Raw genomic sequence first — 257523 nt, 5'->3', positions numbered from 1 at the left:
ATATCTTTTTACTTTTCTTGAAGGCTTTTTAATTGTAAATACCGATCACTTCAGACTTAAATTAATTTGTACTGTTTGGGAGTTAGCGTATACTATTTGCGTAAAGTTAATCGTTAAAAGGTTTAAAAAATAGTGCTTATATTATTTTTTGAAACGAAAGATATGACTGGAGGCTTTGGTTTTGAGGCTTTTGTGGCTTTTGGTTTATTTTGTTCTTCAGTTCTGTTGCTGTTTCTTCATGTGGCAGAGGCTGGCCGCTGTTATCCGTGCGGCCTGCACTGATCTGTTAAACAAAAAAATAATATGTTAATATTTATACTTTTAAAAAAGAAAAAAATTGTATTACTTTTAAAATATCACACACTTTTATCTATTTATTACATTCACGAGGTAGCGCATGCGTATGCTGTGTTTTGAAGCGTGCCTAAATCGATGGCGCGAACCATGGGGCTTGCATAGTTTTTATAGGAGCTATTTTATTTATAATTTTTATTTTAATTATAATGGCTAAAAAGGGTATGTAAAATGTATATACAGTTAATTAATATTTTTAAGGATGAACCGTATTCATCTGACATCATCATCATAAAAAGGTTTAGTTCTTCCTAACATTTTTTTTCATAAAATTTTAATTTTTGGGTTATAAATATGTACTATTTAAATTATAGCAAAAAGGTATATGATCTTATTGATCATCTATGTAACATCTGTCAATATGTTTATTTCCTGAGAAGCAGTTACAAATTCTTTTATAAACAACGGTTATCCTAAATACTAAAAATAAATAATATAAAGTATTGATGATTTACCAAAACTGGTACCAAAATTGAAGATGCGTCATACATCAACACAGTTCTGAGATGAAGCACAATAAAGCACAATATACTAAAAAGTAAATTCAACGTGTTAAATTAAATAAATAGCTACAAAAGCGTGTACATTATCATGTATAAAAATTTTTGTACCATTTAACTATTATGCTACTTTGTCTAGCTGAGATTGTAGTTCCTGCTACACATTTGGTATGTTCACGGATTCCCAAACATTGGGATATATCGTCACGTGATGCGGTTGTAAACAGACTATTAATAGAAGAGTATGGTAGTGCCACGCTCTATTTCGGATCCACTATTTTGAGCTAACTATTTTCGTAAGTTTAATTTAAAATTGACTTTTCGCCGATACGCAACGATTTTATTTTTAGCTGTATTGTTTTTGACTCGATATTATCTGCTTTTATATTAATATTATTTTAATTAGCTGGCCCTAAAAATAATATATCAAAGGCTTACAATATGAGTAATATTGTATGTATTGAAAAAGTAAATGAAATTTAATGAAACAAATAGTTATAAAATGAAAAGTTATCAAAAAGCTCATCAAATGGTTCCAGTTTGAATTACTTATTCATTGTTATTTATTACTACGGAGAATCGCCAATTATACCCAAATTTAAAATTATTTGCCATGTTATATATAAAAAATAGACCTAGTAGCGATACTAATACTAAGCTATTAGGATACCTATGTGTTAAAATATGTGGTTACATAAATACATAAACTTTTTTACCATTAATAGGCTACGTATGTTTGTAAATGTATAAATCCACAAAAACAATATTGGATAGGAATAGTTTTTTTTAAATACATTTCTTGTATTTTCTTTCGTTCCTTAATTGAACTTCAAAGGACTCTTTTGTTTACCCTAAAAAAGAAGCTAAATTGTAACATGCTTGTTTCGAATTTTTCTTCGCCCCTCGAGTCTCGACTGATTTTCCTAGGGGATGGAAAAGTTTTTTACGGCTACAACTTACGCCACTTGAGCATTTTCGGAACTAACCGAGAATCGAAGGGATCATTAAAATTTTACTTTATTGTAATAGTGTAGTGGATTATTGTTTTTTTTACATGTATTATTTTATTAATATGTTATTAAATTATCTGTAACTAAAAATACAACATTATCTTAATGCTAAACTTAGAAGAAATTAGTATTTTACTATTCAATTAATTCTTAAAAACTCAAAAGAAAATTACTACACCATTGCGTCATCAAACCTTAAAAGTGCGATAAAAATGTCCCGACTAGTAATCACAAGGCGAAACTCTTTGTAGATGCGCACAAAGAGCGTTCGTCGAAAAAAAAAGATTAAAAAGCTCAGTCGGAACGGAACGCAACTTGCTCGAGTGTGAGTGCGTTGTTATTCGGCGATACGTGTACCGGTGTGTGCAAGGATTCGTCTGTGGTGTGCTTGTGCGAGTGAGTGGGGCGGGTGTGTGCGTGGAACGCGATAGTATCTGGGTCTCGGTTGTCAAGGGCAACCGTACAACCGCTGCAGCGAAAGCATTGCGCTTTCAGCTTTGCGCTGTAATTATACGGCTTATTTTTAGTGTCGGATGTTGTCGCTTTTTTGTCCTGACGCGTTCTGGCGCAACGAGCGATGCATGTTTAGATGACGATCGGAAATCCTTGAATCTTGAAAGCTGAACTTGAAGTTCGCTCGCTATTTTCATGTTTGTAACGCCGTTGAAAATGTACAGGCGTTAATGCTATACCCATTGTTTTTCAGATGGCTTAATGTAGGCGTACTTAAAGTTTGAGTTTTCATATCCTACATTTTGTAACTTATAATATGAAATTTAAAATACTACTTATCATTGTATAATGTTACAAATAATCGAGTTTCAACGATTGTTATTTGATCAATTTTTTATAGCACTACCGGCTGTGTTGTACAAAGTATCACATCCGGCGCCTGCGCATAATACCTGCACCGGAAACTGATATCTCCGTTACAGTGATCATTTTGCTGATAAAGCTATCGATAGCTATTATATATCAATGGATAATGCGAACTTACTACTAGTTGTATTTAACAAAGGAAATTAAGTGAAATAATTATATTTTACGAATAGATTTAAAAACAAATTAAACAAACTCTTTGTGATCAATGACATACATTTAAAAATATAAACATACTTTAGTCAGTTTATTTATAATACTTCTGAGCCTATGACCTGTATATCAATATATAATCTACGTCGAGTCGGTTTCTCACACCACTCCTGCGCACGCCATCATCAAGTGTAATAACCATATACACAGGATACGTACATCATACTGATTATTGTTGTGTATCCTATTTTCTGCTATTTTGTTATGTCCAGAATATTTTTTCCTACTTTACTTTTTTTAAATGATCAAGTAAATGTATATCAATTTGTAATCGTATAATAATTACATAAAAAAGCAATATATATCTAGTAGTCATATTAAAAATTATAATTTGCTCTGTTAATGTTTTATGAATACGTTTTTTTTTATTATATCTATGAAATCAATTTGTTAAAATAATTTCAATTAAAAAATTAATAATTCAAATCGTTACCTAAAAATCAAAAGTACATTTTAAAATAAAAAGGAATTTGTCGCAAGCGCATAAATTGGAAACACATGTCGCCAAGTCCAAATCCACTTAAATCGATCTCAATACCGCAAACCTCGTGACGTAAACGTTTAATTTTAACACAAAACAAAAGATGTGCCATGATTAAAAGACAGTACAATGATAAGAAGAATCTCCCGATATAGAGTTACCGTCCCATCCCATTGAGGCACTCGAATCCAGTTGAATAGAGACGCAGATGTGGCGTTTTTTACAACAATCTTTCCCACACTACCACTTTTTCTTATGCTTTAATACCTCACAACTTTAAATTATAATATACAAAGCTTTGATTGCACAATTTTGAACCTTATTGTATGATGTTTAAAGTCTTTTAATTGAAGTAATCAGAATTCGAAAAGCAATGTAAATTTGGTCGATATAGTTTTGTAAAGATTTTTTGTGCATGCGTCTTTCTCCACTATCGGATGCGACATCGGAAATTGAGTGTTTTTTGTACTTACACCTATGAGACTAAATTGTTTGAAAGAAGTCACACATGTATGACTTTGGCTGTATGATTTAGTATTGTTTCCTCTCGAAATAATTTACTTTTTTAATGTTATTCAATCGAAGAAAAGTTTGCACCTGCTCTTAAGTGAAATTAAAGTTAAAGCGACTGCGACACTGACTGATCGTATCTATTTAACAACTTATTTTGAAAATAAATTCTAAATAGCTATATAACGTTATATATCGGAACCCTCAAGGTGTGATATTTTAAGATTATAAACAATAAATTCCCAAACTGATAAGTATTTTACGCGATTTTTTATTAAATATTATTGAATGAGCACTAAAATAGAAATCGGTCTGCGATTTGTGATACAACGCGACCGAGCATTCACCGGCGAGACTCAAGTCTGTAAATAAAATATCCTCACAATTACTCACAAAACTTTGTCCGGCTATACCGATGTTTGAACGAGTATAGCTTTATTCGTCTTATGAAAACCGAAATCCCTTAGTTTGCTTAGAAGCAATAAGAAACGGATTATCCTTAAGAAAATATGAATCGGTTTATCAATACTTTTAGCAATCGGTACATACATATATTCGTGGAATAGCTGTTTAAAAGACAATTTTGGATTTGGAACAAATATATTTATAATATATATATAAATGTAAATAATTCATTAATCGAAAATTATTGACTGTCATGATTTGTTAGATGTTTAAATTGACATTTTAAATGTCAATTCAAATATTTATTAGCAAATTCAATAACAATTGTTTTGAACGCCCGCATTCGAGCAACGTGGTGGAGAACGTTCCCTAGTCTTCTCCTTTAAATATAAATTTATATATAAAGGATTATTATTTTAAAACGACTTTAAATATAAATTTGAAACGTAAATTATTAAAAACGTACGAGTTATTAAAATGAGATTTATCATAGATTATACGTTAACGCTGATCTTTTCGATAGCCTATCCTATTGCTTTTAATAAGCTCTGCGAACATAATGTTTTTTTAGGATAGGTTTCTCATATGAACAACAATTCTTCGGCTGGATAAAATTGAATTAATTAAACAACCATGACGCGTACATATGACCATAATAAAAATGACGGTTTAGTAATAGGTATGTAATAAACAATTAACAATACATTCTATACTATTATTGAATATTAAATTAAATAAGAATGTATTTTTCAAATTCGAAAATAGAAAACGTAAACTCAGCTAGAATCGAAAGGAAGCTCGCGTTGCACAACCAGGCACCGCTCAGCATCGGCAGTTAGCGGGCGAAATTGGCCAATTTGTTTATTTGTTTTCATTGGTCGCACTGAACTTGACTCGCCATTATCGCATTCACGGGAGGAAGGCGTATTATTTATTCGATTATTCCGTGGGACCGTCCGGGACCATCTTCGTGTTAGCTGTTAACGGGTTCAATAGAACAGAATTATAGATAAGATTACATACGAACGTGCTTAGATTACTGAAATTGAAACGAATTTAACTTAAAATTACTGTTTTATTATAACCTAAATTGTATTGCTTGTGTTAAAATTAACACAAATAAAAAAGAAGCAGAATATAAACGTCCAAAAATAATATAGTTACGGTAACGTAGATTAATATTAAAAAAAATGAATATCATAAAAAAAACATAATAATATTGTATATATATATATATATATATATATATGATAACGGAGGACGTTCGTAAGTTCTTATTACAAGTAATTTTAAATAAAAATTTCTAAATTTATATTCAATATATATATATATATATATATATATGTATATAATCGGCTTATAAATCGGGCTTGTAAATGATAGAATTTGAACCCCATATGTGTGTTAATTACATACAAGTTTTACATTTTTTCTATTCATATTATTTATGTGATATATTACATTATTTGGATATTTAGCACAAAATTTTCATTATTTTGAATATATTTTTTACTTTTTTTCACAAAAATAAAAACAAGTTGCTTGAAACGTTTTGGTAAATTCTTCCTGCGTATTTGTTATAACAAAAGAAATAAAAACACAAGCTTTATATGTATTATTATATTTCTTATCTGTAATAGTTATTAGTGGAAACTTGATTGGCCTATATGTTATCTTGATATTAATTATATTTCTGTTATTTTGTACTGCTGGTTTCCCAAAGAAATAAATATTAAAATATAAATTCATATTTTGGAAATGAAATTTATGATATTGGTTATTATTTAAGTCTTTGTAAGAGTATTTGTAGTTTTTGTATTAACTAATCTTTATCAGCTGAATGCTTTATATAATATGCATATATTTACTTTTTTATTATAGTGACGTTTGACTCTCTTCTCTTCTTTTTTTAACGAGTGTATCGTTAAAATGTAATTATGTATTATATAATAGAATTTATATTTCCTTTTCTTATAAGATAATTTAAATAAGATTATTTAAATACGAACAGGAAATTTAAATTTAAAAGGATCATTGATGACAGCTTCTATGATTTTCTATTAGATTTTATACCATGTATACATATATATATTTATACATAAGCAAATTTGCAATCCATTGGAAAACTAACAGTCGCGGGCTTGATCAAAGTTTGTGACTAAGAGTATCAAACAAATATTAACGTTTTTGTAAAAAAGAGTGTTAAATACGAAATGTATATAAAGAAATATATATTTTTTTATGTTTTGCATCATTTAATTTCTACATATTTTGCTTTAATCAATACAACATCAATCACTTTACGTTTTATAAAAGTATTAAAATATCTGTTTTGTATTACTTTATGTTTTCCGCATAAATAAATACAAAAATAGAAATTGATGTTTTAGAAGTGATTTTAGTAATATTTGTATGTTTTGTATTAAATATATTTAAAAATTCAATGCTTTTCACATTAAGATAGTAATTATATATAAGACAGTAAAATACATTTTTTTTAATAATGTAAGATTCTTTAAATATTGGTTATATTAAATCGGGATGCAAAAAATAAGTTAATAATAAACTGTAAAATAATGTCGTATAAATATATTATTGTTTAAATCAATACTATACGCTTGTTACCGTTAATAATAATAACTAAACTTAATTTTAATAAGACTGTCATGGTGGTCCATTAATATTATAGCTTACATAATTACATTTTACTACTTTAAAAACCTTTAAAATGTGTATTTGCATATATATTTATATTAGATGTGTTTTAACTTGATAAACGATATCTGTTGCCTTAATGAACATATATTAAGCAAATATAAAAGATATAATAAATAGTTTAAGGTAGAATCGCGAGTTACTTAACTGATGCATTATTTTGTACAATTAGAGGCTAAATTACGAATCATGCGCAGTAACAATAACATGCCTATGCGTCATCGCATCAATTTGCTCGTGATCCTGGCAGCAGACAGTGTCAACAAAGTTTAGACTAACTTTACATGCGCAATAAAAAAGGTCCCACATTTAAACTTTAAAAAATCAAAGTAACAAAGTTATAATGTGTACATTACTTTTTTTTATTTATAACAGCCTAATAGCACTGTGATAAATACCAGTAGCAGGAAAACGAGGATTGATTCACGAAAGTTGCACAACGAAAGCTTTGGCGGAAGCACGCGAGCCGGCACCGGAGCTTGCTTCACGCTCCACTGCCGCCGCTGTACCTCTAAGTCTAACTAAATATCCACAAAAACAACCAGAAGCTTCCACAACAACTTTACAAACTACACTTCCACAACTCCAAAGCCCGCACAAAACTTTTGTATGTAACCCGCGGTACCTTCTCCAGTCGCTTGATCCATCCGCGCCTCCTTTTTTTCTTCGTCTCGCTGCCTCCGAAACACAAAACGGCCCGAAGGACGCACGCGAAAAATAAACAAAAAGGGATGCAGATCGCGATCGCGTCAGTGGTACGCGTGTCGCGGGCGCGAGAGCGAATAACGCGCGTACATTCGCGTCGACTGTCAGCGGAGGACTGGCGCGCGGCGACGCAGCTGCCGGCGACGGTGACCAATGGCGGCGGGTCACGTGACTACCCTTCACCCTGCTCCCCCGCGCGCGCCCGCACACGCTTGTTTACAAATAATAATAATAGGGCCGGTGGCGCCTCTACAGCCGCGGCGAAGCGGCCGGCTACGCGCGCTACGAGCTACGCACAGCTGTCGCTGCATTTGGCGGGATTCGATTCGGAGCCGAACGTTTGCGCTTCGATCTGTTTACTTACAAGCTTTCGCGTCGACTATCGATCGCTTTTGCGCGTTACGCGTTCACGCATTTTTCGTTCATAAGAAATTGGGTTTTCGTAGTGCTAGCATTCATTTCCATATCGTTTCCTGTTCAGTATGTTTATGTTCAATAATGGAATTATTTCGTCATTTTCGCGAAGAGGGTGCCTGATCCCCATGTCGCGACAGGTTGCTGTTTCCGATTGTTTTGCGTTCAGGACGTAAGGTGCAAATAGGGTTTGAACCCCAGTGCATGGTGTTCACCTATATTATACGCTGGTCCCCTCGCGATCATCCGAGGTGCCCCGTGGCCTGTTAGCGAGACACTTGACAGGCTCCGAACTGAAACCCTTCACCCAGTTAATACACCCTCGTTATCTCCTCGTTTACCTCGCATAACTTCGTAAATCCCCAAATAAACACGTTTATTAAATGTAGGTCAGCTCTATCTTTAAAGTACCTTAAAACAAAAAAAACACTAATTCTAAATTGTATTGTATACTATTATAATTCAAAATATTTTTAATAAATGTCTCTAAGATTAATATGCATTTAATACTACTTTTAATTTTTATTTATATTTTGTGACACTATTGTATATAAATAGAAGGTTCTTTAGCTTTAATCAGAAAATTTTAAAAATCTTCGTACACACCTGAAGAGAGGTCATTTACGACTTAATTCTTACTAATGTTTTATCATTTAAAAATAATGTTCGTTTTTAACATAAATTCAAAATTAAGCTTTTATATTATTTTAACTAAATATTATTGCTACAAAATAAAAAAAACAATTTTGTTCATTTGTCTTGTTTTTATACATTAATGTATAGTGATAGAAATATTTGGTGGACTGACGATTCTGAAAGAGAGATTCTGAGTCATAGCCATTTGTGTGAAATAATATAAGCTTGATTAGGTTAAAGGTCTAAACATATAACTAAAATGAACGTTAACATTTTAAAGTCCATTACCATTTCAAAAAATAAAAATCTGATTAAACCTTCTATTCGACGGAATATTTAATCTTCATTTCTTTTAAAATTTATAATTATATATAATCAAACTATTTTATATTTAAAATTTATTTATAAGTATGATAAAACTAAAAGCAATGCAAAACATCTTGTTTGGCATAACAACGCGTTACTTCTGAAATAGTAACTTAATACTACTAACATTGTCGTTAAAATTACGACGTAAAAGCGCGACCCACAATGGAAGGATAGAAGCAATTCAAATGTAACTTTTAAATAAATACGCATAGAGTCTATATTTATTTAAAAACTGGAAGCTATAGTTTAAGTCATACTAAGCATGGCTCGTCGTGCGATCGATATGCGCAGGGACCGCTTCTGGTACTTTATAGAATCATTTATAATTCACAAGCTTAATATTGTTATTTAGTTTTAGATGTTAACTCAATCTAAGCTATAACAAGACTTTGTTTGTATAAAGTATAATTTTACTATTATTATTAAACGGTTTTCAAAATATGGTTTTTTAAATTTTAGGTTTTATAATATTTTGTATATACATTATCCGAAATCTGGCATCGTAATAACTTATACCTAAATCACAACATAATAAAGTTAAATAGTTCTTCGAGGATAATGTAAAAATGAAGTATTTTTATTAATAATATTTGTACTTTGAAGTCGAGATGGCCCAGTAGTAAGAACGCGTGAATCTTAACCGATGAACGTGGGTTCAAACCCGGGCAAGCACCTCTGAATTTACATGTGCCTAATTTCTGTTTATAATTCATCTCGTGCTTTTCGGTGAAGGAAAACATCGTGAGGAAACCTGCATGTGTCTAATTTCATCGAAATTCTGCCACATGTGTATTCTACCAACACGCACTGGAGCAGCGTGGTGGAATAAGCTCCAAACCAAGGGAGAGGAGGCCTTAGCCCAGCAGTGGGACATTTACAGGCTGTTACTGTACTGTTACTGTACTTTGCTTACTAGATAGTAAATCACTTGCTCGGTCTTGTATACCTTGCTATGCCTTTTATCAATATTAAAAAAAATCTCTGATTGCCATAAGTCAATCCCTCGTCTCCACCTGCAACTAATTACGTAATAATCTTAAGCATATCACAATAAAACGATAAGATATTAATTTTTATAGTAGTAATGTAAATTTATCAAGTAACTAAAAAGCCTAAAGATAACAAGTTGAAAAAAATTAAGGTTCAATAATATTTAAAAATGATATATAGCGGTAACAAACCAACAATATTTATAAAACTATAATGAATTACATAGAAGTCATTCTATGTATGCCAGCTATCATTTTCACTTTTTTATAAAGGCCGAAGATGCCTTGTAACATAGTTGAAATATTGACTCACCTTTGATGCAAAGTTCAAGACAACATACAAGAACGATTACTTCGAAAAAAAAGGTATTTATCAAAAACTACTGTACTAGGACATGCCATGTCTAGAAATTCTACAACGAAAACATACGGACAACAAAAAATGGACTATTCTATATTTATCATGAGCGAAAGTGGAACTCAGGATTAGTAATCAACGGTTAACATTGCATCCACTTATTATAAATAAATAATAAAAATATAATTTTGATTTATAATGTAATGCAAGAAAGTTTTCGATAAATTGCAATTATTATTACGTTTGTACCGCGCCTGTTTGTGACTCATCGAATTTTCACAATAATAACTTACTGTCCTAACATCATTACTCTACATCCTCCTGAGCTCATGCCATCTGTGTAATATTATTGATTACATTTTTATTGCTGCGTAATATTTACAAAATTAAATATTTACTTTAAAAATTTGTCGAACCGTATATTTTTTTAATGATGTTCTTAATTTTTAATAAAATAGAAACTAATATTGATTTATTAGTTTCTATTGTATATGTAACTAGTATTGTATATATGTTCTGCGTTTTTTGTAACCATTTGTAAGTATTATAATCTTGTGTCCTTAAAATAAACCGCGATTATTATCAATCTAAAATTAATCTGGTTAATACAAAAATTTAAACAATATTTACTTAATTCCATTATAATACTAGAAAAAAAAATACTTTGATGTCATTTACAGATTGGTTAAGATTAATGGTTTCTATGTATGGTGATTAGACTTGCATTTGATATTATTATTATAAATATAAAGATTCCATACTCATTTATTTTAAATGGATTCTATATTGTATGAAATAAGCATTTAAGCTTTCAAAATATCGTATCTGACTCCCATCAAAAATTTCACATGAAAGTGCTCGAATAAAACGGAACGAAATCAAAAATTAAAAGGTTGCAATGCGTGCAAGCCGCGTTCTTGCATCGTGCCGCGCCAATTTCATTGCTACAAAAGTGCGTAATATCGATTACCGGCTCCCTTACCCTATCTTCCCTCCCGCTCGCACGACGCACACTAAACCCACCGAAACAATAAAAGCGTATAATGGAACGCATCGCGATCGTCAACTTTCCGCGGCATGCACAGGCGCCATTTTGTTTTTATAGCGCGCCATAGGCCCTTTTTTCCCGCCAACAATTTCCCCCGCCGTAGTCGCCATGACAACCGATCTGTCACACGCACAGAACATAAAACGCAAGCATTGATTTTTTCCCCGCTTCCTCTTTTACTTTTACGCGTGTCGAGCGACTTTTTGCTTGGATTTTTATTTTAAAAGCGCGAGTTTTGGCGCTCGTTGTGAGTGCTCTCAGTCTTATTTGAACGGGATTTATGTAACAATATTGTTGGACATGAATTGCTTAATACTACTTTGTGTTTGACGTATACAAAGTTGAAGTATAAATAGAATTTATGAAAATTAAAATTTATATAAACGATGAGTTAACATATCCTGATTAAATTTCAAACATTGTAGGTAGCAACGTGAGTAGTAAAAAGCTTTACGAACTTTCAACACATCTATCAAACAGTTCGCATCAATTATCAATCTTGTTACGTAGGTGATTTTTAACATTACATAATGGCATAAAAACAATATATTTAGTCAATATTTATTATTAACTAAACAATTTGTTCAAGATAAAACTTGTTAAGGTAGGCCCGATAACTCTGGGGTTCGGGACCAAGCGAGCTGTCCCTCTGCGGATTTTCACCCCATAACTGTTGTTAACTTAATCTACGGAAAATGTGCCGTCTTTAGACTTCGTATACGGGCCGAACGAAAATTTCAATGACTACCTTATTTTATTTAAATAGTCTTTTGTCGTATCTAGTATCTATCTATAAATATCTATGTCAAATGAGTTAAAATAACAGTACAGTAACAGCCTGTGAATGTCCCACTGCTGGGCTAAGGTCTCCTCTCCCTTTCTGAGGAGAAGGTTTGAAGCTTATTCCACCACGCTGCCCCAATGCGGGTTGGTGGAATACACATGTGGCAGAATTTCATTTAAATAGGCCACATGCAGGTTTCCTCACCATGTCTTCCTTCACCGTCAAGCACGAGATGAATTATAATCACAAATTAAGCACTAAAAAATTCAGTGGTGCTCGCCTGGGTTTGAAACCACGATCATCGGTTAAGGTTCACGCGTGTAAGAACGCGTCATCTGTTGCGTCACTGGGCCATCTCGGCTTATAAATAACATTCACCTTCAATTTATGTATTGAAAAATGTACAGTTTATGTTTATTTTAGAAATATTAATTAAGTATGTACCTACGATTTCTAAAATATGCACTATAAATTTGACCAAACATGAATGAATTTACCTTTTTGATTTTAAAGAGATTTCGAAAGTTGTTTTCTAATTTTTTAAAATATTTTAATGAAAATAAGCAACACAAACATTTAACATAAATATTTAGGTTATGGTAATTTCAATGTCTTTACGACATCTTTACATAATTTTACTAGTTCCTTTTGGATTTGTTAATAATTGACTTATTTTATTTGTTAGTAAGCTATATAAAATTTTATATTTCGATATGTTATTTTGTTATAAAATCAGTGTAAAATTCAATCAGAGTTTAATATTTTAACAAGTGTGATAGTGTTTTTTTAATATAGAATGCATTGTTATTAGAAAAGATATGTTTACATTTCTTCATTAATCCTTAAAAATTAAAGAGACATGTTCCTATATCATTCGGAATTTGACAGATGCAAGCATGACATCTGGTGGCCTACACAGAAACTGATTTCAAGTTAGAGTTTCATACATAAAGTGTTAGAAATTGTGCTGGCATAAATTTACTTTTTTTACTTTCGATTTGGTGACCAAAGAGTATAAAATGATCGCGGAAAGCGTACGTAAGTTTTTGACGGATGACTGTCTGGAGAAATTATGTCAATAACAATTTTATCACTTTTGCTTTTTTTCACACGTCATTACATTTGCCTCGAACAATCTTTCAAATTCTACAAAATTTAATTGCCCCGTTTCGCCAGGCCTCAATTACAAGTTTCATTAATTGTAATAATAAAAATAAAATTGAACTAAGACTATCTTATTTTTAAAACTGTGCCTCAATGTCAGTCGCGTTTAAAGTTATAAAGTAGTTAGTAAGTTTTAAATTATATGTCATAAAGTTTTTTAATTTTATAACGTGTATAAAACTATTTTTAGTTAAAGGTGAAGGATTTTATTATAGATTAATTGGTTTTAATAATAAAATGTAAATACATAAAAAATTGCTTTATTTATGCAGCATAAATTCACAAATTATTTTCATTTTGAAACAATTTAATTAGAAATATAATAAAATGCAAGATAATATATTTTTTTAATCCAAACATTCTTAATTCTATACGTAATTTTTTAGTTGAACACTGGAAATAGCTGGCTATAAATACATAATATATATTTTTATACATTGTTTTATACACTATAATATCAAAAGTTTTATAATAAAGACAAAGACATCATTTTATTAACAGAGTATTTAGCAAAACGGAATCAAATCAACAGCTTAGTTTATCTTAGTTTTGTTTTTGAATGTGATTTATTTTTTCTTTAGATGCGATGGATTGAAGATGTGGACCGATGTTACGGAATCAAATCCATGCATGCAGAAATTCATATACTATATAATGTATTTATTTTAATCTTGTATTCGAAAATTAAGAAAAACATAGTAGCCTACATAAATATAGGAAAAATATCTGACACAAGTGAGCTAAGCGCAGTGGAATTAGCTTCATATTCGTTTGCCTCGACGGGAGAGGCCTTTGCCCAGACTTGGAGGACATGCTTCTTTTTATTTTGTTAGCAAAACGAACATAACGTATGATACATATATTTTTTTATAATATAAATACGAATTATTAAAAAAAATATAGAAAATACACATACAATTGTTAAAAGCCAACTATTTCAAAATAAACGTTATAATTGTTAGAAGTACAAAATGAAACATTCTTATATGAATTTATTACGTACCTATTAATTAAAAATGAGCGAGCCCCGGAATCCATCGCAGAGATCAATACAGTAAGCATATTTATATATTTAAAATTATCATTATACGTAACTTGATAAAATATTGTGCAATGAACCGAACCTAAATTTAAATCGTTTATTTTATACATATTTATAAATCATTTAATGGTAACATCGTGTAACGGCCATTCTTACTATTTACAAGTCGCATAAAACACATAATACTTGATTAAATATTTCTATATACCTATCATTTTTATACATAATCATAATACTCTGCCTTTAAGATGCTACGATAATCTAATTCAATCTCACCTAATAGAAACACACGACCCCATTACAGAATGCTTTTTACGCAATTGAAAAATATTACAATAATGTCATGATAATGCATAAGTCAAAGTAAATAAAAGTTAAAGGAAAAACGGTAAATGATCTTGAACATAAATATTCGTAATGTATTATATCTAAAATATGTTTTACAAAAACTATTATTATTAGTCACACAATATATATGCACAAATATAAAATGCTTACAGCGCCATCTGTTTTTAAATAGCAGAATTAAAAGTAAACGAATTTTTTTTTTCCTTAAATTTACATCACAAAATATCTATTAAAATTATAATAATGTTAATTGTTATTTATTATTGTACATTGGCAACAACTTGGTATCCAAAAAACATCAGTATATAAATTCTGTCCACTCGATTCCAGTGCCACCAAGCGTTTCTGAATATACTTTTGCTCGCATCGGGAACTGTATCCAAGGGGTATCGTGCATAATCCACTGCATTCTGTGGACCTTTTGTATAAAAATACATCTATTAATTTTATTAAAATGATAAAAATACACAAAAACACACTTTAGAATTAATATAGCTATTAAACAATAGATGTCACTATACGGTACGAATTTCTTATTAGTACTTCTATAAAGCCATAGATGGCAATCTTTTATATTTGTCTTGAGTAAATACTAAAATGTTTAGAAGATTAAACTTACGTGCAAATTTCAGCTCGTACAAGTTGTGTCATATTGTCTGGCATATTGACGACATATCGCCAATTGCCTTTATTGTTGAGGGCTGCGCGGGGATTGATAAATTGTGTACGTACGCGGCACAATTCCTCGGTATTTGCTGCTTGACGCCTTGGTCGCTCAGCTGATACGTCTTCGCTGTACAATACAAAAATATATCAACGCTTTAATTCTATAGATTATATGATGCATATACCAGATAAAGACCAGACACTGAAAAAAATATTTCCAAAATTTTAATAGTACTTACTTCGCCAATCCTAGAGCTATCCTTAAAGCCTCAGTGCCTGTGAGGGTCCGCTTCTCTGCAGCCGCTACCAATTCAGCATTACGTCTCCTTCTCGTGCGTCGGAGAGTCGTTGTGCGTGTCGGAAACGTGATAGATCTTTGTATTGTCACGTCAGAGTCAGAACGAGACGGTGCTACATATCTAATTATAGAAACATAATAGAACTATTAGAACATGGTTAGGATATGAAGATAACAATCACTCTCTTAAAATTGATTGCTTTCTTAGCCGTATTTTTACTACAATAAGCTAAAATTGTAATTTATAAGTGATAAAACTTAAGAAGGTTATAAGCTCTTTAATACAAAACTTGTGATTTCTTGTATCCTGTGTTAATTTGACACCAAATTATATTTATTAATTATTGCTACTTCAAGACATATTGTGACCAAGCAGTGAGTGAGCGCTATTCATTGTTAAATAAGATAATGGTACAAACGGAAAAACACGCTAGTATCAAACATACATCGACTACGATTAGAATAAAAAAAATTTGATGACTGCTTATATTTGTATTCTTAAAACGGGCTATATATTAGTATTTAATGTTAATTTATACATTTAGTTATAATATTCAGAGACGGATCCAGGTGAGGTTAGACTATTGGCTTATTGAGTATTCTCAAAGACCGAAGAAATAATATATATTTATTTATACACGTCACACAATTGTTTGAGTACCCTGTACTGACTGATTAATGCATTACAATAATAAAATAAGAAATTGTTATGATTTCGTCATCATGCCAAATACGGAGTACAACTAAAAAGGCTAAAAATGTGTTGACGGCACAATTACGTTTCTAGTAAGTCTTCACCGAACCAAATAATATTTTTCTCAAGTTAAATGTATAAACCCCTTGCTACTCACTTCCACCATTCATTTGGATTAAACTGCGTCACGCCACTCGAAGCTCTGAGCCAATCTGCCTCATAATTTTGATATAATGGCGAGTTAAAATAGTTAGGATTGTACGCATTCAAGTTAGGCATGTCGCTGTTCTGTCTTAGACGTCTATTGTCATAATCATACTGGTTGATGGTAGGGTTCCAGTACGATGGTGGCGACGTGTGGTACCCTTGGAATCCGAATTTGGAATGATTGGAAGCTTGATATGCTTTAATGTTGTATGGCGTTGGGTTGTTCGATAAAGGAGGTTGTAATGGTGTTTTGTCGGAATATACATCTGAAAAATAAAAAACGGTAACATATGAATTCAATTCAAGATATATATTTATAATTAATTAAAAAATGTATGTTTTAAATCACAAGGTTACATCCGCCCGCGCCTTTTCCCGGCGTGTGGGGGGGAAGAGGGCAGGTGTTAGTTATTCTGTCGTTTTTACCTCTGATAACGTGCATGCAGAATTTTATGATCAGCTGATGGGTAGGTCAGGCGTGAAAACGTAATAAACACACAAATAAACAAACTCACTTAATCAATTTTAATATTAAGTAATAATAGAGAGCGAAAGCTGTCTAATTAAGAAATTTCGTCAAAGTCGATTGATTATAATTAATTTGTCAGAAAATATGTAATTTATGCTAAACCCTTCATCGTATGGAAATTATTAATAGTTTCATTAGTTATGATCAACTTAATGGCCTTCTTCGGTAATCGCTACTAAAATAAATGCGAAAGTATCTTGAATGTAACTGTCTACGAATTGAAAAATTCACGTGTGCCATTCCGCGTAATCATCTAATTATAGTATTAGTTATTGTTGAAATATATTATAACCACCGAAATATTCATATGTAAAATCGACGAATTGTCTGCATTTTATGTATAATTGAAATGATTGAATATGCACATTTATATACGTTAAAATATAAAACCTCGACAAAGATCTCACTTTATCGCGTGTCAGTGACAGATGGCGTGATTCATATTAGCATACAAGTGTATACAAAAGATGCATTATATTATTATTATTAGCATACAAGTAGATCATCTGGTTGTCTTCCTCCTGTCATGAAAATATAAAAAAATCTGTCAAATCTAAGAAAGATTTCCGATTAAGGTAAAGAAAGATGTTTGCGAAAATATATATCTTTACCGTGATTAAATTTCGTGTGAAATTTCGTATTGTAGTCCTTGTGATAGACGTCATCGTCGACGAGCGAGATTTGGTCCACGTGTGGAAGAGAGTTCGGTCCATACCCGTACGGGTAGGTCGTCTTTTTATTGGATTCGAAGTCGTCACGGCTTTCATCGGACAGGAGAGTTCGGATGTCGTACTGGCCAGCTTCGACTAATTTTCGTATTACTTTACTGAAATATAAATAAATATTTGTTTATATTATAGCTATTGAAATGATTTGATGTATAAAAAATACCATTCAAATATTCTTATATATTATTTAAAACATTTTAATATTTAGAACATTTTAAAATTTGATAATATGAGGGAATATTGGTTTCTAATTAATTACATCACTTACAAGCACTAGCATAGCATAGCAGGGATATAGCATCTTAGTTCCTATGGTTGGTGGCGCAGTGGCGATGTAAGAAATTGTTAATATTTCTCACAGTGCCAATGTCTATAGGACGTGATATGGCCTATTTACTCGTTCGCCAACCTATTTTATACAATAAAAATTATTAAAAAACATATTATATTTGTACTCACTCAGGGTACGGATCTGGGTGTATGCAGTACGTCAGGCCAGGCTGTGCGCATGCAGGCGCACGGCCTGGCGGGGCGGGCTCGTACCCACAGTTCTGACCATACGGACAATTGTATCCAGCTCCACCGCTTACCGCCCAAACTATCTGTAAACAATTAAAATCCAAACTCAAAATAACAAACTCAGAAATTTTATTATTAATTAAGTTGTGATACAGAAGGATTTTGATCATAACTCTATTACATTGAATACGATCAAATAATTTGATTTATATATCTAATCTGTATATAATACATAGCTTATAGGTATTACATATATACAATGTAAAGGATAAAGTAGTTATTTTTAAAGTTATTGTAATAATAAATTGTGTTATTTTAATTAAAGTATTCTTCTAGAAAATGTGCAACAAGGTATGTATTCGTTTCTTTTAAAATGTTTTTTAGTATATAAAATATATAATTAAAATATTTATGATAAAAAAAAAATTCTGACCGTATTGTGGTATTAGAGCAATTACTGTTATTAGCGCGGTGGTTTTTTTACAGTTCTGCTAATGATTGCTTTGACAGTGACATCAAATAGATATGTACATACGAAATGGACTGTCAGCATGCTATTGACTATTAATAAGACGTTTGCTCTATTAAAATATTTATGAATAAATTCTTAAATAAAATACTATAATATACGACACACAGATGTATATATTTTAGTTATATAATGTGACTTTAATTAAACAAGAATTATTATGAATAAAATTCAAAACAAATTTGTGTTAATATAAGTTTTAATAAACAAATTTAATGTTGAAACTCTAAATAGAATAAGCTTAATGTAAAGCTTTTATATGAAATATATTTACCTACGTAAAGGCTATTTATTCTATTCTTGAACGTAAGTCATTTTTATCAGGAAACACGAAGACTAAACTAAATATTGTGTAGTGAAACGATTAAAAGCTTCGTACAAGTCTGACTTATGTTCATACGAGTATATGTTTGATAAATTGTTTGTGTGTGGGATCATCTAATAGTCCGATTATAAAATGATAAATACTTTCTTTCCTAATAAAAAAAAACTCTTTTTTTCACAAAAACACTTTTAAATCGCCATGTAACTTAATTTAATTATATTTAATTATACTATTTAAATTGTCCGCAATGTAGATTCTACTGATAAGAAGCATAAACTAAATAGTTGTGCTTCTAGATTTGTATTAGAGACTAATCCAACGAATAAATTTGAAACATCAGAAACGTGAAACTCTCAAATGTTACATATAGAAATATATCGAAAGTTTTTACTTGTAATAATATTTTAAATCAAACGTCCAAGCATTTGTTGTGAACAATACGACATGATCTTTAAATGTTATACAATTATTCAGTAGACCTTACTCAAATATCTTTTGCGTATTCCAACGATGAGTAACGACGACATTGACATTTGTGTCGAAGCCGTGGGTGTGACTCGAACGATAGGGCAGACGAGATGTTTTTGGTATGCTCCAATTATCTTACGTTCATACATTTTTTTTTTTAATTTATAATCGGAAGGCAGACGCGCCAGCCGGCCAACTGACGGTTACCGACATAAGCTGGGTGGTTATCATATTTGTGACGTCACACTGCTATGTAGTTAAAGTTTAACATATATTTTTTTGTTTTTATATGTCCAAGTAAAGGCTAAGTATTTTTATATACCGTATCTGGAATTACATTGCCTCACTCACACTTTAAACCAAAACAGCAACACAGAGTATCGATGGACCCTAGAATTGCTAATTGGTAGTACCTATACGGACTGGCTTGTACAAAGCCCAGGAACTAGCATAGGGGGTGAAAACGATTAAATCTTAATCGGTGACGAATTTACAAAAATAATATTTTTCTAATAATTAAGAGGAACCCAATTTTTAGGGTTTCGTATCTCAAAAGGAAAAACGGATCACTTCGTTGTCCGTATGTCCTTCTCTAAATACTTCTTTTATCTTAGGAACGCGTGGATGTATCAAGTTAAATTTAATATCAAATACTCAAGTCTACAATTTCTTGAAGCAGTGGAAATATTACACTTTCAAGTCAACGTAATCAAAAATACGGTTGTTTATATGCCGCGGTTAAGCCTTATATTTTGTGACACGCAAGAGAATCAAAACTTTCCCGTTGACCGAGAATCACGTTTGGCAAGAAGTAATGTATGAAGAAAAAACTGTAAATTGTAGTTACATCTCAAAAAAAAAAATATGGGTGAAGAAATTTTGTACCTACAAGTTTGTACGGCACCTTTGGTGTGTGAGTCCGACTCGCACTTAGCCAGTTTTTTTATCTAGATAAAAGTGACTGCTTCATAGTCACATTCGTTTTGAAATAATAATGTATGTTTTCATAAGAGTTGACCATTCTGGTTCCCAAAAAAAAAAAAAAAATTCAACCAGAGCAAATTTAAGTAAAGTAAGCTTACCACTATTTTTTTGTCTATTTTGACCGGTCTATTAAAAATGGGAGAGGAGGCCTTAGCCCAACAGTGGGACATTAACAGGCTGTTACTGATTAAAAATGGATACGTCAATCAAATACAGGCGTACGACGTTATTACACGATTGTAGATAAACAGATTGTGTAAACAGAGCCAAAATCCTTTATAAGAATATAAACTTTTAATATATTCTAGATTATATATAATCTGTTGCAACACCGTATACTCTAAAACACGATTTTTAAGAGAAAGTTTACATTTTATTTCCTAAGCGAATAATAGATTTGTGTAAGAGATGTATTTGTTTACATTCGTAAACAGGGAAATACGTATGAAACTGTACAACATCGTACATTCAAGGGGCGAGTCAGATTAGTAAGCGTCGCTTTCATTTGTGTGATACGAATAAATAATTGGACATTATGTTGAATCATTGTAACGTTTTAGTGAATATATATAATCTAAGTAAACGACCGTATTGTTAGTGTAAAGGTAACACTATCCGAAATAATAGGTCACATAAATCAGCATAAAAACAAAATAATATTTGATGTCCTCACATTACAATTCTTTCTTTTTTATTTTTAGAAAATGGACCATCTTATGGTCACTTCTACCAAAACATTAGTAATATTAAAACTATAAGTAAATCTTTATACAGGCAAATCCAACCTACACCTTATTTATCGATGTGAGTAGCTGTTGTTATGTACATTGTGCTTGTAATTATTTTGGTTCATTCATCCGTTAACCAGTATATAGCCTTCCCAGAGGGCCTCGAAGAAAGTCTTCTAGTTTTTTGCATTTATTTCAAATTACCTTTCCGATAACATCAGAATTGCTAATAACATAGTGCGAATATACCATCAATGATTATATGATGTACATAATTGTATCATTGTTGTATGACGGTGTAATAAGTGTTGTTGATCTTATCTACCCAGATAATTTGCGATGGGTTCTACAATGGAAATGAAAGGAGAGAAGTATAAGGTCTCGAAATTACGTTGACGTGTCATAAATATACGGGCAAGGCTAACGCAATAGAAGATAATTACATCAATCAACAACAATAGTTGACACATGTGATATCATTAACTATTGAACCACAGTACAATGGAGTGTCGAAGTAAATTGACACATCAAAGCATTTCATTTGATGTCAAGACCTCATGAAGGTTAGTATGGGAAGAGGCGTTTAAAATATATGAGTTTCGTATAATGTTAGTAAATTAATAATTCAGTTTTTATGTAACATTTCTCTAGACATATAGTTGCTTTTTATTTCGTAAGTTTCATAGCAAGTAATTTAAAAAAAATAACTTAAGCTACCCATTCATATTTAACTTAATTTGTAATAGCGTTACATAAATGCTAAATTTTATTTTGATTGTATAGTTAAAACCTAAAACGTTGTTCCTAAAACGTTGTCGGATGTGTTTTGTAAGCGCAAAGCATACGATATCGTTTTAAACAAAGCAATTGCCGAACTAAAGTAGGACGACACAGGCGAGTCGTATGAATGTTATGAAATGGAGAATTTTGAATAGTTTTTTCCCCTTAAGCCTTGAAACGCTCTTCGCATTACCAAATAACAAACCATGTACTCGAAAATTTTCATAATTTTCGACTACAAATTCACCACAGTATGTTTTCATTCATAACTAGTTCTATATTAACATTATTTTTGAATAAAATGTTAATAATTTAAAAAATGTTCCGTGGCCTGTAATTGACAATAATTATTCAGCGGATCTAGTCAAAGTGAACGACATCAACTGAACGACGAAAATTACGTATGCAATTGTATATTTCCTATACAAAAATAAACAATATACAACTTTGAAAAGCAATTTCAATATGTGTTTTATTATATACTTCAACTCGTTTGTACGCGTTGATGTAGTTAAATTCCTATACTTATGTTCAATTTTTATAAATCTCAGAACTTCTTTCGTAGATACTCATGAGTATATTCTCTCAGGTAAATGATAAGGTTGACGTAAGAATAGTCTAAATTCATTCCTATGGCAGAAGCCATAGTGACATACAGAGGTGCAAAGGCGGGGCCTATATATAAGTCAAATTCTAAGTGAATTAGGATAACATCCATGAGAAGAGGAAGTACGGTAAAGTAAATTACGGAATATATTCGTAATTAACTGAAATTTAAAACGTTATGTTAGAGACATTTCACTCAAATGTTACAATAACATTTATTAAAAAAATACTATATATACCATATACCTATAATTTTACTCTTAATAAATGTTAGGTACTTATTGCCAAAACGAATCCTTTAAAATGGTAATACATATAAAAAATATTTAAAATATTTAAGGGCCTTACTCACCTATGATGATTCTGGAGGTTATCTATAATGCAATAACCAACGTGAGTATGTAAATTTTAATTCCATAGACGGAGTTTAAGCCTGGTGAGTACCTACCAGTACGTTGAACCAAGAGTTTCATTGTTTGTAGTCTGTAAAAGTACTAATTTTGAATCGCATGTGTACAGACAACAATAGTATATTTATACCCATATTATCTTTCAAGTAAATTAAATTTGTATTCACAAATAGTCTGTGGTTTATTTACAATTTGTTTTTTTTTACGATTTATTACTAAATTTTATAAAGCAAAAAAGGTTCGTGGCATCTTAATAGATTTTCACACTCACGACCACAGTTGGCCCCAAAATAACAAAAGTTAAACTAATGTTGTCTTTCTAAAATAAGCATCAATATTTGTCGGAACTCGTACTTCCGAAGTTATTATGATTGGTTTACGTTGCATGAATTTCAAAAGGAATTGTTAAATATAGACTTAATTCGAAGAAGTTACACTAGTTACGTTGCTCGGAAACTATTATATTAGAAAATATTGCCGTATTCATTACAAGAAATAATCGGAAGCAATGTTTCGTTACGTCAGATATGTTATGCATTATGTGGTAATATGTTCGCACAGACCCCTTTGTTATAAAACGATTATACAAGTACTTATGAATTGACTTAGACTTCTCTCAATAGCTATTGAGATTTAATCATTGGGCTTAAATATAGTATTATATTCTATGTGTCAAGAGCTTTGGGCTATACAACTAGAAGAGCGTGATAATGTTTTATGTGATATCTCTTCATCCTTTGGAAAGAAAGATCTATACTTAGTGAATACTAGTATACATATTCTTGAAGAATAGTTGATTTCTAAGATGAAATTCAATATCAAATAAAATGTACGGTTTAAAATCACTTTATTTCTCAAGATTACAATCACTTCGAGGAGAAATAAATAAACTTAACAAATTAGTTACAATTAATATACAGAGTGCGCAAATAAATAGACGGTATTACAAAAAACTTGATTAACAAAAACATTTGTGAATATGTAGGTACATTTCAATAATTGTCTTGTTATTGAGAATAGCATAAAGGTCGGTTTACATGTTGTTAGAAAGTTTTTAAAAACATTATTTTTGAAATATGATTATTTAATAGCATTACCTTTGAAAATGTGATCTTTAAGTATTTTTTTATAAATATATATTGTTTTTGCGTTTTTTATATAATTCGTGCTCCTTGGTACAAAATACATTTTTTTCCGTAATTAGTTTTAGGTTTATATACTTGAATGTTATGTGCCCGTCGTGAGCTTCGTGTTTGTATCTGTACGTTTTTTGTTAATTTAATTTGTGTGTGAATGTTATTGTTTAAAATTTTTCTTATCAACATAGCTGTATTGTATTTGTAAATTTTTCAAAAAAATGTTAATGTTTCAAAAAAAATTGTCAATGTGAAATAGCAAAAGATGATTTAACTACATTATGACTAGTTTTAAAATCTAAATTAGAATATCAAGCCATTATTATATTATAGTGTTTTTTTTTAAGTTCAATCTGAGTTCCTCTTTTAAAGAGGTCGATTTTAACTTTCTGCTGTTTTTTGTAACCAGTCAGATTTATGTTCGTTTTATGGTACAAGTGTTTGGAAAGTGGACTAAACTCGACGATAACTCAAATACTGCGCAACTGAAGATAAAATCTAAGTCCGAGTTGAATGCTAAATGTCGACAATATGAAAACATACAGTTGTTTAAATAAACAATAAACGTAACCAACGCAATACAAACGTATGTACACTAGCTTACAGTTTAAATGTGTAGAAAAAGTGTTATTTAAAAATGAATTAGGGTAAGATCGATATCATGGTCGAGTATGAATGCAACTTTTGTAAAATTTTCTATAGTGACGTTTGTGTAAAACATTTCTGACGAAAAAGATTTATTTCTATATCATGTCTAGTTGTACGCGCTATAAATATTTAGTTTTTTTTTTTTTTTTTTAAATTAGCTGTATTATGTTGTGATAAATGATTTAAAGGGTTTTTGTACCTACAATAGTTAAAAAAAAAAATTACCACCTGTAAATATCACACAGATGGGTAAGAAACTCTCCACTCTGCTCCAAAGTGGATTGATAGAAACACGTGTGGCAGATTTTCATTCGACGCATGCACGTTTCCTCATGATGTTTTCATTCAATTCTGATTGCAAGATGAATTATACCAAAATAAGGATATGAAAAATTCAGTGTTACTTGCCTGGGCTTCAACGCAATCTTCGGATAAGATTCCACTGGGACCACTGAACTGGGTTATCGTAAATAAACTTCTAGAAAAATTCAATGATGTTTTGCTTAGATTAAAAATAAAATAGGTCATGCAAAACGTTCGGCCGTATGTAAACAGCGTTAATGGCCACCACAACGACATTTAAAACCACTTTCTCAGTGTATCATCACTTATTTAGGGAACTGTTTATGTCATCTGTGTCTACAACAATTTCGAAAGCAAAATTTAAATGTATACAACAAACAAATTATGAGCTAATTGAAATAATCACTAAATACTTCTGCAAATAGATTTCACAATCGCATGTGCAAACATTAAGTATGTTGATTAGCACGCCTTGTGATAAATAGTTAATAAATAATAAGCCCATTATTAATTTAGACGGTTAATTTAGTATGTTTTGAAATTGAAAATTCCGCCGACTTCGAGTTGAAGTCGATTTAATTTTTGAATACATAAACAGTATTTTTAAAGGGGTTTATAGTTTATACAGGGATTATATACAAATATTCCTAAACTTGTATTTGTCAATTTACTTATGAGAAGTATTATAATCGTATTAGAATGGACAATATTTATACAGCCACACCCACATCAGTTCGTGACAGCAGCGGTGCCGGTGATACGAAATACAAGGATAATCGTGATCGACTCCTGCGTTCCTAGCACGTGCCTAATAAAAAATGATTAAAGACATAAACTACTACATTCATTTGGAATTGACTTTAGATTTTTTGTAGATAATAAAAATATTTAAATCTCATAATACAATATACATTTTATAAGCAAGTTTGTCATTTAAAGGCTGAATTCGAAATTAAAATTATATTTTTTTTATTCAAAATAAAAGTTTGTTATTTAAAAAAAGAAAAAAACTTTTGCTAATATTTGATTATCTATATATATTCTTACACATAAGAAATGAAAATGACTTTTTTTTTAATACAGAAATAAGTATTTGACTTTATTATAAGAAATACACAAATAACAAACAAAAAACTCATTAATTACTTCAAATGCTAACAAAACCTACTAAAACTGATAGATGAAAAAGTGATATTCCAAAAGATATGCCAAAAGTGATATTCTTCTTCTATGACGGGCGATAACGCACTTTTCTCTTTTTGTTTTAATATATTCCGGCACAAGAAACTGATACATTCGGTCAAAGATTGTTAAGAATATATATAGTGATATATGTATATACATTAATTATCAATAAATGACTATAATTACGTTCTAATGTTATAAAAAGTTAACTTCCTTAGCAGTACCGCGAATTCATTGTCCTGTCATATAGCCTTGTCAGTGACAGTGCGTGACGGTGACCCCGAGACAAATATTATCAACGATTGATTAATCATTATGAAATCCGTATTAATCGTTTATAACACCATGAAAAATATAGAACACCTATATAATTTAACTTAAATTGGAGATAATTATCTTAAAAAAACATCCAAATCCAAATATATTCATACATGTAGTGTTCACAATAATAACGAAAATAACTTTTGTACATTTTGATGATGAAGCTTTTACTGGGACTATTTCGGTATATCTTTTATTTTGGCAGCGTTGTAGTTCGCTTGGTAAGCGCTGCTGACCTAGACTTTCTTGATAAAATAAGTTATATAATTAAAGAGGCAACAAATTAACAGACCACGTTGATTATGTTTGTCCTGAAACTAGGATTTTTTTTTTGTATTTATCAGGAAAGAATAGTCCTGATATTACTTATTAGTATATTTCAAAGAGGTTACCCTACTAGCTTTTTTCATCTTTTAGCTTATATGCAACCAATTGTTTAAAATATACAAAAACACGAATTGGTCTACTTAATGATTTTTTGCACTCTCGTTATAATTACTCGTTCAATTAAAACCATTTATGAAGCTGACGGATGTGTGTAGTAATTAATTAGTAAGAAAACTAATTATTGAATATTTATAGAAATTCCTTTAATTGTACATTTTGTTGAATTTTAATACATAAAAATAAATATTTATAATACTAGCTGTATCTAATGACAGGACAAAATACCTAAATATATATCTTATGTTTTCTTAGGAAATATATTTTCTAAGGATTGAAATTTATGAGTTATTTATTGAATACGTTGTACAGTCGCGCTAAAAAAGGATATTTTATCAAATGTTTTATTATTGAATATATATATATATACATATATATATATATATATATATATATATATATATATATATATATATATATATATTGTTCTAAAACAAATTAAGTATTTTATGGATACATATTAGTAATAGTATTTATCTTTCACTACGAAGATATAAATTATGCGATAGAGATCATTTATTATAACAAATGAAACATCTTTTGTATCTTCTGTATATCCATCAGAGCGACACGGCAGCATGCGCAAGCGATCCCGTGGCGCTCCTCGTTCAGACGGGAAGGATACTGCTGGTGTTTTAATAGGTATTCCGATGTTCGGGGCGCACTCGGCGCTTTGGACACCAGCAAGCCCCACATAACCCCCCCACTGTTCCCGTGGGGGAAAACGCGTAACGCGTTTTTCTAGCGATAAAAAAAAGTATCTTCTGTATATGAGAAGAGTTAGGCCAGTCCAACTCGGTGAAGGCAGGTTGAAGGCGGTATATGTTTGCAAATGCATACTTCACACATCTTCGAGAACTTTTAGACATGAAGGTTCCGCACGATGTTTTTTTACCGTTAAATCCAGCGAAAAATTAGTATTTAAGGGGTACATAGCGTCCAAACATGCGTTGCAGTGCAACGGTCTTCATAGACTATCGCTGATTTTTAATAATGTTAATATTATATATTTATAATTAAAAATTACTTTTATCCGTAATTATAAATTAGCTCAAATTTTGGCACAGACAGACCTCGCCCGCGCGCAAAGTCGCGGGCTCAGCTAGCAAATGTAAGATCATAGTAACTTTATGTTTTATTTCTTTAACTTTCTTACAAACGTATTGAATAATGTGTGAAAAATAAGCACAACAAAAACTTAACTTGACCATAATAATACTATTAAGATTAGGAAACATTAGCACTTGCGCGCGCGGCCGTATAACCTCGCTCCATATGCATAATATTAGACCACAGTAGTTCACTGCATATTAATTATTTGCAAAGTATACCGTTAATGCGATTACTCATCGAGTTCGAGAGTTTTCCAAAAGCAAAAGATATTTGGGCTATTTTCGGTTAGCTCTTAATATTTAATATTATATAAAAATATATGTACTTCTACTTCGTCGTTTTAATTAAATATTAGCGGCACCGCGCGGTTTCACTTGCAGTAAACATTACTGCTCTCCCTTCCCCGTGGCATGATGTCATTTTTATAACCTTTCATAATAAATAAGCTATCAGTATTGATTTAAAAGTCACAGTTTCTGATTTTGCTATTAATAGAGTAATCTTAGTAATCCAGAATTAGTATTAATGACCGCAGGTCATTTTGGCTTTAAATAACACGTAATTACTTTCAAAATCGTGCGTACAGATATATATCTGTTTAATCACGATGTTTGATTTGTTCAATATCAGATTGCATGTCCCTCTGATTACAATAACAATGCCTAGTAGGAAATCCTTGTGACTGGACAAGACATTGCTTATTTTATAACTAATTAAAATAACTACATTTGTTCATTAGAATAATAATTAGATCAATGACAACTATGACAGTTCTAATAAGATCCTTATCTTGGTTTTCTTACTTAGACAATAAAATACACACGTGACGTTTGTAATTTATATTAGCTAAAATTATAATAAATATAAAGCGCGCATTATGTTTATAGAGATCAAACAGTATCAATAGCGGCTTTAAATTGCGTGCGTTTTCAACCCGACACGGTGATTCTTACACCAAAGTCACGGTATATTTATTTGTGCAAAATGCGTCAGTTATAGTGAAACTTAACGAGTAGTTAGATGTTGTTAAAGATTGAGGAATTAGAGCACCGTCCTTGAAACTAAAATTTCACAAACTAAGCTCTACATTACGAAAAGAATTAAAAAAAAAAAAAAAGAAGGTCCTAATTATAAGGTTTTAAGTCTAATAGTGTAAGTTATATACATTTGGTCTAATTTTTGTTTAATTATAGGTTAAGTTTGTACATCTGTCTGTTTACATTTTTCACGAAACTTCTATAAAGAACTTTTATGAAACTTTTTACAGGATAATTGTTTAAAGCAATTAAAAACATACTATATGTTGCAAGATTCAGATATTTATTTCCATTTTTATCACATTTCGATAACCGTAACTAAACTGCAGAGTTCATTAACACCACACTGTCATTATTCGCACCTGGTCCAACAGCTCAACAACATGCAATACCATAAAAATCTATTATTATACTTAGTAATAAGTTAGATCGTATTCGTTACTTCAACTCTAACGTTTTTATAAAATACATTAAAGAAAAAATCAATCCATTGGCTCCATGTCAAGAAGTAAGTAATTCGTTTAAAACAAAAAATACAGTCATTATCGTTTTTTTATTTAACTTTTTTATGCGATGGCTTTAACCGATTAATTATAACAAAAAGGTATATCATACACACAATTCCGGATTTATTATAATAACCTGTAAAAGTGATTATGTCATGCAATTATATTAATTTTTAACATATAAATGCAGGCACAAATTTCTTTATCCTTATTCATTGGACTATTCTGATACTACGGTTCAGCCAAAGACATAGCCGCCAAATATTATTATACTCATATTTCTAATAGGGGCGAAAAAAATATCAGAAAAATAAAGAAAAATGTGATGGGTGTAATTTCTGGAAGTGTAAAATATAACACTTTGATTAATAACTTAATAAAATGGGATAATTTTACGGACAACGGAATGAGTATATGCATATTATGCGAGCTACGTACATTATAAAACTATAGTTAAACGTATCTCGTTATCTAAATTTATAATAACATTATAAACGGTGTTTCTTGTTTGTATTCTGTTCATTGATATATTTAAGGCTATACTTTCATTCAAGAAGTAGAACATAAACGTGATATTTTTAAACATTTGTAGACAAACAAACGAATATGATTAGTAAGGAAAAATGCGACAAAATTAATAAACATTTAACGTAGTATATTTTTTAAGTCCAATCAATTAACAACTATTGTAATTACGAGAGTTTTTTTTTACTTCTGTTAATTAAATCTTGAGACTAAAATTTAAATCACTTCCTTATTCATGATTAAGCTAAAATTATCCAGTATTGGTGACAATGCAAATTACAATACAAAATTGAACTCGTTTTACATAAACTTACTAGTTAACTCACAACTAGCTTAGGTATTTTTTTTTATTTAAGTAGGTAGTCTTGCTAATGGGCCATTTGATAGTAAGCGGTCAGCACCGTCCATAGATATTGCCACTGTCAAAAATTTTAATCATCACTTACAGTGTCGATGCGCTGCCAATCATTGGAACTAATGTGTTATATGTCTTGTACCTGTAACTACTCTTTCACATTCATTCTTCATTTTGTTGGCATTTCCATCCATTATTGTCATCAAAATTGTTACTTTGCTTTGTTTTTTTAAATTTACAAAAATCCCCTGTTAAAAATAATGCTTGTGAATGACCCACTGCTGGGCTAAGGCCTCCTCTCCCTTTTTTGAGGAGAAGGTTTGGAGCTTATTCCACCACGATGATCCAATGCGGGTTGGTGGAATACGCATGTGTCTAATTTCAGTGAATTTACACACATGCAGGTTTCCTCACGATGTTTTCATTCACCGTCAAGCACAATATGAATTATAATCACAAATTAAGCACATGAAAATTCAGTGGTGCTTGCCCGGGTTTGAACTCACGATCATCGGTTAAGATTCACGCTTTCTTTACACTGGGCCATCTCGGCAAAATAATCAATTTTCCTCCTTTGTCTTAAATATCTCAATATTTGTCTTAATTTGAAAATTTATGCTTGGCTGATTTCATGCGAAATAATTAGAAAATGAATAGAAAAGTAAAATTAAAAAAAATTATACATGTAGTGTTACGAATGTCCGCGGTCACTACTGTGTATCAGGTAATTTTCATAAAACAACTTTAATATTTCAAGCATTTTTATACTTTTATTATTTTTTTGCACCTAATCAGTATTGTTTTTTAATTAAAAAAAATTATCTTTCTGCTGGCCGGACATTTTGTTTCCTATATATACTATATACCTTATCCTAGAAAATATAAGCGCACCCATATAAAGCTAAGTTTTTCTGAAGATAAACAAACCATAGCTTAATTTGATTTTATTAATCATTTTAGTATAAGAAATTTTGTGTAAATGAAATAATACGACGTGTATGTCGTGCATAAATTTCTTACTAATACACGACAAATTTATAGTTTTATTAAATGTATAATTTTAAGAAATTGTTCAGAATGCTAAATAAAATTTTAAACCAAAAGTATTCGAAGTAAATATTTCGACAGCAGATTAACGATTCGGCGATCGATTTTTGCTTGTTAATATATGTATTTATAACTGACATAGCATTAAATCAAGATTTTTTAAATGTTTTATTACAGACAGCATTCATCAATATTACGACACATAATGTATTTCATAGATTAGATGTGTAAAATGAAATGCATCTTGTTCTAAATATCTACTATTGCAACACATAGTGTCTTCTCAAAAACAAGAAACAAAATAGTTGTCTATATAAATCACCGAAAAAAACTTATCAGATATTCTACCTTTGCGGTAGTAAGTAGTAAGTTTTTTTCGGTGAGTGAGGGTGAGTGAGCCAGTGTAATTACAGGCACAAGGGACATAACATCTTAGTTCCCAAGGTTGGTGACACATTGGTGATGTAAACGATGGTTAACATTTCTTACAATGCCAATGTCTATGGGCCACATGGTGACCACTTACCATCAGGTGGCCCATATGTTCGTCCGCCTTCCTATTCTATAAAAAAAATTTTACGCCTAACTGTGGTGTATTAACACGATAGAAAAAAGAGAAATGCATACGGCTTAGAAATATTAAAATATCATTCATAATTACAAAAACATGTTATAGATGTAACCTAAGAAGCTTAAAACGTTAATATAATCAAATATATGTAAGTTTAGATACAAATTCATTAGTGTCAACACTAGTGGCGCCTAAGACGGCGCCCGGTGGGCGGGTGGCGATGACCAATAAATGGAATTGCAGACGCTATTTGACATATTCGTGTCAAAGTCTGACTAAGAGTAAAATTGTGGGGTTAGACCAAATGTAAATATATATACTAAAATATATTTCTTAGCTACTAGACCAACAAGCCTTAATGGTAAACTTATAAGGCTGTATATAGCTGGGTCTTGGACTCAATTTGTCAAATATATATTTTTGTATATCTAAGGGAAGCTTAATTCTAAGTACTTAAATTTATTATCAAAAAGTCTCGTAACTCTATTTTGTTTATTAAATATATTTTCGATATAATCAATCAAATAATATATATAATATTGAGATACAAGAAAACATTTAATTATTTACAATTACGGTTTAAATAAATACAGAAAAAAATACTAGTGTTAACCATGAGCGTATGCCAAGAATACTAGAAAATTCTCCCATTGAATCGCGATTCCAGTTTTATGAGTGAAAATCCAGTCCTCCTGCCAATAGTGGATCCAGTAACATGGGGCGTTAATGATTTTTTAATAATTTTGTTCCAATTTTAAACGGAAAAGAGATTTATTTTAGAATTAGTTACGTAAATGAATTTTCTTGTAGAAATGACAAACATTTTAATTTCCGTAATAATAAGCAAGCTTGTTCTTATTTTAGTTTCCTTTAACATTTAAACTCAAGCGCATCGATCATTTCGTAGCTTTGTTATCTTAAGAGACAACGGTAAAATATTATAAATTACAGTGAATTACATAAAAACGATAACTTTTTGGTATTTTCAATGAAGTCAGGTAATAGGAACTTATTAATATTACGTGTCTTCTAGATCTCGTTATGATCAGAAAACATAAGCAGTTAGAAACGAACAATTAAATATAATATAACAAAATTCGTGATAAATCGTTATTTGTATAATATGGTAATTTAATCAATCGTGTATATAAATTACACAATACTGTTTATGTTTACATACACAATGACAAATTATTATTAGATAATATTTCCTTTTTTGAGGTGAGAGATAAGAATGCTAGCAGCATTTCCCCTTTGAATCGCTATTCCGTTTTTCTGGGCGAAATATGAACCAGCCCTCAACATATTTTCTTAAGACAGGGTGTAATATTTTTGATGAAAGTTTTTCCACTATTACTCCAAGGTCTAAGCATTTCAACTGAAAACGGAACAAAAATATCATTTTGTATAAGATATGCGAATATTATTGAATGCACTGTTCCAACTGTAAATAGCATATGACGAGATTACCTGTAATGTAAGGATTCATTTCTATGAATAATTTTATGAGAACTGCGCTATCAGACTATGATAATAAGATCGTTTGGCTTATTTGGATGTTACTTATAAGAATATGATTGTGAATGTGAATGTGTGTGTGTGAATAGGATTGTGCAATGCTTTTTATAGATTAAATCAGTAAGTGTTTAAGATCAATCAAACACAAAACGGGTCATATCATTGTATGTGTTATACCAAACTGAGAGTATACATAATCACGTTGAAAAGAAATCCATAAATCTTCGGAAATTCCAAAACATAAATTAGAAGAGATTTATTGCGACAGAAATCGAGATTTCTTTTTTAGCGATTCGTAAAATGCAAAATAAACATTGACCTTTTTATAATATAATGAAATAGGGAATTAACGATGCTGAATAAACTTTTCATGAAGAATAAAAAAAAAACTTTAATAATTTTTTTTTTAATTATTTTAATGTTGATTCATGTAGTCACTTCATTATGATATTTTATACTTTATTCTTTGTTCTTTTCAAGATAAATCGGTGTTTATTAAACATTAAAGGATACCTATAGTTATATTTATATTTAGTATATATAATTCTCTGTACTCGTTTCATTTACATTATTTAATCTCATTAACAAAACAAAAATGAATATAAATATTGACTGGTATTTTTAAGACTATAGACGCCAAAATATTTTTATGTACACATTCCAATTAATTAGATTAATTTTCGTTTGCATTTTATGTAAATTAAAACACGTGCAACTTATTTGCTAACACTTGAAAGTTCTAAAACCTTTTGAGTCAGAATCGTTGCAAGTTAATTTAATCTTAAAGTATAACTAACATAGCGCCATTAAAATAACTTCTAAATATTAACTGGAAATGCAAAACATTCATGTAAAAATAATCATTCATTAAAGGGTTAAAAGCATTTTTTTATCAACTCTATATAAATATAATGTCACTTTTTCATAATATTAATCACCTTGATATCAGATTTTCGATATCAAAACGTAATAAATGGAGCATTAATAAAAGAAATAACAATAAAACAGAAATACATTTAGCAGGAGACTTTACATTATATACTAGCTATACGACCCGGCTTCGAACGGGCATTGAGAATTACACAAATTTTAAAACTTCCTCATAGTGCGTCCATTAGTGTAAACCGAATGTAAGCGATATACTCACAAACTTACAAGCGTACAAACTGAGATTAAGATTACCCTTATACATGTTTTTATTACAAAACCAAAAGAAATATAAATCATTGCTGATTGACGATAGCTATGTATGTGCGTTGAGCGTTTTTGGATGTGTGTGTATACTGGACCTACTGGTATTAATTTGATCTGTAGTTTTAGACAAAGAACAAGTTATAAGGATAAACTTTCCGCCATTCTATTGGCAGAATCTATAGAAATCTGCAGACATTCTCAGAAGCTAGACCTTTAGGAGACAATAGGTCGCGCGCCTCAGCACAAGGGCGGGTGCAGTGTCGGTCTTCGGTCACGAATGCTAAGACGGTCAAGAACGTTAACTGATCTCTAAAACGGAATTTCGTATATTATAATATATATTCTATCTAAATTCTTGTTACAAAAACAATTCAATTCTTAGAATGTTGCTTTCATTTCATTAGAATTAATTAAATTGAATCTAAGCTTATTTTGCAAAGTTTCTTAAGTTTTTTCAGTTCAGAACCGTCGATAGATATCTAACATTTGTGATAAATTATTAATTTATAAATAACATAAGGCAAACAGAATATCTGTTTGCTTAACTGTTTACGATTTAGAGACCAGAACTAGACTAGTATAAGCATGCAAGCAAATAATTTTTAACAATAAAATATTTCATTAGCTTATGTTCATATTTAAGTTCTAAGCAAAATATGCTTGCAGCAAATACGAGTATAATATATGTACGTAATTATGTGATATACGATAATTGAATTAATATGTCGTTAAAATAAACCAGTAATAATTAAACTTGTTCGTGAACGAGTGTCAAGATCATGGTCAAAACTAACACCATTATATTTCACAAGTGTTCACTAATTAACATATTTATGACGATTTACACATTTTTTTTTATCTCTCGGTGTGCATTTTTTTTCTTTTTCTCAGTTATTTTCAGTGTATCTGCGTTAAGAACAGGTATTTTGACATTGTCATATTGACTTTTTTATTTATAAAATGAGTGCACGTAACACAAAACATAACAAAACAACGAGATAAAAATAAATACAATATAAAGTAATAAATTAATTATTATTGGATTAAATAATATACGAAGCTACTGAAGCATATTTACATGTCATCCTAATTAGACCGGTTTATTAAAGCAACCGTTAACGTACGAACAAGAATATATAATATATTCTATATTACCTATAATGTTATGTTAATACTAAATTTGTCCATCCATAAATATATTATATATCTATTTTATTTATAATATGTAGGTACCTGTATTTAAATTGTAAAAGTGAAATAGGTATATATGTGACTCTTTATATTATTTATTTTACCTCACAATATTGATTAAATTTAGTTTAATTTAAAGCCTTATAAAAGCTGTCATAGCAGCATACGAATATCTATTAATAATAATAATAATGTCCTCTAGACCGATTTCGACCACGGCGGCCTGTCTCAAGTGAGATTAGCTAACTGCACAGGAAATATTATAGTGCACAAGTGTGTGCGCGAATACAGGTGCAGAGTGCATCTGTGTTTGCTCTCCTACCCTAGCTTCCTCTCTTTCTTCATTAGCTAGCTCTCTCTTCCCTAGCTCTCATAATCCGATGGGACGGCACGGATTGCGACAAGGCCGGAAAGAGTTCAGGCTAAAGACCAACGGCTGTACGTGCTTTCCGAGGTACGGGAATGTACACGCTTCCAACTTCCAGACTCCGGGCTGCTACTGAGAATTTTCCTGACAGAAAAATCCAATAACTTTTTTGTTTAGCCCGACCTGGGAATTGAACCAAAGACCTCCGGGTCTGCGGCCTAGCCTATATAGCCACTAGACCAACGAGGCAGTCATATATATTATATTGTTGTCATTATAAATACGTATTATATATTGATTTGTATATACTTATATAAGTCCTCAATGCATATAATTCTTCTGTTATATATTTAAAAGGTATAAGACGATGGAGCTTAGAGAGAATACATGAATCTTAACGGAATACTGCGGGTTTGAAACCGGGCAGGTCTTACTGAGTTTCCATGTGCTTAATTTGTGTTTATAATATATCTCGTCTTCGGCGTAAATGTAAAACATCGTGAGGAATCCTGCACTAATCCGCATTGCAGCAGCATCGCGGAACAATCCCCAAAACCTCAAAAGGAGAAGAGATCCCATCCCATTTACATACAAATATTTTTACTTATCAAACAACAAATCGTTGACGGCCTTAACATTAATAACTTATAGTCTCATAAGTTCCGAACTCAATGAACGCAATAAATGACATTAATTAAAATCAACATTAAACTTAATTTTATTATAATACAGCAAAATCATAAACAACAAAACTTAACACGAATGTTTACATAAAGGTACTTAATATCTTCGTACTAGGCGTAGATACAGTGCGATCTAAAAACCTATCCTTCATGACCATTATCCATTATCCGTTCTTGGGTTATCGAACTAAGAATCTAAATTCTTAGTAATAACTATTTTCGTCTAGTAGATTCAAAGTTATATTGTCAAAGACGGACAGGCAAACACGAGAGTGATCGGGTTTCGTTTTATAATCAGATGTATGGATCACTAAAAAATATTCGTGATGAGATTTCGTTTACATAACATTAAAATTGTCAAAGTTTAGTTGACAGATACCATATATAAATAGATGACATTTGATAATTGTGTATTTGGCTAAAATGAAATGAGTCACTGGATTACGTAAAAAACAAACTCACGCTGAGTCTATTAGGTAGACACGCCATTTCCAAATTGTAATAGCAAAAAATTTTAAGAAAAAGAAACAATTATTAATGTCAGCAACATTTAAAATTTGTACTTTTCACTTTTACCTACTTGGTTTCTGATTTCATTAAAGTATAAAAAAGTAATTTTTTTTAATGATCTAAATACCTTTTTGCTTTTTTTTTGTTTCTTGGTTTCTGTATTTTGTTTTAAGGATTTTGATAGTTTTTTGTCAAGAAGAAAATATTAATCAACAATAACTCTGAGGTAAATACCAATGTTTCAAAACCAACAGGTTTCCTTATTTATCAATACATATTGTAATTATTTCAAGAGTCAAACTAAAATTTAAGAACAACGTAAAAAAATTAAGATATAATTCACTTTAATATACCGAAGCACGTTGAAAGCACTAACTATTTAGTTATCTCAATTGGATTAATTTGACACACTTATGTATTTTATTTGGATTTCTTTATTAAATTCTATAATCTCGCTATAGGCTCGCAATTTGATTCGAATTTAATGGATCTTTTCGGTGAAAAATGAAACAAGCCCTCGTAACAACCAAAAGAGGCAATACGATTAGGTGTATAAAATATGAAATGTATTTGATTTGAGAAATAGTGGATAGTAAGGTAAGGTATTTAAAAAAAAAACAGAGAACGTTCCTTGTATTGTCTGTTAAAAAAGTGGATTTGAATAAATCGTTTGAAAGTCTCTTTCTAATGTATCAAATGACCCACAACGAGTGCGTGTGACGAAATCATGTTAACAAATAATCCATTAAGAGTTCAATTGAATCAGACGGATAATTTGTGATCATTAGTGGCGTCCTCGAGAAATCCAAGAAAACAAAGTAAAGGCTATTTAACATTTTAATTTATCGATAAGCGAAACAACCTGAAAAAATTATAAATAGCTATTTGCCAAAAAGAAAAAAATTAACAGATTTTAAAAATGATTATTGTATGATTCAATGAGTGCATTCAATTATAGGTCATATAATTGAAAATTATACATACTCAATGAAGGTTTTAAGTATTTCTGTAAACAAGCATTCACCTCTATTATATTAGTACGTGGTCAGTGAATGCAAGGTCTAGCTCACAAATAACCGCAAATTCATACTCTTTCTACAAAATTTTTCATACCAAATAAATTAAAAGTCACCGCCTTATTCTTGCTTTTAAACGGAACTTTATTTTAATTATATTACGTGTATGCTATCCTGTAGATCTTTAATTTTTGTTAATAATTTATTAATATAGCTGTGAAAAAAACATTTCACATATAATACTATTTTTTATTAATAAAATTGTATTTCAGAATGTCTGAAGTTATTTTAACGCACGAACTAAACATGAATAAATCAACTAACAACATTGCTTCAAAGACATGTTCACGTATTCACCTACCAACCTCTTTCAAACAGTTAATTTTGACCCATAAACCATTGCGTCTTGTGTCAAGTGCGTTCGTGTGACGCAACGCAAGTAATGTAACGATGAGTAACGAGGTAGCGGACCTAATGACACGAAATAACTATATTATATATGTATTTTTAAAATGTTTTATATATTTATCGATCATGTTTTCTAAAGTTATATAAAATTCTTTCTTTGCGTCTTGTCATATATAATCTTGTATAAATTTTAAAATTTGATGAATGATGAAAATGAATATTTCATTCATTTTCCTTCGTCGGTCTATTTGTTTGTGATTCTGGACGTTCGAACTACGGTTCTGGTAAAAAGATATATGCTAATAATATCTCAGTTGCATCCCGGAGTTCACTCTTCGGTTGTATCGAGATGATTTCTCGAATTATGAGTGAAAGAATAGATAATGCAACTGTGTGTCAAACACAGTAGCATTATCACACACATTATCACACACACCGTTTCCTATTCTACAACACAACGATCAGGTTGCGCTTCGGTTGAATTTGGATCGCGACAGAATCGGGAACGGGAATGAATCGTAACCGTTTTAAAGTAGTAGAATTTTTCCCAATATAAACATATAGTAAACACATTCTCAAAAACAATATAAAGTATATAAAATAGACAGTAATTCTCACGCAATTATGCATATATTATGTTACTATGGAACACAGGTTTCAGAATATTCATATATTGAAATAATATTTACTTTGGATAAGAACTTTTACGTACTACACAATTTTGTTTTTAAGATTGAATACATTTTTTTTAAAATGATTTCCATTTTATAATTTTTTAATCAAACCTTATCACATATTATTAATTACATGTTTGCGTAACATCGTAGAATTTTACTTACCATTAAATATGTTCTCAAATGGAGAGTGAATCTTTTGAACTTCACCGCCATATCGCAATCTCTTGAAGTTGATCTGAAATAAAATTTAAAATTATACGTGGAAACATTTAAATCGTTGATTTTTTAATTAAAATCAAATTATTGTGTAAATTTATAAACCAAACAAGATATTAAATTATTTATAGCGTTAATCAATAATTGTTTTTCTTGATCATATTTAGTTATCTTTATATCTCTAGACATAGATTCGAGACATACTCAACATAAAAAAATGTTTGAACTTACACCAATATCTAGTAGTAGTCTGGCTATTAGTGTAATGTTACCTAACAATACAACTTGTTCTGAGCCCTACACCATTAAACGTAATACTAAACCGTCACTTCTACATTTCTAATCCTTTATGGCATGCTATTTCAAACGCAACTGTATTACTTTATTAAAGCTTCAAGTATATCGTAACTGTAATGACTATGCAAATCAAGGTCACGAACATAGCATATTTCAAAATAATACATTCCCAACGAAACATTACTACGGCTTAATAAAAGCCAATGAAATGGTCATCCGTCGTATTAGATCGGTGGTCAGTTTCTGTTACTAGTATATGCCATAAACATATTATTCTTAAACCAATTAAAAATTAATTTTAATCGAAGACTGTGGTTTCAAAACCGAGCCACAGAGGCTTTGGATTTTTTTTTGGTTTCATCATTTCTTGATAACATCGCGAAGACGGACAAATTCTACCCATCAAAAGTGCCGTGGTAATGCATGAAGGAAAAACCTCCAAAACTTCCTTAACGGCAGAGAGGGTGGTGGGATATTGAGAGGCACATTCCATTTTTCTCTTTTTGTAGTTTTATTATAATAACTTACTATGACATTACGCCTAAAAGCGTATATATTAGATTTTTTTAACTTCTATTGTACTTTATAGCTACACGAAATGATACTACTGGTGGTAGGGCTTTGTGCAAGCTCGCCTGGATAGGTACCACCCACTCATCAGATATTCTACCGCAAAACAGCAGTACTTGGTGTTGTTGTGTTCCGGTTTGAAGGGTGAGTTAGCTAGTGTAATTACAGGCACAAGGGACATAAAATCTTAGGTCCCAAGGTTGGTGGTGCATTGGCTATGTAAGCGATGGTTACAATGCCAATGTCTAAGGGTGTTGGTGACCACTTACCATCAGGTGGCCCATATGCTCGTCCGCCTTTCTATTCTATAAAAAAAAAATACTTAAAATTTATGAGTATTTTATATATTAAAATTAAATAAATGGCGTATTATGAGAAGTAATAATGTTATGAAACTAGAACGATATCAAACGATAACCTTCATAACTTAAATTTACAATCAAATATTACAATTGTTTCGAATCGTTTTTGCAAATGATACAGATCTGTGAGTGTTCGCTTGGTACCGGGGGCTTGCTTTTTAGATCTATAAATGATTCATTACTAGATATATAAATAGTAATACTTAATTATACTGATAACTTAGAAGCTATAGCTTAGTGTAATTTTACAAAACTATCATTATTTAACAACTTTTATATTTTACAGTAATATTTTATTTTTGACATTTTGTTAAAAAATAAGTTGTTGAAAATAATTAAATGATTTTGATAAGTAGAATCTCATAAATAATTTATATTAATAGTTTAAAACAATTCGAATATAATTTCGGATCATAAAGTCCGAACAATAGGTTTAGTTCGGAAGACGCTAGTTCATAAACTATTTAAATAAACAATACTTGTTTTTCTCACGATGGTATTCATTTCAGCAAACAACTTTTAATTGTCGAAGGAATTTCTTGTAATTTCTTCATTATTGGCTACTTAAAATTTAAAAACAACATTTTGGAGCTTTTTTTCACTTATTTTCGTCCTAAATGAAACTAAACATTTTTAGTCTTGTTTTATCTAGATAAAACCATTTTTATCTATATCAATTTAATTCAAATCAATTCAGGCTTAAAACATTACTTATGTACTTAAAATACGTCTAACTCAAAATAAATTAAAATTAAATATACCATTAGTGCCTATAGAAATACAATATTACTTCATTGCTTTGATGAATTGCTTATTTGGTGATACGTGTTTTCAATATAATCATGAAATATTTTCAACTCATTATAAAAGTATAACACAGTTTTCAAAGGATTTTTAACACAATTGCAAGTTTAAATAAAATATATTCGATGACGAGTATAAATTATTGATATTGAGTAACCGGAGTTTTACATATTATTTTTGATTTAATTTAATTTACTTTACGTAATTATTACATATTAATATTACATATAAAATAATAATAATAATAATAAATAAAATATCACAAACATTTTACAAAACAAATAATGTTACAAGAAAGCCGATTTTTTATGTGTGCAATAAATTTACCAAATGTAGGATTCTATATACTCGTATATAGCAAATACCAATAGGTCATGCAATAATTGCAAATGCAATACCTTATAGCAAAAGGCATCTTTGAAAACAAGAGACAATTCTCTAAGTAACTACTAACCGAGTAAGTGGCGATAATTTCAACGCTGATAATTTCGTTATTTTGTCATATATTTCTGATATATACATTTATTTGTTTAAATATTAACCATTAACATGTTTATTAATTATTTCATAAATGTAATATTCTTTTCTAAAACTTTAAAATAGTAAATAATAATCGTGACGATTGAAGCGAGATGCCATATTATATCTCTTATGCGTTTCGAAGACTAATTATTATTATTAAGTTAAGAGATACTTGGCCCTATAAAAGACATCAACGCGCATTATTTTCTGCGGTCTTTTACTTGTGTCATTAAATAAAATTGAAAGTTATTATTAATTTTGTCATTTTAATTTACTTTATAAACTTTGTGTAACAATAGGTATTTTATCCTGGGAAAATAAAAACAGAATCTTATATAATGGTAATAAAATCGGTAGCACATGGCTTGAGTAAATAAATCTCAAATTGTGCACCCATTTAATGTATCAGTAAGTCATATTTTGGCTTAAAACTACATCACTATTCACCAAATATATAATTACATATTACATTTAGTTATATACATGCGGATGCGAATTATCTATTCAGTTAATTACCGTGTGATTCTCTATCGGGGTCATAAAAACATACGAAATTATAAATTAATCATATCTATGCCGGATCTTTGAAATAAAATTTGATTCACTATTTTTATTATAGATAAAATATTATAACGTAATATATATTGTATTTCATTTTTGACACGTGTTTATAAATAATAAAATGTTTCAATTTTCCATTTCATAACAATCAAAACAAAATTATCATTTATTCAATAAAAAAGCATTACATTTTATTAATCAATACGTAAATGTAACGCTTCTATGTTGAAGCAACAAAATTATAAAATAAAGAAATCCACTTAAAAACTATATGATAGTTTTAAGTCTAAGCAAAATAATGGTTGACTGACAGCAGTAAAACGATATGGGACCTACCTATTTAAGGATATCGTAAGCCTACGCGTAAACACCAACCCTGAGACAAAACACAGCACTGACACAGAAGCAAATATTAATATATATCAATTATCGAAAACGTCCAAAACAGATCTTACAAAGTCAAATTTACCCACAGCGAGTTTACGATCGTGCATAGCTACATTTGCGTGTTAATTTAACAGCGAGTCACTAAGCACACGTACAACCAGGTCGCGTACTGGTGCGGTACTGACAAGTGACAATCTGGCAGTTAGATGGCCGATCGGCCGTCTAATCGCCGACTCGCATAATCATGAGAGAAAGTATATGGAGCTGAATGATAATATATTAAGTATGAATGATCTACAGCCAAAGCAAGGCCTTTGTGCCATTTTTTCGTATAGAATTTATTTTAAACTAAATATTTTAAGCTAAACTGTATTTCACTACGTTGCGTATCCTAAAATATTTCCACTAAATGCAAGATAATTAGGAATCATCTATTAAAGTTATAGACAAAATATTTTTTATAGTTATTATACTATAATTTCATAGAAGTACGTGAGTATTTTTTCTTATATTTGCGATTGTATTATTATTTGTATCCGTCAAATTATTAATATTTCTATAAACATATTTTACAATACATTAAGGAATGGTGCAAATTACAAAATGATAACGAAATATACGATGAGTTTTGGTTCATAACATGTGTGTAAGACTTATTTGTATGATAGTACATCACACTTAAACTTAACTTGTCATAGTCGAATAGCTCGTCGTGCGCCTACACCTGACATAACCGAATCAACCTACTTAACGAAGAAAGCAATACTAGTCTCATTGTCCTCGAATCTTGTCCTTTATTATTTAAAGTGTGATGTATGTGTTATGCGATGTTTGATATCGTGGCTAACCTTTAAAATGCTGAAACACCGATATCATGGTTTTCAATCGTGCACCTGTATAGTATTAGGTTCCTGTTAAAATAATATCAACTTCAGCCTAGTGTTTGGAAGTTGGTAGTGCTTATCCTCTCTGGCTGCCTGCCTCAAAAACACGTAAAATCGTTGATTATGCGACGTCACTCTGAACTCGTGGATTGCCGTCCTATCGGATTACGAGTATCATGAAATTTGGAGTACAACTCTGTTAGCCCAAGCCCAAGTCCAATTTATGCACGATAGTTTCTCCTGCGCAGTTGGCTGAATGTCTGTTGTATTTATAACATATAATCGGTTACAAAGTTTTTACAAGATTTTTTTCTAAATCATTAACGTGCTCTCAAGAAAAACACGATTACTTATCACATTAATTGTGCCACTGCAAACTCAAGACTGTAAATTAAATTAACTATGAATTCAACAAGCGTGAGAATGTTTATTGCATACTATAAACATTACAAGAAAAAAAAACAATAACAAAAATATCCCATTTTTCTACTATATTAAGGCTATAAAAAGAAAATTCAAAGTAAATGACCAAAATGGCCTCTTATCCCATTATCGATAAGGCTTGGCGCTTATTTATTCTTTACGGTTTTTTTATTTTACCACCAAGCATGATATAAATCATAAAAGAAACTAAGCATACAAAATATAGTCATTTTGGATTAACTCAAAATGAGTTTATATATTTTTTTTAATTTTATAAACAACCTTTTTTAAAATAATATAGTTATGAGCTTGCACTTTCATACTGTTTTATATTAAATTAAAAATAACATAAATTAAAAATAATAATGGTAATATAAAAGGTTCAAATATATGTGCACTTAAAAAAAGGAATAAAACTTCATTACAAGAAATCGAGAAATGAGTCAATGAGTCGTCAAATCAGGTTTTATCGATCATTTATCACATTAGTTGGTCATCCAAGCAAAAGCTACATTACGTAAACTCACAAGGTTATGACGGGTTGTCAATAGAACGATGTATGTCTACGAAAGTGTTAGACATTATCGCATGTATTTATAGTACGTAATGAAAAAGATTATTAGCAGCGTAATGAAAAAGGAAAATTATTTAATCACCATTATAAAAAGCGATCATTTTCTGTAACATTATAAAATGAACCATGAGTGTAATTCATATACTGTGTGATATGGATCGAACTAAAACCAAGAGCAAATTACATTGACTTACATCTCTGCTTATAATTGTACTTGCCTTTATTTTCATGTTGGACCTGTCTTTGAAATTGTAAAAATGAATTATTTTAAAATAAGTCCTTAAGTCATAAATCAATCTTCTTAATATCATTTACAAGGTTATATATAAAGCCAATATTAGCATGCATTTTATATATATAAAAAATTATATTGTATGTGTTCAATACATTTTTTTATTAATCTATAAATTATCAAATAATAACATTTATTGATATTTTGTCCCTAAATTAATTTTATATTCGTTTTTATTGCACTGAATTTTCAGATCGGTCTTAATAAAGATTTATAATAGACTAATGTCGCGTTTAATACATAACGTCTTTCTGTTATGTAAAAAAAACGTAAATATTCTTATCTCTAGATAAGTAACACATACTCATTTGAGCTCCCATACAACGTTACATCCGCAGACGCAATGCCGGGAAAGCAAGGAGAATTATGAAACCGTTAAACAAAGACGTTATCCTAATTTGTTTCAATCTGTTAACACGTTAGACAAATCTTTGCAGACTTCGTAACATTATTTAAGCAAAAGCCGTACAGAAACTTGGTAAAATATTTTTTTAACTTACTCATTGTTATTGCATATATATACATGTACATACAGTATGTTTATTATTGAACCTACCTGACCCCATGGTTCTTATCTGACGTGTCTAATTTATCCGTATTCGGAAGAATTGTTGAGTTATTTTATTTGTCTGAATTATTATATTCCCAGCGGCTTAGAAAAACATTGGGAAGAAATTAGCATCTATCGAAAAAGTTTATAAGCATCCGCATATATCCGCATATCCACATATGTATCCGCCAAACCCCTATAAAACCCAGCATTTAGAATAGTTTTTGCTGGTTAGCAAAGAAAGAAAGGTATTTTAATCATTATTTATGTCATTAAGCGTAAATATACTTAATTCAAAGAATACTTAACTATATTTTTCATGAATCGTATTAGAATAATAATGTCCGTCCATAGAATCGAATTTTATTTAATTGCAAAAGTCAGTGCGCAAACACATCGACCGTATCTACTCTCTACTCTCTCACTTAAATCTCGGAAACGGAAACCCGTAAAAAAATTATCGAAGAGAGATCAGGCGCAGCGCCTGCAACTTTACGTTCTTTTCGACGAAGAATAACGAAACGTCCTCATCGGTGACAAATACAGATTTTTCTACTTTTTTCTAATAGCTTATTGGATTAATTTATGTTTAAGCACATCATTATTATTAAATCACATGATTTGTGAGCAATCAACGTTACACAAAACAATGGTATATGAATCACATTTTAACGAAAAATCCAAATGAGTGATTTATTTGTATGATTTTAAAAAATATATTTATTTGTTGAAACTATGTACAGACATTTTTATAATATACAAAATTAAAATTAAAAAAAAAAAAAACAAAATACCCATTACAAATTTATAGAAAAAAGTTATTTTATTAGTTTATTCATAAAGCTATTATAAGCAAAATATACGAAAACATATTTTTGGGATCGGTTTCCACCCTGCCTACAAGCGACAGTGAATAATATAATAAATTGCTTACATTATAAATATAAAGTTGATATTTAAAAGAATTAAGCTTAAATTAATTAACCAAACAAATTAATGTTTCAACATTTAGACAACATGTGGCAATCCGGCCAACTTGTTTCGCGCTTACTGACAAACTGTAACAGTAACAATATGAAGAGTAAATCAGTGTTTCGATCAAAGCTTGTTTACCGCTGCTTATTATTCATTCAAGCGTTATTTGATTTCTTTAGATGTTCTAATAAGAGTCTCTATAAAAGGAGTTAAATTACTTTCCCTTCTTATTCAAATTGAAATCGTATTCAACGTGAAGCGAATAAATGTAACATCTGCGCAAAACTCATCGTAGTGTGCGTTTCCATGCCACCTCTGATTTTGACATGTTTTTAATTATATTTAATAAACTATTTATATCAACTAAAGTATACGTATATTGTGGCGCATAATATTTTTACAATTATTAGTCGTGTTTAATATTGTTGTAAACCAAACCGATCTAAAAGTATTTTTTAATAGTTTGTCCCTGTGGATCTATGCTTGCGAAACTTCTAAATGCTATAACCAACAAAATATAGGTAGTTTATGTTATGTATTAAGAATATTTCTTTGATGTTGCTGATTCAAAATATTATAAGATGTCAAAATTTATCTTCTTTAAAATAGATAATGCAATGCATTATTTCGAAGTTAATTAAAATATAAATTATAAATTAGACAAGAATCCTTAAAGTAGAAAACTTCAAACGATATTATTGATAAGAAAATAATATGAATAACAGTATAGTTATTTTTATATATAGGAAATAATATGCTAAAGTCTCTTTAGAAGCTAGTAAATACTAAACAAAAGAATCTAAATCTTGGAATTGATAGCGTCTAAAAATATTTTTTAAAGATCAATAAACAACTACTATGATGACCTTAGCTCGAGATATACGATCTCTAAAAAGTGTGATGTTAAAAAGAATAAATTTTCGCAATTTATATCTACTTAAATCATACTTATTCACTTTGTTATAATCACGATACAGGTTATATTATGAAATGCATGTCGGAGGTAAATTTACATGGAATGGACACAAATTGGCCACTCAGAAGTTCTTGTATAAGCTGATTTATACGCATGAAACTAAACAAGATTCAAATGTCTCGTAATTCGCACACAAACGTTAACTCACGCTACAGTCGCTTAACATTCGATTTAACACTTACAAATTAGCCGATAAATGGTTAGAGCTTAAAGATTATATTCGTCACGTATTTTTTTATATTGCGAAATTTGTGGTATTGTCTAGTCATTGCTAGTAATGTCAGACTTATTTAAAGATCTAGTCCACTGCGTGGGAGATCTTTTATTGTATAATTAAAAGTAATGCCCATAAAATGCACTATTCGCTTACTCTAATAATCTGATTTGATCGCATCCGGTCGTATAGAAAAGGCCGAAAAGGTGCGCCCTACGGTTTTAGGTTTTTTTCACAAGGAACGAGAAATACTAAAAATTTCCAAACTACGGATTATAAAAAACATTTTTTTTAATAAATGATTTGGCAAAATATTCGCTGGTATTTAAAAAAATTACTAATATGAAAGCAAAGGTTCGATCAAAGCCAAACATTTGCACGAATAGCTGCTCTATTATGTGGAGCCGGCATAACGAAGTCGTGTCGTGTCTCGTATGCAAAGCTTCGAGTCGACGCATGAATAAGATTGAGTTACGCAAAGTGCGTGGGAACGTGTAAGCCATTGGTTACTAGGTCTGCAAAAACTAGACCGCCGGAACTCGCTTCCGACTTCATTGTTATGTGTACTATGTTGTTTTTTATTATTTCATTTATAAAATACTTATTCCTGCCTATTTAAATTCTTTAAATAATTTAAAAAACATTCAGGGCGCTAGTGTGATATTTTTAAATAATTAAGCTACATAAGGACGCAAGCGTCTTTATTGTACCAAAATCTTTTAGACAACCTTGGTCACCATTACTTTCTATTGTGTTGTGACCTCTGCTTGTAATTTGCTTACGGAAATGACGTTAAAAATACCGAATAGTTAAAAATATTCTTTGTTGTATCAGACGTGGTTGATGTCCGTAGATCCGTATACTGTTGGCATTGGTTGAATCATTTAGTAGTTTTAGATTTTCTTTTTTCATTAGCATTTTTTGAAATGATATATGAATAAGACAAAATTTTAATTTTTTTTTTCTTTTAATATTAGGTAGGCAGACGGGAAAATGGGCCATTTAAATTATTATATCTTGTAGTTATGCTGACTCACTTCCCCTCAACGCAACGCAATGCAATAAAACTTAAATTGCATTTTGGCGGTGGAATGTGTGTTCAGTAAAACAAAGCCATACCACACGAACTAAATGTTTCTGAGATTTTACACTGTTTCTATACTTTTCCGTCTCCAAAATTATAACATAGAAAATAAAACCAACAGAATCAGGAATCATGTTTATTTATTTCAATAAAGTAAGTCACAATTAATAAATAAACTATAATTAGACACATATCTAACGCTAATGTATATATTTAAGAACAAAAACATTTTTCGATTCGAGCCAATATTTTGAATCTGAATCATTTTTCACGCTAATACTAAAGAAATATATGTATGTATTATTATTAGATATTAGTATAATTCATAATAGCAACATTATACTATTAACGTGACACAATATTTTGTACATAAGAGTACAGATTAAAAATAATATAACCAAATAGTTGAATTGCTAAATCGAAAAATGTTTAAGATATCAGATCTATAAACTATTATCGAAATATTGTAGATTTTGAGACGAAATTTATTTTATTAGTATAAGTTCTATGTAGCCCTAAATAGACATATAATATTTATGAATTATAATCTAAGTTTGAAACTATAGACAATTTTTAAATATAGATTAAAAAAAAAAAAAAAAGTTTACTGCAAGCTGAAGCTTATTATATTATATTAAAACAAATAGAACCGATTATTTTTTGTTTCAAAATATGTAATATAATTTTTAATTAAAAATGAATTAAATTATGATTCAATAATATATCTAACATTTACTTCAACCGGGACCACAGTTACGACACTATAATACGAACATCAATAGTTTAATACTAACATGACATATATTTTAAAAGCCTTAGTAAAATGTAAAAAATGAGAAACGAATGACTTTGAAAAGGTTCGAATTTTAAATTTTATTTCCGAGAATATTTACGTGTAGCCTATGATCTTCCACATACGGTCAAAATAATTATACATTTAGGCTATTTAAAGCGTGGTGGAATAAGCTCCAATCTCCTCAAAAAAGGGATAGGAGGCCTGAGCCCAACAGTGGGACATTAACAGGCTGTTACTGTACTGGAAATTTTCAAATTTCGAATATCTAGTGAATTAGCTATATAGGTAATACTATAATACATATTATGTTAAACATTTTACATTAAAATCACGTTATATGTTGATACGGAATATTTTTCGTAAAAATGAACATTAGATCCTGCAAATTTTATTTAATCAATTTTGTTTGTAGACCTTCAATGGTCTTTAATAACTAATCTCTGTTAAAAAAAATTCATGATATTATATTAATAAATAAAATTTAATTTTAAAATCTAATTTATTACATTTTGCTAGTGCTGTCCCTAACAAATATCGACATAATTTAATATTAACATCAAATAAATCTTTTGTATAAACATTTGCAATGGTTTGTCCTATGGCAAATAAATTTGAAGGCATTTATAATCGTATTACAATATGCGGATACGAAATTAACATGTTTTTGGTAATTAGAATACTTTTAAGTAATCTTTAGGTACACGATAAAAATCATAAAGATTTTATATATATATATATATATATATATATATAAAATCTTTATATATTTATATATATATATAGGTAAGTTTGTCGTCAAAACTCACACAATCCTTCGAATATTGTTAACTGCAGGCTATACACGTGTACACGTTGTTTTTTAATACAATCAAATCATGCAATTAATTTGCAGTGAAATCATATTTTAAAAGTTATAATACCAATATTTACATGAAATGCATAAAACCGACACTGAAATAACGATATACAAAGAAATTTACATTCAGTTTAGTAAATAATTAAGTTTAGTATTGAAACACCAACAGTACCACTTTTTATCAAAGGGGATAAACCCTCAAAGATTTTTAACGAAACACGAGTATAATTTGCATTAATATTCGAACTACGCTAAGAACTAATATAATGGTTTTATTCAACCGAATACCAAGCAAAAAATCAACGTAACCATAACATAACATAAAATCACATAAATTAATCACAAAAAACTTAACGATTTCTATACATTAAAAAAAATATTCAACGTTACAATCAGACCAGGACACTGTTGATATATAGTTAAATGCAGCCTAGAGAAGCATTCGACGAAATGTTTCAATTATATTTGTTTTTAATAATTATTATCGATATCGATATACGCGAATCATCGCATCACTAAATTATAACCTACCCTGGTCTAATTATTTCGTATTTTAAACTTTCAAACAGTGATACGTGTCTACATAAGCGAAATGTTTTGAGGACGCGTTTCCATTTTTAAATACATATGAATAGATATACAGAATGAATCTTTAGAAGAACGAAAGAATATTTCTAAGTTATTTTTTTTTATTTTATTATATTTACTATAATTAATATATGTTTAGATGCCTTATTAATAAAACATTTAAGACTCATCCATCAATCTATCCTATTCTCGCTTGATATAATCTATATGTCAGAGAGAGACGGATATACATTCTTAAATTTTTACAAACAAGGCAGATAATGCTATAATTAAATACTCCATATGAACCCGTAAATATTTTTATATTAAAAATAACCACAGAATATGAGTTACAACTTACAAATAAATCAATGTATGAATTCTTTTTTTGAATGAAAATTTTAAGTAAAATTCATAGAAAAATAGATTTTATAAAGTCGAAATAAAAGGAAAAATGTCACAAAATATTTAGCACACGGTAAAACAGTCATTATTCAGTCTAAAATGAAAGAAATGCATTCCCTGTTTGATCCAATTGATGAAATGTTCCAACGGTATAAGGGATTTCATTGTATTGAATAATATTCATAATAAACCAATATAAATTATATAATAGCAAATTATGCAAAACGACGAAACAATTTAACATTATAATCTATTCATATAGAAGCTTTAAAAAAATAACGTTACGAAGTTACTTAATCTTTGAAATTTTACTTTGATCACAGATAAAAATAAAATCTTGAGAATGATAATTTGTAATTAAATTGAATTAACAGGATATATATATACAACCGTTTATTTTTTACTACATCTTCAACATATGGAGCCATTCAAATATAAATTAATAAATCAAACTTAAAGACGGTCACAAAATATTTGTCTAAAAAAAACTGCTACGTAGTTAATACTTTCCAAATCTTATTGCTACTTAATATGAATGAAATATTATTTTTCTAATTCTTACGGTTTGCCCTGTAACGGCTAGCGGAATATGCATTGTTTTATATTTGAGAAATTATGTTTACATAATAGCGGACATAATGCAAGAACCAGACAATCGATCGTTGCAAGAATTATATTAATGAGAACAAAACCGTCGAATACGATATAAAGTAAAGACGGTTTTCTCGTAAAAATAGGAGAAATTTGAATGGGTCCAGATATATAAGTTAAATTAAGATTTCCTATAGAACATGTCAAGTTAAATTGAACTAAACGACTTTCTTTCTATATATTAAATATTTCAATTTAATTATTGAAAAAACATAATCTTCTTTGTGGTACTAAATTCCGGTGGTCATTAAAGAATGAAAGGTAAACGAGTACAAATTAAAAAGACTAGAATAAAATGTATGCTGTTTTAAGAAACAGTTCAGGATATGTCATACCTTAGTGCAGTATCACAATTAACAGAAACGCAGCGATTTCTAAAAATAAATCGTAAATATATAAGAATAAATCACGCGTGTGTGTATCGCGTACACAAATAAAAAAAAAAACAACTAAATTTGCTGTATTTCAATTTAAATATATATCTTTTCGCATAAGTAACGCGTCAAGTGTGAAACTGCACTTACAATTTCTGTTAAAATCAATATTATGTAAATAAATACGAAATGAATCTAGAATCGTCTAGGGTACCATGTTGAGTATATTCCTGTGTTCCAGAGACTCCTTCAGCGCATAGAACAGCTGCAATTGTTGCTCTGGCTTCAGATTGTAAACCTTAAGGAAAAGTTTCAACATTATTACATATTTATACATAAAAAATTGCTTTAAGGTGAAAAGCGATACAATTATACAGTTTTGAATACAGTAGAACAAAAGCGATAATCATATATTTATAGTTAATTGTTCGTCACTTCAAAGTAACATCGTGTATTCGATTTCGGATCTTTTTAAAAAAGGAATTCGCTCAGCGGTCGGACATTTTTTTTCCAGCCTTTTGCCGTCCACTGCTGGACGAAAGCCTCCCCCATAGAACGCCAACCATCCCCATCTTGGGCAGTCTGCATCCATCCCGTACCTGGCACCTTTTTTAAATTATATGCCACGTGTTAAGACCACGTGACAAGATGGTCGGACATTAAGATATTATATCACTTGAGCCTGTACTGGCTCACTAAGCCCTCACCTCACCCTGCAAGCCGTAACACGGCAGTAAGGTAAAATAATGGGAGAGCGTGTGGCACTAATCCGGACGTGTTACATACATCGCATCGACCAAAGCTAGATTAGAGTGTTAAGCGTACATCTATTTACTGGTAACAGTTACCTGTTGCAGCAGTTTCTGAGGAGTGGCGGTGCGGATGAAGCTAGTGATGTACACGTTGACGAAGGTAGCCATTAGGAACTGGCAGTCGAAGCGATCCATGATGCCTCCGTGTCCCGGGATAACGTCTCCGAAGTCCTGAAATAATTACGACTAATCAAGATTCGAAAATAGCATTAATGTGATGGACAATTAAACAGTATTTTTTAATGAGTAAAGTATATTATTAAATAATATCAATAGTTAATATAGACGAAAAAAATTAATCACACTGACCTTGATCTTGAAAGCTCGTTTAAATCCAGAAGCAAAGAATCCGCCGAAGGGCCCGATGACCGAACTGAAGATACTGAGCGCCAGCGAGTGGATCATGAACGGGTACATGTTGAACTTCTCGCGACCCAACTGTAACATAGCATTTCAAAGGGAATTGATTACAATCTTATACTCAACACACACGCACACATGTATATTTTTAATTTCAGGATTATGATATAAAACGGTAAACGGTCAATGGCTTAGCCTTAGACATCGTGTCTTTAAATCACATAACATTCAATGGTACTAGCAGCCAATTTCATTGTGCCAACCATTACCAGTGGTTCACTTACTATTTCTGACTGTAACGTGATGTTTGGCTGTAGATTAACTAAATACACAAACTAAACTAAAAACAAATGAGTGTTAATAATAATAATAATAAATAACTTTATTCATCAAAAAGAAACAAAGGCAAAATTAAGGTACAAAGGCATAAAAAAGAGAATAATATGATATTTGATAATTTGGTGAAAAGGTCTTAGTCCCAGCTAGGCTGCTATTCAGTCTACGCCTTGTACATATGTTGCCAACACAAACGTTACATTCAGTGCAGTAAAAGGTAAAATAAGATAAAATTACTTAAATAATAAAAGTTAATACAATTTTATAACACGCCCAATGGGCTAAAATAAAAAAACATGCTAGCAATACTACAACAGAGAAGTTTTTTTTTTGTTTGTTTAAATTCTAGGAAAAGGAAAATATTTCATATCGAATAAAAAATAATAATATTTAAAATGTATAAGCAAACAGTTACCCAAATAGATTAGCACAAGGATGACGTAATCTAAAACTATATGTGATTCAGAGTATGAATTAATCCGCAGCGAAATAAGCAAGCTGTGTCGTACGAGACGGTATTTGTTTGTTTGGTTTGAGTAAATCATTAAACACTTACAACTTTCATAACCGGTTGCAAGAACTGCGGCGGAGTGTAGTCCTGCAGGCGGAAGAGCGATGACGGTTCACAGTCCATCGTCATACGTCCTAGGGATTCGGAGTACTCGATCGGGCAAACCAAGTACGGATACTGTGACATCATGTAGGACAACTGAAATGAAGAAAATTACATCTTACTTTAGTGATTTATTCGTCTTGTATGTTTTGTGATTATAATTCATCTCGTGTTTGACGGTGAAGGAAAACGTCGTGAGAAAACCTGCATGTGTCTAATTCTACCTACTTATCTATTCTTATATATTCTACCAACCCGCATTGGAGCAGCGTGGTGGAATAAGCTCCAAAGCTTCTCTTCGAAAGGGAGAGGAGGCCTTAGCCCAGCAGTGGGACATTAACAGGCTGTTACTGTTACTACTATTAGTATTGTATTACATAAGCAAAACCTAGATGTCTTGTCTGTATATACGTATGTAGTAATTATCGAGACGATATATAATTATAGAAGTTGATACGCTGCCGTCATCTAGCAACGAACAAAATTGATGCTATAATAATATTCTCCATGAAAAGGAAACCATGTTTTCTGGTCTGATAAAAAAATATGGTGTTTTTTTTTACTAGCAACAGCTGATGCATGTGGATCCATTTGAAGTAATACTTTCAATTTTCACGTCTTCTTCAGTATATGAACATGTCTGTTTGTCCTGAGTCTGGGCGTAATTATCTATATAAGTATATATTTACAAAAAAAAAAACAGTAGTATATGTAGTATATCAGTTGTCAGGTTTGCATAGTAGAAGCTCTGCTTAGTTTGGGATCTGATGGCCGTGTGTGAATAATGTCCCAGGATATTATTTATTATTTATATTAAAAATTATTAATATGTATAAAGCAATTAAGTCTAAAAACGAAGAACGTACCACGAGTCCAAATATAACAGTTGAAAAGCCGCCGCCAATGAAGCCTTCCCACGTCTTCTTGGGGCTAAGTTTGATCAATGGCGTCTTTCCGAAGAAGAAACCGAACACGTAGGCCATCACATCGTTGCAAATGATCATAGAAACCGGTACAATAAACCAGATTAAGCCTGAAACAGTATGTAATTTATTTAAATAAACAGCATTAGTCTTATATTAAAATAATAACTAGTGGTTAGGATACGTGAATCTTTATCGAAGATTGCAAGATCAAATCGTAAAAACCAAGCCATCTTAATTATATTTTTAAAGACACATTATGCAAAGACATCCATTATTTTATAACATTTGTAAAAATGTTATAAAAACAATTAGCATACAATGCGGTTTCGTGTTGACCAGTCGCCATTTAAATAATTTTAAATTACAAATATACTTGCCTAATGAAATTTCATGAAGCATGACTCTATCGCAACATTAAGACCTTAATATACCTTTTAATACGATAAACTTAAAAACATTGTTAATTATTATGACTTGTAAAAAATAACAAAATGAGAAAAACTAGGTTGTAATAGTGATGATATTTTTAACTAATTGCTCCAAACAAATACGTTATATGATATAATCAAAATATTTTTGGTAGGCAGACAAGAATATTGTTCAATAAATTGTATTTTTAATGGGATTTGTGTATTCATGTTGCTTGGCGTTGATGACGTCACTGGTTCGGGAAGGAGACGACTAGTGTGGAACAACCGAGAAAGGAAGCCGAGAGGCCGAGAAAGGATTGATGGCTCAGAGAGACGAAATCTTTAGAATTAATTTTATGCACGCTATTTTTTTAACCAATAACAGATTTTTTTATTCCATATAACAATTAAAAAGTTTATTCAAATTTATCTGCGATGTTATCGTAACAATATGATATATTGTGCATTATAATATTGTTTAACAAGCGTTGCCTCGCGTTACACTGAACAAGTACTTGTCTACAGTTTACCAGACTGGTCGCCGATTCTTTCATTAAGTAGCTTATTATTTTTCTCAATAAATCTGCTATTTTTCAAATCTGACCAGTAATCCTAAAATTAGCGCGTTTAAATATAAAACCTCTGTTGCTTTATATATTCGATTAAAAATTTAATGTAAGGTAATGTGAATAAGCAAACGTTACCACGAACGTCTACCGAGCTAACTGTTACCACCTGCCAGTGACAGCCATGAATGATATTGTCACTTGAATGAGGTCGGCATTCAATTCAATAACAGAACAGGAAACAAAAGTGTCGTGTGCTTACGTATATACTTCATATAAGTCGTGGAAATAATAAATAACATTTATTTAAAATCTAATGCGAAATAAAATCCATTCCAATCTTATCGATCATTCAATTAATTTGAAACAAAATGGTTATTACGTTTTCTTTTATTGTTTTTTTTTTTTATTTTAACTGTTAGAACACGGAATATTATTTTAATTTGTAATGACGTTAATTAAAACGAAATTAGATCATCGTTTTAAAATCGTATACACGCTTATTAAAGACTTGACATACTTGACATACTACTGTCATAGTAATAGTCCATAATAGATTTTTTTAAACAATTATATCTGCAATGTGCGTACACTATTCCAGAGAGGATAAAATCTTATGGCGTCCAAGAATAGCTGATTGTTTACGGAGCAACGTGTTTGTATGAAATATGTTCACACTGAACGTTCCAATTTAAATCGCTACATCAACACTTAGACGTGCGCTAGATACTTTATATTAGAAGCAATACGTAATATTTCAATATTATAATGATACAGCATTTTTCAATACTACGATACATTTTATTTACGTAAAGTCGATTATATTAATTGATGTTATTAATAACTTTATCTTAGTTTACTTTAAATGTGAAGCCATTTTGAAACCGGATTTTAGAATATGAATCAGAATCGAACTTATTATTGTATTTATTAATTTCTCTATATTTCGTTTTAGGGTTTTTTATTACATAATGTATATTTAACTTTCTACATATTCGAAGTTTTTGATAGAATACTGTAGCGTTATATATATTTCTGATTACAAATTGGGACTGTATTTCCTCTAGTTAAAAAGTGTCTAGAACGGTTACTTTACCTTTATAGAATATACGTATAGGGTTGAAGTACCACATTCAAATAACTACGACAAAAAGATCTATTTAATATTTAAAAAAAATTATAATTTCAAAACGCTCAGTTCTGCATTGCTATTCAGCAAAAATCTTTTTTTTTATATAAAAGGAAGGCGGACGAGCATATGGCCACCTGATGGTAGGTCACCAACGCTCCTAGACATTGCCATTGTAAGAAATGTTAACCATCGCTTACATCACCAGTGCGCCACCAACCTTGGGAACTAAGATGTTATGTCCTGTAATTACAGTGGCTCACTCACCCGTCAAACCGGAAAACAACAATACCAAGTACTGTTGTTTTGGGGCAGAATATTTGATGAGTGGGTGGTACCTACCCAGACGAGCTTGCACAAAGCTCTACCAGCAGTAGAGTGAGTACCACTCACTTCATTACTTACCATTGAAATATTGACAATAGACTTAGATATACCATTTTGATACATGTATTCTTAAAATGTTATAATTATTAAGATCAATGTCGCATATCACTTTCTGACATTTCTTGTTCTTACAGAATAGCCCTAATGTTCTGCGTCTCAAACAACGTACGTTACTATGTAACCGATTGATTCCTATTCTAAAATATATCTTACAATCAAGTTTAATCAACCATCGTAAGCAGCAATCGAGACTTGTTCATTTGTATGTTATCAGCGTGAGAAAACGTGAGACGCTATCTACTTAATAATATATGTTATTATGTAGTGGTAACTTTTGTTTATCTGTTGTTTCCGGATTCAAGCAAAAACTACTGATCCGTTTTATATGGAGCTTTCACATTGTTATAGTTTATAGTTTCCGGACGGACTTATTCTGTATAGGATATGTTTGTATGTTGCATAATTTTTAACAGCTTATTATGTAAGTACATCTGAAGAAAGTAATTGAACGCTGCCTTAGCTATGATGCATAGAACGACTGGCTCTGTACTATGTAATTGTATTATATATTTTTTATTTAGAAATTATCAATGGTAAACTTTAATTTCATAATTGGGAAATCAGACTGCATTTTTACGTTTTAAATTTCTTTTGAGATAATAATAAAGAAAAATCTCTACGTTTCTATCCCTACGAATGACACTTAAAATTGGAGCAGCTATTAAGGCTTCGAAGTCTCCTTAAGCTTATGTTAACCATGCGTTTGTAACATTGTACTAATTCCACTATAATTAGTACAATGTTTGTTACAATACACACTACGTACAATTTGCGTTAAAAATTTAAAAGTTATGTTTTTACTTTCAGAAGTCAAGTTTGAAGAATTAATATTCATGCCTTAATCCAAATTAATTGAAATATGTCGATAGTCAAGTTAATCAAGATCTCTGTCCATACTTTTTAAAGGCCTAGCAGAATTAACAGCTTCGTGGTATTTTTTTAAAATGCTGAGTCAGGGCAACACGCGGTATGTGTTAAGTACGCTCGTTTTATCTGTACTCTAATCTAGATTTATAATCTTGCATGTTTATTCACATTCGAATCTTATCAACGTGAGTAACTGATTATCCTATTGTTAGATAAGCATATCGCCAAAACCCTCTTCTCTTAAAGTGTCTATAAACTTACTGCTGGTAAAGAAATCTAATCACGCAATCAATGAGTACAAAACTAAAATTAAACAGATTTTTATTAAGTCTCATTAATTTTCGGTTAGGACACGTGTATTTTATCAATTGATAAACATCTTTCAACCTTATTCTACATATTATATAATATTTGTCATCTTAAAATACATTACATACTTTAATAACTTTCGCATCGACATTTAAGAATTATATATTGTACGTTACACAACTGACCACAAATACCTGGGCGAGTGCGCTTCGCACAGCTCGAATCAATAAATTATTAAAAAAAAATTTTTTTAAATTATTACTTTTTTTTAGAAAATACGCCTGTATAGATAAAACTAAACGTAACATAACGGGTTTTTACTAACGTATTATAATACAATATAGAATCTATGCTACGCAAAAAATAAATCTGGCTGTCTAACTCATACATGCGTCAAAATAGTTAATAATATAATAATTTAGTAATCTCGATGCGATATTCGTTCTTTCTTAAAAAACATAAGAATCAAATTCAAAATAAACGATATTCGAGTCATTTTACCCTTCGTAAATCGAAAAGCAATATTCAGACTTATACAAAACTATAATTGATAGATACCACATTAAATTGATAAAAAATGTTAAATTTAACACTTATGAATCAAAATATTCCAATCGATTCAATTTAATCGTCAATTAAACTTATTTAATAGATTCGTATCAATCGTTAAAATCATGATTAATATAAAAATTGCATTAAGTTTAAATAACGTGAAACGAACAAGCAACGATATAGAAATATATAAACCACGTGGTTTGTTCATAAATTGATATAACAACTATGGACATACTAACAATACCAAGTACTGCTGTTTTGCGGTAGAATATCTGATGAGTGGGTGGTACCTACCCAGACGAGCTTGCACATAGCCCTACCACCAGTGAAAACTTTTACCATTTATATTCTAATCAGTTAAAAGTATTTTTGACTGACGAGTCAGTCAAAACTTATAACCACGAATTTCGAGTTAAAATCATCACCCAATGATTTTCAGTCAAAATTACTTTAGCCTGTATTTTTAATTAAAAATACTTCTACCGGTTGAGAGTTGTGACTGTAACCGACATATTGATTATATTTAAGTACATTAGTTTGCTAACATATATTTATAAATTACCAAATGCCCACACATCTAAGTTATATCCTCTATGATGAGCCGGTTGGCGTGGTTGGTGGATGCTTGCCTTTCACGCCGAAGGTTGTGGATTCGATTCCTACCCAGGACAGATATTTGTGTTCATGAACATGTCTGTTTGTCCTGAGTCTGGGTGTTAATTATCTATATAAGTACGTATTAACACATGAAAAATAGTATATGTAGTATATCAGTTGTCTGCTTTCCATAGTACAAGCTTTGTACAAGCTTAATTTGGGATCAGATGGCCGTGTGTGAAAAATGTCCCCGGATATTATTATTATTATTCTGTATAAAACTATTACAGCGGGCGAAATTCAAAGTGTCTTAAACCTGAACATAACGATATTAATTTAACTGTGAATATGATTAATCTAATAATAATTTGGACCTAAAATTTACCAAAAAGATTATCTAGATTCTAGGTATAGAATTTCACAAATGAGATTTAACATAGAAAACCTCAAGGGTAGTGTGCACCTCACCTTATAATGCCAATATCAATCTGACCTAGTTGTCGGCGTTTGAACGGTTTCCCGTCCCTGACAGTGTCCACGCAGCAACTATGTGTCTGATTATTATCTATAGAGAGTGTCGGATGTTTGTGTTTGAGGGAGGTGGGACTTTTTGATGATCATTTTATGTCTTTACTGATATTAAAATTATGGAATCACCATCTGTTTTTTGGGTATTATTTAAAATTATCCACTAATAATGGAGTTAATCTAATGAAACAAACATTATCTTTTACAATTATCGTTAAACCAATAACGATCTGCATAAATATTGGAGATAATTGGACGGTGCTGTGCAGAAATGTCTAATGTATTGTGAAATATGGAATATATTTCCATAACATTATATGCTACAAATAAATAGGTCTATTTTAAATCCTAATAACTTCGATTAGTATTTCTGCAGGTTGGAACACTTCTGAACAACACAGTCCAATTATTTAATTGTTTATAATATAAAAATGTAATTTTCGAACATCCAATTAAAATCAAATCTCATACATACAAGTAATGTTCAATGACATCAATTGCTAATGAGTTAAAATAAAGGGAACACGTTAATATAAACTAATGAAAAAAATACTATTAACATCCGTTTAAAGTGACTTACGACCTACGCTGAGCCGCCAGTCGACTAACTCGCTTACAAGCATATAAATATTTAAATTATACGTCGTCTACGACCTATGCGACCTTTTAATATTATGGGTAGGCAGACGGGCAAATAGGCAACCTGATGGTAAGTGTCATGGCGCTGTAAGAAATATTAACCATTCCTTATATCGCCAATACGCTACCAACCTTGGTAACTAAGATTTTATGTCCCTTGTGCCTTTAGTTACACTGGTTCATTCACCTTTCAAACCGTAAAGCAACAATATTAAGTATTGCTGTTTAGAGGTAGAGTAACCTAGGGGAAATTTTGGTTTGTCATTGGCTCACGTTTCAAATCACTATATGATTAAAGTTTAAATCGATACAAATTGGTTTAGTTCAGTCAATTAAGGTTGCTTTGTCACTGCGTTTCGCTTTACGATTACAAATTGAAAACGCCGCACTATCACAGCGAGACGGTCCACGGCATTTGTATTTCATTTTAATAATCTATGTGTTTAAATATTCTCCGTATACATTGGGATTTAATATATTTTCTTATATTGAATAACATTATAAGAAAAAAGATTGAACACTTAATATCACTTACAAATGTTACTAATAAAAACTTGCACTAACCTTCAAAGATATTTTGTATAATCAGATAGCTCTGGGTGACGACGATCAGCAGAGCCACATGAGTCCAAGCGAAGAGGCTGAACTGCCGCATGTAGTAACGTTTGACCAGAGACAGCACGAACCAGACGAAGCCGACGCAGTAGAGACTAAAGGAGATGAACCGATGGTACGTGACCAAGAAATGAAGATAGTCCTGGAAAAATATTCTGCGTTAACTCCACTTTTTGTGGATTACACGAACTGTAACTTTTTTATCTTGTAATCTAAATATATAACTGTAACGTGATTGAATTAAAATAATTGAAGATTGCATCACTCATAACATAAATTAGAATTGCAATCTTTGAATTTGTATATACGGTATGTCTTTACCCAAAATTTTGTGAGTTAAATTGGATCGTGAAATAAAAATTAGACAGGAACTTTCTCATTTTGGAAATTGAAGAATACACGAAATTGTTAGGTCGAGTCAAAATCTTTATTAAAATATAGAATCGAAACAATTACTTACTGATAAATTAATATTCTTATAAATGGAACATTGAAGTCACAATCGACTAAAATATTAACAGTCAACTACAATTGCCATAAATCCGTTTTTTGAAATCGGTCGTCGCGATAATCTCTCGTTTTACTTGCATTTACTACTATAGAGATATTTGTTACGACCTGATTTTTTCGAAAGATAAGATAAGAGAAGTAGTTGAAACATTTTCTATCATAGTATTTTAGTCCAACAATACTAAAATCGATACAGCAATGACTTATTTTCTAGTCAGATACGTTAAGCCATTGATGCTAAAACTGCAAGTCACGAAGTATACATACTACATTATCTTGTCGAGACGATACGCAAAACCATACAATTTTGAACCGTTGCGAAGAATGAGATTGATTAACTTATTTGGTATTAATCCGCACTAAAACATTGTCGAATTGTCTAAGTCTATTTGCCACACACAAGTACAAAATCATAGAAAATAAAACTTTGATTTTTTACGACTTACTCTTTACGAATTTTTGATTCATTATTAAATAGCATTGTGATTGTGAGGATATTTGATATTTAATTTGAAAGTCTACAGCAATATCATAGAAGACTGTGGTTTCCCTTGAGAGCATTTATTATCCATTACCGAATTAAAAAATATTGAATGAAGCTGATGAAATGACTTTGTATTACCATTATCGTGTTACCTATATTAAGGTTATCGGATGTAGTTTATATACGAATAATTGAATTAACCTAGATTTCTTTCGTTGTTCTTTTTTGATAGAACGGAATATAACGGAAAAATACCAAAAAAGAAAATGAAGAAAGTACATTTTCAAAGATATTTTAAATTAAAACCTATTTTATTTATGTAAAGTCGTATCTTAGATGTGTAATCGTAATATTAAAAGAACTAAACAGTTTATAAAAATTCAGTTAAAAAAATGTTTTGGGCTAGTAGATATAATTATGTATTGATTTTCGTAACAGCCTGTGAATGTCCCACTGCTGGGTTAAAGGCCTCCTCTCCTCTTTTTAAGGAGAAGGTTTGGAGCTTATTCCACCACGCTGCTCCAATGCGGGTTGGTGGAATACACATGTGGCAGATTTTCAGTGAAATTAGACACATGCAGGTTTCCTCACGATGTTTTCCTTAACCGTAAAGCACGAGATGAATTATAATAACAAATTAAGCACATAAAAATTCAGTAGTGCTTGCCCGGGTTTGAACCCACGATCATCGGTTAAGATCCACACGTTCTTACCACTGGGCCATTTCGGCTCTGATTGATTTTACACATCGAAAAACAACTGGTTCGAACAAATCATTAAATAAATATATTAATAGATTCTTAGAGTTCACGTCCATATAATAAAGGGCATTGACTTAGCCTTATCTGTATTTAAATAAATTGAGTAGTAAAAAAAGTCAATACAGAAACTATTTAAGCAAAATGTTTTCCTATAACCATGACATTTTGTCATGGTAATAAACGAAGTGGCCATAAAAAAGTTATTTGCCATTAAACAAATATTAAAAAAAAGTAACTATGTAAAACTCAACTTGCTAGTAATAGATGTATGTACTGTATATACTTTATGAGAATATATGTAAAATTTCAGTACAGCTTTGATAATATTAATTATAATTTAGTGGAACTGAACGAATTTCGACCATGGCGGTCAATCAAGTTTTCAAGTCCTACATATTCGCTATGAATGAGATAACGTTATCTTTAGGGACGGCAATATGAAACCGATACGATGGGTGAGAAATCAGGTGCAGAATAAATATATTTACGTGCTTTCTGAGGCACGGGCGTGTTATACTGAAGGATTAAATAAAGCGTGTAATTCAAAAGAACATAGCTGTCAATTTAGAATTCAAATTTAGAATGTATACTTGTAAATGAATGTAATGTTCTATAATATATTCTTGTTGTGTAACCGCAAAATTTTCTAATAAAATTAGAATATTCACAGCGTTTATAGGTTCCTTTTTCGCTATTATTAGAACAATTCGTTGAGTTAAAAAAGTATTCGCCAATTCGTAAGCAATCCCGTTTTCTAGATTACTGTGTTTGACATTTCACCTGCTATTGTAAATCCAATAATAGTGTGATTGTTAATCAAATTCCCTACTTTTGTCGGCTTTATTTTCAAGGTTTTGAAATCCCATTTATTACATTATACTTTATACTTTTTATTGTACACCACACCACAAAGTGAATACAAAACATGTATACTGCCTAAATAAATGTACAATTATGGCGACCTTATCGCTACATAGCGATCTCTTCCAGGCAACCAACGGTGTGAGTAATTACAGATAGGATATGAGGTAGGTGGTGGTATGAATAAAATAATATTAATATTTAATTAAAACAAAACCAATAAACAAATGTAAATATAAAATACACATATTATATATCAATAAATAAATTATATTATAAGTACATACAAAATTACAAGTATATGATATAAATACATACTATATACAGCAACAACGAATAAAACGATAATTATTTTCTTTACAATTATACTAATAAGAATAATGCTAATATATTTAATTACGATGTGCTTTACGTGCTTTCCGAAGTACGGGAGTGTAAATACTACCAAATTCCAGACCGCGGGCTGCTACTGAGAATTTTCAGAATAACCCAATACCTTTTTATTGACCTGACCTGGGAGTTGAACCCAGGGCCTCCGGGTCAGCGGCTTTATATCTAGCCAGACCAACGATACAGACAAAACAACATTATACACAAACAAATACAATTCTACAGAGAATTAGATAAAGATGAATAAATAAAGCATTGTATTCACTTACAGTTCTATTGATCACGACGCCGAAGTAGTCAATGAGATTCTCCCCATAGAAAAAGTAGTTAGACGTCAACAAAAAGTACCACGACAGGGAACGGAACCAGGGCAGGCCGTGAACTCGGTAAACAGCGTAGCCTATGTTGATAATTTCTTCAAAACACTTCACTTGCACGCAGAGTACCTTAAGAAAATACATATCATAAAGTTATATAGTTCATTAAAATAAAAATAGAAAACAAAAACAAATTCAATCAATTCGGTATTTTTCATTTATCACAGCCATAATGCTCCTCCAGGTCATCTATATATTCGGAAAAATGTAAATACGCGATACACGACATGCCAGGTGAAGTTTTGCTTTTAGTTACGTAACTAGAATTCATTGCACACGACTATATTTAATGACATGCAATTTGTAACAAGGAATATGATGACTTAAATCTGGGAGCATCCGGTTTGTAAGAAATAATGGCCAGCGTTCGACATACTATAATATGCGAATAATAATATAACATCAAACATGGCACAAATTAGGTATTTGCTGCAGTTTAATTATCATGAAAATTTATTGAAGATTTTGTTGTATTTAAAACAAAACATTTTTTTTTTATACTTATAAAACATAGGGGCCAGAGCTTTCCTCAGAGGTGTCATAATGAAAATTGGTATTAAGACTGTGATGTAAATCACAGTACATTACAGTATCAATTTTATACTAAAAATAAAAATAAAATAATCATTCCAAGCTTCTTCCTTTTTAATAGTTAATAAAACGTCTTTAGGACTAGGTATGCGCATTTTTAATAATATTCCGCAGTCTATGCTTGAGTTGCCGGTAAGCAGGCTTCAATTAGTTATTAAAAATAATCTTATTAGTAAAACCGTTAAATTAGTAAATAGAAATATTTCGTTTCTGAATATATTTATCTGATAAAAATACACGGGTTGAACAATTGCTGGATCTCGTGAACGAACTACCTAAATTGTTACTAAGTAATTTATACAAAATTGTATTAAAAAAAAGGAAAAGTAGTCTTCTTGGTAGAAACCACATTACAAACCGGTGGCTTGTTTCAAAAGGAAAGCGTTTGACGACTTAAAAGTACTTGTAAAAGTCTATTTAAGTCAAAATATTTTGATTTTATTGAATATTACTTTAGTAAACTATTAACAATTTCTTTTAGTTAGAAATTTTCGATATATTCAACATCAAATTCGTAAACCTATTATAACACAATGAAATTATTTATGACATCTAATCAATAAAATGTTTAAGCAACAATTCTTATTTTATTTCTCATGTTGTATAACTACCATAAGGCATTGTTAAAAAAAAAAACAATTCATTCGAAATGACACATTTTGTCATTTTTAATAATTATTTTATTGTTCTCTTATAAAGGCTGTCTAGAAGAATTTACTAAAAGTAATAGACATTTGCAAACCTATTGTACTAAACTGAACTATGTTATATTTCCATATAGAACTTGTGTGCAATTAAGATTTTCTATTCTACTTTTATATAATAATTACATTATTTTGTATATATTATAATATATAATATATTATAATTATATTTATATATATATATATATATATATATATATTTTTTGACTACTACTATATTTTGACATTATTCACACATGGCCATCTGATCCCAAAGTAAGCAGAACTTGTACTATGGAAATCAGATTAGGGTATACTACATATACTACTTTTCTTTTGTTAATACATACTTATATAGGTAATTACACCTAGACTCAGGACAAACAGACATGTTCATGCACACAAATGTGTCGTGGGTGGGAATCGAACCCACAACCTTCGGCATGAAAGGCAAGTATCTACCAACCACGCCAAACGGGACGTCATTTACATATAAGGTAGAAATAAGAATGTATATGTACATTTTTTACATAATAATGTTGGCTACTTGTATAATTTATTAGTGAAGTAGATTTTTCTTGTGTGACAAATGGTGCCAACATTAAAAATATATTCATTTTCTTATTGATCTGTCTATTGCAACATAAGTCGATGGATAATGGTGACTACAAAAATAACTTTTATTTTTTATTTTCTAGTGATATAATAATTTGAGAGATATTGTAGCGAACAAAACATTACTAGTGTCATGACATTTGTATCAAATAATGGTTATATATTGGTATATACCAATAAATAGAACATGAAAAGGTACTTACTGTTATCATGAGTGCCAGAGGACCTCCATAGATGAGCAAGCAAAACCCACCAATCATCAACCAGGTGAAGATGCCTCGGATCACCCAGTTTCTCCAGCTAAATTAAATATGAATATAATAGGCAAACTAAATACAGAAAAAAAAACTTCCCGACTGTACTGACCGTCGTCGCGTTTGGACTCTACTACCACTTACCATCAGGTGGAGTAGAGTCATTTGCCCTCCCGGCAAATATAAAAAAAAGAAGCTATAACCCAAAAGTTACTTTTATTAGATACTAGTGCTCATCTGTGGCTTTGCCTACATTTAAGGGGTCCCTCTCCTTTAGGACCAGGTTTTAGGCATAAAATGTAATATGTCCTTTATCTATCTAAGGGGTTCAAGCTTCACTCCTTGAAAGTGTAACAAATATAATTAATAATATTAGTATAACAAAGGTCCTCCAGACTGATTTTGGCCACGGCGGCCAATCTCAAGAGATTAGCTAACTGTGCAGGAGATAATATAGTGCACAAATGTGCACAAATGTGCAAGCACATGTGCTCTCTCTATTCCCTAGCTCTCATAATCCGATGGGACGGTAATCTGACATGGTCGGATAGAGTTCATGCACAGGATCAAAGGCTTTACGTGCTTACCGAGGGAGTATTCCAACTTTAATAACATAATAATCTAGTTGTTCATAATTTAATAAAAGTTTTTAAATATCCAAGGTATTTCTTAAATATTACTACATTTTTGCTCTCCATACATGTGCATCCATGCATTGCTATATTTGCTTTATTAGTTTGTATTAAAATGTTTGATCCGATTTTATAATTGCAAAAAACTTAATAAAAATTATATCATACTCATGTAAATTAACGACCGTTTATTTTTGTATATATTATATTAGTATTACTTTATTATAATATTAGATTATAATATTAAAAACTAGACAGAAAAACCCAATAACTTTTTATTGGCCCGACTTGGGAATTGAACCCAGAACCTTCAGGACAGCGGCCTTATATCTAGCCACTAGACCAACGAGGCACTCCTAATATTAGTATAGTAGCATATTATTAATATAGTATTGACAATATCCTATATAAATATTATTAATTACTCAATTAACTCATAAAAGGAGATATCAAAAAATTTCAAATAATTATAATATAATTTTGTAAAGTATATTAATTTAATTTGTGTTTTGTGATTAAGATTTCTATTAATCTAAAAAAAAACATTTTTATAAAAGTGAAATCCCATACAAATAAGTATAATCAATCAATCACATACGTTATTTCAGTGTATTCTATTTAGAACTTTTATTGATTATTATTTTTATACTCGGTGATCATAATAAAATTTTAATTTTGAATAAATGTCTCATCCTCATAAAAAAAATATAAAAAGCAATAACAAATCGACAGAAACAACATATTTAGTATTTTATTTTTACAACTTAAAATTTAAAAATAAAATCACTGTTCTCCTTACCGTGAGGAAAGACCAGAAAGAGCAGAGTCGAGGATCTCTGGAGTTTTATCAGTACCCTGAGGTAAAGATTTTGCCAGTTCGTCGACATATTTCTCTTCTAATACCTTTTCCTCTTCCGAATCCACCTAGAGAACCAACACCAAAATTATTATGACAGTAAGTTAAAGAACTGGTTTACAAAAAATTTACTAATAATTTTATTAATACATGATCGGATTCTCCAGCCGTTTCCACTTTTTCATTGCCGTCGCCGTCACCCCGACGATGCCGTATTTCACTCATAGTTAAGCACAAACACTTCAACACACCTCTTACAGGTAATGCAAATAAATATTTTAGCTTTTAGGGCAAAAACTATGTTCGATGTTTTTCATTTGAAGCCGTTGTCAAACGAAAAATCAATATTTCGTTTTTTTTATTTTATTTGAGTGTTGCCGCTTAATAAATGATACATTTCAATTTTCAATTATTTTGTCATAAAATATATAAGTTCTTAAAGAAATAAGCCTTTTATTAATTAGTTTAAAATTTAGTATTACAACTAGTAAAGATTATTATTTTTCAAAAAGTTGGTAACAAAAGCAATTATTACCGTAACCATTCTGAATTGCATTATGATGATATTCTAATTAAACAATTGTAATATTAAATACATCGAAAACGGATTTCCTAGATTTATTTTTAATATAGTATAATTACAATTTTCATACACTACTTAATACTTCATGGTTTTGTATAATTGTATGTATTATACTACGATTAAAAATACTAGCAATAATGTAATCAACAGTAGTAATATATAATAGTAATAAAAATTATTATTAAATTCTTTGTATTCTATATACAAATGATTATTGATTGTTTATACGTATTTTTCAGTGCATATTTTGATAGTGAAATATTTCTACTTACCAATCCCAACGGCTATCAAAACGAACGAATGAGCTACCAACAACTTTATGTTTTATCCCAAAAGCCTAGTATCTAGCTTGTGTCACTTTGACATACCATCGCGACTAAAAAATACCATAACAACAACAAATATGGCGAGTGATTCCGATGATTTGGAACAAAATATTGAAAACGTAAGTAAATAAATTAAGAACAGTCTAATGTACTATTATTTTCTTTAAAACAGAGATTAAATGCACTTATTTTTCAGTTAAAAACTACAGTGCGGAAATCTTTTGCTCGTATATACGCGACCTTAAAAGCGAGAGAACTAAAAACTTTACGGCAGCTCGATGTTATTCGAAAACAATGCGAAGATAATAAAGACATAGAAAAAAATTGTGTTCAGAATATTAAAATTTGCTACAGTAATGAGTCAACTTTATTAGATTATATATCTAAATATGGTGTAATTGATTTCGAGAAGCTTCATTTTGATAATAGTACATTTATATCAGAAGATTATATCAGTCCAAATGACGATCATATGTATTCATATAAAACAATTGAAGAAATAACTGAGAAAGAGGATATAGAAGAATTAGAAGCTATTGAAGAGGCAGCAATAAAACAAATAACTGAAACCGAAGATTGTGTGTGTTATGTGAATGTGCAAACCGAGGAAGTGTCAAGAAAATTTCGGGATTTAGATACTAATATAAACACTGTTAATGTTACTGAATGTAATAATGAAGATCATAAAGAATGTAATCAAGTTGAATCAATAGAAAGTAGCTTAGAAGAAAAAAGTGGATGTTCAGATATAGAAGTAAAAAAAATTAATCCTACAGATGACTGGCTTAATTCTATTAAAAATCAAACTGAGACTGAACCATCACAAGTTACTGATGTAATGGAGCACAGTACTATAACTTGCTCTTAGCATATGATATTTTTATTTTTATGTTACTTAAAATGCATTTAATAAATTTTTCTATTTTATCTAACTTTTGTTTAAAAAACAACTGAATACTATATATACCATTTCTTGAAATAAGGTACAGGATAAATGAAACAATTATAGTAAAGCATCAACTTATATTGTTAATACATTTTTTTACAAATGGCGTTACTGAACACTTAACACTAATATGCATTGACTCCGATTATATTCTCTAATGAATAAATATTACCCTTTATTTCGACCACACTTACAGTGCAGCAGACAAATAAAAATAATGGTCACCAATCCACAATAATCATACTAATTGCCTGATTCTCATTTCATTACAATATGGTTTTATTTATGGCACTTATACATGACATACACTTTACATAACATCCCTATAAATTCCCACCTTTGGATGGAATCTGTTTTAAATGGAGATGTAGGTAATCTAGTTTGTACTCAACTATTTCACTGGAAAATCTGCGATGGCACAAACAGAAGTGCTGGTTTGTGGAAAATACAATAAGTATTAATGAAGTGTAAACAATTATAGGTGCTAAAGGCTAGTAAGTTTAGAATATAATATTACTTCTTAAAAGTGACAGGTTACAATATAATACTTGATATAGGCACTAAATTCCTTATGGATGGGTATTTTTAGGCCACTTGTTTTTCTTGAAGTAATTTTTATTGTCGTATTACTTTCAGTGCAACTACAAACTAAGAATTTACTGATTGTTAATATAATCACATGAATACTGAATGAATTAAATTTCTAAGTTAATGTTTGTAGATGATAGGTTAGTAAAGTCTAAAAACCGTTAAAAGGATACATATAAGATTTCTAAATGACAATTTTATAATTTGAGAGTACAAAATCCCAAATGAGTACAATGTTTGAACTAAATATAGCGTGCACCTAAGGTATGTTATGAAGTCGTTACAAATAAGTTTTAACTAGCTTACATTGTGTATTGATTACGACTAATATTGTACATTTAAACAAAATAAACAAAGCCTATATACTATACAAGTCCGAAGTCTGTGCATACCGCAGCGACATCACGATTGTTTTGCTTCTCCGAACCGTTGGCAGCCATGTTTAATTCTACCAATGTGTCAACGCTATTTATACTGACCCCTTTCAGAATCTTTTGTGCAGCTAAACTAGTAAAATTAAAGCTCAAGTCGCTTAGGCTTGGGAAATTATAAAAGTCCTGGTGATCTTTTTTCCCATCCTGGCTAAGGCTGTATCGTTTCTGTTTGTTCTCTAAGCAGTTGATTTTCTCGGTTGAAGTATTAATATCTTTTATCAATTCAGAATTTTTCAGTGCAAGGTTCGGTTCCGAGCCAAGCACAGTCGGTTTTTGATCGATACCTTTCGTTAACAAATTTGCTATCGACTCTGAGCTCATCCTATTATGTACATTTGGAAGCCCATTCAACATTTGCAAAGCAGCTGCTTTCTTTAACAGGTCAACGCTTTTAAGTTCGCTATTCGAATTTATATTCGCATGAATACCTGTATTTGCCGATGTTAAAGAGTTTTTTTGATATCTTAGATTACCTAAAGATCCAATTACGTTATCATAACTTTTCGTTGGCGTTGAAGGATTACTATTAGCGCTTGTTTCCATATTGTTTATGTTATTATGTATGGCCGGAGATGATGGATTAGAAACTACTTCGTTCGTATTATTTAATTGATTTTTGTATATAAAACTATTGTTGTTTGCTGCGCCGCCTATTTGTAAAGATAGTTTTCGATTATTATTCATACCCGTGTCATTAATCGAATTTTTATTAAACTTATTTTCTTGTATTTTTACAGGCTCCGATTCTTGGTAAATTTGTTTATTTTTTTCCACGCAAACGTCAAAGGAAGTTTCCTTGGGGTTATTTGCTGATTGATTTGTACCGTTTTGTGAAACCGATACAACCTGTCTGTCATCATTAATAATATAGATATTACTTCCGCTACTGGATTCGTTAACTTTGCCATTTTCAAATGTGATGACAGAGCGGACTGGGGAATTTTGTACATAGACTTTAGTGTTTGTGCCGCCGTTTTGTGACATTGTGTTAGTAGTGACCTTAAGTGTTATAGAATTGTTGGAGTTAGAACTGGCCAGCATTGCAGTGGCGGGATTTTCAACCTTTGTTCCTAGTGGCTTGTTATGCAGAGGGGTTGCGGGTTTTTTGGGTGTACTTGGACAGTTTTTTGGTGAAGTCCTCGGTGAGGCGCTCGTGCCGTTTTTTATTGTTTCACCGCCGACAATTGGAGGTTTCGTTCTGTACTTATGTAAACTTTTGGGTGAACTTTGCAGACTTTGAACTTTAACGAGTGATTGTGCTCTACTTAGACCCGACGCTCCATTACTATGACTAGGCGAAGGCTTTAGGGTGCGATCTGATATGTGCGATTCTAAACTGGAGTGACCGCTGCTACTAGTATGGTAGGTTCTTTTCATGGACGAATTTAGATCTATATGACCGTTTTTACAATCCTTTCTAGGCGTTCGGTGATTAATCGTGCTCTCTAAGCTTGAAGGGCCACTCGTAGACATAACGTTGTCGGAGTAATCCACACGACGTAAACTTCCGTTGGGACTGTCTCTTAATTTTGGTTCGCTGTTTCTCTGAGGTGACCCAAAATGATCTAAAATGGTTTTATTGGTTGAACTTCTACTTAAAGTGGATCTCGGTAGACTTCCAGAACTAGGGCTGGACTGCCTTACAGGTGAATGGTCGTATTGTGTGGAAGTCGCTAGGCCAGACTCAGTGGAAAGATGTCTTTTATGCCTTCTCGGTAATGTCGACGACCGATTGCTGATCTCCGAACCGTCATAGTACGATGATACGATAGATGTTTGACTCTGCAGTGACTCCTGAAATAAGAGAAAAATGAAATTAAATTCAATAAAAAATAACAAGTAATACACTTCGTTAAAAAATAATTATCATTTATCTGTTAGCTAGCTAACACCTTTTATTATGTATTGTTTATAATATTTTTTTTATTTATATTTGAATAAATTATTTAATTATTACTTGGCAAATGGCTGAATTATACAATTCGCTGAATGAGCATATAACCATTGCCAAAAAATATCTTGCGAATTAAGTAGAGTCAAAAAAAAAGTGTAATTACCTTAGAGTCCGTTTGCGTAGCCACACAATGTAGATGTACCGCTTTAGAGTTGAACCACTCAGTGGGCGGGAACTGTGCAGAGAAGGTGCTCATCGCGCGGGTCTGCTTGCTGCGGCCGCTTCGTCTGAATAAGCGGGAGAGCAACGACACTTTCTCTGCGAAAGCGATAAATAATGACGGTTATTGATCTTTCAATCGAAATATAGGCACATTCGATAAAAATAAACAACTCAACTAAAGATAATTGTTACAATATATAAAAGCTAAAATCATTATTAGGAATAGATTTGCAGCAAGATATAAACATATTATAAGTAATTACCGCTACTTAATTACAACTACGTACTTAATCAGAAATTATGCAGTAAATGTTCTAATCAAGCTAAATCAAATTAATAGGTAACTGATATGAGGATAAAACTACTTTTTAATTAAATTCTAAGTAATGTCAATGACCTTTTGGTTTTAATTGGATGTTTCGGAAGGCGCTGCACACCAGAAGCATGTCGCGTAAGTGATAAAACAACAAAAAATCTACTTACTAGGCGACGCAGATTCTACGCTTGGTGGGTAGTCGGTAGAAGACGAGCTATCTGTCGTGTTAGCGTGTTTATGGTGCAAGCTGCGTGTGGAAGCGCATCGCTGCAAGTACTTGCTCGAGGAGCCGAAGATCCTCAGGGAGTGGCGGCGATCAAGTGAGCGGGGAGCAGGGAACGATGCGCTACGTCGTTTATTTGGTCTACCATACAGGATTTTGTCATTGGGGTTTCCTGAAAATGAAAAAATAAAATATGAATTATTTATTTTTATAAAAATTCGTCGGTGTTTTTCATATAATAAAGGCGGGCGGACGAGTAAATGAGCCACTTGATGGAAAGTGGTCACAACCATACATAGACATTAGTGCTTTAAGAAATATTAACCATTCCATACATCGCCAATTCGACACCAACCTTGGGCACTAAGCTGCCCTCGGGCCTTTACTTGCACTGGCTCAGTCACCGTTCAAACCAGAACACACCAATACTAGGTATTGATGTTTGGAAATAGAATATGTGATATACGGTCGTACGAAGGGGGCTTGCAAAAAAGTCCTACCATCAAGTTATAGTTCTACATGACAGGCCTGGCTCCTGGTTCATTTTTCGCCCAGAAATCATTGGCTGTTTCATAATAAAACTAAGCTTGTATTCACATTCACATGGCCAAAATATTACGCAAACAGTGTTCACTTCGTAATAATTTAAATAAAATTGCATTGTTGATATATTTCACATTATGTTCAGCATACAAGGTGGGGAAATCTACCATAAAGTCAAGCGGTTTATGGTCAGGCTGAGAATTATTGGATTGATAACATGAACATAACATGTAAACGAAAACTTGTATGAAACAATATATGTGTATGGTTATTGAATAAAGTTGGTACATTAACACGTCTCACAACGAAACCGTTATATCGAAGTATCTGCTATGAATACTAAAATATACTACCTATGTAGATACATATTATATCAAAATGCCCAAACGAAATATATTTTCTTGATAAGTAATGTAGGAAATATTAAAATAAGAATATACATAGTAATTTTCGGTCACCACTATTCGTACATATTAACTAAAAGGTTACCTACTCAGTATTGACGAAGCGTTTTCAATAATTGCTGTGTAAAATATTTTTTATCAGTTTCAGTACACAATAAAATTAATGTATTAAATACTCTAAAATCATCTAAAGATGCCTAAATAAGTACACTGATGCATGAACGGGTGCGCGAGCGCATGTGACGCACAAAGAACATCGCCGCAGATGTGCATATAAATCACCCTTGAACTTGACAGTCGATTCGACGTATTGTAAACTAAATGTTTTATTTATGTTTTCGACGGATTTAGTAGACACATAATTTAAGCAAGTGTAAATATACTGTTGAGTTTATTAATGATAGATATGTATGTACTTAACGATATATAATATGTTGACGTCTAAAATAAGTTACATTCATTTTGTTACGACTTAGTGGGTAATATGTTTACTTCAGTAGTAAATGTTTCATTGTCTGAATCGTTAGTTTAGTGACTAACTTATAAGGCTACAGATCACGAGGTCGAGGTGCAAGCTTCAAGGTCTGGCTCTAGCTAATAAAAAGCTATTCGATGTTTCTATCTAGACTCTCAGTTGGTACTGTGAAGTTAGGAAATTTGGAAGTCGACAGTGTTAAAAATCTAGTGTCTCGAAAAGTACGTAAAGCCTTTGGTCCTGTGCCTGAACTCTTTCTGGTTGGTTCGGATTGCCATCCCATCGGATTATGAAATTGCACCTATGTTTGCGCGGTATGCGTACTCTAATTTTAATAAATTTAATGTCAACATATTAATATATTAAGCAGAGGACCATTGATATTTTTCTAAAATATAAAACTGTCAGTGAGTACTGTAGTAATAATTTATTCGTTAATCAAATGATATGAATTATCATTCAAAACAATTTAGCACATTGTGCATATGCATCGTAACTATATTAATTCTTATAAATTTACCCCAACGTATCAAACGCCAACTTACTATTCGCTGAGTCACGACAATATCTAATAGCGTATTTTCGAAATTTATCCTCAAGTCTTCACTAAACATTTGTCCTATACAAACATTCGCTAATTTAACGCTCATTTGCAAACTCTGTAAACATCTCTGGGCCTCGTCACTTGAGTGGAATCCCTGTCCATTAAAATACCGTCCTGCGTTCCGTTACACTTTACAGAAATAGACGGGTATGTCACATGCGCCATTTTAGCCTAACACTGAAGAAGAAAATAACATCAAGCTCTATTCTTGCTCATACACAAAGAAAACAATAAGTACGAGTAAATCGAATGCTTTAAATATTGTTTCGCTTAACTGAAAAAATACGCTTTTGAAAAGAAATGAATGACAAACATTATATTATTTACTATATTTATGAATGATATGTTGCAAAAAATATTGAATTTATAACTTTTTTTTTGTCGTTGCCGCAAAAAATATGTGCCGATTTTTTTACATGTTAATTCTCTATCACTTAAACATAAACAAACATTTCACCGGATTTTCTACTTTCAAATCTTGCGATTTACCTGGAGATACGTATGTTTTTATATCAATAATAAGACATAATAAGATACGTACGGTACGTATATATACAAGCACATTGTTATTACTAAATAAACTAGAAGTAGTGTTAAGCCTGTACTGTATTTACCTAAAGCTGTTTATTTCGCCATCAATAAGCTGTCGTTTGCACTCTAGTCTGTCGAGCCGCCATTTCAGGGCTTTATAAGAGCGCTCGACAATGTTTTGAAGTGTTTTTATCGAATGGGAGTCTCGACATTGTTGACGTTGCGTTTGGCATTCCAGACGCAATAGTCCATTTCAACTTCACTCTTGTTATATGTTTTGTTTTTGGCATGACTTTAGAACTGTTTACCAAGAATAATATTGTTTGAAAGTTACATGCACGGATTAATGTTGATTCCGTAACAACCTGTGAATGTCCCACTGCTGGGCTAAAGGCCTCCTCTCCTCTTTTTGAGGAGAAGGTTTTTTTGGAGCTTATTCCACCACGCTGCTCCAATGCGGGTTGGTAGAATTCACATGTGGCAGAATTTCAGTGAAATTAGACACATGCAGGTTTCCTCAGGATGTTTTCCTTCACCGTAAAGCACGAGACGAATTATAATCACAAATTAAGCACATGAAAATTCAGTGGTGCTTGCCCGGGTTTGAACCCACGATCATCGGTTAAGATTCACGCGTTCTTACCACTGGGTCATCTCGGCTAATGTTGATTAATAACTATCTATTATTAACTTTTATTTATTACTTATAATTATAAACTAACCGTTATCTGCGAAATTTATACATATTTAATTCAATAGGTTAACTCTATATCAAATTTTATTTCGATCGGTTCATTGATTTGTTGTGATGAAGCAACAAACAGATTATTTTATATTTGTCTAATAGTCTGATTGCATGAAGATAAAAATAATGACATTATTAGGTGCCTTTAAATTTAGAATGCGGGTAATTGCCTATTATAATATTAAAGCTGAAGTCAATATTTTAATAATTATAAAAGGAATTTTAAATATTTACGCAACCCTAGACTTTGGAGAGAAAAGTAATTACATCAAGATGTTAATGTTAACGGACATCTTATCAAGACAATTACTTAGAAACGTGTTGCATGAGTTCCTATTTATTGTTATGTTCAATAACTTAAATGCATAAGTTGCAACTCCTGCTTATCTGCTAAGTGCTCTTATAATCTCTATTTAATATTGACACGCAAGATGATCTTCTCACAAATACAATAATGTATAGTTAAAGTAAAACGAATAGCTATTTTTACTCAATAACTACTAGTTACTTAGTTTTTATTTGTTGTTGTGAGACATATTGTAAAATATGTTCCGGTAAAAAAGTTCTTTGCAATCTTACTAAAGTTCTACACATGAAATATATGCATATAAGTATTTTGGTGCAGTTGTTATAATTTTTCATTTAAATGATAACATTTGCAATACAGCTCCTTATAAGAATCATTCAAAATACAAACTAAGAAAAAATTAGACAAGGCCTCTGCTTGATTTTTTGTATGAGTTAAAGTGTTATATTGTGTTTCCGTTTAACTACTTTTTGTGCACAAAATACTGATTAATAATATAATTGTATATAATAACACTTTTGTTTCATTTCTAAACTATTTCGACTTATTTATCTAATTAAGTCTCATTTCTAAGCAAACTATATGTGTGAAAGAGGTAAATACTTCCTCGCATAATGACGATGGTAACATACAGCTTACCTTCGCGTTTCGTAAAGCAACGAGTGATTAGGTTCTTTGAGATATACCTAGAGTGTGGAATTGAAGAGAAAACAGAAAAAGGAACATAAAGCGTAGACTTTTACATCACTTAAAGTTAATGGAGAACTAAATGTGATTTTTGTGTTTTTAAATACAAATAAACATATTAAGATATTATAAAGTCATACATATATTGGTCTCATTGAAGGAAACGAATACAGTCAGTAAATTTTCTTATTTGGTAAGTAATAAAGATAATAATAAAAATAAATAAACATATGAAAGCCATGGCCTTCAATCAATATGGTATGAGGAAGAATCGAAAGGTGAATAACCTAGAGAATATATGTATGAAGGTACTTACACTTAAAAAAACAGGTAGTACACTAGAAATGGCTTTACGCACTTCTACAGCAAATGTTTTTATTGCTTATTCAGATACAAATAATTGAATTTAACACAATTAAAATTGAATGATATAACAATATTTAAATGTTTGGATATATACTTTACTTGGTGGTAGGGCCTTTTGCAAGCATGTCTAGATAGGTACCATCCACTCATCTACCATTCTACCGCCAAAGAGCAATAAATATTGCTGTGGTCCAATTTGAAGTAGTTAATATTTCTTACATCGTCAATATCTATGAGTGGTATCAATTATCATCGGTAACCCATTTGTCCATCCACCTTCCTATATTACAAAAAAGTATGTTTGTGTACGTGTAACTCCATAACGACTAGTTGATATGTCTTAGTTTTGATATCTAAGAAAGGAAAATAAATGTTAAGAAGAAAACAATTAACTTTCAAATATTTTTTGCGAGTAATTGAAAGTTTCGATGCGTCGATATAATTGAAAGGTAAAATATAATGTACCAAGTGCGTGCGCGTCACGCCATTTCCAACCACATTCTCCGATCTCGGATTCAAACAGAATGCACTTGGATAAATCGAACTCAAAATAAACATTAGACCATAAAATCACTGCTGCCGATTCGTTGCATATCGACGTTCTAAAATAAATCCAATACAAGAGTTATTATAGAATCTCGTACCACCACTGGAGTTCACATTCGATGTTTTGTACATTTATGTTTTGTTCTTTTAATTTCACCGTTATTCCGTAATAAATCAGACTAATATTTAAATGCGGTTTGTTACAGATTGTAAAAAATAACATAACCAGTGCGATCTGGATAGGCTTGAATTTTTTTAATTTTACTAGTTTCATGTATTACAAGCATACGTGTTCTTATGGATTCGTGGCATTAATAGGCTTGGTATTTAATTTAGATTTGTTTGAGTCTCACTAAGAACGACGATCTTTCTTAAGTGATTTGTAATTTAGTTCTATACAATTTGACAAGATTAAAATTATGTATCTTTCTAATGAGTGGAATAAAAAAAAGATGGTTAGTCCTGGCAAATAAGTTAGAATGTTGTTAGTTGCGTTTTGAGTTGATATATTGGATCGGATGGTTTATTGCTTGCTTGCCTTACTAAAAAATAAATAACAAATTAAGACATCCAATATTCGTCAAAATATTCTTTGTATCACGTCCTTATAAAACTCATAGTTTCTAAATATCGATAATTTGGAGTGAAAAAATGTCATTACTTTTATCTTCGTCAGTCGTAAATTTAAAAAAAACCTCAATTAATTGTTGACTTCCATGGAATTCTTGATTGTGAATACATATTATTAATAATTAATAAATAAGTAACGTATTACATAAATATTTTTGTGTTTTAAGTTACATAATTTACATTTAATCTTCTATTTAAATGCCATTTAGAATACGTGTCTGATTCCTAGTTAACATATATATTAGACATATATGTACATACATACGTATTTGTTCAAATAAAGACAGATTAAAAAAATACCTGACTACAGCTAAGCGATATTTATTGATGAATAATTGCCATAATTATTAAAGCATAATTACATAAAAAAATATTGACAACACAGTATTAAAAAAGCTTGTAAATAAAATGTGCACTTACTTAAATTCACTCACGTGCCTTTTTAAATTATTAATATACGAATTAACGATTTTAACACTGCTAAGTGTAACCTTTATTTTTGAAAAAAATATTAAAAATAACAATACGTATGGAGTGAGTATGTGAATTTCAAGAAATTTCAATTTTCTTCTCACCGCTTTATGTATTTTCTAATGTAAGCTAATCGTTTATTAATTTTACTAGATCTGTCAGATAAGATGTTAAAATATCTTTGAGCGTCTTATTGCTTGTAATCACAACATGGCTAAGTGCCTGTTAACATTGCAAACAAACACATTAACATATTGTTAGTATCTCATTGCTTTTCTAATATAATGGATCTGTCAATTTTAAGTGGTTAAGGTTTATGCAATTATAATATCTATCTCCAAGTAATACAGGTGCTAATTGATTAAATATCAATCAATTTTAAGTTAACATCTGCTGATAAATTTTATCCTAGTTTTAAAATCATTAATGCGTTTTTTTTTTTACTTTCTCTGTATGCTAGCTAACATTTTAAATGACTTATACTGATTTTTAATAATAGTTTAGGATATTTTATTTTTGTGATCATATTAATTTGAAACTCTTTCGATAATTTTTTCGTAAAACTATTACTTTCCATAAATTTATAAAACAAAATCTCACGATTTAATCGATGCGAGCACTCATATGATATTCGCACGTGTTTTCATTTAAATAAATGCAGTTCGACGCCGCAGTAGCTGACCCACATCTTAACGAGCTCTCGAGCCGCATCCGTTCAATTTAAAATAACGTACTCATTAACGAATGCATAAATGTTGTCTTATCTATGAAAACACTTTTAAATAATTTACGTAATTTTTATATAAGAGGAAGGTATCGTTAAGAGACTTACCGCTTGAGAATATCCGTTCAAATTATTAATTACTCCTTAATAAAGTCCAACAAAATATAAAAGTGACGGTATAACGACATACGTTCTTAATTTTAGTTAGTTAAGGAAAAAAGATCTATTTATAAAGTGTATCTAAAATTAAACTTAATGATGATATATTCAAACTAAATGACACTTATACTGTATCAGTTTTTTTAAGCTCTTATATTAATTAGAATGCATGTTACCATGAAGGCGTGTAACACGCGTAATACTTCATTCATATTTTCTGCACGTTTCTTGTAACAGAACACAATCAACGAAAAACGAAATTCTTAGAAATTACTCATGAGTGACAAGACATGATCTTCTACAATAAAAATGTAAGTGAATTACTTTAACATACTTAAAATAAATTCTACGTTATATATTCCGTTGAACTCGCACAAGATAGTAAAGAACGCTACAATATATATATATTTTTTATTTTAAACCTTTAAGGACTAAGACAATAAGTATATGTAATAAAATTATGTATAAAAACATTTATAAAGCCTTCTTAAAAAAAAAAAAAAACATACGTTCACTTTATGACTACTACTTTAAAAGCCTAACTATGTTTTATAAATTCAGAAAGACCAGAAAGGGATATACACGTAATTAGATTATACTAATGGGATCGTTTATCATTGTAAATAAATACCGGATGGCTTGTTTCAAATCTTGAATTTCTATTTTTGTCTAAGACTGTTTTCAAATTTAGCAATATTTATTTTTTCAATTACTATTTTACGCAATACTTATCTCTGTTTGATAGTCGAGATGGCCCAGTGGCCAGAACGCGTGAATCTTAACCGATGAACGTGGGTTCAAACCCTGGCAAGCACCTCTGAATTTACATGTGCTTAATTTCTGTTTATAATTCATCTCGTGCTTTTCGGTGAAGGAAAACATCGTGAGGAAACCTGCATGTGTCTAATTTCATCGAAATCCTGCCACATGTGTATTCCACCAACCCGCACTGGAGCAGCGTGGTGGAATAAGCTCCAAACCTTCTCCTCAAAAAGGGAGAGGAGGCCTTTAGCCCAGCAGTGGGACATTTACAGGCTGTTACTGTATCTCTGTTTATTTAAAAAAATATTTAGCAATCTGTTCCTTAAATAAAAAAAACTTATATTTAAATCATTTGTTCCTATTATATTAAGTAATGAAGTTAAAGAAAACGAAATAAAAAATTGATTTTATTTTTGTTGTACAAATATATTTAGTTACCAAACATAACTTATATTTTTATCTGATAAAAATTAAATCTACTATAAATATTTAATGATTTATATCAAAACCCAAAACATTGCATTAGAATTGATGACATTAGAATGAATGACGAAAATAAACGTTTTCAAACAATTAACATAAATCACGATTCACAAGTCCGTTTGATCACATTGTCAAAGAAAATCTCATAGTTGTTAGGAAATACTCGTAGCTTTTAAAACATACATATTAGGTTAATCTTAGCTATCTCGTTATAATGACGTGAATTCTGGTGGCAGGAAATTGGATTATGCCCATCCTGCTCTTTGATCTGCGATCTTACACTAGACTATAAAATTAATTGCCGCTTTCCAATTTGGTAAAATATTTCATTCTTTCTAAATAATGCGTTTGACGTGACGATTCATTGAGGAAGATAGAAGAGATAATTAATAGTTTTGTATGTAATTGTGCGATATATTTTTTATATTATATTAGTATTTATAAAATCTGCCCCTAACTATCTAAGTAAATTCAGCAGAGAGTGTAAGATAGAATGTCGAAACAGATAAAATATGTACGTTTTATGGTTTTTTTTGTATCAGATTAACAAATAACGATGATATTTTCTTACCGTGCAAATTATTATTAATGTTCATTGTTTAATACTTCTTAAACTCTAAGCTTGTTAAAAAATAACATTTGCCCTAAATGATAGGCTTTAAACAAAGATTGTACAAACGCGGATAAATAAATAATTAATGACGGATTTTTAATTAAATAATAATTTACCTCAGTAAATATAATAGTTGAATTCCATTGTTAGGCTAATGTTTACCGATTTTACGTATGGTGATAACCATTGAACTATTTTTTACTTCCAATCATATTTAAAAATTTAAAAGAATTTGAATAGAGTACCTATATATAAAACCACTGTAGATATTTGATGTAATTACTAAATATGCAGTTATAAATAATTTATTTACATTTGTTATTATGAATTTTAATAGGTAGCATTCTATAAAACTGGTTTATTGACCAGTGAAGACGAGCGACACCAAACCATAAACAAAACAAACAGTTCTTACTAGGTATCTGGTCTTGTTTTAATACTACATTTCCACAAATACCATGTCACTGGTTTAGTTCACTGGGTCCTGACTTCGAATTTCAGGTCAGATTTCTTTACTAAATATGGTTCGGCGCCAAGCATAGATAATCTTAACTCACTAAGCATATATTTCTCGAATCATGAACTTAAATCGAACAAAATTTTTTGATTTATGATCTGAGATCGAACAACTACTATAATTGCTAAATCTATTAAGGTTGAATTCTACGAATAAAAATGTAGGTTAAAATCAAGTGCATTTAATGATGTTTATTTGATTGGATAGAAATATAGATAATTAAAGATCACAAATTAAAAAAAAGATGTTAAAAAATTGGAGCGTTGCCAAAAAATGATTTATTGCGAGTGGTATTTTATCGGAAGTTTGTTAAGATTAGTGATGCTATGGAATCTCATTTGTGTTAACGTTCTTAAAAAGGTAGTGTCTGAAAAACTATGAAAACTTAAAGTCATAGAGACAGAAGAACGAATAATAATAGAATAAAAAATATTCAATTGTAATAAAAAATAAAAATTGTGTTTGCAGGAAAATATTCTTCTTTATATTGATATTATCATTCAACTTACATTTGACTCCGCTGGCATGAGAAATGAACTACAAACCTTAATTGCAAAGCCTTGGAAGCCAAAATAAAGATATTAGCATAAATATTAGAAGTCATTTAAACTGTTTTGATTTATTACACAAGAAACATTTAATACTTAAAGTCGAACGTTTATTTCGATAATATTAAACGTCGAATGTCAAATAAATGATAATTGAGACGAGGAGTGAAAAATCACGGTTTTAATTATAAACGTTGTTTAGCAGTATTTAGTTAAACACTTTTTTTTATGTCATCGTTGATTTGGCAATCGAAAGTAGAAGACAGCATTGTTTAACTAATCACTCCCTAAATAACATGTATAGGTAAAGCCATCGGTGTTTAAGTAAACAAGCAATGTTTTTTTAAATAAGGCCGTTGGAATTCAAAGTACTTGTTTACAAGAAAACATATAATTTAAATAAAGAGTTAGTTGTTCAATTTCTTGTTTTCGTGATGTATACAATATTATATCGTCACGCGGTTCTTCTGAGATATACCTATTTTCACCGAGAGTCGAATATTGTGTATCAAATTCAACATTATAAATACGATGTGCTACATTTTATAACACCTAGTCATCGCTACAAATTATTTCTTCTGCTTTCGATAACTTTCTACAGTTCCTTAGTTTTGGACTTATTTTATGGCATTTTTGGTTTATGATATCATAATGGGCGGTTTAATTTGTTTTTTTTTTTTTATTATTCAATAGGCGGACGAGCATATGGCCCACCTGATGGTAAGTGTGTTTTGTAAGAAATGTTAACGATCGCTTACATCGCTAATGCGCCACCTTGGGAACTAAGATGTTATGTCGCTTGTGCCTATAATTACACTGGCTCACTCACCCTTTCAACCGGAACACAAAAATACCAAGTTTGCTGTTTTGCGGTAGAATATCTGATGAGTGGTTGGTAGCTACCCAGACGAGCTCGCACAAAGCCTTACCACCAGTATATGTATTTTATTATGAACCCGATTATAAATCAATTAGCCTTAAAAAATATGTTATTAATAAAATGTAATATAAAATCAAATTCTCCTTTCAAAGATGAAACAATGAAGACAATGAAGTGCACATGTGTTATATTAAGAGAAGACGATTTATTACGCTTTTACCAAAGTATTGATGTCGATTTTATGCAATTTCAGTTTATGGTTGGTTCATTATTTAAGAATTATGAAGTCTTAGATATTTAATCTTGTAACTGGCAGATTTTTCAAAAAAACTCACGATGATGCTATGTTTACATAAGATAGTAGCCGGAGAAGCTGCGAAATCATAATGACCAGATCTATTATTTGCTTATATACAAACGTTGTGTTATATACCATCATTAAATAAATTATATATGTTTTTAAAATAAAATAGGAAGGTGGACGGGAAAAATGTGCTTAGCAGGCCACTCGATGGCTTATCACGGGTCCACCGCCCATAGATAGTGCTGCTATGCATCACCAATGTGCCACGAACTTTGGGAACTAAGATGTTATGTCCCTTGAATCTTTACATACAATAGCTCACTCACCCTTTAAATCGAAAAGCAATAATAATAAGAATTGCTGTTTGGCGGTAGGCATATATGACAAGTGGGCGGTACCTACCCAGACGAAATTGCACAAATCCTACCCACAAAGAAAATAAAACTATATAGTTAATATGTTACTTACAAAACACTATAATATAATTGAGTAATTTAATTAAATAACCAGCTCCATTAAAATTGAAAATTATGGATCGAGACAATTCTTCACATAATAATATTAAGCTATTTAAGTTAACTTTACTCGAGTGCAATAAATCCCCTTTTAAATCACCCTTTGCGTCTAAGCATTGCATGTGGTTACGTAATCACTGCACCAATAGCTGAATACCATTAGTCTGGATTAAATTGATAAAATCTAGACTTTACGGGCAATATCGTACATATATTAATTGTTTACGATATTTATCTTATAATTTTGAGGTGTTGAAATTTGAAAGAGGCAACTTCTTATATTAAAATATTTTGTGTTAGTATACCAATAATATTAATCTTTTAATTTTTTTATTAAAATTTGAATATATGTCGTAGCGAACTTGACACCCAGCCAAGATTACTAATCCCAGAACCAAGAACAAGATTTTACCAATTTTTTAAAAATAACGAGGAAAAATTGAACTTGTAGTTGTATCTCCGCAGACGTGGTGTCCGTGTCTTTGGAGTACATTATCTTTAATTTGTTTTAATGTGCCTTCATGATTATTACGAGGCAGCATCACTAACCAACTTTCAGGATTACAATGGGTAACATTTCAATGGCTCGAGTAGTGTATTTAATTTTGTTAAACAATGTATATATGTGAGTTTAGAGTTTGTTCTAAAATAATAGCTCTCGGATGGCACGTTTTTTTGTTTTGCGTCCATGTTAATCTATAATTATATAAATCGAAATTATATATAAATTAAACTTCACTTTTTAAAGATTTATTGTTGTATATTATCCTTATTCTTCTTAAAAAAACCAGTAAGAATGAATAATTGAGCTAGCTCCAAGTATGTACTCGTATGTAATTGAAGTGCTACTCTGTAAGAACTCACTTCATTACTCAATCGTGAAATGTTGACAACGGACTTCTGATGATATGTTATTTTGATGCGTTTATATTTGAAATGTTATAATTATTATAATCAATGTAGCATATCACCTTCTGACATTTCATGACCAAATTCTGCGATGAGTTTCGTTTGTTCTTACAGTAGCCATGACTTAGTATGTTCGTTAAAATACTAAGAAAGTTTGTGGTGTACCACTAATGTTTATGCAGTAGACAATTACCAGTAGGGATGTTTTTAATGTTTATTACAGATTTTTATATTTACTCATAAATAAACCACAACATAACGATCTATTAAAAGAAACTGAGTTTCTTGACAAAGTTACACAAAGTTATACATACGCGTAGAACACAAGTAGACATATAAGTAAGTTTGTTACAAGTAAGTATTAACGACGACTATTATGAAATTTTAAAATTGACTTTGATTTGGACAAGGTTTTATTTTCATAATGGTCATAATGTTTTTTTTGTTATTTTTTTTTTATTGAAAATGTTTTACATTATTTTATTGATTTTAAAGAAAAAAATCTTAATAATAATAAAAGTTAGTATTTCCTTAAAAATGCATATTTACCAAATAAGTAATGCTTGAAAGGAGTTGGGAAGACAGTAGCCCACGGAGAGGAAATAGTACCTGCGACTTTCACATCGATGTTTTTTTTTTTTTTTTATATTCGCCGGGAGGGCAAATGACTCTACTCCACCTGATGGTAAGTGGTAGTAGAGTCCAAACGCGACGACGGCCAGTACAGACGGGAAAAACGTTCTGCACTAGCCGCCTTCGCCTTGCCGGCCCGCAAGATGCCTCTTCACGCCTCGTTTGAAGGAACCCGGGTTGTAAGAGCAGGGGAACACGTGAGCTGGTAAGGAATTCCATTTTTTGGAAGTGCGACAAAGAAAGGAGTTGCCAAATTTCTTTGTTCGCGATGGAATTGATGTCACAGTTAGGTGGTGACATCGAGAACCAGCTCGCGTGGACTTAAGAAGGAAGGGAGAAGCAGGAATTAGAGAGAATAATTCCTCAGAGCACTCGCCGTGATACAGTCGATAGAAAGCGCTCAGTGCTGCTATCTCACGACGCAATTGTAAAGGTTCAAGGGTGTTTGTGACCTTAACGTCGCCAATAATGCGTACGGCACGTCGCTGCAACTGGTCCAAGGCCTCAAGTAGGTACTTAGCGGAGCCATCCCAAAGGTGCGAGCAATATTCCACGCAAGACCGTACCTGTGTTTTGTACAGCAGGCACAGTTGTTGTGGCGTGAAAAAGCGCCGCACCTTGTTCAGAACTCCCGAGTTTCCGTGAAGCTGTTTTTATAACAGCCTCGATGTAATCCCTTGGACTAAGGTCGCAGCGAACGTCAATCCCCAGCATGGCGATTTTGCTTTGCATCACCAGCGGAGTACCACAGAGGGAGGGAAGACGGGAAAATGTTGACTTTTTCGCCGTGAGAGCGCATACCTGTGTTTTCTTGGCATTAAACTCAACAAGATTATCAGAGCCCCATTTGGCGATGAGCTCTAACGTCCTATCGAGTTCAATGACAAGATTCTCCCGCCTCTCCTCAGTTTCCACCCGCCCAGCCACTGCGCGTCCGTGGTATCCACCATGCACTGTACTATCATCTGCATAGCAATGTATGTTCCCAAGGGAGAGCATATCATTGATATGCAAAAGAAAGAGTGTGGGAGATAGCACAGATCCCTGGGGGACCCCAGCATTCACTACATAGAATTGTGAAGCGCAACCATCTACTAAAACACGAAGGCTACGCTTGTGTAGGAAGCTGGCAATCCAGGTGCATAGCTGAGCAGGCAGACCATATGCCGGTAGCTTGAAGAGAAGACTTCTGTGCCGGACCCTGTCGAAAGCCTTGGAGATATCGAGGCTGACAGCCAACGATTCTCCATGCTTGTCGATAGCTTCACCCCAGAGGTGTGTTACATACGCTAGAAGATCACCTGTGGACCGTTTTGGTCGAAACCCGTACTGACGATCATTAATTAGACAGTGATCTTCTAGGTAATGGATCAGTTGGTTGTTTAAAATCCGTTCCATCACCTTACAAAGTACACCTTATAAAGATCCGTCCGGATTTCTGAGCGGTGGCAGCGAAGGTTGGCAGAAATTGTTTTGCACAGACTTGGTCAGACGCCAGAAGCTACGGGAGCCCCTAGGATGCGAAACAAGGTCATGACCAATCTGTACAATGCGCTGTGCATCCGCTCTCGTGTATGCCTTTCTACAGGACTTGGAATTTATTGTGCGTATTTTATGCCATTCAGTTATTAAGGATACAAACGGTTCACCTTGAATTTCTTTAGAAGTGTTCATCTGAATTCTATCTCACTTTAGGAGTAGTCGGGTAATGTACTCGAAGTCGGAATATAAAGTAAATGTCAGTGAAATCACCGAGTCGATACGATTTAAATTAACTAAACACAATTGGTAATGAACATGTGTTTTTCTAACAATGATCCGGGTTGTGTGAAAGCTTGACAACAAAATTAAATATACAGTAGCACTTGCTTTCTAGTACTAAGGCTACACGTTCTATGACCTACTTATCGATTTCTATTATTCGTTATCTTAACACATAGCCAACAGAACTTATTGTTTACTTGTTTTTTTTTCTTTTTTCTTAATATTTAAAAAATAATGGGTCAGTGTTGATAGCAGTTGCTTAGACACAGGCTCGGATTTAGAGATCCAAGGCCCCTAGTTACTTTGACATTTAATGCCCTCCCATTCCGAAGTGGTTACAGTAAAATTATATTTATTTTGGCTAGGTATAAATAATATAAGTCAGTGCCTCGTAGGCCTAAGCATAAATCCGTGGCTACCCAGACACCATTGAAAATCTTCTTTAAATAACAAATATTTTAAGTTATATTTTAATTAATAACAAAACAATTAATAATAAAAGTCATATTATTCTTTAGTTAATTAATTAGTTATACAATTGTTTTTGATAGTCAATACGTAGCACGAGGGATTTTATTCTTCAGCTTTACGTGTTTTCCATTAAGTTGATGGTGTAACTTTCTCTGTGAACTAATAAACATGATATTCCAAGTTTTTCAAAAATAACCTCTGTAATGTATACTAGGTTTAATCCCTCGAATAGCCGCGTTCAAGTTTACTCATTCGCATGGAAAGTACTAACGTCAGGAAAGACGCTTCACTTTCCATATAGCTGTCAGTGTCACCTCTAATTTGACAGTAATGACATGTCATTAGAGATGATCGTTTGAAGGTGATTTCCCTGCTCATGATATTCAATCAATCTAAAGGGAAAACAATTATTTTAGTAAGAAATTAATTCCAGGGCGGTGATGAGATTGTGATTACTAATCGTCGTACAAAAACAAATAATTTATTGCGCTATCTATAATAAACTAAACTATCTTAAATTTAAATCATCATCATCATTACATAAAGCTGAATTTTGTTTGTTTGAACACGCTAATCTGAGGATCTACTGCGATTTGAAAACTCTCTTTGCGATAGCCATTAATTGAGAAAAGTTATGAGAATATATAACCGTCCATGCGGATCAGTAATTGGTGAAACCGCACGGAGCTGCTAGTGTATGATAAAATTTGAATAAACGCTGTTTATATTTGTATGTAATGAAGAAACGCTTAAAGTTACAATCATTATATCGTCGATAATAAGTCTGTGCTTACCCCAATGAATAAAGAGGCAATCGCTAATACCGACATAGTAAGAATCGTTTAATGACCGTATAAGCTATTTAGTACAAATCGAACTGCCCTTTGTACTCTTTCTTTAGTTAAATGCTATAAACTACTTAGCCATTTTAGTTCATTAATGAGCTATATATTTGCCTAGTGACATTGTTCTATATCCGTATTGGAACGTCAAAGGTCGTGGCGGTCACACGAGTTCGTGACTTCGCCAATTTGTTTAGGAAACTTAGCGGTAAATTGTGAAATATGTATACAACGGAACTATCACAATAAAATAAATCCGATTATTTACTCCGTTAGATTGTCCGATTAGTTTTGATTGTTGACCGAAAATGATTGATAAGCATAAACTGCGATGGCCATCTTCACAAGCACGCTGTATAACAGTAGCGGTCTCCTGGTGACATACTCACCGCGCCGGCGATAATGGTAAAATCTTTGAAGTAAGAATTTTGTTTTGAAATAGTTTATTTATGTGTTAGGAACATTCACATTTATTTTGGAAATTTTGATTTGAAATAATTGATAGGTATATATTTCCAGTATTATATTATTTATTTTGTTTGTATACTAATATCAAATTACAATTGGAATGAACGAATATTTTGAAATTTTATTATGTCGTTAACTTGGTAAACATTATTTATTACTTATTTAAAATATTATATTATGTAGTTATCAATTATAAATGTATGTACTAACATTTTCAATAGTCAAACCGCTAAACCGGTTTTGTAGGAAACTTTATTTACGTTTTGTGCAATAAACAAATAATAATAACAATAGTATCTTATAAAACAATTTCAACGTATATATTAAAATATTATTACATTTACGTCAGCACCGTTACCTGTATTTGATAATGTTTATCTAATTTTAATAACAACAAATGTTATCTTACACGACAATAGTTCATCCGCCTGAACTAATAGCAAGTACCTACCAAGGCCACATACATCTAACACAAGGACTCTCTTTAAGCCGTTGATATACAAAATACAATCTTATGTTCTAGCAATAAGGCTTCACACAAGTGCAAGATTAAATTGTCGTTTAAAACCAGTATGTAAGTAAAGAGATCAGTGGAAAGCCAGTTCGTATGGGACAGGAAACGACTGTAATCAATCTTACACTGTTGGATATATAATCACAAGCAATTATAACCTTTAATAGACTGCAATAAGAACTATAAATGATTAATGTATAGTTCTCAAATAGTTGTGTAAGGCGCGTGTAGAAAAACATAGGGTTTTACACATCGTTTTGCAGATAAGGTGGCTTGAATGACTTGAATGAAAGATTCACAGAACGGACATTACAAGCACTTTTATGTGAATATTATTGAAATATCAATTACTATATGTTTTCTTTATTATTATTGAATGCGATAACAAATGATCTTTATACAGATTATCTTTAAAATTGAAATTCTAAATACAAACAGTAATGAATCTATAATTGTTTGTAGTGTACCACAGACACGAACAATCTTAGATCTAAACATGATCTTAGACAATTATTTCTACCATTATATTAAAAAAACGGAACTGTCCAACAACCCTGTATCTATCCAATTATTTAAAATACAAAGGTAACTGAAATGGAATTGCAAAATCTAATTTTATCTTATTTACTGATAAGCTTAAAAAGATACAATGTCAGTGCCGTCCTCCGTATAAGGATAGAGTAACGGGTGAATACTGGTCCACATTCCCTAATAGGCAACTTGTTATAAAACTAGAGAAATACGTGCATACGATTAACATCTTCAAGTTCAATGCTGTTATGGTTAAATTGGCTTGAACAAGCTCATCTTACATCGAAGAGGACTTGCCTAATGCGTTATATGTAGTATATCTACGCTGGTAAGGAGTAATGTTTATCGTTTAATATAGCAAATGTTACGGTGATCTTTGTATATATTATTATTTGCTATTGATTACTGGGTAATTTGTTAATAAATACAAATAAGTCAACAGGAGTTTCACTTAGATTGTTATAATACCTATCAATTAAAATGTCCTTATCCGAAATGGCAACGTTGAGACCTTTTTGATATTACTCGATTTAACACAAAATATCATCATAGCTCTTCGTTTTTGTCGTGTTTTGTATTGTAGTTTATTAAAATGTGGTTGCTGTTAAATTATACCAAAATAATAATAATAATACTTTATTTCGTGGCGACAATCGACTATAGGTCGTTACAGCAATCAATCTAAAACTTCCTTGCAGTATAAATTACAAATGGAAATTGTGGAAGCCCAAAGCAATGCGACAGTGAATCAGGGCACTGCAGGCCGTCCTACATTTTGTTTTGTTTCAGCAGGTGTAGAGGATTTTAGGTCTTATCGACAAGAACAGTGAAGGCTTTTCAGGATACTGTAGTACCTTGCAGTTATGAGATTTGTGGATCAGCCAAGCATAATTTGATGGACTTAACTATTGATTTGACTCTTGCATTTTCTTTGAACCACCTACAGACCTATATTATTCGAATTGCCTGTTCATGTGAAGTTTTTTGGCATATTATACAAATGACTTTTGGCAGTTCACTTATTACACAACAACAACCACTTTTTGTATGCTTGGCATTATGTAACGTTTTTTTTGAACCCTCACACTCATATTCGTTGATTAGGATAAAAATTTGATTAAAATTTAGTATGTCATTAATTTGTAATATTAATTTAAAATAGATAAAAATTATCCTCCAAAGTATGTTAATTTAAGACTTTTAATTCTGGTTTTGACACATTACCTCCACATATAACATCAGCCAAGTTGGTCTGCACACATTGGTGCGTTACTGCTCCATCACGCACGGTGGTTATTTCTCCGTATAGCTGGTGAAGCGCTTCTTGATCTGACATGAGAATGGTACGGGGAGAGCTGCATTCATCTTCTGTTGAGTGATGACGGGAGGAAGAGCGCGAACGGGACCGGCGACGCCTGTTGATGGTTAATTCAAATTTATAATAGACATAATTTTACACATACAATAATAGTGCTAAAGTAAATTTTTGATACAATTCAAAGCTTAGTTTTTTTTAAACTTATTAAATAATGAATATTAAACTACGTGTAATAATACACTCTAAGTTGGCCGATCAAACATTAAATACGAATGTTTCCGTGGAAAGTTATTAGAGATAGATATATAGATAACTAATGCTAGAAAATCTAATATATGCATCCTAGATACTCTCGGACATGTTAATTTTTCTTGGTCTTAACAGGATTCTCGTGAATCAAATATTCTCTTTGCTATTTATAACTTTCATCTTTCACTTATAAAACCTCAAGTTTTAATAAGAAGTGCGCAAATTGTAATTATATCAGATCATCCTTTTTATTATTTATTATCTCATAGTGCATAAGTTATTTGCATAGATGAATAATATTCTATCAAAATACTAGCTGTTGCCAGATTCCATAAGCAATATACATATACCAACATCTTCTAGTAACCAAACTTTTTTAAAGAGTAAAAAAAAATTAAATAGTTTATTTTAATCGGAGTACGAAATAGAATTAAACTTAGTACAATAGATTGTATAGTCAACAGCACCGTGCACAATTTCATCTTAATCGGTTACGTGAAAACTCAGATGCATTTTGAACTCACATATACAATATGAAGTTAAATTAAAGCTTGTAAAAAGGTATCGTAATTATAATTCCACGATTATAATTGAACCTGACCGAATTTCATCTACGGCGGCCAATGTGAAAGATGTAGTCTTTGAGTAATATTAGCCGGAGAAAAAGTTTTTCTTATTTTATAAATAAAAAGTTGAAGTTATTTTATGCAATATATAAACTTAAGTTAAATAATTTATGACATTTCAAAACTTAACATGATGTAGGAAAAATAATCGCTTAATTAATATTAAATAAATTTATCAACATTCATTTATCAATTTAAAATTTATTGCAAAACAACGGACTTTTTAAAACATACGCCTGTTATTTCAAAATAAACAAGGATTGACCAATCTATACAGGCTCCATTATCTCATTACATCTGCACAAACATAATAAATGAATCAAACGTAACGTAACGTAATAATATTGATGCCGATTATAAATTGTTTTGACCTTACTCTTTGAATTATCTATAACTTATTTCACATGTCATACATGATTGGGTCCAACAATATTGTGAGCTAATATGATGTAAAACGTTATGAAGGTTTTTCAATCCATTCAAGCGAACTTAATTAATCTTTGCAATTCTGTTGGGTATTTAGATTGTATATAATAATCATATTGAATTTAAATCTAATATACACGTAATAGTTTTACACATTTTAAATGAATTCGTTCATTTAAAACAGAGCACGTTTAGAATGGTTGATCGATTTTAATTTTTTTTTATAGAATAGAAAAGCGGACGAGCATATGGGCCACCTGATGGTAAGTGGTCACCAACGCCCATAGACATTGGCATTATAAGAAATGTTTATCATCGCTTACATCACCAATGCGCCACCAGCCTTGAGAACTAAGATGTTATGTCCCTTATGCCTGTAATTATACTGGCTCATTCACCCTTCAAATCGGAACACAACAATAACAAGTACTGCTGTTTTGCGGTAGAATATCTGATGAGTGGGTAGTACCTACCCAGACGAGCTTGCACAAAGCTCTACCAGTGTTTTTTTATTATTTTTATATTATTGTGATATAGTAGTAAAAGCTATCTTCAACAGCTGGGCTAATAATGTTCGAGTACGTTACGTGTACGAACATACTTGCTTAAAATCCTTCAGACACGTGCAATTCACCTCATGTTTTTCCAATCGCAGAACACGATATGAATTGCATACACAAGTTATTATGAAATTGAAAAGTACACATGTTATCTGATTGGTTAAAATATTTCTATTATATCTAATCGAATGAAATAAACCTTTACTGTATAAAGTTTTATGAAAGTAATTGTTGGTTTAGATATATTTTATCAATTTAGCTAATTAGGAAAAATATGAAATTTTACATTAAGCTATAAATAATTTGAAAGCTCATGTTATAAATGTATTAAAGGTATATTATATCGTACTGGATTATATAGACGATAACAGCTGGAACTTAGTATTCTTTGACTTTCATACAAGATACTTAAATTTAATTGTATATAATTGTTGCGATAAAATTGATATAAAGGATTACTATTGAGTTACTTGCCGGTTCTTCTAAGTAGAATTTACATGAAATGTAACCATGTAAACAGAAGTGCTTTTAAGAGACTTAAATGAAGAACATATTTATAAAAAAAAACGTGTAAAATTCCTTGTTAAAAATAATAGTCAAACATCAATCGTGAATTCGTGAAAGTGTTGAATAATTCCCTGATAAACAATTAAACAGTCAAATCGTGTATTGGAATCCATTTGCATACGCCCACTCGCCAATTACTGTACAGTTCCATCGTGTTAACACTGATGTTGACGATTATCGAGTTCGGATCTTGATTTTGTACCGTTTAATAGCTAAGCACCTAAGTTATTCAAGGTGTAAATGTGATATGATAATATCTCTTTCAAATAATGATTTGAAATTACAAGTCGATTTTCTAGTTATGTGATCAAGAATATATGATGACTAAAATCAAAATACCTATTGTACCCAATTAATCTCCATTTTTATATGTAAATTTATGTTTTAAGCTTTTTGATATACAGTTAGTAAATTAAGTAACATTATTCGTAAATATATTTATTTCTAATATAATATTCCGTCATGTTGTAATGGCAATGTCCAGATTGGCGCCGAATTCGCGGCTCATTCATACGCTGTGTGCGTTCAGTTTTGCGCAAATACGGACAAAATCCTAAAATGGTATGGTGAATCATCGGGTTACTAAACGTTAGTTGTCCATGAGAAAAGAAATATCTTAGTTTGGTAAGAAATCGTTTTTACATTCAGTTCATGCATTTTAACTACATTGATTCTTTAGGTCGTAAAGAACGTCTATTTATGGTGAGAATTCATTCTGTTTACGAATAAGAAGACCAAAACAAAACTGTAATTTAGTAATAAATATAATTTTTTTTTGCTGCCTAGTTGTAAGTATTTTTTTGTCGTTTTTATTTTTGAAACTCTTAGAAGAACCCCGGTCTTCTGAATTAGCTTGCTGCGTCTGATTCAACAACTGGTCGTATATTAGGCATTGTCCACATATGCATGAATGTGTTCTCGTGTTTGCGCATACAATTATCCACGATAACATCACCTGAGTCAGATAGTTTTTGAGATTTGCCGCCTACCGAATAATATTAAAAAAAAAACGAAATTCTAGTAATTGGGTTTCAAAATATAAATTAAACCATCCTTGTACTCTTTATATATTTTATTTTGTCAAGTTTTACACGCTTTGAATTCAATATTATTACAGTTTCTTAGCCACACGTTCCTTACAGGCTTGTACAGAATTCTTGACGACTTAAAATTTGCGAAAACCATAAATTCTACTGATTACATAAGCTTGCTAATATATTTTATCATAAGAAATAATAAGAAGTTTTTATTTCGATTTAACTGTTATTTGTATTTCATTTAAATTGAGTATGACCATCGTTTATTATTAGATTTTGCGTGAATATAACATAATTTTTGTTTGTAGTTTATATTAGACTTGCGTTATAAAATGTGGGGTCTTAGTCACTTTCAAATGAAAACGCCCATCAGTCTAGGTCATCGTAAAAAGCTGTAACACTTAGTACGATAGTACCAATTTATCAATAATTAAATATTTGGCCCAATTTTCTCATTCAAATTCTATTCTACAATGTTTCGTGAATGTTTCTCAAATATGTACTTTTGATAAGTACTCACACTTTGATATATTTCATATACTACTAATATTCTGGGATTTCCTGAACTCTCAATGTAATAAATTTATTTCCAAAATTTCTCTAAACAATATTAACGAATCATTAATTATTGTACACCATAAACTGATGATAGAGTAACGAGTAAGATCTTATACGTCACGCCACATTCATACGACTTCCAAACTTGTGAAACGTTTTTTTATATGGGACGCCTCTGAAGTACTCCTAGTAGTCAACTCTACCAGCCGTAGAATCATTCGTAGCCGTACAATCTACCAGCAAATGTATCGCTTATTTAAATAAGTAACCGAGCGTTAATCATATACGGTTATAAAAAATCGGTATATATATTGTATATTATATATTGTTAACATGTTATAATATGTAGGTATTAGGAATACTTGGCAAAAAGCCTGTTTTATCTTTTTACTTACTCTGGTGTTACTATGAAGAATCCTCTCGAGGTTTGGTATATTTTTCTTTCTTGCATTAACTGGGCTAGCGTGTCATACACCACCTCTTGTGATGGCGTCTGCATAGACGGAAACTTTACTGATAGCGAGGTTCTTATACTTTCTAATGTAGCGGACTGCCCCTGCAAAAAAAAACAAAAGTGTAAATTTTTTTATTATTTTTACCCGCCATAGAATTATATGTACATAGCTTATAATATAAATTTATATTGAAAAAATTATAACATATCTCACTAAAATGCCAGGAGAATTAATTAATTGAAAAAAAAACTCCATAGAATATAAATTAGTTTCAAATGGAAAGTTTTAGCAGACACATCAATTGCACCCACATGATTTTTATAGATTTTAGTGTCAACAAGAAAAAAGTGATACGATTACATTTTAGATTTTTTTAAAGCGTTTAAAATATAATAAAATATATAGAAGTATGTATTAACAATAATATATGTTAGAAATGCCACTATAATATAGTACTTATCAGTTTATTCTTCATATATAATCTAATAAAAAAATATTTACGTTATAACAGCTAGTGTGTGGGTTGCCGTTGTTTGTTATATAAAAATTCAAGAACAAGATTTGGCAATCTTTTACGCAAGAAAGAAGTTATCTCTCCTTGGGTTTTTCCAAAAACGCTAAATGCTGATACCATTGATAGACGCGACAAAAAATCACTTAAAGAAACTATTTCTTACAACATTTACGGATTGAGTTGAAATGAAAAAAGAAATAAAAAGCAATATTGTTCTTTTTGATAGAATGGAAATTGCTTTTCGTTGCAAATGCTTATCTGTCATTTTGAATCTACGCACTATAAAATCTCTAGTCTCTGACGTCGTAATCCAATGATTATTTTAAAGAAAACACTTGAAACGAATTTGATGTAATGTCCACATCGATCAATGGAATCTTATCTGAATCACCTTGGACGCGGATAAATGAAAGGATCTTCAAGGTATTTAAGAAATGTGTACTGACACATTACTTAAGATAAAATATTCGATATAATCTATATGTAAATTCGGTTGCGGATATAACGAATCGAAAAACAGACAGTGTTCAGTACTCCGTAATTAATACGTATAAATATAATTTGGTCTTACTTGGACACTGCGATAAAAATATCAAAGGATTTCGTTTGAATCGTACCCATATTTCATAAATATTTGCCTATTGGAGAACAATAGCCAATTCTTATATTCCGAATACAAAGAAAATTCCGAATAAAAACAGAATATTGGCAATAAAAAAGGAGTCTCATATATGTTTTCATTGCTATTAAATTTGTAAAATATGAAATATCCTCTTAAGTTATTGGGAATTTTGAATTTGGAATGAATTTTGAATTTATAAAGACATTATTTATAGAGATATACACTACATTATACTTATGTTATTATAAAACTTTTACCTGAAGTTTGAGAGGATCCCAGTACCTCGGGGTTTGCAACCTTATAACCGACGTGATAGTCATATGATACCCACGATATCTATTTATCATTCAATATAAAAAAAATACAATTTGTTTTTATCACAATCTTCAATATATTTTTATATATATTTCAGGATGAGGTCAGAATATAACAGCACACACTTAACACTGATCTCTTTATGTCATTGTTGCTTCGACCTTTTGCGAGAAGAATGCGAGTTGTGACAGATATTAATTCACGATATTGCGTTAGATGTGTATTTGTGCATGTCATTGTAAGTATTCATTGAGCAATTAAACAGGTTTAGTTGTAAGCTGGATTAAACAATTGGATACTTATATTGCACAATATCAGAATATTTTTTTAAGTTATTATAGTTTTTAATAATATTACCATTTCTCTTGATCTTTATAAAACTTTGGTTTAATTAGAATTTATTATCTTCAACAATGATACGTGTTATACGAAATCTGAATTATTAAAGCTTAGAAAATGATTATTAAGATTCAGACTTAGGATATAAGGAAGAAAATGAATACATAAATTACATTCTAAACGTGATGACTTTATATACTATAATTATTTCCTAGTGGATATTATCTAGCGACAGCACATACCAATTAATTAAGGTAATTAGTACTGATAAATCTAAAGGTTACAATCAATTCTCACGATAAGGACATGGCGAATTCCAGAGAAAGGTGCGTGGACAGAGATAGATATATAGATTGCATATTTAATTTGAATAAAACACCTAAATTGTCCGCCTTAGTTAGTGACAAACCGGTTGTGATTTACTTCGCCCTGGTAAGCCGCCCATGTAAACGTTAATTTATTAGTGGCTTTTACATCATGCCATAATGTGTGAAGAAACATCGTATCGGATTCGTGTCATATAAATCTTAAAATAAACCATTTAATTTGTAATATTTATACATATATAAAAAAATTAAATGCCTTATCACAAACAAATATGCGTCCACAGTTAAGATATTTCATACAAATTTATATTATATGTATAACTTTGCGAATATAGGAACAACCTGTGCTTATATGATAATGCACGAGTAACTTTTCGGGTAACTAAAGGCGCATTTTTTTGCTAATGTATTTATGCTTATATAACTGTGGTGTTTATTTTTTTTGGATGCGTTACTTTTAAGTCTACTGGATCGATTTGAAAAAAAAAATCGTTAAATAGTCCATTTATTGAGAAACGTTATATTTATATAGTACATGTATACGTATACGCGGGGGCGGAACTTTAGCATGTAATACTTGTAAAACCGTGCGGAGTAACTAGCAATTGCATAAAAAAAATTAAATCGCTTCGTGAAAAAAACTAGGTTTACAATTGTCAATTACTTCGTAACAATCAAAATAGATATCGAAGAATCTAAGCGTTGTATAATTCGCTTAAAATTCCTGCCCACATTTGGTATTTAGAGTGAGACCTGCGGACGGCAAACGACATTCTATTGTGACGATTATTGTATTCGCTTACGAAATGGTTCGACAAATTTACAAAATTATGCATCGGTATGCTTGATAAATAAATTATTTATTAATCCATTATTATTAACCGCATTGGCACAGTTATTTCCGACTTTCAGAGGTTGACTATTGTATAGCGGCAACTTTCAAGGATTTAACAAGTATTTTTAGTACAGGCATTTGTTAAATAAAATTAAGGCTAATGAAATACATTGTCGATAAGCTTATTTATGAATTAATCGCATTCAAAGCACAGATATCGCAAATTTATATTTATCGGCTTAAAAATATAATCTTAGTATTATAAATTAAACATGCTAATTTTTCTCCCAATTCTGAGAAAGTGGTAAGTACACAAATACTTATTACTTTCATAAAAATGACATACGATAATTTATAAGCTTGTAGCTCTCGGTGTGTCTAATATTAGAAAATGAACAGAAACTATGACATAGTCCGTAAGTATCCCACAGCTGGGCAAAAGTCCTTTCCCTAAGGAGAAAGCTTGAGGCTTATTCCACCACAAAGCTCTAGGGTGTGATGGTGGATATATGTGTGATTGTACGGATTTTAATTGCGCATCCTCTAGTAAGGATTTATATGATCTTTCCATTGGGCTATCTTGGTTATTTATTTCATAGAAACTACTTTCATTTGTTACGATTTAGATAAAGAAAATGTGCTGTGGTGCCAGCAGCAGACAGCAAAAAATTCTCACGTGACACCGAAACAGGTGAAATAAAAAAGTAAGGTGTAATTAATAAATGTATAGGATATATACATACACGGCAATAGCGTTTATAATAATAGAATTTGTATATACATATACAGTTTATAATTGCGTCTGGCCATAAAACACGGCGTGCACAAAAGCTGACCTCACAGCATCGTTATTTAGGGATGCTGTGAAAAAGACTACGATTGGAGTATTGTGGTCTAAATCACAAGATATATATTTATTTAAAATATTGATTACTCTAGAATGTTTATTTAAAATATTGATTAGTTGGCGATTTAAATCGAGTGCATGATAAAAATTAAATAGTTACAAAATTTGCTTTTTGGTTAAGTAAAGAAATGAATAATATGCAGATAACCAGATTTACAGATGAACATTATTGATTTTTTTATTTATAAAACTATTGGTATCACGTGATAAGGCGCTATATACAAACACGATCCCTACACAATAACATAATATATGTACATAAAATGCAAGTATGAAAAGGTAGAATTTACTTGTAACTTGAACCATAATATAAGTTATGCTGCGAAGCAGGTTGGCACACTCGAAACCGGAATGTTATTTTTATTTTCCACATTTCATGGCCAAGAGTCATTCCGGTATTAGGTGGCTCAACGGAATCGGAATTCAAAAATCCTGTTATGGTTAAATCAACGCCCTTAATATGCAAACGGTTACTTTGGTTATTGGAATGCGGAGAAAATATTAATCCTGTGCTCTGTAATCACACACAGAGCTTTAAAGTGAATAAAGTAAGGTAACCTGTAAATGCCCTATTACTGGGCTCAGGTCTTATCCTCTTGAGGTGAAGGTTAGCAGTTTATTCTACTGCGCTGCTCTTATGCTCTTTTTAAAATAATATAAATATAACAATAATAAGAGTTACATCCTTAATAAATTCAGGGTAACACCTTGAACATGTTTATGCTAATTCGTAATATAAAAATCTAATAATTTATTGTAATGATGAAAGCACATAAAGGCGTTGGTCGTATCGGATTTGACATCCCATTGGATTATAAAAGTGTAGTGTGTAAGGAATAGAGGCTGCACCTGTGTTTTCGCAAAAAATTGTGCACTATAATATGTCCTGCGCAGTTGGCTAGTCTCTTTTGAAAATGTGGTCGAAATCGGTCAGGTAGGATCTCATCACAATGATTATTGTATAATCAAAATAATTACGAATTTTTACGAAGCATTAAAATCTGTCGTCTCATACACATTGAATTATTTAAGCTAATTTTCAACGGGATAATAGTTGAAGCTTTGTTACTACGGAACAAAATTTGCAACGTAATAGAGTATTCTTAATTACCTGCGAAGTAAGGTCCATAATGCAATCGCATAGTGCTTCCGGTAAAGGCGTAAACTGCCCCTGGTACGCCGGCGTCACGATGCAGTCCTCTATATCACCTGCAACAATTAAAAGATATTTTATAAAATTAAATTTTTATAAGTAAAATTAAACGTAGGTAATTTATTCGTTAGATATAATACTGATATTTTTAATTTTGTCACTTAATACATTTACATCTAGTGTTTAAAAAAATCATTATTAGATAAAACTTCTTACATAATACAAGAGCATCTATATGATAAAAATATTATGTCGGTTAAGGTTACTGAACGGTAGATTATTTCTATTCATATATTTTACTTTGTACATAAATGATAGACTAGATGTACAATAAACTGTTCTTTTATTTTATTAGAAAACAGAAAACTAAGAACTAAATCGAGATTTAAACACTATATTACTTTATGATCTTCGCTGTTAAACCATTTCACGTTTGATAACTTTCTTATTATATCGAATGGAGTATAATAAACTTATTATCTTGGTATTTAATCTGCAACCGAAGTTAGAATGTTCAAGGACTTTATACGGAAACCAAACTTAAATATTGGAATACTTGAAACTAATTCCAAGTTTAATTGCTGTTAACACTTAATCATCTGATTGGGAGCAACTCATATGTTGTAGTTTCAAGTATCAAGAGTTATTATTACGTAACAGCTTAAAATAGACTCAATTAAAATTTAAAAGATCATTCGAGAATGATCGATTTGGATGGAACTTTCAAATGTTTAACGCAAGCATATTTAGCATTATAGTACTCACAATTGATACATTTAATTGCTCGAGAGCTAAGCTATAAGAGAGTTTATCAATGAATATATATTATGGTGCCTACAGAGTGGTCAAAACTACATTATTATAAAAGAGCTTGAAACACACCTTTATGGTTATACTCATTTTCGAAGTATTATGTGGATGTCTATGGAACAATTTCCAAGGACATTAAAATTTATTTAAGTTAAAATCATTAGAATATGATAAATGTCTATTGTAAAATAGATCTATTTTGGGGCGAGGAAAAAATTTAGAATGTATGCTTAGTACACATGTTCAAAAGTGAAACTGCGTCAAAAACTTTATTTTGAAATACATTTTTTGTTAAATAATTCAAAAGGATAACTAAAAATGTAAACAAATCGTTTGTGCTGTCATAACCTCTCTATATAATCGAATTGCAGTATTGTAAACATTGGATGGCTTTCATTAAGCTATTCATGTTCAAATGCCACCAGCTCATATTCTGTGGGATCGGGAGTGCGGGCGTCCATAAATTGCGCTTACAATGCCACTGCGGACTTCAGTCCGCTTTGGACTCATGCCAAGTTAAGGTGGTGCAAGATACGCTCGGTAGCGACTTAGCTTTGTAATTACATAAATACAATGTAGTTAAGAGATGTGTTTCTTTAATAATGTACTAGCGGTTAAGCACAAGTAGAGTTATAAAATAAACATTACCTTGCTACAAAATGATAATGGTTATTGTATACTACATAATCTATCTACTAACAAATTCAACAGTATTTGTTCAGAATTAAATAGGTGCAATTTAACAAATAATAAAAGTATATTCGTTATTTTTCCATCAAAACTATTATTTATATATTGTATGAATGGACTAGAAACACTTTTAAATCACTATATTACATGAAAGTAAATTAAATAAATTAATATTTTAAAAATAAAACCACCATGATGTAAATTCACTCGTAGATATCATTATAGAATTGCTAAGAAACTTAACAGTTACTGTTTTATATTACTAATTTTTTTTTGGCTTTATGATACTTCTTATTTATATTTTAAGCAATCCATATATTTTTAGGTTAAATTAATAATGTTCGCTTCAAGTTCACATCTTACTTCAGTATGAAATATGAATTTATTTTATGCGTACATTTTTCACGGAAAGATTAATTGGCTTTTGATAGTTAACACTATACAAAGGATTTTGCGTTTATGAATATTTTTTTACTCATTAATTAAACTATGGAAAAAATAGACGATCTGACGCGCCGGTCGGCGTGGTTAGTATCCACCACTTTCCTTTCACGCCGAAGGTTGTGGGTTTGATTTTCACCCAGGGCAGATATTTGTGTACATAAAACATGTCTGTTTGTCCTGAGTCTGGGTGTAATTATCTATATAAGTATGTATGTACAAAAGAAAAATAGTATAAGTAGTATATCAGTTGTCTGGTTTCCATAGTACAAGCTCTGTACAAGCTTAATTTGGGATGAAATAGCCGTGTGTGAAAAATGTCCTAGGATATTATTATTATTATAAAATATAACTTTTGAGTTAGCTCATGAAATAATATGGTTAGCGGCTAAAATTTAAAGAAATATATTATAACTATAATGAGATGAGCAGTTTGGACGCATTATTTCGGCGAATCCTGCAATATCGATTTTCTTATGAATAATTTATATAGTTTATGTAAATTCACAACAATCCGTTCAAAGCGTTTATAATAATCGGCATTATATACTTAATGATAAAAAGTTATGCTCGTTAGAAGAAAAGCTTCGTTTGCGGCATTTAAAAGATACACAATAGTCGTATATTACTAGACTGAAGCTGTAATACTAAGACTGAAACTGTTTTATGAATTGTATGAAAGAGTGAAATTAAATCATTCGCGAACAAAACTATAAACACAAAGCTAGTAAATAATTTCCTGGTACTTCCTGGTATTTATAATTTAAATCATATTCAGACACGTGCAAGCATTTCTTGTGCAAATTAAGCGGCGAATCGGTCAGACGGATCAGTTATCAAGTATTAGCGCATTTGCTGTAGGCTTTGAGCATTGTGCGTATTTAAATTGTCCGTAGCGACATGTTTTGCTTAGCGTTTCACGGCATATTATTGCTGTATTTCCTTGTTTTAACTAGTATTTGCTTTGATGTATTTGCTGTTCTTAGGTTGTAAGGTTATTGTTCGTAACTTTAATATAGAATTAAGAATGCCTAAATATTGATTTTGTAGACATTCTTAAAGGCTCATAATATGAATTATATAAACACAGGTTAAGGTATTTTTTCCTTGTCTTAGTAGCTATGCAGAGATCAGTGAGCCTACGCTTAGCTGATTTATTTATTGAGCCTAGTAAATAAAAACGATTAGTGCAAGTTTTTATCCTAATAAAGATAAGATAAATAAGACACCCAAGTCTTATCGTTAGTCTAAATTAGAATAAAAAAACATTAAAAGTTATTTTGTATGATCTTTATCCTACGAATTCGGTCGAAAGTAATATTTTTCAAAATATCCGTTTAGACAAAACTATCAGTTTCTGCAACACAACTAAAAAAAATCTTTTTAGTCCATTTTTCAAATCACAAAACATTATAATATTATGCCTACCCACATTAAGGTAGTGGTAAAAAAATATCGAAGGTCCTCTGAACCGGTTGATAACGAACTGCATAACAGTACTCAGGTAACCTAAATCTGGCTTATAAGAGCACTAGATCCGAGCCAAGTGTCGCCGGCGTGTCAGAAAGTGTTTAAGTAAGAGGATGCCAAAATCGATTAATAATATTATATAATTTAAAAATCTTTAGAATTATCTGTGACATTTGTGAGGGCTGTATATCAATATAATAAATAGATACTTCTCCTCAAAGTGTGATGAAGCCTTAGCCTAGCAGAGGGACATTTACAAGCTGTTGCTTTGCTTGCTTTAAATAGATTATATGATATATATTTTTACTTATTTGCCGCATGAGTGTAAATGTTAAACAATCGTCATTATTATTTACTTACCTTTATTTCAATTATTTGGCATGTAATGTCCAAACACAGTATTAAAAAAGGATTTGGCTATCTTTTACAGGAAGGTTTCCTGGCCAACGACGCCATGACACGGTATCTTACGGCATGAATGGGAGATATCGGCTTAGTTTAATTCTTCGGAACCACACAGTAAGTAAATATAAATATAAAAAACCATTCAAATTATCTAATTCAGATATTCCTCATAATTACAATTCCGATAATTCGGAACCACGCAACAAATTGTTTGAGATAGTTCAATAAAAGCAGTTAATAGTAATGTGGGTGTAAAGACGCCGAATGCTCAACGAATATATTCATTTATGGACATGGAATGTGTGGGATTATCGAAGGTTGCGGCAAACACCACACAATGTTGATAAATTATACCTGCGCTTTTGCGAATATTTCATGATCACAACATTTAAATTATTGTTTAAGTCTATTATAAATCAATGTAAAAATAAATTATATTAAAAGCGCAGTCATTATCGATATATTTTATAAAAAAATAAAACATTTTTTTTACGCTGTGATTGTCTGTCACAGCTTTGATCCTTGCTTGTGACGAACGAACTTAAATGAATAAATGCAAATAAAGAATGTCTAAATATTTGTTTTCTGAGTTCATATAATATAGGGCAAGGTAGTTCGTAGTATAAGTTAATTTATATTTATGTGTATTTAGGTGGCAAATTAGGCACTTGCTGATCAATATTCAGCTGTCAAGCAGAGAAACTTTATTATTATCACATGAACCTATAAATTTTTTTTTTTTTACTGGTGGTAGGGCTTTGTGCAAGCTCGTCTGGGTAGGTACCACCCACTCATCAGATATTCTACCGCAAAACAGCAATACTTGATATTGTTGTGTTCCGGTTTGAAGGGTGAGTGAGCCAGTGTAATTACAGGCACAAGGGACATAAAATCTTAGTTCCCAAGGTTGGTGGCGCATTGGCTATAAGCGATGGTTGACATTTCTTACAATGCCAATGTCTAAGAGCGTTTGGTGACCACTTACCATCAGGTGGCCAATATGCTCGTCCACCTTCCTATTCTATAAAAAAAAATAAAAAAAATACACTAGGTCATAAAACAATTCCTCTGAAAAATATCAATATGAACGTGCAATAGTTAGGATCAATCAGGACTTTATATATAGGCCTCTGCATCTTTGACAGATGATTTAAGCGGCATCGCGAAGGCACTTGCGTTCATGACTGAATAGACCAATGCGAGAGAGGATCCTCCGGCCGCACTTCCGACAAGTGTATGCGCCCCCAGATGGGCGGGGGTTTGAAGCCCGCTCATGACGCCTAGTGCGTTTTTCTTTTAGTAGTTTAAACCAGTCATTGTCATGCTTTGATTGACCTTCGTGAATAAGGCGTCGCCACTTGGCACGGTCCTCTGCCAGTTCCTCCCATCGATTGCTAGGGATGTTAAACGCAACCATATCACGCTTAGCGCAATCTTTGTAACGGAGCATAGGCCGCCCAACAGACCTCTTTGCATCCACAACCTCTCCCAGTAGTATTTGCCTTGGAAGACGGGTCTGCTCCATTCGATGCACGTGTCCCAGCCACCGTAACCGTTTTTTTTTGAGAATGGCCATGATGCTAGGCAGCTGTGCCTCGCCTAGAACAGACTCGTTTGTCACGCGATCCTGCCATGTGATGCCCAGAATGCTCCGAAGACAGCGCAAGTGAAATGTGTTTAGTCGGCGTTCTTGTTTTGCGTACGTTGTCCACGTTTCTGCTCCATACAACAGTGTGCTTAGGACACATGATTGGTAAAAAGCATTTTCGTTTTTACCGTAAGGTGTCTGTTATCCCAAGCCCTTGAACAGAGCCTCCCGAACGTAGAGGCTGCTTTGCCGATGCGGAAGTCGATCTCTGCATCAAGCGAGAGATTGCTCGACAAATGCGACCCAAGGTAGCAAAATTTGTTAACCACCTGTAAAGGTGCGCCGTTAAGCAAGATGACTGGTTGCTCCAAACATCCTTGCGCTAAAATAACGGTCTTCTTGCAGTTTATGGACATTGAAAAGAGGTCGCACGCTCTGGCAAATTTGTCCATTAGACTCTGGAGTTGAGCTTGGTCATGAGCAACGAAGGCAGCGTCGTCAGCGAAGAGGAGACTATCTACAAATAAGTCCTCCCTGTAGCGTTTGGACTTGAGCATTGAGATGTTGTACAGCCTACCATCGGTTCGCGTGTGTAAGTGGACGCCTTGCTGTTCATCTCCAAAAGCAACCTTCAGAAGCACCGAGAAGAATATTCCGAACAAGGTGGGGGCCAGTGCACAACCTTGACGAACGCCACGGCGTACGTCGAATGGCGTGGATGCGTTGCCATTGTGCAGGACGGTGACTTCCATACCTTCGTGGAACGATTGCACTATCCTTAGGAGTTTTGGGGGGCATCCAATTCTGACAAGAACCGAGTACAACCCCTCTCTGCTCACGGAGTCAAAAGCCTTATTTAGGTCTACAAATGCAATGACTAGGGGGGTATGTTGCTCCCTACACTTTTCTTGTAGCTGTCTGAGTGAAAATATCATGTCGACAGTTGACCGTTGGGACCTAAAACCACATTGTGCTTCAGGGTATACGCGGTCGGCGAGCCTTTGTAGTTTGCCTAAAATGGCCCTGGCAAAGGCTTTACCGACGATGCTAAGAAGAGATATACCGCGGTAACAGTTGCAGTCGCCACGATCGCCTTTGCCTTTATAAAGAGTTAGCATCTCGCATATCCTGAGGGACGTAGTTTTCTTCCCAGCACTTAGCCAGGTGGTTATGAAGGATGGGCAAGAGGCACTCAAGCTTGACACGAGCACGACTTCGGTGACAACATCGTCTTTTCCGGGGCTCTTTCCGCATTTGAGCTTCTTGACGGCCAGATAAAGTTCCTCTACTGTGGGTGCAACGTCTAGCTCGTGCCAAGTTGCCAGATTCGGGACAAGCTCCATTGCTTCTGGCTGAATATCCACTGGGCACGAGTAGAGCCCCTTGTAGTATTCTACCCATCTTGCCATCTGACGGGTGCTGTCTGTTATAACAGAACCGTCGGTTTCCTTGAGAGGTGCCGTCTTTTTTGGAGTAGGTCCAAGAGCTCTTTTGATGCCCGCGTACACCCCGCCAATATCCCCCGCGTTTGCGCACGCTTGGATGCTTTGGCAAAGCTCTGTCCAATACGCATTTACAAAGAAGCGCGTGCTACGCTGGAGTGAGGCTTTTGCCTTCGTGAGATCTTTACGCGTCGCATCGCAAGGGTTAAGGCGAAAATTTAAAGCGGCTTGGCGTTTCGAGTCAATCAAGGGAAGTAAGTGCTCCTCGTTTTCTTGAAACCAGTCGTAAGATTTTGCCTTTTGATAGCCAAAAATCTTGCCTGCAGTGTCAGTGAGAAGAGACTTGACTTTTTCCCATTCGACTCGCGCTGATGCCGTACTATCCCAAGTTGCAACTTCTTCGCGGACGAGTTCCCCAAATGACTCCACTACTTCCATGTCACGAGTCTTGAAAAGATTTATGTTTTTACGACCGGGTGGCTTGGAAGAATGGACTCTTCTAGGGACAAGTCGGACTTTAGTAGCAACGAGGCTGTGATCGGTGTCACAATCGGCACTGTGAAACGCCCGCGTGTGGAGCGTTTCCCGTAGATCCCTCCTTCTTGTAAGAGCAAGGTCTAATTGGTGCCAGTGTTTAGATCGAGGGTGCATCCACGAGACTTTCCGCATCATTTTGCCTTTAAAAAAGGTGTTGGTAACACACAGCTGGTGCCTTGAGCAAAACTCCAACAGTCGTTGTCCGTTGTCGTTAAGCTTCCCTATGCCGTGTGCACCGAGGCATTCAGGCCAGGCTGATGTGCCCTGACCGACGCGGGCATTAAAGTCACCCAAAATATGCAGTCTGTCAGTTGGATTTACCCTGCGCACTGTCTCATCGAGCTGGCCGTAGAATTGATCCTTGGTCTCGGGTTTTGAACTAAGCGTCGGTGCGTAAGCGGAAATTAGCGTGACAAAGCCGCTTTTTGTGTTTAGACGCAAGACCATAATTCGCTCGGAAACGCCTACAGGTGTTTCTATGGCGTTGATGAGATGGTTTCGAACCGCGAAACCTACACCATGCTCTCGTGTTTCCAAGGAACTCTTGCCCTTCCAGTAAAAAGTGTAGTTAGCTTCACGCAAAGACCCTTCGTCTTCAGTTCTGGTCTCTTGTAAGGCTACAATATCAATATTGAGCCTTGTAAGCTCCACGACGATACTGTAAGTTTTGCGCAGTTCTTGGGCGCAATCGGAGCTTCCGTAGGTGTTCGGGAAGCCTGTCCTCATCGTTCGGACATTCCATGTCGCAAAGCGCATGTAAGCAGCGTTGGTGTGGGTTTTGGGATTTATGTTCCTTTGAGCAGGTGGTTAATGTCACAGCGTCAACGTCTAGCTGTAAGGCTTGTGTTCCGTTCACCCAGGCGGAACAAGTTAACGCTGAGGCGGATCAGTACCTTATTGATCGGGGGCTGCCCGACTTAAAGCAGGCGGTAACTGATCAATGGATCTACGATGGATCCTCCTACTGTCAAGAGTGGCCCCTGGCGTCCGCACTTACGCCTATTCGTGCTGACTTATAACCGGTGACTGCCACTCTCCGTGTTGTTTTCCACCTGCAAGACAGGTGAGCGAAGTGTCCTCTCCGTGGATGCTGCTACGCCTGGGCCTGGCGACTTTATGGCAACACGGGCTTGCCCAGTACCCATGCCACCCTCTCCTCCTCCCCAGCAGGATCCGCAGGAATGACGAGTCAATACGTGTGGTGCTGGTTTGGCCGCAGGTGACTGGCTTACGCCTAAACGGAGGCACCGCTCCGGGTTTAATATTAGTTTTCCTTCTTCTTTGGCGTGACGCTGGGATAATTTTGGGAAACAACGTATCAAGGAGAGGGGTGAGGATACTGTGGTCACGGAAGATACAGGAATGTGACACTAGTAGCTAGAGCAGTCCGGGGTCGCGTACCCGTAGTGATTCCAACCAGCTATCGGACAGATAACTGGTAGATCCACCCTCTGGACAATCAGGACAATCAGGACTTTACTAATCCATAAAAGACACGTAAGAAAGAAATAATAGTGGATTACATTAATAAATGTTTTTAAAATGGACCTTATGCGTACATTTCTTAATAACAACACGTGGGTGTTCCGTGTGCATCGTAAATACCGAACTTTACGATCAGGCTGGTTGCGAAAAAAGATAAAAATGAGATTTAATACGTACATATTCTTTTTCGTTTTGCAGTTGTAAAGACTGAATCATATGTCATTTCAGCGATCCATTATTACGGTTAAGTGCATGTTGAAAGATGAGACAATCTGCAGTAATATTTGCTATGACCAAATTACGTTATTACGAACGCTAGATTAATAGTACTGGCTTATAAAAATTTACCACGTGTGTAACCAACCCGCCAACCCGTTTGGGGCGTAGTATGGGAATAAGCTCCAACCTTCTTCAACAGTGATACATTTACAGGCTTTAACTTTACTTTTATCAATGTGACATTTATAGCACGTATTTGTTATAATTAATAATTTCTTTCAATAATTGCCGATACATAAAAACTAACATATTAACAATATCGAATTATATAAATTATGGAAATTTATTAATCAATAATTAATATTTATCATATAAATGTAACTCATAATTTGCATAATTAATGTTATTAATGATAATTTTATAAAATTTGAAACCGTTAACTTTATAATTGTTGCCGTTTCTAAAGAATATCTTGGTTAATTTGAATGAATTATTATTGAGTATTGAAGGTCATTCTTCTCACGCATCAATTCAATAACTCAAGATTAATTTCATACTTATTTAACAATTTTACAAGTTCGCGATGTGCCAGATTCATGATTTAAGTCAAGGTCCATTGAACTGGTCATTTTGATGATAATACGCAAAATTAATGACACACCTACGGCAATTTTTGACCATTATTTATTAACAGATATATAGCTTGATTCATACAATATTTGGGGGCAATATATTATGTAGATATTGTTATTCGAGAAAAGTGCAGATTGTATTACTTTTAAAGGGAAGGAAATATGCAATTATTATATTGTAAGGATTTTAAAATGTGATAATATTAATGTCAGTTAAACTATTATAATATAATAGTCAAACGAAAGTCATTGTTTTTTTAATATTTATTATTAATATTACACAGGATATATATGGCACATGAAATATTTAAATATACAGTAACAGCCTGTTAATGTCCCACTGCTGGGCTAAGGCCTCCTCTCCCTTTTTGAGGAGAAGGTTTTAGAGCTTATTCCACCACGCTGCTCCAATGCGGGTTGGTAGAATACACATGTGACATAATTTCAATGAAATTAGACACATGCAGGTTTCCTCACGATGTTTTCCTTCACCGTCAAGCACGAGATGAATTTTAATCACAAATTAAGCACATGAAAATTCAGTGGTGCTTACCCGGGTTTGAACCCACGATCATCGGTTAAGATTCACGCGTTCCAACCACTAGGCCATCTCGGCTTTTAATTACAATATTTAAATATGTTCATACTAATTATAATTCAATTAAATATAGTATTACATGTTATTGAATAATAATTATTATAATAATCCCTTCAAAAGAAATGAACGAAACCTGAGAGTACGATAAAAAAGTGTTTATTTTATAATACAGATGTATTTTTTAACTCGTTGACATGCTAAAAGGCTTTATTATCGTGGATAAGTGACTAACGTCAAGAAACGATGACTAAGCAAAGAAAATAAGCAAATTTAGTATAAGCTTTTTATGATTTGTGGTAGAAAAGTTTTATGGAACTTTATCGTAATATGTGTTTAAAGTAAAACTATGCATATCCTTAAGTCCTTAGCTTGATAAGAATTTAAGTTTAATCTATTAGCCGTCTTTAGGTATTGGCGTGCACGCAACACTTCACTCTGAAGCTGAACGTTTAATTTAAGGCTTTCAACAAGGAAGGAGTTTGCAAACTTAACATTGTTGACGTTCGTTACTTAGCATGACTCCTTTTTAGCGTGGATCCTATACACAAAAGGAGACCTAGCTCGTTTTTTTTTTATTTTCCACTTGAGAAAATACAGGGGAAAAATTAACAGTAAGTGTTAACAATATTATTATTTTTAATGGTTTACTTAAGTTATTAATTAAAAAATAACCTTATCTTATATTTTTAATCGTTTTTTTTGTCCACTGGTTCGATTAAAATGTTATTGTTTATTACGAATACAATATATTATATTAGCGATTATTATTTTGTATGTACTAAGTAATTAAGTTAGCAAGATTGTTAAAACAACCCGCTAGACATTCAGTATATTAATACTACATATATTAATGTAAAAATATAATTATATAAATCATCTTCAGCTAATTTGAGAAGTATTTTTACTCTTCCATTCATGTTTGATTAGTCATGTCTTCAGCTCCTGAGACACATTTTTTACTTTCAACGTAGGAACATTACTGTCACATTTCATATTACGTGTTAAACGCTAGCGTATTATGTATCACGTGCATGGTGCATGGTCCCTTATATAAGAAATACGCAAATGAGTTTGCGTGATATGTCTCTAAGCTAAGTCTAGCCGCCTAAATAAAATTACGCTATGCCATATTCATATTTGTTAATTTCAAAAGCACTTGCCTTTTATTTAAAATACATTAAGGATTGTATAGTAATAATATAATTATATTTTTGTCTGGTAAAGCTTTTAGCGTGCATTAAGTCGACAAATTCTTGATAGTACTAGGTTTATTGGATTAAAACCGCAAGTTGAAGCTTTTGTAAACAAAAATGTCAGGAGTTATGCTTTTAGATTATTCCTTTTAAGCATTGTAAAAACTTTTTGTATATTAAGTCTATTGCCTTATTAATATTTATGGTATATTAAGCATTTAGTTGAATTAGTCGTGAAGGTGAGTGTGACTGCAAATTCATAAAATATATAATTAATTGCATATAAAATATTATATAATATCCCAGTATATAAACAATATAAAAATATATATAATGTGCGTCAAAAATGTATTAATAAGTGACAAATAAATTTAACTTAACTTTATATTATTAGTATTATATATATAGAAAATACCTCATAATAGCTATCCGCACTGATCATAAATCTTTAATATTAATTATAAATATAGTATGAACAAAAATATATATTAATTAGGCTATCGCGACATTGCAATTAATTTATCAATAATAAATAATTATTATATTATATCGAACCCGTGATCTTTTAATCATCACAAAAAAACTATTTAAGATAGAAATTGAATCATCCCACTGTCGAAAACATATTTAACAAAGAATGTTAAGCCCTAATTGAATATACAAAGAATTATTACACTGTAACGTGGGCGAATTGAATCCGCATATATCATTACCCTGTCTAGTAAATCATTAGCACTTCGCCAGGCGCCAGCTGACACCTGAGTTAATTATTATTAGCAATTCGTAATGGGCGTTCGAGCTGATTCCATGCTATTTGTGTTTGAATGGGTGTTCAAGATCTTATAATTGCAAATGGTGGGACATGTAGGTTAAGAAATTAATCAGTCAATATATATCTGCCTCAATGGTTTCGTGGTTACTTTATACGGCTGCAGGACATAAAGACTCGCGTTGAATCGGGGGGCAGACTAGTGAAATTTAATGTTTTTTTTTCTGTCAAGAAATATCCATTGGTTCTACGCCTGATGTCTATCCGATCGTTGCAGAGAATGAAGGTGAGGAAATAGGGAGTGCAGTTCTAATAAAAAAGGCGCCGAGGTCAAAATGAGCTTGAACGATATCTTCATTTATGATGGTCTCTAATTTCAATGGGATCGGAAATAATTCGACTGTTTCTAAATTTTCGAAATCTGCTTCGCTTTAAATTTGAAGTTATTGAAAGTGTCTCCGACAATTAAACTGCAGACAGTTGTGAAAAGTTAAACAGTTTATTCACTGTCATACAAATACATTAAGGGTGTAGTATATTAAGGCCAGTAGGTAACTGGCAGTTACGTTTTGTACGATCTTACAGACATTTTTTAACATCATATGTATTACATTATTTTCTTAAGTTAAACTATTACTTTATCGACAAAACATTTTTTATTTAAATGGATTAGAACACATTAGTAGTAAAAATAAGCTTACTAATTGCTTAGCAATTTAATTTTTTTAGCGATTTGTAATTGATCAATTTAATAAATTTTGTTGGGCGTAATTATATATATATACGTTAATATAAATAGCATCATTTTGTATGCATTGACATTGACACAGTATGTTTTTAAAATCGACAGTTTTCTCATATCCATCATTAAAGTTTGCTTTTGAAATATGATTTTCGTATAAATCTTGGGCCGAATTTAAAAACTAAATTTTACATCTAATTTTCTAACAGTTACAGCTATAGAGTTGAAATTAGATAGATAAAAATTGTATCATTTTAAGATTTATAAAAAAAGGTTGAAACGGGCTCAATATAATCACGTAAACCGCTTTCATCTGATAAACGATTCCATTACCCTCCAGTGGGCATGAATAATTCGAAAATGTTTAAACGATTCCGATCAATATTAAGTTTATCTATTAAAATATAGATTGCAACGTTATTATATAGAAGTGTAATTGCAATAGAATGTGGTGGATGAAAAACTAATATTTATGCATTAGTTTATTATCAAATATTAACCCATACGAAATATAATTGCGGAAGTGAGTTTGTTGATTTGTTTGTTACGCTTTCACATATAAACTACTCAACTCATTAAATTTTGCCATGTAGTTCCGAAAAGAACATAGTAATATTTTTACGTTTGAAGTCAATATTAGGCCAGCATATGTCTCACAGCCGGAATAAGGCGAAGAGGCTTCCTATTAAAAAGAAAGTCTGAAGCTTAGAGTACTCACATTGATTCAATGCAGGTTGGTGGATTTACGAGTGATATAATCTAATTCGATACATGAACAGTGATCAATGTCATTGGATTTTAATGCTGTACTAATGCGTCCTACAACACATGTTGCGTATTTTATTCACGCGTTTAAATATCTCTTAAACAACCATAATTGTTTCTAAAGCAACCGGTTTGTATATCAAAATGTAAGGGGCAATATGTATGTGCATATAACGCTTAAAATTAAATGTGAGTAACACCTAATTTTGATAAGGATGAATATTTTGGAATTAATATAATTATGTATTTTAGATAATTTAATTTTTCTTCTCAAACGAGTTAAAAACTATTAATTAAAACTTCAGCTAATGGAAATATAGTTGATGTTATTCCGACTAAACGAAGACATTGCGACAAAAACAGGACGCATTTTTATGTCAACTTAGAAACGAAGTTTAAAACACATGCTTGAGACAGACAAGATTTCAAGGAACACTTTTAGGCGTCGCTGCGTGCGAAACACAAGGAAGACAGTCACTACATTTCCATCCTTAAAAGTATGTAAGTAGATAGTATTAAAAATGTTTACTTTCATATTGCTTACAATAATGTTAGCAGCATATTATTCTTGATTTTTGTAAAGAAAAATGTAATGTTTTTAAGACGTTAGTATCAAAAACTTAAATATATTTAACCCGCAAATAGTAAAGATTATTAAAAAATCGCATTCCTAAAATTAACCTTTAGCTTAAAAAAACAAATCAAATTTATTGTTTACAAAACTGGTTATTAAATGTTCTTGAGGATAAAATTACACAAAATAAATTAACGACCGAAATAAGTTTTAGTATTTTATTTTTAATATAAATTGCCTTATTTCACTACCTCGAAAAATGGGACATTCGTTTACATTTTGTATGTAAAGACAACAAAATCGCGGGGAAAACCACACGACTGCATTGGAGAGTATTATAGAGATAATTCTGTGAATTCTGTTTGACTATTAATTTCTTGAGTCATTTTACTTCGTCATTAAACGACTAGATGATAAGCGTTTTAATGATACACATTTATCTAGCTGTGATTACTCAAACAATGCTTCTCCGGTAGTAAAAATCATGACTAAGTAAAGATTGGAATTAATTTCATCCTGCCATTATGTCTCTTCTGAGGCCAACGAGGTTAAGAATAATTGCGGTAGGAAACAAATGTTTAATAATTAATTATCATGACATAAGCATAGTAATTAATTTAATTTAACAAATCACTCGAAATTATATTTAAGTAATGTATTTACTTGCAAGAATTTGCAGATTTTCAAATATTTTAGTAAAAAATACGACCCAACAAACAAAGTACGTATTTATGATATTATACATATATCAGGTTTATTCACATTTTGTAACGACTACATCCCTCGAGTTAAGAATAAACCGTATTAAAAACAACTTATATCAACATTAACAAACATTGTTACAGAATACAAAGTTCAATAGTATTAACCTGTTACATAAACCGACCTTCAGTTTCACCTCACAAACAATTCGCAATTAGACAAAGGTCAGGAGGCGTTTAATGAGATGAGAATAAGTTTCTCTACCCGCGGCAGATGGCTGTCGAGACTTTCCTATTGTGGTTTTTAAACAAATATCGATTAACTGGTAAATTATTATTCCTATCGGTAATGTGGCACTAACGACGAATATACACGTGCATATAAGGCTCTTTCGTTCCACGGTCAGTGTATTGATATGAAAATAACTTTCAATTAAATTATTAAAAAGAAATGGCGATGTTACATCAATGTTATAGTTTTTGCTATTTGCTAACAAAAATAAGCAGTTTCCATGTACGCTAATGTATCTACCAGCAATATTTATTATTGGTTAAAATATAAGGGAAGTAATTTTAAATAACGTTTGAAAACAAATATTTATATGATCCTTATACTGAAACGAATAAAATTTAGTATCAGTCTTAGATTTTTGGTGTTCATTTACTAAAGTCAAACTGGGTTAAAATGAACAAGTAAAGTTGAATAAATGCTTGTAAAAATATAAAACAAGTGAGTATTGCACTTCGAATCAATGGGATCATTAATTGAGGTTATGCAAAACGAGATTTCATAAGTAAGTCTTTTAAGAAAGTTAATCCACTTATTATTGACCCAAACTTAGAATTGAGTGTGAACTAAAAAACAGTACCGTACAAAAGAATTAAAAAAGTTCATGTTACCAACTTTTTTACTTGAGAATCTTTTAATGTACGGAAGTTCACAAGAAACTTTTACTTTTAGATACTAATATAGTGGTTTAATTGCGACCGTGGGTGTGTTCCACTTCACGTTGCCATTAATTGAAGAATTTCTAGTCTCACTGACTTCATAATGCTGCAAAACTGGACATTTAAATAGCCTAGATTAGGTTATAAATATATTATAAAATCGTCTTGGTTCAATGTTTCACTGGAGTTATTTTAAAATGTAGAATTTCTTTACTTACAATATAGAAATGCGTTCTAAATTACGTGCTGGTCCTTGAATATAGATAACCTTTACTGCCAATCCCAAATTATTCACGGCAATTTGAATGCGATCCGCCGCTATCGTTTCGAGATCGCGCCGTGACACGAGCTTCGTGAAATTATATCGTGATGTCGATTCGTGATCCAATGTGAAGAGACCTTACAGATGGCCGGCGACAGATCTTTGACCTCAGGTCGCGAAAACAACAATGAGATTACTTTCGTTTCTTCTATCAACAAGGTTAACGCTCGAGATTCGTTGTCCCGCAAACTTTATCAGAATATGTATGTATATAACGAAATTAAAAGATTATCTCGAAAGCATTGGACTATGAAAACAGATTCATCAAAATACCTATTATTAGCATACCTAGAAGATAGCAGAAGATTTTTTTCCGTTATATATAAAATATAAGAAGTCAATTGTTTTCTTCTCTCTTAAAGTAAATTTAAATCATTTCGAACGTAACGAAATAAACTATTGACGATATTAAATTAATTTTAAAACATTACAATTTTATACCGTAATTGACGTGTTATTTCGTTCATTAAATCTTCTGTTCAATGAGCGTGATATAGTAGAAAGTACAATCTACAATCAAGTTATCAAAATCTCTATTTATTTCCTGTACGTACTCCCACATTCTATTAATACGTTTCTTTCCGCGTGTCAACTTGAACGTTATTATTTAACTTGGTTAAATGATTGATAGATTTAACTTAGCAACCACTAAACGAAACGAAGCGAAGATAAAATATCAGCGTTAACAATGAGATAGTAAAGACTGATGGATTATAATAGAACAGAATTTATTTTGACAGCCAAAACTTTAAGGGAAAAGTTTTCGTAACCATAAAAAGTAGTTGAACTAAATATATATATATAACTCGAGTACGTTAGCACTTCCATCTATATTAATAGCGTATTTTCCTTAATTAGCGATAAGACAATGTAATTGCGGACGGAATAAGGGGAATATTTTCGCGAGTGTGTGAATATGGTATACTCATTATGATTTAGGATTAGAAACTATCACTGTCAATGGGAATTGGAGCGAGATGGTTGATTCTATTGTTAGCGATGTATTCGTTATCATTTCTTTTAAGTTAATAGAAATTTCTTCCTATTTTTTATCGCTCTTACTTTCTATATAGCATTATCGACATCTAACACGTGTTTTGGGTCATCTTTTTGTATTATTGATTAAGATGAACTATTATATGGTCTGTATAATTTAGTTGTTGATTGTTTGCTTTTCTTCATACTTTTATTCAATCAATCTTTTGAAAAGACTATGATTATATTATATCACAATTAATTCAAACGTATTTATTACGAAACTCATTACACCGTAAAAAAATACTAATCAAGTTATTATTGGAGCACTCGTTTACTTATCATCTGATAATTGCTTCACAAATTTGATTACCGGGTACAATATTTTATTTTATTTTTTATACTTTTACACACACAGGTTAACGACTGTGAGGAAACTCAACGAAGTTTTGTATAGGTGGATGTGTGGGGGCTGTGTATTACATGTGTAGGTTTATTTATGTGTGCAAGTTTTACTTGTGTCGATTCTAAGAAAAAGTTTGTGGCGGATTGCGAAATATCGTGCTAATTTTAAGCTCCTTATGGTAAAACAACGTGGGATTAGGCTTTTTAACGCTCTCTGGTTTAAGCAAACAGGCTCTATTTTGCAACTTGTTTATACAAATTCAGCAACGGTATGAAAAGTTAATGAGGTAGGTATAAGTTATTATTTTCAACGAGTTAGGCTAATACCAAACATGCATTGCAATAACTATTTTAATAAGAATAAAATAATATTGTTAAGTTTACCGTATTTCATCAGAAACCTTCATGTATTGGCAAGAACAACTGTACAAAATTTCTACTTAATCGAATAAATAGTTCCAAAAGTTAAGGTAAGCTTGCAATATATGTCGTATACGTACATTTGTAGTGAGTAGTTAATTTTAATTAAACAGAAATTAATTTATTATGATAAGATTAAAGGGCTAATTATTTTAATACTGTCAATTAAAATAAATTATATTCAAAAGCCGGACCACCAGTGAGACCTCTCACGGACACTCGATCATTCTCTCATATGAGATAAGTAAGCTACGAACGGAAATGGCGACAATTTAAACGCAAATTATAATCAAATAATGAGCATCTAACTAGTTTTTGGGAACCAGGTTGATGAAAGTCAATGCCAAGGTTGAGACTCATTACATATTTTTTATTTGCATAAATATGTAGAATTAGTATTCAAAATCGATATCCGTTTTTTATATATTGTAGTTCAAAAGCACTGTACATAATATTTAGAACTAACATTTCTAGATAATATTGAAATAATTTTTAATAAGAGATACAGATTATATTTGTATGAAAAAAAACAATTTAATATAAAAAATAAATTAATAAATAGTAAGTGTTTTTCAATCTACTTACATATATTTTTAACGTTTTCATATTATTAGACAGACGTTCAACAAGGGAGATGTAATGTAACAACATTTCCGATATCGGAAATTTATTGTAAATTAGTGATTAAATAATTGACGTTGATAAAAAGAATATGTCAATTTCAAAAATAAAATGCAAAATGCGATGTATTTGTTATTTGAAACGATAATATTTCAGGTCATTATAACGCAACACGACCTGTTAACCAAAACATTGAATGAAGTTGTAAATAAAACCTTGACCCTGATGAGTGACCTATATATCATGTGTCTGAAACTGTGTATCAATCGAGGAGTAACAACAGATAAAGATATCGGTTTGCGGTTGTAACACAATACAAGGCCACGGTGCTTGATTCTATGCCTATTGAACAGCGATAGACTACGAGACCTAAATACTACAATTGACTTGCAACAAAGGAATGACAGGTTGGAAGCTCTCGTCAGTTCCCATAATGTGAGGAAATCGTTGCAAGCAACGCTCGCAGTAACAACTGCAATTTCACAATCAAGTTTTTCTAAATGTATCATGTGCATTTCATTTGTTATACATGCAAATAAATTTAAAATTGGTATGTGATAAAATATTTAAACTATAAATAAAACAAAATGGTTATATGTAAACTAAAAATAAAAAATATGGTAATATATATGTTTACAGAAAACTTTAGAGAAAGTATAAGAGCAAGTTCGTACGAAAGATAGAAAATTAGATACGATTGTTAACTGTTAATTGTGCTACGTATGTGACCAGACAAAGAAAGGCACAGGTCAATGATACAGCGGCTAACGGTGTCCGGATGTCAACCTCAAGTAAACCTGTTTGAACCTGACAAACTACTGTACCAGTCATAAAATATCTCAATGAACTGACATTACTAAAATAAACCAGTCTTTACAAATAAAACACAATTTCCAAGCAATTAGTGTATTTAATATTTACTTATATGAAAATACTTTAGAGAGATTTCATCCTAATGATCGATACAGTCGAATAAATCTGGTAATTTAATAGCAGGTTGGAACTCACGTGCATCTTCATCGTCATAATGGTTAACCTTTGCTTTCTTACTCTATCGAATTTCACATTCACTTTCGTAAATATCGATTACGACTGGCTCTACGTCAGATCGATAACTATTAAGATCGATTCGACGCTCGTCAACTACTGTTCTAATGATAGCTTTATATAAATTACATTTGATCTAATTATTCATACTTTTAAGCTATTACACATAAGGTCGCAATTAGCATGATATAACTAAAAGGAAATCGTAAATATAACTTTGTTAGTTTTGTCGGCATACGTGTTTGGTTATGTCTCGGTTATGTCCATTCTGTCACATCACTGTCCAATGTCGTGACAATCGTTGACTGGTGAAAATCTATGAGAACGTATTTCCTTGATTTGCATCCACAATATTTAAATACTTACCAGTTGTGTGACAGGAAAAGCCTAGGCAATATAGGGAAAGCGATCGATAAAGTTACGAAGTTATTTAATCTATTTTACGCAGTTGTTAGCAAGATGTCTTTCCGGCAACGTAGCTTAAGTAAAAAATAAATTTTGTATTATTAAACAAAACATATCAAAGTTTCAACATAGAAATGCAAACTATGCATTTTATTTTTACTGTCTTCACTTTTTAATATTATTCATTGGCGTAAGGTTATAATGATGTGATGTTATGTGATGATGATGTACACCAAGATATTTGTTAACAACGCTTTTCTTAATGATTAATTTTACTTTAAAGTTTATAGTACCAATCAAGGAAGTATAGAATCGTTTTTTTGTTTATTCTTATTTCTGATTGCTCTAGTTTCATCGTTCCTTTCTATCACAATCATTTCATGTATCAAATTAATATCAGCACCATTTGCAGATCAACGATTAAGGTTATGATTAGAAACAAAATATTGTTTTATTAGCTACTGTCATTTAAATATTTTTGAATTTGATAGCCGTAGTAGTAGTATTATTGTTAAATATATAAAATATAAAGTAAATATATAAATATTTGTAATTAATTTTAGGGGCAGTAGAACTCATAAAATTAATATTAAAAACATTATAAATAGATCTAGAACATTTATCTAAATGCAAAATAAATTATACTAAAAAATATTTATAATTAATTTATGCTTAAATGAATATCTCATACATTGTGCGTTTAATAATGGGTCATTAATTTTTGTTAATCATATGATAATAACCATTAATACCATGTTAAAAAAGCTTTTAAGGACTTCACATTATTATCAGATTCCAAGTATCTTAATATAGGTACAAATGAATTTCGTACAATTATAGTAACTTTCTCGCCAATAATCACTTTCAATGGGTGTAAATCTGAGGTCATATGTGATTCTGTCGTAACGACATCCCACTTTATATGACTTTTAAGGAAACTACTAGTTATTAATTATGGTTGCTGTCCGAAATCAGGCTAATGTTTTCGAATTAACCATTAACGAAATCGAAAGGATATAGCTATTTTTACCAGCCTGTAAGCTTATTAAATTACATAGCGTATTGACATGTTATTTTTGAATTACGTATATGTATTATATAGTCATATCATCACGTTTATCGATATTTTAACGAAAACGATTCAATTTCTAATGTGAAAGTCAACAAAAACAATCATTACAACAATGTGTTGTCGATTAAAGAAAGTTTCACTAGTTAACTAACATTGAATAACAATCTGGTCATATCGCTTTATAATTCCATTCATATAAGATCAAATGAACTGTTTAATTGAACACCACGTCTGGTCCCCTTATCTGGACTCTTTCAATCACCTATCACGGCTAATACGTCCAAACGAGACAAAAGAATCAGCTAATTTGCTTGTCAGTACGAAATAATCAACATCGATCTAGAGTCGCTTGCGTACGCACAATTGTTTCCCAAGACAAACGATAGTGAACTCTAGCGCAATGGTTTTACAAATTCTGATATTATGATCTCGCCTCAATCAACACTCTTCTTTCTTAGTACCGGAATAAGTTTGACTTTACAGTGATATGATGGTTATTTATGGAAGAGTGTCAAATGAGGGCCAATTTGGAGTTTTGATGTCGGCGTATGGCGTCTATAGCCGGAGGTGCAACTCATTATGAATACTTTCGCTATGTACATTCAAGACGTGCGTTACTTGTTCTTTTATCGTTAATGTCTATCAGCTCTAACTTTAAAGGAAACTTTAGACAACGTCGATTCGATTGTAAATTATCATACTAAACGGATAAGTGATGTCGGATGACATTTCGTTCGCAGTTATAATGTAATAGTTTTGATGAAGCACGAGTTACTATGGCAACCAATTGGCTGGTACTCTTTTGAAGAGTTTCTTGATTATCTTTATCTTTATGCCATATTTGCTTGACCGCGTTAAAAACTACGATTTTATAAGTTGCGCCAAGTATGTAAATAGCTTAGGTTTAATAAGATTCATAAGTTTTCAATAAGGAATTTTATTAAAAATTCTATTTTTGGCATCTATTTTGTTTCCTATAATTACGTCTCTGAAACTTCATATACAAAACTGTCATACTACTATGATAGTTTATGTTATATATATGTTAAAATGTGCTTTGTATTTAATATTGTAATTTGTAAATAATATTCACTTGAATATGCAATAATTCAAAAGCCTGTCTCAAATCAATAGTCATATTTCTTTTCTCCTTGTTTTGGCATTGTTACAGATGTTTTTGTTTGTATTCGTCTCAAGCCAAGTATTCGAGAATGGAACGTACACAAAGCCGCCGCTTTTAAAGATCATTTTCTTCTTTTTACAAGACGTATGTCACATTTAAATACTTTTAAAAAGTAACCTTCAAAGTACAATCACCTTGTATCTTTTGAAGATTCAATTTATTACATATTTTTATTTTTGCTAATGACTTCGATACACGCTATCTAATTCCAAAAAAGCAATCGGCAGTCTCATCAAAGATCAAAGGAGGCGTTTGTGACCAGAAGTCACGATCCGATGGTATCGTGGTATAATAAAAATGACGCGCGCTCATCTACTTTGGCGGATGTCTGATTTTTTTCAACAAACCAATTTGATTTACAATACTATGCTTTACAGCTCGGAATTAGAATCTTATTTTGTATATACATTACATGAATCGATTTGATTGATGAGTACAATACAAATGACAACAGGTGATTGGTGATTTACAACTTGGCGATAGTATTGATAGTTATGCTATTTAAAGCCTTGTCAATTGCAGTTTTGTAAAGAGAGTCTTAAGTAATAATTACTGCATGATTGATTAATAATCTTTGTTTGATATCATCTTTCATATACTGTTAACACGGTGGTATGTTGGCACACGACAACATATATTTAATATATACATTACTATACTACGTTATGAAATCCTTACCGGATATTGATTGAACTGTGTTATAGATTAGACGTAATTATATAAGAGGATTGTTATCTGAATATGAGATCAAAATATGAGTGTATTATTAGTTAGATTGTTAATTTCCTATATTTTTACCTAATATAAGTGTCGCAAATGATTAGCGCGGCAAATAATATAGTGCACAAATGAGTTCTCAAACACAGTTGCACTCTCTACAAAGTTCAAGCAGAATAAAATTTTTAACACTCGTAACAATATATCACCTTATTAACGCCGCCCAGCGTTTTTTTTTTCCTATTTTAATTACTTCTACGTTGACATATAAGTAACAAATAACATGAAATATATCGCCGAGACAATGTTTTAGTGTTTAAAACTCATGAATTAACTTAATTTTTGTTTATTTTGTTTTCGACATAGGAGGCGTTGTGAAGCATGTGTCGAATTGCTAATGTTTATCCACCAACCATTTAAGCAGCGTGGTGGAATAAGCTTAAAAAATTTCAAGAAGAGCAGGTTTAAGCCCAGCAGTGATATAGCCTATATTTATCATGAAAGTAAATATCGTATGGTAAATTATATATGTAAAGTTTTAAAAGTAACGAATAAAACTTAGTAATTTAAAATATTTTTCTTTTTTTTCAATCATTCTTTTTGAACGTATTAAGCTGATAAAATTATCACTTAGCAAAATGGAAAATATATGCGATTGTTTTAAATACAAAATGCATGTTCTATATAAAACATTTATCATATTCCATTGTTGAATTCTAATGATTTGACATTATACAGCGTGAGATCCTGGCACACCTTAATAATATACTGGTTTTATACAGCCATTCTGGTTTGACATAAAACATATCAAATCACGTCAGGGTCAAGCGCTGTCACGATTCATTATACAACTATGTGAGAAAACGTCTAATAAGAAGTCACTGATCAAAAAAATAATTTATTATGAAGATAGTTTTTTTTTTAATAAAGTAATAAATTGCTAATGCTTTGAAGTCAAGCTTAAATGTCAAACTGTAACGATAGTGCAACGTTTCTGATGCAAAAAGGTTTCACTTCTGATACACTTATTGTTACATATTTACACGTGTTAAATTTTTACTCACATATACACTTGTTATGTTTCACTTAATTAGTTAAAATATATATAAAAAAATTACACAAATCGTATTATAATATAAGCAACAGTTACTGATAATAAAATCAAGTTAATTTTAGTATATCTTCAGTTAGTTATTATACATAATTACTTTAATAAGCAACGAAATCTATCCAAGTTTGAGTTTCTTAATTAAATTATAATATTAATTTAATAATTGCGACTATCATCCGCGCATAAGCATTATATAATACCGTTATCATTTGTATAATATTGTTGCAAGTAGAATTATATAAGTTGCGGTCAATTAAATAGTGAATCCGTGCCATTTCGTAGAGCAAGATTCGGCGCACGCGCAAGTAACGCGCAAGGTCCATGAAGGTCATTACTCGGTGAAAGTAATAAGCATGTAGCGATTTTAAGTATGTTTTTTATGTTCGTACGTTAATATGATTTTTATGATATAAGTAAACAAATAACACTTGATCTGATTTCTTTTTATAGCTTAAATTGAGGTTTAATCGTTATTTATAAAATTAAGTATTTTTAAATCGAATCGATAAATTTAATTAAATTCCTTTAATTTTTTTATATTATTATACATTTTAATTATAACACAATATCCAATGCCCATTACATATATGTGTGTAACTGTATGTATGTCTGTGCTTGCGATCGTGAAAATAAGAAAATATCAAGAATCTGAATAGGCACATAGTCAAATAAATTATTATATACCAACACAAAAGAAAGTTCAAAAAGCGTTTATTTTTTACTAGTTTTTATTTTTTATCGTACATTTGTTTGCGTAAAATTCATATTGCTTTAATGAAAGTTTAGAATACATGTTTCAAAGTCCACGTGCTCTTGATATTTGTATAAATCAAGATCTAATTTATTATATATTGCTCATATGCTGCGAATACAGAACACATTTATCCTTTACTTAATTTCACTAAAACTATAAGCTCTTAAAAACTTTTTGGTCAAATGTGAACGAAGCAGATTTCGTGCATAATCCATCGCATTGCTCTGATTTTCTTTACATTAACGTTTTTTATTTACTAATCACGAGACAAATTGGTATAAACCAATGTTTTTAATATCTACTGTAAAATTTTTATCTCATAATAATTGTATATATACTTTATACTTTATTGTACACCACACAGAAAAATATACTTACTATAACCACATTTTTTAAAATAAGATTTATATGTATTTTGTGCCTGCAGGTTGTTTGTTCACTTTGTTATTTGTATTTACTAAACTCTATGGTGTTCATTTTTATATCAGTGACTTCATCTTGCAAAAAGATGTGTAGGTATCGGTTGTCTTTTTTTGAAGTGCTATTAATTAAATTATTTTAGCAAATTTACTGGTCATTTGTGTAGGTTTTGTTTCCAATTTAATTAGTTCATATTAAGTCTATATATTTTTAATGGTCTAGATTTAACAATAAATTATTCGGTGATTCCCAAAATTGGGCCAACAAGCTTCAATGTACTGTCGTGTGTCGCATGTACTGAGCTTTTATTTCCCTCAAAATTGCTCTTACTATCGATACAATACGAAATCAACTAATTTTATCGATAGTGCAGTAATAAATCCTTAGTTGATAAATTTCTCACACAATGTCATCGTATATTACCACCAAGGCTGACTACGAGTATGCTTGTTATTAATGTTATTATTGTAATAGAAACGCGATTACTGTACTGAGTTAACAATGGACTTGCACGCGGTTATCGATATTGTTCCTTGGCCTGTTTTAACAACGTATATTAATATAAAACTTGTCGTTAACCAATATATATACCGTACCGTACCGTACCGTAACAGCCTGTGAATGTCCCACTGCTGGGCTAAAGGCCTCCTCTCCTCTTTTTTGAGGAGAAGGTTTGGAGCTTATTCCACCACGCTGCTCCAATGCGGGTTGGTAGAATTCACATGTGGCAGAATTTCAGTGAAATTAGACACATGCAGGTTTCCTCACGATGTTTTCCTTCACCGTAAAGCACGAGATGAATTATAATCACAAATTAAGCACATGAAAATTCAGTGGTGCTTGCCCGGGTTTGAACCCACGATCATCGGTTAAGATTCACGCGTTCTTACCACAGGGCCATCTCGGCTTTTTTCCAATATATATATAAACATCTAATTCAAAAAAGTGTAGTAATTTGTTATTTCTTTATAAATAATTACTAACGTAATGACGATAAAAAATGGACCTAAATAATACGACGTAAATAAATATAACGTTCGTTCAACTCACAACTTGACATTCTAACACATATACCTATAATGAAGTTTAAAAAAAAAAGGATACTTCAACAGTAAATATATTATACAAGTTTCTTATGTAGCTTATAAAATGCTATACGCCATCCTAACTTGATTTACGCTTCCGCTGTAGGAGGATATCTGCCAGTACCTAATTCCTACTTCACACACGCAATCCGTTATGTCGGCGTCACACATTCACGCAAACAAACGGGTGAAATATTTAAGCATATCTTAGATGACTTCGATGAGTACTTTAAATAATATTATAATCGTAAGCCCATATTAAAAATACACATTTCCCTCTTCTACACACACACACATCGTTTATTCCAATGGTAGTAGTGAAGACAAATAAACTACTTTGACCTTGAATTGACATAGAATCATTAATCTAAAATAATCTATGGCATGGTATTATGAATTTGTGAAAAAAAATACGTTTTAAATATCGGCTAAGTTGTTATCGTAACTTTGAAAGTAAAAATGGTAGCAGTAGGTGTGGAATATAGCCGAGATGGCCTAGTGGTTAGAACACGTGAATCTTAACCGACGATCGTGGGTTCAAACCCGCGCAAGCACCACTGAATTTTCATGTGCTTAATTTGTGATTATAATTCATCTCGCGCTTGACGGTGAAGGAAAACATCGTGAGAAAACCTGCATGTGTCTAATTTCATTGAAATTATGCCACATGTGTATTCTACCAACCCGCATTGGAGCAGCGTAGTGAAATAAGCTCCAAACCTTCTCCTCAAAAGGGAGAGGAGGCCTTAGCCAAGCAGTGGGACATTAACAGGCTGTTACTTACTACTACGTGTGGAATAATGAAGTATTAAATAAATATATATTGTTCTATTTATTAACTATTTATAAATTTTAATCGAGAGGGTGCACAATGTAACAGAAGTCTGAAGATTAAAAAATCACATGGAACATGTAAATCTATATATGTAATATTCGTTTATATGTACTCCTTCTACCATTGGAATACGCTTATACATTGCTTAATTTATCTTTGAACTACGAAAAAATATGTACTTTTATTTGTTATATAATACACTTTTAATGTTAATTTGTAACTGCTTCTCAGAATTTTAATAATTTATTTGTGTAATGCAAAAATATATTTATGAACATTATTTATAAACCAAGTGAATACCATCATAAAAAGCATTCTTTACAACATGACTACAACATATACAAATACATCTTTACATGTGGCCTCGGTCCGTATTTTTCCAGAATAAAAAGTTACCCTTATTACTATCCGGTACATAAAATATCTTATAGAGATCACATTTATCTGTTGCTCCATTTCTGTATCAGAAAAGGACAAATCAACATACACACATTCACCTTGATAATATTAGTAACGATAAGTATTTTCAGTGATATTTCTTCCCACATAATTTAACATGTTAATTATGCTTCCATCCCTCACAATACAAGTATGACAATATTAGAAGTCATGGACACGTCATGTCCATAGATCTATTGAAGTTATAGCGAAATTCTGCCCACACACTCGAAAATATTTTGTACTGTTTGCAGATCTTCCGTATTCGAATGTCTGGAACCGGGGTTATCCTCATTCAATTCTCACGCCAAGATTTATAAATCGAGACTACTTTTCGATAACATAACTGCATTTTCCATTCACAGTTTATCACGACAGATAGCAATCTACGTCATTGTTTCTAGAACGTCTCTCAATCTGATAGATCTTTTTATCACACGGATATGCTATATTATTGGATAATTTCTCATGGCTTTCTTTGATACTAAGGATTATTTTTTTATATGTGGATAAATATTTAAGTGTTTAATAAAATTTTTCATAATATTAATATAATAATCTCAACTTGGGACACCGATGAGTAGTCATAGTATACATACTGACTTTTTTACCGCGCTTTAATACGGTATCATTTCCTATTCATTATACTAGCGTTCGTAACTGTTTAATTATGATTTTTTTAATTTTTTTTAGATAAGTAATACTATTTTAATTTATTCTTAAGACAATTTAAGGACGATATATTAATGATACAGTTATTAACATAAAATATTCAATGCTTGGTATAGATATGTTTTCGAAATAACACAAAATTTTATAATTATTATTTTTTTAAGATTAAAAATATATATTCATTTATTCTAACAACGGGAGAACTAATGCGATTTTTACTTTCAGTATTTTATGGAATTAAAATATTCAGGAGCTTATTTTTCTCTTTAAGTTGAATAATAATTCTGCCAAGTTAAGGAGACAGTCATACGTCATGTCCGCATCTTGGAAGTGATACAATACAAGTAGAGCAAAATGATTTTCCGTAATTGCTTCCATCGATAAACCTAGCAATAAAAGTGTCAATTATACCTTATATTTTATAGTGATATCGTCTTGTCGTTATCTATGATATATACAGGAAACTATGATTGATTGTTGAATACTTAGTCTTGTTTTTCTAAATAGAGTATTTAAAGAAGGATGACTTGAAATAAATAATATTTATCTGATTATAATACGTCCTTCAGTTCGCCTGCTCAATTTCCAGCAATCTTTCACGTTAAATTTAAATATGGATAAAAAGTTTTTGGTTACAAAAAAAAAACCAAAATTTTTTTTTGAACCATTGTTTGTTTTTGTCAGACGCATCGTTCTATCATATCCCTTGCAATATGCATTAAACATAATAAAACTTTACAAACATAATATAATATCATATTTAATTATATATTTATATAATTAAATATGATATTATATATATATATATATATATATATATATATATATATATATATATATATATATATATATGTAGAATAAATTTTAAATGGAAGCTAATTTACATTTTTAAAACAAGATTAGATTTTAAACAAGAAGCCAGATACTCGTACATCCCGAGTAGTTTCTAGTTCAGGAAACTTTATGCAAATAGCAGCCATTTCTATATATTCCTATATATTCTATATACTCCTCATGAATTTACCGTTTTGTAATGAAATGAATTTCTTTTAAGGTAATCGTATTTATATACTAATAAATCAGGTTTACTGGTGGTAGAGCTTTGTGCAAGTTCGTCTGGGTAGGTACCACCCACTCATCAGATATTCTACTGCAAAACAGCAGTACTTGGTATTGTTGTATTCCGGTTTGAAGGGTGAGTGAGCCAGTGTAATTACAGGCACAAGGGACATAACATCTTAGTTCCCAAGGTTGGTGGCGCATTGGTGATGTAAGTTAACATTTCTTACAATGCCAATGTCTATGGGCGTTGTTGACCACTTACCATCAAGTGGCTCATATGCTCGTCCGCCTTCCTATTTTATAAAAAAAAATAAAGAAAATCATAGATTACATATATTTAAGTTACTAATGATGACAACTTAACGGCTATTTGCTATATTATTTGGCTGATGCCTATCCTCAATATATGTATATCTCATATCCTCAATATGATGAGCTGCTTTGTATATGATCTGATATGGGCTTCAAGCTGGTCTTCATAAGGTTTTTTATTGTAAATATATTTTGGCACGAAATATCGTTGGACATATTTTTAATACAATTTTGCAACTTGGTCTAACACCAAAATAAACTCTAAATATTTAATAAATTTTTTATTCCTCTGTATCATACCATTTGGTTTTTTTTTCAAAGTAACATAGTTTCTAGCTGATTCTCTCGCTCTCTCTCTCTCTCTGGCACAGATGTACAAGGAGACCCGACCCCAGCTGAGCTAGTGTAAAAATTATTTCAATCCAAATATTTTGATTTAATTACAAGAATTGTCTAAAGATTTTATTACAATCGAAATTAACAACTAATAAATCGTTTTTAAAAATACATAAATATTTCTTTTTAATATTTGGTTGCTTCGAAATTACCAAGAAAACTATTTTATTTACAATCTCTCTTCTCTAGACCAGTTAAATAATTCAGGTAAATTTAGGTATCAAATTACTTGTGACTAGAAATTGTCACAGTTATAATGAGCGTATTTAATTTCCTATTAGTGAAAGTTTTGTGGAGTCTATCTGACAGTTACGTAATTGACAATACAAGCTAATAGTGCAGTTATCAAAATATATAACATTTCTATAGCGGAGCCGCATTTTTTTTTCAGTTATGTTTTTAATAAGAGAGAAACATTTCGGCCGTTCTGTACAAATATGTTACTTAATATACGTGTTAAGAGGTCGTTTCTTGATTCGCCACATACCTTTCCCAGCATACGTCACTTATTGTGTACGCGTGGGGAAAATACGTAGTTATAGCTTGATGCACCGCATCGTAGCAAAATTAGTTGTCAGCAAAATTACTATTAAAAATGGTATATTGAAAATTAAACTTATTATGCTGACTGTAATTAATAATTTTAAACGTGTTTATTTTGACACTTCCTCTATGCCATCTGTTATAAAATATCTTTCAATTATTTGTGATATCTCAATTGATTGTATTTAATAAATTTAATAGCCAATGTTTTATAGAACTAAAACAATTATCAGACATTTTAAACAAATCTAAAACATTAAATATTTTTTTAACCCGTAGTGTCAACCCTTTATCGACAGTGTCGGGTTGACAAACAACGTATTCTAATGTGTGGTATCAAACTTGTTGTTTAAGTATATAAATTGGCGGCTTTCTTCAACATCAAAGGAGTACAACTTCTGTACAAGTAATATTAGTCATATTATACCTGTACCGTGCTTAGAGATAGTTTTTTTTTACAACTGATATTTTTCAACACTCATTTATCTTAAGTATATATCGTAAAATCAAATTCATTTAATCTATATATATGTTTATTATTGCATAACTAACAACGGACTAAATTGTTAGTAAATTCGATTCAACAGTTTTTGTTTTAATAATTACATGTACTTAAAAATTAGAAGTATGCAGTCAGTACAGTACCATGAGTTTGGTGAATTGGTAGATAGAGCATACGAAATGACACTCACTTATTTCACTAAGTACCTGCTCACAAATCCTGACATCAAATTGTAAATACTTTAAAAGTTATCTTAATTCAATTTTCTAATCAATTAGGGGCCAATGTTTCTCCAGTATTGTTTTAATATCTCATTGGACTTATATTGTGAACACAATAGTGATCAATTTTCGATATGTCATATGTTATCATAGGTTATCGCTTGAGAATTGATTATATTTATCTCAACTGAAATCAGGAACACGGACATAGGGATATATAATACGAAAATTGGTGTTCGTTATGATTGATTACTTAATTTATTAAATAACTGACCATACTCACAATACATAGTGAATATTTGGAATTGAAACTTCATAAAATCTTATATAAATATGCGTTTTAAAATATCTATTAATAAAAATAAAATATTGTGAAATGTTACTATTATTTTTAATAAAAGCTAAATATAGTTGGCTGCAATAAATAAATGATTACAAAACTAGTGTCTACTCGGTTTGTAATCATCATTTTACGATTTAAATCTGTCAATTAACCGTGAAGCTTCACTTCGTATTCTATCGAGATAAACAGCAAAAAATCAGCAGATACCTTTTTACACTAATTTCGGTTAATGTATTTATTATTTTCAATTTAATATGTACATTGTGTATGGAAATCGATTTATAATAATAAATTAAAAAAAAAACAGGCAGTTATAGGGACTGCCGATAGAAGTGAAAACTTGAAACTGTCTTGTCCAGAGTAACGCGTCTAAAGAAGTTTTCACTTCAAAAACACGCAATCCAAATTTCAGTTTTACGGTATATTATTTATGATAAGTAATAAATATAATCTGTTATCTTGAATAACAACCTGACAAACTCGAGCTTGATTTCTTTATGTTCAAATTTTGTCATTATTTACTTTACAATGAAGCATCTCAGTACTCAATAAAGATTAAGCAGAAATTTTGCCACATTCTGTTTACTCGCTGCAAGCGAAAATCATACCATAAATCTCAAATAGAAACCGAAGAAAGGTGCTACAGTGTTATGAAATGAAAATTATTTAGGTTCACGTCGCACGCGATACTGGGAGCTGAATACAAGGCTGAGAATCACGTATAGTAGTCCTTATTATCTAAGGTATAGATGCTGTAATTGGATAATTATATTTCTCATGTCTTGGACCTTGGATAGCTCGTAGCTCCCGCTGAGCTACTATGCATACTGATGGTTGGAATGAAACCTGTTCTTCACCGTTCTAATCTGTCGCGAGATAAATTGAATCCAATATTGTATCTAGTATAAACGATTGTGGGCGATCACGTTAGCGAACTGAGATGTAAGTCTTATGAATAGCACATACCGTCGCTTAAAGTAAGAAATAATGCTTCGATTATGATATCTTTCATTCATGCCCACGTTTAAGTTGACACATTAGAGATAACTGTGAATTATATTATTTATTAAATACTTTATACATATATGTATTTTGACTACTAGATATGAGATAGAAATGGATGGTGTTAGTGGTGTGGTCACGATTTCAAATTCGGAATTACTACATATTTTTTACAGACTAATTGGTTATTCATAGTTATTAGTTAAAAAAGTAGTATCTGATGATGGTTACACACCTTGAAACGAAGCGGTTTGGTAGTGCTCTGTTGTCAGTATAAGATTTTAAGTAGTTTAGTGACATCAAATCCTCTGTCCCTCATTCAACTAACTTAAAGTATTCCTTCCTTTGATGTAGCGAATGTTTGTTTGGCTTTTGCATTTGCTGCTTAATTAATCTTTTAAACTTTCTAATCATGAAAACTAATTAATTAATGATTCTCCAAAATATTGTATAAAGATGTAATAAAGATGTACTAAAAATACTTGCTTAACGTGAACTTAGCAAAATTTCTACGAACGAAATCGAGTGTTTTAAATTACATACCTTTCCATTTCATTGAATTAAAAAAAATAAAGATTTCTTTTACCAATACTGAAATATCTTAATTATAAGCTTTGTGGTTTCATGTAGAACATCACGAACCGGCCCTTAAATATCGAAGAAAGTAAATTCAAAAATATTTATAACCAGTTCAAAGTTATGCAGTTCCGTTCCACATTAAAAATATATAAAACAAGTAGATCATTTAAATTTAAAAATCAGCTGATCGTAAACTGGCGAAATTACCTTTAATAGTGAGAGAAAACCTTACTGCAATTGCTTATTCGAAGTGATTTGTTGTGTATCAAGCAATCCTGAACCATCAGTCTAGTGTCATATACCTACTACAAAGTATCTAAATGCTTAGAAAGTTCATGAGAAAATATATATTTATACTTATAAATGGCTTGGCGAACATTACGAATAAGAAAATAGCTATAAAAATATAATGTGTTTGTTTTTTTTTAATCGGATGCATTATTTTTATGACCAACCTATTTCTAATCTTAAAACGACAGTAGTCGCTTAAGATCGATTTCAGAGAAGAACTCTGAAACAACACAGTCGACACTGAAATAACTAGCAAACTAAAAACCATTTTAAAATTCAGTACAGTTTGAAATATTACTACAATCGTAATATAAGTCGTAGCCTGACATCGAGGTTATGAACTTAGGAGCAAGATTTATTTGGAAACTCGTACCAGTACACAATACGACATCGCGGTTACGAGTCGTTTCCGCCAGACCATTTGTTAAAACCTTTACATACCATTCTTTAACTTTGAGCCACGTTTTCACTGTACATTTTAAGTGTTAGTTTTAAAAACGACATTTATCTCAGATTTTTATTACGATGTTTATAACATATGCTGCGCTATGAAAATAAAATATATGTACTGTGTACAAAAATACAAAGGTGTGTTACAAGATTTTTTTAACAATTATAAGAATTTCAAAACTAAGACAAAGAATTTAATTTTTAAATGTTATTATTGACCAAAAATTATCTCATTCCGAGTATTATAATCAAATATTGATAGAATACAATATTTGTAATCATGTACAATACTTTTCGGTGGTCTTATATTATTTTAAGTCCAAGGAAGCTTCGCTCCTAGAAACGCAGCCTTACTGTTATTTTCCATGTTCAGAACTTTGTTTGCTGAACAAATACCTCAAAGTGGTTAACAGTGTACGTCTCGTGTCAATGTTGGTGATTTACGATTTTCAATTTGCAATAACAACTTCGAATCCGGGTTAACTTTCAGCTTTAAGTACAATGTACACTATAACGTACTTCTTGTCGGTCATTGCCCCGATTTAAAGTCTGATGTTCTGCCAAAATTGCTGAAGAGTTCGAATGAAGTTGGCACGGAAATAAAGTTAGAAGTTCTTATTTTGTTTCATGTCTTAACTCTTATAAGCTTTGATAATAACAAGATAAACTTTTGTTTCTCACAACAATAAAAATATATTGAATAAAAAAAAATAACTATTACTTATTACCTTTATGCTAAAAGGATATAATATATATAGATCTTTATGAAAATAAACCATCTATGATGCACATCTATATAGATGCTGTAGAATAAGGAATACCCTTGCTATATAACAAGGTTATTCCTTATTCTGCAGCATGCAACAACTCACTTAATTTTTAAGTATTGATATATTTTGGTGTGACGCAAGTTTTAAGCAAAAAACATTATGTTATGCTAAGTGATTATGTCAATAAAATAAGATTGATATGATTCAAGATTGTCCTTGCAAGGCCGTGGGCCGACCCGCGCGTAGGATAAAACACGATATAAATTAGCTTTGTTTGTTAGCCGTGGGAATATTGGGAGTTTTGAGTAGTCGAACTTGACCTTAACTAGTTTACAGTACATTCTTACAGATTTTTTTCGCAATCCATTTCTGTATTAATAAGTTTTTAATTGTGATCATAACTTTTTTATTCTCTTGACCGTGGTTTCGACACAACACCTTTCGCAGTCGCGAGCTGACTGGGAGCTTTGCGCGACCTCCACCGTGGATTGCACGAGTTTTCTTCGCATACCTCCGTTATCACTTTTATTGTCTTTATTTCTACTATAATGTTGCGAACGCTCCACACAAACATAATGGTATTGTAAGAACGTTGTTCTAAGCTCTTTAATTTTATGAAATAAATATAGTTCCTGGTTCCTTCATAATAAAAAATTATATATCGTAAGACCCAAATATAAAATATGGAATCATTTTTTATATATATAAATTGGGTAAGGTGATTTTATCGGTATTCGCAATAATTTGTAAAGTTTAAATATTATACTAATCTTTCGATGGATTCCGTTTTCATTAATATTTAATATGAATAGGTACTTTTTAATAAAAGTACTTTTAATACAAATTGTGTTTTCGTTCTTTTTGTAAAGTTTCTTAACTAACTTTAAATAAAACATTATTTCTACACAAGTAACAAAATGACTATGCTAAATTGTGTAGAAAACACACACAGATAAAATTCAAGATCTAAAGCCCTCATTACCATTTTGAAAAGGTTTTAAGGGTTAACAGAGAATTGATTTTCTTTTTTTTACAAAAGCAGTATTTTAACCCTAAATCACTGTCAAGACAATAAGTAAAGCCTCTTCAAATTTTTAAAAAGTGTTTCGATGAGGATTACAGGCGTCCCTCTTGTCAAACGCTTGAAAATATTAATCGATAATTTATATAGTACATACGTATATTATTATTACCTATCTATAATATCGATGAATTGGGCTAGATGAAACTAAAGTTTAAAAAAAAATTATTAGTTCTAGATTCAGACTTACCAAGCCCGCAAATAAGATAAGTAGGTGGTGGTTTCAATACTGATCGAGAGTAGGCCCCTCTCACGGTTTCCAACGCGCGCGGGGCCCCCGCCACAAGGAGCACTCCTGGCGATACGTAGCCGGCATAACGCAACTCTGCCGTTGCTGCAGCGAGGGCTCCCGCCCACCAACATTTTGCGTTAGCTGCCAGGAAACTCTGAAAAGAGAACAACATTGTTATTTACTTAAAATTATCCAAGATAATGTTAAATAAATGAGATTATACCATTAATTCGTCGAGTGCAGAGTTCAAGTTCAGAGTTAAATTATTTTATAAAAACTATATTATTTTGAGTTTATACAAATATCGTGTTGGGCAAAAGATAAACGAAAACAAAGTCGAAAGACCGAGGCCAATAGAAAGAAGATTATTTTTTATTTTATATCTAAATTACGTGACTGTAAAATCTTAGAATTTTCACCTAACATTGAGCTGACGTTAGTCGATTTTAATTGTTACTATACGTATGGAAATGGTTGTGTTCTATTTTCACCGATTGCATTTTGGAACCGATATTTTATAATGTCTTTGATCCAATATGTTATGTACGAGAAGCTCACATAACATATCTAACATAATGTCACGTGTGAAGTGAATCCATTGATGCGTAACCCATTCATATGGCACAAACAAAACACGTGTACCTGTTACTAGAACATGTGTTATTTCAGATAAGTAAGCAACAGACATTGAACGTAGCACGGCTGGCTTCACTTGTTTCCATGACGTTAAAGCAAATACGAAGCTAATCCACCAAGCTCTTTTAATACGAGTTAGCGGGTTTAATGTTCAAGTTTCCTAGCAATGTTTTGATTAAATTTTGACCAATTTTAATTTAAAATGGAAGTTAATGACTTCTACAATGTATTTTGTTGTGTCTCGATAAAGAACGGGTAAGGATCGGTTTCCTACAAAAGTTGTAGTATTTTTATATCAATCAAGTACTTGTTGTTTGTAGAATTAGCTCCAAAGTTGTCACGATGTCAACTAAAATTTAATAAGGCAAATATTTAGTTTAATAGTTTCTAAATATTTCAAATGATACATTGAAAACTCTGTCCAAAGTTTAAATTTATTGATTAAGTATTTAAACTAATTAATTAAGTAATTAATAATAGTTTTGATATAAAAAGTTTTAATTACCTCGATCGATGGCCATGTTGCACATTTCGTATGTATAATATAAAGTGTTTTGATTGAAGAACGATATATTTGAATATTGATTGTACAATAGGTTATGTATGTTAGGTTGTGTAAAATACTTACTTGGCTTTATACTATTTAATATTATTTGTTTATATTTAAAATTAAAAGTTGGATATAATCTTAGTCGATTTATTTACTTTAACTTGTAAACATCTGTATTCAATACTTTGATTTAAAAATGTATATAATGTTTTTAAAAAAAGAACAGAAACTGACATTTCATGACCAAAATCCAAAGAACAAAAATCTAATTAAAACAATCAAAGTTTTTGTGTAACATATAAATCTTCATTGTAAAACTGATCATAAGAAAGAGGCCGTTCATTTCTCTTGTCTGTCGGAACAGTGCACGATATTTGCGATTTGCCTTGACCCATTCATTTGGCATTTCGTGTTTCGTAACTTGCACTTCGCCCTGCACTTAGCAAATGGCAGTTACTGTCCAACAAACATTGCTCGTTTTAAACCTCCGCTGAACAACTCAATTATACAGAAGCCGACTACTATTTTCTCAGTTATATATTGTATTAATGTACAATTTGAGTACTTTAGTCAGTAACTAAGAAACTACAGTCTGCTGTGTAAGGAGTAATTTCAAAAAGTAATTTTTATTTTTATTTCAAATGTACTCTATAACCTATTTTTCACAACACAATTGCCTTCATTCCAATTATCATTAGAATTCGCCCAGTCAATCAAGCTTAATTGAGGAACTAACATTCAAACACACAAACGCACTAATAATTAATAAAACGACTAAGATTTTTACATAATACACGCACCGATAGAAATAATAATAATAAAATAACTTTATTCGCCAAAAAGAAACAAAGACAAAATTAAGATACAAAACCATAAAAAAGAGAAAAACATGATATTTGATAATTTGGTGAAAAGGTCGTAGTCTCAACTAGGCTGCTTTTCAGTCTACGCCTTGTACATATGCTGCCAACACAAACGTCTTGGCAAAAAAATACACTTTTTGCCACCCAAAATATGAAGGTCTAAATGTCACTGTTGTTGTTCAAATGGTAATACAATTCCTGCGTTAGTAATTTGTCCAATAAAACATACAAATTATAAAGTTTTATCCTATATTCTTATAACATTATAAATAGGTCTGAGTAACAAAATATTCAAATATCTCATTCAAGACATAAAAGTTTTAAAGTTATTTTTAACACAAATCCGTTCAAATGAAGCCAGAACTTGCAAGACTAATAAAACGGCATGATACCAGTTTTGGGTTTTTTGAACAGCTCATGCACACACTCATATATGCTCGTACGAAGTAAATTTATAATTTCACAGTATTATGGTTTATAAAATAAATTACAAAGAGACGAATATCCTTTACAATTTTAAGCAAAACGTTATAGGCTTTATTATAAATGTCTGTGTGTGTTCGTTTTGATGTCATCTAGCGATCAATTACCGTGAATTTAGATGATGTCATACAAAGATATTTCACGTTGGTACGTGTGGTCATAAGGTCATTCACATAACCGTATTATACCGCAAAATTTTCCTTGCTCCAAGTTCGACTAAGTTAGCAGTATTCGAGCATTAATTAAAGCAACAAAAACAATTATGAATAATTAAATTTCATCTGGTTCATCTGGAAATTATTAGCTCTAATTATTTAAAACTTCAAATATGGAAGTTATGTATTTTGCGTATAGTTAAACTGAATAGAAATGAGCTAAGTTCTCTGAACTTACCTAATTTACCCGTAATACAATATGATATTACTTACGGAATACTTTAGTTACTTAATGTTTTTATCGAAACCCTGATCTCATAAAGCGGGAGACATAATTGCTTACACTAATGCCTTTATAGCCACCAAATCAAGTACATTATTCTGTTCAGGCAGAAAGGAGATTTTATGAGACTACACCCTAGACACAAGTAAGATATGCAGAACATTATTAGCTAGTGTCTGTCAAACAAACTAATTTAGTATACGATAGACGTTCCTTGGCACTTCGGATATATTAAATCAAGGAACAACTCAATAACTTAACAAAGATTGGTTTATGTGTAGAGCGAGAGTGAATAATTTAGCTTTTCTATCTTGTAAATAAATAGCTTCAAGCTTCGTTCACGTGGAATTTGCTTTGCTCTGCTCTGCTCTTAATAGTCAGTTTACCATATATAAACGTGTGTTTGTCTCACTTATCCTTTATCTATATTATATTATTTATATATATATAAATAAAGGATAGCTGAGATAGAGCTGAGTTTCATACACGGTTTTTTTGTGTTGCAATTATATTTTTAACCATTTCTAAATGGTTTCTCTTTCCCTAACTACACGTTCTACCGCCAAATTATTATATTATGTATTGCGTGTTTTGCTTTAATTAAGAATCTGCTGTCGTAATCTAACCGTAACCGTAACAGCCTGTGAATGTCCCACTGCTGGGCTAAAGGCCTCCTCTCCGCTTTTTGAGGAGAAGGTTTTGGAGCTTATTCCACCACGCTGCTCCAATGCGGGTTGGTAGAATTTACATGTGGCAGAATTTCAGTGAAATTAGACACATGCAGGTTTCCTCACGATGTTTTCCTTCACCGTAAAGCACGAGATGAATTATAATCACAAATTAAGCACATGAAAATTCAGTGGTGCTTGCCCGGGTTTGAACCCACGATCATCGGTTAAGATTCACGCGTTCTTACCACAGGGCCATCTCGGCTTTTTTTTTTTTTTAATCTATATACACTGAAATGTAGAACTTGGACAAAGCCCACTTGCGCTGGTACTTCGCTTGCTTAAATACCTCAGTAAAGAGAGCCACAACAGTTAGTTTCATAAACATGTATTTAATAATAAGATTTTATTTTATATACTCTAGTCATATAAAATAAAAAATATTTAAAAATATAATAAAACAAGAACAACAAAATATATAAATTCCATGCTTGATTTGATGACTTAAATTGTATTCCATAGTTTTAAAACGACAGTATTATCTTTGTGGCAATAAGTATGCGGTTATTATTCGCAACAATAAAACTAATGACAGCAAACCCCGGGATGGATTCCACTCACACGGGAATCGCTGTCAAGCGTGACGCACACAATGCTATATGTTTATTTCTGCAGTGAAAACTCGAAAACTCCCAAGATAGAAAAGATAAAGACTTATCTACGTTTCCGAGTTACACGCTTAATTAAACGAATTGTATTGTAATCAAACGCCATAACTACACGTATAATGTAACAGGTGTTAATGAACCACATAGCTGTTTTTTATATATTATATTCGGGTTTTGACCGCGAAAAAAAGGTATGACCTTTTTTATTATTTTGCTCGACTTTTCGATAATACTTGTCGTGATGACGCTTTTTTAAGCTTCGAAGATAATATATAAAATAGATACAATACTTGTACACATCGAAAGTGCACTACAACCACAAAACCATATGAAACGTTTTCCATAAATTGTATTTTTTTAATTCACAATATTTTTTTTAAAAAAGCAATTTTTACTTACTCTTTGTCTTAATTAATAATTTAACATAACAAACAATTCTAGTTCCTATCATATATATGTATAATATTTTAAACTATCATTTATATAGTATTTATATGCACAGTAATAAAATATAGCCGTATCTAACAAATATACATCAGTCACGTGTCGCCAAAAAGGGATTCAGTGTCGCATTACATCCGCTTCATTTAAAAATCCAGAGATGAAGTTATCCGAACTTTTAATGGCACTAGGTTAGATTTACAGCCCACACTTCCCTTTTAGAACTGTTGTGAAATGTTCGGAGACATAAAAATACTTAAATTGAGAATATAACTTACGATTGATGTTTGTTTAATCTTAATTTCATTGCGAATGAGTTAAAAATAATTTAGTTATTTTTTTAATTTTAGTATTAATAGTTCTTTTTTGTAATTATTCATGTCTTAGCTAATGTATAATTTATCTCGAAATAGTAGTAGTTTTTTTTGTAATTCTTGCTTATTTATAATTTTTGTCTTTTTTCTGTTGTAGTTACATATAAGATATTCTATGTTAAAAGCATTTATTAATATTTCATGTTCTTTTTCTCTTATAAGTATACATATATACATAGAATAAAATTAGAAATGTTTTAGTTTAAGCGTTTGTATACATCCGATGGAGATCCGAAATAAATAAATATATTATATATACAATATTTATTTATATGTAAATTTAACTTGTATGTAGGTAGAAGCTGTTTATGCGATACTGCTTGATTTTTGTCGTTTCTATGTTCTTTTTACTGGAATTTCAATTAATCAATTAATTAATGCGTAAAAAATACAAAAATACAAACATTTAAAGTTCAGCTTCTGTCTCAATAGTCCAACATAAAGTAATCAGTAAATTATTAAAGTTTACATATATTTTTTTAACGACCGAAGAGAGTATTTATTTTCCAATCCAAATAAGTGTAAACATAACCAACTTTTAAGTTCCTGACGGAGAATTTCGTGACTGAAAAGCCCAATACAGTTACTTTGTGACGTTTGATATCAGCTTAGATCATCGGGATCTGCAGCACTAAAAGCTACTTGGCTAACAAGACAGATACGATAATAAAAACAATTGATTACTCCTTGTTAGTTGTAACACCAGTATTGAGATGCGTTAGCTAAATAACTAACATTTAGAACACTTGGTCGCGGTTAGTAAGTATGATTGAGATTTATGAGTCTTGATCATTGCGTACTCTCACACAGAGATTTCATTTTATTGCTTCAATTTTGACCATTGCATTAATAGAGATTTATCGGCTTAAAGTAACTATTTAGTGGGCGTTATTTAATTTCCTTATTTATATTGGGTTATGTTTTGATTACAGTTATTTGATTTGTAACTGCTAAGGGAAACGATTGTTTGTTTTTAAACTTAATTAAATACTAGAATGTTCTCTATAAAATGAAATAAAGAATATATTCTATTGCCACACAAATATAAGCTTATAATTTAATTTATACTAATAATTTAAACACATATAATTTTGTGTGGTAGAAAACGCCAGCATAGTATAGCTGAGTCGAAACATAGTACTGGTTTTCATTTCTTAAAAACCGTTGACATAGGTGTAGGTACAATACGGGCAATCTAAATTGGCCTGCCTTAAGAAAATATCTCTGAAACATTTGCGCATATAAAACAGTAGAAAATAACATATTTCATCATCATCATCATCACCCTTTTCGCGTCCACAGCTGGACATAGGTCTCTCCAATGGCACGCCACTGAGCTCGATTTTCAGCTCTCAATCTCCAAATACTGCAGACCGGTGACGGGCAGCAGCGTCATCTGTACGACGAGCTACGCTCTGCGATCACCAACCCGCCTGCCCAGCGTGATGATTACGGGCAAAATCTTCTATGGCACACCCCTATACGCAACATATTTACTTAATTCTAATCAATTTACATATATACGTAACAATATTATAATGAATCTGCGCAACAAATCGTGACTAATTTCTGACCGGCTAACTTAGATGGCGCGTATTGTATAATAATGGCTGAAACGAATTCGGCCACAGCGGTCAATCTCAAGAAAGATTAGTCAAGTGCGCAAGAAATATTATAGTGCACAAGTGTGTGCGCAAACACAGGTGCCCTTTGACACAACCGGAGAGTTCAGACGCAGGACCAACGGCTCTACGTGCTTTCCGAGGTACGGGAATGTACACACTTCCAACTTCCAAACTCCGGGCTGCTACTGAGAATTTTCGATACAATAAACAAATAACTTTTTATTGGCCCGATCTGGGATTTGAATTGGCTCCTGGTCTGTAGCCTTACATCTAGGCACAAGACCAACGAGGCAGTCAAATTCAGTTGTATTATATATATAATAGTACATACAAATTGCAATGATTGTGCAAAGTTTGTGAAGGATAAAACTGTTGTATTGTACAATGTTCTTTTCCAATAACTACAACATCAAGATTGCAAAAACATTTAGTCCTATATAAAATAAACCGACTGTCTGAAGGGCAAGTGAACAGAAATATTTTTCGCGTTGTGCGAAATTTTGAACAATACATACGCGCTTTGCATACAATTACAACATTGTTTAGCCGAGAAATACGATATTGTAAGCTATGGGAACCAATGGCTAGCAATTATAGCATAGAAAAACTTTGAACTTAAATTTTAGCGTATTGTTATTTTAAAGCGGTCTATTTATTTTTATCAAAAAATATATAAATAAAGAGTATATTTATTAATCAAATTGGTTAATAACAGTTTAATGATACTTGGCTCAGCGTCAAGTATTAAATGAAATGCGTTAATTTCACAAAAGTGACATCATATAGTATATAAATGTAATGACGGGTAATTATTTTTTACGTTGAAAAAACTTACATTAAATTATATTAAATGGGTCTTAAAAATAAAGCATAAATTAAGAATATAATATCTGACTTTTCCATTCATAGTTAATAAATATATTAAATTATATAAAGAAGAAAATAGTTTAAATTAAAAAAAAAGGAAAAAAATTAAATAATGCAAATAAAAAGAAATAAGTTACACAATACAAGGTTGTACGTCTATAAAATAATATGTCCCAACTCATACGCATCCGGTGAAAATAAGACCCAATACGAAACATTAACTATTACTAAATGGAGTAATGCCATGAACGGAGGGAAAGTAGATTCATTGAAATTGTATGAATGGGCTTAGAACTTGTCAAAATATCTTCACCATAAAACTGCGAAATGTGTTATGTTTGTTTTGATATCGAATTGTTTTTTCGATATTCGCCGAGAGGGCAAATGACTCTACTCCACCTGATGGTAAGTGGTAGTAGAGTCCAAACGCGACGACGGCCAGTACAGACGGGAAAAACGTTTTGCACTAGCCGCCTTCGCCTTGCCGGCCCGCAAGATGCCTCTTCACGCCTCGTTTGAAGGAACCCGGGTTGTAAGAGGAGGGGAACACGTGAGCTGGTAAGGAATTCCATTTTTTGGAAGTGCGACAAAGAAAGGAGTTGCCAAATTTCTTTGTTCGCGATGGAATTGATGTCACAGTTAGGCGGTGACATCGAGAACCAGCTCGCGTGGACTTAAGAAGGAAGGGGGAAGCAGGAATTAGAGAGAATAATTCCTCAGAGCACTCGCCGTGATACAGTCGATAGAAAGAAAAATCTGTTTGCACAGACATAAGTTTATGATCGTATGCTAATAATTAATTTCCTACATTGATGATCATTTGTTAGCAAAAATATAATAAGTTGTTTTGTTATAAACAAATCAAATAATTTTTATCAAATAGACTTTCAAAAGTTGAATCTAATAAATTTTCGGAATAAGCAGAATATTAGAAAGATATGCTTTGTTAATAATACAGTATTTTATTTTAGGGCGTGGGTTGGTTCAATTCTACATGATACAACATTAAGTCAATATCCTTGCCTGAAAGACACCTATTAATTACCGTCCTAGATTATATGTATGGAACCCAAGATGGCCCAGTGGATAACCAAAGATCGTGGATCAAACCTGGATAAGCACCAATGAGTGCTTCATCTGATAAATTCTTCAGCAGCGTCGTCCAATAAGCACCAATTTTTCTCAATAAAAATATGTTTAATTTTAGATACTTCATCTTAATTCAATTTGTGTCATCTCGGATTCTAAATTATTATTATCAGAATTGTCCATGTTCGACATTCGAAGAACTACAAACTCGACAAAAAACTGTGAAGGATATCTTATATTGCTATCATTAAATAATAAATTTTCTTGTCATGTATGGACAAGTCGACATTATAAGAATGTAACTACGTAGACCGATATAGATACTTGATACTGGAAAATATGGGAAAAACAATATCCGGTTATTAGATTATCTGTTGAAATTCCATATTCTTATCGCGTAATAACAAGAATTCAATTCCTAACAAAGCATTTAATATTACTTATCGTTAAACAATATATTACGTAATCAAAGCAGAATATTTTGGATCTTATAAATTTATTATTGTAAATTTTAATTATTAATGCTTTAAAATCTTTGTATTTGTTGTATTAATGCTAATTTATATACTAATGCCTAAATCATCAAACACTCACAGTTTTTGATTTCATAGTTTCGGATTTAACTTTATAACGTTATAACAAAATTATTTCTTGAAAGAGACAATTTTTTGATGTAAGTAAATAAATGTTATTCGCATTGTATTTAAATATGCTTTAACATTTCTAAACGCGTAACATGGAATAAGTTTTTTAAGTTTCGTTAACATTATTTCAATACACAGATCATAACAATTGCGTGAGACAAAATAAATCTATCTCAAACTGCAAACACTTTTGTACATGACCTTTTTTATAAAGTGAGATTGTACAGAAGTGGTTATTTAATCTGTGGTAATCGACATAAGAAAATAAAATTAAGTATCCATTTGCATGCGTCTGCAATAAAGCCGCTTCTACAAGTGGGTCATTAACCGGAATACGGCGTTACATAGCTATTGTATCATCGATAATGGTTTCTTAAACTGTTCTCTACATATATCACAATAAAAAAAATCATATTTCCGTCTGTTTGTATGCATTGTTATACATTAGAATAGCTCCTATATTTGGTAGTGTTTATATTTTGTCTCGAACCGCTTGTCTTACACGGTATCAAATAATTAATCTGTGTACAATCTTTAATTTAAAAGATCATTACAAGGATGAAGTGCTTAAATTTGTATAAAAGTGTTTTTTAGATTTATCCAAAGCTGTTAGTTAAAAAGAACCGTATTCTAATATCTAAAACGTTAACAGTTACATAGTTTTGTATGAAAATTAATAATCCCTCAGAAATATATCATTATACATACGTAACTCAGAGGATATATTATCAGAAAACTTTTAATAATTATGGAGACAAATGTAAAATGAAATGCAGTTTAATTTGTATCACTCTTCCAAAGAGCATCGTTTAATCGAATGAGGCGTAGAGATACATTTTCTAATTCACCCCAATAAGACTATGTGTCACAGTAACAGTCGAAAGGCGCCGACTCGCTGAATTACTCCAGTAATGTATTGCTTCGAATAGACCAAGATTGTCTATGGAATTGACAAGTTTTATTGGTTTTAAGCTCACACGACACTAAACTGTCGTGTGCAATGGAATTGGAAATTAGAGTGTCAGCCAATTTCATTTTATTGCTTAAAAGAATTTTGGTTGGGACTTAATTTATTACATTATGTTCCTTTCAAATGTTGAATCATCATTTTGCTGTAAATGTAGAAAATAACGGTTTATGCAAATATCAATGATACTTATGAGGTATACAATGAGGTTTATGAAGGTATGTTTTTAGACAAACTAACATCATTAAAGTAGATGTCTATAATATTAGAGCTTTAAGAAAAAATTGTAATTTGTCATCTGAATTATATTTTGACGCATCTGCGTCAAAATATAATTTTTAAAGGATGATTTTATAAAAAAAAACTTAGAATCTCACGAATCACAACATAATATATCATTAAAATTTGCGAAAGAGAACTGGACTAACTTGGAGCAAACATTATCTATAATCAAAACAGTAATTCATCCGACGTATATTTCAAAAATTTCAACATAATAGTAACTATTTATTCAGATTACACAACTTATTTTCTATTTAAAATAACAGCATTATCAAATATCAAAGATATTCAAACACATATTACAGTTCTATTCAATGTAATTCTCACAGAATACAAAGCGTTCTCTCTCGTTATGAACGAGATTGCTTCAATTGTGTTTATTGCAATAATCATAACAACTAGCTTGAAGTTTCTGCAGTAAGTGAACCTGAAATAACAATACTTAGATGACTGTTTTATGTAGGAAATGTACGTTTCTTTTATATTGAAGAACTTGATACTTTAGTAATTATATTTAAAGTCTTTCTGTTGTTTCTACATTCGCTTTGCATTACAACTCCAAGGTAATGCATGTTAAAACCTTAAAATATTTTAAATTTTGTTTGTTTTTTTTAAACATAAGTTTCACATATTTATTAAAAACTATCGCTTAGTAGTTAATTTTAAGCCAACCTTAAAGGATCAGTCACGTACTGTGACAAAATCCCTTTTTTACTTGTAGTCATTAGATATGTTTTATTTTAAACCTTAGGACATCCTTCCAAAAATATCGATGTCGAAAATGGTCATTAAAGATTTTGAAACCAATGAACCGTTTCATTAGAACTTTACATTATAATTTATATTCATGTTTATTGTATTTTATAAATTATTTTATCTGTCCCTTATTTTAATATGTCAAAAGATTATTGTAAGTGTTATTGCCATCGATAACTAAATAAATTTAAAAAAATTGCCTTATAATAAACATTAATCACGAATTATATTAATGAAAACATGGAAAGCATTAACATTAAAATATTAATAATATTTTAAAGCGATTATAAGTAATCATTATTAATCCGTAATATTTAAAAATATATACATATGTAGTGAACCCTAATTTGCCAATGCACAATTCAAAAAAGCATACATTTGAACAAAGTAAAAAAAGCAAGTTTAATTAATATAATAAAATATTAGCAACATTTAATGTTGAAAGAAGACAAGTTGAAGATATTACATAAATTTGCAGGAAACAAAGTACAAAATATCACATTAAAAATAATTGAAAACGGCTATCTGTAAGTTCTGTCAATTGCCAATACATTTCCATTCCTTATTTGGAGTTTCCTGATTACTTAGAAAGTGCTGGTATATGTTTTATACCTACTTTGATCCGTACCGAAACCTACGAGCCGATTATCAATTCATAGCGTCATTACTGTTAAAATAATAAAATATTCAACTATCGAGACAGCCGAGATGGCCCAGTGGTACGACCACCTGAATCGTAACCGATGATAGCGGGTTCAAACCCGGGCAGGCAACACTGAATTTTCATGTGCTTAATTTGTAATTATAATTCATCTCGTTCTTTACGGTGAGAAAAACATCGTGAGGAAACATGCGTGTGTCTAATTTCACTGAAATTCTGCCACATGTGTATTCCAACAACCCGCATTGGAGCAGCGTGGTGAAATAAGCTCCAAACCTTCTTCTCAAAAAAGGGAGAGGAGGCCTTAGCCCAGCAGTTCGACATTCACAGGCTGTTACGAGTCAAATCAAAGTAAACTTTATTCAAGACAACTATTTTAGGCAATTTTATTAAATGATGACAATTATATTGAAATTAATAACCAGCAAGAAACTTAAATAAATTCGATCATGCGTATTATACTCATAAAAATTATGAAAAATTAAAAGTGCCCTTACCTACTAATATATGAAGATATGATTTTTTTGTTAGGCCAATGGAAGAAACTACTAAGCCAATATAGATAAAACTAATATGCAGCACGTTTCGGAGAAATATATATGTAGTATATAATATTGAAATGTAAATTTCATGTTCTTATTATATTAGGGTTTAGGATATAGATTATAATACAAACTTGAAGTCGATGTAGACACAAATTAATCTCAATTGCGTGTTTAGGGCTTGTTCTTATAAGAAACAGCTTCTCCCTTCAAAGTTTATTATGTAATAAAATAATTTACTGATTTTTTTTTTTATAGAATAGGAAGGCGGACAAGCATATGGGCCACCTGATGGTAAGTAGTCACCAACGCCCTTAGACATTGGCATTGTAAGAAATATCAACCATCGCTTAAAGAGCCAATGCGCCATCAACCTTGGGAACTAAGATTTTATGTCTGTGCCTGTAATTATACTGGCTCACTCACCCTTCAAACCAGAACACAACAATATCAAGTACTGCTGTTTTTCGGTAGAATATCTGATGAGTGGGTGGTACCTACCCAGACGAGCTTGCACAAAGCTCTACCACCAGTAAAATGTGAATTTGCATTCTTTGTTAATTGATGAAAGATAGCAGAAAGTTACATATTGCGATAATAATAATGTCCTCCAGACCGATTTCGGCCACGGCGGCCTATCTCAAGAGAGATTAGCCAAACACAGGTGCACTCTCTATTCCTTAACTCTCAGAATCCGAGGCGCAGGACCAACGGCTTTACGTGCTTTCCGAGGCACGGGAGTGTTCACACTTCCAACTTCCAGACTCCGGGCTGCTACTGAGAATATTCTGACAGAAAAACCCAATAACTTTTTATTGGCCCGACCTGGGAATTGAACCCAGGACCTCCGGGTCTGCGGCCTTATATCAAGCCACTAGACCAACGAGGCGGTCAATGAAAAGTCAAAAATATTGCGATGGAAAGCCAAATAAGGCTCTCTGGTCTCTTTGTTAGTTAATTTTGATGTTTTACGTTTTCATGTAAAAAAAAAACCAAAAATTACCAAAAACTCTTCGACGTTTGCAAACAGGTAGGTAGTGTACAACAATTTAAAATTATCTTCGTGTAATTCTATTTCTTATTTTCTAGGCAGTAAAATTTAAAGTCGTGTGTGAAACTAAACGTATTTGAGAGTATTGATTAGTAGCTTGGAACTAATGACATAAGTCAGGGCTGAGGGCAATCCAAGGATGAGCCAACAAAATTATCTGACCCTAAAGCGGATTCTTAAAAGAATATTGGATTTATATAGACAAGCCGATAAAATATATTAAAAATAAAAATTTGAAAATCATAAATACGAGATAGTTTATATCTTAATAGGTTTTAGATATAAGAATATGCGATATTTGAAAACTTATATATTCTGTGAAGCATAAGTAAATAATAAATACGTAAAAAAAAATAGTAATATCATACGCAAAGTTATTCCTGTAAATAATTTCGTAAAGGCTGAAATATTTTTAAATTTTAAATTAATATTCAACCACTTTTCGAATGTAAAAGCAGAAATAAACGCCACCTTAATCGTTACTTAAAAAAAAAAGAAAACAAAATTTACATTCCAAAGATTTTTCGGCGCCATAAAATCATTAATCACTTCCTGACATGAAAAATTACTCAAGAGATCTATTTCTATACGATATATTTTTATTTTGCGGAAATTCTCTGAATAACTCGCGCGACGCTTTAATTTAGTTTCACGTCTGTCTTGACCGGCTACGAAATAAAATATCTTCGCCTTCGGAAATAGTAATTAAGTAGTAGCTTGCCGCGTGACTGCCGCGTATAATTTGCGGTACGGAATTTATGATGACTTCATATTACACTTAGAGCTTTAAATATTCAAATTGTTTCTGTAATAATCAATTATTGTAAAATGGTGACGTAAGTATTGTCCAGTCTAGACACAGGATCACTATATCACCTCAACGTGAGTTGAATTATGTGTGTTTTAGAAGAATGTTTTTCGTAAGTTCTTCTCGCAAATATACAATATCATCAAGATCGTGATTGGAAATGATATATTGACTCCAAAGTAATTATGTTCGACGCATTTACATAATGAAGTTGATTAAGTCTTCTTTGTTTTTTATTCAACGGTTAAATATTGTCTCTAGAGGCATGCATAGAATGCTGTGAGGACTCTAAATTTTATGTTTATGAAAGTAAGATGGCTCAATCGTTTCTGTAGATAGGCTATGAAGCTAGCTTTGAAGAAAAACATTGTGAAATAACATGTAAATGTCGAATGATTTTCTGCAACACGAGTATCAATTCGAACTGGAGCAAAATCGAGAAGAGAAGATGATGCAAGCCGAGTCATTTGTGGGTCAACTGTTTATCTGCATTTTTTTAATATTTTTATATAAATTAGGTAGGCGGACGGACAAATGGAACAGCTCTAACAGCTGATATATGATATCACCACCACGAAATTGGTGCCGTAAGAAAATTTAACCATTCCTTACATCGCCAATACGTCACAAACCTTGGAAATTAAGGCATTATGTCTCTTCTTTCAAACCGGAACACAACAATGCTAAGTATTGCTGCTTGCCCGTAGAATATGTGATTATGGGCTGCACAAATTCCTATTAAAATATTTAATTATCCACAATTATAAAACAGTTTTGTATCTATACACATATAGAGCCTTATCGAGTTATTATCTTAATCGGTTGAAAAAAGTTTTAAATGTCTTATCCAGATTAAAGCTATCGTCAAACTCGAGTCGCTGGGAAATATTTCCTCACTGTCCAGTATATAATGAGCTCTTAATGTTTATTCAGCATTCAATAGACGTTTGAACGATCGTATTAAATAAATATTCGGGTTTAAATCGAAGTATAGAGAACAAACAACTAAATTATTTTATAGTATTTTATAGTCTGGTGCAATTATTTTACCTAATTCATAAAATGTTTTGATATTTACCTACTTTTGGCATGACCTCATATAATATTTATTTTTGATAAATTTTAATTAATTTTAAGGCATTAGTTATCAGGACTGTATATATATCGGAAATGAAAGAAGGATTATCATAATACTATTAAACAATTATAATGTAGTATTTTTTACACAATAATACACAGCATTATTAAGAATCTGCAATTTATTGTGTCATAAATAATCAAAAGTAACATTATTTGTGAGATTTACAAGCCACTAATATTATATTTCACGAACATATGATAAATAGCCGACCTATCACTATCAGGCCACCGAAAGAAATCGGAGCTCAGTATATACTGGTATTTTATGAGGGGGATCTCCTATACGTCAAACACACACAGAGTCTAATGCACCGTACCCTTCCAAATTTTTATACGAACGTCTTTCTCAATACGTCTTTTCTTTCCTATTTTACTTCATAAGGACAGTTTTCAGTCTTCCTTTTCAATTTATTTTAAAAATTCAATTGATTCCAAATTATTATTCAGTTGTTCAGATGAACGATACTTAACTTTTTAATTAATACCTTGTGTACTTCCACTAAGTACTTATATTGACTATAAAACTGCGATATACATCCGTTCACTTCTAAATAAATCCTATAATAAAGAATAACTTGTTTTTTAATTATTACTATTTCCACCTATGCTTTCTTTATACTATATGCTCAAATATAGAAATTTTTTTTTAACCTTTTTGAATAAAAAACAAAAACATTAAATTATAACACAGAACTTTCTAGAAAGACTTTCCCATGCTTCTGCTTTTAAAATAATTAAATATACGATCAAACAAGTTACAACAACAAACTATCTATACTTTTTCGCGATTGAATAATATAGTATGTAGGTTCAATGTCATCAACACCTCAGTTGTATGCAAATGTTACAAGATTTACTTTCTTTCGAAACATGAACGAAATCAAACTAGTTTTCTACAACAGTCAGTAGCCATTTAAATATGAAGAAAGCAGTTAAAGAGAACATTGTAAGTGTTAGATGAACGTGAAATTGTTTGATGTTATTTTGCGGTCAATATTAAAGCATACATAAATAATAAACACATTATGATATAAACTAGTTTCCACCCGGCGATCGAAATTCGAAAATAATCGTTATTGAAAATTTAAGGACAATAAATATTTTTTTTTATATTTTTAATTTTTATTGGTAAAACTAAAACTCTTCAATAGCTACTAAAGAAATAAAAGCAAGTGACAAATAGAGAAGAAAAAAGACTGAACTGTTTTGTTTGCCTATTTATATATAGTCTATAGTTTCCTTATTTTGAAGCGTCAATAGCGCAATGATTTACGGGCCGCCTAGCGATGTAAAAATTGCAGGTTCGATTCTGACCCCTTGGATCCCGATTGTCGTTCACACTACTAAAACAGGTAATGGCAACAGAGATTGACTGATACACATGTGACAGAATTTTTTTGACAAATGTAAATATGTTTTTTTTCACCACCAGTCACGAGATGCTTTATAAGTTAATTAAAAAATAAAAATACAGTGATGCTTGCTCGGATTTGAACCTGTGATCTTCGGTTAAAAATTAGGTATTCTATCTGTAGGCTAACTTACATCTTTAAGCATAATTATTTTACAAAGCTAATAATTTATGATTAAAAATTGAAATCTTTATTCAGTACCGAACCATATCGCTTATTTATAGATTTTGAAAAAAAAATCCATAGGGTTGGATCACAGTGCAGGAAAGAATTGGGGTAAGAAATACAGCGGTTTTTTTAACAGTAATCTGTATGGCCAGAATGTTCTTTTTTTTATAGAATAGGAAGGCGGACGAGCATGTGGGCCACCTGATGGTAAGTGGTCACCAAACGCCCTTAGACATTGCCATTGTAAGAAATGTTAACCATCGCTTACATCACCAATGCGCCACCAACCTTGGGAACTAAGATGTTATGTCCCTTGTGCCTGTAATTACACTGGCTCACTCACCCTTCAAACCGGAACACAACAATACCAAGTACTGCTGTTTCGCGGTAGAATATCTGATAAGTGGGACCACCCACTCATCAGATATTCTACCGCAACCAATAATAATAAAATAATATAATAATAATAATAGGTACCAACCTACCCAGACGAGCTTGCACAAAGCTCTACCACCAGTAATTCATATGTTTAAACATATCTGTAGTTAAGGCAAAACAAGTACATACTATAATGTCTTTATCCGGTAATTATTATTACCTTACATTTCGGATTCATATTTATAATGATTATTACATAAGTAGGATAAAAGATCACAGGAACTATCAATATTATTAATTAATTAAAAATACAACTTTAAGAGTTTAAAAGAGTTTGCCGTTCTTACATCATAACTGGATTGTATGAGAAAATAATAACGTTGTTAGCATTAAAATCTAATCTAATTATTATAAGCCGCAAGCGGACAGCTCGATTGAAGGAATCAATATCATATATTCGAATATAATGGAGGAAATAAATCAGGTTCTATATCTTTTATCTTATAATATTAAATGATCCGAAGCCAATGAGAAAAACAACTCTTGAGTATTACGGCTTAATGATGTAAAAGAAGTGTCTTAGAATATTAATTAAAGCTTTGAGACGATTGCTAAATTTCTCAATCAACAGAACAATTTTACAAAGCACACGGTTAAAATTCAAAAGATTAAATTTTATAAAGGTTTTGACTGCTTTTTCAACATATTGTATATTAGTATAAAACAAAAGAAACTAGATCCTGTTTAGAAAATATATTTACAAATACTTACTGATTTTATCAATATTAAAATATGCAAATTTCGTGTTTATTTACAATTTTAACAAGAAATATTATAAGAATGAAACTTAGATTAAAAAGTGAAATCAAGATTTTATTTTAAAACTTACTGGTAAATGCCTAAATATATTTAATAAATTTTACTGAATTCAACAAAAACTGATGTATGACGAAATCGTAATTAAAATAATTTCATTTCTTTTTCCTATTTGATAAACGATTAAAGAGAAAAATTAAACTTCAATTTCTATCAATCGAGAAAGTTGTATGTGTAGTTAAAAAACTCACTGATATTATTGATTAGAAATATAGTAAAAAACGTCATGTTGCAATTGAAACCGGTTCGTTTATCTACTTTTACTAATGCATTTTAGATTATACGAATTGTTTAATTATTATCAAACAACCGGCCTCTACAATCTAGACGAATAGTCAACAGTCGCGGCTGATAATAAAGTAATCTATTATTTGGTTTATTTCTGGTATAGTAGCAAATGTTACCATTTAGCATTAGGCTTTGCTCATATACATTTGAATAAAAAATGTACAACACTTCTTATTTACTTCCACACTCTTTAAAAAGAATTTAAACGGTTATCTATATATTGTAACTTTGATCAGCTGTAAAATATTTACGTCTAAAATAGTGTTGACTATAATTTTGCCTTAACATAAAGATCAAGTTTACTAAATTGTATAATATTTTATTTGTATGCAAACAAAATATAACACCTTTTTTTATTGTCATTCCTTTCTAAAATGTATGTTATGATTCAAGCAGATATTTCAAGTTAAGATTATTAGCTAGTTGGCTTATTGGCAGAGCTTAGTTTGATTTACTCGCCAGATAACCCTTCACTAAGGATCTACTGAATAATTGACTTAAGGAGTCGATGTAATTACACGGACGAGACATACGATCGTAGATCTCAATTCTGGCAAGTTTCCAGAATACTCTTAAGTAACACATACAAAATGTTCCAAAAACAAACGTCAATTATTTTCACTTTATATATTGCCTAGACCATAGACAAACATAACATATATGTGTACTTTTTGGCTTTTGAAATTATGACACAAAAAACAATTTAAAAAAGTATGATCTTTTCTCGATATTTTCTTCTCTTATACAGCATTATATACATATCATATACAGATTAAAATACAATTTTTTAATCACCATTCAAAGTTTTCTTAAACATGACATATAAGCCCAGAGAATCAGGTATGATAGTTTGAGTATTTAGTTGTACCTACATATGAAAACAGGCCCGCCGTAAGGGGGCGTCCAGGGCGTGTTAGGCACGCGGCCCGCAAGTTAAGGGGGCGGTGAATACTGCACATTCGTCACGAAGAAACTCGTTTTCAAAAATTATACAGTTAAATTCCAATAAAATCGATTACATTGTTTTCTCTCAGCACAAATAAATTTGCAAAACATTTGTTATATACTCGATTAGACATTGTACTACACTCGATCCGAAATGTAGATTCCACCAAGGAGAATTCGAAAGAAACTCACTCGTTATTCTTACATAGTCAACTATATAAGTCTTAATATCAAAGTTGTTATAAAATAAAATTTGAATTAATCAATAGGGAAAGTTAAGATATAAGCGGAATTTTATTTTCGAAACGAATATCTTGAGAATGAGGATGCAATGACTCTTCGGTGTCGGAAACAAGGTGTTTTACAATAGTTGTCGCTGATTCTATCAATAATTTCTGTATTCTTTTTTATTGAGAAATTAGTGTAAAGCAACTGTAAGAAAATTTTATATATTTTCTCAAGTTTACACCAAGTAGCTAAAACTTATTATACGGAAAACTTGACAAGACTTCGAAGTCAAGACAGGTCCAAGCTCAAATGATTGGATACCGTGAAAAAAGATCTAGAAGAAATCGTTATGAGGAACTGGAGGGAGAAAGCCAAAGAAAGATCCAGCTTAAGAAACCTACTCGACCCGCAGCTGTAATTCCTTAGATTATAGTGATTCACCAAATCAAACAACAAAATAAATTTAGCAATAATATTTAGTTGTAGGTATATACCAACTCGAACCGACGTATAAACGACTTGACGTATAACTGAACTTTTAGATAATCTACCCTACTGTTAAAATAAACCTAATAAGGTATTTATAAGGTTTATTTTAAGATTAACAAATAATTTTTAAAAAAAATTAAATTAAACGCAGTTATTGAAAATAAAATCATATTATATTATCTTATACAGAAAAATGTAAAAAATATATTTAAAACTAAACTAAAAAAAAGTGGTTCCCCCAACAACTGTCTTGTCCTTTTCAATTTTATCACAGTTTTTAAATGAATGAGTTTGAATAAATCCATCAAAATCCGGACCCTTTTTGGCAAGAGAAAAAAGGTATTAGAAGCCGCGTCCCTCGCGATTATTTTAGAATTTGACAAGTCAGGCATTTACGGGGGACGAGACGCTCTGTGAACTAGCCCCCTATACTTATCACGGTAAATTGAATGAGCTACAAAATTTTGCGTGATTAAGTAAGTACATATAATGAGTCTACTTTACATGCTTTTATTTATGTTTGTTATTCAAATCACGTGCGTTGTTTTGTATGGTCAAATCTTTCAACAAAATTTTAAACGAAATGAACTTTATTTATACATCTAATTTACTCAATTTTAATTGATCAATTACACGGATAAAATATGTTATTAAAGTTGAATAGTATTTTTAAAGTTGAATAAAATAATACAGTTGCTTGTAAGAAATACTGAAATATAATATTTTTATCGAAAAAAAAAACTAAAGGATATAATTTTGACTTTGCTTCTACCTATGCATAAAGAGTTAATCACTTATCTCAGCTATTGATATACGTTTTAGTTTTAAATTAAAAAATAATGGGTATGTGTGTAGTCTGGCCTTACGTCAATGTGAAAGCCAAGGACGTTGAAGTCAACTTGAGTTGAGTGACAGTGTTAATAACTATTAAATCTTTTTACAAAATAGAATAGTAATTGGTTGGACCATTATATAATATAAATATTTTATTTAAACGTTTTGGATTATTGAGTTATTACTTCATATGAGTTCTATTGATATTTACTTTTATGTTCATAATTATGTTTAAAACCAATTTTAATTCGTAACATATTCTTGTGTTCTAAATTGAGCATATTCGACTTGAATATACTTACTTTATGTTTCAACGTTTAAAAATCTCACAGTAATTTAAATCACATTTCCGCATTATTTTTAAATAATAAAAATATAAGTACTTATCGAATTTTGGAACTTAATAAATAAATATACTTAAAAAATAAACTAGATTAATTATTTAATAAAATCCATAGTAGAAGTGGGTTTGCCAATTAGACTAATTGTTGAAATTTAAACCTAGATATATTCCATTTCATTGTATAATAAACTTTAATACGCTTTTAATTAAAAAGAATGCTTATAAAATAACTTAATTATTTCCATAAAACATCGTGGCGCACGGACAGACTAAACTCTAATACAATGAAGCGTGTTAACGTCTAGCACGCGGCGGTGCGCGGCGGCACGTGACGTCGTTATGCGTCTTCAAACTTTTAATTGAACAAAACAGGTGAATGAAGGGATTTAATTTTAAGAAGGGTCTGTGTGAAAGCCGAGATATCCCAGTGGTAGGAACGTGAATCTTAACCGATGATCGTGGGTTCAAACCGGGCGAGCACCACTGAATTTTCATGTGCTTAATTTGTGATTATAATTCATCTCGTGCTTGACGGTGAAGGAAAACATCGTGAGGAAACCTGCATGTGTCTAATTTCACTGAAATTCTGCCACATGTGTATTCCACCAACCCGCATTGGAGCAGCGTGGTGGATAAGCTCCAAACCTTCTCCTCAAAAAGAGGTGCGGAGGCCTTTAGCCCAGCAGTGGGACATTCACAGGCTGTTACGGTACGGTTTATACGATTTGCTAATAGTCTCTGCAAACTGTTCTTGATAATATATCTTTATGTATACTACAACACTATCCCACTGTACAATTGATATAAGGGCGCAAACCCGGAGGTCCTGGGTTCAATTCCCAGGTTGGGCCAATAAAAAGTAATTAGGTTTTTCTGTCAGAAAATTATCAGTACCAGCCCGGAGTACGAATTTGGAAGTGTGTACACTCCCGTGCCTCGGAAAGCATGTAATGCCGTTGGTCCTGCTCCTAACCTCTTTCCGGTTGTGTCGGATTGCCGTCCCATCGGATTATGAGTTAGGGAATATAGAGTGCACCTGTGTTCGCGCACACACTTGTGCGCTATAATATCTCTTGCGTAGTTAGCTATCTCTCTTGCGATTGGCCGCCGTGACCGAAATCGGTCTGGAGGACATTATTCCACTTTAATTTTACGTCCTAAGTTTCGATAACCACTTCGCCGAAATTTAAGACGCCATTTTTCACGAATCCATAATGATGATCATAGATCATTCAACAATAATCATCATCACACATAGTAAACTAGAAGTAGAACAGAAACAGAAATTACTATCCTAGTATTTTGTTTTTAATGTATAACATAAACAACGGATGTAACTACCGAGCCGTTTATGTACAGTTGGAAGCGTTCCAACGAAAAAATGCCCGAACTTTTATTGCCAACAGTAAATCAAGCAGAACTAATGTTTATCGAGGATGTCTCGCTCAATATCCTCGAGCCCATTTGTGTGGACTATCTACAGCAAACATAAACGCTATAGAGCTACGGCCACAGTTTGAGGAACATGCTAGATGTCGAAGACAGTCTGCATGTGCTTTTACTACGAGCATCGATCGATCGTGAGCAATCCAAGCTAAATGGAGCAAATTTTCAGATACTCCTACTCGTTTTACAGCTCGCTTTTGACATAAACTACTTCGCACTCTTGGAGTGCATAAATTCCACACCGTTCGCACTGCAAATACTGCATAAGTTGCCTTAATATGGACGTAAAATACGTCACCGAAAGACTAACGACACCGAATTTATATGTTACAAAATAAAAGTTAAATTTGGACGAATATAATAAATTGAATAAATTGTTTTAAATTTGAAATAATATTATTTTCATGTGTTACAGGTAATAAGTAAAACAAATGGCGTAACCTATTGAAGCTTACGAGACGTGATTGTAAATTATTTTTCGATGCAGTGGGAAAAAATATCGCCGATTTCATAGTCTAACTGCAAGGCAGTATAAAACATTGTAGCTACTCGTGTTAAAAAAGCTGCCATCATTAGATACACAAATATATAAAAATCATAATAGTACCACAAGGCTATCACTATATTCACACTTATCATATATTCTACCAGAGAAAAAAAAATTCAGCACCAATGTCTATGCGGTGGTGACCACATACCATCAGGTAGCCCATATGCCCATTTTCCTACCTATTTTATGAAATTAACAATAAATAAATAAATATTATGTATTTCGCCAGTCACCGTAAGTGTTTAATACTTTTATAACATGATATAAAACTTAACGGCGAAGTCATAAACACACAGGCTTTAATGAAAGCTAGGACGATGGTAGCGCTGATTAAAAATACCTTTAAAATTGCGTTCACGTAATAACATCGCATAGAACAAACAGTACACTTTCAAAATTAACCTTTTATGTACCTTGAGGCGCAGTTATTATGAGATTCATGCAAAGAGGATGTGGCGTGGATTGCTTTTAATTTTATTATTTAACATACAAAAATGCGTGATGTAAATTTTATAACGCTATTGAGACACCGCTTTTGTTTATTAGTTTTTAGTCTGAGTAACGTAAATTATAAAACCATATACACAGAGGTGTACATGCGTGTGTAAGTGTACAGAGGTGCATATATGGTTTTTAACTCTAATATAATATTTACTGTCTTACATAATATCTATGTGGAAATTATATTGTTTGCAATATTAAGATGATTAATATTGTTAACATTACATTTGTTTAAGCATTGATTGTCAAGTATCTACCGATTCAGAAGACCTGAAATAAATTAGTGAATTAATTTGTACTTAAAAAAAGTAAAATAATTATATAATTTGAACAACTTTTAAGCCATTCAAATAAAGCAAGCTAAGAACTCTACTATTTCGAGAACATCTTTAAGAATCATTTTTAGTATTCTGCATACAAGTTGCAACAAAAATAAAACGATTTATCTACAAAACAACATTGAGCACTCGAGTCACAATATAGAGTTGTTTATCGATACCGATCTGCCGAATGCAAGTGAATCGATTTTTTAATGCATAATGCGAGCCTTGTAAAAGTTACTGCACGATTCTTAGTATTTTATTTTAGACTGAGAAAGGAGGCAAGGTTGAATTAAGCATTCAAACGATAGCAAGTTCGTTGTAAGCGAAAATAAAAACGAATCTTTTATTTAAAACAAATAATGCAATTCAACAGCGAATCAGTTGTTTGAGGTAAATTAAAATATATTTATTACCAAAATAAACACAATACCGTTGCAGTTCTCGGCTGCTCTTTGAAGCATTCAATCTGCGATTTTAATGATGAAAAGTGAAATGGGAACAAGACGTTATTCAGTCTACATCCAAGTCCAGAACACATGATTAGGCTTCCACGCTCCGCTTCTAAAATTACAAAGGCAGTTAATGATGTCACAGTTCGCTCGACAGTACGCAATTATCTTCTGCAATTTGTAGCGCGATTTTCCCGCGGCGTGTCGTGACTCGCCCTGCGCTTTCTATCACGGGCCTGTCCTCGGTGCATTATGACGTATTAGATTTAATGATATAGAATATGAAACTAATAATATCCTTAAGGGATTGGTTAAACATTACAAGGAAACGTTCAAGTCTAGAACACATTAAATCAACTGAACGAAATACAATGTGCCTGATCAACTAGACTGTTTGTCATATTTTGTTTTTTTTTTCAATAAAATATTTTTAAATTTATTAAAAATTGTATGTAGCCAGTTTTTTTACGTTAACAACAAAATCATCAATTATAGATAAGAAACAAAAAACGTTTTGAAATAAAATAACATTGTATTTTTTTTGTGCAAAACGTAATTTCACTAAATATAAAAAAATGTAGTTTTTGTTACACGTAATATTATTATAAAAGCCAAAACGTAATTGTTGGGGATAAAAAATATTTATGTCATTAAAGTTACCGACTTCGTCTTGAACTAAAATGTCGTTCACATTTTTGATATCGTATTGATGCTGACGACAGGTTCAATTGTAACTCGATATAAAATTAGATTTCTGTGATTCAATTTTGACCCTTAAATTGATTTTGATAGGCATTAAAATTGAATAACATTTTGGTAAATCTGAGATGATATTTTCTGCTTGTATGCCGTTTGGTAACCATATATAGAAAGGTAGTGTAAGTTGTTTGTCCTTGATCAGATAATGTGCAACAGCGAAAGGTCGCTGACCCTACTTATGATAAATTATTAATTTAGACTTTTGAATTTCCAAATAATGCCTTAGTAAAAGCAAATAAAAGCGATTTATCTTATACCATATTATTTAAAGTTCGTCTGTATAGTGGCTAGCTCACAAGGCCGTTATTCTCGAAGTCGGAGTCTTGGGAAAAGCCTTGGGTCGGACGAGTAAAAGTAATTAGAAATTCGTTTTTCAAGAATTGAAAGAAGAGACAGGAGTTTGACATCGGAAAGTACATAAAACCCTGTGCTGCTTAACTTTTTTCAATTGATTCCAATTTGCAATCCCATCCGATTATTAGAGTTAAGGAATAAATATTGCACTTGTATTTGCTAAAACATTTATGCATTATAATATGTTCAGTTCAGTTTTAATATTTAAGTTCCATAAGTGACGTCATCAGTGCTCCTGTGTTTGTGTATACACTTGTGCATTATAATATATCCTGTACAGTCTTTGATAAGGGTCGTCCGGTTAGATGGAAGTTACAACATTAAAAATAACTGCCAATTTATTTTATCCCCTTAGTATGTCATTTTTAAAACTTTTATTATAAAAGTTTAATAATGTTTTAAATTAAAAAGACTCACGCTTACAATGCTCCCATATCATTTAATTACCTGGAAATAAAACGTAAATTAAAAAATTTGCTAGACATTTTGTTTTAATAAAATAATATTGATAATATTAGTATTTCTTTAAAGTATTAATATAAATAGAATTTTTTTAATTCTGTATCCAATTGAAATTTCGTATAATAAATAACATACGAAGCTTGTGTTAAAAGCTAAATCCTTTAAAGGTTAATTAATATAATATATAAATAAATAATAATAAAGTTTAATTTTATTTGTCCTATCATTGGGTAGAGTAAAAAATTATACGATGCCACGGGTACTGCCTTAACTTAACAGCTTAACTTTTGTGAACATTTTGTTTATATGTATCACTGTATTTCATTTATGAACACTTCTAAATTTAAAGTTAAATATTATAAATTAAAGAAAAATATACTACATTATGTTTTAATCCAGTACATGGTGTTAATTTACTCATAATGTGTATGTGCATTTTCCAAGTTAAGACCATCGATCAAACCTAAAAAAAAATGTGTTTTTTAGAAGATTTATTAATTTTTAATACAGGTTAATTTCTTTTTTAATATCATTTTAAAGATGGTTGAAATATTAATTATCAAAAATGATATATATTTTTCTGACACCATTTATATAGGGCATTTAAGTCTTTTAAATGTTCTTGACATAGAACTTCGGTTCATAAATACATATATAGCCCGAAGTAAATAAACAAGAATCATCCGCATAAAGAGTAATATGACCATGTACTTCCACATCCTTAATATTATTTATAAGAAAAATCGAGTTATATTTAATAGAAGAATTACAACAAAAGGTAGAGGTTTTAAATAAATAAAAACTTAAAATTATAGAAAAGTACTTATCTAATGAAAGATCTACTATATTATGACGATACATATTTTAACGATATTTATTTCATTAATTAAATTAGTTAATATTTCAGTTGCTGTATAACTCAGTTCTAAGTACACTCACTAAGTTTGGAATTAACTACTCGAAATAAATTAACTTAAAAAAATAAAATAATATAAGTATTTTATTTATAATGAAACTATAGATAATTATTTGCGCTCCATGTATGTATGTAAGTATATATCTGTTGTACATATATATAAACATATATGTGAGCGTTTAGTAATCAAAAGATAATCTTAAATGTTACAAAAACAATACGAATGCTGTTTATTGTTGATATTTCTCATGAAGTGAGTAACCGCGTGCGAATAGTATTCAGTATTGTTCTAGGCATCTCAGCTTCTATTAATGCATATTGCATTATTTTTTCATTCGTTTGCATTTAAATGTGAAAATGTTTAGTCTTCTGCAACTATAAAAAAAGTCAGTTATACTGTAAATTAAAACATTACGGTGACAGCCTTATTAAAACTCAGATGTTTTTAAGTAACGTAACACAACTTTCAACATGAATTATTTAATCTAATGATCTTTTTTAATAATCGGATAACGTTCTTGGTAGTAATACACGCCGAATAAAATACACATTGACGATAGGTATCATTATCATATTTATCAGAATTTTTTATGGTATAGGTAGGCGGAAGAGCATATGGGCCACCTGGTGGTAAGTCGTCACCAACGCCCATATACATTGGCACTGACTTTTGTCTTACATTGCCCCACCAACCTTGGTAACTAAGATGTTATGTCCCTTGTGCCCGTAATTACACTGGCTCTCTCACCCTTCAAACCGGAACTCAACAATACCAAGTACTGCAGCTTTGCGGTAGAATATCTGATGAGTGGGTGGTACCTACCCAGACGAGCTTGCATAAAGCCCTACCACCAGTAAAGGCAGAAGATATATTAATACTGTAAAGTGATTGTTTGTTCGAGCTTCATGCAAAAGTATGAAACAAATTTGATGCAACATTTTATTTTTAACACCTTTTGATTAGAGTTAACCGATACGTATTGTATCTCACTACGCTTATGAGAGCTGAAGGTAATAGAAAAAAACGCTAATAAAACGTATTTAACGTAGTTACGCAAAACGGTACCAAGTGAGAATTTCGAAATAAACTATAAAACATGTGTGCGAGACCATGGTTATACCCACAAGTGGGTTTTTGCTAGTTACAATAAAACAAAAGGATATTATTATTTAAAGATATATGTATATTTAAGTTGTTATGTTAATATCCTTTATTTTAATAAGAATAAAAGCAATGTTTATTTTGAAGGAATTACTAATATTACTATTTTCTATTCCAATGAAACGTAAAGCTTGTATTAGAAGTATCTCTATGAACAGCCCAAGGTTATCAGGATCGAACTCGGTCCGTAGTCGGATCGTAGTCGGCCCTATACTGTAGTTGTTGAGTTGTTGTAGTCTGTTGAGTTATTGAATTGAATTGGGTTTGAATATTTTCATAGTTGATAAGTGATAGATAAAAGCGAACTCGAGACATTTAAGTTATTGCTAGAGTAGAACACAGCAGACACTGTTTCACTTGTTCATCTGATATAATATTATGAGGAGAAAATAAATATTAATTATTTAAATTGAAAATGAGTAGTTTATGTTTGATGAACTATTACAAATACGTTAATAATTACAGTTATCAATTCAAATAAAATAAAAAAGTTCAATGACCGAATAATTCATAGCATTCTATTCTCACGTCAATCAACGCTTTAAGTAATTATAGTATTGGGCTTGTTCACACCTATTTTATTTAAATGAATGATCGCTTGTAAGCAAAATCGCAACATTTAAGAACGAACAAAAATGTATGAATCGATTATATATTTATATACTTATCACCTGTTCTCTCCCCCTAACACGCGCCGGAGAACTATTTATTTACAAAATAATATATTTATATATATATTAAGTAATTTTCTTTAGAGTAGTTGTTAACATAGGACGGTACATACAGAATTTGTCCAAACAAGGGAACACCATTCAAAGCAAAACAATATCTAGAAGAGTAAAAACTAAAAAAAGTTTATAAATATTATCTTTAATAAGCATTAATTTTACACTAAAATAAAACTTAAAATAGGTATAAATGTGCCTGCATTATAGGATAAAAATTGTCTATTATAAATGGTATAAGACGTGGAATGAAACTCAACGTAGCAGTTCCCACGGGAAGGATAATTAATTCCATGCGAGCGAAGCCGTCGGCAACAGACCGTATTTTATGTTTCTCAGTGTAGAAGGCTACCATATATGTATGTAATTAACCATATATGTATCGTTAATTTAAATATAGTGTGCACATATATACAAACAAACTAATAAAGTTTTTTAATATTTTAACATCTATTTAAGAAATACTTGCTATATATAATTATTTATTTAACGCTTAGTTACTGAGAAATAAATATATATACACAAAATGTCATAAAAGAACTTAGTACAAAATGCTTTTTTATCCTTGTTTCTATGTTTTAACAAAATAGTGAAATTTGTAAAAGATAAAAAACCATGTAAAAGTTATTGTCATTTTAAGGTTGGTAAGTTTGGTATTTTAAGGTTTTGTGCAAGCTTGTCTGGGTAGGTACCACCCACTCATCAGATATTCTACCGCAAAACAGCAGTACTTGGTATTGTTGTGTTCCGGTTTGAAGGGTGAGTGAGCCAGTATAATTACAGGCACAAGGGACATAACATCTTAGTTCCCAAGGTTGGTGGCGCATTGGTGATGTAAGCGATGGTTAACATTTCTTACAATGCCATTGTCTATGGGCGTTGGTGACCACTTACCATCAGGTGGCCCATATGCTCGTCCAATTTCCTATTCTATAAAAAAAAAGGTAATTTGTCGGATATTTGCAGTTTACAGTGATATTGTCATTACGTGTTTTATCCTCCGTAAATTAAGGTTTTAAGCCAAATATGATCGTCATCAATCAGCCTTTCGGAATTTGCGTGCAGAATTTAACCACAAAATTCAGAATAAAAACTCTAATACGTTGTTTCCTTTATGCTATTACGTCCTCTATCTCGTAATTGATAAGAGTCGCTTTCGCATGACGCGGCGCTGGTTTGTGATTTATTGTATAATATGATTTAGAGAAATTGTGATGTGAGTGGAGAGCGTAAGGTTGGTAATTGTTTGTAAATGATCAAATAAAACGTAACCATAAACATGTAATACTTTATTTTCTTGACAGCAGAAAACGATTTTATTGCAACTCATTTTTTTCTGTTCATATAAAAAATTCACAAATTACTATTTACTTTTATTTTTTAAACTATGAATAACATTAGATCACGTGTGAAAAAAGGAAAAATTAATTTACTAAGAGTCATCGATATTATATCCCAGTAAACATGTCTGGGAAAGAACCGAATGGCAGCTAAGGCTGTGTGTTTCTGCATTTCGGTATAAAGGGTATTTAGAACAACTAGAAGAGTTACTATGGTTACGAGGGAAGAACATTATCAGAAAAAGAAAACAAGTATACAACTGGTACCTAATGCAAGATAAACTATGGTTATTTGGCAAAGTGCCTGTTTTTGTATCACCGAAATGAAATGTGACATAGCTATTTTTAGTATTATCAGGTAACCAGATAATCGATCTAATTTACGATTTGTCGACTTCAAATAACTAATTTTTGATTTGGTTGAATTCATAGATATCAAATAAGGAAATAATAACAATATCGATAGCATTGATAAGAAGATCGTGGCAAGGTTGGAAGGATTGTTATTACATGTTACACAATATCTTGGAGAATGTGCGCTGTACCTTTAAGGAAAAAATAATAAATTGACTGTCTTGGTAAGCATTTTATGATCTTTTTAATGCGAAAACGTTAAAAATGTTGTTATGGATTTGGTGTTTATTGGTTACTTAGTGGTAATAAGGCTATATAAGTATCATATTTTATGTTAAATTATATTTAAAGCTGTTTCTCAACAAAAATCACCTGGAATTATAATAATGTTCAAGCTTAACATGAATATATATTATTATTAAACTGTTTATGTCCTCCGGACCGATTTCGGCACCTGCAACTAATTTTAACGGCGTATAGACAAGTGCATAATAGTACATAAGAACGCTTACTCTCGTTATACGATAGGATAGCAATCTTACCCTGACAATATATCAGGCGCTCAACCAATAGCTTTACGTACTTTTCTAAGCACGGGAGTACAACATTGCCAAATTTCTAACTCCGGGATTAATGGCAATCCTTTCACACAAACTATCTGGATACAAAAAATCATACGATTCGTGTATCAGTGCAAATAAAGACAAAGGACAAACAAATACATTGGCGCATTTATAATATTATAGACTTAAAAAACGGAAGTTTAATTTCAAGGAGTATCTTCCTAAAGGAATTCAGGGTGTATTGAACTTTAAACAAATGAAAAAGGCATTATTAAAATTGACCTTTTCTATAATAAAGCTCTTCTCCAGCAGTTATTATGTACACGTAATACGAATTACATGTTAGATGTTACATCAAACACGTATAGCAGTACTTGAACAATGGAACACATTTTTTGCTATTTTTGCTGATATCGCTTCGTTGTACCGTTATTCTAAGTTTATTGTTATTTCGTATGTTAATTAGTCATTTATTCAAGTATTTTACGACGTTTTTTATTTATGTTAAATTAAAACATAGTAGAGCATTCAGTATACGTATGTCGTAGGACCGATGGCCGTTGGAGCAGACGAGTCCTAGAGTGGAGACCGCGAATCGGCAAGCGCAGCGTAGGGCGCCCTCCAGCCAGGTGGACCGACGACCTTAAGAAGGTGGCGGGCACCAACTGGATGCGGAAGGCGGAGGACAGGGAGCTTTGGCGCACCTTGGGAGAGGCCTATGTTCAGCAGTGGACAACGATTGGCTGTTGATTGATTGATTGAGAGCATTCAGATATCTTAACAAAATCATTTCTGTAATTTTAAGGAAATTACGCTTAAAATTTTTTAAAAAGCAAAGATTTCAGAATATACTATATATTTAGTAACAGGTTTTTTTGTTGTTTTACAATTATTGCTTAAGATGCATGTATATACTTAATGTTAAGTGGTCTACATTTCTGACAATGTGAAAAAAAAAACAGAAAATTAATATAAAGGTTTCCAAGTAAAAAGCATGACTAAGAAAAATAATTATTTCTTCAAATGAACCTTTTCGACCCGCTTATGGTAGGCACAAGAGATACAATATCTAAATCCGGCGATTGCAGTGTATTGACGCGGTAAAAAAGTGGTTTATAATTCTTGCAGCGAGAGACTGAAGATGAACGCTTACCATCAGGTGGTAGTTGTTTTTCTCCAAAAATCAAGTTTTTCCAAATCAACAAAAAAACTGTATTTTATTTTTAATTAAATCAAAAGGTCAATTTTCCCTGTCCAAAGTCTAATATAAAAAAGAAGCGTTAAAAGAAGCGTCAAGTCGATACAAGCCACTGACGGATAAAGTATTTTAAATAGTCTATGGGAACTTTTTCATTTCCCGGAATAGCTTCCCTTCATATTGAGTTTCAAAATATCCAGTGGTTTCCGCTTGATGCGTGCACAGACAAGAGTCGTCCTTCGACACTACTTGACATATTTAAAATTTACTTAAGATTATGTATATCAGGCATTTGTGCAGGCTTGTGTGGCTCGCCCAGCAAGCCCTGATTCGCAGGTGGGAGGAGGATCTGAGGTCCCCATCAGCAGGCCTGGCGACAGTGGAAGCGATCCGTCCCCACTTGAGTCGCTGGGTAACGAGAAAAGGCGGCACACTGACCTTCAGACTTACTCAGGTGCTTACTGGACATGGGTGCTTCGGTAAGTACCTGCACGGAATAGTCAGGCGGGAGGTAACGCCCTCCTGCCACGAGTGTGGTGCGCCTACGGACACGGCATGCCACACTCTGATGGAGTGTGCCGCTTGGGGGCCTCAGCGCCTTTCCCTAGCGACTTTAATCGGCGGAGACCTTTCGCTGCCGAGCGTGATAAATGCCTGGTAGCGAAAGGTGCTGGATGGAGATGGTCTCCTTCTGCGAAAATGTCATGTCGCAGAAGGAGACCGCGGAGCGGGAGCGCGAGGAGAGTGCCTCCGCTGACCCGCTTCGCCGAAGAAGACCGGGGAGAAGACGCCGGCGCTATGCGCATCTTCTCCTTCCGCCGTGAGTGTCGCCGGGGCCAGGGGGTCTCTGTACCCCGAGTACCCCCTAGGATTTGGAGGCCCGCAGAAGCGGGCCAACCGTCGGGACGGCACGGTAGTATGCGCAAGCGATCCCGTGACGTCCCCGACAAGATGGAGTGGGTACCGCTGGTTTTTTAGTGGGTATTCCGGCGCCTTCAGCGCCGGCGAGTCCCACATACCCCCTCACCTCATGTGGGGGAAACACATAAATGTGTTTTTCCAGCGAGAAAAAAAAAAGGCTTGTGTGGCTCGTATTACAAATAAAACATCATTACTCGTTCAGATTCAGTTTGAAGTACGAGTGAGCCAATTAGCATATATCAATAAGCATATAGCAATAAGTTGGTAACGTATTGCCTGTAAAGAGTGGCTTACAATATTGTAATGCCAATATCTAGGGGTGATACCATTCACACACTTCCTCTTCTTCTTCTGCCTAGCGTTTTCCCGGCATAGTAACGCCAGGGTCCGCTTTCCTGCATTTATTCATCCACTTTGCCTGATCTAAAGCATCCTCCTTAGTGAGATTGTGCTCTCTCATGTCGTCCCTCACGACATCGAGCCAGCGCTTTTTGGGCCATTCGCACAGTGTGATCCATTTAATTTAATTTAAGATAAGTATAATATATATATAAATTAACATAGGCAGACAGGCAAATAGGCCACCTAATGGTAAGTGATCCCCTCCGTCCGTATAAATTGTCACTATAAGAAATATTGCCCTTCCTTTACATCGCCAATTTGCCACCAACATCGGGAACTAAGGTCTTATGATCCTTGGGCCTATAATTTCACTGGCTCACTTATCTATCAAAGTGGAACATAGCAATAATAAATAGTACTTGGCGGTTGAATATGTGATGCGTGGGTAGTAACTGCCCAGACCGACTTGCAGTAAGCGGGCTTACTTACTTCGTCTTCCTTTAAATGACAAATATTAAAAAAAAAACACGTTTTTATTTAAATATAAATTAAGTGTAAGAGTTATGCATCTTTAGTGCAGCACGGAAATGTTATGTTATTACTTATAAATAATACACGATATTATAGCATTGGTCCGGAACTGTTGGTAAATTATAACGATGACCTTATAAGGTAAAGAGGACCAAAACAGTCAAATCTAGATTGTCATTCATATTACAAAAGTATACTTTATTGACGTTATTGATAAGAACTTAACGTAATTAATTATGCATGACTGTACGATTACATTCTTTTCCGTGTCTACACGCTTGTTTCACTTTTTCTAAAGCATTTTAATGTTGAGCTTTACGCGAAAAAGTGTTTAGTATTTTTATTTTTTATTTCATATAATAGTAAGTAGCTTGTAAGGGTACAGTACAGTCTGTTTTCTCTCTCAGTTCTCTCTTGTTCTCTCTCCGGTCGGTAAAGGAACTAATATACTTTTTATATTTCCTAAAGATTCATATACATTTCCACATTTATGTCCGAAGCTAAATTTATGTGACTTTATGTATGTTTTCATTAGTATTAGTAGTCGATTAGTTCAATTGTTAAGTGGTGTCAAGATAACGGACAGACAAAACTACAGTTGCTCTAAAAATATTAGTCTGATTAGGTAAAAGTTTTATTTAACCTGAAACATAAATTGGTTTTGTCTTGTATATTAAAAATAAAGATATTAAGTTTACAATTATCTTTAATAAAATAATAAAATCCTTATAAGAGAATTTTATTGTTTGGCCAATTGTTATTTATGATATACCTCATGATATGCATGTAATAACTAGTCGTAGTATCAGGTTAAAGATCTAATGGTTCAGAGGTCAAACATCGTATGTGATGAACCTACGGAAGCGATTGTGTTACTGTAATTTATATTTTATACACATTCATCTCTGTGCAAAGGAATAAAGCAACGCAAGGAATAATAAAGCAAATATGAATATGAAGAACTTAAATATTACTTTAAGTGTAATATAAATATTACGGAAATACAGGGATTCCACTACACTCCTGTTCTATTGCAGGTTCACATGTGTCCGAATTTCATTTGACACATTCCCCACGTTTTCCTTCACTGCAAATTACGATCATTCAGTGATGCTTTTTACATTTTTTAACCTGATCTTAGTAATAGTTTCAAGCTGAGAAAAAATTATGTGTCTTCAACAAATACGCCTAAGCGTTGCTTGAACGATGATTAACATTATACATGCCAAAGTAACTCTGTCACACTGAAGAGACCGTATAGAATTTCGACATAGCACGGGGCCTGAATTATAAGTATAGAATTAAATGAATTACGGATGTTTTAGGAAAATAGGAGATCCAGAGGGTTCATCATTTTGACTTAGATGGTGTCGCGGAGAACACTTAGCTTATTATTTAATATATATAAATATATATAACACGTGCTATACGATACGCATAGTCCAATTTTTTATATTTAATACCTTCGTCTGTATGAATTTGTATCACCTATTAAAAGGTAAGAATAATACAAGCTAACATGACTTCCTCTAGACATTTAAATTGAAAAATAAATTCAACGTGAAATTGGTAGCAAAAGTCGAATCGAAAGCGCGTAGGCTCCAGAAACTTGCTCCACAAATTTTCATCGCTCGATTTAACTTCGCGAACTACAAGTGTTACGCCAATTTTACTGCAAAATTTCAACTTGAAATTATTCTTACACAATATAATTCTTAGCGAAACTTGTTTTAAGAAAAATATATAATAATAATATACTCTAAACTTACTTATAAATATGAACATATGAATAAGTGATATTAAATACTTATTAGAAAGGCATGTGTTAAACGTTCTTAGCACTTTGATATGCGATAGGTATTATGGAACATACGGAAATATACTATTAAATAATTTCCCCGCGCGACCACAAGTCAATGTTTGTTTTACATGAGATAATTTATATATATTTTTAAAATTGTATACGCGAGTTCTCACATACATATGGGCTAAGAGACTCTGCTTAGACTGTATTCAGTATAAGAATGAAATCTCAGTATCATTCATTATATAAAAAGTTTATTTAACAAAGTATAATTATCACAAATATAAATCAATTTTTTTTTGTAGGTGAACGAGCATATGACCGATTTGAGGGACCTGAAGGTAAGTGGTCACCAATGCCCATAGACATTGACATTGTAAGAAATGTTACCCATTGCTTACATCGACAATGCGCCACCAACCTTGGGAACTAAAATGTTATGTCCCTTGTGCCTGTAATTACTTTATTTATAATGTAATCAATCTTTTTTTAACATATAATTAATTTAATAAAAGCTAGGACAATCTATGTATATATTGATTTTAAAGAGGATATCAAACGAAAACGAAATATATGATAACAGATAAAATTATCATAAAACTAAATAAGTTAAAATGTTTAACTTTTAAAGTAAAAACACCTGAAATTTATAATTATAAGCTGATAGATAGAATTTTAACAAAGTTTGCGTCATTCTTTCAGTTATAAATATATCACATAAATTAAATAATAAACGATTCATTGAAATGATTTATAGGAATATAACTTATCAATTTATTGAAAGATATTTATGACTAGATGACTAGTGAATTAATAAACGTAGACGTAGCATAATATTAATACTTTTCCTTTTTAATAGAACGATACTCTGAATAGTATCATCTATAGTAAATTAAGAAAGTATAGTATTTCTGTCCAAAACAAATTTAGCGAAATTTATCACAAAAATAAAATATATAGTAAATATTGTCATTAAAAAATGTAAAAATAAAATTAAATAGTTCCCCGTCTTATTGCCTCTTCTGGTGACAGTACTGGTTCATTTTTCGCCCATAGAATCGGAATTGCGATTCAAAGGGGCAATGCTGCTAACATTCTTGCCACCATTCCACGCGGTCACGATTTGTACCGTGACTATTTTTTAATTTTTATTTGTATTTATTTTAATGTAAATAATTATGTACGTCATAATAAAACTAAATACAGAATAATTCAATAACCTTTTATTGGCCCGACCCAGGATTTAAACCCAAAATACAATACTGAAAACCTTTAATTAAACCGTTAATTGAATACCTAAAATCAATTACATTTATTACATAAATGCCTAAATAAGACTTTGTTTTTCAAAATATATCTAAACAAAAAATACATTTTTTTATAGAATTTAATTGAGTCATAAGTAACTATTATACATTTTATTTATGTAAAGTAAAATGATTTTAGTAGGTTAAACTTAACAGTAATAACCTTATATGTATAATTACGTTTTTTTTTTGTATTATTTTGTTAACTAAATCTTCACTGTGTAATGGGAAAGCTCTTTGTCAAATAGCTGTGGAGCCGCAATTATTACGACTAATGTCAGTAATTATTACCAAGAAAAGTGCAATAGCGGCAATGAACTTGAAATCTTATAATCAGATATTTTGTCGAGTCCCCGGACTTTCATTTGGCTTAGAACGTATATGCAATATCTTTAAAAATATATGTAAATACATACATACTATTTCAATTGATTTGTTTTCACATTTAAAATTTTATAGCTTACTGTTTTATTTTGTATTAATAATAAGTTAAATGTCATTGATGTTAAGTGATAAGCACTGGGGATAGACGTTAATATTGTGTATTTATAATTGTATTAATAAAGTTATAGGTACTATACTAGGTAACAGGGCTCTTTGCAAGTCCATTTAGGTAGGTACTACCCTCTCGTCAGATATTGTACCGCTAAGCAGCAATACTTAGTATTTTTGCGTTCCGATTTGAAGGGCGAGTAAGCCAGCCAGCCACTACAAGCATAAGGGACAAAATATCTTAGTTCACAAAGTTAGGGGTACATAGGCGATAAGGAATGATTAATATTTCTTACATCACCAATGTCAATGGGCGGTGGTGACAGCTTGCCATCAAATTTTATCTTGTTATATCAGTCCGCCTACCTATAACATAAAAAACCAATAGGTGTCTTCAACCACGATATGGCGCCGAAAAGTTGACACTAAAGGATTATTCCATAAATTCAAACTCGCTTAGAGTACTATGAAGCTATAAGCTTTAGTACATAGCAGCGCTATGCTTTTAACGCGCCTTTGGCTGTCTATTGGGAATGCCTATGTTTAGTAGTGGCCAACGATTGGCTAAATGATGATGATGGTAGACTAACGAGTGGGCGGATCTACCGCTTTCACAAAGTCAGTCATAAACTAAATCATTATAATTAGTTCTTATAAAAATAATACCATAAAGGAAATATCTATATTAAAAATAGTTTATTAATTTATTAAATAAATACTGCAATTATGTTTCGTGTGACAAATAAAAAAAAAACATAATTATCGTCTAAGGAAATCCTTTAACACGAATTGTCAAATAATAGCTGTTGTATCTTCCGTTGATTTATTTATAAAATTGCATTTATTCAAGGAAAGTTTCAATATAAACAACTACTGGTTTTCTTAACCTATTCTCCAATAGAAAGGGCTTATTATGTAACGTATATTACGATTTCTATTATCGTATCAATAGAATTAAATGAAGTTAAAACGATAACGAGCCGTGTAATTGACACACGTGTACTGTAGGGTAGAGAATGTTTACAAAATCGGTAAAAATGTATAGCTCTTATATCAACGTAATACGGTATATAATTAAAGGCAACGAATCATCCAAGAATTGTGTTCAAGAAAGCACAAAATTAAAATACATTTATATAACCTGAGCGTTTAAAAGATTAACTTACGGGTCAAAACATCAAAAGTGTCTGTCAGTATAATAGAGCAGTTCTATTTAAAATTAATTGAATCAAGATAAATGGCATTGTAAAGCATTTAAGTGAGACGTATTCAATACCCTAACATTAGTCTTAGGATATAGACAATTAAAGAAATTAACGATGTATGTAATCAATAATAGCTTTAGCTTGTAAGTGTGATTAGTGTTTTTTTTTAATTATATCTCAATATCAACGGTCAACTATGCTTCGGCATTTGTAACTTTTATGTTATAAGTGCAGTATTTCATTTAATAATAAAAGCAATATATTTTAAAGAGTGACATTTTAACCAGTATTAGAATTCCTCATTCTGGGTGGGTAATCAAAAATCTAACGCTAAACATCATAACGACGTTAAAGTCGGAGTAATTTTAGGTTGTAGGCACATTGATGATGTTAGGAATATTTTGTTAGCCTTTCCGACTATGAATAGTAATGGCAATTACTTTTGCACATCTTACGAGTAATTATAAATTTTTAAAAAATACACGTATATATTATTAACATACTGTATGATTTTTTATTATTTATCTTTTTTACTATGTATAATATTCACGGAACTCAAAAGCACTTTTCACTAAATATACGCTATATATCTTGAAGTAATTGAACACCACGATTTATATGGTTAATCAAAAGCCCTTAAAACGTCACTCCGCTGCAGGCTGTACGGTAATGACCATCCCATTTACAAGATATCATCACTTACATAAGCCAATCATTTAGTGATCAAGATTTATAGATAATCCATCGTATGTGCAAATGACCACGAGAAAGTGATTATACGATGTAATTGACAACTATTTCACTTTATTATAGTATTTTATTGATGTTGCGTATAATTTATAACCGGACTTTGAAAATAAGACAATTTATTCATTAATTATATTTAATTTATAGAAGAATCTACGCGTGTGTCGAGATGTTGATATAATAATAAAATACTATTTGTACACACACAATCACGTAGAAATCAGTTTTTTTTTTCGGAACAAAAACTATCCTATATTTAAACCGGGGTCGAAAATCGACAAAGAATGCGAAGTGTACAAAACAAATATTTAAGACTTCTAAATTTTTTAAATTACTGCTAGCTAAAAAAAAAATTTTTAAGAAAATTCAAAAATAACTTAACATTTTCGACTATCTTTGTTTGACTATCTGAATTGTAATTCATTAAAAATATAGATTAACAACAAAAATAAATTATTATAAGCAATTATTTTATGTAAATGTTAAGTTAACTAAATATGCTGTGTATATTTACTTTAATTCCTTAACAATAAGAAACAAATAAATGTAATAATATAATAATTGAGTTACACTATTTTTACCCGAAGCCAATAGCCGAGTCAATCCACTAAGCCAAGACATTAAGCCAGTTGAATGAAAAGCGCATTGTAAATTACATGTAAGCCTATATAAACGAGGCAGTTTCTAATAAAAAACTTCAAATTCACATGCTTGTAAAAATGGCTATTTTATAGGCTAAGTTATAAAATACATGCAAAATAATTCCTGAATATGTTACATTGGCTTACTGACTAAGAACACGCGTTCACACGAAGCCAATGGATATATCAGTGTACCGAAGGAGTAGTAGGGGAAGGTATTGGCTGAAAACTTAGAAATTGTTCTATTTCAATGGATTGGCTTGATCAATGGCTTGAGGACAATCCAATGTAGTGATAATCTTTATATAGGCGAACACAATATCAATTTGGCTTGGATATTGGTCTCAATATCATAGCAATAAGGTCCATAGATTTCAAAGTAATTTTTAATAGTTTTTTTTTTGACGCGCAAGTTTCTCACGGCTTTTTATTGGCGTCTGTAGAAATGCGATAAAAGTGTATGGAACATAAAATAAAATTAATACACAATAATACATAAACTACGGCTCAGTTACTTTAAACTATGACAAATTAAACTCTAACTAACAATAGTTTGAATCGGAAACGGAGATTACGATCAGTATATATAAGCTTATTGTATTAAACAAAAAAGTTACTTAGAAAACGAAAGGCTTTTTACCGGATACGTGTGAAAAGATTCGAGATAATCGACCTTTTAATTAAATATATATAAGTAACAAAGAGTCCAGACATATAATATGTAAGTATCGTAGAGTCGATATGGCCTAATGGATAGAATACGTAAATCATAGCCGAAGATCGTTGGTTCAAACCAGGGCAACCACCACTGATATTTTATGTGCTAAATTTGGACTTATGATTTTGACGTGTTCGTCGGTGGTGAAAAAACGGCCATTTATGGCCTGTTAATTTACTTTATTCTTCTACAATGGAACAATCTGCAGCAATTGTCCACACTGCTCCGAAAAACCACGCCCACCTAATACAATTTCAATATTATAGCATGTCTTCATAAATAATTTACAATCTTGTGTCGAAAATTCAAAATTTATTGCAAAAATAAATTATATATTAAATATTAAACAACAATAGCTTGACATAAAAATGCAATTATTTTAAAACGAAAATCGTGAACGAGATAACATTTGTGTGATGTAAATATCAAAATTTCAATCGTCTTTTTATGACACTGTCGGTCAAAGAACAAAGCTAAGTTATTGCGAGCGATAAGTAAACATTTGTGCAACTTCTGGTACAAATGAATATAAACACCACTTTGTGGATGCTTTAAAAATAAACCATTAACTAGGTGAAGTTTTGGGAACCCTTTTAAGATTTTATTTAAGTAGGACGTAACGGAAATGACTTTTGTTTCCCACTGGTGAATTCCTTTTTGATTACACAATACTGAATTATAGTTTTAACTGTATGTAAGATTTATTTATTCTATGATAAATACTGATCTTAATATAATTGTTAATATACCATTATTTGTTACACATTAGCGTTTAGAAATTGGTATAATTGACGTTATTAATAATCAATAACTTGAATTTGACGTAAAACACTCGTTAGGTACAGAGTAATAAAACAGACAAGTCTATGATTAACTAATAATACGAGTATCTATTAGCCGCATTAGTATCGTGATTATTTCTCGGGATAACTACGGGATAACTGAATCAAAAGTAACCTGTACCAGCTGCAAATATATTAGCGGCACTTGGTTGTAAAAAAAAATGTTGTGTATAAGTACTTGTAAAAGTGTATTTGAAAAAAATATATTTTGATTGATATTTATGATTAAATAAAAAATGATCATTTTTCAATTTTTTTATGCAAAGTTTCATCAAAATCATCGACGATTGAGTTTTATTCGTAATATAAGCCTTTAAACCTTGCCAGCTTGCCAATGCTTGCCAGTTTAAGAGTTAAGAAATGTTCAATTAAAAAGTTCACTAAGTCCGGTTTACTGTCGTATCAGAAATAAAATTAGAAAATGAATCATTTTTAAACGCTTAATTCAGCTAAATAAGGAAAATATGCTTATTTTTATGTCTTATGCATTAGATTTCAGTTAAACTAATAAAATTAATAAAAACTTTCATCACAAGATCGTTGCTATCATAACAGCCTAAAATTATATTTCAATTACTTAATTATTATAAAAAAGAGATGACATTATTTTTGTAACAAGTGAATGTAGAACGGTAACGTAATAAAGATACCTTCGAGGAAGTGGTCGAGGCCTCCGCGGTGTTCCAGTTGTTAGAAGTGTAGACATCTAAGCATAACGTGACAACCTCAAACGATCTTATATTTCCCTATTATGGTAATATAAAACCTTCATGGTTTAAAACTCTTACATATCTATGAAGACATAGTCACGCAATAGTTAAAAGCAATGTTATAAAAAATTATGAAATGTATTCAAAATATACATAGTACATATATAGTCATACTAACATATCAATAACATACAATTCCAGTCATATATGAAAAAAAAAATTATTTATTTATTTATTTTGAACAAATTATACATATCTTAAACAATAAATACGATAGGAACTACATTAGTATAAAACTGTGTCGTAGCTACTATCGCCCTCCAATTCGACAGCACATTTATTTATTATTTGTTCATTATAAACATAACAATCAAATATCATTTAATTTAACAAAATATACTATATAAATATATACATCTATATATATATATATATATATATATATATATATATATATATATATATATATATATACTATAAGGAAGGGATGGGGTAGGAAGAAAGAATAGGTTAGGTCAATGTTATATTGATCGTTTTAATAATGATTCAGTCTGATGAGAAGCCAGTTGGTCATTTGAATTTTACACTGGTAAGTCGTAAGTGAGAAAATATTGTTCTTCTTATTTATTCTATTATATAAAATTGAGCTCCGTTAAAGCCTGTGAATGTCCCACTGCTGGGCTAAAGGCCTCCTCTCCTCTTTTTGAGGAGAAGGTTTTGGAGCTTATTCCACCACACTGCTCCAATGCGGGTTGGTAGAATTCACATGTGGCAGAATTTCAGTGAAATTAGACACATGCAGGTTTCCTCACGATGTTTTCCTTCACCGTAAAGCACGAGATGAATTATAATCACAAATTAAGCACATGAAAATTCAGTGGTGCTTGCCCGGGTTTGAACCCACGATCATCGGTTAAGATTCACGCGTTCTTACCACAGGGCCATCTCGGCTCAAATAATTGTATTGTGGAATTGAGCTCAAATAATTGTATTGGTGACTTGCCACCGCTGATTTAAATGGAATGGTCTGGCAAACCCTATCACTATTTAGTAGAATCTGTCTTCGTGACACGAACAACTTTAAAAAAAACTAACTATAAATAGTTTTATTAAATGTTCGCATCGCGTCGCAATCTCATATCACAATAGAAATTTAATCCTCTCCAATAATACTATTTTCGTTCATAAGTGTCCCGGATTCGTCTGCGGAGGAAATTACGAGGCGTCAGACTAGACTCGGCATGAACAAGAGTGAAAATAAGACTTTCCCGATAATTTAATATTATAAGTAACTGAAAATTAAAAAAATTAAAGTGTTTTTTTAATTTTCCTAGTTTTTTTAAACATTTGTAGTATTTTTTTACAATTTATAATTTAATAAAATATGAGTAAGCACGTTATATGTCCGTTTATTAATGAGACGTTCATTTTACAATAATGTTTATGTTTTCGTAATTTATAATTTCATAAATAGTTAAATTTTTTCCTAAAAGATTTTTTGCAAATATCCATTTAAGAGAGAACAAAGATATTATAAATTAAAATTAAATAAGAATTTTAAAACCAATTGAAAACTCAGAAAAAATATTCAAAAATTTTTTATAACTTGTAGCGTTTTGATAACTACATTAGCAAAATGTAATTTTATTACGATAATGTCCGAAAGGCTGACGTCGACGCTGGCGACTCTACGCTGGACAGATGAAATCTCAGAACAAACAAAAGCGACCGAGCGATCCATTGTTTGAAGCGAATTGAAAATAACGATCCATTCAGCTTCGTTTTGTTATATTTTTGTACTATTTGTAGATATCACTTTTACATTAATGCCTTTTGAAATTTGTTTTACAATTTGCCGATTATAAATTATATGGTTTGAAGTAGTAGTTTTTAATTTTCTAATAATGTAATTTGAAAACATTATAAGATATTTTATTTATCGTTACAAAGCAATAGTAAAAATTTAATGCGAAGAAAAATAGTTTTAATAGATGTAGCAAATGAAATACAAAAAGCTAAAAAAGAAAAGATGCTTTATAATTATAAGCAAAATAATTTGGGATGAAAGGTGATATCTTTCTTTAAATGATACTAACTTATTATTTTGCTTTAATATGATATATTCGTACATATAACGCCGCAGTTATTTTTTATTTCAATAGAATGATTACAGAGAGAGTTGTGTGTACCACTCTATGTGTAGATAGAGATTACTCTATGTATAGAATATATATATATATATATTTTACTATATAGCTTGGCAGCGATCACACTTGTTATAAAGTGATAATACAGTTCAGGTCGACACGCGTTTATTTAATATATTACTATTAATTCTTTCCGTGAAGGTATCCGAATGATAAGTGAAAATATGTTTTATTTATTAATAACAATGAATTAAAATATATTTTCAGTAAACAGTCCTGTTACAGATTTATTATGTATATTATAAAAGTGATTCCGTTCGCGCGAAACATTGTCTTATACAATATTCTCCATAATAATATGAAAGTTAACAAAATATTCTCGCACAATCTCAAAGATAGCGGCCATTCATTTTATCTAGCTGACATATCTCCATACTAAAATGAAACAATGACGCGCTACAACGCACGTATAAGATTTATAAAGGGCCCGCGAGTGACCTGCGTTGTACTTTCTCGTTCTCAGTTCCTATGGTAGCCTCACGTAACTTCGGTTAATTTTATTACGCTTCTGCAAATATCATAAATATTTTATTATATGTTAAAACGATATATGGAGATTTAATATCTTATATTCCTAATGTTATCGATAAATTTATAGCGTAGTATCGCGCGTATATATATAATATATCCTACGCGATATATATATAATATATCGCGTAGGTATATGTTTATTTTACCTCCAATGGATGTTCATATGATAAAGTGATGAAGATTGCGATGTGTTTGATTTAGGTTTTCTTATAGCTGTTATATTATAAAAATAAAATATTTTGACAAAAAAATATAATTATTTCCCGGATTTACACAATATCTTCAATAATTATTAGAACTTATATCCGATTATGCGGATTTTTTATGCTAGTGTAGTTTGTAGTTTCAGGTCAAAAATAGGTTGGTTATTGCTATATGTTGTACATTTCTATTGCAATTCAGCTCATACTGCCAACTACATTCCGAGCAAACGATAACGTTACATTTGATTCAATACCTTAATACGACAATTACAAAGTGCTTTTATGTGCCTACTTAAATAAAGTATTTTTTTTTAATTTGCTATTCTAATATTTAAATAAATATCATATGGTAAAATCTTGACACTCGCGCGAAGTGTGGCTAGAGAGCTAGTATAAAGTAACTATGAACATTTGATGCAGCAATAATAAGGAAATGTATTATCCGGGAAAGCTCAATTGGATACGTGTACGAATTCGAATTCTTGGAAATGTGTTTGATACAAACAGTTCTAATGAAAAGCATATTAATAACTATAATTTGCATTATATATATTATAATTATATATAAAATAATAATTTGCATAAATAAATTAATTTGGTCATACTCCGTAAAATTTTAAATAAACTTTAATTTTAATTTGTTATTATTCTGCTATGTATTTTTGATGTAATTATTTATGAAGACTCAATTGGTATATGATTTTCTTTAATTTGATAAATATTTTTGTATATGTCATAACTGTTTGTCTTCCTAAGATTAAATAAATAAATAAAAGTCAATAACACTCATATAATAGCTATATCAGATATATCATTCATGATTTATCTACAATGCTCTCAATTCCGAACGAATCACGCACATCGGTCAAACGTGCTTGAATAAATTATATAAATTGAACTCTAGCTTACTTGATACATGGTTAAAATTTATTCAATAAATATCCATGAACTTTGTCGCTGATCAGTCGGTTTCAGATTTCCAACACATACTTATGTGGCTTCCAATCTAAGTTAAGTAACAAACAAGGTAATAAAAAAGGCCTTTTGTTATATTATAATATATTAATAATAAATGTAAAAAAAATATAAATAAAAAAGCTTATGGAATCGATAGAATTGCTTTTTTTCTATCTTTTTTTAAAGTTATTGTATTGAGTAGTGACACTACGATATACACACAGATACAGTTTTTAACACGCTTTTAAAAAATAATTCTAAATAAAAAAACCAAAAGTTTCTTTTTATTCATGCAATTTATTACAAGTTATTTAGAAGGATGATAATTGAGCATTACTTTTATATTTATCAAGAACATAAACAAAATATTTTCAAATCGCTACATCTTTATACCAAGTCTATAAATGAAACTAACAGCTAAATTAGCGATATAGTTCGCTCGATTTAAATTAATAGCACAATATATAATGCAAGTCCGATGCACTTGTGATATATTTAGGTCATATGTACCGGTTATAGTCTGGATTAGTCTAATGGATTGCAATACCCTCATTAACTGACTGAAAGCATTTTAATTATAATTATTTAAAGCTAAAACATCTGGCCTATGTTAGAGAATTATGTACATTATAGAATTAAGAATTTTAATTGAAGAATAAATTATGGTCAGTAACCTCATCAGGCGATATTAAAACTGATTCTTATATAAGGCTAGTTCCATTCATGATAATATATCCAGTTTTCAACTGCCTCGTTGGTCTATTGGTAGCTTTTTAAGCTGTTTAACATTTTATCACGTGTAACTTGTCTTCACAGACTATTGATTGCCATAAAGTTATAATTAAAATAATCGCCTCACATTAATGTTTAAGATGTCTAGATGTATCATCTGTAAATGTAATCATTTACTAGACTGACGAACTCAGATCTAGTTCTAATCAGAATCCATGGAAATGCAGCTGCAATGAATGTTTGGTTGGTCGAAATTCGAGGCAGCTGCGACCTCAAAACAGTGACTTCATTGGAAATGGCATTAAAACATTATACTATTTTAGGTAGTACAGTAAATGAAGCAATCGTTTCAATTATAATTATTGGTAAATTTAAAACAACTCGGTTATATCAATTAATTGAAAAATTAATTGTTATTAATTATATATTTCTGTTTTATTTAATTTACGCATTCATTTATAACAATATTAAAATAATACTTAAATAATTTGAGAGACAATCTTTTCTTTGTTCTGTGATTCATGACTTTATTTATCTAATACACAAATTCAACAACAAGCGTTTTATTAGGGCTCTACGCCTTGCAGGTCTAGTGGGTAGTTTATAAAGCTGCAAATACTGAGGTATCGGGTCTGACTAATAAAAAGTTCTAAGATTATTCCGTTGGGGAATTCTCAGTAGTACTTGCGTGCCTCGAAAAGTAAGTAAATCTTTTAGTCGCGTCGGATTGACATTCTATCAGAATATGTAATAAGAGAGAGAATGGAGAGTGCATCTACGTTCGCGCACAGACTTACAACAATACAAAACGTGCAATTTTATATCTTGTGCTAAGAAATCATTTTATTTTTGTACATTGTTATTATTATTATTATTATTACACAACCCTTTAAAAGAAAATAACACATAACTTCCAAGCTTAAGTTGAATGTAAATGTTACTAGTTCAATGTGTTAAATATGAAATGTTTATTCACGCATGTAGCGCTTTATCTAAAGCTACTCACAAATAAACATTAATGCTAACGCAGCCATTTCTCACGCATCGAAAAATGAAAGTGTAATAAAACATTATAGAAGCGAAATGTTCATAAGTACTTTTTACAGTTTAAAGCGGTCATAAAATTGATAATTTATTTTCCCTTTCGCTCATGTTTTTAACAAACATATCGAATTTTTGTTAACTTTTTATAAGAGGAATATTATTTAATAGAGCTGATATAGGATATCTGTATTGTACATAAAAAACATAAAACAAAAGTGTTTAAATCTGTGGGAAGCTCTGTTAACAAAGTTTGCAATCCAAATAATCAATATAAACTATATATATATATAAAAATAGTCATACATTTGCGTAACGTCATCGACTACATAACGTTTCGTGTATTACTAAAGGAAATTATACTTTCAGCAGATCCGTAAGCCGTCATTTTTAACGATAATAAATAATAATTAATTTAAAACTGCGCCGGACGCAATTACATTTTATTGTAAAAAGAGTAGTACCAACATACATACATGATAATCAATAAAAAAAATCCAACCAGAACACAACATTCCCACGAACAAACTATATTACTATCTTATATATCCACATTTGAAAATTTATTTGTAAACAAATTTACAATTAGATAATCATAATACAAAAACATTTCCAAAATCTATAATCCTTAAACTTGATCGTGATGCTCATCAAAATGAACTAAATCCAAATAAAAGAAAAAGTACACCAGAGGCTACGTCTTTGAGTATAAGATTATTTACGAAAAATGAAACAAAACGCATCATAAATCAAAACTATTTACTAATACTAGCATATTGAGAGCTGTTAAAACCAATACTTGGTGCTATTTTTAGTGATTTGTATGTATGTATGATATATAAATAGCGCTCACCTGGAACAGCAGATAACCAGAATCGTACATCCAGAAGTCATCTGGCGCGTTGCCCGGCTTCGTGAGGTGGATCGCGAGGCAACGCTGCAAGATTAGTTGGCAGCGCTGCCCCCCCGCTCCGCGCACACTCATGCCTTAGGCGGGCGGCGGCATGCTCTGTGAAAAAGAAAGACAAAATATTAACAAATTAAATCCAACCTGCATATCATGTTAATATACAAATAGATAAATACTAAAGGTATCACATAGCATAGAATGTTCATATTAAAATTGCGTTAGTTTTAATTGGACATCGTCTCTACTAAATTACTACTAAATAAAGCAACCCTAACCAAAGTAAGGATATGATGGTCATTATAAATATAATAAATATTAATACAAAATTGACTGAAAAACATTAAGAAGTTTCTTCTATAATTTTATTGTTCTTTAATCAGATTAAACAATATTAAACTGAATTTATATATGTATATATATAATACCAGTTTAATAACAAATCTAGCACTTTAAATTTAAATAGTATGAAATATGAATAAGCTTAATATTGTTCTTGAAATATTTTTTTCAAGTTAAGTTATAAAAAATAACTATTTCTCAACAGAATTTCTAAAAATTTCTTCCATAAAATATTTTTTTTTTACTAATACGTACTTTATATGTAAACACAATGATATAATATTTCAATATAATTGGTATATTTATATGAAAACACCTCCAGATTTCGATCATATTTAAGCTTAATCTGATAAGTTATAGCTAGTTGTATGAAAGCCTAGTCTATATTTCAATTTCACTGTTCAATACCAGTTATAATTTAGAAGATAAACCGTAATGACGAAATGCATTTGGTCAATAAATTTCTGCTATTTATCCGCAACTAGTTTGTGGCTCTTGCTCCGCTTGAATTAGCTAAGCCTTCTTACCCAATAACAAAATAGATACTGTTGAATCTGTACTATTATATAAACAAGTAAACATTTGTTTGTACATTACTTGTTATCGCATAAAAGCCCCAATATCTCAGAGGTATATGGCCGCCGTAAGATGTGAAATTCGCAGGATCAATCCTGACCCTTCGCATTGTCGAGCCCACCCCTAACACAAATTTTACAGCTAGCAACGATTTACACGTTGTTTAATACTGCGCTGAACATTGGCATTGATTGATTGATTTGACTGGACGCTGAATGAAACTAAACACTTTCTTAACTTTAACGGCGAGCCCAACTTAAAACAAGACATGGATCAAATTTAAATCTTTTAAGACAGCAAGTATTACGTTTAGCTTTTTATTTAACTAGAGTAAAGGTTTTCATTTACAAAATCAATGGAAATTACTGCTAAAAAGGGTTTAATTTAATATATAGTAGCGATTTTGGGTTTAGAGATACCAAGTATTTTTTAGATGTTAACGCAATTAAAATGGAAAAAATAAGTTTACAAGATGCTAGTTTCTTCTCCTCATCAGTGAGTCTCTTTTTCTTTTTTATGAATAATCTGTGTATTTTGTAGGTTAATGTGTGCTGGTGTTAACATGACCAAATGAACAAGTCTCAAAAAAATTTACTTAGAAAAGTTATACATTATTCTTATGAAACCTAAAACGTTGAATGTATTAAAACAATTTCTCACAGTAATCCAATTTAAAAATTGGTAGATAACGACGAAGGTGATTTAACAAATAAATTCCTGTTATATATCAACATTTCCTAAACAAGACGTGTCGTGTGACCGGTTACGTAATGGCGGAGGTGGACACGCAGAAATTATTTCATTTGTCATTCGTTTACGGGAACACCTGAATCAATAAACTATATGGCACGATTTGTTCTCCATCTCAACGATTATGTAACGTTTAAGCAACATGAGACATATTCTGTAACACATTTAAATGATATATTAACAATATGTCCGGTCTAATGGTTAACTTATATGGCTGTAGATCCAATCCGAGGTGAATTCAGTCCTTGGGGTTAATACATGTCATTGGATTTTTTATTAGAAATTCTCAGTAGCAGCTGGTTGAAAGTGAGCTGTGTTAACAGCCCCATGCCAAGGAAAGTAGGTATAGCTGGTGGTTCTGGTCTGAATTCTGTCTGGTCGTGTAAGATTTGCCTTCCCATCGAATTATGCGTTTGAAGGAATAGCTGGCCCTTGGTTTGCAAACACCTTGTTATGTGATTATTTGTTCCTGTTCGTTTCGTCCTTATTTAAGTGGGATTACATTTTCAAGTTCAAATTCTAGTTGCAGCGATGCTTAGATTCGATTACTTAATAACATTGACATCAGCATACAAAAAAATAAGATTTCGGAGTCCTTAAACAATGGTAACAAAATTTGTCAACAATATCAAAGTTATTGATCGCTTAAACCACATTCACACGATTCAATTTAAGTTGATCAACCGTTACATCGAAAACAATTTCAATCGTCTGAGCTTTGACATTTAATGAAATAGAAGCAACAAAAATCGATTCAATAAAAGTATTCTAATTTTAATTATTGTTGCTTCAATTTTAATTAGCTGCGACATTTTCCATTAATCAATCTTTTTATAATACATCGAATAGCTTTGCATCAATCATAATAACTGTGCGTCTACACTGGAATACAATTTTCGACTTTTTACCTACCGCGTAAGTAATTAATTGTAAGCATGCCAGTCAGTTATGGTATGTTTGTATTATTACAAATTGACTTTTTGTTATAAATTGCTTTATAATATTATTCGCAAGCAGTTTAATTTTAATTTTTAGTCGCTAAAAAATTAAGTTAGTAGTAGTACACTTAATTATTTATAATAAAATTTTTGATGATAAAAATTATTTTTATATAAGAAAAAAAAACGTAATCATATAAATAATTATAGTTGTACCTAGTTGGTCAGCTCGAATAACATAATTGTGTATTTATTATGTTTATCTAAGCATTTTACAATATTTGAAATGTCAAATCGATTACATATTATTCAAACCAAGAGTTCAAGATAAGAATCAAAAATCCATTGTGCGTACAATAGAGTCCATTTGTCTATAGTGACAGTGATATCGATTGCATTGAAGTTGAGTAAAACAGTAAAAAGTTAAGAGCTAGCGCATATTACACTACAATAATAAATCGATCGCCTCCAAATACCAAAATTTAGACAAACTTAAGCAACTGTGAAAAGTTTACTTACCATAAAATCTTTTACAAGCTGAACAACCCGAGACAATTGTCAGAAGACCTTGACATGACGGTTTGAGAGCAAGGCGACACAAGCTAATAGCCATACCGCGTCCTTTCACGCATTTGTTTGCATAAAATTACACTTCCACTAAATGACAGTTGCGTACTAACGCATAATTAGCGATTGACAAGCCTATATCAAAGTTAAGTAATACGAGGTAATTGCTTTAATATTTCCGTCAACATCTCATAGATAATTAATAGTATATTATACTACATATTATTATATTATATTATATTTTAATTACTTTAAAACTAAATCAAATCTTCATTTTCAAATGTCACACCAGTCAATGGACAGTACGTCCTTTTACTTATATCGTTGATAAGTTAATAAAAAATCAATTATATTTCAAAATTCAAAGTACATCATGAACTTTTTCTTCATTACTTTGAATTTTAATATAAATTATAGATTTTGCAAACAAGGAAATAATTGAAAACGTTAACTTATCCTAATAACGCCAAATACGGATTTCAAATTGCATATTAAACATCATAGCGGAAGGCGAATAATTATATAAAGCGACATAATTTCAGTGTCTCAACTAACAGCTTTTAGAGAACGCATTTCCATAATCGGAAACCTCACTTTTCATCCCTTTGGAACTTTATTACAGTTAAAAATAGACCTTTTATATGGTCCGTAAGACTTACATTGCTTCGATTTTTTTAAACACGTTAAAAGGTAAACGCTCATGGCGTGGACACTACACAACTTAACAGCGCGCCATTACAATGCCGTTTGAATCGTATTACATAACTTTTGTTGATTTACTTTGCAGGGAAGAGATTTTACTTGAAGGAGAAATGCACGTTTATTATCAAATTATTCAAATTAAATATTTCGTAGCTAAATCTCACCGCCTTAAGGATACATAATGAATTAAGACCTTTAATTTTGTAGTTACTTATGCATTACCGACATGAAATTTATTTAACAAAACGCTGTATCTAAAAACACTAAAATCGATAACTGCCAACAACTGTTGTGAGCAAAAATAGAATTCGGACTGTTATTGTTTACCGTCTCCAATTAGTGTACATAATTTTTATGCTCTACGTTTTCAAATATAAACACTACATAACAACACTTATAATATTAAATCAATCCAGTTTCTAACAATAAAATACCATATACAGCATTCCTAAAATACATACAAATACATTCCACAATCTTATAAATACTGATTCAAGGTTCCTTAAACGCGGAATAGAACGGTCCGATACGATCCAATTATAAAATAAACAATCGCAAATGAATTTATTTGTAAGTGCGGTTTATTGGAATGTTGACTTTATCTTAAATGGTTACCGCTTAATACTTCCCCGTTTAGATTATTCCTAGGATTATAGATCTTGAAAACAATAAGAGACATAATGACGTTTTTATTAATAGATACTTGACTTAAGGGTAAGATGACAACTCAATGAAAGCAGATCAGGCAGTGAAAACATTTTTCTCGTGAAGTATCAATCAAAATAAAAGTTATTTCAAAAATAAAAATACGTACGACGTAGAGGCTTTTTTAATTAATATACACAAGTCTATCAGTTTGTTAATAAGAATTGGATATCAATGGTGTGTGTTATCTTCTAATGGTGATCTTCTAATGGTGAGTGAAAGAATAAATCGATCGTGTACACTCTGAAAAAAAGCGCTTTATCCTTTTTTGAAGTCGGTTAAATAAGTAGAGATTGTTTTGAGTTATAAGACTAATCATTAACTTGATAATGGCGTGTCTACGTTTCTAACAACTCTTAATGACCCTAGAAATGTTGAAGACATTATATTATGATAGTTTCAAGTTAATAACTTGTGCAAAAAAATAGCTTGCCAGCTAGCTTAAATCAAAACATTGTTGCGTCAAAACTGACAATGTTATATATAATTAAAAATATTATCATTCATAGCTCTATCCCATATCAGAATGCAACTATTAGAATTCAGACAATTATTTGTATGTAGTATAAAAACGTTCCATTACACAAATGTAAGATAATTTCTCTTATGTAGACACAAACTAAAGAAATAAACTAAACGTACATATACACGAGAAACAAAGCCTTATTTTCTATAACGGTATATGCTTTGCTTGTAAAAACTGTTTATAACTATTATAATATTATACGACAACATGAAATTAAATTACTTTAGTGTTACATTGTAACTACAGTTCCATATACAAAAGTTCATCAAACGGTTGCTTTGTACTGTTTAATAATTCCATGTTTGAAATAACTAAAAATCATCATCGGGTGAACTATTTGAAGCCAATTGTTTCAAATATTATACTGAACACTATTATTCTTTATTTCTTTATAAATTCTAATAGAAGTGGTTCTAGAATTTTACAAGTAGTGATTTTCGTTTACCTAAGATAAATATTCACACTAATTTTGGCATATATACAACTATTTTAATGTGAAACATAAACAACCCACGAATTTCTAACTGCTGGACATAGGCCTCTTCTGCCCTTCAAGGTTTTTGGATTTGCTTCATAGCTGGCTGGTGGACGTAAACATCTCATAGATATTAACATTAGCAATATGTGGCCGAATATCTACTGACATATGCAAGTTCCTTCAAGATGGATACTGATTATGAGAACATAAAATCAAGGAGATGAAAAACTTTTGTGTTTATTGCTTTGAACCAGTGAATATTAGTGAAGATTCACGTTGTCCATCCACTGGGCTGTCTTGGCTCATTAAAATTTGTGCTACACCATTATCCTAGTACATGCAAATGCAAATCATTTTTCGGCATCGCGTGTACGTTACGATAGTAAATTGCGGTACTCCATTTTGAAAATTAAGGCCGTGCCACACCAGAGCTGTATATTGTCGGTCATTATAACGGCATCACCGCCGATTCTTGTGTTGTGTAACCATTGCGAATGAAGTGTTTTTACATCACCGATTGTATCGTCCCCTCGTTTCGTTCAGGAAACGATAGCTTATTAGGTGTTAGAAAATTGTCGACGTTCAGGAAGTTGCTAAGCTTTATAGGACAATTAACAGCAACCTTAATTCGTAAACAAGACTTTAAACCTATCTTAAGTGATTAAACATCTAAGTCACGAGATAATATAAGCCTCAATAGCTCAACGTTAACGTGTCGCCTAGCAATGTGAAAGTCGCTGGTTCAATCCTGACCCCTTGGATATTTATTGAACCCACTCACAGCACGTCGATTAACGAAGGCTAAAATAGGAGTATTAATAATAATTTGAAAAAAGATTTGGTTAGAAAAAATACTATATCGCGCGTACATGTATTTATAAGGTAATAGCATATATGTTTTTCTTATATTCTATACTAGTTTCCAACCGCGGCTTCGCCTGCGTGTTAGAGAGGAGGGAGCAGGTATTAAGTATAATATAGCCCGTGTCCTTTACCGAGGTTCAAGCCAGAATGTCATTTAGCCGTGAAAGCGTAAAAAACTGGCAGACGAAGTTACTTTCCCATTTATAACATTAGTAAAGATTGAGAAGAGCTCTATAATAACATTTTCATCAAATAGTACATTTCTACAGCATCTATTATTTCGATTCATAAGAAACAGTACATTTTTTCTTCGTTATATTTTGTTTAGTCGAATTAGAGCAGTAGGTAGTCTACATCACTGTCCACTCATGAAACCGATATTTACATAAAATTCTCACTGAGGCGATCCAATTACCTTTTAAAGACTTTTTATGCTTTACAAATATAGACAAGAAAGGTGATATACTTATCTGTTTCCCGCTCAGGTCTGGTCGCCATAAATCATTAATTTATTTTCGTTTTTCACATTATAAATATACAATAAAGTTAATGTGCCTAGTTGCCTAGTTTCTAGACACGGTAGAACTTTCATCACTTTTTGCATTGCCTATACCATAAAGATGTACAGAGAAAGTAATGAACGGGAAAGTCTGATTACTAAAGCCTTAAAAGATTTACGATTTATATGTTATCAGGTGAGCCATAACATAACCGACTGCTATTAATATCATAAGCCTCGACTATCATTTCATTTTTACTTTAAATTGTAACGTTCGTCAACTCCTTTTGAAAAACTTGTTAAGAATATGTGTAATTAAAAGCTAGGAAATTGTTTACGAGATCGATTCAATGTATTTATGATTTGATAATATCTATGTTATTTACTAGAACGCCAGAAGGCTGTGTATGAGTAGAGACTATGCCGGATAGCCTAACAACTAATTAATAAATATATACAGAGATATATACTAATGTCTATATGTTGTGAAAACACGATTCCTAAAACTTTACGCAACACAAACAAAATTACAAACTTACCTCGAAATAACAATAATACTACAATACATACATCAATAAAGAATAATTATACATGTATATTATTGATTAAATATAATATGGGTATTTTGTGCCGAACAGATTCTTTAGCACCCTAGACGTCGAACAAGGGAGCTTGCGTCGTTTGCGCTAAATCATATTTGTACTACGTATAATAAGTGACGCGACTTCTGTTGGATGAATGGTTTATGATCACAATAAAAAAAGACAAAATTGAAGAAAATAAAGTAATTGTTTATTATATATATAAACTTATGAAATATCGTACCTTAATCTGTAAATATTCAAAATAATTGCTTGCATTGTGGAGTGCGATAGCTGGTATTGTGCGGCGGGGGCAATTCGAGTTAGGGTAGTTAGTATAAACTGATAAAATATATTATTTAGCTCAATAGTATCTATTACACATTAAAATAGTCCAATTAAAGAATTGCATTCCATGTTGACACTCGTTAACACGTTTAAACGTTTAAAATAATCATTAGTCGTGCCTGTATCTGATTTGCACAGTTGTGACACGAACAGAAGCAGGAAGCACCAATTCGTTTCCAGGTGAAATATTTCACTTTAACGTTTAGTAAGTGTCGAGTGGTTTGCGAGATAAACTTCTGAATTCAGAGATAAGTTTAGATCGAGCGTGACAGCGGCACAATGACAATAAGTCACTGCGTTATTTTTGAGCGCGCAGTTTTGCAAAGCGTGCGTAATCTATTTGACCACATATAATACGACCCACATAAATCTTATGGTGCCGACTCGTACGTAAGGATTAGATGATACATGTAAATTACAAAATCTTAAAAATCTACCTGTTAGAGCAATAATCGCATTTAATACATGTTGTATCATATATACTACAACTTACATCCTAAACGTACTGTAAAAAAATTATATACTTCATCGTAAATTTGATATGACATGAAAAATTTAATGGAATGTTACAGTTTTTTTATTTGTTGTTTCAATAGAAACCATTATATGCTTAAATTTTCATATGGCTGTTCTACCAGACTCATTGTTTATTTTAATAATGAAACAATATAATCAAAGCATTCAAGATTTATGTTTAATTTTTAAATACAGTTGACGCGGTCTAAAAGCAGGTGCGTGCAAAAATCATACCGTTATTTCTAAGCGTGATTCCTTGAAATAGACCCTGGCTGTCAAATACAATACCTACTAATTGTAGGTAGCATTACAATTAAGCAACCTTAATTTGATTTTGAATATGTGATGAGTGGTATGAGCCCTGGGTGGTACATACCCAGGGCTTTCAGTATTGCATAAAATAACCTCCTTAAACATAACCTTTTTGTTTGTTATGATGATATACTATTAGTAGAAAATATTGTTTCAATATAAAAACTGTACAATTTGATGTATTTATTAAAATCAAATCGCTTAATCGGGTTAATTTACCTACATATCCCTGATGTCAAGCCATTAAACTTACGAACAATTAACTCAAGCGTACAATCGTAATACAACAAAAGGTCGAATCACACTGACCGTGCGTAAATCCTTTGAACTTGACATAAAGCGCAGCGGAAGTGTCGGTTACGCGGGCTTTAGGGATTATATTATAAAGCCTACAGCCAAATAAAGCCTCAGTCATAACGGTGTGTTGCATCACTGCATGCAAATGTGATATTATATACTTATACGTAAAAACGAATGAGCTACTTGTACTTCCTATTAAGCGTTAGTATTTAAAAAAATAACGGCATTGCTTTAGAGAGTTCAAAGAGCCTCATCTTTTTATATGTAGTTAATTCCTCAATTAAAATTCCCATTTAAACGAAATGGGAATTTTAATAAGTTCATTACACTACGCCGCTCTACTGCGAATTAGTGCAAATGATTTTTTTTGTACATTCGTTACGTTTTCGTACCTCTATGTTTTCCTCTCTCCTCTTTATTTGAATCCGTGATCTTTGAAATCAATGAAAAGTACTGGACAGTATAGACAGTATTTAAAAATATAATAGTTTACTATCAATATTCGTATATTAGTTTAAAAACAAAATAACCTATTTTTTTTTTTAAACAAAACATAGCTTTTCCATTATTACCGTTGTTTTTTATTTGCCAGTGTCAAATGTATGATAAATTTTATAATTTCTAAAACTATAATTCCATTAAGAATTATTGTCAAACAGATAACATTACGATACAGATAAAATGTTATTGTCAAGGTAATAAAAAATAAACATGGCTACTTAGTATTCAACAATTGATCTCGATGTAAAATTAGGTTTAGATTATTACAAATTTGCAAATCAATAGTAATTAATATCAATCAAATTTAATAATTCAATATACGCTGAATAAATAAATTGCAAATACCAAATGTAATAAATACACAAATCAAAATTAAGCAATAAGTATTAAACCAAATGGCGTTGTCTTTTTATTATTTGATTGTTTAATTTAAATTGGTCACATTACAATCCCCGCCAAAATAATAGGTATTACAGTAATATAATTTCACACTAAATTTATACAATCGCGATATAACTCGGATTCAGTCGACATTAAAAGGTCATATGGCTGACAAAGATATTACAAGACTTGAGTATTGTTTTTTTAAGATATTATTATAGTGACGAATGCTTCGGTAGGCGTAAATTATTATTATTTAATAAGGTTATTTTTAATCATGTTACATCATCAATTTAATGACTTAAGCTTAAATCTAATTAAAATCCATTCGGTTCGGTAAGTAAGGTAAGTTTAACAAGAAATATTAAACTAGTGGTCTTAATTTAAAATAGAAGGAATCATATTTATAATTTAAATTCCATATTAAAGAAAACGAAATACTTTATAGAAGGTTATTTTGTAATAAAAGTCTTAAAACCTTTAAGAATTACAGTTTCGGCACACATTAACACTGTTTATTATTTCATAGATATTTACTTTCAATTCCAAAATAAATAAAAATAAAATTATTAGAAAACATAATTGGCGATGGGATTTGAATTAAGTATTATCGTTGTGTGTTTAAAGTAAAGAAAGTAGATATTGTTATATAAGAAACCCCACAAATGCTGCGTAAGCATCATTCTTCTTTAAAACACTAAGACCTTAAATGTATTTGAAATATAAACTGAGGTATTTCTTACAAAATTTTTCTTTGACTTTTGATAGTATGCAGTATGTAAATAATTTCATTTTTAGAATAATAACAAACACACACATATCCACAATGACAATTACATCGTAATCGTAAATATCGAATTGCTCTCTCTTTATTTTATTAAAGAAAGTTAGGGGCTCATTTTACCATGCTCTTCCACTGCGGGTTCCTGGGTATACCTACATCTGGAATAGATTTATCCGAAAAATGCAGGTTTCCTCAAGATGTACTGCCTAACCGCCGAGTACAATATGTATCATGACTACATATGACTACATTGTCCTTTCCTCGATTTGAACACGCAATAATCGATTAAAATCCACTTGCAAGCTACAATTGGACTATCACGGTTCTTAACAAAAAAATAATGATATCGTTCTATAAACTACCATTTCATTCAGAGCTACATTTAAATGTTTTTTGTTCACTTAAAAATCATGCATGCCTCCCATATCGAGAATAATGACCCGAAACAAATTGAATAAAAAAAGTACGTACGTACACCGTTTCATATTAGTATTAAAATATATTAGACAAATTAATTCGCAAGGCTTAGAACATTGTAATGCTATATTAAGCCGTAATATTATTATTGACTTCAGCCATTACTGTAAATTCATAATTAGGTATTTTCAATGTCGCTACCGTATTAATATTTTAAATATATTATTTTGTCTACATTTTATAATTAAATCGATTTGCATAAGTGTTATGAATACACTAAAGCAAATAGTTTTAATTAAAAAATGTTATTGTTTAACTGTTTTAACAGATTTTTAACACAAATTTTATAACCAAGGAATACTATAATGAAATGATGTCCAAAAACAAGTTATTTTAGTTCTTGCAACACCTAAAAAATATATATAAAATAATTTTGATCCAAATTCAAATAATATTACTCGCTTTAATGTAAATTATAATTTAAGCCGTTTCAAATTGCCTCCATTGATCCAATTCCAAAACATAAACCGTGGGCGTGTAACGTTATGAATATAGCTGTTGTGACAAACATCTGATCTATCCAGATCTAAAATCGTAGGCATACCTGTTTTATTTCTTCGAATATTTCAATCTATTCGATGATGCAAGAACATTTTGTTTTTTTTTTTTATAGATAAACATAAGATAAACAGTTTAGCTAATTGGCCAACTGTCACTAATAGTATATAATAGACATCCATATCTAGGTAGAAATTTTATTGAACTAACAATTTTTAAACGAAAGTTCAGTTTTTAAAGGCTTATCCAGTAGGATTTCCTATGAAAATAAACAAGTCACCATTACTTTATAGACACTTAACACGGTTAAGATTTTATTGATCGATAAAAGCTGTTGTAGTAGTAGTTTAATATAAAACATATATAACATATATTTTTATGATAGAGGTTATAAATAATATGCAAAGTTATCACGTGAAATCGTTGTTTCTTCTATACCAAAAAATAATAAATATAATAATAATAATAATATCGTCGAGAGTCGAGATGGCCTAGTAGTGAATACGCGTGAATCTTAACCGATGATTGTGGGTTCAAACCCGGGCAAGCACCACTGAATTTTCATGTGTTTAATTTGTGTTTATAATTCATCTCGTACTTGACGGTGAAGGAAAACTTCGTGAGGAAACCTGCATGTGTCTAATTTCATTGAAATTCTGCCACATGTGTATTCTACCAACCTGCATTAGAGCAGCGTGGTGGAATAAGCTCCAAACCTTCTCCTTAAAAAGGGAGAGGAGGCCTTAGCCCAGCAGTGGGACATTAACAGGCTGTTAATAGGGACATTTTTCACACACGACCATCTGATCCAAAATTGAACTGATATACTACATATACTATTTTTCTTTTGTAAATACTTACTTATATAGATAATTACACCCAGACTCAGGACAAACAGACATGTTCATGCACACAAATATCCCGGGTGGAAATTGAACCCACAACCTTCGGTGTGAAAGGCAAGCATCCACCAACCACGCCAACCGGCTCGTCTAAATATACTTTTTTATTCGAAAAAGGAAAGGCACTCCGAACATCTCTGTCAATCCTCAACCTTCAATGCGCCGCTATGATAGATAGGTAATTATAACATGCTTTGAATACCTTATATCTGTAATAACTGTAATGTCGGAATACTAAAATACTAAGTATTTGAAGTTACAATAATATTATATATAGCATTTATAAATTCAGTAAACACATAACAGAATGTATAAATATCCAGTATCTAAGTTATAATATTAGATCTATTGTTAATATCAGCAATGTTAGTAATACATAAAAATATACTTAATATGTACTAAACATACTCACAGCGCTACTATAAGTTTTGTATGTTGTTTAAATCTCTATAATACATTTTCTTATTCCTAAATTCGTAATATTGATGCTGACAACACTCAAGTAATAACTGTTTGTCATAAAAAGGACAATAAATGACAAAATAATAGCAACATTCAGCGTTCAACCGTTGCGTACTATCGCGTTTTATTAGTTTAGCATACAGATTGCTGCCAATGAAAACTAAATTTGGGGACAATATAAACTGAACCATGCCTTTATTAAGACAAAGTTGAGAATAATTTTGAAGAGTATAATGACTGTGGCACTTTTGGTAGGTATTTTGCACAACGGCTTCACGCTTACTAAAACTTGGGTAATTTTTATGCGTACGCTAAACGCGTTGTCATAAATAATATTTTTCGTACGAAGTACCATACCGTTATAATTAGTATGGCGTTTTTACGATATGTTTTATGAAGGCTATTAAATGTTATTATTCCTAAAACCTCTTCTTATTTAAAAAGCTTATTTAGATGTTTATAGATTTATTTATTCAGTGTTAAAGATTATGGTAACATTTGAAATAGACGAACATTTTATGCAATACTTTGACGCTACAGCCATGTTTACAATAAGCAATTACATTTTATAGATTTAAAAGTAGAAACAATATGAAAATCTTTTCTTAACGTAATAAATAATCATTTTTTAGAAGAGACTTGTAGAAGCATCACCGCCTGCACAATAAATCTAACACAGGTTCGGAATATAGATTGCACGGAGAAGTACCGGCAATAATTCTATATATATTTATCTTTAAGAAACATAATAAAATCGTTTAAATTAACGAATATAAATTAACGAATTACATGACGTATAAAGAATATCAGCTTCAAGTATCGATCAAGTATTCTTCTAAACACAAGTTAAATAACTTCAAAAATTCAAGCGCTATAATTGAGTTATTAAATTCTTAGTAATATGATGGTGAAATCGAGAGGTTGTATGTCAGCGGTGAAATCAAACAGTAGTACGAAGGACATAATAAATCAATTTATAACATTTAAGTATCACTTATAATACTAAAATAAAACAATTATATTAATGTTATGTGTTTATAAAGTTGTAAAACATTAACAGGATATAATTAATTACTATGAGACGACAGAACCATTACTTCTTATGCTTAATATTGCTACCGGTTACGTTTATGAAACTGTTCGGTTTTTATTGAGTTTTTTTAATAATAACCATTACTCATTAAGTTGAGTATCTCATTAGATATAACAAATGAATTTTAATAGAACCTACGATATCTGGATAGATACTGCTTAGATGAAAGAAAAACTAGTTCCAAACTCCTCCCTTCCCTATCCTACGAGAGTAGACGACCTATGGCTACAAAATTCAATACTGCTTAAAAGCAAAAATGTAAATGAAATGGGATCTGTTCTTAAGAGAATATTAAATATTAATAACGGACCGAGTTATTTCTCGTTCTAGAATATCGTTTATGTAAATTAAAGTAACATCAATCTCGTTAAACATCTACCGCATGATTTAATTTATTTAATTCAAGGCGCCTTTATATATATATATATCAAAATCAAACGTCAACCTAATATAAACCTTACTCTGGTTGTTTTTGCTGCTCTTATCAATCACTTTTAATATTTATACAAAATCATACATTTATGTATGTATGGAGATTCGAACGAAAAAGTCTTTCATTGTTGTGTTTTGGCATCACTAACGATGACAACCGATATAGCAAATATATTTTAACACCTAGGCCCCTCACTTGCAACGTACACATTTTTGTTTTATATAATAACACGAGAAACAAACTCAATGCAACACCCGCTTGCACCGCTCAGGTAATTAAAATTCGTCCTGTCTCGCCGCAGCGGTAGTGACCGTTATCTTGTGAATTTGTGAATATATAACCGATTTTATTACATCCATCGCTTTACTTAAAGTGAATGTATGTGAGCCGTGGGAAATACAAAACGTATAATAATGAATGTCGCTGATCATTGTGAAAAATATTATATAAAACTATTTACGAGCGGAAAGGTGATGGTATAAATCAATAAGTTATTTGCTTGGTAATAATAAATATTTATATTACTGATCGACGTTCAGATTAAATAAAGTCAATCGAGGAAGATATTAATCACTCATTAGTTATACTATAGTAACATACTAACAGCCTGTTAATGTCCCACTGCTGGGCTAAGGCCTCCTCTCCCTTTTGAGGAGAAGGTTTGGAGCTTATTCCACCACGCTGCTCCAATGCGGGTTGGTAGAATACACATGTGGCATAATTTCAATTAGACCAATGCAGGTTTCCTCACGATGTTTTCCTTCACCGTCAAGCACGAGACGAATTATAATCACAAATTAAGCACATGAAAATTCAGTTGTGCTTGCCCGGGTTTGAACCCACGATCGTCGGTTAAGATTCACGTGTTCTAACCACTAGGCCATCTCAGCTAGTTATACTATAACTAAATAAAAATAAATGTATAATATTAAAAATTATCAAGCCAGCGTTCACATCTATAAGTATAATTTATTTACCAAAAGCACGTTTTTACGATAATTGATTAAAACAAATGTATTTCAATAAATATCGTTTTTATAATCGTGTAATGAAATTGTATATATTTAAATAACAGAGAAGCTGCGGCAATTTTTACTACAATAACTCAATTATTGTATTAAAGTAAGTAAGTAATAGTAACATAACAGTAGCTTACATGTTTTTTTATACGGATTAAATTTCTGAATTCTTGAATACTTGCACCGAGCTCTGTTATATATTTGCATGCAACTTAAGCACTTCAAATAAATAAGAGAAGCGCAAGTGAATAATAATGAATTCATCACAATACAAGCATGACAAATGTTCCATAATCATAACAAAATTGTACCAAGTCCTAAGTACCTACATAAACAATATCGCAAGATACGTGTATCATAAGAATTCTGGACTTCTTCATTCCTATAATTTAATTATGAAAGAGTCTGTAACTCTTTTATGAATGATAGTGAAGACGCGTTGGGAACATTGGTGAAGAGGATACAAATGGTGACAACCAAGGAGATTCTAGATTACAACCTAAAAATTGAGGATCCATACTAGAGATGACCGGATTATGGCAAGACTGGCCGAATACCTTCCAGAATCCTACGAAGACAACTAACATCCCCTCAAAGAAGTCAACTGATTTCTACGATGCTGCCTGGCAATAAATATGCAGGTACATTAAAATAACATTAATATAAATTCAATATAAGATACACCAAAGAAAAGGACAACACTTTTTGTGGAAATAGGAATAACAAAAAAATGCTTTTTAGAAACAAAAAAAATTAACATGCTTAAAGCCATAAGATTTCTCATCATCATCATTCCGTCGTCGGGCTTTTGAAGTCTTCGAACATCGATAATGATTGGCATTTCTAAGATTGTGCATCTTCCTTTTTTATCAAAATAAATCTTAATACAGACGCGCGGACAATTAGACGCGTCGAATAAGTCACGCGAAGGAATCCCGTCAAGGTCGCCTTGGAGCCGACGACGCGCGACTTCCATTGTTTTACATAAACACTTGTCACAGTTGTTTTTACTACTACAATGACTATGTTCGTGACCAGTAATAGGTAGGTGCAGCTTTATTTATTTCCGATTAAAAAAATAGATTTTTTTTTACTTACAAGTAATCTTCTTAACCCAACACAACCCAATGTTACATCGTTTTTTTATGTATTAAGTTGGTGGACTAAATAAGCCACATGACCACCGCCCATAGACATTGGCGATGTAAGTAATTTAAACCATTCTATACAGCGCCATAGCGCCATCAACATTGGAAACTAACTATTGCTGTTTTGTGGTAGAATATATAATGATTGGTTGATATCTACTCAGAAGGGCATGCCAAAACCCTACCACCGATTAAGATGAGTATTAATAACGATTCGTAATAAACATATTAACAGAACATACTATTTCGATAAAAAATTAAGTAAACCCCTAGCTGTATAAGTGAAGTTGAACAATAATCTTCAAATTAAATGCATTATCGAATATCATATTGAATTTTACTACTTTTGTGTTTCTAATATATAAATCATTTATATATATATATTCATTTAATAATATGTATATTTAGATACAAAAAATATGCTACTTAAAAGTAGGTGATATTTCAAATGTGATATAGTATTTTTATTATAAAAATACGGTCTGATCGCACCGGGTTAACTACTATGCACTATATTTGGATAAGTATATAACTACTGCTTCCTGTACGTGACCTCCGTTCTAGAACTAGTCTAGGTAATGGTTATCTGTTCTGCATATCTCGCTATGTCGCACTTAACCTATATGGACTGCGGAACTCCTCGTAAACCAGGGACCGTATAAAGAATTTTTGCAATAAAATTCGTTATCTTTATTTTACAATCTAAAATCTTTTAAAGTCATTCACACTCGTCATTCGATGGTATTTAATGTATTTATTGGAATTTAAGATGGTGGCACGATAACGGTCCATTTAACCCCTCTCACCTTAACGGGTTTTTTAGTAGAATTAATAAGTGCGTCTTGCATGCAAATTCACATATCCTTAAAATATTCATATAAAAGCCGTTAACGACTGATAAGCAAATATGTACGTTTTTTGAATATTTAAAAGAATATTATGGAGTTTATTCATTTTTTTTTATTATAAACATCAAAGTTTTACAAGTCACGCATAATATTTTGCTTCTTCCTCAACTACGAAAGTATTGTAAATATTACTTACTTAAAGATTGGGACTTATCTAGGTTGACCTTTAGTTAAGTGTTCGCGTTTATTCGGCCATACTAAGATTTAGACACTTTTTTTAATAATGAATTTTATTAATGTTAATTATACTTTTAGAAATATAACCTTGTGGTCACGAAAATGTATTTAAATGATAAAATCTGAAAGTAATAAAATACATGTACATAATAAACGTGCGATATTAACGATTGGACATTGTCAAAATTATGGGTCGAATCTGGACCAAATTGGCGCTGGCAGGCATCTAGGCAGATAGCTGGTTAATGGGGAGGTATACCGAATGGGATACGGAAGATTGAGCATTAATGAATAGCTATTGTTTTTTTAACAAGGTTTCGAATGAATGGAATGGAAATAACACCAAATTATATTATTTCCAACAAAATCATCTTATTCCACTTGCCACACTAAAACTTTATACTAATTAATTATAATCCAATAACTTTAAATAATCGCTTCAAAGTTTTATTGGCTAAGTATAGACTCGGATAATAATAATTAGGGTTTAATTTTGTACAATCGGAATGTGGCAACACCGAGCACCTGGCTAGACGCATAAATAAAATTCAACCATGTAGAACAAGCTTTACGACCTGTATTTCAAGAGGGATTAACATTATACCTCGTAAGCGTTTTCCATCTAATTACTGTACATTCATAACAACAGTATTATTTATTCTATAGCTTAAATGTATCAACAGATTCAAAAATTCACTTATTACTTGATAACATTAATTTAAAAAAAAATACATTTAAAAAAGTCCTAATTTGCTCGTAAAGCAAACAATCTAAAATGATGCATAAACTTAAAAATTTTTGGCAATTTTTTATTTCACCTATAAAAACAAACAAATTAAAATTTAATGAAGCTCTAACGAATTTGAAGCACCAACCTTTGTGACTTGTTCTATCCAGTGATGCAATTATGGCTTGCCTTTTTACTTATGTTCATTTAATTTATTTTGTCAACGGGGTTTTTTATTGACTGTTGAAATAGAACCAACATTACCTGTTCTACTTTGGCTGCGTGCCAAAATAATTATGTTATATCACAGTGCATTTCGGCATTGGTGGCGTGAATTCAACTGTATAATATATTTATTAAACTCACATTAATAAATACTTTAAGCGTCTACTCAAAAAAAACTCCTTTAATTCTTAATTTAAATTTCATAAACGGTTTATAAGTATATTAGTTTCTATTTAATTCCATTCATAAACGTTACATATATAAATTGTTATATTAATTTAGTCAATTACTATGTAAAAAATTGTAGTACAAATTTTATGAAATAAAGGAGAAAAACAATGGAATAGTAACGTTTTTATTTAGAATGACGAAGACGATGATAAATTTATGCGAGATAACAAATCATTTGTTGTCATTTTATTTAACACGTACCTTATAGGCAAATGTCTGTGACAATAAATCCTAGTTTTTAATTAGTTTTTATTTTTAAATTTTAAGGTGTAAGTTATTTATAAATACTATAGTTATTAATATTTAATAGTCATAAAGAAGGTAATTTCAGGTCAAGTGTTATTTTTTATATTGCCTGATATCTTCAGATCGTCTACCATATTGATAATCAGGTTGGTCATTTTGAAGTCAGTCAGCAATAAAAAAAATGGGTCTCTATTGCATCTATATGCGGCTTGTACAAGGTCAGCCCGCAGTGCAGACTCGAGCAGACGGGGGTATCGATCGCATCTGAACGCGTCTGCAACGCACACACCACCCGCATTAGGGCTGTTAAGAATGTAGACGGAGTTTGAATTTAGAATTCCGATGTTATTAGATTTTGAGAGCTTGATTCTCTCTGAAAATATAAATTAATACTCTATAGCTAGTTACAACAAAAAATGAACATCTATAAGCATCGTACCATTCCAAGTTACTTTTAATTTGATCACATTCATACGACAAAGTTTTTTAATGATATATTTTAGTAAGCAATCAAAATTGAATATTTTTTTATATATCTTTAATTTTTAAAGCTTAAAAGAAAATTAAATAAAACTTTAAAATAATATTTGGCAACCCTAAGAGGACGGCGTCTTTATACCGCACGGATGGTGCGATATTGCCCCTTTAAAGCCCCAGCATTAAGGGTCCCGACTGTTCTTTAAACTACCGGTATCTGTATTGAATTTTAAACAAGCAGACACCTAAATTTGGCGCTTATGGGAATTTTTACCCCAACCGGCTGCGTCTGGACCTTTTTGCATATAGAATAAATATATATTATTCAAGACATTTAAGCATATTTTCAAGAAAGTAATACCATGTTTTATTACCATTTTATTCGACTCGACTCATTCTGTCAAAATGAATTTGTCCTTTGTTTTCTATTAAAACTAAAATACATACCTATTAAAGTAAATCATTTTTTTTTAATATTTTGAAATAACATTTAGTGTAATCAGCTAAAGCGTGATTCATGACACGTGACCTACAATACTTTGTACATATAAGACAACAATTTAAAATATATTTCCTTTGTGATGTGACATTGGGAGCCGTTTATAGAATCCTTTATAAGAAGAGTTATCTGTATTTAAAGTTATAGCGACAGTCACAATATTAAAACGTAAAAAAATGTTTATTTATAAACGATTCGTAAATAAATATAATAGATAAATAGATACAAGATTCAATATTAACGGCCTTACTTACATTTACATAAATTTGAGTTAGGTTATTTTAAAATCATCATTAATTGACCATCAGTTTCACTATACTTTATCTAGTTTTATACTCATTTTCCCTATCGTATGTGATATATATGAAAATAAAGGACAAATTCATTTTGACAGAATGAGTTGAGTCGAATAAAATGGTAATAAAACATGGTATTACTTTCTTGAAAATATGCTTAAATGTCTTGAATAATATATATTTATTCTATATGCAAAAAGGTCCAGACGCAGCCGGTTGGAGTAAAAATTCCCATAAGCGCCAAATTTAGGTGTCTGCTTGTTTAAAATATATGTATACGAAGAACAACTATATAACTAAACAACTAAATAAACTCAATGAAATCAATATCAACTCTTCGGTGAACGAAAATATAGTTATTAAAATGCTAAATATTTAATGCATTCATTCATCACATGACACAATATTCAAGTTCCAACGTACCGGAACTTTATATTTAACGTTATTCAAAACAATTTGAGATAAATATTTATTGACGTACATATTTGGATTGTCTGAATTATTCATACGGGCTAAGAGTTGATGGATTGCGTAACTAATGTTATGACTTCGGATACAATTTGACGTACAAAATGTAATGCAAATTGCTTCGCGTATGACATTGGCTTCCATTGTATCACTATTGTCTTCCGATACATCAGGCTGATAGACTGCCTTATATCAAATTTGACATGATATCAGATTGGATATTTAACGGGTATCGACGCCATTAAATCTTAATTTATATACCAATATTCAACTAATCTACATATTATTTACGCCCTAATTAGGTAAACTTGGTATTTTATACATACAGCCCATAAAAATCCCACTTCTGAGCAAATTCTTCTTCCTCTTTTAAGGAAAAGGTTTGACTCTTATATCAAAACGCCGCTTTAATTTTTAAATGTTTTCCTACCACGAGATGAAAAATTAACACAAATTAAGCAAGAGAAAATTACTGAGAAAATCAAGATATAATTTCTAAAAAATAAATTAAATTTTAAATAAATTAAATAAATAATTCTAAAGAAATAACTCAGATACCTTTGGTTTTTCTAAATATTATCAGAGTGCAATTTATTAGCTATTTTCATGAAATACTCTTATTGTAATGGTTGTTGTTAGTTCTAGAAGCTTATTTTTTTTATAGAATAATTTTAGAAGATTCAATGTGTCTATGTAATCGACATCTATATTTATATTATTAATCTAGAAAGTTGGTATCCTGGTTTGATTATCAATAATATAATAGCAATAAAATCCATCCGATGATCGTATCGTAACCCTCTAGTATAAAGGTTTTATTATCCCTGTACCAATCGCTTCAGGGTGTACAGCGTAAATGAGAAATGGGTGTTTGCTGTCAAGGTCGGCGGCTGCGTTTATACCTATTGTCTATCCCGATAATGTATTTTCATTTAAGGATAATCTTTTGCTAGCAATGTAATATAATAAAACTGTAATGTAGTCGTGTCTGTACATACCAACTCACATAATAATGTGATTATGTTAAAATGTTCTTTTAACTTGAATTACGATTGCTATTTCATCTTACGTAATTGTAATGCGAGGCAAGTTATCACACATTTCTGCTTAAACATGTTTTTTTTTTTTAAATAGTTATAATTCCTTCTTTATTTTAAAATAACTGATGTAATGAGTAAGTGGTTCACATTTTGGTATAACATTTATATTGAAATTATGTAGTCCAATTAATTATTGAAAGGATTTAGCGTGGGAGACATTATTGATAAAACGACCAAAGACACTTTCAATATTACCTGTTTGTCTTATCTTATATACGAGCCGTATTATTCTAGCTCTATTTTAATATACTATTCTTATGCAATTAAGATTTTTTTACCCATTATTAAATGATAATGTACGTTAAGCTATAATATAACTGTAAATATTAATAATAAATACAATACTAAATTATTTGTGCAATATAATAATAAAGTCTTTCCATATATACATAATTAGTTTCCCTTTATGCCACTGAGGGGAATTTCGATTCGGTGCTGTGCCTTTCTTGCACTGCATGAAATATAATTTGACAGACTTACGTTCGACCTGGGGCCAATACTCTTTGGGAATGCTTGTCCTAATGGGTTTGTTTTCCGCCACCTTACACGATAATCCAACACCTTTTGGATTTTTTTGATTGGATTTGACGCTTCAATGCTTCATTGTATTGTAGATGCTATTATACAAACAATCCTTTTATCGAGTTTTACAAAAGCAATAGATAAAAATGGGTTGGATCTAGTCAATCTTCGGAATTGATTAGTTATTCATACATACAAGATTGATATATTTGAAACTTGTTTTAGAATCCTGTTATACTACATTAATATATATAAATAGGTATGAACTATTCTGTACCGATGCCAAGTTTTGCAAATTTTAATCAAGATAAAACGTGTATGTTACAAACGGACTACATTTCTATCGTACTAGGTCTTTTCTACTGTCGCTAATATAAACTAGATAATATATGGAATCTTGTGATGAATCATAATGAATTAACTGGAAATATTCATAACATTATTACGCACTATTAAATAACTCGGTTTGACCCACATTTCCTATGAACTATTACTACGAATTATTCGACAAAAAAAAAGCAATATTTTTTTACGGGACTTGAACCTAGGGCCTAAGGCCTAAGGCCTTAAAAGCTAGTCGCTCGATCAACGAGGCAGTCAGACAATTTTAATAGAGATAGATAAAAAATAAAATTACTCTACTTTTATAGTTAACTAAGAACAAGAGGAGCAGGTGAGCCAATGGATAGTTATCTGTCACGTCTGCCAACAAACTGCCAACCGTAGGATATAAATTGCTACTTTATTTGTCTCTCGTTCTCTCTCACTTTATATGTAACACAAAGCAAAGCGATTTTCACATTCCACTAAATTCAGCTTTAAATTGTTACTTCACAATATTTGTCTTTATAGTGCGCTAATTACTAATCTAACAGAAACAAAAATTAATTATCAAATTCGAAATACAGAATAAACCATGGGCGGAATACGTGAAGGGGTGCGGATCTGCTCACGGTCGATTAAGGACCAATAGATGAATCACGTCAAGTAAGTATTATCAGGCCTTAGCATTCTTGCTACCAATCCACGCGATCAAAATGTATACAGATATTTTATATTTGTTTCATATATATTGGTTTAAGGTGTTTATATAATTCTTATGTACGATAATACAGACGCTTGGACTCAGCTTAGTCCTGGTTGAATCGGCATCGAAAACAATTTTATCCTACGTTGTGTTGTGACTATATTACAGACACGTATACTTTTAAAACTAAGATTAAAACCGCTTATAAGATAATATATTGTTATCAATTAATACTTCCGGTCCTACATATACGGCTAGTTCGGGTACATCTTGATGATTATTTATAAGTATAGATTAAAACTTCTGTTTAACAATTTAATTAGTAATTTCATAATCAAATAAATAGTTGATTCATATTTGTTTATACTTGGAACATTTTATTATATATTATTCTATTTATTAATGGCGCCTTCTGCTTGTCAGCTTCCGGCGCAATTAATAAATAGTGCTTATTGTTTATTTATATTTTCTCAAATTATGTCGATTAATCAATGCTATAATAATTTTGTTTTATTATGTATAATGTAAGGATTAAGCTACTAGAATCTTATTTTACTGATCTGGCTAGGTTATCTGCTGCTTATCAACTTCCGGTGTAATATATTAATCTTTAATATTTAATGTTACATAATCCTGTATTATTAAATAATATTTGTCCGTAAATAATCATTAGAATAATTAAGATTATATTATATTTTATACTATTAGATTACTATTATTATACTATGAGATTTATTTATAAAATATAATTATCATATTGTACAGCTTTACATTCCACGTCAAAATGTCTAAATTATACAATCAAAGGATTAGATAATGAATCTAACTAAATACGTAATAAAGATGCCAAATTGGTCATGTCGTAAAGTACCGGGTTCGATGCTAGGGTCAAGCGAACCATGTTTGACTTACCAAATACGGTGTCCGGCGTAGATGTGAATATGCCAATTACCAACCATTGTTCATTTCAATGGGAAATAACATTTCTGACTGCTCTGAAGGTTTACGATTGGCAATTATATTTTGTAATATGTGTATTTCTTAGTCGAAAAAATAAATATTATATAGTAAACATATATGATAAGATAAATGGTCACCACACCCATAAACATTGGCTCTGTAAGAAATATTAACCATTCCTTAAATTGGAATTACTACTACTGCTCAAAAATAATTTTATTTTTATTATACAAAAATAGGTAATTACGAATACCAACTGTTTATTTCAAGGCCTTACGCAGATAATGAAGCGTAACGGACAGGACAATATAATTGTCAAATGGCATTACGGCGTCAATCCTTAGCCTTGCCGTCCCTTAAAAGCAAGCGTTACGTGCGGAAACAATTATAGTAATCGTGTAATAATATTATTTAATTAAAAAAATGTTCTTTAGCCAAATAAGGTTCTTGTAAATGTACTAACTTGGTCATCGAGTTTTCAACATTTTTAATATTTTTAATATTTTTTTTATTTTATCTTTGCGACTAATAACGCGTATTGCTTACAACAACTTTTTACAATTAATCATAGCATTTTATTTATATTTTTTCCTTATCTACAAGTGTTCTTTACATTTTATTTTATAATGTAGCTTATTCATACAAGTCTACGAACAGAAACAGCACTTAAAAAATAATAATATTCACAGCAGAACGGTATCAACAAATTAGTCAGCTTTCAACATCTTAAATACGGCCATTTTATAGCCTTGAAAATGTTTTGTTATACGTTTAAAGTAAAAACAAAACCTTAACCAGACTGGTAAGACATTGTCATTCGCTGTTTATTTTATGAATGAACGTAAAGTTTTATTTTCGGACTGACACCTATTTACAAATAAAATTGTGTATATTTATAGTCATTTCTTTATACAAAACTTAGCTTGGTTTCGCACGGGTGGAATAAAGATCTGGATAAAACTTTTATATCGTAATACATATAACCATTCGTCAACACGGCGCATACCAGTAAAACTCACAGTCAACTGATTTTTTCGAACGTCTTAAATAATCACCGTTATAATATATCTGCCAATTTATACAAAACCGTATTGAACTATACTTCAAACTACTCAAATCTTCAACACAAATGTTTATCAAGAGTAATGCGATGAGATAATTACAATAAATAAAAAAGTTAGTAGTAACTTGCTAGTCACTTTGTCACGAATGTGTTGATGTAGTTTTATAACAGGCCCGTCACCGTCTCCGGTCATATTATTAGTTAAAATATTTAACGCAAAGGTACTTAAGAATGCTGTCTTAATTTATATCCTGGGACATTAACATCCTGGGATATTATTTACACACAGCCATCTGATCCCAAACTAAGCAGAGATTGTGCTATGGAAAATAGACAACTGATATACTACATATACTACTTTTTGTAAATACATAATTATATAGATAATTACACCCAGACTCAGGACAAACAGACATGTTCATGCACACAAATTTCTGTCCTGGGTGGGAATCGAACCCACAACCTTCGGCGTGAAAGGCAAGTATCTACCAAACACACCAACCGGTCCGTCATGCTTATTGTGTTTTTAGTCGTCGTTGCTGAAGACATATATCATGAGGAATTTGTGGTAATTCTGCCGCAGTGAGGTTGATTAAGGTTCACCTACAAACATACCTTCTTTTTAAGAGACGAAACATTTGCCGAGCAGTACGATCTTTATAGACTGCAACTTAACACAATATATAAGTACAACTTTTAATTAGCATAACATCATGAAACTTGCAACCTCATTATGATTACATATACTACTGACTAGCTGCTGTGTTATTTGTCTGTTTTTATCGTTAGGATACTTAAATTTTTTTCTTATACCTTCAATCTTTATTTTTGCAAATTGAAACAAATTCCAAGATTTTTATTAAAAATAAAAAAAATCACATGTATTTAATATTAAAATCGCAATAAAATAAACAATACCAACTATTAAAGAGTTTCAGTTACATTTAATCAAGGTTAACCAATTCGTTATAGCACATTAGGTACTCAGTAAAAGCCTCATTATAGAATTGACAAGTCGTATATCGTTGTAACCTCGACTAAATTGATTTAGAGTTATATATTTACTTAAATGTTGCAATATTTATTTTTCCAATTCGCATCTACGTTGAAATTTATAGCATTGTAGACTTTATTTCTATACCAATATGAACTATATACACACAATATTAGTTTGCGATTACCTTTATTTTTATATTTATACAGTTCCGTGTATAAATCTCAAGGTATTACTCGTCGCAATGTCAAAAGTTGACGTAATAATACGAGTGATGTTTTTATGGTGATTATGACAGGATCTTAATCACGAATGGAAGTAATGACAAAAGTGACCCTCGTGAACAGTTCGAAGATATTTTTTTCAAGGTTTTGTGGTCACATTATCACATTATAAGGTTTATTTGAAGCTACCTTATGATTTAAACTAGAATGATTTTATTTAAAAAATGTGAACAACTAACTAGTTTGTTTGTTTGTTTTTATAATTCGTAATTAATAATTATATAAAGAAATCTTCATAACCAGATCCGTAATACTTATTCTTGAATATTTGATGTCAAGATAAGAAAAATCTTGTGTCGACGTTAAAAATGTTGCCATAATTACTCTCCTTCTAAGAAACCTGCAAATCTAGGCCTTGTTACGACTATGTTTGAGGCTAAAGAGAAACTACTATTAATTAATCTTTTAGATACATTTTCATTAAATTTCGCTTTCAATACATCTATTACATAAAAACAGGATAGGCGGCTGCTAACAAAGATATTTAAATAAAGCACCGGGCACATAATTTACATAAAGACTACTAACTCAGTTTCTATCTAATGCTATAAACGAAGCCAGTACAAGTTTGAGCTGGTTCGCTTAGCGAGTTATGTGCGTTACTTATGAGAACGACTCGAGAAAGCCCTTGACTGCATTTATTAACTAATTAATATAAATATTTCGTGTAAAACAGATGGCAGAGATTAAAACTCATAGCCGGGAGCGTTATTCTAATGAGATAGGGAGATTTGAGTGATACTGCAGTGAAAGTAAGAGGACAGTACATCAACAAAGCCTAGAGCACAGTAAGTGGCGTGTGGTGCAAAAAGCAAAACAAATGTCGTAGGAAATATAGATTCATTTGGAAAGTTATAATGTAATGCATTTTAAAAGGATGTTTATATATCGATACGTTAATTATCTTGTTCTTACCTTAATATGTATTCTAATATGTTCCATTAATTTGTCTAAGGAATTGCTTTGTTCACAATAAAAAAACCTTTTTAATTTCTTTAAATTTATTTGATTGTGTTGCTTCCTAGGGGAGGTATAAACATAATGCGTTATAAAAACATCCTTATTAACATAATAGTTTACTAACATAAATAAGTTTTTGTGTTTGTTACGATTTCACTTCTTAACTATTCATGCAATCATCATTTGAAATTTTGCATACTGTCAAGGGCACAGAATAAGACATAACCCTACCTTAAACCTATCCACCCGCTTGTTAGGGGAATAAGCGGGCGAAGCTGCCGCCGCACTAATAAGTAAATAAAATACCTTTTTAAAATATTATTCGTTCATAATTTATTTATAGGATAAATATTATAAGAGAAAGATATATAATGATTATAAGCTAAAATATTACAACAATCAAAAATTACATTGTATTCTAATTCAACACTTGTCATATAACACAAAATGAAATAAACACAATAAGTCACTTTATTTAAAAAAGTTAGTCCCTAACATTTAGGACTTCTAGGAAACAACTTATCTGTTAAGGAAAAAGACAATAACTACCATTTATCTAATAAGCGGAAAAATACGTTTAAATCAAAACCGATTACAGTATCAAATTTGCCTAAATATAAGTTTAAACTAAAAACTTGAAAATAATATTTAAATATTTACAATGCTTATAATAGTCACTTATTTTATGTTTTTTTGTTTTTACACTTTGTCTTGCTTTGCTTTGATTAGCACCGACTACGAAATCCAAAAGACACCATAATTCAAGAAAAGTGACTGAATTGAAACTCCCCCTTTTTTAAGTCGAGTAATATATAGCGTAGACAACAGTATAACAAACTTATGAACATTAAGCCTCTAACTCAGGCCACAGGCTAGATTAGCGTTTCCTTTAGACTTTGCATATCGCAGAAAGCCGCGAAGCCCTTCTCGTTAGACATTGTGCATGCGGTGGTTTCGCGATGCATTTCGTTTTTACAGTTGACAGTTTGGACAGCGCTTTATTAAGGCTTACCGCGCCTCCAGCTGTTTGAGCTGGCTTGTATGAAATATGAGCAAGCTCGAATGTTTAAATTGAAGTTAAATAGGTTCGCGAATTCGTTGTATGTTTTAAGTGTTTATGTTATTTTTACATTAAACTTGTATTGGTAGTTCAGATTGTATCATTTTTGCTGAAGCGATCTGTGTTTAAATATTCGGATTGTTTTCATTAAGTGAACATCTATATTTGAATTTAAGCTAATTTCGGGTTTCTTTTAAGCTAATTGCGGCTGTGAAAAAAAACATTTTTTTTAATACTTTAACGCGAATCTTAACCGATAATCGTGGGTTTAAGCCCGGGCAAGCACCACTGAATTTTCATGTGCTTAATTTGTGCTTATAATTCATCTCGTGCTTTACGGTGAAAGAAAACATCGCGAGGAAACCTGCATATGTCTAATTTCATTGAAATTCTGCCACATGTGTATTCGTCCAACCCGTATTGGAGCAGTGTGGTGGAATAAGCACACCTTCTCCTCAAAAGGGAGAGGAGGCCTTAGCCCAGCAGTGGGACATAAACAGGCTGTTACTGTTACTTTGTTTTCGCATTAACTTTTAAATTTTCATATAAAAATTAGCATCGTAGATTGTAGATTTAGGAAGAATCAGCTCTCAGAAGTTACTCAGTAGTTACTCTTTTTCACATAATATATATTTTTCATATAATTAATTGTGCTTCCTTATCCTGATATTGGCTATGTAAAAATCCATACTCCTCCAAGATTTTTTTATATAATTCTAAATAAATAACTATTCCAGTTTGTAGACAATATTTAGTACGAGTGTATGCTGTTATTTATAATTTGATTTAACATCAATTGTTTTTTTTATTTATGAGTTATTAGGTTTTAAACGCACTTAATTTTTATGTCAACAATATAAACAACCCTTTACTGGTTTCGCTTCTAGCTCCAAACTGGTTCGCATAAAATATGGTTACCTTGTAAATCCAGATAGTGGTTAATACTAGGTTATGCTTGTTATTTCGTTAGCAATTGTTTTTCAATATAACTTAACGTAATACTCGCCAGACCTTTCAGTGTTGACAATTTAAATATTACTCTTTGGACGCCTACCGCGCTTCCAGCAGTTTACGGTAATTTATGTAATGCGGTTTATTTTAATATTAAACCACTTCTAAATTGTTCAAATTCATTATTAAGATAACCGAAATGTTCAACATTTGGCCAATCACAGGCGATTCAGGTTTTGTAAGTAATACCGAATAAACTGCCGTCAGAGTACTCTATGATTGAGATATTTTGACTGATAGACGCCGAACTTGAGATTATAAAGTTAGTACAGCGTTAGTCAATAGTTTCTGAGCGATAAAGCGCAAAGCTTTTAGAAGTACACTAAACATCAATACAAGGCGGAAGTGACCCCAAACAATAATCAATGCCGTAAATTTCAAAGTGATGAATTGTATTTTCGATTCGTCTTATTTTATTTTTTTCTTAAATAAGTTACTATCGTGAAAAATAGTATTCACATAATTCGCGTGATACGCTTATTTAAGAAAAAGGAAAAAGGATACTTATTATTTTCGAAAAGATATTCAAGATGTCTTTTTTCCCAAAATAAATTACTTTTAACACGATTCTGTAGACCTACATACACAGAACACGATCATGAAAAGCCAGAAAGTGATATAGTAATTATAACATTAAAAAAACACACTCATCAAAATAGCGTGTCACAGTAAGTCGGTTTTCAACATTTCACGAGATACGAAGTAACTTCTTATTAGCTGCTGTTTTAGATTTGTATATAATATAATATCTTACATTACACAAATAACAACTTGTAAAACAAATTATAGCAACAAAATTTCTCAACGTTTTAGTAAGAGGGTTTTAATTAAATAATATTTAGCTATGTGTATCTAGATTTGGATTGTAATATTTTTTTTCTTAATATTTTTTTATTATTATTGCAAACTTGAAACTGCACATGCTCCGTATATAGAATTTTAAATATATCGTAATTTCCTATTACAAATTACAAGTCACACCTAAGTCTGAAAATTACATCAAGGGTTTCGTAACGCTAGACAACCGACAGCGACACATTATAATTATATAAATTAATAGGACGGCTTGAGCATAATATCCGAAGAAATGCAATAGTTACAAATCCATTATAACTAGGGGTATATTTTCTTACTAATTCAAGGGATGGTGGAAGACCTTAATATAACAAAAAATTAAGATGCATTATTTTAAAATTTTCATTTTTTATATTTACTTATTAAATTATAGATTTGTGCTTAATAATAAAAAGAAACCTACGTTTTCATATGTTATATAATTTGATGGCAACTTAAATCGTAACTTTTAATCTTACTATGCAATTTAAAAAAACTGAATACATACTTTTTTATTTGAATACGTTTACAATCTTTAATCTCAGTATCTAATCGCGCAATTTAAAAATAACTGTGGATAGTCCATTTATTAAGAACGGTAATAGACCATATAAGAACGCGCTACGAAGAACAGAGACGATTACTGCGTCTAGTAAAACCGGAGCAGTTAGTCATAAATAAGTAAAAATATTTCAATATTAGTACTATTGATAATTTATTAATATTTAATGTACATTCGATATAATATTTGTATCAAAAAGAAAGTTCGAGATAAGATATGATAAGTTAACTTATCAATATATTTAATACTTCAGTAGTGTAAGATAACTCACAAGTCCCTGATACAGAAAAGTACTTCAGATAATAAAGTCTTATTTAACAGAACACTTTATTTTACGAACATTAGAATTCCAATTTAACGGAAGAGTCGGAATTCTAAACAGATATTTTTCATGGTACTCGTTATATAATAATTGAAAGATATATTAATGATTGAAGATTCTGGGGTATAAATCTAAACAAAACAATTCATAAAAATATTATATTATATTGCCAGTTTTGCTTTCATAAAATTCGATCTGGTCTGCAATCTGTATACAGATAGCGGTTTGTAGCTTTTCTTAACTGATATTATTAATGTCAACCGACTAAAAATATTTTGCGTTATTATATTATCATAAGTAAGTAAGTAAGTAACAGCCTGTAAATGTCCCACTGCTGAGCTAAGGCCTCCTCTCCCTTTTTTAAGGGGAAGGTTTGGAGCTTATTCCACCACGCTGCTCCAATGCGGGTTGGTGGCAGAATTTCGATGAAATTAGACACATGCAGGTTTCCTCACGATGTTTTCCTTCACCGAAAAGCACGAGATGAATTATAAACAGAAATTAAGCACATGAAAATTCAGAAGTGCTTGCCCGGGTTTGAACCCACGTTCATCGGTTAAGATTCACGCGTTCTTACCACTGGGCCATCTCGACTTATTATCATATTGAGATCAATATGATATTAGTTAGGATTAAATCTTGTCGCTAGATTATAATTATGGTCTTAATTTATTTTATAAAGACTACGAAAATAACTATTTAGAAATAGAATATAATGGCATATCATAAAAGTGTATATGTAACAAAAACGTGATTTTCATTTACTTCATAATTTATTTTCTTCTTTTTGTGCGTTTAAATAAAAGCTTGTTTTTTTCAGTATTATTTATTATCTTGAATTCCAATAAATACGTGCAATCGAAGCTTTATATATGCATAAAGCTAACACATAAACAAAATATTTGAAATGCAGCATCTAAATATCGTTTCTCAGTAGTTTAATAAATTGCTTTCTAAGCCCTATTCTTGGTAGTCTTTACAGTTACTTCTGAGAACAACAATGTACGTGACAATATGTAAACAATTTATTTTAAAGACAATTTAAGTAACAATTTTTAATATAAAATAATCCAAAAACGAAATGCTTTTACATATTTAAGTAAAAGCATAAATATGATTACTCATATTTATGCTTTTACTTAAATATGTAATATATAAAAAGTTATAAATACAAAAAGTTTTAAAGTAAAGAAAAGAGTTCCTTCTATCTTGTAAGGATTGTACGCCATTTTAATATTTACAAATGTTTAAATAAATGTTTAATAACATATATAAACATATATTATTTAACATTTTTTTTGTTTGTTTACTTGTTTATCAACTTATTATTATTAGAAATATAATATTAATGATAAACGTATTATGGTTGTAATTTTTTTTCTCGGAACTTGATATAAATCAGTCATTATAAAATTAAATAAATCTAGGAGACATAAGAGAAACATTGTCATAACAAATTATTAATACAGATGAAATAATTTTCATTAATCATTGTAGTACTTTATTACAAACTAGTATTTCATTAAAAACTAACCTCAACTCAGGTTAGTTTTTAATAAAACAGCATGAATGCGTTCTTTAAGAACATTACATATCATTGCGACTGTTACTCAATTACGTTAGGTAGAACCACATTTATATAAAAAATTGTTACTTTGATTACAAAAAGACATTGCGTAATATTTTGAATTTATTATCTGTCGGTTTGTGCCGAGATGGCCCAGTGGTAAGAACGCGGGAATTTTAACCGATGATCGTAGGTTCAAACCCGGGCAAGCACCACTGAATTTTCATGTGTTTAATTTGTGATTATAATTCATCACGTGCTTTACGGTGAAGGAAAACATCGTGAGGAAACTTGCATGTGTCTAATTTCACTGAAATTCCGCCACATGTGTATTCTACCAACCCGCATTGGAGCAGAGTGGTGTAATAAGCTCCAAACCATCTCCTCAAAAAGAGGAGAGGAGGCCTTTAGCCCAGCAGTGGGACATTCACTTGGCTGTTACGGAATCTGTCGGTTTTGTTTATTGAAGATGTTTAGCTATTTATTATATCTATATATGTTATTACATTATTTATGTAGTTAAAAGTTTAAGTTATAAAAGTAAATAGACAAATTATTTAGGTGAATAAAGACATAAGGCCCGTACAATAATATATGAACTACTTATTATTTTCTTTGTTATTATTTAAAAATATTTTACCAATTAACACTTAATATACATATATTTAAAACTTTAAATACAATTATTAAGTTTTTGTACGACAATATTATGTAAAGGATTTTTATATATGTTATGATATTGTTAATTGTATATTAATAATATAATATTAACATAAGCATTTGTATTAAATTTAGTGATAACGTTTAAATAAATGTTGGAATTTACCAGTATTTCCTTATTATATGTATCAATCCGTATGTACTTTGTGTATTTCAGTACAAATAAATAGCCAATACAATGAATCAGCATTAACTTACATCAAAACTATGCTTGGAAAATGACGATAGAAAAGTACTTTTGTATAGTACTTGAGTAAAGTATATTTTAATTTTGCACCAAAATAGTGTCACAAAAAATAGTTTTTCTTAACTCAACATAATCGATCACCACGTTAGCAATGTTGATAATAAAATATTACTAACTTATATGTAATTTCCTCTCCGGATAATCGTTACGTTTGTAATATGACTGAATAAAACAATAGGCTTAAAGAGACAGGTACCTGCAACGTTTAAGCGTTTAAATGTAGCCTTACTTATTTGACTTTTAGATATTTTAAACTCTATTAGATACCCGTAGTTATCAGTTAGTATTACAATAATAGCCTGTTAATGTCCCACTGCTGGGCTAAGGCCTCCTCTCCTCCTTTTGAGGAGAAGGTTGGGAGCTTATTCCACCACGCTGCTCCAATGCGGGTTGGTAGAATACACATGTGGCAGAATTTCAATGAAATTAGACACATGCAGTTTTCCTCACGATGTTTTCCTTCACCGTCAAGCACGAGATGAATTATAAACACAAATTAAGCACATGAAAATACAGTGGTGTTTAACCGGGTTTGAACCCACGATCATCGGGTAAGATTCACGCGTTCTAACCAGTAGGCCATCTCGACTTCGTATGGGTAGTATTACGACCCACAATAATTTTAAAGCTTCTTGCATTTGACAAGCTTCTACCGTAGTCGTCTGACAGATAATACAATATATATTGACAACATAATAGAAAAAATCTGACCGGATATTCTACCAGTAAAGTAAAAATTTTAGAAAAAATTTGCCTTCCTTATATGCGTTTATATTTTTTATCTAACACGACATTAAACTAACTACCGTGAAATGTTCATAATAATAAATATTTGCTTATATCAATGCTATTACCATTCATAAAGTACTATTTCGGACAATTTAGGTGTCGGATAAGGTGTCGAATGTTTTGTCGTATATATTTTGTACATGATCGTAATTGCGAAAACATTGCGCACAGTATAGTACGATCGTTCTAAATCTTAACTGTTGTATGGGAAACCAAAACATTGTTTATTTATTGCAATACTCCCCTAATGTTTTGCCATTTGGGATTGACAGACCACAGAGGTATTGGGTTCCTCTTGACAGCTGTCCGTTACGAAGGTAATAAGCAGGCTGTAAGTAGTTCTAAAGACTCCTTAGCTCTCATGGGGTGTAGGGAGTGCAACCACAGGTAAAGCCTACTCACCCCTTATACTGCAGTTGATATAAGTGTATACTAACTTTTTGTATGATTTAATGTTTTATATTAAACAATAGTAAGTAATTACTAATATTTATAGTATAAGTGCGATTTTTTTTATTATTGATCTCACGGATACTATCAATATAATGCCGAGTGAAAAAATCAAATACGTCCATACAACGCTATACAATAACGCAAGTTAAAATGTATCAAAGGTGCAATTAAAATTAAACGGATAAATTATATATTTCGATTTTGAAAGTAAAAGAAACAAGTCTCAATCGAACATATTTTAAGCAAAGTAAAAGCATGATTATAAACTTTACTTGAAGTTAAATCTCTTAAAGTTAATACATAAATTATGTATAACACTTAAAAGTTACTTTAATTCATTGCGAATTGCAATAACAACTATAACTTATATTAATCTCAGCTTACCCACCGCATTAAGCAAAATCTCTCTCCATAAACAGATAAATCCGGACAACGATTGAACAAGAAAGCAAATGAACTACCATAATACAAGGCATTGAATAATCGAAAATTAACAGATCTACAATGAATTTTCAAAGCATAAGTACAATTATAAAAATCGAAGTTAACACGCAAATTTCGACGATAATATCACTACGTTAAAGATAAATATTCGTTGAGTAATAATTCAATAGAATCCGTGCTTTTAGTGCAGACTGTATCTCCTACTATTCAATTATCAATACAAACAGCACAGCCTCGTAATAACAGCTTAGAAGGTAATGACACGCCGAATCAGTTTATTCCGTAGTATCCTCATATCAAAGTCATACATTTGATGAATGATCGAAACTAGTCTCCCACAGCGGTTCAATTTACATTGCATCATTTGTATGCGATAATAAAATTAGAGATAAAAGTAAAACGTAATGGATTATTTGCAATCCGATCTTTCCAGCGAAAGCTATTTATTTGAAAGGGCCGCTGTAAAGTTGGTTAAAGCAAAGCCGAGCGGAACTAATGGTGTATTTCGATACAATGCGTCGTTATTGCTTTCCGAGCAACGTAATCTAGCCATTTGACTGGATGCTAGATTTAATTAGATTTACCATTGAATATGAATGTTTTTGAATACTAAATGCAATAGATTACGAACGCATAATTTATAATTAAGAATCGTTCTTTTAATTATTAGGTAATATATTAGAAATAATTTTCTAGACAACATGGAATTTCAGTTTAATTATATTTCTCAAAAAATTAATTATAACTAAGACAATGTATTGAAAGTAACTTTAATTATTCAACATAATCTGGTGTCAGCTACTGATACTTTATGCAATATAATATCTACTACTAGCAAATACGTACCTGCTAATTCACTCGCCGACTGATTTTTTTTTAAGAATTAGTTAGGCGGACAATAAAATGTGCCACCTGATGGTAAGTGGTTACCACTGCCCATAAACATTTGCACTGTAAGAAATATTAGGCACCAACCTTGAGCTGGCTCCACCGCCACTATCCCACCAAATTTCCTTAGACGTTAATGCCTGATTGAACATACATTAAAACGCACATAATCGTTCTTTCGAATTAATTATATTAATAAAATGATTGTAAACGTTGGAAATCGATAACTATCATACTGTCTTGACCAAGCCCTATCCTTCTAAGCTTTCTTTAAAATAATATAATAAATACAAAGAGTAGAAACGGTATTTTAATTTGAGTTTTTTTTTAATTTACACTATATTGATATTAGTTAAACCGTAACCGTACCGTAACAGCCTGTGAATGTCCCACTGCTGGGCTAAAGGCCTCCTCTCCTCTTTTTGAGGAGAAGGTTTGGAGCTTATTCCACCACGCTGCTCCAATGCGGGTTGGTAGATTAGTTAAACATCTTTGCATATTACAATTTTATTAATTGCTTATTTTAAATGGTTAAGAATAAACTTTAAAAACCAAATTCATTAAATTTAGACGAAGTCACATGCGAGAATTAGTATTTGCTTATCTTGAACATGTCGCTCCTTTATGACCTTGATATTGAAAACGCGTCAAGTGAGAAATGAAAGTGAAACAAATTTGTTTTCTCTTTTAACTGTTACGTCCGCTGATGACTTAAGTAATGCTAGAACATAGCGCGCTGCCCGGATAAAATAAATAAAAATGGGAAGTCAATAACCATTCAGTACAAAATATTTTAGGCCGAGATGGCCTAGTGGTTAGAACGCGTGAATCTTAACCGATGATCGTGGGTTCGAACCCGGGTAAGCACCACTGAATTTTCATGTGCTTAATTTGTGATTAAAATTCATCTCGTGCTTGACGGCGAAGGAAAACATCGTGAGGAAACCTGCATGTGTCTAATTTCATTGAAATTATGTCACATGTGTATTCTACCAACCCGCATTGGAGCAGCGTGGTGGAATAAGCTCTAAACCTTCTCCTCAAAATGGAGAGGAGGCCTTAGCCCAGCAGTGGGACATTAACAGGCTGTTACTGTACTGTACAAAATATTTTTTGCTTCCTTTGAACTAAAGATAAATAATTTATATGAAAATAAATTTTATATTATTTATAAATAAAAATAATACTTTTTAATGTCTATAAAATTACAAAGTGGCAATGTTTAACGATTTAGAAAGTAAAATAAATTAAATATTATCCATTTAAGGAATAAAACACAGTACCTACTGCTTTAATAAAATTATTCATACATGTAAATAGTTGACTCATAACCATTCATTTTCAGTACATATGAGATTTTTAAAAATTAATAGACACTTAAAACACACTACAAAATGTTTTAAATATCATAACAACAATGATATGTAATATTACATTTATAAAAAAGGCACGACAGCTAATTTAAGTAGAATGTACGTTAAGTGAAACAAGCATTTGATAAATATATATTTAAAAATAATCCCTATATTTGAGGCAATAAGGAATTTAAATCTATATGCAAAGCGATACGAGAATAATATTATATACCTACTCGTTGATAGCCATATCAATTTTGTCTAATATCAAGATCAATCCATTGTTGCCTGTTCTAGACTGAGTGAAAACAATAAATATTGTATTAGTTTGATTTCAATGAATGACCTTGCTCATGTCTTTACAACATTATTGGGTCAATTTTTGAAATTACGTGACGTAAACTGTAGCTGCAATTAACCGATTTCGTAATTGACACAGTGAGATACGTCACATAATATTAATAACGAAGTATATATATATATATATATATATACTATATATGGACAAAGGATATCAGGTGGACGTTGTGTACACCGATTACTCCAAAGCGTTTGACAAAATCTCTCATTCTATCTTAATAGCAAAAATGGAGTTCATCGGTGTACATGGTGACCTCCTTAGATGGATCAAGTCATATTTATTGAATAGAAGTCAAGCCGTTACTGTGAAAGGATATTGCTCATCTTTTCTACCAGTTCCATCTGGAGTCCCTCAAGGCTCACATCTTGGACCACTGTTTTTTAATATATATATAAATGATGTTGTTTCGGTATTTGCATCTTCTAAATTTCTATTATATGCTGATGATACAAAAACTTATAAAATTATTAAGAGTGTTGATGATTGTATTAGTCTGCAAAAAGATTTGAACTTACTTAGCGATTATTGTACTACCAATTCGCTGTTTTTGAATATAAAGAAATGTAATTGTATAACATATACCAGAAAAAGAAAAGTGATCATTTACAACTACCGATTTAAGGAAGATGATATAAAACGTGTATCAGTGGTCAAAGATCTTGGAATAACACTCGATTCTAAACTTCTTTTCGATGAACACATAAATTCCATAACTTCTAAAGCGTTTCGTATGCTAGGATTTGTGCTGAGGATTTCCAGAGAGTTTAAGCGTGTTTCAACTTTTGCTCTTTTATATAAATCATTTGTGAGACCTATTCTAGAATACGCTTGCACTGTCTGGAATCCACGGTATAGTAAATATATAGAATTCATCGAAAATATTCAGGAAAAGTTTTTAAAATATTTAAAATTTTCGTCTATAAATAATTTGAATCAAATAGAAAAGATACCGACAACTGAACAGAGACGACTTGAACGTGATATGGTGTTTTTATATAAATTGATCCACAACATATTTGATTCCCCTTATCTCCTTTCTAAAATAAATATCAAGTGTCCTCGCCCTGGTAGTCGCAATAAATCTATTTTTGATTTTCCATTGACAAAGACTAAATATGCAGCAAATGCATTTATTAATAGATCATCTAAACAGTACAATAAAACATTTATTGAATGTGATATATTTCATCTCTCCCTTAAAAAATTCAAACTGCAAGTAAAAGAAATATTATACTCTCAAGAGCCTTAATTTACTCATGCATTTTTAATTAATTAATTATAAATTGATTATTTATTATTAAATTATGTTTTCTTGATTTAAAAATTAAATTTATATTAAATTAAATTATATAAATGAATTATATAATTTCATGCACCTATTAAATATAAAAAATGTCTTGTTTTGTAATTACTTATGATTAATTTATAAATGGAAACTGTTTTGGTTTATGAATTGTTTTATATTTTTTATTTTATTGTAATTATTTCACTGTTTGTTTCCTGTACACTAAATAAATAAATAAATAAATAAATATATATAATATTGTGTTCCATATTATTCGTGTATATGAAAAAGGATCACGTTAAACCAAATATTATTTGTTTTTGGACAAAAAGGTTTAATTTAAAAACGTGTGGAAATATTTAAAATCTTGTCTTATTTGAATCGTTTTCTAAATAGCATATAGAAACTATTTTAATGACACTGGAAACTATAATTGCTTATTATTAAAAAGAATACTATTACTACTAGAAGAGACTCAAACGAACTCGCAGAGAATCTTGTCTTTCCACAACTTATTTACATTAAAATTTAATTATATATTTAGTAAACCACAAACTAAATTATATTAATTATTTTATTATAAATAAACAAAAACTATCCCTGGATGTTTTTACATTAACCGTCATAAATGTATTTCCTTATTATATTTGTTTTTATTTATACACATTTTAGCATAACAATTTTAATACAATTTACTTTACGTTATTTTAAGGTCAACGCGATAAACTTAAAATGTGAATCAGCATGTGCTTTGATCAACAAGTCCACATGCGGCTTATGTTTCAAATACGCTATCTCTTATCTCATTTATCAAATAACCAAAAAAATACGTCGCTATGTCACATATGCTTTGAATATATTTACCATTAATATCGTAAAATTACTTAACTTAACATTTCCTTTTCCTTAAAGGTTGTTTTCATATACAAGAGATTGTTTGAAGAAAGAATTATGTTTCTCGCGACCTTATTCCCAAGTAAGTCGGCCAGGAAAGTACTAATTGAGTTACCGTCCAAAACAAGAACAAAATTGGACCCACAGTGAGGCTTCAATGAAACAATGAAAATGCATTCACAATCGACGGCATCACGGCTCGTAATTAAAAGAAAATTAAGGCCATATTATTTTCACCCTGAGCCCGATTCTAAGTAAGAATCGTTTATCGATTTACACCCTAAAGGCCGAGTGATTGTAATTACTAATCAAAGTTACGATTAGGCTAGGCTGCGCTGTAGATATTGTTTAGACGGCCTTGATTCGCTCACTTAAACGACTTAAACAGATGGTGATGTTAATTGCAATCTTTAATTTAATTTTTTAACCATCTACAAGCCACTACAGATGCTAATAAAAATTCTATAGACTATTTAATAATATCGACAAGGGTGGTGCTGCTCGATTTGTTCTATAATATCAAAATGCCTAGCCTAGCCTTCTTTAATAATTAAAAATTACAGTAGGTATTGAACACAATTTATTTATATACGTACCGATTCCTTAGTAAACCTACTAATATAATTAATTTTCAATTAATTTACAAGTGCTTCCTACTATTTTTTTAAATACAATAGGTGTTTATAATAGATTTGATAATTTAATAACTTTTTGAATTTTAAAATAGTAATTTATTTGTTGCAAAATTTAAAGTGGGTGAAACTGTCAAGAGTTGTACTCGTAATTTTACGTTCCCAAACGATAAAGACCGGTTTCACCAAAACATTACAAGATGCGGTGTAGCGAAAGATGGAAGTAGTACAAAAAATTTCATGGTACCGCGGCCATGAGAATTGGTACCGCATTAAGACGTATTCAAACATGTGTGGCCTTTACCGATTCGAGATACACTTGAACAGTTCGACACATACGTTCAAGTAAACATCGTGAGGAAACCTGCATGTGTCTAATTTCATTGAAATTCTGCCACATGTGTATTCTACCAACCCGCATTAGAGCAGCGTGGTGGAATAAGCTCCAAACCTTCTCCTCAAAAGGGAGAGGAGGCCTTAGCTCAGCAGTGGGACATTAACAGGCTGTTACTGTTACTGTTACTGTTCAAGTAAAAGCAAACATTGTTATATCTGTGAGTATCAAGGTAATAATGTATGTGTATTTAGCTAGCTCTGTGAATCCCTTTAAAAAGATCATTATTATAACGACATATATTTAAAATTGACATACTTATATGAAGTAAAGCCCTCTCGCGTGCTAAGGATGCTTCACTTCTTTATTTGAGGCTCTTTATAAGTCTTAGTCTCGAGTACACCTCGGAAACGCATATGTTTTTGACTTTCTGCTTCCACAATCTTAACACTAAATAATTATAATTTTGTAACCGTATTCGATGTCGTCTATGTAATATACGAGTATTAATAAATATGATTTGTAGTTTTTCCAGAAACGTATGATAAATCACAAGAAACAAAATGACATTAATTCGAAAATTACATTATTTAAAAATTCATTCTTGACTTTACTTAAAGAATAGCTAATTCTTATTTGGATGATTAAAGAGTTAACTTGTAAAATATCTACATTTTTTTTTAATTGACATCTAAAATCTAATACAATCAGGACAATCAAAATTTTAACAAACATTTTTATTTGGGTGATCTTTTCATATGCTTGGTATGGTATGTATATAATATCTAACATATTCGCTTTCCTGTGAAAAAACAGTGCCATTGTATCAAATCTAGACATTTATCTTGAGAATTTACATTTAATTGGTGAGAGTTAACTTTTCTACCCGATTGTTATTCCTAAAAATAGTTATTGCATCGTTCGTGGATACAGATAAAGAAGAATTTCATCCGATATGTAAAGGTTTACTCGCGATGTATTCCTTCACCGGCGTACACAAGATCAATACAAAATAAGCATAAGAAGACAGTGAATCTTCCCCGAATGAGCCTTCCATTACGACATACCTGTTCTATCCACAGCATACTTTATAACAATTAAATGCCACTAAATATATTTATTTGTATTAAAAATAATTATATAAAGCAAACTATGAGCCTTGATGGCCCAGTGGATAGAAGACGTAAATATGATCCCGAGTTCGCAGGCACCACTAAATTTCATGCGCTTCATTTGTGTTAATAATTCATATCGTGTACGTCGGTAAGGAAACCTGCACATAGCGGATGAAAATTCGTCATGTGTGTCCACCAGTTGGAGCAGCATGGTGCAGTAAGCTACAAACCTTCTCTTTAAAAAGGAGAGAAAGCCTTAACCCAGCAGTGGGACTTTGTTAGCTTAGATTTTTTTTATAAGCATATTGTTTTCTTTATTAGTATGCAAAATTATAATGATTTTAATTACTTATTACAATACAATCACACTACACAATTAACTAAATATACACACTACAAGTGACATCACACATCACATATGGTAAAGAGTCGGGTCTCAATCTGCAAAGATATTGCGGATAAAACACGTTATAGTCATCTAATTAGCATAGAGGCAGAAAAACGTCAGAGCTAAATTTATAATTTACCCAAATCCTACACTCACAAAATGCATAAGGCCTTATGTCATTACTTAAAACTTTTATTGCCAAATATAAAGTATTTTATTATGCAATTACATCTTCATAATTACCAACATCATCGAAATATTCACGGCCACACTAAGGCGTTGTGAATTAGTCATCCAGTGATGAAAACAAAGTATGCATTGATATAACGATTTATCTCAATTATTAGGTATCTTCGTGTATTAATATTACTTTATTTAGTAGTAATTACTTTGTAAGTAAAACCTCGATGGAGTTAGTTTGTTATAGTAAAATGCTGAGATGAGATTTTTTTAATCTAGATCCGGTAAAGATAAAGGCCAAGTTATAGATTGGTTCAATAAATAATATGTACTGGTGGTAGAGCTTTGTGCAAGCTCGTCTGGGTAGGTACCACCCACTCATCAGATATTCTACCGCAAAACAGCAGTACTTGGTATTGTTGTGTTTCGGTTTGAAGGGTGAGTGAGCCAGTGTAATTACAGGCACAAGGGACATAACATCTTAGTTCCCAAGGTTGGTGGCGCATTGGTGATGTATGCGATGGTTAACATTTCTTACAAGGCCAATGTCTAAGGGCGTTTGGTGACCACTTACTATCAGGTGGCCCATATGCTCGTCCGCCTTCCTATTCTATTCTATAAAGTACAAATAATACATTTTGATGACCTAATGAAACGTTGCAACTAATGGAAGATCGTAATGGTAGTTCTAACAGGTATTGTATCAATTTTCCTCTTATTCAGTTATAAGTTAGATAGGTATATATATTATAATTATTCTTATATAGTTATTTATTATAAATTGTAAAATTATTATAATACTTTTTAGCCGAATTAAAAAAAAATCAAGAAAATACCTTAAAAAATATTCTATTTGAACATTTACAAATTTATAAAATATGAAAATTTCGATTACTGAAAAGCTTTAGTGATGCTTAAATCAATATAATGTTAATCGAACAATTCACGAAAATAATACTTTTAATTGAGTTATCAAATAGATAAAATTAAATATGTTCGAAACTATTTTAAGAATCTATTTGTTTATCTGTCTGAACTGTGTTTAATGTACAATAATAACCAAATTACCAAACCAGTAGTAAAATAACGAAATTATAAAACGAAAACGTTAATTTTCGCACTTACATGTGTCAAGGCGATGACGTAGCGACCTGTCAAGTTGACAGGCGTTTCTCAATGAGTGCAGGTAAATAATAAGCACAAGGCCGACATTATTTGATCTGATCGTGTATAACTCATAATATTATGCTAAGCTTTAATGATTTGTCAATTGCATCACATTACCACGCTTGTTAGTACCGTGCAAATAGTCAGATCCCGGCGTCTTATTGTTGCATGAAATACTAATGTTTTTATATTACAGTGCACGTACATCCCTCTTAAGATAATGTAAGTGTAAAGCAGAACAAACGATTCCTTTAACATTTAAATTATGGAAAATTAAAAAAAAAAATTGTATTAAAAATTGACCTTATTGATATGAATTAAAAAAATACATAAGTTCGTGGATATTAAAATTATATGCAAAAACGTTATGCAAATTAGAATACTAAACTTACAATATTATAGCTCTTTAATATGCATAATATGCGCCTACCTTTACGATTGTATAATATTTTATACAATTTAATCCATAGCGTGGCAAATTTATTGCATATTTTTCTTTTAATCCATGTTTAAAGTTTAACCAAAACTTCGTTAGACTTAATAACGGTGTTCGGTCTGTGCGTTCATTGTTCTTGCTCATGACCTTATCAATTAGGTACTGTTAAGTGCACTTGCAATGTTGTTGTTTGTTATCTACTGTAGTTTTCGTAACGATTACCCTAATTTTGAATTGTTTTTCTTATTAACTATTATGCAATTTATTAAGCATTCAAATAATGTATGTAACCTCTTTACATATAAAAATAAATACATAAGTACCTATTTTGTAATAATAAATAAATCAAATTTACGAATTATACAAAAACTATTTACTATAATAAAATCAATTTAGCAATCATGTTTTATCTCAAGGTATAATAATTTGATACAATTTGAACAATAGACATTTTGTTTGTCAAAATGTATTATTTTAAATGAGAAGAGACTCCTGCCTTTTGTTTCATTAAATGAAGCGTTTTAATTAAACATTAAATCCAGCAATATGTACTAGACGGCATTCAGCCAAATAAATATCAACGAAACAATAGAACTCATAAATAAATTAAGTGTTGAGTGTTTTAATCCTGCGCGATTTGTGTTTAAATAACTTACTTATATTTAAATTAATACCAATTTTTAAATTGATACGTTTTTTATATACAATGAAATGAATATTTTTTAAATGAATTTATGTTATAAAATACCGTAAAAAACTATATATGCATTAGGTTGTTACTAAGTAGGTATCCGATAGTCACTAGGTAGATACTAGTTAGTCACTAGGTAATCACAAGGTAGGCACTAGGTAATCATTAAGTGTGTACTAGGTAGGTACTAAGTAGGTACTAGGCTGGCACTTTAGGTATGCTTAAAACAATCAAGTAAACAATCGACTACTATTATCCATAACTTTCAAATTATTTCTGCTAGTCTGTTCCAGTAAGGACGCAACATAACATGCTACATGAATTAAGCAACATGAAAGCATACACGCTTTTAATAACATAAACACTCAAAATTAATATTTGCAATTGTTATCTAAATGTTACGAGATTTTACAGAGACATGTCATTCTGACAGATATTCCCAAAGTAACACATACTTGTTTGTGTCATTTAATATTTATAAGCGTAATTCTTTTACTCACTCAATAACTTAATAATATCCAACCGCGAGTAATAAATCACATCTTAAAATTACCTATTTTTATGGAGAATACACTTAACCAGCCATACTCGATGGTAAAGACGTACTAATATGGAACGCGCTTGCCTAGAAGATCCCTACTCAATCTTGCCTCGAAGATACCCGGATTATATGGTTATATTAAGGATGGATTGCCATTTCATTGTCTTGTGAGGTTATAAATTTGTATAGCAAATTTTTTCATCCTACGAAACGAATTTAGTTTATAAATTAAGTTTAATAACAGAATCTGTACTTGTATACAAATTATACCTGTAATAAACTAACTACATATAGGACCTTATAATTTTTTTATGGTCCAATATTTGTCTATCAACTGATTTGAACTGTCTTTCTACCTCTTGTGACCGTAAATATTTCTTATCTACTAAAATAAATAACAATCAATCTCGATTACTTCTTTTCCACAAATGATAGAGCGGAGGCTTCATTACTTACTACAAAGTTTTAATACCAACTTATAACGGATGATATAGTTCCATTTTATTACTTTTCGTTATAATATTTCGTTGATTACGCCATATAATGTGCCTCACATTTAGACGATCATTTACCTACTATTAAGAAAAAACGCATTATGCAACGTTATACAGTCTACTTCTCCGTTTTTATGAAAAAGAAAATAATATCAAAGATATTAAAACTTTCTTTGCTGAGTTGACAGTGGGTGGAACACGTAGATCTAAATGCACCACAACTATGTAATTTAAATCATTTTGTGTCCATCGGTGAAGGAGTTTAATACCTTAATTAAGCCTATAAGTGTCGGGCGAAATTCAGCCACATGTGTATCCGCTGGAGCCCAACTGTGGGACATTTACGGGTTATTACTTTAAAACTTTCTGCATGAAACATTTTTATACATTCGATTCGCATACAACAGCTATTTGCAAGTAATATTTATTTACAATAAAAATAATAAATGAGATTTATAATATAAAACTTATCAGATTATGTGAAAAAAATAAACGTCGAGAAAAACAATTGAGAAGTTAATCTAACAATTACAAATAATAGCAATTAGTTTCAATAATCTTTTTGACGGTTCTATCGATTCTTGATAAAGCGAAGTTTAATCTTCATTCACGTGGAGATGCCTTGATATCGTAACGGATAGTTTTTTGTCTTGTAATTCAATGAGCCAGGCAAAATACGCACGGCTGACTTTTTTATCAATGTCACGTCTAAAGAACGTACAAAATATTAATGGATTTAAGATGTTTTTAAATCACTTATATAATTTGCATTATAACCTATAATATATAGTTTGAATTATTAATATAAAACATCTGAATTTGTTATCTATACATATCCTATATATATATATATATATATATTTGAATTTTTTTTTGAAATTTAAAACAATCAAATATATATATAATATCAAATAATATTTGAAAATGAAAATATATATTAGATTGCAATATTTCTTAAATTATCACCATCCTATTTTAATAACTTTATAAAGTTTTCATTGTTATTTTGGCTTTATATCTGATCCGGGATCAATTAACAAAGCTGCTTGCATAATTGTGCTTCGTACATAAAATCGATTATGGGAAGAACATATGCATTATATAAAAATAGATTAAATAAATTTCTCCATAATTGTAACTGTGCCCACAACATTACAAAAAACACTGACAACTTGGCAGAACAGTTATGAAATGAAATCTAAAATCCGATATTAAATACGGAGGTAGTGATCGAGGCCAAACGAAAATTTAACAAAAAAAAAACTCCGAGGTCCATTGGATGAAGCAAAGTTCACGACAACTGGTGAGTGTTAAGAATAATTTCTCTAAACGAAAAAAAAAACTAAAACCACATTACTTACGCTTAGTGTCGAGAGCGAATTTTGCTTTACAGTAAAAAATAATAAAGTAGCGGCGCGATCTTTTTTTATTGTTACAAAACGTTCAATAGTCGTTTTATGGATCGTTTTTTGCACATCTGTTCGGTTCCAAATAGATTTGTAATAGACACATGGCACTTTCGATTGTAATGCGACACGGTCGAGGCCATCTCCCAAGTATGTAAATTGAGTACTGCGCCACTTTTATCTTATACACCAATTATTTGCGAAGAAGTTTTAGTGAATGTTAATTTCGAATATTAAGATCATACGTTTACTCTAGACTATATAATCCCACTTAATATATTCATATTTTCTTGTAATGTTTTTACGTAAACCTCCGAATAATTGTAACCTCATTTAATTCTCTTTAGCAATTTATAAAATCACACAATTTATAAATAACCTGTCTATCCGGATATAAAATACATAGTGGCCTTCGAGAAACGATTAATTTGTAAACGATATTGACAAAAATCATAATTATCTCAATCCTATTAGTTTACAAATTTAACGTACCTGTTAACATTTATATAATCATACTATTTTTTTTTCTACATGTGTAAACACATATTTTTAAAACGATTTCGATTTCAATATTTCATTATATCTTGTTGTTGCAAAATTCATTTTTTTCTTTAAATTTGATTGATTACTTAGGATCTATGACTGCACATTTAATATAAGTTGAAATAAGAGCTCTATTCTTCGGCTAGTGACCGTTTTTTTTATTTATCAAGTAACTGGTTGTCATTTCATTGAATCAAGAATTAAAGAAACTAGAATTATATATATTTATATTCTTACTAAGTTGTTTTTTTAAACTTGCTATGATATGCTGTATTTAAAAATAGACAAAATGTTAGCAGTTACAAAATAATAACATTACAATGTTGTACACTTCGTCATACTTACGGAAAAGTTTGACAGCACTGTTATGAGTAGCCGACCTTAAGAGGCAGAGACCAGTCCTCCTCCTTAATCGATCTGTATAACGGCAATGAAAAATCCAGTAACCCACACTGAACACAGCACTGAAAATCAAGTTATCACTTCACGAATGTCCTGCCACGGGCCCGGGCTCTAAACCCGTTCTTGGGGGTACCGAATTCCGGTTTTAGCTAAGGTCACTCAACGTTTGGATCAAAAGCAGACAGTTCCACTTCAACAGTGTTCGGGTTGAAAGGAAAGTCTCAAGAAAGTTTCGTGTGTTAAACTTTTTTCGCGATCGGAGGATTGACGTCGCGACGCCGAGCGGCATGTGCGACACGAACGGCGGCTCGGTGCAGACTGACGCGATGTTAATTTTAACGAGTGTGCAGTCGAAGCCTTCCGACGTCACACACGCTTCTGTGTGAGTGACGAACTTGCAGATTCCACTACAACGACAAGAAGTAGTGCGATATAAGTTATTACACGATATTCATTGCTCTTTTTCATATTATTGCATTTTCATACGTTATATAAACAAATCTATGTAGTGTGAAAAGTTTAATAATGTGGTAGGACATCATTGAGATGGAACATTAGCACTAAGCATCAGGTTCTGGCTTTTGCTCATTTATTGTTGTGGACCCTGCATGCAGTTGGGTGTATAGTTTTATGAAATTGGTTTTTTGTTCCCGTCTGGCAATTCCCTTAGGAAGGCTTTCGAGTCGCTTTATGGGGCCGCTGAACTTTTATAGTTATTGCACCATGTTACTGTTTTGTTTTCAAACATATTTGAAACTATAGGAACAATTTCTCTAATAATGCTATTGCTATAAATTCGACTGTACTTATATCGTAGTCCTGACATAAATAAACTTTTTGATTTGTTTTGAAAATGCAATTTTCGTTGCACGCGATGAAATACTGTGAAAAGTCTACAGAAATAATGGATAATATTAGTCTTTCTATTTAAAAAACTACCCTAAATTTGAGCTGGGTACGTTTCTGAATCCACAGCGTGAAAAAAATACATAATTAAAAAAAGACCTTAATGTTTCAAATGATGTCGAAAACTATGAAAATATAAGTCTTAATATCTCAAAAATCACGTTTCTTTGTAAAACTATAATATTTTACTATGTACAATTGGTGCGTTACCGCGGTAAAGTAAATAGTAAATCTTGATACTATTTAATATTGAATTTATTTTTCAGAAAATGCAGTTTCAGTAACTATAAATAGAAAATAAATACAAAATTATCTAGTTCAAAACATAAAATTCTGACATTACTCATAGAATCTACACCAATACATCAGCTTGAACTATTTAAAGCTATTATCTTGCACACTAAAAGGCTACTTCATCTATATTTAGAATGAATTGAATGAGTGAACAACGTTGGTGAGTCTGATTGTACGGAACACAGGTCTGACGAAATGTTCCAGTATTCGCACGGTCCCTTCTCCTTAGTTCGCACGATTAACATTTAGCCGCTGATAATCCGCACTGTTAGAGGCTACTATTGGATTCCTCAATAGTATAAATATAAAAATTGTAAATACAATTATAACATGAACACAGTGCGTCTATTAACGATAACGGTACAGATAAATAAGCTGACATTGGATTCCTAGAAATGCAATTGAGTAAATACACTTATGGCAAGTGGTCTCATGGTGGTAGACACGCATTGCAAGGCTCCTCTTAATACTCCTGTTACGTTGTCGGTGCTCTACCAATCGCATCCTATCCTTACTGCATCCTAGATTTTCTTTTAAAACAAATATATTTTAATTTTAAGATTTAGCTGCTACAAATAAGTAGAGAAAAAGTAACGTGCATGTTTCGTTTCTTTTTTTAGATAGAATTTAACTTAATACTAATAAACAAAATTTAATTTTAGTAAAATACGTGCCATAATGTTTATTTCTGTTAATTTTATAAATTAATGTAAAATGAACAAAAACTTTTTATAGATTTAAGCGATTTCCTCGGATTTTTTATTAGCATTTTAATTCTAACAAGATTCATTTTTTTGATACATTCAAATATTAAATTATACAAAGTTACATTTTGTTGCGGTATGATTAACCAGTGTGTGACGTCTTTTTGCCTTCAACTGAGCTTTAATGTTTTATGGATGAATAAAAAATCAGCTTTGATATCGTGCCGGCATTGGATGATTATAAGGATCTAAACTCCTATAAAACTGTTTACAAAAACATCCTCATTTACATATACTGTTTATATAATTCAAAGATCAATAGAGGTTATTAAAAATGTTGATAATTAAATTTTATTAATCATTTGGAACAACGGTTTTGGTGATTTAATACGAAAAAACTTGTTTGTGATAAGTATGGCTCAATTTTAGTACTAACGAGTAACGTATCAGCAGGGTGTTAAGATGGGAAAATTCCCGTCATTCGTCATGACAATGTTCAACTAAATTATAAAATAGATAAATGATAAAATATTTTTCTTAATTAATATTGTAGACAATGATATGACGGTGCTAATAACATGATAGGGCGCTATTGATGGAGTTCAACATTTTTTAAGATATATATAACGCGATGTGCAACCCTTGTACTGGTCATAATATTTAAAATCTGACATTTAAATAAATTTGCAAGAAAAAATTGGAACTGTGTAACTTTAACTAAATTGTATAAATTTTTTTAGCCTAAGTACTAAATAAGACGAGTTTTCAACTTTATATTAATTCATAATATTATTAATATTAATTCACGCCAAATGCGAAAGACATTCTCCCATTTCGATGGTTCGAGATTAAAAGTCACTCGAACTAATTTCGTGTTTTAATATAAACCAATAGTATCCCTTAATGTAATTCGTGTAAATAACAAAATACTGACATAAATAATGACGTTAAATGTCCTGCTCGCTGCTCAAAATGTTTATCACGCGGTTATTATATCCAGATCTGAGGCTCACATTTGTTAGCCAGACCTTTGTACCAAGAAAAGTACTTACATGGCAACAATTCCATAACAGTTAAAATGAAATATGTAGGCATTTCACAATTTCCATTTGATAGAATGGATTCGTGACTAAGTGTCTGAATTCCGCGTTAAACTTACGTTTTCATACTTATTATAGATAAATATCATATATATTAAAGATAAAAAACCGAGAAGTTAAAATAAATTGATGTTCACGCTTAATATATAAAATTTAATTATATATGAAGTGAAGAATTATAAAATCATATGAATTTCTGGATTTTTATAAAGATTTAAAAAAAAATTCAACGCTTGTAGAAACTTTTGATTAAAAATTGATAAAATATTTCTGTTAGCTCTACATCATCAGGCTAAATATACGTCTGTATGATAACACAATGAAATATTTATATATTTTTACAAACGCTGTATCCGTTATTTGTATCAGGATATTCCTACGCCCAGTCTTCTTCATTCGAACATGCGCCGAAAGATTATGCTAACACATTCTACGTCATTGCGGTACCGCCGAACTTAAGGCTTACAACGGATTATAAATAAAAATAAATAAACAAAAAAGATTGCGTAATAATCACAATAATTATATATAACTTAAGATTCTGAGGTCTTGAAATTGTAAAATAAAAAATGTATTCCTAATAAAACTTAGCTTAATATTTCATTAAAATATATTTTAAATATGTTTATATGAATATGTTTTTTTGCGCACTTGATACATGGCCATCACGTAAACCGCTTATAATTGATTATTGGACAAGTAAATAAAAAAAAAACAAGTACAGTTCTTTACAAAAATAATTATGAAATATCTAGTTACAACTATTTTAGTTACAAAAATGTTTAAACAAAAAGTTCATTTCACACACTTGGTTCTCGCCTTACTTATATGTATATAAATAAAAATCTCACGTGTGCTTCAGATCTGTTACTTGTCATTTTCAGACATTTTCAAGAATTGTCCACGGCATTTTCGGAGATGGTATTTTGCTTGAGAAATAAAATTTAGGACAGCCGAAAGTAAACTTGCCTACCCTTAAAAGTGTTGTCACTTTAAAAAACTCGAATTAGTGATATTAATAGAATAAATCGATTAAACAATTTTATTTGAATTTAAAATCATTTTGAGCAATATGAATTTAATAATTATAAATATTTTTAAGGTATACAAGACTAATATGTCTCACAACACAAAATATTTTATCAGACATTGTCATAGTTAGTGTGGTATGAACAGCAGTCGGATTTGTTAAATAATTAATAACTTGAAAACTATCTTTTACAAACAAAAATATCCAAAACTACTTGAAAAGCATTTTTAGATGACGTATTTTAAATAAGGAACCCCGTCTTCTATTCAGTATGAATTTAATTTATAGTTAAGTTAGTTACATAATTAAAAAAACTCATATATTTTTAAATTATGTGTATACTAACGAACATCATTCATATTTAGTGCAAGCCTTAATGCTAATTTAAAGCTAATGCGAAACCAATGACTACCTCAGATCTTAATTATATTCAAAGTAATCAATATTTATATGATATTATATTTACTATAATTTGTCTGTACGTTAGAAACAACTAATACTTTATACTATTATTTTATATTATGAACTCCAATAAAAAAAAATCGAATGTATATATTTAGTATTGTAATTAAGTAATTTTAGTTCCGCTAATTATTCTGTGATCAGATTTTTAACTGTGATGCTTCAAAACCAGTGTATAATTTTATGTATATAGTACATACGTACAACATAATATATAAAATATTTATTAAATAAATTAACTTTTTTTAAATATAATTAATATAATATAATTTTGATATCTCTGTCTATCTACGTATCATAATAATCACACGGAAATAACCCAATGTATTTTAAAACAACTAGTAATAATTTATTCTTACAAGTTAATATATAAAATACCATTGGCTTGACAGGCTTTCCGAGGCACAGGAATGCCTCCTTCCAATTCCCGAACACTGACTGCTTCTGAGAACCGAGGCTTGGACTCAAGACATTGAAATCTTTAATCGTATAGGCGGCTAGTCTACAAACCAATGAGGCAGTTAGCAATCGACATAATGTATCCATGAAGTCACGGGATCTCTCTTGTTAATCAGAGTTTCGACATGCTTTGAAGAATAACCCTGAAAGTTAATAAAAAATATGAATTAACGCTAAAAGCTGAAGTGCTATGTAATAAATTTGGTAGGTGACCTCGTTTTTTTTGCAATGAAGATATAATTATTATAATCAATCAATCATAACGTAATATCGTTTTGTTTATTAAAAAAAATATATTTACTGATCACATTATACACGCTTAAATAACTTTTGATGTTAAGACTTATTGTAAGAAAAATTAAAAACTTAAAGCACAAATATATGTAATGGGCATAGCTATAAGTTAAATAAAAAACAATATGTTTCAAGCAATAAATACTAATAACAATACCTTGATTCACCTTTATTTATCCTTTTCGACTTTATCCCTTTCGACTTCAACGGCGTCCTAAGCCGAGGTCCGGCCTCACAGGAGGCGCCCTTAGGATGTCCGTTTCTTTTGAGCCTCTCGTGTGGCTCCCAACATCCGGCTGAGTTCATCTCGCCCAACCCACCCGATGACGCTGTAGAGGCCATTAGGGCCAACAGCAACTAGACAGTCCGAAAAAAAACACCTTTATTTATATATATATATATATATATATATCAATTTTATCTATCACTCTTATTTACAATTTCCTTAAACAAGCTTTTGATTTTTAAACACATCCTAAATTAAATATAGTGTTCTCAGTAAATCATCTCAAATCGGTCAATTATAAAACTAGGTTCAAAGCTGAAGCGTTGTGGATTTTTTTATAATAAAATAAAAATTTTAAAATAATTAATTATAATTTAGTGATGGCTGATTTTTCGTATTGTTATTATCGTTATTTTTATTAACAAACAATCTTACCAATCCACTTCCATAGGCAACTCTCCTTTCTTCAGCTTAACTTTAAAGAACTTAATAAATACCGTAATTGAAATGCCTCATAATTTTGACAAACAATACAGATGACGTGTTTAAACATCTTAACAGTATGCAAAAAATATAAACACCATTCCTCTAATTAGCTTACGACACTGTTACGAGGGACGGACTGCGTGTCGAAAACTTGTCCAGTTAAAACGAAATTGTGATTACTAAACAATAGACCGGGTTCCCAGACTACGTTGTGTGTTAATTGTTGAAAGCACTTATTGACACAGTGTTGAAAAACGAAATGATATGGTAAATTATTTTTCTCATAATCAGATATACGGTATTATTTTCGATCATTAAGATCAAATTTGGTCATGCAAGGTTAAAGAGAAAATACTGAAGAGTTCCGCATTCCTTCGTAAATGTGTATGTTACATGATCACAAGGAAATTTTTGAGAATTTCGGTGGAATCGAACTAAGAGTCAAAATGAAATTCAAAACTTTGACGTTAATTTATTAATACCATAGAATTTCTAAAACTACTTTATTAACGTTACTATCAACACAGTGTGATAATTTCAAACAGTTTTTACAATAAAATTATAAGGCAGCGGATATATAATGTATCGAAAGTATGCAATCGAAACCACTTGACTGCAAAATTCCTTCAAAGTTCCAATAAATTATCATAAATTCACTGACTGAGATAAGAATCGAACAGCACCAAAAGCAATATGCAAAATAGGACTATTTTGCCATCATTTCCTTCAGCACGACATTATTCATACACACTTCGCAACCGGTTCGAATACAACATACGATGCTCCATTTAGATACGAATTTACGCCGACACAAAAACAATGGTTGGTACTTTCGCTTAATATCCGAGTTTCGCCTCACAGCGATATCAAGAGACGTCATAATTCAGGTACAATCTAGTACATTAGTAAGGGCGAGGCGCCTTTGGTCTGAATGTACAACCTTGCTTGCCCTTACTACTTGTCCACTTTATTTATTTTATATATTGTAACTGTATTTTATTATTGAAAAACCTTTAACGAGAACAACTGGTTATCTATAAAAATAATTTATATTAAACCACAGTTAGATAAATGTTGATCATATTAATCTATTTCCTCCAAATTATATATAGCGTATAATTATTAATGTTTCCATACAATATTTATGTTTTGATCAAATTGCCGCTTATTATTAAATTATGTGATCATACTGCCGCTATAAAGATACGACTGTTATATAAATATAGTACATGAAAATAAAATTAGGACATACAATCAAAACAAACTCATTAGATATAATTTACTGGTGGTAGAGCTTTGTGCAAGCTCGTCTGGGTAGGTACCACCCACTCATCAGATATTCTACCGCAAAACAGCAGTACTTGCTATTGTTGTGTTCCGGTTTGAAGGGTGAGTGAGCTAGTATAATTACAGGCACAACATCTTAGTTCCCAAGGTTGGTGGCGCATTGGTGATGTAAGCGATGGTTAACATTTCTTACAATCCCAATGTCTAAGGGCGTTGGTGATCACTTACCATCAGGTGGCCCATATGCTCGTTCGCCTTCCTGTCCATAAAAAAAAACTATTCTCTTACTACATACGATATCTATTTTTAGTTTTAAAAATCATTTGAAATTAATGCAACCATTTTCATATATGTACTTCATATATTATATTACATTCATTAACTTACTTAAGCGGAAAGAATACAAAGGGGACCGATGGTACGGCTAGACTGTTCCCATGAGTATCGGTCGCGGGTTCAACTCGTGACCGAAGTTTGACCTTTGTCAACTGACATAGCGCACCAAGCTGATACCACGCTGCGCTGGCGGATGTGGGCCAGAAGTCAGAACTGCACAGCTCATTAACATTCCTATCATAATAGTACCAAATGAATTTGGTCTATTGTGACGTCATGATTACCTATATGTTTATTTGATGACGTAATGCCAATAGATATAAAATATTGTGCGATTGTTTGTTACTGTAATTTATCTTGTCTATATCAAAGAAAAACGACGCTTGATGAGCTATGCTGATACAAAATGCTAATAAAACTCTAAAATCTATACAAGGATATTTATTTTTTCGTAAGCAGGTTTCCTTCCGATGAAAACTTGAAGCAAAAGCTAAAGTATAATGAGAAGTAAATAACAATTGAACACCAAACTCCTACTCAAAACTAAAATATATGGCACAATACAATTATTATTAGTAAAAGCTTAGCTTAGCTTTCCCGTAGCATAAAATCCCTCTAGACTTTTAGATTCATAATTCTCAAAAATAATTTGATCTCACAATATTTTTTTAGTGAACTTCATAGACACACATAAGCACTTCTAAATCTATGTTGACATTTATTTATTTTTAAGGATAATATCTTATTACAATGCAAACAGTTTATAAAACGTTAAATGCTATTTCATTTACATGTAAACACAAAATACACAACATCATATAAATGACTTACCCATAATATAAATGATTATTACAAAATATCTCCATAATAATATGAAGGCCTTATTAATATACGAAACCACCAAAAACAACTAATGTGAAAGCAAAATAACAATAAACAAAAAAAGTATGAAAATGAGGGAAAGAACATCAAAGGCTTGTAAAAATTAAAAACCCCTGCCCACATCAACCACTTTATGTCAGTTATTCACTAGTGATGTCCTTCTGACTGATTTCGGCCATGGCTGCCAATCTTAACCACGAACGGCTTTCCCAGGCACGGGACTGCACACACTCCCAACTTCTAGACGCCGAGCTGCTACTAAGAATCTTCGGCAGAAAAGTCCAATAAAAGAGTTATTGGTTAGAAAAACATTTAAGTGTATCTATAGATACAACACTGTAAATATATTTTTAAAGTAAATATGGACAAATATTCTGATAGGAAACATAAAAACGCATATTTTTGCTTGACGACAAAGTAACCAATTGCTTAAATATGTCGGTAGACTGGAAAATAAGTCATTAATACGCAAAACTGCACAAATAAACAATACGGTCTGTAAAATAAAATTGGGAAAATCTCCTCAACGAGATAACCTCTTCAGAATAGTACTTTCTCATTATAGAAACAGTGTATAGACATATTTCCACGAGGTCACTGTAACGACCATATATAACGCTTTCGATTCCCATTTGGGTCACATAAATTTCCCTCCGTTATTCATCGTTGTAGATAGCCATGTCACTATTGATTCCTTCCCTAGAAAATTATAGCTCGGAGATCATTATAATTTTCTATATCAAAGTAGTAAAAATTAACGAGATTAATATTTGATATGTTCATATATTTTATTATGGAACTGTAATATCAACTTGATTGGAATAAGCTAAGAAATCAAAGAAACGATCTGTGTTTAAGGTATATTCTACCATTACTTATAAAAAGAACCATCACCATAACAGACTATTAAACGCAACGAAAGTTATGCAATCTTCACTGAAAGTTAAGTAAGCTTATAACTAGTTTGAAATAAAAAATACAAATTAAGTACTACTAGTTGCCACTTACGGGATTGTTAGAGAGGGAGGGGGGACTATCTTATGTCCTTTTCTGTACTCCTGACAATATATATGCAAAATTTCATAATGATCGTTTGAGTGGTTAAGACGTGAAAGCAGTGAAACACTGGAGTTAGGAAATTGACGGTGATATTTTTGACTTGACTTTCGGTCTGTGTGTTACATTGTCGGAAAGCACATAAACGAAGCCCAGGATCATCATCGCATTCCGGATGCTCCCGACGGAGTATGAGAGTGGGAAAAGACAATGTACCCGTGCTTGCGGAAAATACTTGTGCACTATAATATCTGGTGTACGCCTGTTAGCCAGTTTATATTGGTTTGTATATAATTTGTAAATATTTTGTACAACATTGCTGAACTATGAAGTTATTTTAAAAATATTACTGATTCTAAATTACGTGCAATTGACGATTAAAATAACCCTAATTTTAATGTATAAACCGTGAACAAATTTTGATCTATAAGTAAATATATGTATTAAATTATTTCTTTGTTAAGCAAACCTACTTCTCATTTTCTTTATTAGTAAATTGCACCCATGTGAAGCCGAGGTGGGTTGGTAGTTTTGTATAATTAAGTAAGAATTCTAGAAGATATCTACGCAATTCACCTTAGTAAACTAGTTCCAATAGTTAAAAAGACATTCAGCCTTGAACGGAGAGAGTCTAGAAATTAAGAGCATTGGACGATTGATCGATTCAGCAGCAAATCAACACGCATGGTAAGGAGTGTCTGGTGTTGACTTGCGCACGCGCAGCGAAACGTCCGGGCAAGGCGAACCGCCTGCACTTGATTCGTGTAAGGGTGTCCACGTGAATACTGGATGAAAGATTATATGTCATGAAAAAATAAAATTGATGATAAATATAAAATTATGGAATATACAATTATTATTTACCGTTAATAACGTAAAACAAAAAACAATTGCTTAATTTATAATAAAATGTTTTCGATCATTTTGTCAAATGAAATTAAATATAAATAATAATTGTTTAAATAATCAAAATTTGAACGGCTTTGAGATTTAAAATGATATTCTATTTGATTTTTGATAACCATTTTACACAAAAAAAAGCAGTGTTATAGTTATGTATTAATCAATATAATATGAAATTTATGATTAAAATAGATACTAAAAAAAAATCAAAAATTACTTACGAAATACTTGAACTGAAATTTACGAAGCTACGAAAACATTGCATATTCGTCCAATTTAACGGTAACAGGCAGAATGAACGAACGCAGGGCTTAATCAATCTGCACCCGATTTGATTACGGATCGTATAGAGCGCTCGCTTGAACCTTACCTCGTTTTAATATGTCTTTTAAAATTTTATTTTTGTGTTATATATCAACATAGTCCTTTTGAAATAGAAGTTGTTTTTAGTTTTTTATTGCTATGTATGTTAACGTTTAAATAACAGCTTACTACAAATAGACATAAATATATTCTAGACATATTAATATAATAATTTCAGTATCGATTTATCAAATGTAACTTAAAATAAAATAGGTGATCGTCATAAATTTGAAATACTACACAAATAATAATATGACTGGTCGCAAAATACATGGTCGCCCTATGACTCATGCCACCCAACAGGTTTAGTAGGTCGGGTGTATGTTGACAACGAACAGGTATCGCTCACACAACCTGCCTTCATATGTGCCCTACGTTTTGCTATTAATGAACCCACACAGTACAACAACTGTACACGCCGAAATAACCCTTAGCCAACTGAATTAAGAAGCCTCTTCGCAACTACAATCATTTACAAATAGTACCGTAACGCTATAAAAGATGCACAGTGAAATATGTCATATTTCTCCAATGTTAAGAAAGATAATTGTATGAATATTAAGCAAGAGAATTGTCTAGTTCAAAACACTTTCCATGACAGATATAGAAACAAAACTTGTTAATTGCGCAGGAGTTGAACTGGAGCAATAATTAGAGTACTGTCAACACAGTCGATTGATTTATTACAATTTCTCACTTAACGAACAGATATCTGAGACGTATTTGTACGATAGGATTAATTACTGATATCTTGTGTCTGGAAAGTAAAGGTGAAAATGGTATCTACTTACAATATCACACTTACTAGAGACTCGTCAAATATTGTACGCAAGTGACAAGTTCGCTTTTGATATTATATGAATACCTTCACAAGATCTACAGTTTTTTAATTATTATTCGGAAGTCAATATTATTACTCGATTTAAAAATACGTTGATCCTTTTTATACCAAGTTTTATTAGAATTTAAAAAAGTAAAATTGTAGATACGACAGTCTCGTATTTATTGCTAAAGTCTTATTAACTTAAAAATAATAATAACTAAATAGTTATTGTTGTTTTTTTGAGTTTGTAGATACCATAACGAAGTATTCTGGTGATTATTATTATATATTTTTTAATTATAACTTAAAAATGGTCATGATCCACCTGATCGTAAGATGACGCTTCTGTCTATAGACATTTATAATTATAAAAATATATGCTAATCCCGAAGCGAAGTAAAAACGTCTGTCAATGCGCACCAAACATGAGACCTAATATATTTGTCTATAGAAGTTGCTTATTTATGCCTCTAAATTATACCTTATACTCTTAATGTATAATTTTTTCCGCAGCCTTGAATATGAAAACTATAATTTTTTTTTTTAAAGTATCGGAGCATATGAACCACCTGATGGTAAGTGGTCACCAACGCCCATAGACATTGGCATTGTAAGAAATTTTTACCAATGCTTACATCGCCAATACGCCACCAACCTTGGGAACTAAGATGTTATGTCCCTTGTGCCTGTAATAATATTATAGCATGAATATTCATTGTGAAATTTTATTATGCGACGTAAGTTTTCCCGTATTGTGTTATGAATTAATTAGTAATAAAATAAAAATAAACAAAATTACACTTCTAACACTATTTTACCAGTTCGAGCACCAAACACCCCTTCAAACCGGAACACAATAATACGAAGTAGTTTCGTTTAAAAATAGAAGAACTGATGCATGGGTGGTATCGACCGAGACAAGACCGAGAAAGACATAGTAACAGAATAAACTATTCATTACTAATTTTTAAGGTAAATTATAGGTAAAAATTACTCTTAAATTAACAATTATTTACTTTATAGTGATTTTTTTATGTAATAGGTAGTCGGACTGGTAAATGGGCCACCTGGTATTAAGTGGTTACCACCGAGGCGATGTTAGAAATAATAACCACTCCTTACATCGCCAATGCGCCACCAATCTTGGGAACGAAGAAGATGTTATGTCCTTTGTGCCTGTAGTTGCACTGGCTCACTCACCCTTCAAACCGGAACGCAACAAAAGTAAGTATTGCTGTTTTGCGGTAAAATATTTGATGATAAATAAATAGGGCTTACTTTTAAATATTATTCAATATGAATTAACTAGTTAACTTTATATAGAGTAAAACCCATATACCCGTTAAAGATATTAATCGATACGAACTTTGAATAAATTATAAATGGTATATAATAATAGTAATGATTTCGGCCACGGCGACCAATCTCAAGTGAGGTTAGCCAACTACGCAGGAGATATAATGCACAAGTGTGCGCAAACACAGGTGCACTCTCTATTCCCTAACTCTCATAATCCGATGGGACGGCAATCCGACACGACCGGAAAGAGTTCAAGCGCAGGACCAACGGCTTTACGTGCTTTCCGAGGCACGGGAGTGTACACACTTCCAACTTCCAGACTCCGGGCTGCTACTGAGAATTTTCTGATAGAAAAACCCAATAACTTTTTTATTGGCCCGGCTTGGGAATTGAACCCAGGACTTCCGGGTCTGCGGCCTTATATCAAGCCACTAGACCAACGAGGCAGTTATAATTATGAATGATTTAAACGAATACGTTTTAAGCTTTCAAATGATTTTTTTATAAAAATATTTAAAAAGTTGTCATATATATAAATATAAGTTTATGTAGAATTTTTTTTAATGGCATGTCATTCATTTATCTAGTCCTAGTTTTAAATAGTTTTCTAGATTATATGAAACCTCCTTTGGCGATGAAAAGAGGTTTTACTCTCCGTACTATCGTCTAGACTAATACTATTATTACATGTAAGCTAAATTAAAACATCACTGCTGTCGACATTACTGTCGTATTAAACAGATTAATAGCTTGTTATTATGTTTCTTTGCCTTTACTTTTATATTATAACTGAAAAATTAAAATTGAAGTGTATGTCTGTGATTTCGAAATAACTGCTTCTTTTAGGTTAAAATGGCTAGTTGGGAGTTACCAAAACCAAAATAATATTTTTTTTTATTTTAGAATACTATTACTTATATTATTATTTTAGACTAGTTTTACTTACTATTTAGTATTTATATTATTAGGTAGCTATGTATAATTTAAATATGAATTATGTACATATACATTATTAATACTGTTGAATACAATCTAATTATATTCATTGAATGACATATTTATATTCAATGACAGTTAATATGTTCTACTTGAAAATCAACAAATACTAATCAATATTTTACCATATATTCTAGTCCAGTATAGAATAATAAACATTCTCTATTCATGTATTTTATATAACAATAAGCAAACTCGTCTGGGTAAGTACCACCCACTCATCAGATATTCTACCGCAAAACAGCAGTACTTGATATTGTTGCGTTCCGGTTTGAAGGGTGAGTGAGCCAGTGTAATTACAGGCACAAGGGACATAACATCTTAGTTCCCAAGGTTGGTGGCGCATTGGTGATGTAAGCGATGGTTAACATTTCTTACAATGCCAATATCTATGGGCGTTGGTGACCACTTGCCATCAAGTGGCCCGTATGCTCGTCCCCCTTCCTATTATATAAAAAAAAACAATAACCGATTTTATGTAAGTGCTATATATGAATGAAATACTATATTTATTATTATATATTATATATTAAAAAAGAAAGCCTCAAACCTCAAGCTCTCTTGATTAAACTCTTAACGTTTTTCATTAAAATCTACAGAATCTGGACTCAAATTGTATAAAAATCATGTTTTTGAAAGTCCTTAATACAAATAAAAGGATGCGTAATTTTCTTTATCCTTTTTTAATTTTAGAGCCGTCTGCTACTAAACAGGTTATTCTCAGAATCATATTAACCCATTCAACTTTTAAAATGAAGCAAATAAGTCCATCTCTCTCTAACACCCATCTCTTTCTAGCAGCATGCATCAATGGTTTTGGAATGGGACTTCGAGGTGAGAAGTTTGAATGATACGGTTAAACTGGTTGAATGGAGCCTATGCATGTTTGTTCAAGTTATAAGTCGAAAATAATTTTTAACCGACTACGCTAAAGGAAAGAGAGTGAAGTAATCTACATAACATTGCCTTAGACTCACATTGTACTTTACAAATATCCAGTATAGTTATTTAAGTAGTCTTAATTGTTATATGTATATATTTATATATTTTGCTATTAGTTGAAAAATAATTTATTTTACCAGTGATGTATGATGTATATTTTATCTTTATAACTACATGAAAGGGTAACTATTTTTTTATTAATGTCTAATATCTCAATTACATAAATGTAATTTATTAAAAAATTACACATACTTTGTATTTGAATTGCAATTTAATTGTTTGACATAGACATGATAAAATACTCTTTGCAAATTTTTATTCATAATATTCTTATTATAAAAAACCCCTACGGCGATCAGCGTGAAATTTAACTATAGGAATCCCATACTTATTATTATTACCACAACACCGGCAATGACATAATCATTAATGACCAACATTACGATGATGAATGAGGCTAGATGCATGCGCACGCGCAAATCTAATATATCGTTTTATTTTAGACCCTACTAAACTGTTTTTTGTGTTTATAATTATTTTGTCATTTTATTTTAGACCTTATTACCTTCGACTAAGGCTTACATAAACAAAGGACATGAATTTTTAGCTGCATATATAAGTTTGAATTTAATATTGGACATGTCACTGTTGAGTGATTGTTGTGTAAGGAATAGAAAATACAAAACTTTATCAATCCCGAAGCTTCAGATTAGTTCTATTTTAAGTAGGATAATTAATTAACAGCAAACTATTTGATTGGATTCTTTTAGATATTTTGAATTAAGAAAACGTAAAAGCAATTTCTTTTTGTACATTAAAGTTGCACATTGTCTATGAATACGCGAACTGATCCTGTAAATATAATTAAACTTTTCGTATAAGAAATTTAAATTTACAATTATATTAAACTAAATGAAAATATACCTACTTAAAGGTTTGTAAAGCACATAATATAAGTCAAATATGATTCTGCAGTGTGCGAATTTAGGCGTGTATGTGTATAATTTGAAGCAATAATTAAAATGTGTATTTAGTCCACACATGACAATGAAGACTTAAATATTTGACCTGAACGTTACACAAATGTCATTTACCATAAAGCGTAGATTCCTGGTTATTTTCTTCAGATTTCTAATACAATCCTAGCGGCTATACTATACTAGGAGTATACTATATTAGGAGTTATCCGTGACATTGCTCTAGTCTTTAAATAATGTATATAATAAACTTCATTATTCCTTTACTAGACGTTAGAGATAGACCAGTGATTCGAACACGTAATCTTAACCGAAGATTGCAAGTTCAAACCCGGGCAAGGACCAATTTAGTGGTACTGTCCCAGGCTTATGTGCTTAATTTGTATTTATAATAATTCTCATGCTCGGCGTTACAAGAAACATCATGAAGAAACCAGCTTTTTTCGGGTGTAAAATATGTGTGAAAAATATGCACCAACCCGCGCAGGAACAGTGTGGTAGAATGACGTGCTAACCTTCTTCACCAAAGGCCTTAGCCCAGCAGTGGGACATTAAAAAGGTTTTACTTTACTCCTTTACTTATTATATTTTAATAACTATATCTAATGTAATAAGCTCTAAACTTTTTCTAATTAAGTGATAACTTTTATGACTTCTTATTTTATACGCTTGATAAGATTATATGCGGGTATTGCTTTAATTAATGAATAAAAATTAGAAACGGCAAAACAGCAAAAATCGCTTGCAAGAATTTTTAAATGAAAGCGATGTTAAATTCTTACATTTTTAAATGGATTTATTTTTCATATAAAATAAGATTGATTGTGAACATCTGGCGGTATTTCAGTAAGAGTAAGAATTCTAGTAACTGCGCCCACAAAAATACCACAAAATAATAAATTTAAAATCACTTGAACACACTGCTAACTTATTCAATACAGACTGTAACTCGAATCAGTTTAAAACACATGTCAATGCCTATTATATGTAATATTTTCACATACAGACAACATCTTATCAACAAATTTGTTATAAGTATAGAGCATAAAACCAATTACATCAATAAATGATAGAAGCGTTGGGTTCAAATAAGCAACTAAAAACGCCGAGGGCCTAAGGAAACGTACTATTTAATCGTAAGGCGTTTTCCAAAAGCTCTACACTTCATAGCTATTAAATGTTATTGATGAGGAAGAATCGAGATAATTAGATCCGAAGAGATCGAAGTGGTATGTAATAAAATTTGTATAATTTTAATAGTCAGATTATAAAACATTTAACAACTTTCATGTATTCATCACGAAACGAATAAACCGTGTTATGTGTTCGTTCATCGTATTAATTAGGTATTTTTAAAATCAATATTATAAATGTATATACAGCATTTATTTACAATATTATTTTAAACTGTGTATTGTAAATAAAATGGATATTACAAATTCAAACAATATTTAAATTAAATGTATATAGTAAGTACCGCTCACAGTACATTGAAGGCTTGATAAATACTAATTATATCTTACATCGCCAATGCTCCACCAATATTGGTGAAGGTAAGTCCCGTGTGCCTGCTGACTCACCCTTCCAACTGGGACACAACAGTACCAAGTATTGCTAATTGCTATATAGAAATGTAGCTACCTATTATTATTATAGAAGATCAACCATACATTTATAATTAAATCGTGTTGAAGACTTTATTTGCCAAATATATTTAAACTATTTTATTTTTCCCTTCTGTCTCTCGCATTCCTTATCTAAATTATTTCAGATTGGAGCAGAGTATAAACTGCTTGGTTAAGATTTAGGAAATTTTATAGCTGCCTGATAGCCCTTTAATATTCTTTCGCTGGTTAGTTGGTTTTCAACCTTCATACTGGTAACTGAGGTGCTTACGTTCTCGAGTAAGGGATGCGCTTGGTAAAAATAGATTTATTTCATATTCAAAAACTGCTAATCCGGCTTACATACTCAAAATATTATTACATTATGATGGAATGGACATACATATATAATTAGCTTACAAAATGTTCTCTATTTTTTGAAAGATTTATTGATATGGACAAAAAAATTACTAAACTATAATAAAATAAATATGTGTACGCACTTCTATACCTACATTATCTCTTGTCAAAAATGCACCCACAGCCTTATGTGTACATAGGAATTAAATTAGGCTTCGCAAAATTATTGCAAATAAATAAATACCGGTGGGAAATCCTTGCACGTTATAAATTGACATTGTAAAAGTCGAAGTACAAATTTCAAATGTTTATTTTATGAATTATGACAAGTGCGTGTGATATCTGAAATATTAATGAGATTGAGATGTTACGTACCGAATATAATATGATAACATTAATCATCTGGAAAGTCACTGGGTCAAACGAAAGCAGAGTATTAAAAGTAATAACTCATTATATAATTTGACTAAGCCCCACGGCTCTAGAACTATTGGCTAAGACCCCTTTCATTTTGATACAG

At 31.2% G+C, this 257523-nt stretch overlaps 4 protein-coding genes across 5 annotated transcripts; 1 reads left to right on the top strand and 3 right to left on the bottom strand.

The window, feature by feature from the left end:
• Nucleotides 1-13941: 13941 nt before the first annotated feature.
• LOC126768673 (protein spaetzle 5) lies at nt 13942-44030 on the bottom strand. Of its 2 annotated transcripts, XM_050486918.1 has the most exons (9): nt 43956-44030; nt 43819-43876; nt 40313-40385; nt 18506-18648; nt 17930-18144; nt 16740-17055; nt 15830-16009; nt 15544-15717; nt 13942-15342 (listed from the first exon to the last, which is right to left on the bottom strand). In XM_050486918.1, exons 3-9 carry the CDS (start codon nt 40361-40363, stop codon nt 15171-15173), a joined length of 1251 nt encoding a protein of 416 aa, XP_050342875.1. In that variant the 5' UTR covers nt 40364-40385; nt 43819-43876; nt 43956-44030; the 3' UTR covers nt 13942-15170. The 2 variants fall into 2 exon arrangements, with proteins under 2 accessions (XP_050342875.1, XP_050342874.1); XM_050486917.1 differs by having other exon boundaries at nt 43819-44030.
• A 7379-nt stretch (nt 44031-51409) lies between these two features.
• LOC126768664 (phosphatidate cytidylyltransferase, photoreceptor-specific) lies at nt 51410-70535 on the bottom strand. Its single transcript, XM_050486896.1, has 10 exons — nt 70364-70535; nt 70157-70281; nt 68675-68771; nt 66475-66651; nt 63149-63341; nt 56478-56644; nt 55555-55707; nt 54612-54740; nt 54339-54473; nt 51410-53788 (listed from the first exon to the last, which is right to left on the bottom strand). The coding sequence occupies exons 1-10, from the start codon at nt 70436-70438 to the stop codon at nt 53696-53698; spliced, it is 1344 nt and encodes a 447-aa protein (XP_050342853.1). The 5' UTR covers nt 70439-70535; the 3' UTR covers nt 51410-53695.
• Nucleotides 70536-71155: 620 nt separating this feature from the next.
• LOC126768707 (uncharacterized) lies at nt 71156-72054 on the top strand. Its single transcript, XM_050486977.1, has 2 exons — nt 71156-71241; nt 71319-72054. Exons 1-2 carry the CDS (start codon nt 71200-71202, stop codon nt 71988-71990), a joined length of 714 nt encoding a protein of 237 aa, XP_050342934.1. The 5' UTR covers nt 71156-71199; the 3' UTR covers nt 71991-72054.
• Nucleotides 72055-72131: 77 nt separating this feature from the next.
• LOC126768620 (uncharacterized protein DDB_G0287625) lies at nt 72132-239520 on the bottom strand. The gene is made up of 9 exons (XM_050486816.1): nt 239158-239520; nt 190174-190329; nt 140732-140927; nt 104457-104554; nt 99428-99588; nt 94916-95106; nt 75690-75917; nt 75148-75302; nt 72132-74884 (listed from the first exon to the last, which is right to left on the bottom strand). Exons 2-9 carry the CDS (start codon nt 190303-190305, stop codon nt 73022-73024), a joined length of 3024 nt encoding a protein of 1007 aa, XP_050342773.1. The 5' UTR covers nt 190306-190329; nt 239158-239520; the 3' UTR covers nt 72132-73021.
• Nucleotides 239521-257523: the final 18003 nt, after the last annotated feature.

The sequence above is a fragment of the Nymphalis io genome, chromosome 5 (genome assembly GCF_905147045.1).
Source record: "Nymphalis io chromosome 5, ilAglIoxx1.1, whole genome shotgun sequence".
NCBI lineage: Eukaryota > Metazoa > Arthropoda > Insecta > Lepidoptera > Nymphalidae > Nymphalis > Nymphalis io.
This window is presented reverse-complemented; position numbering and strand designations above follow the sequence as displayed.

What these genes read in the sequence shown, in the direction of transcription:
- LOC126768673 (XM_050486917.1), bottom strand. Translation starts at nt 40,363, where the DNA reads ATGGCGGTGAAGTTCAAAAGATTCACTCTCCATTTGAGAACATATTTA. An exon ending in ATAGCTCTAGGATTGGCGAA is followed by an intron (nt 15,718 to 15,829) that starts GTAAGTACTATT and finishes TGTATTGTACAG; the next exon opens with CGAAGACGTATCAGCTGAGC. An exon ending in GTACGAGCTGAAATTTGCAC is followed by an intron (nt 15,343 to 15,543) that starts GTAAGTTTAATC and finishes TTTATACAAAAG; the next exon opens with GTCCACAGAATGCAGTGGAT.
- LOC126768664 (XM_050486896.1), bottom strand. Translation starts at nt 70,438, where the DNA reads ATGAGTGAAATACGGCATCGTCGGGGTGACGGCGACGGCAATGAAAAA. An exon ending in CGGCTGGAGAATCCGATCAT is followed by an intron (nt 70,282 to 70,363) that starts GTATTAATAAAA and finishes TTGGTTCTCTAG; the next exon opens with GTGGATTCGGAAGAGGAAAA. An exon ending in CTCTGGCACTCATGATAACA is followed by an intron (nt 66,652 to 68,674) that starts GTAAGTACCTTT and finishes TATTTTCTTAAG; the next exon opens with GTACTCTGCGTGCAAGTGAA.
- LOC126768707 (XM_050486977.1), top strand. Translation starts at nt 71,200, where the DNA reads ATGGCGAGTGATTCCGATGATTTGGAACAAAATATTGAAAAC. An exon ending in TGGAACAAAATATTGAAAAC is followed by an intron (nt 71,242 to 71,318) that starts GTAAGTAAATAA and finishes CTTATTTTTCAG; the next exon opens with TTAAAAACTACAGTGCGGAA.
- LOC126768620 (XM_050486816.1), bottom strand. Translation starts at nt 190,305, where the DNA reads ATGAGTGTGCGCGGAGCGGGGGGGCAGCGCTGCCAACTAATCTTGCAG. An exon ending in CGTAGAATCTGCGTCGCCTA is followed by an intron (nt 75,303 to 75,689) that starts GTAAGTAGATTT and finishes TCGCTTTCGCAG; the next exon opens with AGAAAGTGTCGTTGCTCTCC. An exon ending in CTACGCAAACGGACTCTAAG is followed by an intron (nt 74,885 to 75,147) that starts GTAATTACACTT and finishes CTCTTATTTCAG; the next exon opens with GAGTCACTGCAGAGTCAAAC.